The sequence below is a fragment of the Sus scrofa genome, chromosome 1, assembly GCF_054392235.1.
Source record: "Sus scrofa isolate SSC_HxYL_T2T_F1_AM1 chromosome 1, Sscrofa_HxYL_maternal_Yorkshire_Landrace_v2.0, whole genome shotgun sequence".
Lineage (NCBI taxonomy): Eukaryota > Metazoa > Chordata > Mammalia > Artiodactyla > Suidae > Sus > Sus scrofa.
This window is the reverse complement of record NC_139383.1, coordinates 147,655,542-147,943,899: the sequence shown is the minus strand read 5'-3', so window position 1 is coordinate 147,943,899 and position 288,358 is coordinate 147,655,542. Positions and strand designations below refer to the sequence as shown.

The 288,358-nt window shown below is 38.5% G+C and overlaps 3 protein-coding genes, 1 long non-coding RNA gene and 1 other non-coding gene across 18 annotated transcripts in view; 4 read left to right on the top strand and 1 right to left on the bottom strand.

The window, feature by feature from the left end:
• The window catches only part of ADAMTS17 (ADAM metallopeptidase with thrombospondin type 1 motif 17), a 387,154-nt gene extending 377,209 nt beyond the window's left edge, over nt 1-9,945 (top strand). For all 7 annotated transcript variants that reach the window (XM_084975992.1, XM_021098456.2, XM_021098449.2 and 4 more), the window contains 2 exons: nt 5,118-5,295; nt 7,004-9,945. In XM_084975992.1, the coding sequence (XP_084832118.1) occupies nt 5,118-5,295; nt 7,004-7,179 (354 nt within the window). In that variant the 3' untranslated portion in view covers nt 7,180-9,945. The remainder of the gene's footprint in view (nt 1-5,117; nt 5,296-7,003) is intronic.
• Nucleotides 9,946-12,854: 2,909 nt separating this feature from the next.
• LOC146406418 (uncharacterized) lies at nt 12,855-45,866 on the top strand. The gene is made up of 3 exons (XR_014815182.1): nt 12,855-16,543; nt 33,145-33,226; nt 45,637-45,866. It is a non-coding gene; the product is annotated as an uncharacterized LOC146406418 (long non-coding RNA).
• On the top strand, nt 27,498-27,604 carry LOC146406419 (U6 spliceosomal RNA). Its single transcript, XR_014833801.1, has one exon. It is a non-coding gene; the product is annotated as a U6 spliceosomal RNA (small nuclear RNA).
• Nucleotides 45,867-61,875: 16,009 nt separating the features above from the next.
• On the top strand, nt 61,876-68,395 carry LYSMD4 (LysM domain containing 4). 7 transcript variants are annotated; one of them, XM_084975942.1, is made up of 4 exons: nt 61,876-61,915; nt 63,113-63,402; nt 64,236-64,261; nt 65,969-68,395. In XM_084975942.1, the coding sequence occupies exons 2-4, from the start codon at nt 63,121-63,123 to the stop codon at nt 66,024-66,026; spliced, it is 366 nt and encodes a 121-aa protein (XP_084832068.1). In that variant the 5' UTR covers nt 61,876-61,915; nt 63,113-63,120; the 3' UTR covers nt 66,027-68,395. The 7 variants fall into 7 exon arrangements, with proteins under 7 accessions (XP_084832068.1, XP_084832073.1, XP_084832076.1 ...); XM_084975947.1 differs by having other exon boundaries at nt 62,983-63,402; XM_084975950.1 differs by having other exon boundaries at nt 61,876-62,016.
• A 52,420-nt stretch (nt 68,396-120,815) lies between these two features.
• Nucleotides 120,816-231,198, bottom strand: MEF2A (myocyte enhancer factor 2A; the record flags this gene model as incomplete). Of its 2 annotated transcripts, none has more annotated exon segments than NM_001097421.1 (10): nt 120,816-122,228; nt 123,722-123,848; nt 127,398-127,524; nt 131,458-131,481; nt 143,155-143,240; nt 157,045-157,104; nt 158,106-158,325; nt 160,899-161,030; nt 198,553-198,756; nt 231,175-231,198. In NM_001097421.1, coding segments are annotated over 9 exon segments (1,362 nt in total), but the record flags the coding sequence as incomplete, so codon positions are not given.
• Between the last annotated feature and the right edge of the window lie 57,160 nt (nt 231,199-288,358).

Sequence of the window (288,358 nt, the reverse complement as noted above, 5' to 3'; positions counted from 1 at the left end):
TTTTCTGCAGACTTTTCTGTAGGTACACACACACCTGGGTACTAAACACAAACAGGATGGTTTCTGTGTGTAACCCTGGAAGCTGCTCGTCTCCTCCCCTAATGCTTTGAAGCAACCTCTGTGGGGCTCAGAGACCCTTTCCAGGTGGCCAAGCAAACCTTCAACATTCTCATCAGCTCCTCCATATAAGCACAAGCCATTCTCAGCCCAGAGCTGTGCACACCGCAGCCCCCAGGACTCCAGCTACAATTTAGCAAGGCCTAACCCCAGTTGCCAGGAGGGGTAGAATCTCCAGGGTCTCAGAAATCTTCAGGTCAGCCCTGCTTCTTCCCCGGCCCAGCCCTGCCTCACAGAGCTGCTAGAAAGCCATGAAAACAGATGCATGAGTCTCTCTGGAAGAACTCTGGAGACAGCATCTGTGATCTCATGGGACAGATCTTTTTATAGACTGGAAAATTAAAACCCAGTAAGCCAAGCAAGGAAAGATAATGAAGAAATGGTAGAGTGGAGCAATGACTTGGTTTGTTATTCCTGGCCCCCCACAAAAGCTCCATCCAGTGCAACCTCTAATTCATACAGGAAGATGGAATTTGACCACTGGGATGGCACGGCTCCTGTCTCTCCCCTGCCCATCACCAACTCTGGGACCTTGGGCAGAACACTGAGCCCCATCCAGCTCAGTCACCAAGGTCAGCCCCTTAGGATAGTTGTGGAATGTTCCGCACTGTTCTGGAATCCTACTGGTGAACCCACAGACAGCATGAACACACTGCCCACACAGGCTGGAGTGTGTTGTGTATGCTCTCCCCCTGCCCCAACCTGGCCCCAGAGCAAGTTAAACAAGACTAAGAGCCTTCAGAGGTGGGATTCATCCCAGACTCTTGAGTTGTATGATAGTCGTTGATTCTTTCCTGACAGAGACTTTGTCAATTTTGCATTTGGTTTTAGGAGACCCATAGGATTGAACCCTTGCCTGGATGTTCACATAAACGACACCTGCACCAACTGCAGGGTCTGAGTGCTGGGAGGATGGGCAGCTGTGGGAGCAAGATGGGCATAGTCCCAAGTCCTTAGCCTGTGGTCTGTTAGCCTGGGCAGAGTTTCCTGGGGAATCAAAACCCCACAGGTGCCCCACCCCGGATACACCCCTTCTCCAAGGAGGACCAAGAGGACCCCCCACTCTCCCTCCTGGTGTGTCCCCGACAGCAGGTGGTGCCAGTGAGCACAGTCAAGAAGTGAAGATAAGGGCCGGTGGTGTCTGTAGAGCAGCAGATGCAGCCCTTTCTACCCCAAGTGCCCAACAGTCACAGAAAGAAGGCCCCACATGCATGCTTTCCCAGGGAGAAGGGTTTTTAAAAAATTTTTTACAACCAGTTTAGATAGAAAAGTCTTCAATGGAGGTTCCCATCATGATGCAGTGGAAACGAATCCAACCAGTATCCATGAGGATGCAGGTTCGATCCTTGGCCTCACTTAGTGGGTTAAGGATCCAGTGTTGCTGTGAGTTGTGGTGCAGGTCACAGAGGCAGCTTGGATCTCACGTTGCTGTGGCTGTGGTGTAAGCAGTAGCTAAAACTACAATTCGACCCCTAGCCTGGGAACTTCCATATGCTATGGGTGTGGCCCTAAAAAAGCAGAAAAAAAAAAAAGAAGAAGAAGAAGAAAGAAAAGTCTTCAGTGATGTAGGTGGACTAGTCAAATATCTACTTAAATATGTAACTTATTCATGTAGTTCTACATTCATTTTTAAGGTTGTATACTATGTTTTAATTTAGAAACATTGCTGTTTTTGGTCTTTAGCATATTATAAAGTTGAACTTAATGAAATTGCTCTGTATGCAGGGTCAAAAACGGTTGAATATAAGCAGTTTTGAAAGGCGTAACCTAATGTTTGCAGTGTCCGTCTTCGTCATCACTCACTCCACTTTTGGAGCCCCCTGTTCAGTTTGCCACAAAGCGCCAGGGCACTGCCATCCCAGTTCACTGAGATTCGGCCTTTTTTGATCTGTATTGCTTCTTTCATTGGCTATTTCCTCATAAGCTGTGGCATAACTTTGCTCTACATGGGCATGACCTTGGCTCCAAGTTTGTGTGACATTGCTCTGCATTGGCATGACCTTGATCCACACTGGCGTGACCTTACTCTGCCTTTGTATGACTTTGCATTGGCAAGACTTTGCTCTGTGTTCATGGGATTTTGCACTGCATTAGGACTCTTGGGGCCCTTTCTTTCACTCATGCTGTTGGTGTGGATTTCCACCCTTCTGGGTATAACTACTCCCCAGATTCCTTTTTCTTTTTTTCATTTTTTAAACTTTTATTGAAGTATAGTTGATTTACAGTGTTGTCCCCTGATTACTTTTCAAGTGATCTTTAAACAATTCCTACACCATCCTCCCTCATATATGGTTATGAAGCCCTACTTCCAAGAGAAGACAGTTACATTTCTTTGCCTCTTTTTTTTTTTTTTCTACCCCCAGGTGATCTTGCTACAAATAACTTAGGTTATTTGCCCAGAACTGTGAGAGGTTTTGTTGTTACTTAAATACAAGGCAACTTATTCTTTTCCAATAATAATTTTAAGTGAAAGCCTTCACCCCTATATTCAAGCACACCTGTTACCTGTGTATAAGCTCAGCAGTCAGGGTTGTAGGTGGATGTTGTGTAAAGTCTCAGCTGCCTCAGAAAAGAGAGCTCTTCACACCCTGTGCAGGACACTGGGAAGAAGTTCAGCCTAGGTCAGAGGTTCTCAGCTTTGGCTGCCTGTTCAGTCACCTGGAGAGCTTTGAAAAACACCAATGCCCTGTGCCTCCCCAGAGAGACTGATTGATTGGTCTGGAACATCAAAATTTTAAAAGCTTGGTTCCTAGGGGGAGGGGGAGGGAATGGGATGAATGGGCAGTTCAGGGTTTTTGGATGCAAACTCTTATATTTGGAATGGATGGGCAAAAGGGCCCTCCCTACGAACTGTATATGATTGGGTCACTTTGCTGAAAAACAGGAATTGAAGAAACATTGTAAATCAACTATACTTTAATAAAAAAATTATTAAAAAAATTTTAAACCTTGTCAAGTAACCCCATGCTACAGATCCCGGGCTGAGGCCAGCTCCCTCTTGAGACACCCTCCAGGTAGAGGTCACGTTGCCATGGCACCTGTCCCATGTTCCATGTCTCCTGTTGGTGGGAACCTCCTAACATGACCTCCTCTTTCCACCTCAGGACCCCTCAGACTTTCATACAGTCCAGTCCAAACTCGAGGTCTGGGGTAGACCCCAGAAATGTGTGTTATTCCCAAGGCTGTGAGCAGCCCTTGATGGATTTATCCAGAAGATGGGATATGGAGCAAGGTCCACCTCCATGCCTGTCGGGGAGAGCCAGTTCTGGAGTTCTGGTTTGAACACAGCAGGGCCCACAGGTCGGGGAGGTGGGGGGGCGGCTTGCAGATTTCCTACCTTTTTTGTGATTTGAAAAGTCTGGGCCCCATCAGAGCACCATGCCTTCTGAGCTCTTTATCCACTTAAAGTTAAAAAAAAAAAAAAAGTGATCCTGCTTGTCAGACTAGAAAGCCGAGGAATTCACCTGAGGCACAAAAGCCCCTTTGGGAGCACAGATGGTGGCCACTTCTCACAGACAGTCGTGCCACAGACTCCCACCGAGCCTGGGCCAAGTGACCCCTCACAGACTCCCAGGGGAGGCCCTTCTCCAAGCATAGGCCACGGTCAGACCCTGGGGAGGAGATGGGGAGGCACGTGATCCAGACAGCACCAGCGTCCTCACCACATGTGGCATTCAGAGGACAGGCCCTGCTCCCCTCTCTCCACCCCGAGGTGCCAGTGTTAACTCCAGCTGGGCTCCGGCACCTGCAGCCTTTGCTTTATTACACTTTTGCAGAGCGCTCTCAGAACCCCGTAAATCATGGGTTGTGTGCGTGCTGTGGGACTGCAGCTGGAGAGAGCACACGTGTGGACCTGGCTCCCTGCCTGGGAGGAGTCCAACTTCATGGAGGGATGGTTCCAAGGGCCCCCAGGAGACAAGCAAGGGTGGAGGAGCTGGCAAGCAGGATAGGGTCAGGATAGGGCCGGATACCTGGCAGGTTCCCTGACAAACACTTTAAAGGAGGGTAAAGAGGAACAGGAAGGAGAGCAGGAGAGCAGAACATAGTAAAAATCCTGCAGGGCCATTCATTGGGAACGTTGGATGGTCTCCTGAACCCCACTGGCTTGCTTTTTAGCAAACCCAGGTCTGTAGATGCTGAAGATGCCAAGAACTAGGGATTTGGTGTCTAAATTAAAACGGTTAGCCACAGCATTAGTCCATGAGTCCGTTGTGCCGAAAGATTACACTCTTCATTTTCTTTAACTTGACTTAATTCTGAGCCCCAACCCTCCAGGCTTGTGGAAATTCAGCCCCATCATTACTGGGCTCTTCTCTACCCCCAGGAGCCATGCTGCACACTTTCTGAAGAAGTTCAAAGCCCAGATGTTATTTGGAACAGGGGTGAGAGAGTGGAAGATGAAATGCAGCCCACATAAATAAACATTTCAGCAATGGTCCTGTGTCTTTGTCAGCTCACGCTGCCGTAACAAAACCCCACAGTCTGGGTGGCTTAAACAAGATGTTTATCGCTCATAGTTCTGGAGGCTGAGAAGTCCAAGGTCAAGGTGCTGTCAGATTTCGTTCTCGGTGAGAGACCACTTCCTGGCTTGCAGATGGCCACCTTCTCACATGTCCCCTGCATAGTGGAAAAACAGAGCTCTGATTTCTCCTCCTCTTTTTATAAGGAAACTAACCTCTTCATGGGGGCCCCACCCTTGCAACCTCATTTAAACCCAGTTACCTTCCAAAGGACCCACCTCCAAATCCCATCCCACTGGGGGCTAGGGGCTTCAACATAGAAATGTTGGAGGGGATACAGACATGTAGTATCGCCAACATCTTGGAACAGACTTCCATCCGGAACTGGTAGGCAGCCAAGCCCTTTTGTCCTACAGTTATTTCAAGCACTTAGGAATGACATGCAGGGGGCCAGATCCAGGAGTGCTGGGGTGTGGGGTCTTCCTCAAAGCCTCTCGGCCTGGGTTAGGTCCCCAGCTCAGCCATCCCTTTCTCTGGCAGTGCTCGTCAACCTGTGGGAAGGGCCTGCAGTCCCGTGTGGTCCAGTGCATGCACAAGGTCACAGGGCGCCATGGCAATGAGTGCCCCGCCCTCTCTAAGCCGGCAGCCTACAAACAGTGCCACCAAGAAGTCTGCAATGACAAGATCAACGTGAACACGATCACCTCCCCTCGCCTAGGTGAGTGCCTCTGCAGGCCCCCGACCTCTGGCGGGTGCTGGTTCCCACAGGCAGTGGGGGTTCCATAAGCCAGAAAACCCCCTCCTCGGGCCTTATGTGAGTTCTGGAGAGGCCAGCATTTGTCAGTTCTGTAGAAGATCTGAGGATTCAGAGATGGAATTTTATTCCTCGCCATGAAAAAGACATTTGTTAGCTGCAGTCTCAAACACTTGAGCCCCTCTGCCAACAAATGGGGAACACGGGGAAATGTTCCTCATATGTTTTCAGGTTCTGCACATGAAGGAGGCAAAGGAAGTTGTTTGCTTTGGGAAATGAAGGATCTGGGGGTGTCATTCATGAAATTTTTTTTGCTTTTTTGGCCACCCCTGCAGCATATGAAAGTTCCCAGGCCAGGGGTCAAACCGGTGCTGCAGCCGCTAGCCTATGCCACAGCCACATCAATACCAGATTTGAGCCACATCTGTGACCTACACCACAGCTCAGGACAAAAACGGATCCTTAAGCCACTGAGCCAGACCAGGGGTCAAACCTGCATCCTCATGGATACAAGTCGGGTTTGTTTTTTTTTTTTTTTTTTTTTGTCTTTTGTCTTTTTTTGTCTGTTGTTGTTGTTGTTGCTGTTGTTGCTATTTCTTGGGCCGCTCCCGTGGCATATGGAGGTTCCCAGGCTAGGGGTTGAATCGGAGCTGTAGCCACCGGCCTACGCCAGAGCCACAGCAACGCGGGATCCGAGCCGCGTCTGCGACCTACACCACAGCTCACGGCAACGCCGGATCGTTAACCCACTGAGCAAGGGCAGGGACCGAACCCGCGACCTCATGGTTCCTAGTCGGATTCGTTAACCACTGCGCCATGACGGGAACTCCCCAAGTCGGGTTTGTTAATTGCTGAGCCACACGGGAACTCCCTGTTCATGAAATTTTGGTGATGTATGCATAGGGTGCTCCTTAAGCTGATGTTGAGAAGAAAATAGATGTGTTAATAAGTTGGAGTCTCCAATTGGCAGGGACCTTTGGTGTGAGCAGTTTGGCTCTGAGTGCTCCGAGCCGGGCCCTTTCCCAGGCCAAATCCCCAAGAAGAGGGTTTAGCACCAATCTGATAGTTCCATTAAGCAGAGTTTCCACTTTTCCAAATAGAAATCCCCAGGGAACATTTTCCCACGCCAAGCCCCTTTCCCTAAGGCTGGAATGGCATCATCCTGAAGGGGATTTCTAAGCAGCTTCACAGTTGGGGGGTGGTGTCTCTGAGCTTGCAGAGGTGTACCTCAGGCTGTGGCATGCACAAGCCTCCTTGGTACCCTCCAGAGACCTCCCTCAGGCCAGACCATCTCTCTGCATGACCAAGACCCCAAAGGAGATTCAGGCCACTTGCTTGTGGGCCCGTTGGCGTCCACAGCCCTGTGCCATTCTGATTTATAAATGCCAACAGATGATGTCCTCTGCCATAAAATGACTTAGCTCAGAAGCAGGGGGACATGCCCTCGCCCCGAGGAGACAGCCAGATCGGCCAGGATGTGTCTCTTGTAGAAGAAAGCCACACCCATGGTGGCCCTGGCCAGGGCGTGGTTTCCCCACTTTGTGTGAGCTCCAGTGTGCATGTGGGCAAGGGTGGCCCCGACTGTGTCAGACCACAGGCCATCCGTGTGTGCACAGTGACATCCCCATACCACCCATAACCACTGGGCTTCCTCTCTCCACTCTCCCCTTAGCCGCCCTGACCTACAAATGCACACGGGACCAGTGGACAGTGTATTGTAGGGTCATCCGAGAAAAGAACCTCTGCCAGGATATGCGATGGTACCAGCGCTGCTGCCAGACATGCAGGGACTTCTACGCAAACAAGATGCGCCAACAGCCACCACTGCCGCCGCCACCAAGCTCATGACACGCGGCCCAGTGGTCCCGTGACACTTGGACACGAGCTCTGACTCCTGACGACACGGCTCGTTGAAAGCCCACCCTTACCCCGAGAACACACCAGCCCTGCGGCCAGGACCCCCCACCCCGACCCCAAAGCATACCCGCTCACCCAGGAGGCTGTCCCAGGAATCCAGCTGCCTAGAACTTGAGAATGGACTTGACATTTGCTTAGTGCTTTTTATACTTAATATATTGTTAACAGCCACTGGATGGCTTTCTACGGTAAGGAAAAAGTAGGCGTGAGTCACAAAATAGTTGTAGTGTCTAAGGTTCCACGTACCTCAAGGGGGACCCTCCGACAGACGATGGTCAAGAGAGACGTCACTGGGTGCCTCTGTCTTGACTTTCCTCTGACGTTCGAATTCCCAGTGCTTGATGTACTATGGGGGGGAGGAGCCAAAAAAAGGAGACATTTTACTTTAAAACAGGCTTTATTCTGAAAGCCAGTGACAGCCCGGATGGAAGGACAGATGTCAGGGAGCCTCTGCCAAAGGTTTGTGCGGACAGGGCCGGGCTGCCGGGGCCCTGCTGCCTGCGTCAGAGATCGTGGTTCCTAGATCCCTGGCCTTTCCATGGAAGTCTTGTCCCTGAGGGATTGAGTCTGTGAACCAGCAAGGACACCGGGGCCCTGTGGTTCTACACACCACCTGCCTGGGGGAGAATATTCCAGAAGGGCTTGGGTTTGGGAGGCATCTAATCTTCAGCTCTCTGCTGTCCCCCACCACACAGGGAAACAGAAGAGCCTCTCTTCAAGGTGCTGTGAAATGAAGCCCATGCTAATTTTGGCCTTGAGGTTGCTTCCTGGCATAGAGGTGAGCTCAGGGCAGCCTTGACCCCCTCTGCATCTGGGACCCCTACTCTAGCCAGTACTTCATAGAGCTTTGCACCTTACAGATGGCTTCCCATCGGCCACCACTGCTGCCACCACCAAGTGGCCATCTAGTCCATGTTGGTTCTCAGGCTCGGGCCCTGTTGCCTTGCCCTGGCACGGGGTAGGGTTCCTCCAGGGCCACTCAGCCTGGTGTCAGGATGCGGGAAGGAGCCCCCGGCCAGCATCGCCGCACACCCACCGAGTCTTCACATAGCCCAGACGTCACAGTGCTTGTCATTGCCATGCTGTCATTATTGTCCCATCTTAGTAGGGCAAGAATGACACTCAGAAAACTATGAAGGAGGGCCTTGCCTCCTACAGTCCCCTTGCCCCTCCAAACAGAGCTGTGCCCTCTCTGGAACCCAGGGAGATGACAAGAGGCCCCTGTGAAAGCACAGAAGATGGTGGGACCCTTCCCGCCCGGTCGCTAGTGGGGAGGGGACCTGACATGCCCCGGCAGGTTTGCTTTGCTGAGCAGCCGGATGGGTGTTTGATGGGTGCTTGTGTTCAAGGACTTCACCATGAGAAACCCACCCTCTCCTCCCTTATTTCAGAGGAGCTCTCACTTAAGCTAATCTCCACGGGATCATCTCCAAGCGTTTCTTGATTTATTGGTGCTGTGTTTGTGTATCTGTGTGTGTGTTTTTAATGTCACAACTATAGGGTCAGCTTAAATCAGAAAGACAGGAAAACAAACAAACCAAAAAACCTCCCTGCCATCTCAAGTCTGTCTAACGGGCTTTTTAGTTTGTGGTTTAGCTACTACCCCAGAGGCAGAGAAGTGGTCAGGCTGGCAAGGAACCGCTTCCAATCCACTTGAATCCTTGAGAAATGTTGAGAAAGCGTCCCAGGTGCTCTGTGGACCCCAGAGGGTGCCAGGATGGGCAGCCCACCAGGATGCCAGTGACCTCCAGCAGCTACCCAGGGCCTGTGCAAAACGCTGTCCTCCCTGCAGACTCCCCAGAGCCCCTCAAATTCCTGGGGAGCTGGGGAGTCAGTTTCCTCTCAGCCTCAGAGAAGCTGTTCTTTCCCACAAATGGACAGAAAGTTCTCAGCCTCTGGGGCTGAGAAGCAGAACCAGGGTGGCTTCGCTTGCTCGTCTGCCTGGGAACCATGGGGCCCACCCCAGCTGGGCAAGCACTCAGTGCCTCTGAATCTCCCCACTGGCTGGCCACCTCAGCTGTCAGCTGGATGCCCCTGGCAAGAGCCTTGCACCCTCTGAATGCAAATGAATGATTCTGCCATCAGTTAGACATCCCCTTGGTTCCCCAAAGTGCAGGTCTTTCTGAGCGCCTTTAGCTCATGCTGGTACCATTGTTCTGAAATTCACCAGCCCTGCCTTCTCTTCACGGCACAAGCAATGACTGATTTCAGTGAAGCCATCCTAGCATTCTTGTTCCACTTTGTACAGAAGACAGTGAACCCCTGTCATTATAACAGTGACAATTACTTATTGTTAACAATACCCTGGACTGTCACTCAAGTACTGTACCTTTTTGGTTGCACACATGTGTTACTAACTACAGTCTCACGATCTTATGGTGCTATTTTCATTGGTGCAAATGAAACCTTCTCAGTTGACCATGGCTTGATATTATCAGACACAGGGAAAGACCCACAATGGCAATAATATCATTGCTTTGTTCTCTTTACTTCATTTCAGAGTCAAATGTATATATTTTCCACTAGTTAACTTACATTACGTACTGTACCCATGGTATTTTTGTTTTACTTTTTGGTGCTGGTTTGAAAGAAAAAAAAAGAACAGAAGACAAACATTGGACACCACTGTAAATGAGAAATTAATCATTTCATTGGAAGTGAGTTGACTATGTTTAATAAAATGTTTTTCCATAACAATTTTAAGCTGTCTGTGAAATACAAGACAAAAACCAGTCCTCAAGGGCTGAAGGAGGGAGGCTGTGTCCTTTCCTTCTGCAGTGGTCACACTGCTTGCCTGGGACTTGGCTGCAGTGCGCCTCAGCCTGCCGACCACAGCTGTGGATGGGGTCAAAGGTTGCTGGTAAATGCAGTTCTGGCGGGTGGCTGCATCTCCCCAAGCGAGCACTAACAAATCATTCAGTCCTAGGCCTCATCCCTGTGTGGTTGCAAAACCCTGGGTGGGGACACGGAGGTCTGACAGCTGTGCCGTGAGTCTGTGTGTCTGATATAGAGCAGCCACCCTGTTGGCGGAGCCACCTCTGCTCCATGGGGGGAAGAGGGGACAGGGACCCCTCTCATGTCTACGACATTGCTTCTTCAACATTAGCCCCCACCTGACCCTGCTGACAGCATTAGATGTGAGCCAGAATCCTCTTCCATTAGATGTGAGCCAGAATCCTGGCCCTTCTGAACGCCCTGGATGGGGACACGGCCAGGCCACCACACCACCATAATGGGGACCCCACCTGAGCTAGACATGGGCCTGGGATGTCACAGCTCCTGCTCTTTGGGGTCTTGTCTCCTCCTGGCTTCAAGGAGAAAGAGCTCCCCACCCAAGAATTTGGAGCTTCATTGGACAGAGAGCCTCCTTTTAACATTGGAGCAATACCCAGAAATTTTACAAATATAAAGATCATTTGTTTAGTGGACAGCTAACTGCCCCCAGCCCCCCAGTTGCCAGGAAACCTATATTTTGTGTTTATCCCCAGCCATCAGCCACCTGCCTCAGAGACCTGCTAGAACCCTCTCCTTTCTCTGAGTTCTAATCTCTCTGGTGGGCTAACTTCTAAAAGCCCAAATGCTATATGATTTCTTTATAAGCTGCTTGGACTCCTGTTTATTAGATGAAATTGATAATCAATCAGCGAGTGTTGAGCAGGCTTCTCTTAGAAACCAAGCACTTCCTGGAATCACCAAGAACGCAAATGGACAGAAGACCTGCTCTGGAACCCACAGCCATACACACGAGCCTGGAGGCCTGGGCAGCAGAGAAAGAGCGGGAGCTGCAGGAACTCCAAGAAGGGAGAGGTCAGGCCTGTCTTTGTGAGTTTGTTGATTGCCCATCTGGACACAGGCTAGAGGGGCTGGGGTGGAATCCTTTACAGTGGCTCTCTCCCTCCACCAGGGTTTTGGCCAAAACCCTATGTTTCTACTTCTAGACACAAACCTGCCTGCATCTGTGTCCTCCTTCTCCATCTGACAAGTGGCTCAGTCCTCAGGGAAGGCCAGCCTCATACCTTCAGTTAACCCCCACTGGTTCTCTACACTCTGTCTCTACCTCCAAACTTTCATTAACGCTCCACTCCCCTGGCTTTCCCCCTGCAGTGTACTAACACTGCTCTTGGCAGGTCACCAGTGACCTTCAGGTATCAAATTCATACACGTTTCAGGATCCTATTCTCCAGCTCTCAGCAGCCCTCTGCTTTGGAACATCCTCTTCTCCAGCCTAGAGATCACTCTCTCCTGCCTTTTCCTCCTCTTTGTTCACTGGCCTTCCTCTGCCAGCTCTTCTAGGCAGCAGAATGCTCCAGAGCTCAGCCCTGCTTCCCCTCCTCTCTGTATTCTTTCTCCCAAGTCATGTCACCCAGACTCATGGCTTTTAAAAACCATGCACATTCTGGTATCTCCCAAACTAAACTCTTTACTGTTGACCTCTGTACTCATACATGACCTCTCCATATGCACCGTCAATCCTACTTGAAGCTCTGGGGCCAGGATGGCCCTTCAGAGTTGTTCTAGATCTGACATTTAGTGGGGATAGCTCACTTCTGCTCCATGTGGCCTCATCTGGGGAAGCTCCAAGGGCAAGCAGAAGCTGGTGTTGTCAGAAGTCTTACACGCTTGTGTATCTGATGCCAGCCGTAAGGTCCTCAGATAGGACCGTTGACCGGAACACTACAGGTGGCCTCGCCAAGGGGTTGCTTGGCGACCCTCAAGTATAATGGCAGAGTTTCAGTGGCAAACACCCTGAGGGACAGATATGGGAACACTCATGAGAGCTGGAACACTCATACGACCATTCAGCATCACTTCCACCATCCTCACAAGGACAACTCAAGTTCAGTTCAAGGGGAGGGGACAAAGAGTCCACCTCTTACTGGGAGAATGGTAAGATTCGGGGAAAGGGGGTAAGATGGGAAATATTGTTGTGGCCATCTGAGGAAAGAGTCCCCCTTATGAAAAATATACTCACCCCTCCCTCATCCTACCCCCCAAATCTCATCCTATTTCAGCATCATATTCAGGCTCAAAGTCCAGGATTACATCATCTAAAGCAGGTGCAAGTACAGACGGGCTTCCTCTATTGTGGATCTCCAGGTACAGCTGCTTTTTTTTCCCCTCATTTTTAAAAGTTGTATTGAAGTATAGTTGATTTACAATGTTGTGATAATTTCTGCTGTGCAACAAAGTGATTCAGGTGTACATATACACATGTCCATTCTCTTTCAGATTCTTTTCCCACATAGATTATCACAGAATGTGGTGCTATACATCAGATCCCCACTGGCCAATCATTCCATATACCACAGTGTGTATATGCCAGTTCCAAACCTGCAGTTCATCCCTCCCTCCCACCTGTCCCCTTTGGTAAACATAAGTTGGTTTTCCAAATCTGTGAGTTTGTATCTGTTCTTCAAATAAGTTCCTTTGTATCCTTTCTTTAGATTCCACATATAAGTGATACCATACAATGTTTGTATTTCACTTAGTATGATAATCTCTAGGTAAATCCATGTTGCTGCAAATGGCATTATTTCATTCTTTTTATGGCTGAGTAATATTCCATTGTATATATGTACCACATCTTTTTTTTTTTGTCTCTTTTAGGGCCACATCCACAGCATATGGAATTTTCCAGGCTAGGGGTCAAATCGGAGCTGCAGTTGCAAGCCTACACCACAGCCACAGCCATAGCTATGCATATCTGAGCTGTGTCTGCAACCTAGACCATAGCTCATGGCAACCCCGGATCCTTAACCCACTGAGCAGGGCCAGGAATCGAACCTGCACCCTCAAAGATACTAGTAGGATTCATTACCACTGAGCCACAACAGGATCTCCTACCACATCTTTATTCTTTTCTCTATCAATGGACACTTAGTTTGCTTCCATGTCTTGGCTATTGTGAATAGTGCTACAATGAACATTGTAGTGCATGTGTCTTTCCGAATTATGGTTTTCTCTGAAATAGATGCCCAGGAGTGGGATTGCTGGATCATATGGTAGTTCTATTGTTAGTTTTTTGAGGAAACTCCATACTTTTTTCCATAGTGGTTGTACCAATTTACATTCCCACCAACAGTGCAGGTACAGCTTTTTGAACATTTTCTCCCAATTGAAAGACCAGTGAACTCAAAATAGATGTTATTTCCACTCAATTCCAAATACCCAAGAGGAAATGCTGGGAATGTACCACTGTAGACACTCCCTATTTAAAAGAGGGGAAGGGAAGCAGGTTGCAGCCACTGTCCATAGTAGTTCTGAAGTCCAGCCTGTTGTAACATGGCCAGTTCCATTATGCTCAGCCCTGTTGCCTCCAAAACCCAAAGAGGCTTGCTGCTTGCTGTAATTCACTCTTAATGGAAAGGGCAGCAAGATGCAATAAAGTTACCCTTCCTTTGGAGAGGATATCCTGACATGGCCCAGACCATTGGACAACTAAACACTTCACTGATATAAAAATTTTCCTTGAATCTTCCTGGGGCCTATCGCCCACCCTCTAGAGTGCAGATATTTTAATAAGGCCTTTTCTTCCTTGCCTGGCCTTATTAACTTGATGTCTACAGTTGAGGCCCTTTGGAGCTACATTATAACCAAGAACAGGAGAGTTAACACAGCCTTGAGGAAGAATGAACATAAATGGTACTGTGTCTGTCACACATGAATGTGCACCGAAGGAGTGAGAAGCAAATTTGGGTACATGGAAATATGGAACTCTCATGCAATCATAACAGGACTCAGCTTAACCCATAGGGACCTTGGGAGCTGGAATGGCCCATCAAAGTTGCTGAGGCAAGGGGGCATGCTTTTTCTTTTTTTTATTATTATTTTTTTATTGATTTACAATGTTCTGTCAATTTCTGCTGTACAGTAAAGTGACCCGATTATACAGATATACATTCTTTTTCTCACATTATCCTCTATCATGTTCCATCACAAGTGATTAGATATAGTTCTCTGTGCTATACAGCAGGATCTCATTGCTTATCCACTCCAAATGCTATAGTTTGCCTCTATTAACCCCAAACTCCCAGTCCATCCCACTCCTTCCCCCTCCCCCTTGGCAACTACAAGTCTGTTGGCTGTGTCTATGAGTTTGCTTCCTTTCTGCAGATAGGTTCATGTGTGCCATATATTAGATTCCAGGTATAGGTGATATCACATGGTATTTGTCTTTCTCTTGAGAACTAGTGCAAGAATTTCTAGTTCTGTCCATGTTGCTGCAAATGACATTATTTTGTTCTTTTTATGGCTGAGTAGTATTCCATTGTATATATGTACTGCATCTTCTTAATCCACTCATCTGACGATGGACATTTAGGTTGTTCCCATGTCTTGACTATTGTGAATAGTGCTGCATTGAACATAAGGGTGCACGTATCTTTTTGTATGAAAATTTCCTCTGGATATATGCCCAGGAGCGGAATTGCTGGATCAGGTGGTGGTTCTATATTTAGTTTTCTGAGATACCTCCATACTGTTTTCCATAGTGGTTTCACCAATCTACATTCCCACCAACAGTGTAGGAGGGCTCCCATTTCCCCACACCCTCTCCAGAATCTGTTACTTGTGGACTTACTAATGATGGTCATTCTGACCTGTGTGAAGTGGTACCTCATTGTAGTTTTGATTTGCATTTCTATAATAATGGTGATGTTGAGCATTTTTTCATGTGTCTGTTGGCCATCTGTATGTCTTCTTTAGAGAAATGTCCATTCAGGTCTGCTCATTTTCAGTTGGGTTATTTGTTTTTAGCTGTTGAGTTGTATGAGCTATTTGTATATTTTGGAGATTAAGCCCTTATTGGTTGCATCATTTGCAAGTCTTTTCTCCCATTCCATAGGTTGTCTTTTTGTTTTTTTTAAATGGTTTCCATTGCTGTGCAAAAGCTTGTAAGTTTGATTAGGTCCTATTGGTTTATTTTTGTTTTTATTTTTATTGTCTTGGGCAACTAACCTAAGAAAACATTTGAATGATTGATGTCTGAGAATGTTTTGCCTATGTTCTCTTCTAGGAGTTTTATGGTGTCTTGTCTTCTGTTTAGGTTTTTAAGCCATTTTGAGTTTATTTTTGTGTATGATATGAGGGTGTGTTCTAGTTTCATTGATTTACATTCAGTTGTCCAGTTTTCCTAGGATCACTTGCTTAAGAGACTGTTTTTTTTCCCACTTTATATTCTTGCCTCCTTTGTCAAAGATGAATTGACCACAGACCTGTGGGTTTATTTCTGGGCTCTCTATTCCATTGTTCTGTATGTCTGTTTTTGTGCCAATGCTACACTGTTTTGATGACTGTAGCTTTGTAGTAGTGTCTAAAGTCAGGAAGATTATGGGGAGGGGCTGTAACCTTAGGATTCAGTTCCCTTTGCTGAGAGTGAGGCTGAGAAATGGCTCAGCTGTGAGTTTGCCAGCACTGCTAGCAGCTGGGGGCATGAGGGCCATAAGGGGACTGGGCACCACAGCAACCCACTTCTTGCCTCAGACCTAGATTTTCAAAATGATGTTCCCAATCCCCCTCCCCCACTTACACATGCTTCTCCATCTCAGTTAAGGGCACCACTATCCAGTAACATCTGATATCAAAACCTCAAAGGCATCCTTGTTACCTCAGTCTCCCTCTCCATCCCCAGTCCAATGCAGTCGTATATACTGTTCTGCCTCCAAAAAAAAGTCTGTCTGCTTCTTCTGTCTCTCTGTCACTGCTGTGCGCCAAGTCACAGACCTCTCCTGAGGCCCTTGCAAAAGCTTCTCAACTATCTCCCTCCCTCCTCTCTCTTTGTTCTTCACACCTAATCAGAGTAAGGTTTTGAAAACATAAATCATGGCCCTCCTCACTCAGAAACCTTCACTAGCTACTCACTGCTGGAGTTTTCTCATCTCACACCTGTGCAATTTAGCCCCTGCTGTCCCCCTCTCCTGCCCTGCCATCCTCACACACACATACCAGCCATGGTCTGTACCCAGATCCTTCACCTTCATCCCCACCATCAGGCCTTTGCAGGTGACTTTCTCTCTACCTGTGGGTGTCCTGCCTAACCCTAGTCCTCCCCTGTGGCTCATTTTTTGTATCCTTTGTGTTGCAGATGAAATGTTATTCCTCAGATGGCATTCCCTGCCTCTAGGGCACAGCAGCCATCTTTCCTTCTGGGTAATTGTCATAACCTATCACTCTTTTGTCAACTTTCTCACTTGGGTATTGTCTATTTTCCTATCTAGAAAGCAAATTCCTCTGGAGCAGGAAACATGTCCCTCTTGTATATGACTGGATAGCCGGTGCCCAGCACAACCTGTCTCAGGTGAGTATGAGTCTTTCTTTTCAGATAAGTTCAAGAAGGTACCAGAAGATGGTTATACTAGATAAGAAAATTACACTCTAACTTCAACCTTTTTTTTTTTTTTTTTTTTTTTTTTTTTTTGTCTTTTTAGGGCTGCACCCGTGGCATATGGAAATTCCCAGGCTAGGAGTCGAATCAGAGCTGTAGTTGCCGACCTACACCACAGCCATAGCTAAGTGGGATCCAAGCCACATCTGCAACTTACACCACAGCTCACAGCAATGCCAGATCCTTAACCCACTGAGCAAGGCCAGGGATCGAACCCATGTCCTCTTGGATACAAGTCAGTTTTGTTACTGCTGAGCCACAACGGGAACTCTCTCAATTTTTTTTTTTTTTTTTTTTTTTTTTTGCATATGCCTTAAATAGTACAAATATTTGGATAACCAGCTGTAGGTCAGGGAGAACAAGATATTGGCTGTTTTTCAAATTCTCCCCCTTACCAAGTACCCCTTGTCAACAGAGACAGCTGTTTCCAGGTGGTTGCCATGGTGATTTAAAGCTGTTTTCTCTCCTTTCCAAGCTATCTTTCAAAGAGGAGAGTGATAGACTCAGGAGGCAGGGAGTTTCTGGTTTGCTAAGGATTGTCGTTAGTTTGTTGTGGCGCCACCATCTGGTCTTTCTGGAATAAAATTCTAACCTGGGGGTTTAGGGACTTAACAGGACAAACCCTCCTGCCTGGCTGGGTTCCAGGGCAGCTAAATGCTCACAGTGGGATTTCCGTGAGCAGGGACCACTTTTATGACCACCACCATCCATGCACTTGTCATCCCCTTGGCTCTGAAGCCCCTTTCAGAAAAGCATCCCCTTGTAGATTTGGAGTCACTTCAGCATCACAGGGTAGAACATTCAAAAACAACCAAAAAATTAGAAGGTTCTCCTCTTGGAATTTCTTAGAATGCTGGGCTTTCCCTTGAAAAAGACTAGATACTAAGGTCTGGGGAATCCATCCCATTGTAAGAAAAATGTAAATAACCCAGTGAATCAAAGGGCCCCTTGGTAGACAGAGCCCAGTCAAGCCAAAGCTAAACTCCTTCTGCAGAGCGATGAGGAGAAGGTCCAGCACACTACCTGGGCTGCCTAGGGACCTACCCCATTACTAATAATTATTTTCCACCATCCAACACTCACAAGGTATATACACCGACATGGAGTTCGACTTACATGAGGCTCAGGGAAAGCGGAAGTGTCCAACAGTGGTCTCCAACAGGCTGCATCCTACTTCTCTCTCCTTCTTGCTCTCTTTTTCATGCTTTCCACTTGCTATCTCACTTTCTGTCTCCTTCTTGGACCAGTATCTGCTTATTCTCGTTCTCCTTCCCTGTATCATCTCTCCTTTGCTCTTTCCTCCCTTTCTGCTGCCTGCATTTTCATCCCACTCTCTCCAGTTTCAGATAATTTTTCACTCTGACTTTGGATGCCCTGCACATGTAGGAACTTCCACCAAGGCCCCAAGGAGTGGCAGCCTCCTCTAGGGGTTGAATTTCCACTGAGATTTGAGATTGCCAAGTACTCTTTACAACTCACTCTCAAACCACTCACCCAGGATCCTTGCAAACAAACTGCTCTCTAGATGTCTTAGAGGTCCCTGGAGTCTCACTTTGAGTCTAATTCTGTGTGCCAATCACACATTCAACAGTCTTTGGGCTAATGATGGATCTCTAGCCATTGGCTTTCTTGCCGCTGAGGTTTGTTTTAATACGCCAGTTGACAGTTATAAAATGGCAATTCTGGAAGTCCCATCCAAGGATTGCTATGTATTAACACATCATTAAAATGGTACATGGCAAAGTCAACATACAATTATAATTGTTGACCTATCAAATACTGAAAGTTTTGGAAACCTCACTGGAAGCCAAATGCTGTGTTATTACACTGGGATTCCATGAAAGGAAGAGTGTGTTGCAAATGGTTTGATGTGTTAATGGTTTTTATCAATATTGTTTTTTTACAAAATAAGTAGATGGTGTGTCCAAATATATTATAATGTATTCCATTTTTATTCTACATATACCTCATGGACATATGCACACACATATAATGCATACATGTGAAGTGTAACATGTGGTCACACTTGGGCAATCTATTGTGACCTATATAATGGCCCAAGAGCTATTCAGCAGGGTCCCTGAATCCATAACTCTCAATTAGGACAGAGGCTCCCAAGGCAGCTGCAACACCCATCTGAATGTATAAGTTATGCTTTATAAAACTTATATCATGACTCATACATTAAACAATCATTTTATAGCATAAGCCAATAACCTTTTTATTGAGCAGTGTAGCCATTGCAGAGTGGAGGGACAGATGAATGATGCATCCTCAGAGCCTCATAACAATGCATCCTTGTACCTTCTCTTGGCAAATAGTGGCTCTGCCCAAGTGTGGCAAAGTATTTAAGCCAATTCAAAATTAATAGGGCTGTTGGTTCTGAATTCAGGATAAACAAACCTCTGCCCAAGGAGATATTGGATCTACTATCTTTCAGATGGGTTACCCCAGCAAAGCCAAGTTCCCTTGTAAGCACCTCAAGTGCATCCTGTGCCTCTGACACTGCATTGGTCACAAAAGTCACCTCATAATGACATCACCTGAGCTTTCCAAGCATCTGAAGGGGTTGGAGCATATTGAATAGTTCTGAGTGGTTTTCTCTGTCTAGACCAAGCTCCCTGACCATGGTGGTTGGAAATCTGTCTGCACATGGCCAGTGGCAGATATAAGCTAGACTTTTCTGTGGCTATTTTAGGATATTCAGAGAGAGAGATCAAAGAGTATCACATGTTTTAAAGAAACAGGAAGTCATAGAGCAAAATCAAATGGATAAGGGAAAAAAAAAAAAAACAGCAACAAGAAGACTCAAAATTGAGAGGCAAAGTCGAAAAAGAACATGAACAACCCAAAACACTGGATAAACTCTGGAGATAAAGGAACCAAACAGAGGATTCATGAATTGGAAGGTAGCATTGAAGGATTTAAGCCAAAAGGCAGTACAGAGGAACAAAGGAATTTTTCAAAGGAAGTTTTTAAAAGTTAAGAAAGAGTGAAACAGCTTGAAAGTTATCCACGTTTGTCTGATAGGGGCTCCAGAGATAAGAACAGAAGCGGCAGCAGAGCAGCCATATTTGAAGAGCTAGCAGCTGAGGATGTCTAAGAATTGATGAGAGACATGAGTCCTTAGAGTGAAAGGCTTCGCAATAAGCAATGAGATCCTGCTGTATAGCACAGGGAACTATATCTAGTCACTTCTGATGGAACATGATAGAGGGTAATGTGAGAAAAGAATGTACATATATATGTTTGACTGGGTCACTTTGCTGTACAGCAGAAATTGACAGAACATTGTAAATTAACTATAATAGAATAAAAATCTTTTTAAAAAAAGGATAAAAAATAATAGCTTGCTACAAAGAAAGCAATAACTATAATGCTGTTTATGTGAGGTAAACAATCATTGCATTGTGTTTTAAAGAATAGAAAATGTAGCTAGAAGAACTGGTTTCGTTATTCACTTAGCTCATATCTTTAAAACTTCAACACTGAACTGATGCTTAAAAAAAAAAGAAAGACTTCAAAAAGAGTGAACAGAATAAATAGAGGGAAATCCACCCTTCACTCATCATAGTGAAGCTACGGAAATCGAGAATGAAGAAGAAATCTTAAAGCAGCCAAAGAGAAAAAAACAGATGACTGCAAAGGAACAACAGTCACCTGACAGCAGAAGCCTGGAGTCACACCTCTCGAGGGCTGAGAGCAGCCACAGCCCTGCATTGCTGTCCATCTCCCATTAGTGTTCCGTGGCACACTCAGGGGCAAGCTCAGGCTGTCTTTCTCCAGAATCTCCCATAACAGACAGGGATTGAGCTTCATGTTCCTGGCCCTACCATCCATCCTGTCATATAAAAGCCAAAGCCTGAGAATCAACCCATAGCCAGAACATCCCCAAGTCATGTCACTTTCTGTTTCCTAAGTTCAGTCTGTCCCTTGTCCCTGGCATCAGGGAGCACTGTTCTGCTTCAAGCCCATTGCAGCAGCCTCTTGGCTGGCCTTGCCTCCAGCCAGCACACCAATACTAAAGTGACTTTTTGAAGACCATGTCTAAGAGGGGCTCCCTTTACTGCTTCCCGGCTCAAAGCCCATCCCTGGCTCACCTCAAAACAGCCCTGTCCTGTCCCGCTCCCGCACCCTGCCCAGGCCTGCCTGTGGACCCCCAAGTCAGGTGTTTGAAAACCATGGCCCATCAGCCATTCCTTCCCACTGCCTCTTGTTATAAGTAGACTTGTAAGGAGTTTCTGTTGTGGCTCAGTGAGTTAAGAACCCAACTAGTATCTGTGAAGATATGGGTTCGAGCCCTGGCTTGGGGGGTTAAGGCTTTGGCATTGCCATGAGCTGTGGTGTAGGTCATAGACACAGCTCGGATCTGACATTGCTGTGACTGTGGTGTAGGCCAGGAGCTACTGCTCCCGTTGAACCCCTAGCTTAGGAACTTCTATATGCCACGGCCCTTTAAAAAAAAAAAAAAAAAAAAAGAGTGTTATTGGAACGAGCCCCCCCCCCCCATCTGTCTGTGTATCACCCGTAGCTGCTCTGGCACTGCAAAAGGCATAGTATAAGGTCTGCAAAGCCTAAAATATATAATGGGTGACTTTTTATAGAAGACATTTGCCACATCCTGCTCTAAATGCTCTGAAATCCCCGTCCTTTCCTCAGGCTGTTCCTTCAGCCTGAGCTAGCCTTCCTCTCTGTCCCTCTGTGGGGACCCCATCCCCTTGCCCCCGATGTGTGCATCTGCCACTCTGATAAGGCTCACAGCAATTGTTCTCCCATGAGGCCACGAGCAGCTGTGGGGGACCTGGGCCTCCCTGGGCTCAGCTCCCAGCCTGGTGAGACACTGGGTGGTTGAGAACATACCAGCAGAGGGCAGAAGGCAGTCCTTCCAGGGGTATGCTGCTGGCATCTTTCATGGTGGCAACATGAGCTCAATGTTCAGAGTCTCAGTCACAGTCAGGCAGGTCACTGACCCTTTCTCCCAGGGCCAGCCAATTCCAAGCCTGGTCTGACAGTGTGCTCTTCACATGCAAACCAACTGGTCCAGAGCCCACACCCCACCTCCCCTATCAGGCTCCCACTCAGGGCCACCGTCCACCTGCCCTGATCACCCCAGGACCAGGTCTCGGGCAACTAGAAACAGTCCCTATGCCCCAGAGCCCTGAAATTATTCAAACAAGCCAGTCCTAAGCCTGATAACCTTGACTTGCTGGTTCCCTCCTAGAGAAACCACAATAAAGGCTTTTGCCGAAAAGAGGAAAGAAGCTCTTGCCCATATCAGCCCCCACATACCCTCTACCTCCTGAGTGGCCCTGGTGCTACCCAGGTGGCCCCGTATGGCCTGGCCTGCTCCCTCCCCTTGGGAACTGCCAGTCACAAACTGTCTCGTCATTGGCAATCGTTTTCTAGCTGTCAGCCTTGCTGTACCTCATGTAGTCTAGGAACAGACTGTATTTTACAACAGGATGTGAAGAGGGAATGGTCCTGACTCTCAGCAGGATTTAGACAGGACCCACAGGTGGACATTGGGGCCCATTTGCCTGGACAGGTCGTTTCTTGGGAGGAAAGCAGAAAAGTCAGAGGGTTGTGTTTAAGCAGATGGTCACTGGCCCCTCCTGCCCTGCCAGTTCAGCTCACCCACCCTTGGCTGACCTATGACCTGCACTTCCTTCTCAGGGTGAGAAACCAACCTGACTCCTGGTGGCTCTCTTTTGAAAGAGAAAACACTAATAAATCAATCACCCAAGTAGTTATTCTATCTCATTATCATACAAGCTCTCCAGCCTTTTGGACCCTCTGCCTACCCAACTGGGACTCCAGCTCTGGTAAGCTGCAATGCACCTTACCTTGTCAGAATGAAAAGATACCCCCCAACATACACCAAGGCCTGAAGGAATTCTTGCTGTGGGGTCTAAGGTCTGAAGGTTGATTTGGGGGTGAAAGCACCTCAAAGTGAAGTCCCATCAGTTTTGAGTAATGAAGAGACATGCAGAACATCTATCATTGCACAGACAGAGGGGCTGAGACAGGAATGGACCAGCTGTGGAGATGCTCTGGGCTTTACCTCTTACAAAGCAATGATCAGTGACTCGCTCTGCTGAACAGAGTACGTGGAACACCTCAAAGAGAAGATACTGAAGGAGGAGAAAGGATTTGGAAGGCAGAGGAAAGGAACGAGAATCCCGGCCAGAAGGGACAGACCACAAGAATGGAGATGGATGGAAAGTTGCCGGAACATGGGCTGTGGCATTGTGGGTATGATGGGCGTTGAACCTGCAGATGCAAGGACCAGCATGTTTCCAGTTCTGCACCCCCAGGGCCCAGTGCTGGGCCTGGTGCGGATGAATGCCTCCATAAAGACATCTGGATAAACGAACGTGGACATGAGGTGGCTGTGGTCAGATAAACGGGACCTTGAAGGCCCGACAAATAGCATTTTGCCTTCTGCATGGAGCAGACTAGCTGGGCTCCAGGCAGAAAAAGCACACCTCATTAGACATCGTTGCTTCTGAGATTTCATGCAAGGATAGCCAGGGGTGTTTCTGGGCTGAGCTAGGGGAGTTGGTTAGGCCCTCCTCCTAAAATAAATAACTTGCACTGCTTGTCCCTCAAGGACAAAATATGGTTCCCGGAGTCTCATTCCTTGCAATATACATATGCAAAGCATTAGCCAGCAGACACCCACTCCCTGGCTCATTTAGAGAGTAAAGATTTTTGCCAAGGTCACCCAGCACTAAATTAGGGATGAAACTGAGAGCAGCAAAGACCCTCAGCCCTGCCCTAATTACGCTTCTCTGGGGTTTTTCCCCTGCCTCAGCCAAGTACCAAGGCTCATCTTCCAAACCATAGAAGGAGGCCCTAGCTAATGTCTAGGCCCCAGGGCACGGACCCTTTCCTCCAGGCAGCTAGATACTCACAGCTGTGTGGCCCTGTCCTCCGTGATTGTTTCCTTTGGAAGCAGATGGAACCCTTGAGTGGGGAGGAGATGGCTCATGTAAGCCTGATAAAAAACAGGGAGAGGTGTGAGCTGAACTCAGAAGGAAATGGGCCTGGCCCAGCTCCGTGGGAAATGCTCAATTGGTGATATTTCCCTGCTCTGTCCCATGGAGGGTCCCTTCACAAACAGCTCCTTGGCAGTTCCCATTCTGGCTCAGGGGTTACAAACCCAACTAGTATCCATGAGGATGTGCGTTCATTCCCTGGCCTTGCTCAGGGGGTTGAAAATTCGGCATTGCCAGGACCTGTAGTGTAGGTTGCAGACACAGCTCAGATCCTGCATTGCTGTGGCTGTGGCAGACGCCGGCAGCTGCAGCCCTGACTCGACCCCTAGCCTGGGAACTTCCATATGCTGCAAGTGCGGCCCTAAAAAACAAACAAACAAGCAAACAAAAAAACTCCTTGGACCTTCCAGAAGGCCCTGGCATCTTTATATGATTCCCCACCCCTCATTCTGGCACTGGAAAGCTGGCCACCCAGTTCCATTCAGCAATCTGAACAATTATTCATGGAGAACTTGTGTGCCAGGCCCTGTGCTAGGTGATGTCACCTGAACAATAGTGTGGGTTCTGTGGCAAGTGCATGAAGAGGCCATGCATACATGGGAGGTATGATAGGCACAGCCCTGCCCTCATGAGCTTATGGTCCTAAATCCTCCCACTTCACAGAGTCAGTTCAATATCACTGTGCAGAGACCACATCTTAAAAAGACCTGGAATGAAGACACAGGCCTGGCTTCTTATGGCTATTTTTATATCGTGTTAAAGTGGAAGTTTGGGTTGCTATGAAGACAATCCTTGACCAAAATGGTCAAAACCAAGAGGCAAGACCAGTTACACATCTCTTAAAGCCCCTCACCCACTTTATGTATCTGAAAGCATTGATGACTAAAGGATTTCTTGGGATAGATCTGTCGGTGTGCTGAGAGGTGGGAAAAGGGGGTGATAAGTGCTCTGGTGTCTTATAAGGACACTAATCCTATTAGTTCAAGGCCTCACCTTATGTTCTCATTTGACCTTCATTACCTCTCCGTAGGTCCTCCCTCTAAACATAGTCATACTGGGGCTTAGACTTCAACATATGAAGGAGCGGGGGGAACACAGTTCAGTTCTGATGGCAGAGCAGGAGCTGCAGCAGAATCAACCTGCACCCAAGTGTGTCTGAATGTGTGGACTCTGTATGAAAGCCAGCTGGGGAGGGGTGCTGTCCGAGAAGACTGTGTGATCAGGGGACCACACAGCAAGGGTCCCCATGTGGGACCCAGCAACATCCCAGGAGCTAAAGAAGGGATGTCAGCCACAACTGGAGGAAAGCAGGTCTCCCATGTCACGCAACAGGGGAGATCCCCACATATCATGGAGTGATGGGCGTGTATCTTGAACAACACACAGGAGTGCTCTAGGAGAAAGGTCAGCCCTAAGTGCCTCCCAGGCCCAAAGAATGCTTCTGTCCTGATAACCCCATCAGTAGGACCTGTCCTGCTTCCCTTTCCTCTCCATCAACTCTAAGCCCACAGAAGAGGAAGAATGCCCAGATGGGGAAAGCTCAAAGATGCTTATCATGAACCTCTTCTGCAAGGAGGTTTCCAGCCCAAGCCAGAGAAGGAGGAGCCCATTTCAACTTTTAAATAAGTTCAGAGCTTGGATTAGTCAATGGAACTGGATATTTTTATTACTGAATTGAGACCATATTTTGCAACTTAAATTGACTTGAGAAAGGGACTGGAGAGCTGGTTATATTACCTAGGAGAGACCAGAAAATTCATAGGCCAAAATTTTCATCCAGGGCCAGGGGAAGAATCAGCCCCACAGAGTGGATTTATAGGAATAGTGAGGAGGCAGCAGTCAGGTGACTCTCTCAGCCATGGACTTTTTGTGTGCTCAGTGCCACAGGTACCTGAGGGTATGTGGTCTTCTAATCCTAAAATGGGGACAATACAACATACCATGAAAGATTGCTCTGAAAATTCAATTGTATGCATTAATTCTACAAAACACCTAAAACAGAGCTTGGTACACAGTAGATCCAAAGAAATGGTGGCCAGTGTTAGTGTTCATGGTAATAATAGTAGCTGGACCAGTAGCATTAAAAAGTGGCTTTGCCATGTGCAACTCTAAGCTTGCTTTGTGTTTTGTCCCTCTGAAGTTTCTGGTCCAATGGGGCTCTGAGGAATTATGTCCCCAACTGCAAGGAAATCTGGCCCTTCTTTACAGACTAATACAACTTTTGAATTTTATGTGGAAATCTTAAACCTCTCCTTCTCCTATGGTCTCCATTTAGGGCTTTGAAAATACACAATGTGCTGTATATTGTTTCTCCCCAGACACATGCTGAATACTAATCACTGTTTTCCAGAGAGCTCAGCATCTGGGCAGCTCTCTACCCCCTGGGATCACTGATGGAATTGGACTAATACCAGGACTGGTTACCTCAATACGTCACCTACTCCCAAATATCATTAAATAAGCTTTGTGTCAAGAAACCTTAAACCTTCAACTTTTCACTCATTTTAGTCTTTTCTCAGCACTCTTGAACATGATTAGTGGTGATACCAAGCCATGAATAAGTTATACATGGCTCAAGTTCTAATTCACGATTGATTAGTTCTTTAACAATGGCCTGAATAATGTGGTGTTAATGGCCAGCCCTGGTGGTCTGCTCCTACCAGAAACCCATTACTAAGACCTTACTAAGGGATGTGTTTTATAGCATCCCTTCCAAAGTCCAGTATCAACTCAAGGGTTCAACCACATTATTGAATAATTACTATGTGCAACTGGCTGGAGCATTACAGACAATGTAGAGGTCACTGCCCTAGTCTTCTAAAGACAAAGGAAAATACTATAGTGTCTAAAGTCAACTTTCCTTCAAGTGGGTTATGTTCTGACAGGTTTGGAAACAGATGTCCTTGCATGGCATTTAGGATGAGGGTGGGAGAGAAGGCAGCCTTGCAAAGCAGCAGAGGTCATGGTTGCACAGATAGGAAGTACAATTCTTAGAGGCCCAAGGATGAATAAAAGGATGCCTGAAGCTGTGGGGAAAGAAGATAAGTTAGCAAAGAGGAAGAACAGGAAGGCAGAAGAGGCAGATGGCCAAGAAATATGGATCCACATGAAGATGTAAGAGTGGTAAAACTTACTACATAGGTAAATATAAAAGCAGATTCTATGGAATGAAAGATTGTAGGCCTCCAGTATTCATATGTTAAGCCCTAATTCCCCATGGGATCCTCATATTTGGAAATGGACTTTTGGAGGTAATTAGGATTAGTTTGGGTCATGAGGCTGGGGCCCTCATGATGGGATTAGTGCCCTTATACAAAAAAGAAGAGACAGGAGATTTCTTTGCCTTCTGCAGCTAGAAGTTGTCCATCTTCAAGTCAGAAAGAGGGCCCCTATCAAAACTCAACCATCTAGCACCTTGATCTTGAACTTAGCCTCCAGAATTATGAGAAATAACTGTTGTTTAAGCCATTCAGTCTTTGGTATTTGGTTATAGCAGCCTACACTGACTAAGACAACAGTATAATTTAGGGGGTATTGTTTGTTTGTAATACCTTTGTTCTATATAATTTAAAAGGCAACTACATAAAACAATAATTTTAAGTCCGTGTTAACAGGTTCATAATATATAGAGGTGTACTTTTGTGACAATAAGAGCATTAAAAAGGAAGAAGAAACTGAGCCATATAGGAGCAAAGTTTTGTATACCATTAAAATTAGGTTGGTATTATCCCAAACCAGGTTGTTATAAATTATGATGTTAACTTATAATTTATAAATTAACAGGACAACCTGTTAGGACAACCACTAAGGTATATATATATTATACATTATTATATATATTATAATATATATAATAAAAGAAACAAGGAATGCTCATTTCAGCAGCAAATACACTAGCATTGAAATGATACAGAGAAGATTAGCATGGCTCCTGCACAAGGATAACACTCAAATTTGTGAAGCATTCCATATTTTTGACAGCTGTCTATAAATCAATGAAGTTAGAAGATACCCTCACACCAGGCACAAAAATAAACTCAAAATGGCTTAAAGACTTAAATATAAGTCAAGACACCATGGGAGTTCCTCTGTGGCTCAGCAGGTTAAGGACCTGGCGTTGTCACTACTGTGGCACAGGTTTTATTCCTGGCCCAGGAAATTCCACATGACATGGGTGTGACCAAAAAGAAAAAAAGACAAGACACTATAAAACTTCTGGAAGAGATCATAGGCAAAAAATTCTTGACATAAAATCATACCAATTTTTTCTTAGGTCAGTCTCCCAAGGCAATATAAATAAAAACAAAAATAAACCAATGGGATGTAATCAAACCTACAAGCTTTTGCACAGCAAAGGAAACCATAAACAAATGAAAAGACAACTTATGGAATGGGAGAAAATATGTGCAAACGATGCAACCAACAAGGAATTCGTTTCCAAAATATACAAACAGTTTGAACAATTCGACAACAACAAAAACAGCCCAACTGAAAAATGGGCAGAAGAGTAGACATTTCTCCAAAGAATACATACACATGGCCAATAGGCACATGAAAAGTTACTCAAGATTGCTAATTATTAGAGAAATGAAATTCAAAACTACAGTGAGATATTACCTCACACCTGTCAGAATGGCCATCATTAAAAAGACTACAAATAACAAATGCTGGAGAAGGTGTGGAGAAAAGGGAACCTTCCTACACTCTTGGTGGGAATGTCAGTTGGTACAGCCACTATGGAAAACTATAAAGAGGTTCCTCAGAAAACAAAAAATGAAATTACCATATGACCCAGCAAACCTATTCCTGGACATATATACTTGACAAAAATAACTCAAATAATGCATCCCTATGTTCATAGCAGCACTATTCACAATAGCTGAGACATGGAAGCAACCTAAATATCCATTGACAGATGAATGGATAAAGAAGATGTGGTATATATGTACTACGGAATACTATTCAGCCATAAAAAGAACAAAATAATGCCATTTTCATCAACGTGGATGCAATTAGAGATTATCATATTAAGTGAAATATGTCAGAAAAAGACAGATACCATATATCACTTATATTTGGAATCTAAAATATGGCACAAATGAACCCATCTACAAAACAGAGACAGACTCAGAGGCATAGAGAAAAGACTTGTGGTTGCCAAGGGAAAGGGTGGAGGGAATGGGATGGACTGGGAGCTTGGGGTTAGTAGATGCAAACTATTACACATGGAAGAGATAAACAAGTTCCTACTATATAGGATAGGGAACAATATTCATTATCCTAGGATAAACCATAATGGAAAAGAATATATATATGTTTATAACTGAGTCACTTTGCTGTGCAACAGAAATTAACACGACATTGTAAATAAGATATATAGGAAACAAACAGCATTATACTTAAAGGTAAAAGACTGAATGCTTTCTTCCTAAGATCAGAAACAAGACAAGGATGTCTGCTCTCACCATTCTTCTCCTGAAAGATGGCATTTCCTGGATAGATATCCTGTCCCCTCTTTTTCTAGCTCAGGGTCTTCATCAGTAGACAGAATTCCCCCAACCCCCAAACTTTCCCATCCCCTGGCACTGCCTCCCCATTGCACACTTGGCCTCTGAGGGACAGCGGGCAGGCAGGGATGGTGGCTTTGGCACTTTGGGCCAGGAGAGGGGTGAGGTCTAGCCAGAGATGCACCATCAGGAGAAGCCTTCAAGTCATCCACCCTCCCCTGAGTAATCCACCTGATGCTCACAGCAGCCTGCATAACAGAGAGTAGTGTGAAAGATGGAAAACCTCCGTTCTAGGTAAGGAGAGTTGCCTCCAGGGAGTGGCTACCTCCTCTGGCCTCTGACATTCAGGAACCAGTGGTTTAGTGGTAGGGGATGGGCAGCTTCCTCCACCGAAAGTGAGGGGGGCAGGGAGGGGAAGAAGGAGCCAGGCCAGCAATAATGGATAAACAAGGGCATCCCCTAGCTGGCCCCAGGGCACTTAGTTCAGCACCTCGGGCAGAGGAGAGGTTTAGGAGAGAGGTCCTCGGGGCCAGATGTTTGGGGCTGCTGCACTTAAGTCTCTTGGTTCCAGCTTCATCCTGGAATCTTCAAGCACAGGAGCCTCTGACTGGCATGGGCTGTGGGGACACACAAGGAATCGGAGGCCCTGGAGGTCAGGGGCTTGCTCACAATCACACATCTCTTGAAAGTTCTCATTTTAAGCTGAGACCCAGGGGCGTGAGCACAGGTCTGGCAAACCCCATAGAGCCTCTTGTCAGTTTTTCTGCATCTGTCAAAAGAAGTCTTGTGCCAGAACCCAGTGCCTTCTGGGTGCTCTGAGTGACAAGCCCCAGCCTGAGTTAGAGGAAAATGAGCCAAGGACAGTAGGAAAACCATGACCATTGATATCAAATTGATGCGAGTTTAAATCCAAGCTCTGTCACTCACAGACCAAACAGGCAGCAAGGAGCATGCCTCCAGGTTGGAGCCAACGCGACGTCACAGTGCCCCCTGCCGGCCGGGCGCCCTCACTCTGTGCGTCGAGTTGCCGTCCTCCCTCTGCTGCCTCTCATCCATGTGGGCGCACATCTAGGCCCCACCTGAGCCTGAACCAGGACCTGCAACGCAGGCTCAGGGCCCTCAACCTGGACTTAGGGCTTCCCACCTCGCCTAAGAAGTAAGGGAGAACCCGGACAGGAAGGTGTCAGCCCTGTAGACCAGAATGATGCCCCATAAGAAGGGATGCCTCGTACAGAGGGCTCTTCCAGAAGAAGGAAGGGAGTTGGATATCTACCCCAATTTTCATCAGGATAACTTCTGAGCCAAGCACAGCTTTGTGAGCCTCAAAGGACCGCTAAACCTGCCATCAAGTGGGCATAAAGACGGAAATCCAGTAGCAATTATGTCCATTCTACAAAACAAAAGCTACTGTTATTGCCATACACAGGATAGGTGTCTTGCGAGCTGTTAATTCACCTATCAAATATTTATTCAGAGTCGCACCAGGTCATGGTCAGTTGTTTGGGATGCAGAAATAATAGCCATACCTCCATACTCATATTCCTATTCTCTTTACTTTATCTGCAGTACTTTTTTTTTTTTTTTTTTTTTTTTTTGGTCCTTTTGACATTTCTAGGGCCACTCCTGCGGCACATGGAGGTTCCCAGGCTAGGGGCCGAATCGGAGTTGTAGCCCCCCGGCCTAAGCCAGAGGCACAGCAATGCTGAATACGAGCAGCGTCTGTGGCCTACACCACAGCTCATGGCAACGCCAGATCCTTAACCCACTGAGCAAGGCCAAGGATCGAACCTGCAACCTCATGGTTCCCAGTCGGATTCGTTAACTATTGAGCCACGATGGGAACTCCTGCATTACATTTTGATATAGTACTTATTACCATCGAAAATATCACATAATTTGCTTTTCCTCATTTTATTATGTTACCACACATGTGTGCACAAGCACACACACACACATTTCTGTGTGTATCTCTAGCACTTGGAAAAGTGTCTTTAAAATAGTAGATGCTCGGAGTTCCTACTGAGGCACAGAGGGTTAAGGATCTGGTGTGTCTCTGGTAGGGCAGCTTCAGTCCTCAGCCTGGCACAGTGGATTAAGGATCTAGCATTGCCTCAGCTGCAGCTCTAATTTGATCCCTGGCCCAGGAACTTCTTATGCCGGGGGTGTGGCCCAAATAAGTAAATAAATTAGATAAATAAATAGTCAGTGCTCAATGAGTATTTATTGACTCAAGGAGGTCACAATTTAGTAATCTGACATCCCTCAAATTTCTGTAAATATTGAGGGAATATATTCTTTTTTATAGATGCTAAAATTGAAAGTGGCTTGCATGAAGTCATTCCACTGTTTATGGCAGAGTCAGGAGGGAAGCCCAGGTTTGTTGATGCCAGATCTTGTGCTTTGAATGCCTGCTCCTACATATGATAATTACTGGATAAAACAGGGAGAAGTAAGGGAAACTACTATTATATTTGTTCTTAACCTTACTTTATTAATTTTTATTTGTTTGTTTTCTTCTTTTTACAGCATATGCGAGTCCCAAGCTAGGGGCCCAATTGGAATTGCAGCTGGCCCTGTGCCAGAGCCACAGCAACACTGAATCTGAGCTGCATCTGCCACAGTTTACAACAACCTGGGATTCTTAACCCACTGAGCCAGCTCAAGGATTGAACCTGCATCCTCACAGAGAAAACATCAGGTCCTTAACCCATTGAGCCACAATAGGAACTCCTTATTTTATTAATTTTAAGTGATGAGTTAACATTGTGAAATTCATACAGCAAAATGGCAGACTGTATCTGCTCAAAAATTCCTCCCAGACCACTCCATATTAAAATGACAAAATAATTTTAGCTACACATGTTGAAAGATTGGCTGAGCTAGCAATAAAGTAAGGAAAATAATCAGAGGGCAGGAATCACAATGAAATCAAAATTTTGAGTGAAATGACTTTTGTGCTGAAGGCATCTGCTGGTTCCTGGTGGCCTAGAGCCACAGCTGCACTGAGCTATGTTGAGCACAAATTTAGGAGTGGTGAGGGGGAGAATTCTGCTCAGAGGCCCCTGCATAAAGACAGGACTCTTGAGGAGAGTCCACTGTGGCTCAGTGGTTAACGAATCCGACTAGGAACCATGAGATTGTGGGTTCGATCCCTGGCCTCGCTCAGTAGGTTAAGGATCTGGCATTGCTGTGAGCTGTGGCGTAGGTTGCAGAGGCAGCCCGGATCCTGAGTTGCTGTGGCTGTGGTGTAGGCCACTGGCTACAGCTCCGATTTGGCCCCTAGCATGGGAACCTCCATATGCTGTGGGTGCGGCCCTGGAAAAGACAAAGAAAGACCAAAAAAATAATAAATAAATAAATTTTAAAAAGACAGGACTCTTGAAGGTCACTACCATCAATGGGTGAACACAGAAAGAAGGTAACAAGAATTCATACTCCCTGTGAAAACTGAACAACTCCCAAATGGAGAGTGAGCTGAAGTTGATAGTACTCCCTGGCACCTGACAAAAGTAAACATAAATTTTCTGGAGAAAATGTAAGCCCATAATCTTTCATATGAAGAAGCAAACTGCTGTGAGATAGGTTCTGTGTCCAGAAATGGTGGACCAGGTGGACCAGACTAACTCTCCTTCTAGTTAACAGTAGGAGATCTTAACATCACTGGACAGCTAGCAAGACAGTGAGAAATTGTGGGGAAGAGGGAGAATCCCAGAGAAGTTAGCCCAGAATTTGAAGCTACTTGACCATGAGATGCTACAAAGAGACTACTCCTCAAAGGGACTGAAACCCAGCTTCAAAAATTATGCCAATCCTTGATTAAATTAGGATAACCTGGGATCAATCTTGTATTACGCACCCTTACTTAATTTGGTCCTTAGTATTTCAATAGCTTCTTCACGGATGGAGTTGGGGTGGGGTTGTTCCTAGATACAAGATCATGTCATCTGCAAACACAGATTGTTTTACTTCTTTATTTCCAACCTGAATGCATCTTCATTTTCTTACCTAGTTGTTCTGGCCATAACTTTCACTGCACTATTGAATAGAAGTGGCAATAGAAGATATCCTTGGCTTGTTCCTGATCTTAAGCGGTAAAATTCCAGTCTTTCATTATTAAATATGGTGTAAGATATAGGGTTTCCATAGATGCCATTTATTAGATGTAGGAAGTTCCCTTCTATTCCTAGTTTGTTGAAGGTGTTGCTCATGAAATGGTGTTAGATTTTATCAAATGTTTTTTCTGTGTCTATCGAAATAATCATATGGGTTCTCCTCTTTATTAATATGGTATATTATATTGATTGATTTTTGTATGCTGAACCAACTTTTTTTTTCTACTATGGAGAGAAAAGTTTATTAATATTAGAATTGTAGAACTGTATTATTTAATCATACAGTTGCATTATTTAATTATAATTATCATAAATTCTTTGATGGAGAGGAAATCAGAATCAGATGTAAGAAGACTTCAGCATTCCAAGAATGATGTCAAATGACCCCCTTCATGGTGGATTATGCACTTATTTACTATGAGATATATTTCTTCTTCAGAGATTCCTTGTTTGTGTATCAATTGTAGAATTTGGTTTGCAGTTATTCTGAAGTTTTGATATGAGTCTATATGTATATGAGATTATTTTAAGTTGTTGGTCTCTTAATTGCAAGTTCATCTCCAGTGTCCTGTATTTGTACCCACCTCTTCTCATGATTTCTGATTTTGGTGGTATAATTGTGCATGGATGATTTTGTATCTTTACTGTATGTATACCTTTACTGGTGTGCCTTGTCATTTGTGGAATTTTTGTTTCCTATTGCTGTCTTTTCTTTTCTGCTTAGAGAAGTTCCTTTAGTATTTGTTGTAAGGCTGGTTTAGTGTTGCTGAATTCTCTCAGCTTTTGTTTATCTGTGAAGGTTTTGATTTCTCCTTCAAATCTGAATGAGAGCCTTGGGTAGAGTAATCTTGGTTGGAGGTTTTTTCCTTTCATCACGTTGAGTATATCATGCCATTCCCTTCTGGCCTGCAGAGTTTCTGTTGAAAAATCTGCTGGTAGCCTTATCGGGGTTCCCTTGTATGTTATTTGTTTCTTTTCCCTAGCTGCTTTCAAGATTTTATCTTTAATTTTGATCAGTTTGATTCATATGTGTCTTGGGGTATTCCTCCTTGGGTTTATTTTATATGGTACTCATTGTGCTTCCTGAATTTGAGTGAGTGATTCCTTTCCCATGTTAGGGAAGTTTTTGGCTACTATCTCTTGGAATATTTTTTCTGTCCCCTTCGCTCTCTCTTCTCCTTTTGGCACCCGTATAATATGGATGTTGGTGTGTTTAACATTGTCCCAGAGTTCTCCGAGACTCTCTTCATTTGTTTTCAATCTTTCTTATCTTTTCTGTTCTGCATCCATAATTTCTACTAATCTGCCCTCCACCTCACTTATTCGTTCTTCTGCCTCCTGTATTCTGCTGTTAGCTGCTTCTAGTGAATTTTTTATTTCAGTTATTGTATTTTGCATCTCTTCTTGTTTAAGTTTTATATCTTGTATCTCTTTGGTCAGTGTTTCCTGTAAGTTATCCATCTTTGCCTCCAGTTTATTTCCAATGTCTTGCATCATCTTCAGCATCAACAATCTAAAGTCTTTTTTCTGGAGGCTGGGAATCTCCTCATCGCTTAGCTGATTTTCTGGGGTTTTTCCTTTCTCCCTTATCTGAGTTATAGTTCTCTTGTCTTTTCATTTTGATAGGTTTTTGTTGTGGTGACCTTTTTATAGATAATAGAATTGTAGCCTCTCTTACTTCTGGTGTCTGTCCCCCTTGTGGCTGAAGTCAGTATAGGGGCTTGCTGTAGGCTTCCTGATGGGAGGGGCTGATACCTGCCCACTGATAGGTGGAGCTGATTCTAATCCCTCTGGTGGGTGGGGCTTAGTCTCTGGATGGGATTAGAGGCAGCTGTGTGCCTGAGGCTCTTTAGGTTGCCTGTTTACTGAGCGACAGGGCTGTGATCCCACCTGGATTGTTGTTTGCCCTGGGGCTTGTCTTTTCATTTTGATAGGTTTTTGGTGTGGTGACCTTTTTTTACAGATAATAGAGTTGTAGCCTCTCTTACTTCTGGTGTCTGCCCTCCTTGTGATATGGGGGCTTGGTGTAGGCTTCCTGCTGGGAGGGGCTGATGCCTGCCCCCTGGTAGGAGGAGCCAATTCTACTCCCTCTGGTGGGTGGGGCTTAGTCTCTGGATGGGATTAGAGGCAGCTGTGTGCCTGAGGGGTCTTTAGGTAGCCTGTTTACTGAGGGGTGAGGCTGTGATCCCACCTGGGTTGTTGTTTGCCCTGGGGCTTCTCAGCAGCTGGCTGATGGGTGGGGCCAGATTTTCCCAAAATGGCCACCTCCAGAGAAAGGCACTGCTACTGAATATTCCCAAGAACTTTGCTTTCAATGTCCTTCCCTCACAACAAGCCGCATTCCCCCTGTTTTCCCAGGATGTCCTCCAAGAACTGCGGTCATGTTTGCCCCAGATTCCCTTGGAGACTTTGCTTTGCCCTGGGACTCAGTGCACATGAAAGTCTGTGTGTGCCTTTTAAGAATGGGGTCTCCGTTTCCCCCAGTCCTGTGGAGCTCTTGTGCATAAGCCCCACTGGCCTTCAATGCCAGATGCTCCAGGGCTCTTTCTCCCTGTGCCAGAACCCCACACATGAGATTTTGATGTGTGGCTCAGAACTCTCACTCCTGTAGGTGAGTCTCTGTGAACCAGTTAGTTTCCAGTCTGTGGAGCTTCCCACCCAGGAGGTATGGGGTTGTTTATATCGTGAATCGCCCCTCCTACCGCTTGATGTGGCCTCCTCTTTTTCTTCTGGAGTAGGGTATATCTTTTTTAAGGTTTCCAGTCCATTTGGGTGGAGACTGCTCAATCTTTAGTTGTGAATTTTGTTGTTTCTAGGAGAGAAGTTGAGTCCTTCTATTCCGCCATCTTAATCCTCCTGAACCAACTTTTATATGTTGACTCCTAGGACAAATCCCATTGTATCATGGTTTATAATCCTTTTTATGAGCTACTAGATTCAGTTCACTAATGTTTTGTTGAGGGTTTTCACATCAATCACAAGTATCACTGGTTTGTAGTTTTCTTATGAAGTCTCTGGTTTTGGTATCAGGATAATACTGACTTCATAGAATGACTTGAGAAGGCCTCCTTTCTCTCTCTCTCTCTCTTTTTTTTTTTTTTTTTTTTTGGTTAGGATCTATAAAAGGTTTGCTTTTGTGTGTGTGTGTCTTTTTAGGGCTTCAGCTATGGCTTACGGAAATTCCCAGACTAGGGGTCAAATCAAAGCTACAGCTTCCAGCCACAGCCACAGCCACAGCCACAGCCACAGTCACAGCCACTTTGGGTCTGAGCTGCATCAGCAACCTCCACCACAGCTCATGGCAATACTGGATCTTTAACCCACTGAGCAAGGCCAAGGATCAAACCCATGTCCTCATGGGTACTAAGTCAGGTTTGCTACTATTGAGACACAATGGGAACTCCCAAAAGATTTGTATTACTGATTCTTTAAACCTTTGATAAAACTCTCTGGGGAAGCCATCTGGCCTTGGATTTTTGTTTTTGGAAGTTTTTTAACTGGTATTACTGACTCAAACTCTTTACTTGTTATAGATCTTTTCAGTTTTCTATTTCTTCTTCAGTCAGTCTCAGTAGTTCATGTCTTTTTAGAAATTTGTCCATTTTTTCTAGTTATGTAACTTGTTGGCATATAGTTGTTCATGCTCTTCCCTTCTAATTCTTTTTATTTTTGTAAAGCTGGTAGTCAAATCACCTATATTATTCTTGGTTTTAGTAATTTGAATCTTTTTTCACTTGGCCATTCTAGCTTAAGTTTGGTCATTTTTGCTCGTTTTGAAAAACGAACTTTTGATTTCATTGATTTTCTCTATCACTCTTCTATTTTCTGTTTGTTTTTGGGTTTTTTCCCTACTTCAATCTTTATTATTTCCAGGCATTTACATTGAGGTAGAAAAAAGTTAAAAGGGCACTCCAGGATGGGGAGATGGCATGAGCTAAGGATATGTAGATATATGTGAAAGAGCACAACACATTCATAGAATGCTTGGAAATTCTGTGTAATAGTTTCCAGAGTTTAGTAGGAAGAAAGGGGGAAATGGAGATGGAAAAGTGGATCTGGGAGAGCTTTGTAGTCTATGTCAAGGAAAAGTCTGGATTTTGTCCAGTAGACAGTGTAGAACCAATGCTGGGGGAGGGGGTTGTACAAATGAATTACATTTTAGGAAGATTATTTCAGTGGCTGTGTGGAGATATGTGGGAGGCGGGTGAGAAAGGAGACAACAAGTAGCAATAAACAGCTTGCAGTGTTGGTGAGGATGAGGAAGAAGGAATGGTATAATGGGGATTTAAGAGGTCCATTTGCAGGGTTGATACACCATTAACCCTAAGGAGGTGGAGACAAACTGGGTAGGGATGACTGGATTTTCTGAGTGATTGGGCTGGTGGTGGTGACCTTGGTCATGTGAGGGGAGAGGAAAGGGGAAGATGGGTTTGATTTAGGACAGGTAGTGTGTCAAGGTGTCTTAAAGCATCCAGACAGAAATGTTCAATGGGCAGTGGGAGACAGACTAGGAACACAGGAAGAAGTCAAGGATGTTGGGCAGGTTTGAGAGGCTTTTGTGTATAAGCAGAAGAGGTGTAACCCGCTCCAGGGAAAAGGCCAAGAATGAAAGAAAACCTAAAACACCCATGCTAACACCAATGTTGAAACCTTGAACACAAGAAGAGCCAGCAAAGGAGCTGATGGGGACTGCCAGAGAGGAGTAGTCAGCACTATGAGAACACTGGGATTGAGAGTGGTACCTCAGGGGCCAAACAAGGGATCCAAAGCAGGGCATAGTCAATGGGGCCAAGAGCCCCAAAGAGGTCAGTAAGATGAGGCTGCCAATGTCCATTGTATATGGCAATGACCACAAGCCACTTCTTCAAGGACAGTGTGGGAGGCAGAAGCCTGAATGGATTGGGCTGAGGGGCCAGGAGGGTGGGAAGTGGATGAGCAAGGGCAAATAACTTTTCCAGAAGTTCCACTGGGACAAAAAGGAGAGAGGGACAGTGACCAGCAGGAAGCCATGATTAGAGAAAGTTTGTTCTTTCACTTTTGCTCGGTTGTCTTGGGGATGTGGTGATTAATATCATGTGTCAACTTGACTGGGCCACAGGGTACTCAGACATTTGATCAAACATTTTTCTAGATGTGTCTGTTAGGATGTTTGCAGATGAGATTAACATTTAAATCAGTAGACTGAGTAAAGCAGATTTCCCTCCTCAATGTGGGTGTGACTTATCTAATCAGTTTAGGGTCTAAATAAAATAAAAAGGCTGAACCTCCCCCTGAGTAAGATGGAATTCCTCCTGCTACCTTCAAGGTGGGATATTGGTGGGGGGCACTTCCCTACCTTCAGGCTCTAACTGAAATATTGGCTTTTTGTGGGTCCCAGGTCTACTGGCCTTTGGACTGGGGCCACACTATTAGCTCTCTTGGATCTCCTCTTGCCAACTGCAGATTTGGGGATGTCGCCCTACATAATTGTGTAAGCAATGTCCTTATAATGTGTGTGTGTGTGTTGTATGCATGTTCTGTTTCTCTGAAAAATTCTAACAAATGCATTCCCTGGGAATGGTAGGAAGATAAACCTTCAAGCTGAAAGCAAGAGCTGTGTGGACAGGTTGAAGAGTGGAGTAGGGGAACTAGTGGGTGGAAGGGGCCCAGAGGAAGGGACACTGCTCTGAGAGGGTAGAGCTATTTACCCATCCAGTTACAAGGCCTTTAGTCTTCATCCATTATTTCATGCCCAGCACAGGTCAACAAGGCTTTGTTGTTGAGGAGTCCCTTAGACGTGAAATGGTTTAGATGTGAAATGGTTTATTTCCCCAGCATCTGCCACTAACTGCACAACCTTCTTTACCAATGGGTAGCAGCTCCTTAACAAGTTCATGGGGAGCTATAACTGTTACTCACTCCAGGGATTAAGACTCAATACTGCCCATTTGTTGCGTCTTTACTCTGAAACCCATTTAAAACTCCTCTTAACCTCAGTGCCCATGGCTCCTATCCTGTTGCACGAGTTCCCTTCATGAGGGCTTCAGAGTACTGGGCTGGGGTTGGGGCTCTTCCATTTCCTTCCCAGACATTCCATGCCCCCATCCTTAAGCCTTGAGGTCATGGCACGACGCTTTCTAGGAGGCTTACCTCCAAACCCCTCTAGAGCAAGGAGAACCCGAGGCTCCTCGTCCATGTACCCATTCAGAGGACACATCTCCCACTCATTCCCTCAGCACCAGGAGAGGAGGAAATGGCTCTCTTCACACTCACAGTGGTCCTCAGTCAAGGCCCCTCCATCTCTCACTGTCTTCCAACTCCTATTGCTTGGGGAGGGAGGTCTGCAAAGGGTAATGAATTAGAGAATGCAGGAGGCAATGCTAAGTGAAGCATAAAAGCAGAGAAGGAACCAGAGAGGAACTGGTGTTGCTGACTCAGTGGAGGGATGGCACATGGGCCCATCTGGTCAAGGCTGAAGTGCATGGGTAGAAGTCCCAGTAGGAGACCAGTCCTTCTTAGCTGTAATCAAGGCGCACACCAACCCTGGGTATGAATATGCAGATTCTGGCTCAGTGTTCCCAGATGAGGCCTTGAGGTTTTGCATTTCTAACTCCCTGGGGGTTCTGGGGATGCTGGCCCCAGAACTGCCCTTTGAGGGAAATCCCATTTCAGATGCTCAAAAGGGCCAGTTGAAGTCTCTTCTCAAAATCCCACCTATAAAACCTCTCCCATGCCCTCCCCTCACACATGCTCCCTTTCCTGTTTCATTTTATCTTCTATGACAATGACATGAGCAGAGTATATAGCAGCCCCCACATAGACAAGACTGACAGGGACTGTCCTTTCTTTCTCTGAGGCCTCAGTCTGTGAGCCCAAAGGTACATCTGTGGAGGTGCTGGGCTGGAACAAGCCACTGAGCCCCAGTTTGTTCATCTGCAAACTGAGGAGGATAATGCCAGTCTCACACACAAAGTGAAGTAACTCATGTAGTGACACCAGCACCTCCTACACATATAAGGGCTCAGTGACCTGGCCAGAGAGGATAGTGCCCACCTTCTGCTGTCTTTCCACATGCTTCAAGGGTGATTCTTGCCCTGCACTCCCCTTGTAGGCCCTCCTCCACAGGGCCAGGTCCTGTGGAGGAGGGCCTGCTTCCATCATTTACACAGCTGCTAATCAGGGTCTCCCATTCACCACCCCTTCACCTGCTACAGAGTCCCCTGCTGACCCCAGTGTCTGCTCCACACTCCTCACAAAGGACTTGCTAACTACCTCTCTATAAAGTGCCCTCACTCAGCCAGATGCCGTTCCAGCAGAATCACAGATGCTACTAAGTCCACATATAAATGATATCATATGATATTTGTCTTTCTCTTTCTGACTTACTTCACTTAGCATGAGAGTCTCTAGTTCCATCCATGTTGCTGCAAATGGCATTATTTCATTATTTTTATGGCTGGGTAGTATTCCATTGTATATACGTAAAACATCTTCTTAATCCATTCATCTGACGATGGACATTTATGTTGTTTCCATGCCTTAGCTATTGTGTATAGTGCTGCTATGAGCATATGGGTGCATGTATCTTTTTAATGATAGTTTTGTCCAAATATATGCCCAGGAGTAGGATCACGAGACCATATGATAGTTCTATATTTAGTTTTCTGAGGAACCTCCATAATGTTTTCCATAGTGGTTGTACCAATCTACATTCCCACCAACAGTGTAGGAGGGTACCCTTTTCTCTTCACCCTCTCTAGACTTTATTTGTAGACTTATTAATGATGGCCATTTTGACTGGTGTGAGGTGGTACCTCACTGCAGTTTTGATTTGCATTTCTCTAATAATTAGTAATGTTGAACATCTTTTTATGTGCCTACTGGCCATTCCTATGTCTTTAGAGAGATGTCTAGGTCTTCCGTCAGTTTTTCAATTGAGTTGTTTTTTGTTTTGTTTTGTTTTGTTTTTTGCTGTTGTTGAGTTGTATGAGCTGTTTGTATATTTTGGAAATTAAGCCCTTTTTGGTTACTTCATTTGCAACAATTTTCTTCCATTCTGTAGGCTGTCTTTTTATTGTTGTTATTGTTGTTGCTGTTCTTTTTAATGTTTTCCTTTGCTATGCAAAAGCTTTTAAGTTTGATTAGTTCCCATTGGTTTATTTTTGTTTTTATTTCTATTGCCTTGGGAGACTGACCCAAGAAAACATTTGTACTGTTGATGTCAGAGAATGTTCTGCCTATGTTCTCTTCTAGGAGTTTTATGGTGTCTTATGTTTAAATCTTTAAGCCATTTTGAGTTTATTTTTGTACATGGTCTGAGGGTGTGCTCTAGTTTCATTAGTTTACATGCAGCTGTCCAGTCTTCCCAGAACCACTTGCTAAAGAGACTCTTTTTCTCATTTCATATTCTTGCCTCCTTTGTCAGAGAGCCATTGAGCATAGGTGTCTGGGTTTATTTCTGGGCTCTCTATCCTGTTCCATTGATCTGTATGTCTGTTTTTGTACTAGTACTGCACTGTCTTGATTACTATAGCTTTGTAATATTGTCTGAAGTCTGAGAGTTATACCTCCTCCTTGGTTTTTGTTGCTCAGGATTGCTTTGGTAATTCTGGGTCTCTTTTGGTTCCACATAAATTTTTGGATTGTTTTTTCTAATTCTGTGAAAAACGTCAGGAGTAATTTGATAGGGATTGCATTAAATCTGTAGATTGCTTTGGGTAGTATGGTTGTTTTAATAATATTAATTCTTTCATTCCAGGAGCATGGGGTATCGTTCCATTTCTTTGAATCCTCTTTAATTTCCTTGATTAATGTTTTATATTTCTCAGCATATAAGTCTTTCACCTCTTTGTCAGGTTTATTTCCTAGGTATTTAATTTGGGGAGGTGTGCGATTTTTAAAAATTGGTTTTGGTATTGGTTTTTTATATTCTTTTTCTACTATTTCATTATTAGTATACAGAAATGCAATCAATTTCTGAATGTTAATCTTGTATCCTGCTACTTTGTTGAATTCATTGATCAGTTTGAGTAGTTTTCATGTGGAGTCCTTAGGGTTTTCTATATATATAGTACCATTTCATCTGTATAGAGGGACAATTTTACCTTTTCTCTGCAATTTGAATATCTTGTATTTCTTTAGTTTGTCTTATTGCTGTGGATAGGACTTCTAATACTATGCTGAATAAAAGTGGTGAGAGTGGGCATCCTTGTCTTGTTCCAGATTTTAGAGGGAAGGATTTCAGTTTTTCTCCATTGAGTATTATTTTGGCTGTGGGTTTGTCATAAATGACTTTTATTATGTTGAGATATGTTCCCTCTATACCTACTTTGGTAAAATATTTTTATCATGAGTGGATGTTGGGTTTTGTCAAATGCTTTTTCTGCATCTATTGAGATGATCATGTGGTTTCTGACTTTTCTTTTGTTAATGGGGTATATGACATTGATTGATTTGCATGTATTGAACCATCTTTGTGAACTTGGGATGAATCCCACTTGTCATGGTGCATGATCTTTTTAACATGTTGTTGGATTTTGTTGGGTAAAATTTTGTTGAGAATTTTTGCATCTATATTCATCAAAGAAATTGGCCTAAAATTTTCGTTTTTTGTAGTATCTTTGTCTGGTTTTGATATTAGGATGATGGTGGCTTCATAGAATGTCTTTGGGAGTGTTCCTTCTTCTTCAGTCTTTTGGAAATGTTTAAGAAAAATTGGTATAAATTCTTCTTTGTATGTTTGGTAGAATTCACCTGTGAAGCCATCTGGTCCTGGACTTCTGTTTGTAGGGAGTTTTTTTTTTTTTTTAATTACATATTAAATTTCATTTCTAGTGATTGCTTTGTTCAAATTATCTATTTTTTCTTGAATCAGTTTTGGTTGGTTGTATGTTTCTAGAAGGTTGTCCATTTCTTCTAGATTGTCAAATTTGTTGCTATGTAATTTTTCATGGTATCTTCTTATTTTTTTTTGAATTTCTGTAGTATCCCTTGAGATTTCTCCTTTTTCATTTCTTATTTTGTTTGTTTGGGTTCTCTCTCTTCTTCTTGGTGGGTCTGTCCAGAGGTTTGTCAATTTTGTTAATCTTTTTTTTTTCTATCGTTTTTTGACTCTCTATTTTATTGATTTCCTCTCTGATCTTTATTATTTCCTGCCTTCTGCCGACTTTAGTTTTGTTTGCTCTTCTTTTTCTAATTCTTTTAGGTGATAGGTTAGGTTGCTTATTTAATATTTTTCTTCTTTTTTGAGGAAGGCCTGTATCACTGTGAACCCCGCTCTAAGAACTGCTTTTGTGGCAACCCATAGGATTTGAATTGTTGTGTTTTCATTGTCATTTGACTCAAGGTATTTTTTAATTTTCTTTTTGATTTCTTGTTGACCCACTGGTTTTCCAGTAGATGTTGTTTCGTCTCCATGTAGTCCATTTTTTTCTCGTTTCTTTTCTTCTGGTTGATTTCTGGTTTCATGCCATTGTGGTCAGAGAAGATGCTTGAAATAAATTCTATACTCTTAAATTTGTTGAAGTTAGTTTTGTGCCCCAGTATGTGCTCAATAACACTGCTAAGTTCTTATTTCCCTTTACTTAGAAATGAGTTTTAAAGCATTGAGGGAGTTCCCTGGTGGTTCAGCCAGTTTAGGATCCAGAGTTGTCACTGCTGTTTGATCCCTGGCCCAGGAATTCTGCATGCTGTGAGCAAAGCCATAAATACATATGTACATACATACATACTAAGCCACACTGAAAAGATAGCTACCTCTCCAGGTTAATTTGCAGGGTGCTAAGCTGTGCCACAGGCTGGTCACTAGACTCTGACATTTCACCCTTTGGATCATGTACACAACTGTTTCCCATTAAAATACAAGCCAGTGACACTAACCAGCTTCTAAGCTTGAGGGTCTACAAATCTGAGTTAACCTGGGGAAGTGGGTACAGGGAACATCCAGGCAAGGGATGTGGACCAGCCTCAGGGTTCATTGAACAGCTTTGTAAATCAGCTCTGGACTAACCTGGGGCAACTTGGGGGACTATAAGTAGTCAAAGTTACTTGCCTCTGTGCTGGGGAGAAGTTTTCTTGAGTTTTATTATCAAAGCAACAGCCCAGGTTGAAGCTTGGACTTTTGGGGTCAAATTTTACAGAGATCCATCCTGCCTTTTCTAATGTAGATGGCATGAAGGGCCCCAGTTAGGCACCCTCTTTTATGCAGGAGGCTTAGGAATCTGGCCTTTGCCAGACTGAGAAATAGGTCCAAAGAGAAATCTAAGAAAGTGCTTCCAAATTGGCAATGTATCCCCTTGCTTACCGGTATGTTGTGTGTGTTTGTTTATAAATATCTAGTTCTTTCAAAAGAACAAGAGGCGCCTCACAAAACTGACATAAAACAGATTAATAAAATTAAAACCAGAAAACTAGGAGAGTTAAATTACTCTCTGAGTTAACTTTTAGATTTTGCTCTGAACTTTCTGGCAGCTACAGTAACGAGGGACATGTTCCAGGTTTCATAATTCTCCTTACGGTAACACCTCACAGATTCCCTCCCACCCCAAACCCATCTCCTTCCTTGTTCACTGATGTCCTCAAACCTTCACTGAGCATCTACTATGTTGGAGGCCCAGGGCCAGTCACAGAGGGCCCCTTCCTCAGAGAGCTCTTAGCCAAAAGCAGTGTTTTCCAAGCTGTTGAAGGCTCCCCCAGAAGCCAGCCAGCTGAGATGCTCTGCAGCCCAGAGCCAGGCTTGTGCAACAAGGGCAGAGGGCTCCCTCTTAACTGGGAGTGCTCAGGGAACCTCTCCTGGCCAGAGAATGGGCCTGTCAGTGATCATGCCACTGCAACGGCAGCATGTTGCTAAAGAGGATAAATCTGGGACTTGGGCCCAGACTGCCAGCATCTTACAATAAATCCTGACTCAGATCTTGTCTGTGTGACCTTGGGCAGGTTACTTCACCCCTCTGTGTCTCAATTTCTTCATCTCTAAAATGTGAGTGATAATACAGGTCAACAATTTAAAAATCCAAAAATATCTCAAAAATGAAAAAAATTATAATAAATCAGGGCAAGACCTCACTACCTTGATTCAAGGACGTCTAAATTGCTTATTTAATCCCACTTAGTAGGACTATCCATACATTTGCTGCAAAAATATAAATGTGCTTAATAACAAGATGCTATTCCGGATCCTGCCAGGGTTTCTGGAGCTCTAACAGTTCCTGCTGTGGCTCAATGGGTTAAGAACCCATGAGGATGAGGGTTTGATCCCTGGCCTTGCTCAGAGGGTTAAGGATCCAGCTTTGCCACAGGCTGTGGCATAGGTCACAGAGGCAGTTCAGATCTGGTGTTACTATGGCTGTGGCATAGGTCTTAACCTGCAGCTCTGATTCAACCCATAACCTGAGAACTTCCATGTGCCACAGCTGCAGCTGTTGCAAAATAATAATAAAAAGAAGAAGAAGAAGAAGAAGAAGGAGAAGGAGAAGGAGAAGGAGAAGGAGAAGGAGAAGGAGAAGGAGAAGGAGAAGGAGAAGGAGAAGAAGAAGAAGAAGAAGAAGAAGAAGAAGAAGAAGAAGAAGAAGAAGAAGAAGAAGAAGAAGAAGAAGAAGAAGAAGATACAGATTAGAATCAGGAAAAGAAAAACGTGCATAAGGTAGGTCCAGGAAAAACCTCCAGTTGTCCTCACCTGGTATCACGTGGGCAGTGCTTAATTCTCCTAGCAAAGACATGTGAGAACAGGTAACAAGTATTGACAACCAGGGATGGTCACCTGAACTATGGCGTCCAGGGTTTTTATTGGGAGCCAGTTACATAGGCACGGAGTGACCCCGGGCCTGACCCTGTCACTTAGTCTCCAGCCTCCCAGAGGTCAAAGTGATACATGCATGGCTCAAGCCCCCACCAAAATCACGTTGTTATTCCCAGGTTATCAGACACCATTTTCAGGTAAGTTATCCCCCGGGAGCTGGTCAAGGGCCAGTCCTGAAAGGCTTTTGGAATTTGCAGAGTTTGGGCAACCCACGCCTGCCAAGTTAACTCTTGCCTGTCCAGAAGTGCAGTAGCTGGGCCATCATTTGCTGATGACAGTAGACAAAGGTTAAGAGAACATCAAATCATGGTTATAGCTGGCTGGCAGGGGATGGCACCTCCAGCATCAGTTAAACTGAAGAAGCCACTAGGGAGAGCCAGACCAGGACAAGCATTTTCCTCCAAGAGCAAGACTCCAAACCCAATCAGTTGAATATGGGCACCTTCTTCCCCAACAGAATCAAGTATGATGGTGACTTGAGCACCGTTATTCAATAGAGCCAAAAGAGTTCGAATCTCAGAGTTCCTGTTGTGGCTCAGCAGGTTAAGAACCCGACATAATGTCTGTGAGGATGCCAGTTTGATCCCTGGCCTCATTCAGTGGGTTAAGGATATGGCATTGCTGCAATAGGTTGCAGATGTGACTCAGATCTGGTGTTGTGATGTGACCATAGGTTGCAGATGTGACGAAGATCTGGTGTTGCTGTGGCTGTGGTGTAGGCTGGCAGCTACAGCTCTGATTTGACCTCTGGTCTGGGAACTTCCATATGCTGCAACCCTAAAAAGAAAAAAAGGTTTGAGTCCTTTGCCACCCCCAGAATACTCAGCATTTTCCTTAAGGTGGCTGAAGTCAGTAGAAGGGATAGAGGGGGGCAAACTGGGGACAAAGAGGGATAGAGCACTGTGTACAGTTAGCAAGATTTTACCTTTACTTTCAGGTTCAGTGGCCAATAGTGGCCTAGGATCAACTAAGGGAACTTGTTTGGGGTCCACCCGAAACTCTGCACTGAAGAGCAAGGCCCCTCTTGCTGACACCACATGCTTCAGCTCTGGAGACTCTTTCACTCAGCAGCCATAACCACACTGACTGGGGGCAGAACCGAGGGGTCAGCTACCCCAGGGTCCTGGTCACATCCCTTCCTCCTGCCTCCCAGACAGACAACAAGCAGAGCATCATTCAAGCTGCCGCCTCTCAGCTTACCCCTCACCGCTCAGCCTCTAAACGTTCATTATTAGGGAGAGCCTTGGGGGCCTTTACTTCCTTGTCCCTCCTTCATCACTTGGGGGAGAACATGTGCTGGACCCCAGGGTGTCTCATCATATCCCTTCCCCAGTCCTCAGAGGCTATGGTCTTTTCGCTTCAGATGGCCCTGTCTATCATCATCCCATTCTCATGACCGAAGACTGTCTGGATATATAGTGTCTGAGACTTCACCCAACTTGCAAGCAAACAAGTTATGTAGGTGCTGGCAGAGAGCACAGCCTCTTGGGTCAGAGGAAGGGGACTTTATTGCTCACAGCACAGCAGCATCATAAACTTCACACTGCTTCCATTTCCTCTCCCCCTTCTGTATTCAGTTCCCCAGGGCTGCCACAATGAATCACCACAAACTCTGTGGTTTAAAACAACAGAAATTCATTTGCTCACAGTTCTGGAGGCCAGAGGCCTAAAACAAGGTGTCGGCAGGGTTAATCTGTTCCATGCCTCCTTCCCAGCTTCTGGAGGTCTCCAGCTCTTTCTTGGCTTGTACTGGCATCTCTCCAGTTTCTGCCTCTGTCTTCACATGGCCTCTTCGTCTGCAACCCCTCTGTGCCTTTTTCATTGGGATGCCAGTCATTGGCGTAGGGCCCACTCTAATCCAGTAGGACATCATTTTAACTTGACGGCATCTGCAAAGACCCTATTTCCAAATGTTACATTCCCAGGTCCTGGGGTTAGGACTTGAACATGCCTTTGGCAGGGGCATGAATCAACCCACTATACCAACAAATTCCATGGAGTGATGCCAAGGTAGGGACAGGTGACTTCTGTGCATCCGGTGGGTTGCATCATAGCTGAGGAACCCAAAGTATGGGAATTCTCATTCTTTTTTCTTTTTTCTTTTATTTTTTTATGGCCACACCTGTGGTAGATGGACATTCCCTTGGCCAGGGATTGAAGCCGAGCCACAGCTGCAGCAACACTGGATCTTTTAACCCACTGCATGGGCCAGGGATTCAAACTGGCACCTCCACAGGGACCCAAGCTAAGGCAACTAGATTCTTAACCCACTGTGCCAGAGAGGGAACTCCAAGGAATTCTCATTTGTTTGCAATGAGCTGCAAGCAATCTTGCCCCACCTTTGCCCCAGAGGAAGAAATCGTCTGGATAGCACGCATCTGCCCTTGCTGGAGAGAGGGAGACACTGGATCACTGGATCTCTCTTCTAAGATGGTTCATTACACAAACATCCCTGAAAAAATAGTCCAGAATCAAAGACCACAGGTACCCCCTGCTTGCAAGATATTCAATGTCAGCAGAGAATTGTCCTCCAATGAAACACAGGCTCTCTGGGGAGATGAAGACAGAGAAGGTTCTCAGCAGAGGAATGAGAGAGGCTGGTGTAATGCTCCAGAGCCCAGGACATCAGAGCCACTGTCTCCCAGCACACATGACACAAGCCTAAGCCTGAGCCGAGTGCTACCCTCTCCCAACTCTCTTTCACCAGCAGACACAAGAAGCCAGGTCAGTGTCTCCTTTGGGGCCCTGTAACCTTTCTGCCCCCCCTTTTTTTTTTGCTGCACAGCAGCCTGCCCTGAGTTCAGACTAGGGCCTGGGCCCTTGCTGCCTATCTTTATACCATGGTAAACAGAAAGCATGGCATGAAGTTAACTTCCCTGGCTCTGCAGTTAGACATCCAGCTCTGCCCCTAGGTGATCCTGAGCCTCAGTTTTCATCATCTCTAAAATGGATAAGGAGTTCCTGTTGTGGCTCAGTTGGTTAGGAACCTGACTATTATCCATGAGGATGAGGGTTCAATCCCTGGCCTTGCTCAGTGGGTTAAGGATCTAGCACTGCCATGAGCTGTGGTGTAGGTTGCATATATGACTCAGATCCCATGTTGTTATGGCTGTGGTGTAGGCCAGCAGCTGTAGCTTTGATTGAACCCCTGGACCGGGAACTTCCATATGCCATAGGTGTGGCCCTAAAAAGAAAAAATAAAATAAGACAAAATAAATAAAACAGACGACAACAAAAGGGACTGTTATGAGGGTGGAAGAAGACAGTTCTCACTACCATTGCTACAATGTGGACATCCCTCTACACACTGGCAAGCCCCAACATTTAGTCTTTAAGAGTGGAGCCCCAGGTGGCTGTTGGGGTGCACTGCAAGGAAGTTGGAGCATGATTCACTTGAATGTGAATCAATGGGCCATTCATCACCCAAGCTGATGCTGGGCCTCTTGTAAAACTATCTATGACACGGGCCAAGGATTTAAATCAGGTTAGGAAAAAAAGAAAGGCATGGATGACTTCAGAAGCTGGCCACTAGCCTCACATCTGATCTTCTCCAAAGCATCGCCAGTCACACACCAGCCACCCTTTGAAGAGGCAAAAAGGGAGGGCAGGAAGCTCATTCGTTTCAAAGTCATAAAGTTTAAAAGTTCATGTTACTGAAAAAGTCCCCAAATAGATCCCATTGTGCATATGACTTTAAAGTTCACCAATGATGATATTTCAACCCAGCAGGAAAAGGGTGAGCTACTTATTAAATGCTTCTGGCACAGTCGGCTATCCAGCTGAAGACTATCAAATTGGGCCCTATTTTACATCGTACACAAAAAAATTAATTCCAGAACAATGAAAGGTTTAAATATAAAAAAAGAAATGCACTGCAAATCTTAAAAGAAAATACAGGAGATTAAATCTACATGTCAATTTATCTATTCAAACAGGCAACCCAGAAAGCACATCTGACTATATAAACATTTAAAATTTTTAGATGGTAAAATGGACAACAAACAAGTTCGATATACAAAGAGCAATTTTGGAAAAAGAGGTGTGCCACCCGAATAGGCAAAGGGTTTATATCTACTGGGATGAGTCATGTGAACTTGCTGTCTTCATTGGCCAAAACACTAAAATATCAACAATTTCATACAGTTCAACCTAATACAATATTGACAAGAAAAAAGGCAAAAGGACAAATGGAAAAAATTAGCAAAATTAGGAGGCAATTTCAGCAGAGAGTTCTAGTTGCTTACTCCAATTACCATCTCCCTTGACCTCTATTTCTCAGAAATAAAATTCTGATTTTAGTCAGGGTAGTATATCAAAAACTAAATTTCCCAGCCTTCCTTGCAATGAAGTGTAATCACTGGACTAAGTTCTGACTCAATATATGCAAGCTGGAGTATTATGTGTTATGTCCAGGAAATATCCTTAAATGGAGGGAGTATGCCCTCCTTTGTGCTTGCCACTCTCCTGCTGCTTGGAATGAGGATGCAATGTCTGGTGCTCCAGCAGCTATCTTGGTACAGAAGGCTGAAGACCACAGTTATTCTAGACAGAGCAGAATGGAGAACTAGAAGATGGCCAAGTTAATGACAGGTCTGCAAAGCCATGATATGAATCCTGAATTTCCAATCTCCAGAATCCTTTCCCAGGAGACACATAAAATTCTATGTGATTTAAACTTCTTCTACTTTGGGTTTTTCTGCTATATGCAGCTGAACCTAACCCAACTAACACAAGAATTTACAAAGGAGCAAATTTAAATGACTAACATGAAAATGTACTCAAACTTGTTAGTAAATAGAAAAATGTGAATTAAAGAAACAACATATTACTGTGTGCTCATCAGATTGATGAAAAATAAGTGTTAATGTGTATTATGGGCAAAGATGCAGGGAAAAGAGTTCTCTGAAGATTGGCGCTAAAATGTGAATTTGTTGTGGCATTTTTGTAAAGTAACCTGACAGTACCTAATAAAATTCAATCTACCTAAACTCTTAAATCCAGCAACCTTATTCCTAGGAATTGAACTCAGAAAAATAAAGGAAACCATGTGTATATAAGGTTTTATTTTTATGGGTGTTAACTGTAGCAATGTTTTTATTGGAAAAACAGGAAACAAAGTGAATGCCACTGTTAGGGAGATGGTTAGATGAATTATGGTTCATGCACACCTTCAATAACATTGTCTCGGGTTTGATTCCCTGAGAAATAGACTCTCAGGCTGAGATCAGTGAACAGGAATGTTATTGGGAAATGCCCTTGGAAATCACCCTATTAGAGAAGCTTCTGCCAATCCACAAAGGGCTGAGCTGGATAGGTATTTCAGCATTGCCCAGAATTGAGCTTAAGGGACAGGTCTTTGTACCCCCACATGACCAGTCATTGGAACAACCCCAAGATGGGACTTAACCTTCAGCAGACAGCAGTCCCCAGTTGGATCACTATAGCATCACCCATTACTATCTAGTCTTTGTGCCACTTGGGTCTACTGAATTTGTATAATAAGTTCACTTCATCTGGGAATAGCTCCTTCTAGATTTTTGTGAGTCTCTTCTGGAACTTTGGAGCTGGCTCACCCACTGACCAGCAATAGAGACCACCTGACTGGGGGGAGCTGGCACTAGTAGCCTCTGGCATGCTGTTATGGCACAGTGGGCAACTGTTCTGGCTATTTTCTCCGTGTCTCTACACATTGTCTTTTTTCTGTGTGCATCTCCCTTTGTGATCAAAGGGAGGGGAGCACAAGGGTGGCATAATAGCTGAGACTACTATAACAAAAATACCATAGGTCGGGAATACCACAGGTATTTACTCCTTCTTGGGGATTGGGAAGTCCAAGATCAAAGTGCTGGCCAATTCTGCTCCTGGTGAGAGCTCTCTTTCTAGTTTATAGACAGATGTCTTCTTGCTATGTCCTCACATAGAGAGAGATTGTCTTTCTCCTATCTCTTCTTATAAGGGTGCTCATTCTGGTCACCAAAGCTTCATTCTCTTGGCCTAATCACTTTCCAGAGACCCCCATCTCTAAATATCCTAATATTGGGGATTAGGTTTCAACATATGGATTTGTGGATAACACAATCATTCAGGCTACAGCAGCTTCCAAGTTTAGAAGATGAGGTTTATTTTTACTCACATCATGTATGAGTTTCCTAGGGCTGCTGTGACAAAGCACCACAAAGTGGGTGGCTGAAACAACAGAAATTTATTGTCTCATAGTTTTGGAGGCCAGAAGTCCAAGATCAAGGTGTCAGCAGAGCTGGTTCTTTCTGAGGGCCATGGGGGAAGGATCTGCTACAGGCCTCTCTGTGTGATTGTAGATGGCTATTTTCTCCGTGTCTCTACACATTGTCTTTCTTCTGTGTGCATCTCCCTTTGTGATCAAATTTCCCCTTTTTGTAAAGACATCAGTCATATTGGATTAGTGCCAACCCTGATGACCTCATTCTAACTTGGTCACCTCTGTAATGACTCTCTCCAAATAAGGTCACATTCTGAAATTTGGGGAATTAAGACTTCAAAAAACATATACATATTTTTTAATGGGAACACAATTCAGCCCGTAATATACTATGTCTATCTACTGGCTTCCACAAGTGGCAGTTGAGGTTTTGCACTATGGAGGTCCTGCATGCCCCACCATATCATAGAGACCCTCCTTACCCACCCCTCAGGTAGAGTTATGACTGGGTTAGATCAGCACGCTCTCTTCACAACTGAGTTATATAGTGTAACACTTTTAACTTTACATTCTGCACTAGTTTCTGTGGGTTTTGATACAGAATTGCTGGGGTTTTTTAAAACATGTGTTTAGTTCTCTATGTTTTTATCAATAATCTAATCATAAACTCTCTGCCAGTCTCTCTCAATACATTCAGACATATCTGACTTGCTTCAATCTGCACTGGTACCCCTCACCCACCCATGTACACCCTCACCACCACCCTTCCTTCTGTGATGAAGTCTCTGTTTCCTGGGTGCCTTTTTATTGCTCTTGTTTTACTCCTTGGTTTTTAGAGAAATGATCCTGCAGTGGCATCTTAGAAACATTACATGGGAAATAAATTCTTGTGGATGCTACCTATTCAAAAATATTTTTATTTATTTCACCTTCTCACTTCATGGATAGTTTTACTGGATCTAAACATTCTAGATTTAAAACAATTTCTCTTTTGAATTGTGAAGGCATTTATCTACTGCCTTGTTTCCAGTGTGATAATGAGAAGTCTAAAGTCATTGTTATTCCCATTTCTTTGAATGTGACCTGATTTTTTTCATTGCTTTCTTGAGACTTGTTAGATAGTCTTTTTGTCACCAGTATTGAAAATTTCTCTGTGAGGTGCCTGGATGTGGATCTGTTTCATCCTTTAAAACTGAATACAGTTGTGGGGATTTTCTTGAAGTATATTTTTGATTATTTCTTCCCCTCTATTTTCCCTTTTTACCTGTCCTCTTTCCTGACACTCCTATCATTTTGATATTAGACTTCCTAATTTCTTATAATTGTTTCTCCATATTCTATCCCTGATTTTTGCTTACTTTCTGTAAGATTTTCTCAACTTTATGTTCTAAACTATGTAGTATTTATTATTTTTAATCACATTTTTAATTTTCAAGAGGTTTTTTTTTTATTTTTTATTTTTTGGTTTTGGAATATCTCTTTTTAATAGTACCCAGTTCTTGTTTCATGGGTCTGATATCTTCTTTTTTTCTTCCTCTCCCCTCCCCCACTGTCTGCCTTTCTTTCTTTTCCTCCCTCCCTGCCTCGCTTTCTTTCTTTTTTTGTTTAATAGTCTGCTCTTTGTTGAATTTGTTTCACCCAAGTTGCTTTTTCTCTGTATGTTCTTATCACTATTATTCATGTCAGAGACTGTCTTCAAATGTCTGCTAATTGGTGATTGTCTATTCATGTTTAAATGTAAAAGACTAAAAGACTGCTTGGATGCCTCAAGCATGGTGGGTTTATACCTATTGAGCTTTACTGTAGGGCAGGCTTCTCGACCTGGCACTATTGATATTTTGAGCTGGATAATTATCTTTCTTTTCGGAGGTGGCATTCCTGCACAATGTAGGATGTTTAGTAGCATCCATTGATATAGTAGCCCTCACCCAACCACACAACACCAGTCTGTATCTCCAGACATACCCAAATGTTTTTGGGGGTAAAATCACCCTTGGTTGAGAACCACCACCATAGAGTGACCTGCCTGGGCCATTCATTAGAAAAGCCTAGATAGTATCTTTAGGTCTTTCCACCCTCCCCCAACACTTCCTTTCTCCCTTCCTTCCTCCCTTCCTCCTTTCCTCCCTTCCTTTTTCAGTATAAATCCTCTTTCTTTCAAAACCAGGCAAAGCTATTCTCGTAGTTCTCTGCTTTCATAAGAGTTAGCGATTTCAGATATGTAGACCCCACCCCTTCCCCCTAATAGAATATGGATTAGTTCCAGGAAATGGTTAGAGCATAATCTGTTTGGGCTCAGCTTCTGATCCAAGGGCAATGGTAGCAGAAAATGGGAAAGCCAGATAACAACCCTTTATGCATCTTGGCTGAAAGTAACCAAAACATAGTGATAAAAAAGACAGAGCATGGGAATTTCTATCGTGGCTCATTGGAAATAAATCTGACTAGTATCCCTGAGGATGCAGGTTCAATCCCTGGCCTCTTTTGAGGGGTTAAGGATCCTGTGTTGCCATGGGCTGTGGTGTAGGTCACAGACATGGCTCAGATCTGGCATTGTTGTGGCTGTGGCATAGGCCAGAGGCTGCAGCTCCAAATTGACCCCTAGCCTGGGAGCCTCCATGTGCCATGGGTGTGGCCCTAAAAGAAAAAAGACAAAAAACAAAAAGGAGCATGGACTCTTGTTCTTAAGACTGCTCAAGAAATTGAGGTTATATGAGATGATGGATGTTTGCTAAACATATAGCAGTCATCATTCATGTTGTATGTAAGTCAAATCATTACGCTATATACCCTGGACTTATACAGTGCTGTATGTCAATTATATCTCAATAAAACTGGAAGAAATATTTAAAAATAAATAAAAAATAAATTGAGAAGCAATTTTATTATTTACCATTTAAAAAACTTGAATCATCAAATATATTGGAGGTTCCCCCCAGTTTCCTGCATTCACATGGCAACTCTGATGTTCCAACCCCTGTAACTGACTGCAACTCGGGAACCAAGCCTCGTCTGTGGCAGAAAATGGGAAAGTCAGCTCACACCAACACCTGATCCTTAACCCACTGAGTGGGGCCATGGATTGAACCTGCATCCTCATGAATACTAATCAGGTTCATTTCTGCTGAGTGACAGCAAGAACTCCCTACAAGAGTATTTTAAATGACTGTACTTATTTCATTTCATAAATGAGATGAATGAATTGAACCTAATCTCTTTCTACTGGACATTTTTGGTCACATGCCCCCCCCCCCCATTTCTCACTACTAAGAATGGTCTTACAGCAAATCTTTTTACATGTCCTCATTATTTTCTTGGTAATTTCCTACATGTGGGAGGTAGAATCAAGGAATATGCACATTTTAGAAACAATTGCTTCTACAGATTCAATGCAATCCCTATCAGATTACCCATGACATTTTTCACAGAACTAGAACAAACAATACAAAAATTTATATGGAACAACAAAAGACCTAGAATTGCCAAAGCAATCCTGAGGAACAAAAACCAAGCAGGAGGCATAACTCTCCCAGACTTTAGGCAATACTACAAAGCCACAGTCATCAAGACAGTGTGGTACGGGTACCAAAACAGACATACAGACCAATGGAACAGAATAGAGAACCCAGAAATAAACCCAGACACCTTCTGTCAATTAATCTCCGATAAAGGAGGCAAGAATATAAAATGGGAAAAAGAAAGTCTTTTCAGCAGGTGGTGCCGGGAAAACTGGACAGCTGGAACATGCCCTCACACTATGCACAAAAATAAACTCAAAGTGGCTTAAAGACTTAAATGTAAGACAGGACACCATAAAACTCCTAGAAAAAAACATAGGCAAAATATTCTCTGATATCCACCTTACAAATGTTTTCTCAGGTCAGTCTCCCAAAGCAACTGAAATAAAAGCAAAAATAAACTAATGAGACCTAATCTGACACGCTTTTGCACAGCAAAGGAAACCATAAACAAAAACAAAAAGACAATTTACAGAATGGAAGAAAATAGTTTCAAATGATGTGACTGACAAGGGTTTAATCTCTAAAATATACAAACAACTCACACACCTAAACAACAAAAAAGCCAACAACACAATGGAAAAATGGGCAAAAGACGTGAATAGACAATTCTCCAAAGAAGATATGCAGATGGCCAACAAGCACATGAAAAAAATGCTCGACATCACTGATTATTAGAGAAATGCAAATCAAAATTACTATGAGGTACCACCTCCCAACAGTCAGAATGGCCATCATGAATAAGTGCACAAATAACAAATGCTGCACAGGGTGTGGAGAAAAAGGAACCCTCCTGCACTGTTGGTGGGGATGTAAATTGATACAATCACTATGGAAAACAGTATGGAGGTTTTCCACCTTAGAAAACTATACATAGAACTACCATATGACCCAGTAATCCCACTCTTGGGCTTATATCCAAACAAAACTTTCCTTGAAAAAGACACATGCACCCGCATGTTCATTACAGCACTATTCACAATAGCCAAGACATGGAAACAACCCAAATGTCCATTGACAGATGATTGGATTAAGAAGATGTGTTATATATACACAACAGAATACTACTCAGCCATAAAAAAGAACAAAATAATGCCATTTGCAACAACATGGATGAAACTAGAGACTCTCATACTAAGTGAAGTCAGAAAGAGAAAGACAAATACCATATGATATCACTTATATCTGGAATCTGATATACGGCACAAATGAAACTTTCCACAGAAAAGAAAATCATGGAAATGGAGAACAGACTTGTGGTTGCCGAGGGGGTAGGGGAGGGAATGGGATGGACTGAGAATTTGGGGTTAATAGATGCAAACTATTGCATTTGGAATGGATAAGCAATGAGATCCTGCTGTATAGCAATGGGAACTAAATCTAGTCACTTATGATAGAGCATGATAATGTGAGAAAAAAAATGTATACATATATGTGTGACTGGGTCACCTTGCTGTACAGTAGAAAATTGACAGAACACTATAAGCCAGCTACAATGGAAAAAATAAAAATCGTTATAAAAAAATTGCTAACAAGTTCCCTGCTGGCTCAGTGGGTTAAGGATCTGGCATTGTCACTGTTGTGGCTTGGGTTGCTACTGTGGCGCAGGTTCTATCTCTGGCTCAAAAACTTCCCCACCGCTACAAGCAGAGCCAAATAAATACATTTAAATATTGCTACATAATGCTACAAATGCCCCCAATGGACACTCCCACCAAACAGCCTGAGAGTACCCTATCCTCACCTGTGCAACCACACACCATGGAATCCTCTTAGGTTTGAGTTTTTTTAGCTCTTTGCAGCTATATGAGTTTCCATGGATTTGACTCTCTATAAAGTGAACACGCCTTTTCTGTATGTATTTCTTTAGTGAATAATTTGCATCATTTGTTATTCTACAGAGTGTTTGTTTTTTCTTAGTGAGGTCTGAATGCCCTTTATATACTAAAGATATCAACATCAAAGATGGCACATTTTTTTACCCAATTTGTCATATGCCCTTTAACTTTTTTTTTCTTTTTAGGCTGCACTGGTGACATGTAGAAGTTCCTGGGCCAGGAATTGAATCCAAGCCGCAGCAGTGACCTGAGCTGGTGAGGTGAAAACACTAGATCTTTAACCCGTTGAACTATCAGGAAACTCCTGCCCTTTAACTTTTTAATGATTTTTTTTTTTTTTTGGCTGTACCAAATGCAATCTACATCTCAAACCTTTTTTCACTACTACTTTTCCATGAATTCCTAAAGTTGGTGACATCTTTGGAGCTATGAGCTTTAATGCTCATTGCTGCTTTTTTTCCCAAGGGCTTCTTTTATACCAATGACTTGACAATATGTGAAAGAAGTCAGGAGGTTTTGATTTTTCCATTTTGTGGATAGGAGACTGAGCATCAATGACCAATGGATATTCCCTCTGTCACTAGAGAACCCATAACCTGAGAAACCAGATCAAGACTACCAGATTCCTTCGAGTTCCTGTCGTGGTGCAGTGGTTAACGAATCCGATTAGGAACCATGAGGTTGCGGGTTTGATCCCTGCCCTTGCTCAGTGGGTTAAGGATCCGATATTGCCGTGAGCTGTTGTGTAGGTCATAGACATGGCTCGGATCCCGCGTTGCTGTGGCTCTGGCGTAGGCTGGCAGCTACAGCTCTGATTGGACCCCTAGCCTGGGAACCTCCATATGCCGCGGGAGCGGCCCAAGAAATGGCAAAAAAGACAAAAAAAAAAAAAAAGACTACCAGATTCCACAGAGTAGAAGTGGCAAATCAATTTCACCTCCTTTAACAATATTACTTGATTGGCTATGGCTGTCCTGGATATCCCGTGCAGAAGCCTTACAGCTGTCTGGACTTTTGTGATGAACTAGCGATGTCTGCCAGGAGGGTGGGTGGAAGGAGTGCATGGCCAGCCTGGAAGTGCAGAAGAAAAGAGGACCAAGGCCCAGAAAGCTTACAGAAAGATCAAGCTGCACAGCTGATACATGCAGAACTGGCAGAGGACTCCGTTCATTTTCCACAGTGCCTCAAAGCTACCGCTATCCTGCCATGCACACTCGGGCAAGTCCTTTGGGTCTCTAAGTCTTAAATTCGTCTCTAAAAAAATGAGAAGTTGTGGTGTAGGAAATTCTAATGACTTTGTCAATACAGTTCCCTGCTCTCCGTTCTGTGGTCTTTTGAAAACTCTGGCAAAAATAGCAACACATTATCTGCTCCCTGCTATCTCTCTTGCCATAGCTGGGGCTCCAGAGAAGGCCAGTGTCATAGTCAGCTCGGGCTGCCCTAACAGCAAACCACAGGCTGGGTGGCTTACACAACATAAGTTTGTTTCTCACAGTTCTGCAGGCTAAGGCCTACCTCCTGACCTTTTTGCATTCTGAAAAATGGCTTATTGCAAAGAACCACCCCTCCTTTCCCGTACAGCTTAGAGAAGACTCACAGATGCACTGCTGGTTTACCTATGACCTGGTCAGACACAGACTCTCCAAGTGCCTTTTGTTTGCTTCATATATGATGAGCTGAGCCTCTTGTCTCCATTTATCAATTGGAGCAAAATGCTTATTAACAAAGCTTCCATGAAGCTTCTCTCAAGGAGGCCCCCTGAGGCCAGCCATACAGTCCCACTTGAGAATAGGCTGGATTTATTGTGCAATCCTGCCATCCTTTCATTTCACTTCCCCATACCTAGTTCTTTCTAGCCTGGTTTACTCCTCTTTCTGCCTGACTCTTAGGCACTTGCAGACCATATATAGTCAGAGTATTCTCCCCATTGCAACAGGCCTTCTCCTCATGTTATAACACCCTCTTTCTCCACTTGCCATACTCCTTTAGAAGAAAGTCCCTTCTGAGTCTGGATTTATTTTTTACTGGACATGCTGAATGAAAGAAACAACCATAACTGATCAGGGTACAGCTGTATTAACTCAGCTTTGCCGTTCTCTTCCGACTCTTCTCTCATTAGTGACACCTTTATTAAATTCTGACTCCTAGTCTTGCCAAATCCAGTGTTTTGGCCCAGTGTTTTGGGCCAGATGGTTGGGCCTTTGGGGTCTTAGGACTTGGAGTTGGTGCTGCCACTTCCTATAAACTTCAGTTGGTCACTTAATGTCTCTCCTGTTAAACCACAACTTAATGAGCACCTACTAAGTGGGCACTGAGTTGGACACTAGGAATGGTGAGCGAAACAGAGATGATAATTAGGAGCAAAGGCAATAAAACAAGTAATTTAAGTGGGAAGTGCAATGAAGAACCAGAATGATCTGACAGACACAGAGGGAGGACATTTGTATACAGGGGAACAGGGGAGGCCCTGCTGAGAAAGTGACTCATTGATGCCTAAGAGTCAGAAAGTCTAGCCATGCCAGCAGCTGAGAGAAGGAAATTCCTGTGAAGGGCCACAGTTAGGAGAGCTGGGTGTTTAAAGGCCAGAGAAAAGTGGGGTGTGGCTGAAAGAAATAGTTACGGGGGCAGAGAATGCTTCCCAGACCTCACACTATCCTGGACTGTGACTGCCAATATAAAAAATTTGATTTTTAGGTGTCCCTGTGGTGGCTCAGTGGTAACAAACGTGACTAATATACATGAGGACTTGGATTCGGTCCCTGGCATTGCTCAGTGGGTTAAGGATCCACTGTGATCCGAGGTGTAGGTTGCAGGTGGCTTGGATCCTGCATTGCTATGGCTGTGGCATAGGCAGGCAGCTGCAGCTCTGATTCAACTCTTAGCCTCGGAACTTCCCTATGTTGCATGTGTGGTCCTAATAAAACAACAACAATAACAACAACAACAAAAAAAACACTTGACTTTTCTTCTAAGTGGGATGGAAAGTCATAGAAGAGGTTTCTGAGATTTTATTCTTTTAATCCTTTTGCTTTCTTGCTTAATTTGATTGCTAGTGAGGCTTAATTTCTTTTTTTCTTTTTTCTTTTTGGCTGCACCTGGGGAATGTGGAATTTCCTGGGCCAGGGATGCAAGTTCCACCACAGCAGTGACAGGAGCCACTGCAGTGACACCACTGAATTCTTAATTCGATGAGCCACAAGCAAACTTCCAGGTTTAATTTCTCTTCCCTGTTAGCCATTTGTGTTCTGATTGTGCAGAATTGTCTGCTCATGCTCTCCATCCATTTCACAACTTGGATCTTAGCGTGTTTATTATTTAAGATTAATAAAATTCTAATATTTTGCTGCATCCCTCCCCCCACAAGATTACTGGGGTTTTTTTGTTTGTTTGTTTTTCTTTTTTCTTTTTTGTCCGCCTCCGGGCAATATGGAGTTCCTACGGCTAGGGATTAGATCCAAGTGACCTACGCCACAGCTGAGGCAATGCAGGATCCTTAACCCCATGTGCCGGGCTGGGCACCGGACCTGTGTCTCAGCACTCCAGAGATGCCGCTGCTCCCGATGCACCACAGCGGGAACGCCTACCATTTGCTATTTAATTTTGCTTTCCTTTTTTGGGCTCAAGCTTTAAACCTTTGTGTTTTAGTGTGTAAAAGAATTCATCCATCACTTTTAAGCTTAAGGAGTCTCAGCCATCTGACATTTGATAAATTGTGTTTCTTTAGTCCCTGTTGTCACGGTTCAGGGTCTTAACATTCATGGACTTTTTTGTCCTCGTGCGCGGGGGGCGGGACAGAGCAAATTCCTCCTGCGTTCTGGCCCGGGAAGGTTCAGAATGCGAGACCCCTCAGACCAGAGGAGTTCCTTCTCCTCCGGAGGCCTCAGCTGGTGATAGGCACTCCATTGGCAATGCGAGCTTCTCGTTACAGATCAGGAATCCAGGTCTGGGCCAAAGTCCTCTTCTACTACTGAGAAAGCCGAGGCTCAGTGGAAAGCCCGAAGGGAGACTCAAAGGGTTTGATTGTCTAGAGCCGAGGCATAAACTGGAGCCTGGAAGAGCCGATGCAGCAGGGGCAGGCGAGCCTTTGCATCAGGGGTCAGGTCCTGGAGCTGAGGCCCCGCCGCGGCCCCCTATCCCGGCCTATCTCTCTGCAGGTCCTGTGCGGACCATCAGCACAGCTGGGCTCGGCCAAGTCCCCGCCCACCGCTGATTTCATTGGCTGCTTCGGCCGGCCCCACCTCCCAAGGACCAGCTGATTTTCGCAGCCAATGGGCTGCGGCGGCGGCAGCAGCGGCGACGGGTTTCGGCTGATCCCGGACGTGAGGTGCCCGGCTCTGAGGGAGGGAATCCGAGGTCCAGGTGGGGTGCCGCATGGGCTCTTTGGGTAGCCCCGCCTGTCTGTCTGTCGGGTGGCGAGCTATGGCTCCAGGTTCTCAGAGGTTGCCCTGCTGCCGCTGGAGGTGGGGCGTCCCAGGACGTGGAGGGCTGGCCCGAGGTTTCTGGGGTTGGAGGTCGGAGGTCGGAGGTCGGAGGGCGTGCCTTTGTGGAAAGTTGGGGCCTCGGAGGTCTTGGCATAGGGGTGGGCCGCTCTGGGCTTTTTCACTCGGCTCCTGTTTGAGGGCTCCCCCTCCCCGTGTCACGAAAGGAGTTCCGAGGGAAGCAGGCCTGCGAGCCGCCGGGGCGACCCGCGGGCGCGAGGAGAGTGGTCGCTTCCCTGCTCCTCCGAGCTCGAGCTCCAAGTGCGGGGAGGGGAGGGAGTGGGGCAAGGTGGGGGTCGCGCCAGGGCCACTCGTTCCCTAGGGGTCTGCTCCCCTCTGCCTCGGAAGGAACCCGGTGTGAGTTTTCACTTCTGGAAGTTCTTCCATCAACTTGGAGTGGTTAGGGCTGTGTTGTGCCTTCTATGCTGGTTCGGAAGTGATGATAAAAACCAGGTGTGAGGAGGCACTTGAAGGCAAAGGGACCTGTGAGAGACTGGACGAACTTCCTAGTTGGGTGGGGATCCTCCCCCTAACTTGCCTCAAGTGTGATAGAATTCATACAGTTTCAAAAGCGGAGTCTCAGAATTCTAGTCTTGACCTTAGTGAAGATAGTTGGGAATGCTTGAAGTATTGAGTAAGAATTTTTCGAGCAAAAGTTCTGAGTTTTAAGATTCTCAGTGCAAGGAAGGGAGTTGGGAACCGCCCTTACCTCTCCTGGCAGTGATCCCAGCTGTTGCTTTACTTCTCTGGGACTGAAAAGTTGTTTCTCTGCATGTGTGGGATTGAAGGACATGTAGCTGTGGATGAGGAATAAGGGGACAAAAAAAGGGGACTCTTGTTTTCTGTGCAAAAAAAATATGCAGCTGGGGGGGAAAGTGTTTCTATTTGCCTATCTCTCCCTTCATCTCATTGAGCATAAACATGTGTTTTGACATTTGTTTTATACAGACGGTATGTGTTGCCAATTTGTAATACTAGGCAAAGGAGTCATTTCTAACAAGGATACAATTATCATCAGTGTAGCCACGGAAGAATGAATATGCCTTGTGTGGAATTAACCCTGGGGTTTGGTTTTCAGTTAAGAAAATGAGGCAGAAGGGAGTGTTAACCAAGACCTTCCGAGGCCCAGCCATTGTCTGTAGAACTCCGACCAGCCACGTTTACATGTTTGAGAATGGCAGTGGGGACTCGGGGGACTCCTCTGAGGAAGAGTCCCACCGGGTGGCTCTGCGGCCTCGGGGCAAGGAGCGCCAGAAGAAGGGTGCCCACCAGTCTCACCAGCCTGGAGCAGGGGATGTGGTGCTGCTACAGCGGGAGCTGGCCCAGGAGGACAGCCTCAACACGCTGGCTCTTCAGTATGGCTGCAAAGTAAGAAACCCCACAAGTGACAGTGCCACCTGCCCTCTGCCACCTGTGTTTAGAAAAGCAGAGGAGCTCCCTGAAGTTTAGGGAAACTTTCTACCCTTTCCTGACCGCCAGAAGTGGTTGGGAGAAGTCCTGCTGCAAAGGATAGCCCTGTCTAGCTAGAGATGGGAGGCAGGTACCTTCCATTCTAAACCCTGGGGCATAAAGAGAGGGGATTAGTTAGAAAATGTTTTTCTGATTTTACGTTAATTTTATTTTTTAGATTTATTTTTTTATTTTATGATTGTAATTTTTTCCGTTATAGTTAATTTACAGTGTTCTGTCAATTTCTATTGTACAGCAAAGTGACCCAGTCATACATATATATATTCTTTTTCTCACATTATCCTCCATTATGTTCTATCACAAGTGATTGGATATAGTTCCCTGTGCTATATACAGCAGGATCTCATGGTTTATCCACTCCAAATGCAATAGTTTGCATCTATTAACTGCAGACTCCCAGGTTCCCTCTCTGCAGAATACTTCTCTTCTTCCTTGTTTTCCAAACTGAAATTCTGAAACCTTTTTTTTTTCTTTTGAGCACATTTTGTTTAAGACATAAGAGGGCCAGAGAGCTAGGCAGAATTTAACCAAGATTCTTTGGTATGCTTGTTGTTGTGTGTTTTTTTGTTTGTTTGTTTGTTTGTTTTGCTACTTTTCTGTTTTTAAAACTTTCTTGCTGGTTGTTGCTTATTTGGTAAAGTTTTACCATCTCTGTTTTAGAACTGCATGACCTAGCTTTTGTATGCTGTGCATCTATATAACACTGTTTCTCTCTTTAATTATGTTTTTAGCATTCAGAGTGGTTAACAATGGCAAAGTAAGTAGGAAGGTATTTATAGAACTGCTGTGTTTTCTCCTAGGGTGAAACTATTTATTTCATTTTGAAAATACTGTGCTACTGTTTTCTGTAGCTTTCTCTAAGGCTATACAACTACTTATTTTTAAAAAATTTCTTCATTCTTGAAATGTCTCTCATTTATCTGACAGGGACCAAATGGCTTAAGATGTTGTGTGGGGGTGTTGTGTTTCCCAGGGACATAAACCAGCTGCTCTCTAAATTGTACTGAGATTTACATTTGACTCTTATAATCAGCTTCTGTAGGCCAACCGTATAATGCATGGGCTAAAAAATGACTCCTCGCCCACAGAGACCTGAGTAGATGCAGTGGGTTTCTTGGAATAGTAAAATGTAGTTAATCCAAAAAGACTATATAGTATATCTAATAAATGATCAGTTTTCCTTTTTGAAGTAAATAAATTTGATGTTAGCTTACTGGGGTCAAGGACAGAAAGATCTCAAGCACCTTAAGTTTTAGGACATAATAAATTATGAATGTTCCCTATTTCAGTTAAATAATAAAAGCACTTGCTGAATAGTTAAATAACGAACGACGTGTTCATGAATAATTAATAATCATTAATGAATAATAATGACTGATATGAATAAAGTATTGCTTGTATTTATACCCTCATTTAAGTGAACTTAGGAGTTAAAACTTCAGAGTTCATCTCTGATGCTTTTGACAAGTTTTCAAACAGTAACTTGAGGGAGGATTTATCTCATTTCTCCCTACTTTTTATTTATTTTCTCCCCTACTTTTTAAATCTTAAGGTTTGATTATGAGCGGAGTTTGTCATAAGCTTTATGTTACTTTATAAAACTCACAGTCATGTTCCTTTCTCCTTGAGTCTTGATTTTGGAATAGAAAATTTCCATTCATATTTCCCAGCTTGATGCAAATTCTCTGCTTGTTTCTAATTTCTAAGAAGTGTTGTGAAATCCTTAAAGTGAATTGACTGTAGGTCACTTTTATTTTAAAAATATGTTTAGGGAGTTCCTGCTGTGGTGCAGCAGATTAAACTGTGGCATAGGTCAGGGCTGTGGCTTGGATTCAATCCCTGGGCCCGGAAACTTCCATAGGCTGCAGGTGTGGCCAAAAAAGAAAAGTTTATAGGCCATATAGTACTTCTAGGAAAGAAAACATCCTAGAATCATTAAGACACACCTTTAAAAATGTTATCACAGGTGAGCTACCTTCTTGAGTGTAGATCTGTATGAGGCTTTGTGTTTGCTGAATGCTGATGTGTCTACTGCAGCTACTAAATTAAATTCTGATGCAGGATAAAGTCAGCCAGACAGGGGCACTGTTGCCTCAAAAATTAAATGTAGAGATGTGTTCACCATGATGTGTTTCCATGATGCGTTCCACCTAAAAGCTTTTGTTGAAGGCACACTTTAAACAAACAATAAAGTCTTTTCCAAAATAATTTTAAGTTGTTCAAGCTTGTAATCTCTACAAAAATTTGATGATTAAGTTATACATTAAGCCTGAGTTAAAGCCAAAAAACAAAATTATTCAGCCTAAACTAAATTTTGTGTATAGGTACAGTTTTTCAGTTTTCATCAGATTCTTAGGCAGAGTAGGCTTGGATCATCACCTAGAAAGTTTAAGGACCACTTTGGGGATATTAGTTTTAAGGAGCTTTATGTATTTTGTGATGTTTGTCTTCATGGCTTCCTTAGGTCGCAGATATCAAGAAAGTCAACAACTTCATCAGAGAACAAGACTTATATGCTTTGAAATCTATTAAGATTCCAGTAAAAAACCACGGGATCCTAACAGAGACCTGCAAAGAACTCAGACCCCTCCTGAGCTCATCCACAGAGACCAGAGTGACCTTCGAGGAGCAGCCAGACCCTGACAGAGTCGCTGTTGGTGCCAATGCCCCATCTAGCCCACTGACGGAGTTCTTTAAGGGCATCGACCAGAATATTGAGCATGCCGTGCAGTCAGAAATCTTTTTGAGTGAAAGTTACTGCTTAGGGACCTCCAGTCAGCCCCTGCTTCCAGCTCCTCCAAAGACATCGACAAGTGGTGCAGACTGTGGAATTCAGTGGTGGAATGCTGTTTTTATCATGCTTCTAATTGGAATTGTTTTACCAGTGTTTTATTTGGTCTATTTTAAAATACAAGCTACTAGTGAGATCCCTAGTAGCTTGAATACAACTGCTGTCCCCAATGGCTCAATGATAATGAGTGCAGTTCCAGAGCAAGCCCCCAAATTAGTGATTCCAGGACCAACCATCCCCTCTTCAGACAGCCAATTCAGTCAGACCATCCACAGGGGGAACTAGCTATTGTTGCTTCTAAAGAATCAGGCCAGCTTTAGCAATTGGGCTCCCAATGTACATCAGCCAATGCTGGCCATATCTTAGGGTGCTGCATTTCCTTTTCTGTGACAAGGACACACTTCAGAAGCCACCATCATGTCGTCAGTAATTCTCATCGTGGGAAGAGCCTTGCCTGATCCAGGACTCTGGGAGCCAAAACACCAGTGTCCTGAGCCTCCCACTTTCAGAGAGGAGTGGCAAAAGAGATATTTAACATGTCAAATGCTGTTTCATGAAGGCATTTAGCAGGCTGGCCATGAGGGTCTTCACAGTAGCACTGTGTAGGCCCCCAGATTGGACATGCTTGGAGGGAGAGGAATGGCCTTGGCCAACGGACCTGCAGTATGGGAGCCCCTGGGTCCGGCTTTGGGTATCTGCTGTTTGCTGTGTCTCCTGTCTGCTCTGGAGGGTGACTGATAAATGGTGTTCTGTGTCTCCCCTGCAAAGGTGCTATGCAGTAGTGGTGGAATATCACCCTGTTTTAGAGCCTGACACATTGCAGTTGTAATAGGCCCTGCATCATATTTGCCCCCTCAGGTCACCTTTTTGAGGCAGTGTCCTAACTAGTATTAAAAAAGCCCAAAATCCAAATTGCTATAATATGGAGTAAGTAGCAGTTCCATTCCTCAAAGTTTAGAGAGCTACTTAATCTGACACACAGGCACTTTTTAAGCTCTGTGTGGTGCAGTCAGCACTTCCTGGCCAGGACGATTGGAGACCATGGCCCAGTTTCACCTGAGGAGCATTTCCACAGTGATGGCTAACTGGAGTCCTAAAGTCAGCATTCTTGGAAGGAGCTCTAGCTGGTCAGTGTCTGGAGTGGAGCAGGTATAGAGAGAAGGATGAGTGCCAGTCACTGAGGTCCCAAAATATGACACTTCTAAGGCCATGCTGTCTCTGGTCAAGCATCTTGCTAGCTCTTAGAGGCACACGGAAGAGTGGCACAGGGACAATAGGCTGCTTCCTGCTGCTTCCTTGACTCCATTCTTAGCCACAGAACAGGAATGGGCTTGGTCATTTTCCTTTGGGTGAATACAATGTAGCTTACATTGTTAAAGTATCAAAGACAATGGAGGGCCTAGAGGTGGCCTTTGCTGTGAAAGACAATAGGAAGTGGGGCCTGAGGTTTGCTGTTCTCCTCCTATGACAGGTAGCAGCGGTGCTAAGTGCAGAGGCCGGAGGTTGGCATGAGGCCTTGCTGGTGAAGCAAGTATGCATTGGGTAAGGGCAGGAGCCCACTTCATTACCATGGAGGAATGGTGGCAGGCTTAGCCTGGGAGAGGTCTATCTCCAGGGAGGAAAACAGCTTCACAAATGCTGAGCTTTAGGTAGGTTTAAGGTATTTGATACATTAGGCCTAGGTATCCATTTAAAAGATTTCATCAGGTACGAGGAAGGAAATGTGGCAGAAGAGTACTTGAGATGGGCTCCCAGTTTCTCCTCTCAGTTGTGTGAAAAACAGTTTTGCCCTGGGTTCAATTAGCACATTAAAATTATCTTTGAAATTAATCAGTTTCTTCAAAACCAAAATGGTCTTCAGGATTAAGTGAACTTGTGAACCTTTGCTACAGGAAATGTTTTGATCATGTAAATGCTTTTCCAGCCAAATGTTTGTGTGCACTGTGTCCCTGAGGGCCACAGGTTTCTCCAGCATTTGTCACCATTAAATTCACTAGTCTGGGCTTAGACTCCCATGAGAAATGACTTTTGCCAGACAAAGAATGCGTATCTGTATACTTTTTTCAAGTGGAATAAAATAATTTCTTCTGTGAAGGAAAATAGATTCCTTTTTTTTAATTTGGGGGTTGATTTAATTATTAAATATGTGGGATGATTTTGGAGAAAGTGGAGGTGTCTGTGTCCAACGGGTGAAAATCAGAGGGGTAACAAGCACAAACTCGATTGGTCTGCATAACGTGCTTTAAAATACATATACTGCAACTTTAGTTTGTGTTGGGAGATAAAGTTTTAAAGGAATAATTAGATTTGTTAGATGGCCTACAGTCCTTTTGGTTTAACTATGGTGTTAATATGGAATAGAAGCCAAGGGAATCTGTCACCAGCAAATGATGCTCCCCTTTTACTCTGGGGAGAAAAGCCTTCAGGGTCTAAGCAGAAGCCTCAGGGTCAACCATAGCAGGACTGCTCAGCCACGGCCATACATAGCTCCTCCTTAGGAAGTTAATTCTTTAAATCGCCTCTGGGTTCATTGTGAATGTCTGAGGGAGAACAATATGGTCCCTGAGATGATGGCTCATAGAGGGGATTTTTAACTTTTTCCCCCAGTTTTGATATATAACATACAGCACTGTATAAGTTTAAGATGTACAGCATAGTGATTTAACTTAACATGTTGTGAAATGATTACCACATGTTTAGTGAATATCCATCATCTAATACAGATTTTAAAAAGAGAGAAAAAACCTTTTTTCCCTGGTGATAAGAACTCAGGATTTACTCCCTTAACAATGTTGATGTATACCACACAGCAATGTTAGCTATAGTCATGTGCATCACATCCCTAGTACTTATTTATATTTGTAACTGGAAGTTAATACCTTTTTACCCCCTTCTTCTAATCCCTACCACCTCTCTTCCCCCCACCTCACTCCCTGCCTCTGGTAGCTACATCTGATCTCTCTTTCTCTCTTTTTTAATTAAGTTTGTTTTTTTCTTTTTTTAAGTTTCCACATGTAATTGAAATCATAATAGTATTTGTCTTTGACTGCCTTATTTTACTCAGCATCATGCCCTCAAGGTCTGTCTGTGTTGCTCCAAATGGCAGGATTTCCACCTTCTTTATGGCTGAGTAACATTCCAGTATGTCTTTGTGTGTATGTGGGGGAGTGTGTATCACAACTTCATCCATTTGTCCTTCACTGAACACTTAGATTGTTTCTGTGTCTTGACTATTGTAAATGAATAGTGCTGTGAACATGGAGGTACAGATATCTCTTTGAGGTAGTGTTTTCATTTCCTTCAGATATATTCCCAGAAGTACAATTGCTGGATCATGTAATTAGCTCCATTTTTTAATTTTTTGAGGAACCTCCATACTGTTTTCCACAGTGGCCATACCAACTTATTTATTTATTTTTTGTCTTTTTAGGGCCATACCTGCCACATATGTAGGTTCCCAGGCTAGGGATCTAATCAGAGCTGTAGCCACCGGCCTTTGCCACAGCCACAGCAATGCCAGATTCGAGCTGCATCTGCAACCTACACCACAGTTCATGGCAATGCCGGATCCTTAACCCACTGAGCAAGACCTGGGATCGAACCTGCATTCTCATGGATGCTAGTCAGATTTGTTAACCTCTGAGCCATGATGGGAATTCCGAAATACTACTGATTTTTGATGTTACTTTTGTATCCTGGAACTTTACTGAATTTGTTAATTAAATCTATCAGTTTCTTTGTGTGTGTGTGTGTGTGTGTGTGTGTGTGTGTGTGTGTGTGTGTGTGTGGAACTTTTAGAATTTTGAATACATAAATCATGTCAGCTGCAAATACTGACATTTTTGTTTCTTCTTTTGCAATTATTTCTTTTTCTTGACCAATTGCTATGGCTAGGACTTCCAGAACTATAATGAATAGTAGTTTTTAGAGTGGACACACTGGTCTTGTTCTGATCTTAGAGGAAATACTTTCAACCTTTGACCATTGATCATGATATTAGCTGTGGCCTTGTCGTATATGGCCTCTGTTATGTTGAGATATGTTCCTTCTGTACCTAATTTGTTAAGAGTTCTTTATCATGAAGAGATGTTGAATTTTGTTAGATGCTTTTTCAGTGTCTGTTGAGATGATTGCTTGATTTTGTTAATGAGGAGTATTACACTGATTAATTTGCAAATGTTGAAACATCTTTGCATCCCTGGACTAAATCTCACTTGATCATGGTAAATAATCCTTTTAATGTGCTGCTGAGTTTAGTTTGATCATATTTTATTGAGAATTTTTATATCCATATTCATCAGGAATACTGGTCTATAGTTTTGTTTTCTTGTAATGTCCTTTTCAGAATGGCCTCCTGGTAATGTTGGCCATGTAAAACAAGTTTTGGGATTTTCTCTCCTCCTTGATTTTTGAGAATGTTTTGAGAAGGATTGGTGTTAATTCGTCTGTAATTGTTTGGTAAAATTCACCAGTGAAGCCACCTGGACCTAGGCTTTTCTATGTTGGGAGGTTTGTTTTGTTTTGTTTTAATTCAATCTCCTTCCTAGTAGTTGATCTGTTCAGATTTTCTCTTCCTTCCTCATTCAGGCTTGGTAGGTTGTATGTTTTTAAGAATTTTTCCATTTATTCTAGTTTGTCCAGCATATAGTTGTTCACAGTAGCCTCTTATGATCCTTTGTAAATCTATATCAGTTGTAATGTCTCCTTTTACATTTGCAGTTTTTTTTTTTTTTTATTTGGGTACTCTCTTTTTCCCTTGGTTAGTCTAGCTAAAGATTTGTCAGTTTTGGAGTTCCCATCATGGTGCAGTGGAAATGAATCCAACTAGGAACCATGAGGTTGTGGGTTCGATCACTGGCTCACTCAGTGGGTTAAGGATCCAGTCTTGCTGTGAGCTGAAGTGTAGGTTGCAGACGTGGCTTGGATCCCATGTTGCTGTGACTGTAGCATAGGCCAGCAGCTGTAGCTCTAATTAGACCCCTACCTGGGAAACTCCATATGCCAAGGGTGTGGCCCTAAAAAGCCAAAAAAAAAAAAAAATTGTCAGTTTTTTGTTTATCTTTTCAAAGAACCAACCCTTAGTTTCATTGATCTTTTATCTTTTTAGTCTCTATTTCATTTAATTTGTAATCTTTATTTTCCTTCTCCTACCTTTGGGCTTAATTTATTCTTCTTTCTCTACTTCCTTGAGATATAAAGTTAGGTGGTTTATTTGAGATCTTTCTTGTTTCTTAATGTAGGTATCTATTGCTATGAATTTCCCTCTTAGTACTGCTTTTCCTGCATCCCATATATTTTGGTATGTTGTGTTTCCTTTTTGGTTTATCTCAAGAAACTTTTCAATTTCTCTTTTAATTTCTTCTTTGTACCATTGGTTGTTCAGGAGAGTGTTGTCTAATTGCCATGTATTGAAGAATTTTCCAGTGTTCTTCCTGTAATTGATTTCTAGTTTCATACCATTGTGTTAAAGTGAAAATACTTGGTGTGATTTCACTCTCCTTGAATTTGCTGGGACTTTTTTTTTTTTTTTTTTTTTTGGTCTTTTTGCCTTTTCTAGGGCCGCTTCTGCAGCATATGGAGGTTCCCAGGCTAGGGGTCGAATTGAAGCTGTAGCTGCCGGCCTACGCCAGAGCCACAGCAATGTGGGATCTGAGCCATGTCTGTGACCTATGCCACAGCTCATGGCAATGCCGGATCCTTAACCCATTGAGCAAGGCCAGGAATTGAACCTGCAACCTCATGGTTACTAGTCAGATTCGTTAACCACTGCACCATGACGGGAACTCCCTGCTGGGACTTTTTTGTGACCTAACATATTGTCTTCCTAGAAAGTGTCCCACGGGTCCCTTAAGAAGAATGTGTATTCTGATGTCAGATATAATGCTTTGTATGTATGTCTTAGATCTGTCTATAGCATATTCAGTTTGCTTTTTCCTTATTGATTCTTTGGCTGAAAGATCCATCCATTGTTGAGTCAGGTATTAAAGTCTCCAACTATTATTGTATTAATTTTCTTACTCCTTTTAGCTCTATAAATTTTTGCTTCATGCATTTGTGCTTTGATGTTGGTTGCATAAATATTTACAATTTTATATTTTATTGATGGACTGAACCCTTATCATTAGATAATGACTTTTCCTCCTTTAACCATTTTTAAAGTCCGTTTTGTCTGATGTAAGTATAGCTGCCCCTGCCTTTTTTTTTTTTTTTTTTTTTTTGCCATTTACTTGAAATATCTTTTTCCATCCCTTCACTGTCAGTCTATGTGTAGCTTTAAGGCTACAGTGAGTCTCTTGTAGGCAGCATATTATTAGATCATGTTTTTGGTTTTGTTTTTAATCCATTCGTTCTATGCCTTTTGATTAGAGATATTAATCCTTGTATGTTTAAAGTAATTATTGATAGATAAGGACTTACTATTGTCTTGTCATTAATTGTTTTTAAACTGTTTTGTAGATTCAATTTTCCTTGCTTCTTATCCTGCTGCCTTTTTTTGTGTGTTTTGGTGTCTTTTGGTACCATTATGTTTTGACTCCTTTATTGTGTTCTTTTGTGTAATTACTACACATTTGTCCCTGGTGCTTACCATGAGGTTTATATAAAATATCTTAAAATCATAACACTTTTAGACTGATAACAATTTACCTTTTAAAGAATTTTTAAAATTTACACGTTTGTTTCTTCACCTCACATTTGAGGTTACTGATATTAAAGTTTACATATTTTTTTATTTTGTGTAACCAATAACAGATTATTTTAGTTATGGTTATTTTTACTAAATTTGTTTTTTAACTTTTAAACTAGAGTTGTAAGTGAATTAGATACCACTGTCATATTAAAAAATCCAACTTTAACTATATATTTACCATTACCAGTGAGTTTTATGCCACTTTCCTATGTTTTTATGATGTTAATTAGTGTCCTTTTACTTCCACTCAAAGAACTCCCTTTAGCATTTCTTGTAAGGCAGATACGGTGGTGAAGAACTCCCTCAGCTTTTGTTTGGTTTGGAAAAGTCGTTATGTCACCTTTACTTCTGAAGGATAGCTTTGCTATGTATAGAATTCTTGGTTGAAAGGTTTTTTAAAAATATTTTGAATATATCATTTCTGGCCTGAAAATTTTTTATTGAGAAATCTACTGATAGTCTTATAGGGGTTTCCTTGTCTGTAAGTTCTTTTCTCTTGCTGATTTCAAAATTCCTTCTTTGCTTTTTGACTTTTGACAGTTTAATTGTATGTCTTGGTATAACCCTATTTGAGTTCAACATACTGGGGATCCTTAAGCTTCATGGATCTGGGTATCCATTCCTCTCTAGGTTTGGGATATTTTCGGCCATTATTTCTTTAAATATACTTTCTCTTTCATATCTTTCTCTTCTCCTTTTGGAATTCCCGTGTGTGTGTGTGTGTGTGTGTAAAACATATAATGGGGAGGATCGTGTCCCATAGTCCCATAGTCTTTCTTCACTCTTCTCTTTTTGTTTCTTTGACTGGATAATTTTAAATGTCCTGTTTTCTAGACCATTTATTCTTTCTTTTGCAAGGTTTAGCCTGGTTTTAAAGCTCTTTATTGAATTCTTCAGTTCAGTTATTGTATTTTCAGTTCTAGGATTTCTATTAGGTTTGGATTGGCTTTTTTGGTTTTGTTGTGTTTATGCATTGTTTTTCTAATTTTATTTAGTTTTCTATGTGTTCTTGTTTACTAAACTTCCTTGAGAGGATTATTATGAATCCTTTGATAGTTCAGAGATCTCAACTTCTTTAGGGTCAGTTATTGAGCTTTATTCATTTCCTTTGGTTGTGTCACCTTTACCTGAATTTTTTGTAATCCTTGATTCTTTACCTTGGTATCGCCACATTTGAATAAGTGGTCTCTTCTCCTCTTCCAGACTTTATAAGCTCTTTGACAGAGACAGTTCATCTGCTGGCTCAGTTTGGGTTTCTGGATGTGTCTGCTAGTAACATCCTTGGGCAGGTAAGCCTTGCTACCAGGGTCTGTTTGGGGGCAAGGCCGCTGCCTGGTGAGGGCCTGGGGAGCTGCTGGCTGAGAACAATTGAATAGAAATGCTGGCTTGGTTACCTGCCCAAGAAAGGCTGTAGGATGGGCTTCATGGTTGCCTGGGTTCTCTGGTCAGGTTTACTGGACAGTGGGGACTCATTACCATACTTAAGAATAGGGGCTATGAATTAGCTTGCCTGTCCAGGTAGAATAGGAGGAGCAGTGCCAAACAGCCTCTCAGGTGTTCTTGATCAGGCTTTCTTTGGGCAGGGGCCAGGAGTTATACTCAACAGTGGATGGGGCTATGAATTAGCTCCCCTAACTGGGAGGAGCAGGGGAGCCCTCCAAGCCCTAAAAGCCCTCTTTGCTTGAGGTCTTAAGCTAACCAGCTCTATACAAGTTCCCTGGTCCAATGGTACCACCCAGCTTTGCTCTGCAGATGATCATCTTTGCCTGCTGTACTCCCTGCTCAAGTAGCTGTGCTATGCAGCCTCCAGGTTTCCTGCCCTGCATTTCTGGTTACATGGGGCTGGAAGCTACCCTGAGCAGTGGGCCAGGCTGTGATTGACCAGGCTTTAGGGATGACAGGTTCTTTTGAGAACTTGAATCAGGCATACCTGCCACCTGCTGATTTTCCTAGTTAGACTGCACCATCATCTTGGCTCTGCAGACAAGCAGAGGTGCTAGTTGGGACCACTACTTGGGCACTGCAGGTAGCAACTTAGTCTTCCAAGATCTGCATGCAGGTTGTAGCAGGATTTTCCCCACATCTCTCTCTGTCATAGTCAGATTTTCAGAGGTCAAGGCCTCAATCCCAAGGGGTGAGCCACAAGGCTGATGAAGTTAGATGTCTACCCTCGGATCTTCCCATGAGAGGGGGACCCAGTGGCATCATGCTGCAGCAACCTGGTGGCGGGTGAGTGACAGCAGTGTGCAGCTGATCCTTTTAACCTTCTAATGCAGTCTGTTTGGATTCTATGGGATTTAAGCCTCACCTCTATATTCTAGGGTTCTCTCAGGTGTATCTCATCCATGAATAGTTGTTAGTTCTTTTGAGGGGGTGTGAAGTCAGAAATGACTTATGTTGCCATCTTGGTGACGTCATGCCTCCTAACATTTTTCATCAAGTCTAAGTCCTTAGTTTACTGTTGGGCTGCCCAACATAGCTTTTTAAAAAAAGTGTGGTAAAATATAAAATTTACCATTTTAAAGTGTACAATTCCATGCTATGAAGTACATTCACAGTGTTGTATAACCATCACCACTGTCTGTTTCTAGAACTTTTATCTTCCCAAACAAGTACTGTGTTCATTAAAGAATAACTCCTTTTCCCTCCTCTTCCTCCAGCCCCTGGTCAACCTTCTAAATCTATACATTTGACTACTGTAGTACTCAGTTCTGTATAAGTGGAATCATACAATATTTTTTTGTGTGTGTGTGTAAGGATCATTTTACTAGGCATATTATTTGCAAGGTTCATCATGCTGTAGCATGTGTCAGGATTTCATTCCTTCTTGAGGTAGAATAATATTCCATTGTATGTATACAGCCTATTTTATTTATCCATTCATCCACTGATAGGCACTTGGGTTGCTTCCATTAAAATAGATTTAAAGGGATCCATTTAAATAGATTTGCAGTGTTTCTTCGGCCCTTGATCAGAGAGTCAGAAATCCTACATTTGATTATTTTTGATAGAAAAAATTCTGAATTTCAAACAGTTGTCACCTTTTTTTTATTCTCTTTTTACTAAAATAAATTTACTCATTCATTCATAAAGTCTAAGTATATGCCCAGCTCTGTGGGAGATACAGCTGTGGGGAGGGCGGTATCTGTACTCAGGTAGAGTTTACCTTCCCAATAGACAGTAAGTAAACACAGTCATTTCTGATGTGAAAAGTGCTTGTGCAAATGCCCTTAGAACATGTGTAGCCGGTACCTGTATGAGGACAAAAGGGGAGTACACTTTTGATTTGAATTGTATCCATGTGCAGGATCCTGAAAGATCCTACCAGGTAGTCCTTACTCACTTTCACTTGCATTCTGAAGCCTTTGGAAGAAAGAATGAATTTAAATTTCAAAAGGCAAAAGCTTTGTATCCAGGGAATACCTGAAAGAGACACAAGATGAAGGAAAGCCAGTCAGATGTATACTGTCCACAATTACCTCAGGAAAGACAGAAAGGAAGCAAGGTCTCAGTACTATTGTTTAAAACAGTTTGGCCCAGAGGAGGTTTGTCCAGACTTCTAGCGACAGACTTCTGTGCAAGCCTGGTCTGAGGTGGTTTGGCAGCCTGAGAATCATTTGGTCCAGAGAACAAATAATCAGCACCAAAGGCAGTTTTTAAAGAATCTAATAAAGGGGCAGATTTCTGTAAAGGTGATGGTGTTGGAATTTTGGTTTCCCAGTCAGTTGGCTGGTGCTGAAATGCTGTCACAGACTAGGACAGTGTTCGCAGCCCTGTCAACATGAAGCGTCTCTCAGAGGGTTTGCTACTTACTTGTAGCTACCTGTTCGGGAGCAGTCCTGTCCTGTTCCTTGTGGATTTTTCTCCAGATACAACTGTTGCTTTCATGTCAGTTTGTAAATGAAGAGCAAAGAGAAGCTTCTACTTCCTTCCCTAGGCCTTTTCCCCACACTATTCCTTAGAAGCTTACTCCTGACACAAGTCAGGAGCTCTTCGATTGTGAATATATTTGGCTTAAAAAAAAATCATAACTGTGTATAAGATGGAGTTTAAAAATGTTCACTCTCCCTGGCAGGAGCATCAAGGGTGTCTATCCCTGTAGTTTGGCAGGTCCACCCCTTCCCACTCCCCTCCCAGGCCTGGTGCCCTAGAGAGATATCAGAGAAGGCAGTGAAGTGACCTCCCAATGGACTAATATATCTGTTTATTCAAATGACATATACAGAGTATCACCTCTGTGTTGGGTTCTGGCAGGGGTGGCCTACAAATATGAGGAAGGTATGACCTGGAAATTGTCAGCCAGGAAGTAATCAAGGCTCAGGGCAAGGCCTGGGCTTCAGTGGGAGGGAGAGGTGAGAGGAGACTTGGCTAAAGCCATTGAATTAAGGGTATAGCTGCTTGGGTTGATGGGGCAGGAGGCTGAGCCCTACTGTAGGAAGGACCCAAAAAAGATGGATTTCCTTCTGGGAAAAGAATGGGATGCAGCCATAAGAGTGAAGACAGTCATCATCTCATCTGCGGCGCTCATTAGATGCCATCTCTTGCTCTAGGAGCTTTATACATGAACTTGTTTCATCCTCACAATTTCCTTGAGGTTAGTACTTACTATTCCTGTTTTACGGTTGGAAAAACTAAGCTAAGATCTCATAGCTGGTAAATGGGGCAGGGTGTGGTAGTATGGGACTGGAAGTCCAGTCTAGGCTGGCCAGCCTAGGAGCTTGCGCACTTAACCTCTGCTCAGGACCTTGCTGTTTTGTCACACTGCCCACTGTGGGCCCAGGGAAGGGCATTGATGACATGGCTCACAGACAATGATGGCCACTCAGGGCCTTGACTGCCCTGGGCATGTGGCCTCCCAGGACTGGGTTTGGGAAGGGGCAGCAGAGAGAAAAGAATTAAGAGAATTTCTACAGGTCCACATGGGGCACTGGCCATGCAATGACAAGAAAAGTCATGTCTACTGCCTCAACCTAGGGAGAACTGTAGAATCAGCATTTTACCTCCCTGTTTTCTTAGTAACATTTCTGCACAAATAGAGCCAGAGTCCTTGCTTGAGAAATAAACCTTGTTTGTGTCAGTAAAATAGCCTCCCTTAGCTATTTCCCTGCCAGGACCTAATGCAATGGGATTGGGTTCCTCTCTTATTTCTAGAGAGGATAGCTGGCTGGCTTGACCAAGGTGAGCAGAAACAAGGTGTAGGAGACTGGGGACAGTATCCAATTTTGCCTCTTCTCCAAGAGCCAGCTGGGTACAGACTCCTTGCTCTCCTACACAGCCAGTCAGGCCCCATGGCCCTGGGAGGTGGTGGTGGTGATGTGCAGCTCCAACCTGTGACCTGTATCTCTCCCACCCCTACTCAAAACTGCATAGGGACCCTTGAGGAATTACTGCAGTAATGCAATGGGGGTAGTGTGAGTGTTTTTTTGTTGTTGTTGTTGTTGTTGTTATTAATCCTGCTCCAGGGCAAACTCTCAGATCTTCAGAAAACATTGTATTATTTTTAAATCCCATTCACTGCCCTGTGTAAGAAACATGTGCAACCATAGTCACTGGTTCATTCATAAACCTTCCAGAGCACCAGTTATGTACTAAGAGGCTGTGTGATAATAACACATGGTCTCTGCATTCAGGGTACTTGCAATCTAGGGGGAAAGATAAAACCTTCAAGAATGGTGCTATGTTTGAATATGCTGGGTTCCAGGAGAGGAAACAGGATTATATGCCCCATATTTGATAAGAATGGCTTTCTAGAGGAGGTGGCATTCCTTAGTTGACATTGGAAGGGAGGGTGGTATTTTGTAATATGATAATGGATGGCTCTCCAGGGTGCTTGCTCCCCAGTGTAGATATAGGCCTGGAGATTGGAAACCATGGGGACCACGTGAACAGGGAATTGAATGAGTATTCTAGTGGCCTGGAGTGAGGAAAGTGTAAATGGAATTGTGGAAGATGCTTTAGTAGTAGTTTGGGGCCAAGTTATATAGACAATCCTGAATTCTCTACATAAGTGATTAGGAAATTATTTGATGGAGAGTGGGAAAGTACGGAAAGTCTTTGAGCAGTAGAGTGAGTGGGCATTATTTGTAATGATAGTAACACGGTTTTGGAGAGGAGAGAATTTAAAGAGGTGATGCAGGTTAGAATTAGCAATTTGTGGAGGGGGTTTGTTTTTTTGTTTTCACAAGTGGTGACTGAAGATACTTTTTCATTTTTAAAAAATTGAGGAATAGTTGATGTACAATATTATGCTTTTCAAGTACAACATAGTGATTCATGATTTTTAAAAGTTATACTCCATTTATAGTTACTGTAAACTATCGGCTGTAGTCCTTGTATTGTACAATAAATCTGTAGCTTATTTATTTTATACATAATAGTTTGTACCTCTCGATCCCCTGCCCCTATATTGCCCCTCCCCACTTCTTTCCCCATAGGGTAGCCATTTCTTTGTTCTCTGTATCTGTGAATCTGTTTCTATTCATTTTTTTTCTTTTTTAATATTTATATATTTGCTTTATTTGTTAAAATTATATTTGATTTACAATGTTCTGTCAATTTCTGTTATACAGCAAAGTGACCCTGTCATACATATATATACATTCTTTTTCTTATATTATCTTCAATCATGTTCTATCACAAATGATTGGATATAGTTCTCTGTGCTATATAGCAGGACCTCCTTGCTTATCCATTATAAATGTAATAGTTTGCGTCTACTAACTCCCAAATCCCGGTCTATCCCACTCCCTCCCCCTCCCCCATGGCAACAACAAATCTGTTCTCCATGTCTATGAGACTGTTTCTGTTCTGTAGACAGGTTCATCTGTGCCATATTTTAGATTCCACATAGAAGTGATATCATATGATATTTGTCTTTCTCTTTCTGAGTTACTTCGCTTAGTATGAGAATCTCTAGTTGCATCCATATTGCTGCAAATGGCATTGTTTTGTCTTTTTTTGTGGCTGAGTATTATTCCATTGTGTATATGTACCACATGCTCTTAATTCATTCATCTGTAAGTGGACGTTTGGGTTGTTTCCATGTCTTGGCTATTGCGAATTAGTGCTACTAAAAACATAGGGGTGCTCTTTTGGAGTGAAATTTTTGTCTGAATATATGCCCAGGAGTAGGACTGCTAGATCATATGGTAGTTCTATATTTAGTTTTCTGAGAAACCTCCATACTATTTTCCACAGTGGTTGTACCAATTTACATTCCCATTAGCAGTGTAGGAGAGTTCCTTTTTCTCCACACCCTCTTCAGCATTTGTTATTTGTGGACTTATTCTTGATGGCCATTCTGACTGGTGTGAGGTGGTACCTCATTGTAGTTTTGATTTACATTTCTCTAGTAATAGTGATGTTGAGCATTTTTTCATGTGCCTACTGGCCACTCACATGTCACCTTTGAAGAAATGTCTAGTTAGGTCTTCTGCCCATTTTTCAATTGGGTTGTTTGTTTTTTTTCCTGTTGAGTTGCATGAGTTGTTTGTATATCTTAGAAACTAAAGCCCTTGTCGGTTGCATCATTTGCAGCTATCTTCTCTCATTCTGTAGGTTTTCTCTTTTTTTTTATGGTTTCCTTTGCTATGCAAAAACTTGTGAGTTTGATTAGTTCCCATTGGTTTATTTTCGAGTTTATTTCTATTGCCTTGGGAGACTGAACTAAGAAAACATTTGTACAGTTAATGTCAGAGAATGTTTTGCCTATGTTCTTTTCTAGGAGGTTTATGATATCTTGTCTTACACTTAAGTCTTTAAGCCATTTTGATTTTATTTTTGTGCATTGTGTGAGGGTGTGTTCTGGTTTCATTGATTTACATGCAGCTGTCCAAGTTTTCCCAGCACCACGTGCTGAAGAGACTTTTTCCCATTTTATATACTTGCCTCCTTTGTCAAAGATTAACTGACCATAGGTGTCTGGGTTTATTTCTGGGTTCTCTATTCTGTTCCATTTGTCTGTATGTCTGTTTTTGTACCAGTACCACACTGTCTTGATGACTGTAGCTTTGTAATATTGTTTGAGGTCTGAGAGAGTTATGCCTCCTGCTTGGTTTTTTTTTCCCCTCAGGATTGCTTTGGCAATTCTGGGTCTTTTATGGTTCCATATAAATTTTTTTTAATGCTTTTGTTGTTGTTCTTTTTTTTATTATTACTCAATGAATTTATTACATTTATAGTTGTACAATGCTCATCACAATCCAGTTTTGTAGGATTTCCATCCCACAACCCCAGCGCATCCTCCCACCCTCCCAAACTGTCTCCTTTGGAAACCGTAAGTTTTTCAAAGTCTGTGAGTCAGCATCTGTTCTGCAAAGAAGTTCAGTCTGTCCTTTCTTCAGATTCCACATGTCAGTGAAAGCATTTGATGTTGGTGTCTCATTGTCTGACTGACTTCGCTTAGCATGATAATTTCTTGGTCCATCCATGTTGCTAAAAATGCTGGTATTTCATTCCTTTTAATGGCTGAGTAATATTCCATTGTGTATGTGTACCACATCTTCTTGATCCACTCCTCTGTCGATGGACATTGAGGTTGTTTCCATGTCTTGGCTATTGCAAATAGTGCTGCAATGAACATTGGAGTACATGTGTCTTTTCGAGTCATAGTTTTCTCTGGATAGACACCCAGGAGTGGGATTACTAATGCTGTTCTTACCACAAGGGACATTCCTCCCCAGCTCTACTTCTCAAAGCCCCAGCCATAATGGTGACAGAAGTCAAACTAGTGGTTATCCTGAGGGTGGGAAGATGATGGGGAGAGGTTCAGGGGAGGGTTCTAAGGTGCTGATAATACTCTCTTTCTTTTCTTTTCGGCTGCAGTGTGTACCACCTTGATGTGGGATTTCAGTTCCTGGACCATAGACTGAACATGGGCCACAACAGTGCAAGCACCAAATCCTAATCCCTAGACCACCAGGGAACTCCCAACATCCCATTTCTTGCTCTGGAGGGTAGTCCTATGGGTGTGTGCAATGTGTAAAGATTTATTCATCAAATGGCAACTGTTAGATGTTCACCTGCTTTGGAAAACAGTTTAGCAGCTCCTCAAAAATTTGATGTGGAGTTACCGCTATGATCCAGCAATTCCACTCCTAGGTACATATCCCAAAAATTGAGACTATATGCCACACAAAAAAGTGTGCGTGAATATTTATAGCAACTTCTTCATGATAGCTAAAAAGTGGAAATAACCCAAGTGTCCATCAGCCAATGATGAATGATAAACTAAATGAGATCTGTCCATACTATGGAATATTACTCAACCATAAAAAGGAATTACATACTGATACAGGCTACGACATGACTGGACCTGGAAAATACCATGCTCGGTGAAAGAAGCCAGTCACAAAAGACTGCATATAGTATGCTTTTCTTCTTTTTTTTTAATATATATATTTTTTAATTACTCAAATGAATTTATCACATCTGTAGTTGTATAATGATCATAACAATCTGATTTCACAGGATTTCATACATACACACACACACACACACATAAATGGATTCTATGTATACTATGTAGATATATATCCCACATTTTCTTTATCCGCTCATCTGTTGACGGATACTTAGGTTGCTTCCATATCTTAATAATTGGAAATAATACATCTGTGAACATTGGGGTGCATGTATCTTTTCCAATTAATTTTTTTCCCCTAGTAGTGAAAAATAGTAGTTTTATTTTTAGTTTTATAGTAAAACTATATAGTCATATAGTAGTTTTATTTTTAGTCATATAGTAGTTTTATTTTTAGTTTTTTGAGAAACCGCCACTCTGTTTTCTTATAGTAGCTGCACCAATTTACATTCCCACCAACAGTGTGCTATGGTCTTATTTTCTCCATATCCTCACCAACATTTGTTATTTGTGTTCTTTTTGATGATAGCCATTCTAACAGATGTGAGGTGATAACTCATTTTGGTTTATAATTTGAATTTCTCTAATTATTCACAATATTGAGCATATTTTCATATGCCTTTTGTCTTTGTCCTCTTTGGAAAAATGTCTATTCAGGTCTTCTGCTCATTTTTAAAATCAGGATATTGGTTTTCTTGATGTTGATTTATATGAGCTCTTTATATATTTTGCATATTAACTCCTTATTATTCATATCATTTGCAAATGTTTTCTCCTATTCACTAGGAAAATAGGAGAACCATCATTTTGCTGATGGTTTCCTTTGCTATACAAAACTAAGTTTAATTAGGTCCCATTTAATTTAGGTTATTTTTGCCTTTATTTCCTTTGTTATGGGGAGAGATCCGAAAAAAATATTGCTATGATTTCTTGGTCAAAGAGTGCTCTTTCCTGTTTTTTATTATTTTATTTTTTTTTTTTTTTTTGTCTTTTTTAGGGCTGCACTCTTGGCATGTGGAGGTTCCCAGGCTAGGGTTCCAATCGGAGTTGTTGCTGCCGGCCTATGCCAGAGCCACAGTAACACCAGATCAAAGCCGCATCCGTGACCTACACTGCAGCTCATGGCAACGCCGGATTGTTAACCCACTGAGCAAGGCCAGGAATTGAACCTGCATCCTCATGGTTCCTAGTCAGATTCATTTCCACTGCGCCATGACAGGAATTCCCTTTCCTGTTTTTTAATAGGAGTTTTATGATTTCAAGCCTTACATTTAGATCTTTAATCCATTTTGAATTTATTTTTGTATATGGTATTAGAGAATATTATAATTTCATTCTTTTACATGCAGATATCCATTTTTTTCAGCACTACTTATTGAAGGGACTTTCTTTTCTCCATTGTATATTCTTGTATCCTTTGTCATAGAGTAATTGACCATAACTGCATGGGTTTATTTCTGATCCCTCTATTCTGTTCCATTTATCTCCATGTCTGTTTTTGTGCCAGTACCATACTGTTTTGATTACTGTAGTTTTGTAGCATCGTCTGAAGTCAGGGATCCAAGTGATTGTACCAGCTCTTTTCTTTTTTTGCAAAATTGTTTTGGCTATTCAGGGCCTGTTGTATTTCTAGACAAATTTTAAAATTGTTCTAGTTCTGTGAAAAGTGCCCTAAGGATTGTGCTAGGGATTACACTGAATCCATAGTTTTCTTAGGGTAGTATAGTCTTTTCAATGATATTAGTTCTTTCAATCCAAGAACACTATCTTTCCATCTGTTTGTGTCATCTTCAATTTCTTTCATCAGTATCTTAAAGTTTTCTGAGTACAGGTCTTTTATCCCATTAGGTAGTTTTATTCCTAGGTATTTTATTCTTTTTACTGTGATTGTAAGTGGGATTGTTTCCTTTATTTCTCTTTCAGATAGTTTTGTTGTTAGTGTATAGAAATGCAACAGATTTCTCTATGGTAATCTTGTATACTGCAACTTTACCAAATATGCTGCTGAGCACTAAAAGTTTTCTGGTGGTATCTGTAGGATTTACTATGTATAGTATCATGTCATCTGCAAACAGTGACAGCTTTACTTCCTCCTTTTCAATTTGGATTCCTTTTATTTCCTTTCCTTGTCATATTGCTGTGACTAGGACTTCCAATGCCATGTGGAATAAAAGTGGCAAGAGTGGGCATCCTTTTCTTGTCCTGATCTTAGAGGAAATACTTTCAGCTTTTCCCTATATTGAGTATACTAGCTCTGGGCTTGTCATATATGGACTTTATTATGTTCATATATCTTCCCTTTGTGCCCACTTTCTGGAGAATTTTCTTTTTTTAATCATAAATGGATGTTGAATTTTGTCAATTTTTTTTCTGTATCAGTTGAGATGATCATCTGGTTTTGATTCTTCACTTTTTAATATAGTGCATCACATTGATTTATGACTGAAAAATCTTTGCATCTCTGGGATATATCTCACTTCATCATGCTGTATGGTCCTTTTAATCTATTGTTGGATTCAGTTTGCTGATCTTTGGTTGAGGATTTTTGCATCTATATTCACTGTGATTATTTGCCTGTAATTTTCGTGTGTGTGTGTTCGTGTGAGAGAGAGAGATCTTCACCTGGTTTTGGTACCAGAGTGATGCTGGCCTCATAGAATTAGTTTGGAAACATTCCTTCCTCTGTAATTTTTTGGAATAGTTTGGGAAGAAGAGGTGTTAACTCTTGCCTAAATGTTTGTTAGAATTTTCCTGTGAAGCCTCTATCTGGTCTGGACTTTAGCTGTTGGGAGTTTTTAAATTACAGATTCAATTTCATTACTGGTAATTGGTCTGTTCATATTTTCTATTTCTTGCTATATCAGTCTTGGGAGAGTGTACATTTCCAGGAATTTGTCCATTTATTCTAGGCTGTCCACTTTATTGACATATATTTGCCTGTAGTAGTCTCTTATGCTCCTGTGTATTTCTGTGATGTCAGTTGAAACTTCTCCTTTTTTCACTTCCAATTTTATTGATTTGAGTCCTTTCTTTTTTCTTGATGAGTCTGGCTAATGGTTTATTAAGTTTGTTTTATCTTTTCAAAGAGTCAACTCTTAGTTTCATTGATCTTTTCTATTAGTTTTTTTAAAATTTTCTAATTCATTTATTTCTGGTCTGATCTTTATGATTTGTTTCCTTCTACTAACTTTGGTGGGTTTTTTTTTTTTGTCTTTTTGTCTTTTTGCCTTTTTTCTGGGGCCACTCCCATGGCATATGGAGGTTCTCAACCTAGGGATCTAATCAGAGCTGCAGCCGCTGCCTATGCTATGGCCACAGCAATGCAGGATCCAAGCCACGTCTGCGACCTACACCACAGCTCACTGCAAAGCTGGATCCTTAACCCACTGAGTGAGGCCAGGGATCGAACCTGCCACCTTATGGTTCCTAGCTGGATTCATTAACTGCTGAGCCATATATATATATTTAGCCATGCCTGCAGCATGCTTCTGGCCAGGAATTGAACCACACTACACCACAGCAGTGACAATACCAGATCCTCAACCCGCTGCACTACCAGGGAATGTTGTGATGTTCTATATTTATATCTATGAAGTCCATCTGGTCTAATGTGCCTTTTAAGACCATTGTTTTCTTACTGATTTTCTGTCTGGATGATATGTCCATTGATGTAAATGGGGTGTTAACCCCCCTTACTATTATTGTGTTACTGTCAGTTTCTCCCTTTATGTCTATTAATATTCGCTTTATGTATTTAGGTGCTTCTATGTTAGGTGCATGTATATTTACAATTGTTATATCATCTGGATTGATTCCTTGATTATTATGTAATGTCCTTCTTTGTTTCTTGTCACAGTTTTTAGTTTAAAGTCTGCTTTGAATTATGATTATTGCAACCCCAGCTTTCTTTTTATTTACATTTTCATGGAATATTTTTTTCCATTCCCTCATTTCAGTCTGTGTGTGTTTACCTCTGAAGTAAGTCTTTTGTAGGCAGCATATATACAGTTGTTTTTTGTTTTTTGTATCCATCCATCTACTCTGTGTCTTTTGATTATAGCCTTTAATTCATTTTCATTTAAAGTAATTATTGGAGTTCCCACCGTGGTGCAGCAGAAATGAATCTGACTAGGAACCATGAGGTTGCAGGTTCCATCCCTGGCCTTGCTCAGTGGGTCAAGGATCTGGTGTTGTCATGAGCTGTGGTATAGGTTGCAGACGCTATGCTGTGGCTATGGCATAGGCTGGTGGCTACAGCTCCAATTAGACCCCTAGCCTGGGAACCTCCATATGCTGTAAGTGCAGCCCTAAAAAGACAAAAAATAAAGTAATTATTGATATGTATGTTCTTATTGCCTTTTTGTTAATTGCCATGGGGTTGTTTTTGAGGACTTTTTTGTTCATTTCTTCTTTTGTTCCTTTGTGATTCGATGACTATCTTTAGTGTTATATTTGGATTTCTTTTTCTTTTTTATTTATTATTGAGTTTTGGCTTGTGGTTACTATAATCCATATATATAAATACAGACACACATACCTGCTTGTTTTAAGTTGCTGATCTCTTAATTTAAAAAGCATTTAATCTTTAATCTGCATTTTTAATCTTCCCTTAGTTTAGTGTTTTTTATATAATATATAACATAATTGTTTTGTTATGCTCTAACTGCTTATTGTGAGTGTAGGTGATTTTACTACATTTATTTTTCAACTTTCCTACTAGCTTTGTCTGTCAATTATTTCCTTTACTGTATATTTTTGCTTTTGCCAGTGAGCTTTTTTTTACCTTTTGTAATCTTCGTGTTTCTAGTTGTGGCCTTTTCTTTTTTTCTTGGAGAAATTCCTTTAACATTTCTTGTAAGGCTGGTTTGGGGTATTGAACTCACTTAGCTTCTGGTTTTCTGTAAAGCTTTTGATCTCTCCATCAAACCTGAATAAAACCCTTGCCAGGTAGAGTATTTTTTCGTTGTAGTTTTTTTCCCTTTCATCACTTTAAATATATTGTGCTACTCTCAAAATCAGCAATTTGAATACAGTGAGTTTCTAGTGTAGTTTTCCTCATAATTTCTCTTTGGGGTTCAGTAAGCTTCTTGGATCTCTAGGTTTATGTTCTTTCATCTAATTTGTGAAAAAAAAAATGAGCATTATTTCTTCAGATCTTATTTTCTGATTATTCCTGTTCACTTATACATGTTTAGGCCACTTCATATTTTCCCACAGAACTCTAATATTTTATTTGTTTTCATTGTCTTCCTCTTTTTTTCAGTGCTGAATAGTTTCTATTACCATTTCCTGTGCAGTTTTTAACTGGCTATTAACTTAGTGCATCTTTCATTATTTATTTTTCATCTCTGGGTTTTTAAAATATCTTCCATTTCTTTCATCACTGTATATATGTGTGTCTGTATATATATGTGTGTGTGTGTATATATATATATCTGAACATGTTTGTAATATATTTATACCTAACATCCTTATCTCATAATTCTGTCATTGTGGGTCTGATTCTATTTGTAGATTTTTTTTTCTGGTTATGTATTATTTTTCTGCATGCCAGGTAATTTTTGGTTGGGTGCTAGACATGGTGAATTTTATACTGTTGGGTATGAGATTGTCTTCACTTAAATATTTTTTATACTGTATAATTTTATACTGTATACTGTATAATTTTATACTGTTGGGTATGAGATTGTCTTCACTTAAATATTTTTGGGCTTTGTTTAGGACTGAGAATCAGTTTTTTCCTTTTGAGGGTTGCTTTTAAACTCTGTGAGGGCCAGGCCAGAGAATCCTTTAGTCTAGGGATAATTCAGTCCCACTACTATGGTGAAATACTTCTGAAGATTCTGGTTAATGCTGCATATGTTATGAGGTTTCACCACTCTGGCTGGTGGGAGCACAGATTATTCTGGCTCTGGGTGAAATCTGGGAATTGCTGCACCTGTTTTTCTCTACTGTTCTTTTTCTAGCCTTTGTGATTTCCTCACATGCATGAGTGGGTCAGTCCTCAGCCAGAGACTTGGGGGAAATCTCTGTCAAGTTACCCCTCTTTCCCCACAAATTCTAGATGGCTTGGCCTCTTTGAACTTTAAACTGTTTCTACTTAACTCAGCAAGATTGCTGTTGTCATCTGGAAGCTTAGGCAGGCAATGAGCTGTGGCACTCATCACTTTTACCTGGTTTATTTCTCTTTTCTCAGGATCTCTCTCCTGTATTGCCTGTTGTCCAGTGTTTCAAACATTTTGTTCAGTTCTTTAAGGTGAAAGAATATATCTTATCCCTGTTACTTCCCTATGGCCAAAAGCATTATTAGAGGAGGGGCAGCCAGAATGGTGGCACAGGGGGCAAGACTGGATCAGAGGTAGATCCAGTAGAGCAGGTCTGTCATTGGACACTTGATTTGTGGCTCTGGACCAGATCATGTGAAAGTAAGTCGGAAGGGCAGATTTTCTTGAAGGGGCTTCAAAATGAGTCCACTAAATTCCATGCACTGCAAGACGGCTGTACTGGAGGCCTATAGTTAATTTTGTTCAGGAAACATTATTGCATTCCCCTATGTGCCAAGCGCTAGACCCCCTGGGATTGAATCTATTGTCTCAGCTGGGTACTTAGAAAGGAAGGACAGCCCATGTACCAGTAGTCCAGGCTGTGGCACTGTTTTCCTCTTTCTTTACTGCTACCTTGAGATCATTGTTCCACCCTGTTCCCTAAATCTCTTGCTCCTTTGAAGCATGTGTCACCAGAACAAGGTATCTACTACCCTTATGTATTACATCATCTACAGATATTCTGGTCTTTCCCTCTCATCCACTGAAGACTTCAGCCCCTGTTCTTATTCTTGCTGTCCATGTAGATTCTCATCTTTTTCAGGTCACATCACATATAGAAAATAATAAAATGTGTACATCACTTTGAAGGAAACTGGAGGGAATTTGATGATTTTTCTATGAGCTCCCGATAGCCAGAGGGGGTCGTAGTTAGAGAGTTTGTACTTTCTGTGGGTTTTTTAAATGGGTGATCAAAAGGAGTGCTTTTTTGCTGATGGGAGAGATCTTGAAGAGTGGGAGAAATTGATGCTACCAGAGAGAGAGAGGATTGTTGCAGGAGTGAAGACATGGAGAAGGAGAGAGGTGGTGTGGCCCAGTATACAGCATGAAAGATACCTTTGCCTAATATAAGAGCAAAGGCTCCTTGAGGGAAGGTAGAGTTGGTACGTACAGGTACAGGCAGATGCCTGGATTTTATGGTGGGAAGACCAGGTCGGTCTCATTTGATTGTATCTATTTTATCAATGGAAAATTTGAAAGAAGGTGATCAGCTGAGAAGAAGAGGAAGTGGTCTTTGAGGTTGGAATAGAAAGGAGAAATTAGTAAAGAAAGAAAGCAAGGAAGTCAAGATACTAGAAAATTGGAGTTGCATTTCTGGGCAGTGCTGAGAACATTTTAAAATTAGTGATCATAGTGGAAACAAAAATAAAAAATCCAGAATTAGTCTCAAATGCATATAGAAACTTAGTAAATGACAAAAGGCATTTTTTTTTTTTTTGATTTTTAGGGCCATACCCGAGGCACACAGAGGATCCCAGGCTAAGGGTCCAATCAGTCTACACCACAGCCACAGCAATGTGGGATCCAAGCCGCGTCTGTGACCTACACCACAGCTCACAGCAATGCCGGATCCTTAACCCACTGAGTGAGGCCAGGGTTCAAACCCGCAACCTCATGGTTCCTAGTCGGATTTGTTTCTGCTGCACCACGACAGGAACTCTGACAAAAGGCATTTTTAATCCATGGGATAATAAGTGGCTTTGGGACAACTAGCTAGCCATTTTATAAAACTATATCTTTATAAAAATTAAGTACAAATGGGAACTCCTGTTTTGGCTCAGTGGGTTATGAATCTGAATAGTATCCATGAGGATGTGGGTTCCATCCCTGGACTCAGTCAGTGGGTTAAGGATCTGGTGTTGCTGCAAGCTGTGGCATAGGTCACAGATGTGGCTTGGTTCTGCTGTGGTATAGGCTGGCAGGTGCAGCTCTGTTTGGACCCTCAGCCCAGAAACTTCCATATGCTGTGGTATGGCCCTAAAAAGGAAAAGAAAAAATGGATTAGGGATCTAAATATAAAAGATGAAACCATTCTAGCACTAGAAGAAAACATGGGTGAGTTTCTCTCTGACCTGGGTGTATTCTAAATTTATATCAAAATCCATAGTGAATAAAAGAAAAATGCTGATAAATTTGACTACATAATAAAAATTTTGCATAGCAAAATTATCACAAAGTCAAAAAGTCAACTGACAAGCTGAGCAAACATATTCATAGCATATATAACAAAGGGCTCATATGCATAATATAAAAAGAACTTAAAAATTGAAAAATTTTTATCAGACTAGTAAAAAATAAAAAAAAAAATGACAATATTCTGTTGGCAAAGTTGTGGGAAAAACAGGGATTCTTTTTTTTTTTTTTTTTTTTTCTTTTTAGAGCTGCACACGCAGCATTTGGAAGTTCTCAGGCTAGGGGTCCAATCGGAGCTTTAGCTGCCAGCCTACACGACAGCAATGCAGGATCTGAGCCATATCTGCAACCTACACCATGGCTAATGGCAACACCAGTTCCCTGACCCACTGAGCAAGACCAGGGATCAAATCCACATCCTCATGGATACTAGTCAGATTCATTTCCGCTATACCACAACAGGAACTCTGGGAAACAGGCATTCTTAAACATTGCTGGAGGCAATGCAAATTGATATGTGTCCTCTGGAGACAGGTTTGGCAATATTGACAAACTATACGAGAACTTAACGCAGCAGTCCCACTTCTAGGACTCCACCTTAAGGATAAATATCTAACAATATGAAAATACTCGTGAATAAGGTATTTGCTGATGGAAATAAATTAAATGGCTATTCATGATTGTAAACTAAAGGACCTACATGCCATGTGGAGTACTGTGCAGCTGTAAAAACTTAAGATTTCTATGAACTTATCACTTTACGGAGTGATTTCCAATTATGCTGGTTTTTTCCCCCAGATTTTGATGCAATCAAATTCATAAAAAATTTCATTATAGTTTGTACATTGAAAGTTTCTCACTCTACATCAGAAAACTGTTGTACTATGTCTTCTATAATGCCATTGTTGTGTTTTAACCTTTAGTTATTTAATCCATTTGGAGAATATTTTTTGGGTCATGTTAGATAGGAATCCACTTTTATTCTTCTTTGTGAAGTAAACTAATTTTACCAACACTATTTACTAAGCTGTCCTCTCCCTAATTATCTTTGGAATTAACTATGTTGTACATTAAATTTCATATAGGTGTACCTATCAGCTGTCAAATATATTCCATTTGTCTATTAGGCTTTGGGTTTTTTTTTTTGGGGGGGGGAATGTTTCACTTTGTACCAGTACCACCTTCTTTTATATTTGTGGCTTGGTGATGTATCTTAATAGGGTAGGACATTCCTACTTCACCCTTTAAATATTTGTAAGTAATTGTGGATGATTTTTTTTAAAAAATGGAGATATAATTGTCATATATCATTGTGTAAGTTTAAGGTATACAATGTGTTGATTTGCTCCATTTATGTATTGTTGTATGATTATCACTGTAGGACTGGCAAACTCCTCCATCATGTCACATATTCATCATTTCTTCTTTTGCGGTGAGAACATTTAAGATCTAGCCTTTTAGCAACTTTGAGGTATAACACAATATTGTTAATATAATCAAAATGCTGTATATTAGATCTACAGAACTTACTCATCATCTAACTGTAAGTGTATGCTCCTTCACCAATATCTTCCTGTTCACCCACCCCCAGGCCCTGATAACCACCATTCTACTCTGCTTCTGCAAGTTTGGCTTTTTAAGACTCCACATATAATATATCAAGCAGTATTTGTCTTTCTCTGCCTCACTTGTCTAACTTGGCATAATGTGTTCAAGGTCTAACCACATTGTCTGAAATGACAGAATTTCTTTTTTGTCTCACAACTGAATAATATTACACACATATGCACACTCACCCCACATCTTTATCCATTTATCCATTGACAGACACTTAAGTTGTTTCTTTCTCTCTCTCTCTCTTTTTTTTTCTTTTTTGGCCATCCTGCAGCACATGGAGTTCCCTGGCCAGGGATCAGATATGAGCCACAGTTGCTGCTAAGCCCAGCCGGGACAATGCTTAATCTTCAACTCACTGTGCTGGGCCGGGAATCAAACCTGTATCTTAACATTCCCAAGACACTACCTATCCTGTTGTAGCACAGCAGGAACTCCATAGATCCCTTTTTGATACCTTGTTTTCATTTATTTTGTATATGTACCAGAAGTGGACTTACTGAATCATATGGCAGTTTAAAAAAAATTCGGGGGAAACTCCAGTTTTTCAAAGTAACCAAAGCAATTTATATTCTCACCAATTGTGCTTAGGGTTTCCCTTTTCTCCATACCCCTGTTAAACTTGTTACCTCACCTTTTTGATGACCACCATCCTAATAAGTGTGAGGTGATATTTCATTTGCTTTTGGTTTGCGTTTCCCTAATGATTAGTGTAGTGACGTTGAGTATCTTTTTGCGTTACCCGTTGGCTGTCTGTACATTTTCTTTGGAAAAATTGCCTATTCAAATCCACTGCCCATTTTTTAATCGTTTTTTTTTTTTTTTTTTTTTTTTTGCTATTGAGTTATATCAGTTCCTTAATGTATTTTTTTATTAACCCCTTATCAGATATATGGTTTACAAATATTTTCTCCCATTCTCTACTTTGTCTTTTCATTTTGTTGATTGTTTCTTTTGCTGTGCAGAAGCTTTTTAGTTTGATACAGTCCCAAATGTTGATTTTTGTTTTTCCTGCTTGTGCTTTTGGTGTTGTATCCAAAAAATTGTTATCAAGACCAAAGTCAAGGAGATTTTCTGTTGTGTTTTATTCTAGGAGCTTTAAGATTCCAGGTCTTATGTTTAGGTATTTAGTCAATTTTGAGTTAATTTTCGTGAGTGGTGTAAGACAGGGGACTGCTTTCATTCTTTCATATGTCAATATCCAGTTTTTCTCAGCACCATTTATTAGAAACAGACTATTGAGTTTTCTCAATACCATTTAAAGTATTTATTTAAGTACATTTAAAGGAAAGAGACCATCCTTTCCCCCAGAGTGTTCTTAACGCCCTCGTAAATATTTGTTGATCAAATATGCAAGGGTTTATTTATAGGCTCTTGATTCTGTTCCATTGAGTTGTATGTCTATTTTTATGCTAGTACCACACTGTTTTGATTACTATATCTTTGTAGTACAGTTTGAAATCAGGAAATATGATGCCTCTGGCTTTGTTCTTCTTAGGATTGCTTTGGCTATTCAGGATCCTTTGTGGCTCTATACACATTTTGGGATTGTTTTTTTCTATTTCTATGAAAATGCCTTTAGAATTTTGACATGGATTGCACTGAATTCACAGATGGCTTTGGGTAGTATAATCAATTTAACAATATTAATTCTTCCAATTCATGGACACTGATTATCTTTTTGTTTGTGTCATCTTCAGTTTCTTACATTATAGTCTTGTAGTTTTCCGAAATTTTACCTCCTTAGTTAGATTTATTCCTAAGTATTTTATTGTTTTAGATGCTGTTGTGAATGGGATTGTTTTCTTTTTTAGATGTCTTATTGTTAGTGTATAGAAACACAACTGTTTTCTGAATGTTTATTTCATATACCGTAACTCTACCAAATTTGTTGATTAGTTCTCGCAGTTATAGGGTTGTGTCTTTAGGATTGTCTATATATGAGATCATATCAACTGAAACCAAAGATAATTTTACTTCTATCTTTCCTATTTGGATGTATTTTATTTCTTTTTCTTGCCTAATTTCTCTGGCTGAGATTTCCAGTACTATGTTGAATTGGAGTGGTGAGAATGTGCACCTTAGATATTTTCCTGATCTTAAGGAAAAAACTTTCAGCCTTTCATTAGTTAAGCATAATGTTGGTTATGGGGATGTTATTTATGGTCTTTATTGTGTTGAATTATGTTCCTTCTATGCCCATTTTGTTGAGCATTTTTATCATGAAAGGATGTAGTATTTTGTCCAATGCTTTTTCGGCATTTACCTTTTATTCTATTAATGTGGTGTAGCAAATTGATTGATTTGCATATGTTGACCACCTTGTGACCCAGGGATAAATCTCACTTGATCATGGTAGATGATTCTTTTAATGTGTTGTTGATATCAGATTGCAAGTATTTCATTGAAATTTTTTCGTCTATATTCATCAGAGATACTGGCTTGTAGGTTTCTTTTCTTGAATAATCCTTTTTAGATTTGGTATCAGAGTAGTGGTGGCCCTATGGATGAATTTGGGTATGGTCCCTCCTCTTCTTTTTTTGGGGGGGGAGTTTTGATAAGGATTGTCATTATTTTTTAAATGTTAGATTGAATTCACCAGTGAAACCATCTGGTCCTAGGGTTTTCTGTGTTGGAGATTTTTGAGGTATTTAAAAAAATTTTTAATGAAATATGATTGATTTATAGTAGATTTATTCTTTATTTTACATTCTCTTTCATTATAGTTTATTACAAGATAATGAATATAGTTCCTTTTGCTATACAGTAGATCCTCATGGTTTATCTTCTTATATATAGTTGTGTACACATTTTAATCCCAACCTTGTAATTTATCCCTTCCCCATGCCGTTTGGTAAACATAAGTTTGTATTTATGTCTATGAGTCTATTTCTGTTTTGTAAATGAGTTCATTTGTATCCTTTTTTAAAATTCCACATATAAGCAGTTCATATGATATTTGTCTTTTGCTTACTTCACTTTGTATAATAATATCTAGGCCCATCCATGTTGCTGCAAATGCCATTATTTCATTCATTTTTATGGCTGAGTAATATTCCATTGTATATATATACCACATCTTCTTTATCCATTTCTTTTCAATGGATATTTAGATTGCTTCCATGTCTTGGCTGTTGTAAATAGTGCTGCTATGAACTTTGAGGTACATGGATCTTTTTGAATTATGTTTTTCTGCAGATTTATGAACAGGAGTGGGATTACAGGATCATATGATAGTTCTATTTTTGTTTTTTTAAGGAACCTCTATATTGTTCTCCATAGTGGCTATACCAATATGTAGTCCTACCAACAGTGGAGGTTTTCTTTTTTTCCACACCCTCTCCAGCATTTATTATCTATAGACTTTTTAATAGTGGCCATTCTGACTGGTATGAGATGATACTTCACAGCAGCTTTGATTTGCATTTCTCTAATAATTAGAGATGTTGAGCATCTTTTCATGTGCCTTTTGACTATCTATATGTCTTTTTAGATCTCTTCCCATTTTTTAATGGATTGTTTGTCTTTTTGATATTGAGCTGTATAAGCTGTTGTATATTTTGGAATTAATCCCTTGTCAGTCACATCATTTTCAAATATTTTATCCTGTTCTATAGGATGTCTTTTTGTTTTGTTTATGTTTTCCTTTCCTGTGCAAAAGGTCTTAGGTTTAATTAGGTCCTCTTTGGTTAGTTTTGTTTTTATCTCTATTATTCTAAGAGACAGATCCAAAAAGATATTGCTGAGATTTATGTCAAAGGGTGTTCTACCTATGTTTTCTTCTAGGAGTTTTATGGTATCCAGTATTATGTTTAGATCTTTCATCACTTTTAGTTTATTTTTGTGTATGATGATAGAGAATGTTCTAATTTCATTCCTGTACATGTAGTTGTCCAGTTTTCCCAGCACTATTTATTAAAGAGACTGTCTTTTCTCCACTGCATATTCCTGCCTCCTTTGTTGTAGATTAATTGACCATAAGTGTGTGGGTTTATTTCTGAGCTTTCTATCCTGTTCCATTTATCCATATTTCTATTTTGTGCCCGTACCACACTGTTTTGATTACCATAGCTTTGTAGTATAGTCCAAAGACAGGTAGCCTGTTTCCTCCAGCTCTGTTCTTTCTTTCTTTTTTTTTTTTTTTTTGGTCTTTGTGCTATTTCTTGTGTTCTTTCTTGATGATTTGTGTATTTGGGGTATTTTTTATTTCCATACAAGCTTTAAAATTATTTGCTCTATTTCTACGAAAAATGCCATTGGTATTTTTATTGCATTGAATCTATAGATTGCCTTGGGTAGGTAGTATATCATTTTGACAGTATGGATTCTTCCAATTCAAGAACACAGTTTATCTTCCATTTATTTATGTCATTTTCAATATCTTTCTTCAGCATCTTACAGTTTTTGGAGTTCAGATCTTTTGTTTCCTTAGATTTATTCCTAGGTATTTTATTCCTTTTGATGCAATGGTAAACGGTATTGTTGACTTAATTTCTCTGACTTTTCATTGTAAGTGTATATAAATACAAGAGATTTCTGTGTATTAATATTGTATCCTGAAATTTTACTGGATTCATTGATGAGATCTAGTAGTTTTCCAGTAGTGTCTTTAAGATTCTCTATGTATAATATCATGTCATGTGTAAACAGTGACTTTTACTTCTCTTCCAGTTTGGATTCCTTTTATTTTTTTTCCAGTCTGATTGCTGTAGCTAAGACTTCCAATGCTATGTTGAAAGTGACAAGAGTGGACATTTTTGTCTTGTTCCTGATCTTAGAGGGAATTCTTTCAGCTTTTCATCATTGAGTATGATGTTAGCACTTGGTTTGTCATATATGGCCTTTATTATGTTCAGGTATGTTCCTTCTATGCCCACTTTCTGGAGAGTTTTTATCATAAATAAGTGTTGAATTTTGTCATGTTGCTTTTTCTGCATCTATTGAGATGATTTTATGTTTTTCATTTTTCAGTTTGTTGATGTGGTGTATCACACTGATTGATTTGCAGATATTGAAGAATCCTTGCATCCCTGGGATAAGTCCCACTTGATCATGGTGTATGACCCTTCTAATATAGTATTGGATTCATTTTGCTAGTGTTTTTGTTGAGGATTTTTGCATCTACATACATTAGTGATAGTGACCTGTAATTTTCTTCCTTTTTTTTTTGTGCTATCTTTGATTGGTTTTTGTATCAGAGTAATAGTGACCTCATAGAATGAGTTCAGAAGTGTTCCTTTCTCGGCACTTTGTTGGAATAGTTTCAGAAGGATAGATGCTAACTCTTCTGTAAGTTCTTGTTTGAAACCATCTTGTCCTGGGGTTTTGCTCGTTCAGAGTTCTTTAATAACAGATTCAATTTCAGTACTTATAATTTGTCTGTTCATGTATTCTCTTTCTTCCAGGTTCAGTCTTGGGAGAGTGTGCTTTTCTAAGAATGTGTCCATTTCTTTCAGGTTGTCCACTTTTTTGCATATAATTGCTTGCAGTAGTCTCTTATGATCCTTTGTATTTCTATGGTGTGGTTGTAACTTCTCCTTTTTCACTTCTAATTTTATTTATTTATTTATTTTTGCTTTTTAGGACTGCACCTGTGTCATATGTAAGTTCCCAGGATAGGGGTCAAATTGGAGCTGCAGCTGCCAGCCTATGCCACTGCCACAGCAACACTAGATCTGAGCCACATCCATGACCTACACCACAATGCATGGCAATGCCAGATCCTTAACCCTCTGAGTGGGGCCAGGGATCAAACCCACATCCTGTGGATACTAGTCAGATTCGTTACCAATGAGCCACAATGAGAACTCCCATTTCTAATTTTATTGATTTAGACCCTCTCTCTTTTTTCTTGATGAGTACTGCTAATAGTTTATCAATTTTATTTATCTTTTCAAAGAACCAGCTTTTAATTTACTTGATCTTTTCAGTTGTTTCCTTCTTCTCTATTTCATTTATTTCTGGTCTGATCTTTATGCTTTCTTTCCTTCTATCAACTTTGGGTTTTGTTCGTTCTTCTTTCTCTAGTTCCTTCCGCTGTAATATTAGGTTGTTTATTGGGTATTTTTCTGGTTTCCTGGGGTAAGCGTGTATCACTATAAATTAAATGTCCCTCTTAGAACTGCTTTTGTGGAGTTCTTGTTGTGGCTCAAATTCATTCCTGTGTGGTTAACAAATTTGACTAGCATCCATGAGGACTCAGGTTCCATCCCTGGCCTCGCTCAGTGGGTTAAGGATCTGTCATTGCCATGAGCTGTGGTGTAGGTTGCCCATTGCTGTGGCTCTGGCTTAGGCCAGCAGCTATAGCTCTGATTGGACGCCTAGGCTGGGAACCTCCATATGCCTTGGGTGCAGCCCTAAAAAAAAAAAAAAATATTGCTTTTGCTACATCCCATATATTTTGGATCTTGTGTTTCCATTTTCATTTGTCTTCAGATATTTATTCCCTTTGATTTCTTCAGTGATCCATTATTAGTTCAGTAACATATTGTTTAGACTTCATGTGGCTTTTTTTCTGTTTTTTTTTTTTGTCTTGTTTATTGGATTTTATTTTATTTTTAGTTTTTGATTCTTGTCATTGACTTTTAATCTCATAGTGTTATGGTCAGAAAAGATGCTTGATATAATTTCAGTTTTCTTAAATTTATTGAGGCATGCTTTGTGGCCTAGCAAGTGATCTATCCTGGAGAGAATGTTCTGTGTGCACTTGAAAAGAATGTATATTCTGCTGCTTTCAGGAATGTACTATGAACATATCAACTAAGTCCATCTGTTCTAAAGGATCATTTAAGGTCTGTGTTTCCTTGATTTTTTTTTTTGTCTGAATGATTCATGCATTGATAAGAGTGGGGTGTTAAAGCCCCCCAGAATTTCTCCTTTTATGGCTGTTAGCAGTTGCCTTATGTTTTGAGTTGCTCCTATGTTGAGTGCATATATATTTAAAATTGTTATATCTTCTTTTTGGATTGATCCCTTGATCATTATGTAATATCCTTCTTTGTCTCTTGTAACAGTCTTTATTTTAAAGTCTATTTAGTCTTATAAAAGTATTGATGTTCCAGCTTTCTTTTGATTTCCATTTACATGGAAGACTTTTTTCAGTCCCCTTTCAGTTTGTATGTGTCCCTAGAACTGAAGTGGGTCTCTTATAGACAGTATATATACGGACCTATTTTTGTATCCATTCAGCCAGTTTCTGTCTTTTGGTTGGAACATTTAATGTATTTACATTTAAGGTATTTTTTTTTTTATTTTCCCACTGTACAGCAAGGGAGTCAGGTTATCCTTACATGTATACATTGCAATTACAGTTTTCCCCCCACCCTTTCTTCTGTTGCAACATTAGTATCTAGACATAGTTCTCAATGCTATTCAGCAGGATCTCCTTGTAAATCTATTCTAAGTTGTGTCTGATAAGCCCAAGCTCCCGATCCCTCCCACTCCCTCCCCCTCCCATCAGGCAGCCACAAGTCTCTTCTCCAAGTCCATGATTTTCTTTTCTGAGGAGATGTTCATTTGTGCTGGATATTAGATTCCAGTTATAAGTGATATCATATGGTATTTGTCTTTGTCTTTCTGGCTCATTTCACTCAGTATGAGATTCTCTAGTTCCATCCATGTTGCTGCAAATGGCATGATGTCATCCTTTTTTATGGCTGAGTAGTATTCCATTGTGTATATATACCACCTCTTCCGAATCCAATCATCTGTCGATGGACATTTGGATTGTTTCCATGTCCTGGCTATTGTGAATAGTGCTGCAATGAACATGCGGGTGCAAGTGTCTCTTTTAAGTAGAGCTTTGTCCGGATAGATGCCCAAGAGTGGGATTGTGGGGTCATATGGAAGTTCTATGTATAGATTTCTAAGGTATCTCCAAACTGTTCTCCATAGTGGCTGTGCCAGTTTACATTCCCACCAACAGTGCAGGAGGGTTCCCTTTTCTCCACAGCCCCTCCAGCACTTGATATTTGTGGATTTATTAATGATGGCCATTCTGACTGGTGTGAGGTGGTATCTCATGGTAGTTTTGATTTGCATTTCTCTTATACTCAGCGATGTTGAGCATTTTTTCATGTGTTTGTTGGCCATCTGTATATCTTCTTTGGAGAAATGTCTATTCAGGTCTTTTGCCCATTTTTCCATTGATTGATTGGTTTTTTTGCTGTTGAATTGTATAAGTTGCTTATATATTCTAGAGATTAAGCCCTTGTCAGTTGCATCATTTGAAACTATTTTCTCCCATTCTGTAAGTTGTCTTTTTGTTTTCTTTTGGGTTTCCTTTGCTGTGCAAAAGCTTTTCAGTTTGATGAGGTCCCATGGGTTTATTTTTGCTCTAATTTCTATTGCTTTGGGAGACTGACCTGAGAAAATATTCATGATGTTGATGTCAGAGAGTGTTTTGCCTATGTTCTCTTCTAGGAGTTTGATGGTGTCTTGTCTCATATTTGAGTCTTTCAGCCATTTTGAGTTTATTTTTGTGCATGGTGTGAGGGTGTGTTCTAGTTTCATTGCTTTGCATGCAGCTGTCCAGGTTTCCCAGCAATGCTTGCTGAATAGACTTTCCTTTTCCCATTTTATGTTCTTCCCTCCCTTGTCAAAGATTAATTGACCATAGCTGTCAGGGTTTATTTCCGGATTCTCTATTCTGTTCCATTGGTCTGTCTGTCTGTTTTGATACCAGGTTTTTTGTATTTCTGCTGTATCCGTTGTGATTTCTCCTTTTTCATTTATAATTTTGGTTATTTGGGTTCTTTCTCTCCTCTTTTTAGTAAGTCTGGCCAGGGGTTTGTCAATTCTGTTCACCTTTTCAAAGAACCAGCTCTTGGTTTTATTAATTTTCTCTATTGTTTTTTGAGTCTCTATTTTATTGATTTCTTCTTTGATCTTTATAATTTCCTTCCTCTGCTGACTTTAGGACTTTTTTGTTCTTCTTTTTCAAATTCGTTTAGGTGGAGGGTTAAGTTGTCCATTTGGGATCTTTCTTCTTTTTTAAGAAAGGCCTGTATTGCTATAAATTTCCCTCTGAGCACTGCTTTCGCAGCATCCCATAGATTTTGAGAGGTTGTGCCTTCATTATCATTTGTTTCAAGGTAGTTTTTAATTTCCTTCTTGATTTCCTCATTGACCCATTGGTTTTTTAGTAGCATGTTGTTGAGTCTCCATGTAGTAGGTTTTTTCTCTTTCCTTTTCCCATGGTCGGTTTCTAATTTCATGGCATTGTGGTCAGAGAAGATACTTGAGATAATTTCTATGCTCCTAAATTTATTGAGATTCGCTTTGTGTCCCAATATGTGGTCGATTCTTGAGGATGTTCCATGAGCATTTGAGAAGAATGTGTATTCTGCTTTTTTTGGATGTTGTGTCCTGAAGATATCAATTAAGTCTAACTTTTCTATTGTTTCCTTTAGGATCTCTGTTGCTTTATTGGTTTTCTGTCTAGAGGATCTGTCCATTGATGTGAGGGGGGTATTAAGGTCTCCTACTATGATTGTATTCTCATCAATATCTCCCTTTATGTCTGTTAATATTTGTTGTATGTATCTGGGTGCTCCTATATTTGGGGCGTATATGTTGATGATAGTAACATCCTCTCCTTGGATGGATCCCTTAATCATTAAGTAGTGTCCTTCTTTGTCTTTCTTTATGTCTTTTTTTTTTAAAGTCTATTTTGTCTGATATGAGCATTTCGACTCCTGCTTTTCTGTCATGTCTATTGGCATGAAATATTTTTCCCCACCCTTTCACTTTCAATCTATATGTATCTTTTGTCCTAAGGTGAGTTTCTTGTAGGCAGCATATTGAAGGTTTTTGCCTTTTTATCCACTCAGCCACTCTGTGTCTTTTGATTGGGGCATTCAGTCCATTGACATTTAAGGTGATAATTGATAGATGATTATTTATTGCCATTTGAACCTCGTGTTCCAGTTGATTCTATGGTTCTCCATTCTTCCTTTCTTTTTTCTTTTTTCTTTTTTCTTTTTTTTGGTTGGATGGTCTCCTGTTATTATCTGCTTGAGTGTATTTTTTTTTCATTTTTTGCAAATGCAATATTTGGTTTTGGCTTGTGGTTGCCCTGTTTTTTAAGTATGCTAACCCCTTCCCATAATTGTGTGTTTTAGCCTGATGGTCCTGTAAGTTCAAACACTTCATTACTATATTAAAATTAAGAAGAGAGACATACATACAAACAAAAAGGGTTATTTACCTCCTGACATCCCTTGCCCACATTTTATGGTTTTGATGACTCTTTTTTATTTTTTTCTTTTTAATTTTATTTTGTTTGAAGCATGTTCATATCTGTATGCTGGCTTATTTGAGTGACTGCTCTCTGATTGCAGTTTCCTCAGTCCTAGTTCTTCCTCTTCTTCTTCTTCTTTTTTTTTTCTTTTCTTTTTTCTTCCCTTTCCTTCCTTTCTTTTTGGTTTAGAGAAGCCCTTTCAATATTTCCTTTAACCTGGGTTTTGTGTTGCTGTATTCTTTAAGTTTTTGTTTGTTGGGAAAAATTTTTATTTCCCCTTCTATTTTAAATGATATTCTTGCTGGATAGAGTATTCTAGGTTGCATATTTTTTCCTTTGAGCACTTTAAATATCTCTTGCCATTCCCTCCTGGCCTGTAGTGTTTCTGTAGAGAAATCAGCTGATATTCTTATGGGGGTTCCCTTGTAGGTAACATTCTGTTTTTCTCTTGCTGCCTTTAGGATCCTCTCTTTATCACTAACTTTTGCCATTTTTATTATGATGTGTCTTGGTGTGGGTCTGTTTGGGTTCAGTTTGTTTGGGGCCCTCTGTGCTTCTTGTATCTTGAATCCAGTATCCTTTAGATTTGGGAAGTTTCCAGCAATAATTTCTTCAAATATATTTTCCATTCCCTTATCTTTTTCTACTCCTTCTGGAATTCCTATTATGCGTAGATTGGCCCGCTTTATATTATCCCATAGGTCTCTTATATTGCTTTCCAGTTTTTTGATTCGGTTTTCTGTCTGTTGACCGGATTGAGTGATTTCCATTATTCTATCTTCCATATCACTGATTCGTTCTTATGCATTATTCATTCTGGTTTTTACTGCCCCTAGTTCAGTTTGCATCTCTGCAAATGAATGTTCTAGTTTTTCTTGGCTCCTCCTTATCTTTTCTAGTTCCTTTCTGAGGGTATCTGCATTACTGTTCATATCTTCTCTTAATTCCTTCAGTATTTTCACTATTTCTCTTTTGAACTCCAGGTCTGTCAGACTGCAGAGATCTGTTTCATTGTTGACTGTTTTAGGTGAGTTCTCCTGTTGGTTTGACTGGGAGTGGTTTCTCAGCTTCTTCATCTTGCTTGTTGTTTTCTTTCTCCTGAGGGAGTTGTACTCTCCGTTATCGGGCAGTGTTTGCCTTGTCACTGCCGTGGACTATTTCCTGAGGGCTGGCATTGTTGGTCAATCTTTTTTGAGGCAGTGTGGCTTTTCTGGTGTGTTGATGGGGCTAACAGTGTTTCTTTGAAGCAAAGGAGGACTTCCTGAGGGCAGACAGGACTGGGAGGTCCACACCACGATGGTAGCAGATTTCACTTGGTCATGCAGAGCTTGCTCTGGTGTTTTTAGGCTGTGGGGTTCTTGCAGGGGGTTGGCGGTGTTGGGCAGCTGTTCCTCAGGAGTGCAGCACCCCCTGGGGGCTGGAGCAGCTATCTGGGTCACTGAGAACCTAAGAGGCTCTTCCCTAGGGCAGCCCAACTCAGAAGGACGGCCTGAGAATGTAGGCGGATCTTTTCACAGTCTGGCCAAACTTGTTGCAGCTTTTCTGGGCTGCAGGGGCTCCTCCAGGGGGCTAGTGGTGCTGAGCAGCTATTCCGCGGGAGTGGGGCACCCCCTGGGGGCTTGGGCGGGTAGCAGGGCTGTTGGAAACCCAAGAGCCTCCTCCCCATGGCAGCCTGAGTCAGAAAAACCGTCCGAGAATTAGGCAGATCTATTCACGGCCTGGTTAGGCTTGTTCTAGCTTTTCTGGGCTGCAGGCCTTTTCTCGGGGGCTGGTGGTGTTTGGTGCTGCTCTGCGGAAGTGTAGCCCCTCCAAAGGGCAAGCAGGCCTATGTAGGGACAGCCCCTGCAGTGGTAGGCTTCAGGCAATTGTTGAGGCCAGCCCTCCTGGATGGCAGGCAGCTCCAGGGTCAGTGAGAGCGTAGGGGGTGGTGGGGGTGGTGGGGGTGGGGGGAGGGGATGCACTGGGAAGCACAGCTTTCAGCTAGCTAGCGGGCCTGTAAGCTTGCTGTGGTGTGGGGGGTATTCTCTGGGGACCCACCCCTTTTTCTCTCCCCTCCCCAGCACGGGCACAGACCAGGCTCTTCTCCCAGGTTCCCTCTGATGTGGCTTTCCACTTCCCCGCCCCTAGAGTATTGCTCCCTTCCTCTGTGACAGCTTTGTTTTCTAGTCTCCCAGGCAGTCTCTGCCCCGTCAAATGGTTTCTAGACCTCCCAAGCTGTTTCCGCTCTGCCCCGTCCCCCCAGCCCGGGGACTAACCTCTGGAGCTGAGGTCTCAGTGCCCAGCCCCCACCCAGGCGTCCCCTGGCCCCCTCTCGGGGACTAACCTCTGGAGCTGAGGTCTCGGTGCCCAACCCCCACCCAGGCGTCCCCCAGCCCTTTCCCGGGGACTAACCTCTGGAGCCGAGGGTTCGGTGCCCAGCCCCCACCCAGGCGTCTCAGTTTTTGGTGACTGTGCCCGTAGTTCAGATGGTCCATTGGGTTATTGATCGGTTTTTCCATACTCCAACTTACTGCTACACTCTTCTCTGCATCTGGAGATTCCTCCGGTTCATTTGATCTTTCCCCCGGTAGGTGACTTTCCAGGGTGCGGGATCCCTTTCTCCTCTGCAGTTCCCTTTCGGGAGCACCCGGCCCGCTCGGATTCACCTTCTCTCACTCTCCTCTTTTCTCCCGTTCTGCCCAATAATGTCACGAACTTCTTGCCGTTATTGAAGTTTAGGTTCCTCTGCCAGCGAATGGTTGCTGTTCTGTGCGAGTCATTTATTCTGTAGATGTGCTTTTTTTGTTGTGTTTGTGGGAGAGGGCGAGCGTGTCTCCCTACTCCTCCGCCATCTTGTCCTCTCTCTCGGTAATTTTTGATATATATATTCTTGTTGTCATTTTGTTAATTGCTCTGGATTTGTTTTTCTCCTTTCTCTTTTGTTCTCTTATGATTTGATGACTTTCTTTAGTGTTGTGTGTATTCCTTTTCCTTACTTGTGTGTATATCTATTAGAGATTTTTGGTTTGAGGTTTTAATATAGTAATTTATATATGTTCAGGATTGCTTTAAGTTGCTGATCTCTTTATTGCAAATGCATTTCCAATATACTGCATTTGTATTCTCCTCCTTTCATGATTATTAATTTAGGTATCATACTCATATGTGGATGGTTTCCTACCTTTTCTGTATGTCTTCCTTTACCAGTGAGCTTTCCTGTTCATAATTTTGTTCTTTCTGGCTTGCAGAATTTCTTCTGGAAAATCAGCTGATAACGTTATGGGGAATCCCTTCTATGTTATTTGTTGTGTTTCCTCATTGCTTTTAATATTTTCCTTTTAATTTTGTCAATTTGATTACTCTGGTTCTGGATGTGTTCCTCCTTGGGTTGATTCTGTATGGTACACTCTGCTTGTCCTGGACTTGGTTGACTGTTTCCTTTCCCATGTTAGGGAACTTGTCAGTTATAATTTCTTTAAATATCTCCTCAGACATTTTCTTTCTTCTCCTTCCAGGGCTCCTATAATATGAATGTTACTGCATTTGACATTGTCCTCGAGGTTTCTTAAACTGTTTTCATTTATTTTCATTCTTTTTACTTTGTTCTGAGGCAGTGATTTTCACCACTCTGTCTTTCAGCTCACTTGTCAGTTCTTCTGTCCCATTTATTTTACTATTGATTCCTTCTAGTCTACTTTTCACTTTGGTTATTGTATCCTGAAGCTCTGCTTTGTTATTCTTTATTTTTTCTAATTCTTTGCAAAAAAACTTGTAACTTCTTCCTCTGTGCCTCCATTCCTTTCCTGTATTCTTGAATCATCTTTATGGTCATTACTGGGAACTCATATTGCCTATATCCACTTCACTTAGTTGTTCTTCTGGTGTTTTGTCTTGTTCCTTTGTCTGGAACATATTCCTCTGCCATCTCATTTTGTTTATATTTGTATTTTTATGAATGTTAAGTAGCTTAATTACATTTCTTAACTTTGGAGAAGTGGCCTTCTGCAGGGGATGTCCTATGTGTCCCAGCAGTACATTCCCCTTTCATCATCCAAGGTCCAGGAACTAGCTGATCCCAGGGTAGATTCTGACCTGTGTTTGAAGACTCAGTTCTGCAGGCTAAAGTATCATAATTGCCTTTCTTCTGGTGCGTGAGGCTGGTCTAGAGGTTTGTGCAGGCTTCCTGGTGGAGCTATCTTGGCCTTTTGGTGGCAGAGCCATGTCAAGGTGTGTGTTGAGAGGTAGCTGTGGGATCAGAAACTATTAAGGCAGCCTGTCTATTGAATTGGTGGAACTGTGTACCTGCCCTGTTGGTTGTTTGGCCGGAGGCATCCCAGCCCTGGAGCCTACAGGCTGTTGACTGGGGCCAGGTCTTGGTGCTAATGTCTTAAGCAAGACATCAGCCTTCAGATGAGTATTCCTGGATATGTTTACCACCAGCATTTATGTCCCCACAGTGAGCCAGAACTTCCCCCCATTCACCCCAGCTCCCCAAAGATGCTCCAAGACCAGCTCATAGGTCTGGCTCAGGCACCTATAGAATCACTGCTTTTGTGCTGGCACTTTTTATGCACAGGACCTTATGTGACATCTCCAAGAATGGAATCTGTTTTCTGCAGTCGTGTGGAGTTCCTGTGATCAAGCCATGCTGACCCTCAAAGCCAAATGCTCTGGGGGCTCATCCTCATGGTGCCAGACTCCTAGACTGGTGTGTGACCAAGATCTCTCACTCTTATGGGAGAACTTCTGTGATAAAATTATTCTCTAGTTTGTGGGTTGCTTGGCTCAGGGGGTAGGATATTTGATATTATTGCAGGTGTGTCCCTCCTACCATCTTGTGATTTCTTCTTTGTTTTTGGATTTAGATTTTCTATTTTGGTAGGTTCTAGTCTTTTTAAATTGATGGTTGTTCAGCATTTAGTTATGATTTTTTTGCTCTTATGGGAGGAGGTGAGCTCAGCATCTTCTACTCCACCATCTTGTCACTCTCTATATAATATGTGCTGGAGTTTTTTACTAATTCAATCACCTTACTAATATCGGTTTACTAAGATTTTCTATATCTTTATTTTTGGTAGGTTGTATGTTTCTAGGATTTTACTATTTCTTCTAGGTTATCCAGTTTGTTGGCATATACTCATAGTAGTTGCTCATGATCCTTTGTATTTTTGTGCTGTCAGTTATATCTTCTAATTCATTTCTGCTTTTATTTGACTAATTTCTTTTTTTTTCCAATCCAGTGTAGTTAAAGGTTTGTGTAAAAAAATCATATATTGATTACATTGATCTTTTCTCTTATTTTTCTGGTCTCTATTTCTGGTCTTCTGTTTCTGCTCTGAACTTTTTATTTCCTTTTTTTTTTTTTAACTGAATTTAGGCTTTGTTCATTCTTTTTCTAGTCCCTTGAGGTGTAAAGCAAGGCTGTTTACATTAGCTCTTTTTTGTTTCTCAGTGTAGGCAGGCATTTATCACTGTAATCCTCCCTCTTAGAACTGCTTTTACAGCATCCCCTAGAGTTTGTTTGTTTGTTTTAGGGCTGCACCTGTGGCATATGGAAGTTCCCAGGTTAAGGTTCAAATTGGAGCTGCAGTTGCCAGCCTATGTCACAGCTGCAACAATGCCAGATCCAAGCCATGTCTGTGACCTACACTACAGTTCATGGCAATGCTGGATCCTTAACCCACTGAGTGAGCCCAGGGATTGAACCCACATACTCATGGATACTAGTTGGGTTCATAACCCACTGACCCACACCAGGAATTCCCCAGCATGCCATAGATTTTGATATGTTGTGTTTCCATGTTCATTTGTTTCAAGATATTTGTTAATTTCCCTTTCTGTTTCTTCTTTGACCCATTGGTTGTTCAGGAGCATGTTTTTCAATTTCCATGTATTTGGGACTTTTCCAGCTTTCCTCCTGTTATTGATTTCTGGTTTTGCACCATTGTGTTCAGAAAAGATACATGGGGAGTTCCCATCATGGCTCAGTGATTAACGAATCTGACTAGGAACCATGAGGTTGTGGGTTCGATCCCTGGCCTTGCTCAGTGGGTTAAGGATCTCGCGTTGCCATGAGCTGTGGTGTAGGTTGCAGACGCAGCTCAGATCCTGCATTGTGGTGGCTCTGGTGTAGGCCAGTGGCTACAGCTCCAATTCAACCCCTAGCCTGGGAACCTCCATATGCGGGAGAGGCCCAAGAAATTGCAAAAAGACAAAAAGAAAAAAAAAAAGACAAAAAAAAAGATACATGGTATGAATCCATTCTTCTTAAATATGCTAAGACTTTTTGTAACCCATCATGTGATCTATCCTGAATAATGTTGCATATGCACTTGAGAAGAATGTGTATTCTGTAATGTTTGTGTGTATCTGTTAGGTCCATTTGATCTAAGATATAATTCAAGTCCAGTGTTTTCTTTTTGAGTTTCTGTCTGGATGATCTATGTATTGTTAAATATGGACTATTAAAACCTCCTTTTATTGAATTGTTGTCTATTTTTCCTTTCAGTCTATTATTTAATACATTTTGATGCTATATTGGTTGCATACATATTTATGATTGTTATATATTCTTGATTAATTGACCCCTTTATTATTATATAAGGATGATGATTGTTTCTTGTTACCATTTTGGCTTAAGGTCAATTTTATCTGATATAGTATAGCTATCCATGCTCTTTTGACTTGCACTTGCATGAAATATCTTTAGCCATCCCTACACTTTGAACCTATCCATATCCTTAGAACTGAGGTGATTCTCTTCTAGCCTAGAGTTGGGTGTTTTTTTTTTTTTTCTTCAATCCATCCATCCAGTCTGTGCCTTTTGATTGGAGAATTGATTCCATTAAAATTTTGAGAACTTATTGATATGTAAGGTTTTACTAATGGTATTTTACTATTTTTCTGGCTGTTATTATGGTCCTACTTTCTTCCTTTCTTATTGCCTTCCTTTGTAAATTGATGATATTCCATAGTGTTATGTTTTTATTCCCTTAATCTTTTATATATATGTTGTAGAGTTTTGCTTTTGAGTTCCCATAAGGTTTACAATAAAACATCTTATAACTGTATTATCTTATGTTGATTATAATTTAGTTTAATTGCATATAAAAATCCTATCCACTTATACTCCCTCTTTAGGTTTTTGATGGCACTATTTACATTTTTTTGTTGGGTACTCATTAACAAATTGTTGAAGCTAAAGCTGTATTTAATACTTTTGCCTTTGTCTAGAGTTAAGCAGTTAGCACATCAACATATTACAGTATTAAGGTATTCTAAATCTTATTCTGTGCTTAGCAGTGTGTTGTATATTTTCATTTCAAGCTACTAATTAGTGTCATTTTATTTCAGCTTGAAGAACTCCTTTCAGCATTTCTTGTAATGTAAGTTCAGGGGTGTTAAGTCCCTTCCGTTTTTATTAGGGAAAGATTTTGTTTCACCTTTACTTCTGAAGGGCAATTTTGCTGAGTAAAGTATACTTAGTTGGCAGTTTCTTTCTCATGTCACTTGGAATGTATCATCCCATTTTCTCCTTGCCTAGCATCTGGTGAGAAATTTGCTAATAGCCTTAGGGAGGTTCCCTTCTATGATAATTTTTTTTCTCTTGCTGCTTTTAAAATTCTTTCTAAAACTCAATGAATTTTATTATATTTATAGCTGTACAATGATCATTGCAACCCAAATCTATAGCGTTTCCATCCCAAACCCCACGCCCATCCCTTGCCTGCGCCTGTCTCCTTTGGAAACCATAAGTTTTTTCAAAGTCTGTGAGTCATTGTCTGTTCTGCTGAGAAGTTCATTGTATCCTTTTTTTTAGATTCCACATAAAGGGAGAGAATATGATGTTGGTGTCTCACTATCTGACTAACCACTTAGCATGATAATTTCTAGGTCCATCCATGTTGCTGCAAATGCCATTATTTCATTCGTTTTTATGGCTGAGTAGTATTCCATTGTGTATATGTACCACATCTTCTTTATCCACTCCTCTGTTGATGGACATTTAAGTTGCTTCCATGTCTTGGCTGTTTTATACAGTGCTGCAATGAACACTGAAGTATGTGTATCTTTTAACAACTTTTTTTTTTTTTTTGGTCTTTTTAGGGCTGCACCCATGGCATATGGAGGTTCCCAGGCTAGGTGCTGAATTGAAGCTATAGCTGCTGGCCTCTGGCATAGCCACAGCAATGCAGGAGCCAAGCTGCATTTGCAACCTACACCACAGCTCACCATGGCAATGCCAGATCCTTAACCCACTGAGCAAGGCCTGGGATCGAACCTGCATCCTCATGGATGCTAGTCAGATTCATTTCCGTAGAGCCATGGTGGGAACTCCACATGAACCTTTTTGAGGCATGGTTTTTGCTGGATAGATGCCCAGGATTGTGGTTGCTGGATCAAATGGTAATTCTATTTTTACTTTTTTGAGGAATATCTTTACTGTCTTCCATACTGGTTGCACCAATTTACATTCCCACCAACAGTGTTGTTCCCTTTTCTTCACACCCTCTCCAGCATTTATTATTTGTAGATTTTTTGATGATGGCCATTCTGGCTGGTGTAATGTGGTACTCATGGTGGTTTTGATTTGCATTTCTGTAATAATTAGTGAAGTTGAACATGTTTTCATGTGTTTTTTGGCCATCTGTATGTCTTCTTTGGAGCATTGTGTATTAGATCTTCTGCCCATTTTTCGATGGGGTTGGTGGGTTTTTTGTTTGTTTGTTTGTTTGATATTGAGCTACAGGAGGTGTTTATATATTTTGGTGGTTGATCCCTTGTCAGTCACTTCATTTGCAAATAATTTATCCCTATCTGTGGGTTGTCTTTTCTTTTTCTTTAGGGTTTCCTTTGTTTATTTTTGTTTTTATTTTTTTTTTTACTCTAGAAGGTGGCTCTGAGAAGATATTGCTGTGTTGTATGTCAGAGAATGTTCAGCCTATGTTTTGCTCTCAGTTTTATAGTATCTGGTCTCACATTTTGGTCTTTAATCCACTTTGAGTTTATTTTTGTGAATGGTGTTAGGAAGTGTTCTAATTTCATTCTTTTACATGTAGCTGTCCAGTTTTCCCAGCACCACTTATTGAAGGGACTGTCTTTTCTCCATTGTATATCCTTGCCTCTTTTGTCATAGATTAGTTGACTGTATGTGTGTGTGTTTAATTCTGGGCTTTCTATCCTGTTCCACTGATCTATATTTTTGTTTTTGTGTCAATACCATACATGTTTGATGACTATACCTTTGTAGTGTCGTTTGAAGCCAGGGAGCATGATTCCTCTAGATCCATTTTTCTTTCTCAGGATGGCTTTGGCTATCTTGGGTCTTTTGTGCTTCCAGACAAACTAAAATATTCTGTTCTAGTTCTGTGAAAGATGTCCTTGGTAATTTGATAGAGATTACATTGAATCTGTAGATGGCCTTAGGTAGTATATTCATTTTGACTATATTGAATCCTCCAATCCAAGAGCATGTCCATCTTTCCATCTGTTTGTGTCACCTTGATTTCTTTAATCAGTGTCTTATAGTTTTCAGAGTACAGGTCTTTTGTCTCTTTAGGCAGGTTTATTCCTAGCTGTTCTATTCTTTTTGATGTGATGTTAAGTGGGATTGTTTCCCTAATTTCTCTTTCTGATCTTTTGTTTTTAATATAGAAATGCAGTTGATTTCTTTGTATAAATTTTGTATCCTGCAACTTTGAAAATTCATCGATGAGCTTTAACAGTTTTCTGGTAGTGTCTTGAGATTTTCTAGGTATAGTATCATGATCATGTCTTCTGCAAACAGTGATAGTTTTACTTCATCCTTTGCAATTTGGATTCCTTTTCTTTCTTTTTTTGTCTTTTGTCTTTTTAGGGCCACACCCTCAGCATATGGAGGTTTTTATTCTTCATTTTGTTTTATTCAGGTTTTTATTCTTCATTTTGTTAATTTGGTGTATCACTCATTGATTTGCAGATATTGAAGAATCCTTGCATCCCTGGGATAAATCCCACTTGATTGTGGTGCGTAATCATTTTAATGTATTGCTGGATTTGGTTTGCTAGTATTTTGTTGAGGATTTTTACATCTGTGTTCATCAGTGATATTGGCGTGTAATTTTCTTTTTTTGCTTTTTAGGGCCAAATCTGCAGCATATAGAAGTTCCCTGGCTAGGGGTCAAATCAAAGCTGTAGCTGCTGGCCTAGGCCACAGCCACAGAAATGCAGGATCTGAGCTGCATCTGTGACCTACACCACAGCTCATGGCAATACCAGATCCTTAATCCACTGAACGAGGCCAGGGGATCGAACCTGTGTCCTCATGGATGCTAGCTGGATTCATTTCTGCTGTGCCAAGTGGGAACTCTTTGGCCTGTAATTTTCTTTTTTGTGTGTTATCTTTGCCTGGTTTTGGTGTCAGGATGATGGTGGCCTCATAGATAGAATGAGTTTGGAAGTGTTCTTTCTTTCCTCTGCAATTTTTTGGAATAGTTTCAGAAGGATAGGTGTTAGCTCTCCTTCTCTAAATGTTTGATTGAACTTACCTGTGAAGCCATCTAGTACTGGACTTCTGTTTGCTGATAGTTTTTAAATCACAGTTTAAATTTCAGTACTTGATTGATTTGTTCATCTTTTCTATTTCATCTTGGTTTATTCTTGGAAGATTGTACTTTTCTGGGAATTTGTCCATTTCTTCTAGGTTGTCCATTTTATTGGCATATAGTTGCTTGTAGTAGTCTCTTAATGATCCTTTGTATTTCTGTGATGTCTGTTGTAACTTTTTTCATTTCTAATTTTATTGATTTGAGTCCTCTCTTTTTCTTAATGAGTCTGGCTAACGGTTTATTAATTTTGTTGATCTTTTCAAAGAACCAGCTTTTAGTTTCATTGATCTTTTCTATGGTTTTCTTTGTTTCTATTTCATTTTTTTCTGCTCTGATCTTTATGATTTCTTTCCTTCTGCTAACTTCACATCTTGTCTGTTCTTCTCTCTCTAGTTTTTTTAGGTGTAAAGTTAGGTTGTTTATTTGAGGTTTTTCTCGTTTCCTGAGGTGGGCTCGTATTGCTGTAAACTTCCCTCTTAGAACTGCTTTTGATGAATCCCATAGGTTTTGGATTGTTGTGTCTTTGTTGTCATTTGTTTCTAAGTATTTTTTAATTTCCTCTTTGATGTCTTCTGTGATCTATTGGCTGACCCATGGATCTACTTCATGTTTAGTCTCCAAAATTTGTTTGCTTCTTTTTTATGTTTCCTGTCTCTTCATTGAGAAAGAGAAATGAAACGTCATTTTGTTTTTGTATTATTTTCTTCATATTGTCAGATTGTTTAACTGTGTTCTCTTATAGCTGTCTGAACATCTGTAGAGAAATTACTTTGAATTATTTGTCAGGCAATTTCTTGATCTCCATTTCTTTGGGTCTGGTTACTGGAGGTTTACTGTATTCCTTTGGTGGAGACAAGTTTTCCTGATTTTTTGTGATCATTGTAGCCTTGTGGAGGTACCTGAGCATTTGAAGAGGCAGTCACCTCTTGAACCTGCTGGTGCAGGTCTGGGATTTTGTGGGGTGGGGGGGAGTGGGGTGCAAGGTGGGGAGGAAGCAGAGAGGGACTGAAGCTTGGATGGCTGGTATTAGGGACGTAAATTCCTATGGGTTGGTGGCAAATCTGAGTAGATGGCTGGAGACTCCATCAGTGATGGAAGTTGCTGAGCTTCTCTGCAGGGCAGGTCTCCCACTCAGAGGAAGTTCCTTCTTGGCAGTGAATACTGTCTTGGGGGATGAAATGATATAGGCAAAATGAAGTTGTCTCCCTTCTCTTCTTGTGCAGTTAATTATGATTTTGTTGTTGTTGTTCCATAGTGGTGTAAAACTTTGTAAGTGGATTCTACAGATCTCTTTGAGCTGTTTTTGTTTGTGGATAGCAGCCTAATCATTGATTTTTATTTGGGAAATGAGGATCTTCTACATAGCCATTATTTTTCCAGAATTTTTTTTGGGGGGGTGGGGGCATACCCTCAGCACATGGAGGCTCCCAAGCTAGGGGTCTAATTGGAGATATAGCCGCTGGCCTACACCACAGTCACAACAATGCCAGATCCAAGCTGCACCTGCCACCTACACCACAGCTCATGGCAATGCTGGAGCCTTAACCCACTGAGAGAGGCCAGGGATTGAACCCACAACCTCATGGTTCCTAGTTAGATTCATTTCTGTTGCACCACGGTGGGAACTCCTCCAGGATCTTCTTCTATTTTATTATCTTGCCTGATTGCTCTGGCTAGGACATCCAGTAGCATGGTGGCTAAGAATGCTGAGAGTGGGCACCCCTGTCTTGTTTCTGATCTTAGAGGAAAAGCTTTAAACATTTTACTGTGCATGCAATTGTTTGGAAGTTTGAGGATTGTGAGTTGGTTGGTTGTGGGTTTGTCATATAAAGACTTTATTGTGTAGAGGTTTGCTCCTTCTATACCCTTTTATTGAGACTTTTACCATGAAAGGATGTTTTGTAAAATGCTTTTTCTGCATCTATTGAGATGAGCATATCATTTTTACTTTTCACTCCATTAATGTGATGGAGCACATTGATTTGCTTATGTTGAAGCACCCTTGTATCACAGAGATAAATCCCACTTGAGCTTGGTATATTATCTTTTTAATGTGCCATTGAATTTGTTTTGCTAGTATTTTGAGACATTTTTCATCTCTGTTCATTAGGGATATTGGTCTGTAATTTTTCATGTGTTGTCTTTATCTGGCTTTTGTATCAGGGTAACACTGGTCTCATGAGTTTGGGAGTGTTCCTTCCTATTCAGTTTTTTGGAATAGTTTGAGAAAAATTGGCATTAATTTGTCTTTAACTGTTTGGTATGATTCACCAGCAAAACCATTTGGTCTGGGGATTTTCTCTATTGGGATGTTTTTGATTACTGATTTAATCTCCTTATTCATTATTAGTCAAGATAGGTTTTCTATTTCTCCCTGATTCAGTGTTGGTTAAGTTGTATGTTTCTAGGAATTTACACATTTCTTCTAAGTTGTACAATTTGCTGGAATACAGGTGTTCATAGCAACGTCTTTTGATCCTATGTATTTCTGATTATCAGTTATATGACCTCTTTCATTTCTGATTTTCTTTTATTCTTAGTCTAGCTAAATTGATAAACTGAAGATTTGTGATTTTTTTTTTTTTTAGAGCTCTTGGTTTTGAATCTTTTAGGTATCTTCTCTGATCTCTATTTCCATTATTTCCCCTATGATCAGTTATTTCTTTCCTTCTACTAACCTTGGCTTACTTTGTTCTTTTTCTAGTTCCTTGAAGTGTAATGTTAGGTTAATTTGGTATCTTTCTTTTGTTCATATATGCGTTTAACCCTATAAACTTCCCTTTATGAACTGCTTTTGCACGATCCCATTGGTTTTGGTATGTTTTGTTTCTATTTTCATTTGTTCCAAGATATTTTTTGATTTCTTTCTTGATCCATTGGCTATTCAAGAGTGTGCAGTTTATATCTTGTTTATACGAGATGAACCATTAAGTGAAAAAAAGCCAAAAAAAAAAAAGCTGCTAATTTATGCAAAAGAAATACAGGAAGGATTAAAACAGAAGCTAGAGACTGGTTATTGGTAGAGGGGTGGTTTGAAAAGTCAGTGGGAAGAGACTGACATTACTCAGAGCATCTTTTGTATAGCTCTCTTAGAAACATAGTAATATTTCACATACCATTTACTTCCTCCCCCCCAAATAAAACCAACTAGTATGGGGGGGTACCCAAAATGGGACAAAAACACCACCACATGATATAACTATGTTATAATGAGTAACACAACACTGAGGGTGGTTGGGAACTAAAAGTAACTGTGGAAAACACTATTTATTTTCACTGGATAATTTAAGGCCAAAGGAAAAACAAACTAAAAACAAATGCTCTGATCTGGTCAATAAATGTGTTTATCACTCAGTTGTGGAATGGTAGTTCTAAAACTACTTTATGTGATACTAGAACTGAACAAGTAAGGACAAAGATTGCAGATAATGTGAACCAGGTTCTTACCATAGGAGAAGGAATTAAAAATAAGAAAGGGAAAGGCTAAAATAAACCCTGTAATATTGAATTTGAAATAGGAAATATTAATATAAACTCATGTGTTTTTCACATACATATGTTTAGATAACTAGCTGTAGAATATGGATGTGTGACTGTGAGCGAGCATACCTACATTTATTTCCTAGATCTGGTTGCAGAGGGGACCAAAAAGCAGTGACACTTTAGTAGCAATGAGCACACAGACTGCCCAGATCTTGGTCTCTAAATGCCATTCTCCAATGAACAGAACTAGAAATCCTTGGAAAGGTAGTTGTTCCAGGACTGGGACAGGAAATGAATATATGAGTGTTTGACATCCAGAAAGGAAATCTTTAAAAAGTAGGGAGGAGAGTTCCAAATACAGGCGTCCACCTGAAGGAGCTCTTAATGGCCGAAGCTGGAATAATTTAAAGAAAAAAATGATGAAAGTTTACTGTTAATTTAAAAGTTTTAAAAAAGGGGGTGTTTGGGTGTAGAGGGATTATACAGTGAACTAGTCAGTATTACTGCGATCTTTTCCCGCAGGCAGACTGTGTGTAAGACAATGGCTAGAGCCTGAGACGTTCTCTAAGCTGGGTAAGTGGCCTTGTCAGTCTGGCTCCCCTGGGAGCAGACCCTCTGGGAAGAGATGGATCTATGTGCAGTTCTGGGCTAGGGGCTGCCTGGGGCTCAAGGTCCCCTCTTCCATGCCGGGTGAAGCACTCTCAGCTGCAAGGCTGTGCATGTCCACTCCACCCTTAGGAACCCCTTCCCGTGGTATTTAGGTGCCTGTTTGGAAGGTGGGACACCGCTGCTCTCCTCAGTTCTACAACTAAGTAGTTCTTGACTGCTGGTGCCCTGGTGAGATGAAACAGGCAGATGAGAGCAGGTAAGAACCATCCCTCTGGCAATAGACTGTACTGAAAACTCTTCTTGGCTGGTGCCAGTCAGACACAGAATCAACGTAGAAACAAGATAAAGCCTAGAGGAAGGCAGCACCCATGGGAGCTAACAAGGAAGTCTCAGTGAGTGGATTTTAAGCAGCTGCAGCTAAGATGATTTTTAGCCATAGGCCTTGACTTAGCTTTCAAAACCTGCCTCACAGTAGCCAGTGAGTAAAGTGAGCACAAAAATTTAGCTTTTAACCTGAAAGAATATGCTTAATTGGGAGATGGCTTAGAAAGCAAATCAGAGGAAGAAAACTCTCTTCATCCTAAGCTTAAGGTCATTTTTCACATCTCTCACTTTTGAAAATAAAAATTCATTTAGTAAATCTGTCTTCTGCCAACCCAGATCAGATCAGTATTGTGTATGCATTTTGAGTAAAATAAATCATTCCAACACCTAAACTTGAAAGACAAGTACTCTGATGATAGCTCTATGGATGCCCTGGCCCCACCCCCACCCCCTGGTAGCTTGTGTCATGATCAGAGCTTGACAGGGTTTAACAGAACCACACCAAGGCAAACACAACTGCCAGGCTGGCTGAGACTGGGACCTTTAGGCTGGCTGCTTCCTAAAGGGCCCAGAGCTGCCCCAGGATGAGAAGGGGCACTGGTAGGCACTGCAACAGCTGCCTTGACCACATATCAAGGTCAGTAAAAGGGACTTAAAAACAGAAAGGCCTCTGGGAAGGGAAGGGAAAAGAGGACGATGGTGGCAAACACGACAGAGTCTGGAGGACACGGGAAAAGCCAGTCCGTCTTTACTGTAGTGAGTGCAGGATACAAATAGTTTACAACAACCTTAACGTTTTCTTAACCATTTGATAAAAAGTTCACTATAATATTTATTGTATAATGAAGAAAAAAACAACACGTTCAGGGAAAAATTGAGATTAACTTATTTTTCTTAAAAGGTTCATCTCAAGGATGGCAACAAAGTCCAGCTTGTGCCGCCAAACGGTTTTACATGATCAAACCGTGTACAGCTTGTGTGAACTGTTGACTACAAACATTTACCAAATACATAAATCTCTTTTAAAAAAGCCATTTTAAATATAGCAAAGCAGTGTCTTCTTGCACAGCAAAGTGAAGAAAGTTTCTACAGAGAAATAAAAGTTTTACATTTGTAAAATCTTTTTCACATTCTAATCATCTAGCTTCTTATGATCCAATGCCAGGAGTTTTCTGGTTATTTACTATGTATTTCTTGTGCGCATGATGGTTAATACAGAAAATATGTTAATGCTTTATCAGCTGTTTTTACAGTAAAAGGAAATGGTAAAACATATGCTGTTCTTTTAGAACAAACCCCTGATTTAGTCTCTAACACAATGAACATAATTAGGGCTCACAGGATGGAGTTTTGGTTGGGACCATCTGTAGACATATGATGGTTGCTGACTCTCTCAGTGTAATACCAGGCAGAGTGCTGAAGGAAACTGTACTTTAACCAGTGCAATGTACTCTAAGCTTTTTTTGTTTTTGTCTTTTAGTAATAAAATACTGCATCTGCAGGGATGAAATTTTCTTGCAATGGTGTCATACAAAATGCATGAGTCTAAAAGGGTAAGAAAGTAGGCTCTCAAGTACCACGTCAGTGTCTTCCCCACTCAGAGGGGGTTTTCACCAGGTGCGTGTATGTATATGCGTTGGTACACGGGGTCTGGCTGAGGGTGTCTCTGTCAAGTCCACATGCTCTAGGTCACACTGGGTGTGTGGGGAAAAGGGTTAACAGTCAAATACTCAGTTCCTGAAAACGGAATATATTGTTACTTGGTCAGTGTAATTGAAATACAAACTCCGAGCCTTGCGTAATGTTATTTTAGAAAACAGTAGTTGTACTGATTATAAACCTGCATAGAAAGAAAGATTATTGAGATACAGTCAGAAAAGCCATCTCGTAAGGCACACAAGAAAATAGACAGTAAATGTGAATGTGTTAACTCCTATCCCGTGTACAGCAGAAGTTCATGAACATGCATAAATAACAACCAAAGAAGCACTGAACACTCTCAAAGCTATAAATGGTTTACAAAGTGGTAAGGATTATCTTGGAAATTCAGTGTTGGGAGACTGTCTTGTTTCAATTAGGTGTGACCTCATGAAGAAATGTGCCTGTAAGTGGTACAGCAAAATAAATACATTTTAAAGAAAAATAAGTAAGAGCCAAATGTCTAAACTGACGAGAGGAGAGAGAATATCGCCCTCCCTTTTTGGCCTCTATCAAAATTTACTACCCAAACTGTCATTAAAAACAGAATGCTACTTTGCAGCTGTGAATGCTACAAGATTATCCTGTACTTACTACCTATGTGTCAGCCAGGAAATCTGGCTGATGATTTGTCACAAATAGCATATATAAGGAAAATGTCAAAAGGAACACAATTTAGGGGGAAAAATAAAACATAAGTAAAAATTGTAGGTAGCTGCTCAATATTAAGTTTAAAATGTAAAACAGCAGTAATCTAAACCCTTATTTTGAGTTTCTCAAGAAAAGGAGTATTTAAAAATCGATGATGAAAGATATACAGGACTTTGAATTTTGTTCATGGCACAAGCCCAGGAAACTGCCCAACTCGCTGTCTCCACTTAGCTGTCTTCTTGTGAGAGTAAGGCCTTAGCATCTCATTGAGGGCATTTGGGTGGCAAGAGTTGTGCCAAGGATCTGCACCATGAGAGGCTTTCTCCCCACACTGCAGTGTCATTCAACGCACAGAATGTCCAGAATAGCAATATTTTGTAACCGGCTGCATCATTCTCTTTTAGAGGGTCAAGGATGAAAGATCCCTTCCCCCACAAATATTTTTCCCTAATAATTTACCACTTATAAAACCTTTGTGCTCATCTACTATTTTGCCATTTTCTCTAATATTAATTAAATTAGGTCAGCTTTTCTACTATATTCTTTTTCCTCACAAAAGGCAAGTTTTAAATAATGCCTTATAAACTCTGTTAACAACACATTTTACATTTATGCAGGATGAACTTAACACCAATTTTTTTTGCCACTTTGCTATTTATATACACATATAAAATATATAATGATGCTCAACCCATACAGCACAAAGATTACAATGTAACATCACACATTCACCACCAGTGAGGGGAGAAACCCCTTTATACAATCTTCTGAAAAGACTGGGCTAATAATTAAAATCCAAAGTACAGTATATTTAACAAAATAGTAAATATTAAACAGTGAATACTCTACTTAATAAGGATCTCGCCTTTTCCCCCCAAATTGGCGGCAATCCACAAAAATATACTTTTTAATCTGGTGACCATACAATACATAGGTACTTACATCAAAGGTGATAATATATTTAAGATGCTATATACACAAAGAGTTTGGCTCAACTTTTAATTTACATATAGAATAATAAGTATTCATGGCTTTTTTTTTCCAAGGTTCTGCTTGCAAGATATTTTTGTTTGTTTTTTCCCCCTCTTAAAATAAAAGTAAAAAGTTAAAACAAGATAAAGCTATTCTCTAAAAAAAAAAAAAAAAAGTTACAACATACAGCTTTGGCTTATATAAATAATTCATAGCAGAATGTGTTCAAAAGTAGTGAATATAATTTTATATATAGTCATCAATTCATAAGGGTGTTTTCTTTCATATAAAATATACATGAGCTAAAATCAGTTTCTTTCATTTTTATGATATGAATGTAAAAAGAAACTTCTGACATATTCCAATTATAACTTAATATATTAATTTACTGTTAATTCTCTATATTTCTAGGCTAGTATTTTCTGAATATCTCATGCGTGTTTTCTATTCTTTCTTTTTTTATTAGCTAAAGATCACTTCTTTGACCCAATACATTTTTGCACGTGCAAAACAGTTATGTGTGGGGCTTTTTTGTTTTGTTTTTTTGTTTTTTAATATCAACAGCCCTTTCCCATGCACCTCTTTGCAATAGAGACCCATGCCAGGTTGGGTAATTAATATAAACGACATTTTATGTACAGTATTGCTTTCTTGGTTCCTGCTTTTCTACTGCTCTGTTCTACAAAGCATTTTTCTTAAGTAACTACAGTCACCGCACAGTTAAATTAAACAAGTAGGGGCCCTCTAGGTTTCTGCAAGCTAGTGTGGGAGAATTATATATATGGGTACATGTTTCTCTGCAAAAACTGGTTATCTTATGAAACAAGTAGTCCAAGGAAGTGCCAGGCTAGACTCTGCCTACAGGGTGCTCTGTTTGCCATGGGATGCACAACTGCACATCTATGAGAGTTTGCAGGTAAGTGCCTGATTCTGTGTATGCAACACACACCCACACATACACACTCACACCCACATACATATATATGTAAAGGGATATATATGTATGCATGTACATATAAATATATTTAACTCATGTCCTTATTTACCAATTTAGATATGTAGGGCAGTTCACCGCAGTAACACAAAGTACAAACACCAGCCTGGAAGCCTTAGGTCACCCATGCGTCCATCCTCATTCGCTTTACTGAAGGGCTTTCTCTGTCCTCAGTGTTTGGGGGTCGGCCGAGCACAACCGGAGAATGGAAGTCACCCCGTGGATCCTCCCGGTCGCTGCCATCATAGGAGCTGCTGGAGCTGCTCAGACTGTCCACAGGGGAGCGGCCCATTTCCTGCCGGGCCTGGGGCTGAGGCTGAGGCTGGGGCTGAGGGGGCTGTGGCTGGGGGGCCTGTGATGGCGGAGGTGGCTGCTGCTGCTGGAAGCCTGATGGGGTCATTCGATCCCGGGGAGGTGAAATTGGTTCTGACTTAATGTTGATGTTTTGGTTGGTATTAATGGATAAATTCGAACCCTGAGATAGCTGCCCTCCAGCACTGAAGGGAAAAAAAGAGTTGTTAGATGGTTTGTATATGCAGCTGCATACGTGGAGTGTTACAGATAGCTCCTGCCTGACGGGAGCCTAGGGTCTGAAATACTGTCAGAATTCCTTCCCTAGGACCAGATTTGGTGTTTCCTGTAGTGCAAGTACTCAGAAATCACAACTCTCTGCGAGGGAAAAACCAGTTGAGACTTTTAGTGGCTGGTCGTACTGCCCACAGTCTCGGTATTTTTGTAGCTGAGTCAGTGACTAGTGCATGGAAATGGCAGAGGACCAACAGGGCAGCTTGAACTCTGCCTCCTCTTCCTCAGTTTCTCCTCTGCTCTGGCTCTGTGTCAGGCACAGCATCTCGCCTAGTCTCACAGTAGCTCCCAGAAATCAAGGGTGTCATCCTGTTCTCCGATGGGGAAGGAGATTCAGGAAGGCCTAAGGAACTTGTTCAGGGTGGGACATAGTAGGGCTGCACAGGCTCCCCCTACACCACCATCTGAGCACCAAGCCATTTCCACTGGCTTTTGCAGGGCTATTTTGTGCTCATTTAGGATGTTCTGCACAGGTCGTAGGGCCAAACAAACATCCATGCACACAAAGAGATTGCCCTCAGATCCTCCACACCTCTTTCCATGACATAATTCCCAAAAAGACTACTGATAAGATGCAGGGAGGCTCTCTGGGGACTTTCCTGAGCAGGGGTGAGCCCCTCATGGAGGCCCACTGGGCCTGCTATGCTGTCCCCACTTCTGGGATGCTCTCTTCCACCTGCTCCATGGCCTTGCCATTCCTTCTTTCTGCCACTGAGCTCTGGTCTTACCTGGGCAGCACTATAAACCCTTTTCAGTTATATCCCCATACGCTGTCCATAAAGAACACTCTTTTGTGAAACTTTCCTCGTGAGGCAGTATCTGCAGCAGGCTGGGATCAACCACATGAATCCCATACAGCCTGACTCACCCCTAAGATGCCCACCCTACTGCTGCTTTGCTACAATCCAGAGAGAGAGAAAAGGTACAGCTCATCTTCTCACTCCCTTTGTCTGTTGCTATTGAGCAAAGTAACAGAAGAGAAGGGCGGGAGGGAGGTCCGGATACCTTCTGGCTGCCATTCTTCAAACACTGGATGAGACACAGGGTTGGGAAGCAGGGGGAGGGATAGGCAGCCTGAACAGTGGTCAGTGGGCAGAAGGGGTGCCTTTGGGTGACACCTGTGCCTTGGCATCTCCTTAGATATGAACTGAGTCTCTGCCTCAGTGTATCTGTATCAGAGAAGCCTTGCTCCCCGAATCTCTTCAAGGAATGCCTGGTTTGCTCAGTACCCAAGCTATTAACTAGAGCCAGGAAAGAATGTTTTCTCCAAACACTTGCACCACCTAAAAAAGAATCACTGCAGGATATTCATATGAAAGTCAACAGAGCAAAAGATTTTAACTGACAGAAAAAGAGAGAGCGCAGGCTGGGAGTAGAAATTTAGGGAAAATTTCTAGTTACTCACACAAGAGAGCTGAGGGCTGCTTGTCCTAAATGGTGCTGCTGCCAGGCTGACACCTGTCCCAGAGACAGCATTCCTGGGGAGTTGAAGCCCTGCAGGGCTGACAGGTCTGCACTAGTCAGTGAGTAATCTGAAAAAGAAGGGAATGTTGCTCGTGTGTGTAATAAAAGGGCCACACAAAATCTGTTTTTCAAATAGTTACTTCAGAAGTTTTCTTAGGTTGAGAGAAGCCAGGTACTGATTAGCATAAACACCACAGTATGGATCTAAAATCCACAAAGATTTTCTTTTGGGAGGTTTATAGGACCTAGCTATATTCAGTTGTCTGGGATTATTTCAATAAAAAAGGTTTCAATTTTATACTAAATGTTTACAGTTTTGTATTAAATGTTTATAGATTATTATTTCCAAAAAACTGAGATGCTTTTTTCAGACTTGTAAATAGAATAATAAAAATGCCATCAATAAAGGCTGTTCCTATATAATTGTTATTTTAGGCAAGTATGCTCACCACTACCCTCCTGAACAAAGACAAACACTCAGGCTCACCCTGACTATATCTAGATCATCTCGAAGTATAGGGGGAAAAGGACAGACAGTTCCCCTTCTCATGGGGCCAACCTTAGTGACATGGACAGTCTATCCATTATCACATAATTAATTAATTGCATTTGTTCAAAGTTCAAGAACTGTCAAAGATCTCTGACTGCATGCAAAGTAATTTCAAGTTTATGGGAAGATTCTGTGTTACGAGAATATAATACAGCTCATTTCACATACTTCAGTCATAATCACTTCGACTATGACTTAGGATATTAGTTATCATACACTCGTAGTTATTTCAGTTCATCATTCACAGTTGTCTTTTCCACTTAGTTCTAAAGAGAGGTGGTAAAAACCCTTCTACTTTTAACTTCTTTGTCATATCTCAAGAGAGGTGTTTAAAGAAATTGGTCTCCCTTGTGAATTAGCATCTTAAAAAAAGAAACTGAGTTAAAATAGCATAGCTGGTGCTTAGGATTCTGTTCCGACTGTATTTTCCTCATTCAGTGTTCAAATTTGACATGACCCAAACTGGACTCATCATTTCCTCCAAACCTGCTTCTCTTCAGTAATTGGCACCAACTTTCACCTAACTGTTTGTGCCAGAAACCTGTGGGTGTTATTGTTGAACATCCCTCTCACTTCCCCCACCAGCCACCAAGTCTGGTCAATTCTACTACTGTCTCTCAAAGCCTGCCCCAGATTCACCATCTCTACCACTATACCCTAGATCAAGCTATATGCAATATCCATTATGTGGACCATCAATAGTAGCCTCTTGTGTGGTGTCCTTGAATTCAATTTTGCCCCATGCCCCACTGCATACTGTAGCCAAATGATCTTAAAAAACAAATATGGTCATGATACCTCTCTGCTTAAAATCTTTCTATGGCTTCCCAGTGCCCTCAAGATCATGCCCACCATCCTCAACAAGGCCTGTGCAACCCTACTTAGCTCTGCAGATTCAACTCTACCACTGTTCTGTCCCTCCAGCCATGCTCTGCAGCCTCCCAGCCTTTGTGCACAGCACTCCCTCTTCCTGGAACTCTCCCTACCGTGCCTGGCTGAGTCACACACGTGCCTTCAGGTTGAAGCTTCAATGTAGCCCTAACATGACTAATAAATTATTCCTAGAGCTGTCTGTCTTGTGTCCTTCTCCTCTGATAGATCCCACATTCCATGTTAACCATGCACTCTTGTATTTCCAGTGCCTAGCACATCGTAGGTGTTCAATAAACATGCGCTGAATGGATCCAGAGTAAGTCTGAGAAGCTGGCAGTGTTTTTACTGATGGGCATGAGGAAGGATGTGTATGGTTCCTCCACACAGAACTATTGTTCTTTTTGAAGTGTTGCTGCTCACTTATTCATTCCTTTACTCACTGACTGGCATGTGTTTGACTCTTAACAATGTACAGAAAGGCAGCTGATATACTAACAAAAGACACACATGGATGCTTGTTTTAAAAAGATAAATACGATAAAGATAATGTGGTAACATTAAATAGAATAGGTGCTCTGAGAGAGAGAGCAAAGACTCAGTGGTTAAGGAAGGACTGAGACCAATGCTAAGTGACAGACAGTTTTGAGAGAATCTGACTTCTAATTTATGTTTTGGTAATTCCTTCAGGACTTTTAAAAAACAGATTCTTTCCAATCTAATGGCATTTCTAAAAACAAATACAGTGGAGTATCTAAGTTCCATACTGAAGAACCTGTCATGAAACGTTCAGTAAATTGTAATCTAACCTTGACACCCAAGCTCAAGCCCCATCTTCTCAACCAGCACTCCTCTGAATACTCCAGCTCAGAGATTTCTCTCTTTTCTGCCTTCTCGGGATCAGAGTTTGAGCTGGTCACTTCCACTACTCAGGATTTCCCCCCACATTTACCAACTTAGGTGTGTCCTGCCTCCTTTCCTAGAATAAATGTGGGAGAGAAGGTTGTCCCTAGAATAGCATCGCTCATATAGCTGGTGATCAGGATGATTTCTATGAAGGCATAATCCCTGGCTTTACTCTAGATTTAGACTTTTTTTTTTTTTTTTTCAATATTGATTGTTGGTAAAGGTTACGGTAGACATTTCCTAAGAGGCTTTTCTTTTTCAACAAAACCTTTTACACTTGTTTCTGTTTTAAAAGAATGATTTGGGATTAAAGCAGCAATCAAATGGATTGATGGCTCTGTACCCCTCAGGGAGCTCCAGAGAGCAGTGGAAAGCATTTACCCTGGAGTCTAAAATTACATGATCTTTATTAGTCTACTTACTAGAATCACAAAAGAATAAATTCCCTGCACTGTAATCTCTGAAAAACAGGCAAGGTATTTTTAACTATTTCTGTCTTTCCTTCTTTTGAAGCTCAGGTGTTTGGCTCAGCTGGTGAGATAGTGAAACCACACATGTCTCCTGCATGCCCAAGAATGGCAAATCTAAACAAAACCTGCCCACACTGGGTTATCTACACAGCCTGCATGGTTACAAGCACCCCTCCAATCAGTGCAGCACTCTTAAATTTGCCTAATTTACCCTCCAAGTAGTATTTTGGAGAATGAAATCTCTAAATAAACATGAATGAGTAAAAAGCTCCACTTGGAGGTGAGAAGTGACTGACTGAGGAGAAACAAAAAAGCTCCTGGTCTTGCCCCTCAGGCACAAACAACAGAAGCTAAGTGGGTTGTCACATGGAGGAAACCACCACCCGTTAGCCCAGCCACCCAGCTACCACCTCTCAAGTCCTCAGGTCCAAAGGGATTCAGTCTTCCCCAAAGTAGACTGACACAACAATGTATAGAAAACACCTTATTTCACAGGCCTCAGAGAGTGAGATATTGCATAATGAGAACTGCATAGAAAATGTCGAGTGTATTCCTTGGTTTGCTGCTCACCGTAATTTTCATGACAGCTAGTTTTTCTTTGTCAGGTGGTAAGTAAAAGTTCACACTTGGAAATCTTTCTATGGCAAATGTGTACTTTTTTTAAGACTAGCAGGTTTTTTTTTTTTTAAACATATGTAAAATGTGAATCTAAGAAACTGGAAATAATTCATTTCAATAAACATACTTTTAAAAAAATCACAAAAGCATATATGGAGCAAAAACAAAGAAATAAAACCAACAAAAGGTAACAGCAGGCTTACCGGTGTTGTAGGCGGTTGGCATTGCTGAGTACACCAGCCCTTGCTGAGGCAGACTTGGGGTGGTCACAGACACCACTGGGGTAGCTAGGGGCTGGGGGGCTTGAGAACTGCTTATCCTCTGGGTATTCTGTGAGAGAGCAGAAAAAAGTAAAAGTGCTATTCTGTGAGTATTTATATTCAAACTTAATATTTTCAAAATAACATTCAATTTACAAGTGACATTTTTCACAGTTTTATGATGTGAATGTCATTATTTCCTAAAGCAGTGATGATATGAAAGCCCTAAAAATACTAATGGGAATAACTAAATATTTAATTATAAGGAACATATTTTACATTATTGTTCATTTTCCCCTAAAGTACTTTTCATAGAGTTTATTGATGTCCAAGATACATCCTTAAGATAGAAACTTGCATTAGGGGTGGACCTGATGCTGCTATAAAGATGTCAGTGACCTGAAATAAAGCAGATGTGGATTTTAAATACCCAGAGGTAGCAAGCCATTTGTATACATGGAGATGATAAGTTCTTGAGAATATAAGAATCAAAACTACTTTTATCTGCACCATTTATATATTAACATGGTTTTAAGTCATGCTTACTTAAGTGTGGCTTGTATTCCTATTTACTTCCTTGTGATCCTACAGCTGACACACAGATATATATGTATTATATATGTATATGTATGTATGTAGATAGATACTTTTATAAACATTTTTAAAAGTGCAGTTTTATTTTAAGTAGAAGGATATTTTATTTCAGTTTTAGTTCTTAAAATTTTATTGCAGTACAGTTGATTTACAATGTTTAATTTCTGCTGTATAGCAAAGTGATTCGGTTTATACATACACATTCTTTTTCATATTCCTTTCTATTACGGTTTATCACAGGATACTGAATATAGTTCCTTGTGCTACACAGTAGGATCTTGTTGTTTACCCATCCTCTATATAATAGTCTGACTCTGCTAATCCCAAACTCCCAATCCTTTGCTCCTCCCCCTTGGCAACCACAAATCTGTTCTAAAGTGCAGTTTAAGGGTCACAGCAACACTGAGGGGATGGTAAAGAGATTTCCCACTTACTCCCTGACCCCACACAGGCACAGCTTCCCTCATTCTCAACATCATCCACCATGACCTATTTTTTAACAACAGATTCAGATGTGTATCCCTTCCCTTCACAGTCTCCTGTTTTAAGAAAGGAAAAGCTCTGTGGATGAAACAATAGTAAATGCTTGCTGACTGACAGCACCTACACAGTATCCCATCTACAGAAGGAAATAAAAAAAAAATCAAGTATTAAATAATCAAGTCAGCTTAAGGTAGTCATCACTCTCTCTATGTGTAGGGCTATGACAGAGCAGTTTCTTACTGTACTGCCTTAAGTGAACACTTCCTAAAATGAAGGATCAGGAACAGAACTGCCTCTGAGTTCCATGTGATTAGAACACAAGAAGGCCAAAGCCTAACTCCAAGGTCAGTTTTTTCAAAGGAAGAAATTACAGCCAGATAACTGACATTTGAGGGTCTAAACCATATAAGTAAAAGTATAACTTGGAGCCTTAGAAATTATAAAGTCAGAATGTGATTCAATTTTCTCTATTACCATTTCAAAGGGTAATCAAATGAAGGCCTTTGGGTAGATCTAGTTATCTGAACACTGATCATTCGATCAGGATCAGATCTCAGTTTATTTCCTTTCAGTTTGTAACAAGTTTTCCAATCTTGTTAGAGGATGTTGGAAAGACCGACCATTCTGTATATGGTTATGCTGGTTTTTGTCCCATAGTTCCTAAGAACTGGGAAAATCATTCAACCTCTCCAAAACCTCTTTGTTTGCAGGGTAGAGAGGATAGTGATCACTGTGCTGCCTGATTTGTACTACTACTGTTAAGGTAAGGTAACCTAGTAAGGTAATAGTTCGGAAGTGCTTGAACAACAGAAATGTAAGAATGTATCCTTAAATCACTGTTCTAAGAAACCCTATGGCCCCAAATTCTTATGTAACTGTTTTTTTTAAAAAAAGGATAAACTTATTTATTCCTTTTTATCCACAGCTATTCCCCCAGAGCTGTCATGAAGTAAAGTTGTTCCAGAATTGTAAGGCTTCTAGAGGAATCTCTGTGGCCTGGCTCTAAGAGAATCTTCAGTGTAGGCTCCAGGGCATCTGTCCTTACTCATTTTGGGTCAGAGACATCTATGATTACATTTTAGAGCTCTAGCTAATTTGAAAAACTTGCTGAAATCAAACAGATTGTGCTTCTGATTGTATTTTGGTTCTGATACATAAAGCTCTGCATTTTACACTGATTAAGTTTTAGACTCTGAATTAGCTTAAGTTTTAGAACTATGAATAGCTGTTTATAGTTTTTGGTCATATATTTGTTTCTTAATTACAAATGTTTATTTTTATGATTACTAGACTTCATAGTTTTCAAATACTTAAAAACTTATCTTTGAGATTCTGTAATTGAGGGTAAAGTCAACATATGACAACTAGGAATATATTTTAGTCTCAGCATCAAGGTAAAAATTTTAATGACTTTATGAAACAGATACCTAATTTGGACTTAATTTGTTCTCACAGATTTGGTCACTGAAAATTCAAGAGTCAAATACTATGTGAAAAATACAGAATGATATGGTTTGGCCTGGCTCTATCCATGCAGCAGCTTCCATCTCCCCAGAAATTTCCTGGTGTGACCTCAAGATAGGGTGGTGGTGGTGGTGGTGGTGGTGTGTGTGTGTTTAACAGTGAGATTCCAATATGTTGGTTCTACCCATCACAGCTCCCAATCTCAAGGCCATTGATTTCCAGAGCCACTAGAGGGCAACATACTGCTAGATAATTACAAGTTCACAAGGAAGTATTCATGCTAATTTAAGGGTATAAATAGTGAGGTTTAATCTAAGATGAATCATTTTATATTGAACTATAAATTTCTACTTGCTAATCATTGCTGTATCATTATTTACCCCAAAGATATTAAATATCTGAACATGATATATAATCCAATACCACAGTGACAGCTAGCTAGTATATTTTAGTTAACTAATATAAAACCACATCCAAAACTGTGAGAGTGATCACAAAGTTAAAGAACCATCTCTCATTTTAAGGACAGAGCACAGACAACCTTAAATTTGTTGAAAAGAAACAAAATGTGCAAAACACACCAACATGCATAGTATGTAACAATAAAATATAAATAAAACCAACAGATGCCTTTCCCCCATGCTTTCATGCACTCTGAACCCCTGTCCATGCTAAAAACTAAACATTTTCAAGTTTTATTCCCCTTAAAGTCATATATTTAGCAGCTGACTTTGAAATCAGAAGATCAGTTCTGTGAAGTCTGAGTTTTAATTCCCAAAGAAATAGATCAACTGAAAGTTACTTTTAATCAAATTTACTTTCATGAAGAAAAGCCAATAGAAATTGTTTTGGAAAAAAAGGTAGCTGCTACTTTTAAGAACAGAATATCTTCTGATAGAAAAAAAAGTAAGTTTGTGTATGTTCAATTAAAGACATTCGTTTTGGTAAACAGGGAACCCCCTTGTGGTTCAGATCATTTCATGCAGGATGAAATAATTCTAACTCTGTGAAAAAGGTGACCTCACCAAAAATGATGTAATCTTTTTGAAAGAAAGAGAAACAACACAAGACAGTGTGTTACAATCTAAGGAACTGTGAGGGTGAAGTCATTTTCTAAAAATATGTTAATAATTTGGGGAACTATATAAGGTATTTTGTATCTTTCCTTAAAAAAATTCTTTAAGGTGTCTTGTGATCATGGACAGTTATGTTTATAAAGGCTTTATTCCAAAGTTCTCTCCAAGAAATAAAATGGGTCAAGATATATAATTATAAATATAAAAATCAGACTCTGCAGTACCAGCAGGTTGGTTTAGTTATTCAAAATGTTTGGACAGTACTTAATAACAAGAAAAAAAAATTCTGTGTAACAAGGGAACATTAGTTAGAAAAAAGACTGAAAAGAATTAGTACTTTCTACATCTTTTGCAACAACTCCATTTAAGCAGAAACCCACACTCACCAACTCCAATTCCTCTTCCTCCGACTGTACTCAGCACATAAGAAGGATAAGAGAATTAAAACTAAGACTGTTGGTACTCAAAAATAAAATACTGCTTTAGAAAAACACGTTATCTGGACACTAGCAGTTGTTTGGAAGTCTAAAAAAATGATTAAATGCACAATGAGTACAAATATAAATCATTCATTGTCTCTGTACCTGCAGTTGACTTCAAAAGACTGAAAAGATTCTGTTAAGTTTTCTAGAGCCAGGATTTACAGACACTCCTACTTGGTCTGTCCTTATGCTGGCCTCGCCTGCACGGCCCTGCTACTGTGACAATATACAAATGGATTTCCTAATCATGATACTAGTTTCTATCTGGAATCTCAAGAATACTAAGTCTGCATTTACATCTTAATCTTCCCATCCTTACCCTACCTGGTCACACATGTCCATTTATCTTATCCTAGATTCTGTACTCCTTAGTGGGCAGAAATTATTTTGTTTCCTTATTTCCCACAATAGCTAGGATGGTGTTTATGAAACAAGAATTCAAACATTTGTTGATTAATGTAATAGTTTAAAATAATACAAATTTATATGTTTATCATTTGCAAATGTAATTTTCAAATGAATACAATTAATTACAGTGGAGAAAGACCACATATATGAAGAAAATGAGACTGGAGAAGAAATGAACTGATAAATTACATACAGAAAAGGGATGAACGAAACATTTGCTCCTATTTTCATACACATTTAGAAAATATTAACATGCTAGAAATAATTACTAGTTGTTTTCTTATTTCACTTTAATAAGTCAAGCTCCTTTGTCAATCCGTGAATGTTATCTTGATAAGCATCACTAATACATGAAGCCCCAGCCTGAAAGCAGATTTATCTGCAGACAATGTGTAAAATAGGAGGAAGGCTCATTATTTACTCTGAAAAATAAATATCTGGCCTACAACTGCTATTTCAAATATGGGCAAACTGCTCATCTTTTTGTTAGTAGGTATCTTTACCCATCTTCACCTATACAAGAGACATCAAAACACTATGGGGGTCTATACAGTTTTCACTTTAACCTACAGGGATAAGGGTGGAACTAGTTACTGTGGCAAATTTAAAAAATTCCACAAAGATGCTTCATGATATCTTAAAAAAAGATTGAGAAAACTGACAAGTGCTAAATATCAAACTTGTAGTTTGTCTTTGCAGAATATTAGTAATTCTTATCAACATATTTCTGTTCCTTAAATGATAAAGTTCCTGTAGTTTTTATTTCTGAAAGATAGTGGCAGGCATTCCACATCCAGGTCCCGAAAGGAGAACCAAAAGACTATCCTAATTGCCATTTTTTCTCAGCTCCTTTTCTTGGGGTGTATTTGTTATACATATGTGTGTATTTTTAACTCTGTATTCTGAAATAATTTGACTTGGAGAGCACATCATCACAACCTCACCAAGTTTCCCACAGTTTTAACATCTTGAAGAAACGTGACGCAGCTGTCAGGACCAACGAAGCAATGCAGTCGTAACCAAAGCTACCGACTTTCCTTGGATTTCACCAGTCTTTTCATGAATGTCTTTTTTCTGGTCCAGGAGCAGATCCTGCATCTCACATACCTTTTGTCATCAGGTCCCCACAGTTCCTGGTTTTTCATGACCTTGACAACTGTGGAAGACTACTGGTTGGACATCTCATAGATTGTCCTTTGGTTTGGGTCTGTATGATACTTCCTCAGGCAAAGAGCATGGATTTTTAGAAAAAGACCACAGAGGTGACATAATTCTTCTAGCACATCTTATCAGCAGACACATGTAGTTCCCTTGTGGTTCAGTGGGTTGAGGATCTGGCATTGTCACTGCAGGGGCTCTGGTCACTGCTGTGGCACAGGTTCAATCCCTGGCCCAGGAACTTGCATATACCACAGGTGTGGCTAAAAAAAAAAAAAAAAAAAAACCCACAAAAAAACCCCCAACAAAACAGATACATGTCCTTCCATTACCAGTGATGTTAACCCCGCTCTTCTAGTTCAGGCTGTGTCTTCCAGGATTCTCCAGTGTAAAATCACTATTTTCCCTTTTGTAATCAATGATTATTTGAGGAGAGACATTCTGAGATTTACCAAATATCGCATTTCTCCTTAAATTTTTTTATAATAAAAATTTTAACATTCATCCATTAACCCTGCTTACAAGGTCTGCACCATGATGTTGTAATAGTAATTTGCTATTTCTTTCATTTTTCTACACATATATATTTCTTATAATGATTTTTATTTTTTCGCTTATAGTTGGTTTACAGTGTTCTGTCAGTTTTCTATTGTACAGCACCCTTGGTGTATATTAATTAGAAATCTTCCCTAAGCCGCAGTTGTTCCTTCCCCTTTTATTTATTTATTCAAACACTTATTTAGTAATAGTATCAGCATTTTTTTATTCTTTGGGTTAGAATCCAAAAATATTGTTATTCATTTTGTGGCTTAAATTGTTCTAGTTCTGGCCACTGGCAGCTCTTTTGAGAGGTTCGTTCCTATGACTTCTGACATTTACTTTCTTATTCTTGGGCACCTTTGGCTCAAGGTGTATTTATTATTTTAAAAAAATCAGTTCATCCTAAAACCTACAACTACAACCCCAAAAACCTGGGTTAATTCCACCCTTCTCCATCCTACCACCTTGCTTAACTGCGACTTTTTTTTTTTTTTTTTTTTTTTTTTTTTTTGAGAAACCTGGCTTTCTTTACCTACAACTACAATATTTACTTATTTGTTTAAGGGTGTGTATTTAACAAATTTACCAACCTGAGCACCAAGATTTCATATAATTTTTTGTGGTCTCCCTCCTTACAGTATCCAGCCAAAACAGTTTCCAAAGTCATCTAAACTAGTTCCTTTCTTTCTCAGCCCCTTTGATGACATCATGTCACTCATCTGTAATACAGTTATGTTCATGTATTATGGTCTGTATTCCATCTTAGGTTCCCCTGGAATCTGGTTGATTTTTTTTTTACTGCACAGAGTTGCAGTAATGTACAGTTTTGTATTTTGTAATAAAAGCATGGATTTGTGCATCCAATAACACAGTATCTCAGGATGGTTCCATCCTCTCAAAACCTCACTTATACCACCCCTTGGTAGTTAACTCCTCTCCCCACTCCTGCAAACCACTTCTGTTTTGTATTTTCCAGAATGAAATATAAAATGTAGTCATATATTATGCAGTCTTTTGGATCTGGCTTCTTTCAACTAACAAAATTCATTTAAGATTTATCTCTACTGTGGTGAATAAACAGCTCATCCCTTTTTACTGCTGAGCAATATTCCTTTGTATGGATGTCCTAGAGTATGTATACCCATTCATCTGCTAGAAAGACATATATCTGGGTTGTTTTCAGTTTTGGGAGATTATGAAAAATACAGGATTTTGTTTTTGTTTTTTTTATAAGCATGGTTTTCAATTCACGTGAGTAAATACTCTTAAGAGCAGGTCACATGTCTGTATAAGTCTATATTTAACTTTATAAGACACTGCCAAACTGTCTTCCAAATTGGCTGTACTGTTTTGCATTCTAAGCAAGAATATATGAGGATGCTTCTTGCTCTGCATCCTCACCAGGAATGGGCATTTTTAGTTTCTAAAAATTTTAGCCAGTCTAACAAGTGTGTAGTTCTATCAATCTGGATACAAGTGTTTTATTAGATGGGTGATTTGCAAATACTGTCTCCTAATCTATAAATTCTCTTTTTATTCTCTGACCAGGGCTTTTCGCATAGTAAAACTTACATTTTGGTAATAACTATGTATCTTTTTCTTTATAGATTATGATTTTGGTTTTGTAATTCTCCAATGTTTTCTTCTAAAAGTTTCAGAGTTTTATGCTTTATATCTGAATCTCTAATACATTTTCAGTTAATTTTTATATAAGGTATGAATTATACATCAAGGTTCTGTTTTGCATATGGATACTGAATTGCTATAATATCATTAGTTGTATTGACTATCCTTACTCCTCCTCTAAACTGCTTTACCTCCTTTGTAAAAAAAAACAAAACAAAACTGAATATATTTGTATGGGTCTATTTTCTGGGCTCTCTGTTTTGTCCTTAGATCTATGTGCTCATCTTTTTGCCAGTACCAAACATTAGCACAGTTTTATAGTAGGTCTCAACACCAGGTAGTGTCAATCTTCCTATTCTGCTCTTTCAAAATTGTTTTGGCCATTGTAGTTCATAGCTCTTTGCTCTGCCATACATATTTTTTAAAGTAAAAGAAAAAATTTTTTTTTGTCTGTGCTCATAGCAGTGATAATGCTGAGTCCTTATCTCACTGCACCACAGGGAACTCCTCCATATGTATTTTAGAATTGGCTTATTGACAGCTACAAAAAAACAAAAACAAAAACAAACAAACAAAAAAACTTGCTGTGATTTAAACTGGTGCTGTGTTTAATATATCAACCAATTTAGGAAGAAGTGACATCTTGACAATATTAAGTCCTCAGACCTATTAACGTGACATTTCTCTCTGTTCATTTCAGTCTTTGATTTCTTCCAACATTTTATAGTTTTAGCATGAAAACCATGCATATATTTTGTTAGAATTGTAGGTATTTTTCTTACTTTTGAATATTTAAATGGTATTTTAAAATTTCACATTCCAGAGTTCCCGTTGTGGCACAGCGGAAACAAATCTGACTAGGAACCATGAGGTTGCAGGTTTGATCCCTGGCTTTACTCAATGGGTTAAGGATCTGGCGTTACCGGGAGCTGAGTTGTAGGTCGCAGACGTGGCTTGGATCTGATGTTGCGGTGGCTGTAGTGTAGGCCAGCAGCTATAGCTCCGACTAGACCCCTAGCCTGGGAACCTCCATATGCCACGGGTAGCAAAAAAAAAAAAAAAAAAAAAAAAATTCACATTCCAACTGTTCACTGTTGGTACAAGAATATAAATTGACCTTGTACCCTACGACCTTGCTAAACTCACTGAAAGATCCCAGGAGTTGTTTTTCTACATAGATTCTTTATGCTTTTCTACACAGATATTGTATCTTCTGTGAATAGAGGCAATTTAATTTCTTTCTTTCCAACATGTATGCATTTTACTTATTTTTCTTGCCTTGTTCCATCTAGGACATTCAGTACAATGTTGAATATGGGTGGTGAGAATAAACATAATTGCCTAGTTCTTAATATTATTTTATGGAAAAACAATGTTTTCCCCTTATTAAGCATATTAGTTATAGAATTTCTGCAAATACTCTTTATTAGGTTAAAAAAGTTTCTTTGTAATTTGAAGTTATTTTTATTATGAATGAAAGTTGAATTCTGATAACATGGTGAATTACACTGTTGAATTTTCAAATTTGGAATCAGTCTTGTATTCCTGAAATGAAACCCACTTGGTCTTAAATATTATCCTTTTTGATATAATGATGAATTTATTTACTAATAAACTACTATTTCTTGAGCATTTTATGTCTAGAGTCCATGAGGGATATTGGCTTGTAGTTTTCTTTCCTTATAATGGAATATTTTGGTTTGTATTAGGTAATGCCAGTCTGATAAATGAGTTCAGAGGTATTCTCTCCTTGTCTCTTTTTCTGAAAGAAATTATGTAGAATTGATACCGTTTCTTCTTAAATGCTTGCTAGAATTTGCCAGTGAAACTATCTGGGTCTGGTTTTCTTTTTTGGAAGGTTTTAAAATTGGAATTCGATTTCTTTCTTTTTTTGGGCTCCATCCATGCCATGTGGAAGTTCCCAGGCCAGAGATCAAATTTGTGCCACAGCAGTGACACCACCAGATCCTCAGCCAGCTGCATCACAAGGGAAGTTCCTGGAATTCAATTTCTTGAATAGATATTTACTATTCGGCTTAACTATTTCTTCTTCAGTGAGTCTGGCAATTCTTAGGTAATTTGTATCTTTCAGAGAACTTGCTCATATCATCTAAACTCTCAAATGTATTAGAATAGAGTTGTTTGTAGTATTCCCCCCATTGCCCCACTTTTAACTACAGTGTTGTTTTGTTGTTTTTGTACAATAATTGTAGTGTTATCTTTCAGAGTTTTTTGGGTTATGTAATTCCTTCATTCTTGATACTGCTAACTTGTGTTCTCTTTTCCCTTGGTCATCTTGGCTAGAAATTTAGCAATTTTATTGATCTCTTAAAATAAACTAGCCTTTGGTTTGACTGTTTTTCTCTACCGTCTTTCTGCTTTAAATTTCATTAATTTCTACTCATTCTTTCTTTTCTTCTAGCTGCTCTGAGTTAAGTTCTCTTTCTTTAGTTTCTTAAAGTAAAAGCTTACTGACTTGGGATCTTCCTCTTTTCTAATATAAACATTTAAATGCTATGAATTTCCCTTCTCAACACTACTCTCGCTTGTCCCCAAAATTGCAATGTTGTATTTCTCAAAATTTTTAAATTTATTATTATTATTATTTTTTGCTTTTTAGGGCCGTACCCCCTAGTTCCCAGGCTAGGTGTCAAATTGGAGCTGTACCTGCTGGCCTACGCCATAGCCACAGATAGCAGTGTGGGATCCGAGCTGTGTCTGTGACCTACACCACAGTTCACAGTGATGCCTTAACCCACTGAGTGAAGCCACGGACTGAACCCACATCCCCATGGATACTAGTCAGATTCATTTCTGTGGCGCCACAACAGAAACTCCCCAGTGCTTTATATATGTGTGTGTGGTGTGTGTGTGTGTGTGTATACATACACTTTTTTTTTAAGTTTTCCCTTGAGAATTCCTCTTTGACCTATGAGCTATTTTAAAAGTATGTTATTTAATTTCTATATATGGAGATTTTCCTGTTGTCTTTCTGTTACTGATTTTGTTACAGTTAGAGACTAAAATCTGTATGATTTCAATTCTCTGAAATTTGTTGAGGTTTGTTTGATGGCACAGGATCTGGCCTATCTTTATGAATGTTTCAAGTGCCCAAGTGTCTCAGAATGTGTTCTGCTGTTGTGGAGTATTCTATAAACAACTCTTAGGTCAGGTCTGTTGAAGACTGCTCAGGTCACCTAGACTCCTGATTTTCTGCCTACTGTTCTATCAATTACTGAGAGAGGAGTGTTGAAGTTTCCAACTACAACTGTGGATTTTTCTCTTCCACTTTTCAGCTCTCAGTTTTTGCTTTATGTATTTTGAAGGTCTGCTATTAGGTGCATATACATTAAAGATTCTTCTTGGTAGATGAACTATGCAATGTCCTTCTTTACCTCTGATAATATACCTTACTGTGAAGTCTACATTGTCTGAAATTAATATGGCTATACTAACTTTCTTTTTGTTAATGTCTGCATGGTATGTTTCCCTCTATCCTTTTATCTATGACTTTCATATTTAAAGTAGGGTTCTTAGAATGTACAGTATGATCTTCCTTATTCAACCAATCTGATGTTTTGTCTTTTGGCTGATGTCTATGAACACATTTACTTGTAAGGCTGGATTAAAATCTACAATCTTGCTAGCTATATTTCATTTGTTCCAGTTTTTCCCTTTTTCTCCCATTTCTTGGGCTATTGGAGTGTATTTTTATCTTCTTTTTTTTTTTGGCATTTTAGGGCCGCACTCATGGCATATGGAAGTTCTGAGGCTAGGGGCTGAATCGGAGCTGTAGCTGCTGGCCTAGGCCACAACCACAGCAATGTAGGATCTGAGCTGTGTCTGCAACCTACACCACAACTCATGGCAACGCCAGATCCTTAACCCACTGATCAAGGCCAGGGATTAAACCTGCATTCTCATGGATACTAGAGTCAGGTTCATTAACCACTGAGCTATGATGGGAACTCCTGGAGCATACTTTATATTTCCATTTTATCTCCTCTATTGACTTACTATTTATACCTTTTTAAAATTTATTTTCTGTAGTTGTACTAGGGTTTATAATATACATCTTCATTTAATTAGAGTTTACCTTTGAAAATATACCACATCATGTTTAAAGACCTATAAGATCATATTTCCCCTCTCTGTTGTTTGTTATCATATATTTTATTTGTGCATGTACTATAAACACAAAATTCACTGCCACTATTTTTATTTCAGAAAGCCAACTATATTTTGGAACAATTAAAAAGTAGGAAAACACAGATCTTGCTTTCTAATACCATTCTCAAGAAGAGGAACCAAGGTTTCTTAGAGAAATGCCCAAGTCTAGGACTGGGGCAGAAAATAAACAAGATGAGCCTAAAACATTTTGCAGTAACCAGAAAATAAAATAGCAGCCCCCCCCCCTCCCCTCAAAAAACCCCCACAAGGATGAAGTATCTGAAAGGGGCCCAGGAACCAACTAAAATAGTCCTCAGTAGCTAAAGCTGGAACAATCTGAACAACAGAATAAGCTAATATTGGTAGAATCATACATTGACAGGATTTAGTACTACTGACACAAAGTATAAAATAAATGTACATGAGTCCATATTAATTTAAATAAATGATTAAATAAATAAGAGAACAGATAAGTCACCTGTGCAGAAGAATCGCAAATAATTTACGTAGCTACTCTGCCCCCAAGGAGTTAGACCATAACCTCACTCCTTAGGTGTGGGCCTTGCAAAGTGACTTCCTTCCAAAGAGAACAGTATGGAAAGGGGGAAAAGAGTAACCTGTGAAACACTATACCAGCAAGGCGACACTAAGGTGATCAACAGCAGTGAGTCATGTTGATAGTATGTATGTACCCTGGATATGATGTGAAGAAAATGGCACTTTAGTTCCATGCCCTTCCTCCCACATCAATAATGCCAATCTAATCATGAGAGAAGAGAAAAACATCAGAAAAACCTGTTGTAGAGGAACTTTCTACAACATATCTGACCAAAACTCCTCAGAATTGTCAGGATCATTAAAGTAAGGAAAGTCTTACAGAAACTATCACAGCCAAGAGGAGCCTAAACAGACATGATTACAAAAATGCCATGTTGTGTCCTGCATTGGATTCCAGAACAGAAAAAGACGAGGTTAAAATCTAATGGTATCTGAATTAACTACGGACTTTAGTTAATAAGAACGTATCAATACTGATTCATTAGTTGTAACAAATATACCACACTAATGTTACGATGTTAATAACAGGCGAAATTTGGTGTGGAGCATATTGGAACTTTCTGTACTATCTTTGCAACCTTTGTATAAACTTAAAACTTTTCTAAAATAAAAGTTTACCAAATGTAGGGAAAAACGAATTTTATCTTCGTTTATTGCATTTCCATTGTTCTTTATTTCTTTTACTGACTCAAGGGTTTTCTGGTAGCAAATTCCTTCTTCCAAAGGACCTCCTTTAACACTTTTAGAGTATGTGGCAATACATTGCATGATTTTTGTTTGAGAAAGTTTTATTTGTCTTTCACTTTTTGAAAGATATTTTTGCTGGGTAAAGTATTCGAGGTTGATTTCCTGCTTTAAATTTCAGCACTTTATATTATTCCATTGTTTTGCAGCTTGCATAGGTTATGAACAGAAGTACAATATAAATTCTTATCTTCATTCTTCTGTATGTTCATCTGTTCCTTTTTTCTGCCTTTAAGATTTTCTTGTCTTTTGCTTTGAGCAGTGTGTGTGTGTGTGTGTGTGTGTGTGTGTGTGTGTGATGGCTGCAGGATTTACCCTATTTAGTGTTTATTATTTCTTTAAACATTTCTTCTGTTCTGTTCTCTCTCTCTTCTCTTTCAGAATTCCAGTTACAAACATGTTAAGCCATCTGATAAAGCCACACAATTCTTGGAGGCTTTGTTCCATTTTTTGCTTTATTTTGTTTGTTTTCATTCTTCTCTTTAAGTTTCAGCTTGGGTAATTCCTACTGACCTGTAGACCTATAGGCCTTTCCTCCTGATAGGCTTTTAGTGCAGAGTTTGAGTTAATTTAATTAGGAACAGGGCTGGGTCTGAACTTCACTGTTACTATGGTTACCCTCGGTATATCCACCACAGGTCTCAAATCCCTCTGGGAGGAATAAGAGACTGGTTTGCTAGAAGGTTCTGTTCGTCTGTTTTCCCCCAAGGACTGCTCCATTCTCAGTTTTAAGCCTTCCCCTTTAACAGTGCTGTGCCTCAGGCAACAGGCCTCTCAGTCATTCTGCCAGGCTGCTGACATTGTTCCTGCTCCTCCAGCAGGAGTTGAGATAGTTTTCCTTTATCCATTTCCCCAGATACAGTGGGATTTCATCAGTGCCCTAAGGGTGACAGCTTATGTTGTTCAGGTCCTCACAGATTAAGACTCTGATTACATTGGAGTGAAGGGGAGAAGGACCCAGGCAGAATTTTCTGCCCTTACCTCAGTTAACAGTTCTTCCCCATTCCTAGTTATAAACCAAAGAGGAGACTTTTTCAGCACATACCCAACTTTTTTTCTGTGAGCATCTAGTGAGGTTCATGAGGAAAAAGCCTACACGAGAGTTTAAGACTCTCCTTTATTGTCATCCCAGGAGTTTTGCAGTCCAACCACTGAAAGGTAGGCCTTCAGCAATTCACCACCCTCCAGAGCTTCACTCTTCTTATCTGTGCCTTACGCAGGTAAGTCAGTGCTCTAATGTCCTCTGCCTACAGTATTTGTCTCTCCCTAGAGTCTGGGCCAGGTGGTTGCCCTGAAATCTCAGCACTACAGTGTGTTTAAGGAAAACTATGAACTTGTTTGTCCAACATTTTTGAGGCTGGAAACAATAGTTTTCAGTTTTCTGTATCTCCAAATAAAAAAGTACTTCTCCATTTTCTGACTTGAAGGGTTTTGATTCTGGCTTTTGTGTTACTTTGGATAAGTACTAACCTTTACCTTGGTTGCCTCATTTTACCTAGCCAAGATCACAGTTTAAAAATCAAATGATACAGTATATATAAAGTTGTCTGGGAATCTACAAAGCATTAAAGAAACAAAGAATTATAATCTAAAGCTTGAGAGCTTAACTTTCACTTAGCAAAAAAGTCAAACCGTAAGTTCAGCAGCTACAGAGCAGAAAGAGCACCTGGCACATCATGTTGACAGAAAATAGTCAAACAGTTGCTAGAATAAGAATGGTTTTAAAACTTGAACATATATTCTATTTTCTTTTCTATAAAAGGCTGGGGGGGATGTTTATAATCTCCTTCATAAACACAGAATTCAAAAGCAAAGGAAGTTGGAACTATAAAGACATTTGTTAAGGGCAGAGGTGGGGAGACCTGTATTCTTTATAAAGTTAAATGGGAGGTTATTTGAGAAGGAATAAACAAAGAAAAACTATTAAGAGAACAACTCATTCAAGTTTTTACGCATTCTTCCCTATTCCACAATAGTTCTCTTTGGTATGTATAATTTTCTGACCATCTAGTGTTTCTTTCACGGAAAAGTATGCAATAGATTACAGAAAGTATGCAAAGTACAAAGAATAAATACTTAAGTCAGGTTTAATTTACCAAATTGAGGATGAGATCTCTAAGCAAAGATTTCCACCTGGTAAGTGAAAATTAAGAATAACCACTCCACATTTAGATTAAATTTTAAATAGCCATTAAAGCAGATTTAGTTCCTGCTTTTTGATAATTGATTTCTACATATTTACGATGGACTTGTCTCTTCAAATGCTAATTTCAAATAGAAATACTCTTTAGGAAAAGGTCTAGAATCTAGGGAAGTACAGAAAATTCCAAAGGAAAATATACAATATGTGTAAAATACATGTTTTAAAGAATTAAGCTGGAGAAAGGTTTAACGTACCAGTGGAGGCATCATGCCCTTGCTTGAAGGGGGGATGACAACGCGAAGATCTGGTTTCCGACTGTTCATTCCAAGATTGCCACCACCTGGAGGAGGAGGAGACTTTGTAGGCATGACTTTGCCTAAACTATTTGCACCAGTAGTTCCAACCAAATTTGGAGAAGCTCTTGAGTTTACAAATCCATTCCCTGAGAAAAAGAAGTATCATTCATTAACATGAAATAAATCATTAAAATACTTTGGTACAAGTATGATCCAAGTTTTCCCCAGTCCTGGTTTCAAGTGAATTTTAAAATAAAACTCATGAGTACACAACGGTGTATCTTTGAATACTTAAAAAATATGCAAAGAAAGTCAACCAAAGTCTGAAATACATAGACTAATGCCATATGCTTCCAGTCTTACTGTTTAGAACTGCTGAGAGAAATTTAAAATACAAGCTATGTTCCTAATAGGGTATCTCCCACTGTGGACCAAGATAATGGGGATATTTTAAGAAAATACCCAGTCCCTTGGGACAGACCATAACGTAAGATAATATGAGAAAAAGAATGCATATATATATATATGTGTGTGTGTGTGTATATATATATTATGTGAGTGTGAGTATATATATATATATGTGTGTATATTTATGTAGGACTGGGTCACTATGCTGCACAGCAGAAACTGACTCAACACTATAAATCAACTATACCCTAATAAAACATAAACTGAAAGAAAATGACTGAGACCAGCCTATTCATTCATTCTAAGGACAACAGAAGCACTCCTACTAGGTTTTGGATGCAAAACTAGGCATGCAGGCAACCCCTTAACTAAAGCTTATTTAGCACTCAGCTCCTATTTTCACCAAGTATTTCTTCCTTATAATTCTACCCATACTTATTCTGTTTCTTTAGCTGCCATTAAGGTCTTCGTTAAGTATCTGTGACTTATCTGACTTTAATCATCTTGTTCCTACTTTTTAACCTTCCCTAAAAGAACTGTCTATCTCTCTTAGAGGAAATAAGTACATTGTGGTATATGTTCTATATAAATGGTATACAGGAACATAAAATGTTCATTTATAAATAATAGGCTGTATATGCTATTTTAATTTCTAAGTAAATCTTAAAGAAGAATAGAAAACATATATTTTAAAAGTATTTTGTGAAAATTTAAGTACTAAATTTAAGATATAGTGTTAACTGGCCATATAAAATCCAGCACTGGTCACTCTACTAATCATATTTTAAAAAATAATCAACAGATTTATGACCAAAACATAAAAACTAAGTTTACTATGTGTATAGTGTACTTTTAGCAACAGAGACTGAATGCCACCAATGCTTTGCTATTATTAGTCTATTTTGAATAGGCCTTCATATCTAAGTCTACTCTATTACAGTACATAGATGTTAATTTAAGAGTACTGGATAAAACAATAAATTTGTTAGCTAAAGAACTCCATTCCAGAGTTTGCGTCATGGCTCAGTGGAAAATGAATCTGACTAGTAACCATGAGGATGCAGGTTCGATCCCTGGCCTTGTCAGTAGGTTAAGGATCCAGTGTTGCCGTGAGCTGTGGTGTAGGTTGGTCGCAGCTTGGCTCTGGTGTAGCTGTGGCGTAGGCCAGTGGCTGCAGCTCCAATTCGACCTCTAGCCTGGGAACCTCTATGTGCTGTGGGTGTGGCTCAAGGGGAAAAAAATCCATTCCTAATGTTTATTACAAAGCTGACTAAAAACAAAATATTCAGAATAGTGAACTAGAAGTTCCTGGAGGGCTGAATAAAGCTGTTGAATTATCTGAGTGGGACTCAGCATTCACACATTAGTAGCAGCAACCATCTAAAAATCAGACAATACAGAACCACTTTTAGAAATGAACCTTTAAATTTCTATTAGGTGTATAGCACTGTGCAATGAGGTATAGGAAGGGAGGAAAAAAAAAACCCAACATGGTCCTCAGGCAGCTTTTCAGCTAGTCAGCAAGAGCAGGCATACACCATAGAGGCACAAAGGTGTCAACATTTTATTTAAGATACGAGCAATGCAATGAAGTATAACTACACAAACTTTACAAGCAAACAGAAAGCAAAGCACTGATACAAGTATGTAGGCTTTAAATTAAAGGAAGACTTGGTGCGAGTAACTAAGCAGTCTGAAAGGGCAAAGACAACAGAAGGCATGCATTATGAATAAATATGAGAAAATATACTAAAGCATGAATGAACAAGGTCTGAGTAAGGAATGGTGGGGTAGATAAGCAAAGAATCCACAACTTCAGTTCAAAAGGAAAGGGTAGCTATATTTATTTTTTTCCTTTCCTTCCAGTATAAAGCAAAAAAGGCAACTTTAGAATCCACCAAAAATAAACACATATAAGATATTAAAAAAATATATATACATGTCTATGTTAAATATATATGCAAGGACTAAGGCAAAACTGAGTGTCTCCTGTGTGCTTAACACTGGCCTAAAACCTTCATAAAATCTCACCCAGAGAAGACTGTACTCTGAGAAGTGAAATGATGTGCCCCAAAGTACGGCAAAGAGTTAACGACAAAAAACAGAGTTCCCGTCATGGCTCAGTGGCTAACGAATCCGACTAGGAACCATGAGGTTGCAGATTAGATCCCTGGCCTTGTTCAGTGGGTTAAGGATCGGGCGTTGCCATGAGCTGTGGTGTAGGCTGCAGACACCGCTCGGATCCCAAGTTGCTGTGGCTCTGGTGTAGGCTGGCAGCTACAGCTCCGATTCAACCCCCTAGCCTGGGAACCTCCACATACTGTGGAAGTGGCCCAAGAAAATGGCAAAAAGACAAAAAGCAAACAAACAAAAAAACCAATTATGTATTTGTACATATTGTTCACTTTAAGAGCTTTCATATTGGGTTATCAGAAGATTTTACTCCCATAAAATTTGAAATTTTCTTGAATGGAAGAGTGATATTTAAACTCTCTCAAATACATATAGTGTTTGGTAGTTTATAACAACCAAACATTTTCAGGAACTGTATATAATGAATAGGGTTGACTGATGAATAGATATGTTCTAAAGTTCTAAAATTAAGAACATATAACGAGAAAGAGATTAAGTTCTTGAAGATAATCTGCTGAAGGAAATGGATGCTACAGTGTATCTGCTTATTATATATTAGAGTGTGAAAAAAAATTAAGTGAATTATTTATATAAGAAACTAAAAACTAATGTTTTTGGAGTTCCCGTTGTGGCTCAGCAGAAGTGAATCTGACTAGGATCTGCAAGGAGGCAGACTGGATCCCTAGCCTAGCTCAATGGGTTAAGGATCTGGTGTTGCTGTGGCTGTGGTGTAGGCCAGCAGCTGCAGCTCCAATTCAACCACTGGCCTGGGAACTTCTATATGCTGCGGGTGCAACCGAAAAAACAAAAAAACAGAAAGAAATTAATGTTTTGCCAATGTGATATAATCACCTTTGCTGGATCTTAAGCAAAACATTTTCAAGAGACAAAACAGAGAAGAGAGATGTAGCACTTAGGAACTGGCCTGTACCTCTTCGGCAGTTGTCCTTCAAAATACTGGGATTCTGGGTACCTGTGTTCCCTTCTCCACTCAATTCCTCTTACTTTCTCCAAAACTTTCACCAAGTGACCCACCAGTCTTAATTCATTAAGCGGTCTAATTCTGCTGTGAGGACTGGTATTTCAGTTACCCTTTTGAGGCTACTTCCTGCATTCTGCTTCCATTATGTTGAAAGGGTACGTACTCAATCTGGGCTGAATCTCCTTTCCACAACTCAGAAAGCAATTTCCTGCACTCTGTTAAGCTTCAGAAAGCAGTGTTGTTATAAAAACAATCTCTTCACTAGGCCATCCCCTGTGGAGTAGAGCTCATCCATGAATTGGGCAGAAGTAACTGCTAAGCAAGTTATCTGGATATAAAACACTTACAGAAAAACAGGAAGGTTTAATAGAAACCAGTGGAATGTAAGAGTCACATTAATAAGCACATATTAAAAATGTTTCTCTTAAAAAACAGAAGGTGTGTTCTTAATTTCTCCAATAATATTTACAAGATTCTTTCTTATTTACTTAATTTGCACACAAATCTGAAGGATAGTATTTCCTCTCAAATACATTTTAAGATGATACAAAGATATAATTTAGAAAAACCCATTATCAAGAAACACTAATACTCTTTCCCCAAACGGAATCTATGATGCTTTTCAGCTAGCTATGGCGCCACAGTAACCCATGAGAATCAAATTTGAATGAAAGGGGACCTACAGTATGATATTTCTTTAGTGTGAAGTTGGAGTCTGAACAGATGATTACAGGATGATGTAAGCCTTTGGTAACTTGCCAGGCTGAAACAAGGTAATCTTACATGTACCATTTGTTATTTTATAGACTGTAGTGGTATTCTATAATCACTACAGTAGTGAAATGAACTTACCTCCAGTTCATTTTTTATGACAAAAAAGAAGATATTGTTGGGAAAGATTTTTCAGGTATATACTTTAAGTATAACTCATCTTGCTACAGCTTAAAAATTTAAGTATAAAATTCCTACTCTAAATGAATAAACCCAAATTAATGTGACAGTTGTTAAAATGTGTTTTCAGGGAGTTCCCGCGGTGGCGCAGCGTAAACGAATTTGACCAGGAACCATGAGGTTGCAGGTTTGATCCCTGGCCTCACTAAGTGGGTTAAGGATCCGGAGTTGCTGGGAGCTGTGGTGTAGATCGCAGAAGGGGCTCAGATCTGGCGTTGCTGTGGCTGTGGTGTAGGCCGGCAGCAACAGTTTTGATTAGACCCCTAGCCTGGGAGCCTCCATGTGCCACAGGTACGGCCCTAAAAAGACAAAAAGACCAAAAAAAAAAAAAAGGTGTTTTCAGGCTTTATGATAACTTATGCCCTGACACAAATGTGACAAAAAAACACTTTTTGAGCAAACTGCATGCTATGCCTACAGAAACCTGACAAAGCAAACCTTTAATTACAGTCTTATAGCTCTAAAGCAAATCATTCCATTACACCAATTTGGCTCTTATTTCAGAATACTGTATCATCCGAAACACTGCACTGAAGTGGCTGCAAAACACTCCCACATTCTTAATATACTCTTTTAAGGCTATTACTATGAATCTATTTGAGAAGTTAAACTGATACGCAAAGGATTTTGAAAATCTCAAAAGATTCTTAAAAATTCATCCAAAGGAAGGTTCAAGAATTAATTTTATCATATTTGACAAATTTCTCATAAAATCTGACAACTTTCAGCTAACTATTCAATAAGTAGCAAATAAAATGCATTTAAAAGTCTATAAAATTACGTCATTTGTATAAAGAAATCAATGAGGTTTCTAAAATTTAAAAAGACCATGGACTTTAAAATCACTGATGACATTTACTTGACTCAATGGAAATTCCAATATGATGAATAACATGGATTCTGTCAGTTAAAAATTTGTAATCTAAAACAGACAATCATGAGATTCTGGTTCTTCTATATTCCCTCTTAGTCTCTCCTGTGTGCACAGCCCCAAAGAGGCTACATTTCTCCTTCTCTTTTGGACTTCAGGCATGCCCCTGGCTTCAACCATTGCTTCAACATGACTTTTAAATCTGTGTATCTGCTTTGTGCCTCATTTCCAGTCCATATGCAACCATCTGGTAGGCACTGTTCCCCAGATATGCTGCTGTCATTTCAAACTCAATCTATTTTAAACACCTGTGCTACTGTCATCCTCCATCACTCCCATCCCCTCTTTCACAGCACTAGCAAGCCTTGCTATTCCTTCTTTGTCTTTCACCTTATCCACCTCTTCTTTTCAGCTGCCATTGCCTTTGTGTAATGCAAACCCTTATTACCCTCCCTCAACCCCACTTAACTCCAAGAGCTTCCTGAGCTCTTTCCAGTCCAGTATATTTTTTTCTCTTTCTCAACATGTTTTTAAAAAGTCAAATTACTGGATTTTGGTCAAGTTACTTTATGCCTGATCTTTGAACATGGGCTCAAAGTTAAAAAGAGTTCCCAAAGTCCCCTGAACTACAGCATATCTGAGTATTAGATATAAATTCTCAGTAGAGAAATTTACCTCATAAACAATAATCAATAAGCAGAATGCCTCCATGAAAGATGTATACAATTTACAATATACATCAAACTAGCAGGTTTTATTTGGATGATAACATAGATCAAATACAAAAAAATCACTTTACAAGGAAAAAGTGTATGTTCTAATTTACAATAAAAATTTTATGACTATAGAGGTGATATATCAATACAGCATCACAGAAAGTTCAGAAACTAGAAAAAGACAGGGAAAACACATATTATCACTACCCTAATTATTATAATCATTTTTGGTTTCCTCTTCTTTTTATTTTCTCATGTGCATATATTTTGCATAGTTTTAAATCAGAACTAAAAATGAATTCAGTTGAAAATTTCAATTTACTTAATTTTCACACTGTTGGAATATGTTAATTTCCCCCTATTGTTCCCTACTGTAAATAAAATTGCCATGAACCTTTGCATTGTCTGATTTCTTCAGGGTCGCACCTTCCACATACGGAAGTTCCCAGGCTAGGGGTCAAATCAGAGCCACGGCCACAGCAACTGGGGATCCAAGCCACCTCTAAGACCTACACCACACAGCTCATGGCAACACTGGATTCCAGACCCACTGAACAAGGCCAGGGATCAAACCTGCATCCTCATGGATCCTAGTCAGATTTGTTTCTACTGTGCCACAATGGGAACTCCCTGATTTATTTCTTTAGGTGAGATTCCTAGAAATGGGATTACTAGGCTTAGAGGTATGTAGGTTTTTTTTTTTTTTTTTTTTTATTACTAGTGAAACATCTTGTCAAAAATTTTCCAGAAAGATTCTAATTTATAATGCCCCAAGCATTTACCAGTTCATTAGGTTCACCACATCTTCACCAGCTTTCCATGTCACAATAAGAAGTGGTAATAGCTGGCAATTACTGGGTGGGTATGAGGGGAGGGTTTGCATTTTTATATGAATTTCATGCTGATGAGCAATGATGAACATCCTTCTCAATTTTTAAAACATTAGTTGAGTTTTTTGAGTTGTGTATTTAAGCACATTAAATGAGCATTCACTTAACAAATATTCCTCCAGCTGTGGCTTGTATTTTATCTTATTTTCTCTGTTAAGAATGAGAACATAAAATGATTTCACATAAAAGGACTAGGGGAAAGTGGTTGTGGGCTCTGTCCACCTTTCCATTTTGCCATCCTTGGCTTGCTGGCCTGCCCTCTATACAAATTTGCTTCATGATCTCAAGAGAAAGGTACACATCTAGCTGCCACATGCGGACAATAATGTTCAAAGACTCAAAAGGCAGAGACTGTGAATGAGTGTGAGTTTGTGAATTTTTTCATAATTCAGTATAGCTATTATACAATGTACATTACCTTCTCTTATAATTTTATAAGTGCCTCCATGTTTGTGGTTATAATTTCTTTTTTATATCAAAGTATTATGTTTAGTTTTAAAAGTTTTAATGTAATACATTATAGAAAGGTGTACAACACAAAAACTTAAAAGACCAAGGATTTATCATAACTGAATTCCATGTAACCATTAATCAGAACAAGAAAAAGAAAATATTGCTAGTCTCTATAATAGGGGCCCCGACACTCTACTGTTCCACCTACCAAAGTGATATAAACCACAACTTTCACAGTAACTTCCTATTTTCCTTTGTAATTTTACCATCTTCCTTCACAGACATCCTTAACACTATAGTTTTGCTCACCTGCTTTCCAAACTTTATGTAGATAGTATCATTTAGTATTTGTATCTATCTTGTTTCACTTGTATTAGTTTGGTAAAACTCATCCATGTTGTTGATTACTGCTACATTTCCTTCATTTCCACTGCAGTATAGTCTTACTTCACATAAAGGTACTATCACATATTTATCCACTCCTACTGAAAGAAACCTGGATTATTTCTAGATGTTGACTGTAACAAATAATGCCATGCATATTTTTTTACATATCTCTTGGTGCTCTTGGTGCATATATGGATTTCTCTATATAAGGATGAATGCAAGTATTGAGGACGAATGAAAATGCTAGGTGATGGAATATACAATTTGCATCTTTAGTAGATTATGTGAAAATTTGTACTGCCATCATCAGTGTCTGAGAGTTTGGGCTTTTCCATACCCTTGTTAACACTTGCTATTACCTATTTTGCTTTAGCCATTCTGGTAGTTAATACTGTTTGTGGTTTTAATCTTCTATTTCATTCTTTACTGAGATAGAGCATCTTTTCACATTTACTAGACACCTGGATAGCTTCTTTTGTGAAATGTCTATGTTCTCATGCATATTTTATACAACTAGATTTTTTTCCTTTATGATTTATAAATGATTTTTCATAAAATGTTGTGATAAGTATATCACATTTATTCTCTCACTGTCTTGACTTTTCGTTCTCTTTATGGTGTTTTGCTGAACAAAGGTTCCTAATTTAAGTATAGGCAAATTGATTCCTTTATAGTTAAGCTTTCTCTGATTTCCTATGTAGCAAATCTTCCCCTACCCTGAGTTTATTCAATGCTTAAAAAGCTTGAGGATGTTTCTGCTTTCAATACTACATGGGCCTAAAGCTTTCTAGATTTGGGAAGCAGGCAGAAGACTCCAAAACAATTAAAATAGGAATGAAGCAAATGGATGGCTCTTTTGTAAAGGGTTATGCATTTGAAAATGAAAGGATCAGTAAAACAGAAGCAGTTTAAATGTAAAGTGAAACTACCTGGAAATGGCCTATCACAAGTCTCTAAACATGGCTGATACAATAAAAATAAGTTATTGTATATATTATGTATAAAAAAATCTGTTTAAAACAGTATAAATTATAATCTCTGCTTATTGTAGAGAATGAGAATAAACATTTTTTTCAATGTTTACATTCCTTGTGTATAAAACCCCAAAGTTTTCTTTTGTGTATAAAGAACAGACAAAAAGTAAGTATATGCTGAGCCAAAAAAAAAAAAAAAATCAACAAATTTCAGAGAAGTTAACCATATGGAAGTAAGTACTCTGGTAATAGAACAATTCAGCTAGAAAACAATATCCAAGATAACCAGAAAACTCCATTCATTTGGAATTAGGAAATCCACTTCTAAATAATCACAGGTCAAAAAAAGAAGTTATAATGGAAATTAGAAAATAAAATTTAGAAAATATTTTGAATTGAATGTAAATGAAAAAATAACATTCAATTCTATTAGTCTTTTCAAATAATCAATTTTATATAATTCAATTTACATTAAGTTTATTTTTCTATTCCAGTAACTTCTGCTCTTATAACTTACTTCTACTCTCTTTAAACTGTTTTTTCCCTAACTTTCTGAGTTGCATGCTTGGCTCAGGATTTCTTAGCTTTCTGTTCTGAAAGAGTTACTAGCTTTACTAGTATTTCACATGGGTTTTATAGGGCTTCTTGAATTTGTGGCTTGATACGTTTTGTCAGGTTTAGAAAATTCCCAGTGATTATTTCTTCAAATACCACTTCTGGCCAATTTTTTCTCTCTTTGCCTCCTAGGACTCCAGTTTTAACTATCCTCTAGGTCTTATTCTTCTGAATTATCTATCCTTTTATGTCTCAAAAATTCTGAGTATTTTCCCTCTCTTTTAATTCACCATTTCTCCTTTCCATTTGTTATTAAATCCATCCAGTAGGTTCTTAATTGCATTACTTTTTTCAGTTCTAAAATATCCATTTTTAAAGTTTCCAGTTCTCTGCCCAAAATCTTAATCTTTAAAAAAAAAAAAAAAATCTCCTTGACAAGGTAAACATTGTTATGTTAAAAGTCAAGGTCTGTGCTTAATAACTCCAAGTTATGGAGTTCCCAGGAGGCTGATTCTACTGTCCATTTATTCTGCAGGCTTTCATTTATGTTGTGCTGCTCCTGACTATGCCTAGTTAGTAATCTGTTTATATGTCAAGTAGAAATAATAATGCCTGGGTTAATGTTTTATTCTTATACTATTCTTTTCCAGAGTATCTGCCTTCCCAGGCATCTTGAGGCCCCTAACAATGGGTCACCAAAATCTGACTTCAGGAAGTGGGATGATGAAAGTAAGAGATGTAACTACCATGAAGGGATGTTTACTCTGATTCATGCTACTTCCAGGGTCCATCCAGCCTTTTGGGAGTTCAACTCAAAGTAGGAAGAATATACTAGGCCCTCAATTCTCTGTGGACTCTGAACTTTCATCTTTCTGTCCTCTATGTCTCTGAGGCTATCATACTCAAGCTTCTTAGGCACCCCACTGTGGAAGCAGCAACCACCACCTGAGGAAAAACAGCTATAAATGCTGGGCACATCTCTCTGAATCTCTTTGTTCTTCCTTGAATCTTGAGCCAATAATTCTTCATCTTCTCTTTAGCTCTCAAATGCTTTCAAACAGATTTTTAAAATATTCTGCCTAACATTTCTAGTTGTCCTCAGAGAAAGGCTGGTACAAATGACAAAGTATGCCCAAATAACCATCTTTCCCAAAATATGTTTTATATGACACTAATTCTGAAAGATGCTTTTTCATGAGAAAAAAATGAAGCGTTCTACTGTGAAATCACTCTGAGTAACCATATGTTACATACTAAGTTTAAGGATTCACAAAACAGGTTGGCATCTTAAAGGCTCTGTAAGTCCTACAGTAAAGAAACTTGTTTAGTTTTATTTAGTACAAGGTTGCTAAATACAAATACATACGTAAGTCTTCCTTTTCATATAGTTTTAAGAAACATGCTTTGAAAAGGGTACCTGAGAAATCATACACACAATTTCCAATGATATTCCTTTAAAATTCCCTGGGAATTTAAATGCTTAATCTTTTCATTCATAAAGGCATAAAATAAAATTTAAAATATTTTTCCAAACTACTAAACCAAAATGGCACCACTGTTGAAAATGAGCTAAAATATATTACCTAACTCTTCCTCACAAAAAATACTAACATTCCTAAACTATCTATTACAGACCATTTGTTTTTGGAGGCAATTTATGGCAAGAAGTATTTAAACTCATATATGCTATAAGTACTGCACAAAAATAACTACTTCCATTTGGTATCTGAATTAAATGATATCAGATGTCTACTTACTTGAATCTGAATTCTCAGGTGGAGGATGGTAAAAAGCAGTTACAACAAAAATGTCATTTAGGATATAATACAAACAAAGTAGAATTACACCTAGTGCAGGTAAAATAGGTATATAAGAGTATGAGGCACTGAAGAATCAAGATGTCCAATTTTTATATAAGATTGAGGTGTACACTAAGAAACAGATTTCTCTCTATCTATCTATATATAGCGATGGAAACAGACTTTTTTGGCCACACCTGCGGCATGGGGAAGTTCCTTGGTCGGGGTCTGAACTGATGCCACAGCAGTGACCCAAACCACTATAGTTACAACACTGGATCCTCAACCTGCTGTGCCGCAAGAGAACTCTTGTTAATAGACTTTTAAGTAACTCACAAAGCACTTCAAATATTTTAATACTTAATTTTTTAATTTTAATAAAAATTCCTGTTCACTACTAATGGTCATTAACATGATGATTAACACTATTTTTAGCACTAAACATATTAAAATAGTTACCAATGACTGGGGAGTGGGGATAGGAAAGAAAGGGAATGGAAGTGGAACAGAGGTGTAAGAGGGATAAATGAGGAACATGCTTTATACAAACCAATGATGATGTGCCATGATCTTTAGAGTGTGACTAATGTGACTCTCTAAACCTGAAGGTCTACATAGGGTGGAGGAGGCTTACAAAAGAAGAAAGATGAATTTAAAAGGAAATAAAAGAAACAGCATTATATGTAGAAGGTCAGATTAGGATGATGATGCCTGTGTCTGAGTCTGAAGTTACCAAAAGGAACTAAGCAACAACAACAAAAAAGGTCTAGATTTATAGTTGCATGGGAGATAAGAACAAATAGTGGAAAAGCTTTAGGGATGTGTGGAGAGAACAAGCCAGAAGGATGAGGAGAAAAATGAAGGCATCAAACAGTTAAACACCATAAAATAAAAATAGTTTTGGAAATAAAACCAAGAGCTTGTCAAAATTAACATTAAATGAATTAAAGAGCAATTAATAGAGTAGCAGATATAATTAGGCATTTTTTCTTACTTTAGGCCACTATATGTTTTATAACTTTTCTCACTCAACGTCTTTTATTTCTTTCTCATCATTTTCAATTAAACCATTCAATTATCTCCAAAATTTTCTTAAAGCAGAAGCTCCTCACATTTTTGGAATAAATAGGTTGAATACATGTAATTGGGAATTTTTTTCTGTAAGTGATCTGTTTTCAGATGTCTCTGAACACACAGTATAGTATCTAGAAACAGGGAGGGGATTCCTGCCCTTGCTCTCAGGTAACAATAACTATGATTATCACAATGAAGAGACCAAGTGACTAAATGTGATGGCAATCCAAAAGGATATAGTTATTCTTGTCACTATTTGACATACATACTATATTTTTATAACCTTAAGATCGTAATCTAGGAGTTCCCACTGTGGCTCACTGGTAACAAACCTGACTAGTATCCATGAGGATGTGGGTTCCATCCCTGGCCTTGCTTAGTGGGTTAAGGTTCTGGTGTTGCTGTGAGCTGTAGTGTAGGCTGGCAGCTGTAGCTCTGATTAGATTCTTAGCCTGGGAACTTTCATATGCCACAGTGGAAGCCTAAAAAGTAGGGAAAAAAAAATTCATAATCTATCTTTACCAGCAGTTCAGGAGGGCTGGGCAGACACATTTATGACTTTTTTTTTTTTTTTTTTTTGGTCTTTTCTAGGGTCGCTTGTGTGGCGTATGGAGGTTCCCAAGCTAGGGGTCTAATCGGAGCTGTTGCTGCTGGCCTATGCCTGAGCCACAGCAATGCAGGATCCAAGCCTCGTCTGCAACCTACACCACAGCTCAGGGCAACGCCAGATCCTTAACCCACTGAGCAAGGCCAGCGATGGAACCGGCAACCTCATGGTTCCTAGTCAGATTTGTTAACCACTGTGCCACAACGGGAATTCCTATGACATGTTTAAACTGCTAGTCATCTTGAGAAGGATCCCAAAGTAAACAGGACAATTTGGCAACAACCCTGACAAAATGCGAATGTTTTACATGTGACCACCAAAACAGATCCTTCAGAGACAAACTTCTCAATTTTCTCTGTGTCTCTAGAAGTAGGCCCACCAATTCTTCATATTGCAATCTCTCTAAAAACATTTCATGTAACTGTAAGAGATGGCAGTCTGCTAACAGTCTAACTTCAGGAAGGACAGAGGACACAGAAACTGTACTTATAAATGAAGCTATCTATGAAACAGAAACAGATTCACAGATATAGAGAATGGTTGCTACGGGGGAGGGATTTGGGGGAAGGTTGAAGTGGGAGGTTGGGGTCAGAGATGTAAGCTATAATCATGGAGGGGATAATTAACAATGTCCTACTGCATAGCACAAAGAACTATATTGACTGTCCTATGATAAACCAGAATGGAAAAGAATATATAAAAAAAAGAAATTATCTTGATGTAAAAATTGTATTAAAGCAATTTAGTCTTTAGAAAAGGACAATGTCTGTTATGAAGGAGGCACTCATAAACATTTACTGAACGAATGAGTAACTGAACTTAAGGCCAAGGTATGAGGAATACCACAGGGATGAGAAAAAAATGTTAAGTATTAGAGAAATTACCCTCAGAAGGAAATTAAATAAAGCACAAAGGGACATGTTTACTCTAGTCATACATCCCCATATTTTCCTCTTCATTTGGTAGAAGCCCTTGTTTGAGGGACAATATTCTTTTTATTTCAGACAGAATAGATGCCTACAAAGTGAAATGGTAGGAATTCACTCACCCACTGGGCTGCTTCCAGCTCCATTTGGCACCGTGAGGTCTGAAGTGCTCAACATCCCACCTAACAAAATTTTAGAGAAGAAAGGGCAATGAATGAATGCAATCTGGCTCTCCTTACCTCAGTGGCAGTGAACTGAACAGAGGTAACCCTTCACTCCATTCGTAAAAATACAAAAGTTAAAACTAACCCAGTCTAAACCTGGCATTCATGTGTATTATGATGTATATCTATATAGATATAAATTTATATAGAGAGATAGACAGAAGACAGACAGAAGACACTCACCTATCAAGCTTTGGACATATTTCCCTTCTTGTGTATCAACACCAAATAGTACATATTGATGAGGATGGGGGCAGTGTTAATGGAGTGCTATAAAATCTAGGACATATAGGAGAGGAGATACTGTACTACACACGGGAATGCAATGCACTTCAAATTTCCGATGAATTAACAAATCACAAAGGGGGAAGATGCAGAAAACACTGACTCCACTTAGGTCAGTGTATCTTTCCAAATTTTTAACATGAGTGGCCCATACTCGCTTTTAAGTCTTTTTTCATAACATCCTAATTAAATTTCCTTCCTGTCTAGGCATGGCTTTCCCATGATAAGGAAAGTTTATAGATGGCAAGGAAAGCTTATAGAACAAATATAGTCTATTTGTTTCACAATGCTACAGCCACAGACTTTCAAAAGAAAAACACTTTAAAATGGAGGCAATTATTACTCTTGTTCATCAAAATAATAATATTAAGAGTAGCAGAATAGGGAGTTCACATTGTGGCACGATGGATTTGGTGACATCTTTGAAGCCCTGGGATGTAGGTTTGGTCTCTGGTCCGGCTCAGTGGGTTAAGGATCTAGAGTTGCTGCAGCTGTGATGTAGGTCACAAATGTGGTCTGGATCTGATCCCTGACCTGGGAATTCCATATGCCACAGGGTGGCCAAAAAAAACACACACAAAAAAAAGAGTAGCAGAGTAAGAAACTGTTTGTGGTAGCGATAGTTTCTTCATTCTTTAAGTTAAAGAACTGGCAGAATACACATCACTACATACCTGCACTGCCAGTACTTGGTGGTCTCTGAGGGGCTCCAGGGGATACATTTCTATGTAATGTGGCTTGAGGTGGAGAGAGCATGCTTGAATCTGCTAATGTTGAGCTGGCTGCCAAAGACGGGGACACAAGTGAACTCCCTGGGTTAGTGTAGGACAAAGCATTAGGGCTGGTCACAGGGACTGTGACAGACATTGAGAAGTTTTGAGGTGGCAAACCGGGCTGTAAATAAAGAACAAGGAACACTGTTAGTCTGATTTTCACCTACACTAATAACTTATAAACTTTACTTTGATAAGGTAACTCTAGTTACTAAAAGTAGAGGATAGATTCTTACCAAAGCAATTTGCAGGTTTAAGCTATTTTCTTTACAATTATATTTGAACATCAGAATGCTTAACATGAACATTTTCAATTTTTAATACATTAACACACATATACTTGTATAATGTATATATTATATATTTTAAATACTCATAGAGATGAAAATGAGAGGTCAGAACCTGATATTAAAGTTACGTTGTCAAATTTAGACATTATAAAATATATCACTGTTATCAAATAAACATAAATTAGCACTGTAATGCAAACTAGTTTTGTAAGGTTACATTTCTATTGGGAGATTCCAAATATAACAAAAGGGGAAAAATGCGTACACATACTATAAACTTCATACAGCAAATCTGGGACATTATAAATAAGGCCTGGTCTTATTTAATTCATTGACATTTCTAGTGGACAAAAAAAAAATCAAGTTATATATATAACACAACGCAATCTGAGTGTGATAAATATGCAAAAAAATTCTAAACAATTAAATTAACTATTGGGAGTTCCCATTGTGGTGCAGCGGAAACAAACTGGACTAGTATCCATGAGGATGTGGGTTTGATCCCTGGCCCCACTCAATGGGTTAAGGATCCAGTGTTGCCATGAGCTGTATAGTGTAGTGAGCTGTGGTGCAGGTTGCAGACGTGCTTGGATTCCGCATTGCTGTGGCTGTGGCATAGGCTGGCAGCTGGAGCTCCAATTCGACCCCTAGCCTGGGAACTTCCATATGCTGCAGGTGTGACCCTAAAAAGCAAAAATACTGATAAGCTATCTTTTAATTGTTTAAAGATTAAATTACAAATATTTTAAATGCTATCTTTTTCCCTCCAAAATATTCCATAGTTCCTTAAAAATAGTGTTTTCCATTTTCCTCTAGCATTTTCTCCATAGACCCCTTGTAATATAATAGTTAACCTTGATAAATAACAATTCTCTTTATAATTTAAAGTGAGGGAGAAAAAAACTTTCCTCTCCCTACATTCTAAAACCATAATTTGCAAAGTAAGGTAACATTGCTAACTCAAGGTTGGAAGAATATAATTATATACTCTATTGAGTAGTTTATTTCAGATAGAAAACTGTAATTCACTAAAAGATATAAAACAATGGATAAAGTTTTTTCAAATGTAAATTTTATTTACACAACGTTTTTGTAGATTAACATTAATTGCAAGGTCACCAACATCTATGTGAAGTCAAAAGAAATTTTATTTTGTTTTTTAAGAATGGTATTAGCACAAAAACATCTCCTTAAATTTGTTTTTCCTGGGCTTCTTAAAGCATAGGATTACTCTGAAGAAATCATCCATGATGCATACTTTAGGGGATAGTTTCAAGAGAATTAACTCTGACAATGAAATACATATCAGCACTGGAACCAATTTGTTCCACAAAGGCTACAACACATATATAGTGTTAGAAAAATTGGATCCAGAATAATTGTCTTAAGTAGCTCTTGCCAGTGGAGCTTCAGTGAGAACTCTGCAGAACTATCAAAGGGGCATGAACCCAAAGTACTGTTTAACTATGGTTAGATGTGCATGCATGGAAAAATTTTAAACCAACTATTTGTTTTGCAATCAGTTTAAGAACAGTGCTTCCTTAAATTAAAACTGAGCCAAGGCTCTCTTCCTCAATACCTATGGTGTTAGGAAAGAACAGGAATTTGAAGGTTTTATCATCAAGTTGTTTTGGAACATTTCTAAAGAGCCAAATAGTAAGCTATTGTTACAGCACCTATAAAAATAATTTAAAATAATTCTGAAACACCAAATCTCTTTAATAAATCCAGCCATTTTATATGTTATAGTCACAAGATTTTACTTAAGTCCATGTAATATTTTAAGAGTCATAAGAAGGAGAGGGAATGTCTCCTTATGCACCCCATATTTAATATCATGGAAATTTAAAGCTGGAAGGGACCTTACAAATTATGTGAGCCAACTGACTCACTTGAGAGATGAGGAAATTGGAACCTAGGATGCTTAGGTCCCCTATCCAAAGGTATGAGGATAGTAAGTAGCAGAGCCTGAATTAGGATGTTCTTTTCACCTATATGTTTAACACACTGAAGAGTAAAATCTTACTACTGTAACAAGACTTCCTCAGTTTTAAAGTTCCAGAAAATCGAAAGAAATTAATAGAATACTTTTCCCCCCTTCTACTTATGTTGTGATCACCCACTGTGAAGATAAACAACAAGATGTGTGGTCAATCTCTTCATGCACAAGATAAAAGCACAAACCATACTTTAGTACTCACTGCGATTTTATGATTCCGCATCATATTATCAAATTCCTCATTAATTTTTTTATATTTTTCTTCTGTATGTGGAGTTAGCACATAGGAAGTATCAGGGTCTGGGCTGTCGCACCCTCTGTGTTCCTTCTTGTTCAGAGCCTAAATAATGAAGTTAACAAAAAGGATCAACAAATAAAAAGGAGAGGTAAAGTAAAAGTACTTACAGGGCCTCGTTTGAAAATAAAATCACTATCTTCATTTAGTTTGCTGAATCTGTCCTCCGAGAGTGGACTGTGCTCAAAGTAATCGTCAGCATCAGGGCTCTCACAACCATTAAGGCCTTTCTTTCTTAAAGTCTGAAATACAATTGGAAAATTCACACACAAATGATACTAACTTGCCATGAGTTTTTCTGTCAGTTTATTAAGAGAGCACAGACTGAATGAATTGAGTTATACAAGAGCCACTGAGATGGTTTTAAATGATCACAAATGTATTCTAATTCTTCAAGAAAGGTAAACCTCAGACATAAGCAAAATTATTCTCCTGTTACACATTAAGAGAATATTTATGTATATTTGGAGTCTTCCTTTCCAAACTTCCTAGAGAACTAAATTACTCACTGCTCTAACAGTTACGATCCAAATCTGATTACATTCTGATTATCTGATAGATAGGTCAATGAGTATGAGAACTGAAATACAAATGTATCACAATGATGCTTTGAGAAGTTATCCAGTACGCTTTATAAAACATTTTAGCAACTTCATCTACTGACATTCTTTTCTGAGAGTTTATCCTATTTACCAGAAAGGATATGTACAAAATCCCAATAATTTCCTTCCTAATCTGATTTTCCCATGGAACTTTGAAGTATAAAAACTCAAATACTTACTTACAAAGGACAATAACGACTCTTTCCTATGTAGAATGTTCATATTATTAGTGACTTCACATATCTCATATAAAAACTAATTCAGTGTGATCTTTCCCATCCTTTGCTGGTTCTTACTATAGAGTTCATTCTTAGATTGATTTAATGATTTACCCACGGAACTTTCCGGAGAATTTTCTTGAGTGTATCCCTGGACAACACTGACTTTTTTGTTCTTCTTACTTTGGGGTAAAAAATACAATGAACAGTTGGTTTCCCGATTTTTAATTTCCTTAAAATTAAAATCATCACAAAATAACTTGTCCAGTATTTTTAAAAAAACACATTTAAAACTAAAGGCTCAGGAGTTCCCGTCGTGGCTCAGTGGTTAATGAATCCGACTAGGAACCATAAGGTTGCGGGTTTGATCCCTGGCCTTGCTCAGTGGTTTGAGGGTCTGGCATTGCCGTGAGCTATGGTGTAGGTCGCAGATGCAGCTTGGATCCCATATTGCTGTGACTCTGGTGTAGGCCAGTAGCTACAGCTCTGATTAGGCCCCTAGCCTAGGAACTTCCATATGCCATGGGTGCGCCCCTAAAAGGACAAAAGACTAAATAAATAAATTTAAAAAACTAAGGACTTACAATCTATGGAATATTAATTTACTTCCAGAATGTCTAAAATTTTAAAAAATCCTGATGGATTTCTATTTTAAAATAGAATTTCTGGGTTCAAGAACTTAGATATCTTTGAGAAGTTGAAAGTTTTCCAAGTAAGCCCATCTGCTTAGGTTAAGAAACGTTTGAACAATACACAAGGACTAGATGAGTTCATTTATAAATGATTATTTAGGAGTTCCCGTCATGGCACAGTGGACACGAATCTGACTAGGAACCATGAGGTTGTGGGTTCGATCCCTGGCCTCGCTCAGTGGGTTAAGGATCTGGTGTTGCTGTGAGCTGTGGTGTAGTTCACAGACACGGCTCGGATCCCATGTTGTTGTGGCTCAAGGGTAGGCCAGCAGCTATAGCTCAGATCAGACCCCTAGCCTGGGAACCTCCATGTGCCATGGGTACGTACGGCCCTAAAAGGACAAAAGACAAAAAAAAAAAAAAAAGGATTATTTATATTAGATTTAAGGCATGGTCTCTGAAATCTATTTTAAAATTTTCTTTTTTTTGCACGCGTAAAGAAACATGGTATAGATATATTTGTTAGCTTAACTTGCTTGGCATGCACTAGGAATCCCACACACAATGCCTGAAACCCCTACCACAACAATCACTAAACATGAGCATATGGCGAACAATACACCTATTTCACCAACATGGGCCCCATGGCTCTAAGTTCTGTAGATCTAAGTAATCGCATGAACTTTTATGTGTACTTAGCCATAAATGGTCCTGCAGTTCAGCACTAAAGCATGGTAACAGTCCCCCATTCATAGTATCAAGTTGTGCATGCCAAAGCTCTGCAACTTGCTATCAGCAGTGAAGATGTTAACACTAAATACTGGAACACAATGAACCTTTATAACCTACACAGCTCTAGACACAGAACAAACAGATACCCACACACAGATTTTATCATGAAGATGATTTATTCTAGCCTGAAACCTCTAGATATCTTCCCCTCATAGTCATATATCTTAAGACCAGATAATTCATAGTCTTGCTCCTATACTAACAGCAATCACTAAGTATATCTCTTTAAATTGCAGAAGAAAAAGAATATGGCCTTCGTTTAATAATAACACAAACATTTTATTCTACAACAGTAGGGTTAACCCTACTTGTACTCATGAGAAAGAATAGCGCTCTGGTATCTCCAGCTCTGCAAACTTTCACTTGAGATGGGGTTCCTGTCAGTGTGAGAGAATTTAAAAGGCTGTATCAGCTCTGCAGATAAGAAGCTAATGTACTTCTGTTGGCTATCCAACTTGTGTCTTATCACTAGAACATGAAGAGTTGTTTTGAGGACCCAACTACCATAAAAAGACTTTTTCTGTCTTCTTTATCATTACCACATAGCATAATTATAAAAGTTTCTCCTGTGTCACTGGTACTAACAAGTGGAATGCTGTAATCTATTAACAAGGCCAGGCGAGGCATATAAGAAACAGGCTAGCTTCAGTTTTTTCATGTGCTTCAAAGTCAGCCACAATAAAAACACTTGCCCAGTGAAGAAAACAGTCAGTAAGGTCACCATTAATGAGGAATCCATTTCAAGTGGGAAAAAATTCAAAAGTATTAACATTGTACCCTCTCTATTGCTATTACTGATGACTATAATATTCCATTCTAAAGCAAACAGGACTTTATTCTTACACAAGTGATTTGACAGTTTTTCAGTGCTATTATGGCAAACTTAAGGGGTAAACTCAATTCTGCCAAAGTAATTTCACATCAATAGTGAATACCATTTAAGTTGATATACCCCAGTTGTTTTTCTTAAATGGTATTCTGAAACATACATTATAAATTGCTAAAGGGATCAGTTGTGATAAAAAATTAATCAAGTTAAGCTGATTTGTTATAACTTGTTCTACATCCTTTAAATCAGTGTTCCAAACATGTTTAAAGATTCTAACTAGTGAGATTATTTACATTAAGTCATAAAATTGGTGTACCTATAATTTTTTCTTTTTTTCTTTTTCTTTTTGCCATTTCTTGGGCCGCTCCCACGGCATATGGAGGTCCCCAGGCTAGGGGTCAAATCGGAGCTTTAGCCACTGGCCTACGCCAGAGCCACGGCAACGTGAGATCTGAGCCACGTCTGCAACCCACACCACAGCTCATGGCAATGCCAGATCCTTAACCCACTGAGCAAGGCCAGGGATCAAACCCACAACCTCGTGGTTCCTAGTTGGATTTGTTAACCACTGAGTCACGACAGGAACTCACAACCTGTAATTTTCATCAGTCTTTTTCTATAGAAAACAGAAATTGTATTTTTGGAGGTCTGTTAAACACCTTTAACAAATTTTTTCTACTTATCACAATAAAGTTAAATTCTATTATGATTTTAATGGCTTTTCTCTTTGTGATCTTGTGAAATTTTATATAGGCATTAAACAACAAATATCCTTATGTAACATTTACCTTTAACATTTAGTTATGCAAGGACAATTTGTGAAAAATTTTAAGTGGATCAAGAAATAATTGCTAAACGTCTTTAATGGAAAACTATGCACTGGTTAGGACACATTCTCTCAGGTTATCTGATTCTGTGTGGTTTGTTCCTGTCTTCTAGCTATTTCACAACTCTGTTCATTTGCTCTCTCTTGCAATGAGATAGAAGTTCATCAGTAGAAAGCTGATAGTAATGCAAATAATTAGTGTTTATAGACATGTAAATAGATTCTGTCTAGAGGAGGTTTCAACTGACCTCTTTCCTCACTATGGAAGCTATCAATTTTCCATCTATGAAGCAAATGCATTTTGCCTCCTTGATGGGCTTATGCATTTGTCTAATCTTAGGATTTATCTGTAAACCAGCTGTAACATTTTTTTTTTTCTGGTTCCCTCAGTAATTAATGAGTTAAAACTTTTGACTCAGGTTTTATAGTTGTATGCAGGTACTGATTCTACTTTCTTCCAAACTGAATCTGAAACTTTGAAGCCCTACAGTCCCAAGTAACTACTGCACATTTCCATTCGGATATCTGACCAACCTCTCTATTTCAACTTAACCACAATGGAACTCATTATCTTTTAGTAAGTAGATCTCCTCTTTGGACTTACCTATTCTAGTCAACACAGCCAGCATCTTGCTGTTCACTCTTTGTTCTCTCCTTGCATTAACATGGCATTCCAATTTTTTTTTTCTTTTTCTCTTTTTTTTTATGGCCACACATGAAGCACATGGAAGTTTTTGGGCCAGTGGGTGAATCAGAGGTACAGCTGCAGGCCTACACCACAGTCATGACTACACCAGATTTGAGCTACAACTGTGGCCTATGCCACAGCTTGTGGCAAGGCTGGATCCTTAACCCACTGAGGCCAGGGATCAAGCCTGCATCCTCAAAGAGACAGCATCAGGTTCTTAACCTGCTGAGCCACAATGCTAACTCCTGGAATTCCAGATTTTGTAGATCATTATTTCTATCTCCACTGCCACCACACTCATACAGGTCTGCCTGCCTTATGTCTGGACTCTTGTCTTTCACTTTTCTCCTCTCTTCTAATCTGTCCCATAAACTGCCATAGGTTCAGTTCACTTCAACACAGCTTTGCGTTTGTCACCCTTGTTTTAAATCTTTAATGGGGAGTTCCTGTCGTGGCTCAGTGAAAATGAATCTGACTAGTATCCATGAGGATGCGGGTTTGATCCCTGGCCTTGACCAGCGGGCTAAGGATCTGGCGTTGCTATGGGCTGTGGTGTAGGCTACAGATGCAGCTCAGATCTGGCATTGCAGTGGTTGTAGCTCCAATTTGACCCCTGGCCTGGGAACATCCATATGCTGTGGGTGCAGCCCTAAAAAGACCAATAGATAAATAAATAAATAAATCTGTAATGGCTCTCTGTGATCTAAAAGCAACAGTCTCAAAGCTTTTTAGATTATCTACTCCATCTGCAAACATATTTCACAGATTTAAAAAATTATATGCATGAATAATTGTCAATCTTTAAAAATATGAACAGACATATATTAGGATAAAATAGTTTCTATTATTTTCTCCCTGAACCTCAACAGATTTATACATTTTACATCCTTGAAATAACAGATGTAGAGTACAAAATCAAAATTCCTTGGCTTCACTCTAAGTCATCTAACAGCCTAGTGCTTACTTTTTTTTACCCCCCTTCGTTTCTTTGTTTCTTGAAACCTCTGACCCAGCCAGAGTAGTCAAAATTATTATCCTAACAGTCACAAAAATCCCTTCACTGGTATCACCCTACTTGTTTGAAATCCTGTCTTCTCTCTTATGTATATGACTATTTTATAGATCATTATAGCCTAGTTTGAACTCTGTCTTTCCCTGAAACTTTCTTTCCCCACTGCTTCTTATGCTGAAATTTTAAGAGCACTTACTCTATATAACATTAGTTTAATATATGCTACCTTGTATTGACTTATCTTCTATGTATTTCCTATATCCTCAACTAATCTATGAACTTTCAAATCAAAGAATGAAGTCTAAATTGCTTTACATTTTCATAGTCTAGACAAAGTACTACACACACAAAACATGTATTTTATTAATACTTGCACAATAAAAAAAATATAAAGAAGAAACCAGGATGCTATGAGTTACTTCAGACGTCCTTTGTTATGAATTTGCTAAAATATACTTAAGTAATAAGGCAATCCAGAGACATTAGTTTATATTAGGTTAATCTACTCTTGATAGTTAACTGCTTTTGAACTATAAAAAGACAACTTCATACATAAGTTTAACTTACAATAGCCTATATTCTGAATGCTACTGTGATACTTTCCAGTGGGCTTTAGGATAGGAAAGATTAGAATCAGCAGTGCAAGAAGACTTTATATGCTGAATATATAGTTAGCTGGAATCAACTAACAGGTAAAGGTTATGATTCTGGATCTTATTTTGAACCCAGAAGCTAAAGTATAAGCCTGGAAATCTAAAAAAACAAAAGCTACACTTTTCTTAAGTAAGGAAAACTCCATGTCATTTATAGAGAACAACCCAGTTTTTTTTTTTTTTTTTTAATTTATATTAGCACTGAGGTAAGGGTCCATAGCTCACCAAATCTTCTCTACTACTGAGAAAGTATTACATTATCATAATTAAAGTTTTTAAAATTTGAGAATTATGATCTGGTTACAAAAATCATTAATTAGATACAGACCCAGAACATCAATTACTTTTACATGATGACCATCAGTTGTGCCTTCAGGAGAATCATCTTGCAAAGCAGCCTTGGTGGCAGAGATGAGGGACCATGTAGACCTTTGGCTGGAGTTCCTGACTTCAGGCCAAAGAAGCCGGGTATCCCTTCCTGCCTTAGCTGCCATCTGCCTATACTCTTTCAATAAATACCCCCTTGGTTGAGTTACTTTACATGAATTTCTATCTCTTGTAATCAAAGAACCTTGATGGAAAAAACTGTCACAACTCTTTGGGTCATGTGTTAACAGTCTCCTTACCTAAATCATATAAGTCCTAAAACAAGTCTGGCTAGTGTCTCCACAACCTGGAGTCCAGAAAAGGTCACAAACCTGGAGATAACTGACTCAAATAGCAGTATATACACCAACAAAGATATTTAAAGTTATGCGTTCTACTGTTCTACTTACAACCTTATAATTCAAGTTCAAGGAAACACTTTCAGAATTCTAAGTTTATATAAAATACTGCTTCGTGGGCCCTGAACACTTGCCTCTCATTTTCTAGTCTACATTAGCAAATCTGCTGGTGAAACTGGAAACAGAATAAGGGAAGAGTAGGAAGGAGATAGGGAAAAGAAACTAGAGGAGGCAAGAACAATGCTACTTAGACTTTTTTCTAAGTATATCCAGGTTTTCTTTTATACAAATTTAAAAAACAAACATTTCAAAATGGATTATAAATTAGACAGAAACAGCTAATTTAAACTAGATTTCTTTTAGCTTAGAGTCTCTCATCAGCAAAAAAAAAAAATACTTAAAAAAAATTTTTTAGACATTTATTCTTCATGGAAATTACATGTATGTGTATGCACTAAAATATATATACACACTATAATAATTGGTGTTTGTTTACAGAGATAAGTTATCTAGTATTCAGGATATTTTCCATTGTAAGTATGCTTAAATAAATATTTAAACTGTGTGGAATCTGAAATAAGAACTGATAAAAAAAAAAAAAAAAAACCCAGGGGACTGGCACTTTCTGTAACCTTGAGATATGTTACTGAATTTTAGATCTAGAAGTCTATATATGCTGCCTGTGTCAGACAAGATTGCATTTTTAACTACTGCCAACCAAGAAATGAAATATTCTTTAATATATGCTCAACTGTATAACAATAATTGGCAAATCCAATTTCAAACCAGTACAGTCACAGCACTTAGAAGTGAAACTATGGAAATAAAAGTACTCAAAAGGCACATATGCATAGTTTTAAGTGCACAATGAGCTCATCAATTAAAGCAATCCACACTATCACCACCCACCTTAATCTCATTTCTGTGAAGCAGCTGGGCAGCTCCACAAACACGGGCTGAATGGATAATTTGTCAGCTCTAGCAAAAGGTATAAATGAGTGCTTGTAAAATAAGGGAATGATTGTTTTAAGTTCCAAGGAACTTAAATTACACTTTGGAATTTTTTTTATGAGAAAAGTTCTCCTTTTCCCCATTTTTAATAATTGTTTTAGTTTGAAAGATACTTAATATTCTTCCTGGACACGTTGAAAACACATGAAAACATTTAGTTTTTTTAAACTGTGATATATATAAAGACAGGTGCATCAGAATTTATATAAAATTCAAAAATTATAAAATGAACAACAGTATTTTCTAATCAGGTCAAAAAATAGACCAGAACCAGAACCTTCTATGACTCCCTCAATTACAGAATCCTCCCGTCTACCTTCTATAGGTAATACCATTCTGACTCTGTGATGACGACTTTCTGTACTTTCTTTATAGGTTTACCAAATATATATATATTTGGCATTTGGTATTTGTGCCAATGCCACAATATCTTCATTACAATAGCTATAAAATTAGTCTATATATTGCAGTGCAAAGCGTTTCACTTTGTTATATATATCCCTAAGATTTAATTTAGCTTTGCTTATTTTTAAATACTATATGAATATATGCAATATATTGTCTGGCCCCATTAAACCTTATGGTTATAATATTAACCCATAGAGCTGCATATACTAACAGTCTGTTCATTTTCACTGAATATTCTATGATAGTGTATGAGAAAAAAAAACTTTATCCACTGTATTACAGAGAGACATCGGAGCTGCTTCAATCTTTTGGCTATTATGAAAATGGCACTTGCACACTGTTGCAGACATAGTGTACTGCGTATATACACACATTCCTCTACATACATTCTTAGGAGAAGAACTGCTAGTTCACAAAACAATATCGTTATACTATATAATGCAAAACTGATTTTTAAAGTAGTTGTATCAATGTACATTTCTATCTGCAATGCAGATTTAGCTTGCATTCCCTAGATTACCAAGAAAATGCAAATGTAGCACATTCATAACTACTGTCCATTTGGATTCTCTTTCTTATGAAGCCAAGTGTTTTAGTACTTTGCCAATTTTTCTATTGAGTTGTCTTTTCTTATTGCTTTATAGACATTCTTTTATTGTAATCAACATAAGTCCTTTGTTAATTTTATGCATTGTAAATAATTTTTTTCCCATTCTGTGGCATATTTAACACTTGTCTCTGGATGAAAAATAGGTTCTTAATTTTAATAAAGTCAGATTTATCAATTATTTTTCTTTAGTTATCCTTTATGGTGTTAATGTTTATGTCTTATGTAAGAAATCCTTCTCTACCTCAAAGTCAGGAAGATTTTCTCCTACATTATATTCTAAAAGCTTTATAATTTTGTCTTTCATATTTAAGTCTACAAACTTTCTGAAGGTAGATTTTGTGTAGATAAGAGGTATGTTCACTTTCAGTTTTCCCATATATTATATATCCAATTGTCCTAGCATCACTGCTTAAAGTTTGCTCTTTCCATCTCTGATTTGTGATACCACAGCCACCTATGTATGTACAATGTTCTGAGTTATTATTCCATTGATATATTTGGCATTTGGTATTTGTGCCAATGCCACAGTATCTTCATTACTATAGCTATAAAATCTGCCTCTATATATTGCAAAGCTTCTCACCTTGCTGTTCTTCAGAGTGTCTTTTCCCCTTGAATTTCCCTGTGTATTTCAAAATCAGTTGTTGAATTCTTAAAAAAAAATTCTTGGGATTTTGACTGGCATTTCCTTGACTCTATATGGATTATTTATGTAGCACTGAAATATACAAAACTGAGACTTCCAGTCCATGATAGAAGGATACTCTGTTAAGTCAACCCTGCACTCCTGGAATAAATCCAACTTAGTCATAATGTATTATCCCTTTTATATACTGCTGCACTTAATTTCTATATCAGTTTAGCATAAGTGATGTTAGATGCTTTAACAAACACAAAATTTCAGTGGCCTAACACAATCAAAGTTTCTTATTCATACAAACCCTAATGAGGATGTTTCTTATCTCAGCCTTGAGTGAGATTATTCAGAACCCAGTCATTTATGCTGTGGTTCCACATACAAGATCTCGAGAGTTCTCATACAGATTTCTGCACCCAGCTGGCAGGTATTTCAGACGTGAGACTCAGAAGCAGCATCTATCACTTCTATTTGCATTCTTTTGGCCACCTCAGTCACATGGCCCCTCTAGTGCAAGGGAGGCTGACATAGTCTAGACATGTGCCCAAGCAATGGAGAAAAGGATTCATTGTAAAAATTACAATGTCCACGATAAATAATTTAACTAAAAAAGGGAACTAATACCATGTTCAGGAGTTTTGCATTTATGTTCAGTGAGACTGACTTCTGAATCTTCTTTTTAGAACTTTCCTTAATTTGCTATCAAGGTTAGACTAGCCTCATGTAATGAGAGTTCCTTTTTCTATTCTCTGTAAGAGTTTGTGAAATAGTGGCATTATTTCTTCTTTTAAAAATTGGCTAGTACTACTAAAGAACCAAGTGGATTTGGAGTTCCTTTGTAGTAAACTTGACAACAACACCATCCAGATTTTCTCTCTTTCATGATTCCATCTTGTTAAATTATGTTTTCCTTGAAATTTGTCAACTGAGTCAAAATTTTGAGGCAATGGGATCTTGGGATTATATGTGCTCAAAAAAGTATATGAAAAAATAGCTATTGAATAGAAAACTAAGTGCTACCTTTGTGATCATCTAGTTCACCTTCTACCTTTATAGAGGAGAAGATTAAACTCAGGAGAGATCCAATTCCTCACCCCTATTAAGTAACAGAACTGGGACTAGAATCTAAGTCTTCTTATGTTCAGTTTAGGGTTCTTTACACCACACACTGTTAGTTCAGACTGCATCAATCAATCAGCCATCAAACAAAAGAGAGAATGCACAATGTTGTGATCAGGAACCACCTCAACCACTGGAAAGAGAGAACATTTCATATACATGTGGTTGTAAGCACTGCCCTCCTCAGCCTCCTTCTCCAAACGTTCCTTGATCTTACTCTTATCTTCGGTTAGAAGTGTGTGACATTCAGGCCATGATTTCATTGCATTTTGTGGTCTTACACAGTTCTATGATATGCATAGGTTTGAAGGCAAAGATCACAGCAAATGGTAATATTTCTCCCCTCGCCACCTAAAACCAAAACTGTGGGAGCCTCATCTCCCAGAAGCTAGATACGAGGCAGCCCAACAGTATCAATGTACCCATGGGGAAAGGTAACTCTGCTGAAGACCTCCACATATAAATGAGTACTTTGACTGAGTTGGCTCCCGGTGCACTCTGAGGTCAGGAAAGTACATCTTCAAAAGCCCTGGCTCTTGGTTCTTCACTATCCTCTTGTATGTGTGTGTGTTTAAACTGTACAAATGACTTCATTTACTTTATCCTTTTTTTTTCTTTAATCCAAAAAACTTATTGACAGCACCCTAAGTTCTGATATTCTAATAAAAGAGACACAGGCCATGGTCCACACAAAGCTTCTCATATGATCTTCCCTGGAAGACTGCTTTACTACCACAGCAGTCACTTACTTGGTTCAGACCCCTTCTTCAAAAGCCTGAGATGTTTTAATTGCAAAGTTGATACACAGGTGTTCTGCGCTTTTGAAGATACTTTCTCTAGATATACAATTGTAGGTTGGATTTCAACTTTCCTTTCGCTAGTACATTTAGAATAACATTTCACCAACTACAGATTTCATTTGCTATTGTTTAGAACTGGTCAGCACTCCTTTGAAGATAATCTGTTTTTCTCTATGTCTTTTGTTTTCTGCAGTTCCACTATGACATGTCTATATATAGATTTTTTTATTCTGCCTGGGATTTGTTGGGCTTCTTAAATCTGAGGACTGTGGACTCTCACTGATCTTTGAAAATTCTGTCATTATCTCTTCAAATACAGCCTCTGCCCCATTCTCTCTCTTTTCCCTCCTGGAATACCAATTAATATAGGCTAGAATTTCTAACCAGTCCTCCTTTTCTCTCAACTTCTCTGGGTAGGATGGGAATAAGATGGCAGAATAGAAGGACTGGAGCTCAAATTTTCTCCTAAAAACAACAAAATTCACAACTAAATGCTAAGTAATCTTCAACCTAATGGACCAGAAACCTTAAAAAAGATATCCTACTTCAGAAGAAAAAGAGGCGGCCACATCAAGAGGTCCGGAGGGGCGATTTCACAATATGAACAACCCCCATACCTCCTGGGTGGGAAGCTCACAGACTGGAAACTAACTGGTTCACAGAGACTCACCTATAGGAGTGAGAGTTCTGAGACCAATATCAAAATCTCATGTGTGGGGATCTGGCACTGGGGAGAAAGAGCCCTGGAGCATCTGGCATTGAAGGCCAGTGGGACTTGTGCAAGGAGCTCCACAGGACTGGGGGAAACAGACCCCAATCTTAAAAGGTGCATATGGACATTCATGTGCACTGGGTCCCAGGGCAAAGCAAAGTCTCCATAGGAATCTGGGTCAAATCTGACTGCAGTTCTTGGAGGACATCCTGGGAAAACAGAGGTGAATGTGGCTTTTTGTGAGGGAAGGACACTGAAAGCAAAGCTCTCAGGAATATTCAGCAGCATGCCTTTCTCTGGAGGTGGCCATTTTGGGAAAGTCTGGCCCCACCCATCAGTCAGCACTGAGAAGCCCCAGGGCAAACAACAACCCAGGTGGGATCACAGCCCCACCCCTCAGTAAACAGGCTACCTAAAGACCCCTCAGGCACACAGCTGCCTCTAATCCCATCCAGAGACTAAGCCCCACCCACCAGAGGGAGTAGAATTGGCTCCTCCTACCAGGGGGCAGGCATCAGCCCCTCCCAGCAGGAAGCCTACACCAAGCCCCCATATCACAAGGAGGGCAGACACCAGAAGTAAGAGAGGCTACAACTCTATTATCTGTAAAAAAGGTCACCACACCAAAAACCTATCAAAATGAAAAGACAAGAGAACTATAACTCAGATAAGGGAGAAAGGGAAAACCCCAGAAAATCAGCTAAGTGATGAGGAGATTCTCAGCCTCCAGGAAAAAGACTTTAGATTGTTGATGCTGAAGATGATGCAAGACATTGGAAATAAACTGGACACTCCAAAACCTATGGGATGCAGCAAAGCCATTCTAAGAGGAAAGTTTCAGGAATACAAGCCCACCTCAGGAAACAAGAAAAAGATCAAATAAAAAAAAAAAGACAAAAAGCTACCTTTACATTTAAAGCAGCTCGAGAGTGAAGAACAGACAAGACCTAAAGTTAGTAGGAGGAAAGAAATCCTAAAGATCAGAGGAGAAATCAATGAAATATAAATGAAGAAAACCATAGAAAAGATCAATGAAACAAAAAACCGGTTCTTTGAAAAGATGAACAAAATTGATAAACCCTTAGGCAGACTTAGCAAGCAAAAAAGACAGAAGACTCAAATCAATAAAATTAGAAATGAAAAAGGAGAAGCAACAACTAACATCACAGAAATACAAAGGATCGTAAGAGACTACTATACGCAACTATATGCCAATAAAACAGAAAACCTGGAAGAAATGGACAAATTCTTAGAAAAGTACAATCTTCCAAGACTAAACCAAGATGAAATAGAAAAGATGAACAGACCAATCACAAGAACTGAAATTGAAAATGTGATTAAAAAACTTCCAACAAACAAAAGTCCAGGACCAGATGGCTTCACAGGCGAATTCTATCAAACACTTAGAGAAGTGCTAACACCTATCCTTCTGAAACTATTCCAAAAAATTGCAGAGGAAGGGATACTCCCAAACTCATATTATGAAGCTATTATCACCCTCATACCAAAACCAGACAAAGATACCACAAAAAAGAAAACTACAGGCCAATTTCACTGATGAACATCGATGCAAAAATCCTCAACAAAATACTAGCAAACCACATCCAACAATACATTAAAAGGATTGTACATCATGATCAAGTGGGATTTATCCCAGGGATGCAAGGGTTCTTCAATATCCACAAATCTATCAGTGTGAAACACCACATTAACAAACTGAAGAATAAAAACCATATGATCCCCTCAATAGACATGTAAGAAGCCTTTGACAAAATCCAACACCCATTTCCGATAAAAACCCTTCAGAAAGTGGGCATAACGGGAACCTACCTCAACATAATAAAGGCCATATATGACAAACCCACAGTGAACATCATTCTCAATGGTGAAAAGCTGAAAGAATTCCCACTGAGATAAAGAACAAGACAAGGATGTCTGCTCTCGCCACTCCTCTTCAACATAGTTTTGGAAGTCATAGCCACGGCAATCAGAGAAGTAAAAGAAATAAAAGGAATCCAAATTGGAAAGGAAGAAGTAAAACTATCCCTATTTGCAGAGGACATGATACTATACCTAGAGGATCCTAAAGACTCTACCAGAAAACTGTTAGAGCTCATCCATGAATTTGGCAAAGTCGCAGGATACAAAATTAATACACAGAAATCGACAGCATTTCTATACACTAACAATGAAAGAACAGAAAGAGAAATTAGGGAGGTAATCTCATTTACCATCCCATCCAAAAGAATAAAATACCTAGGAATAAACCTACCTAAAGAGACAAAAGACCTGTACTCTGAAAACTATAAGCCACTGACGAAAGAAATTAAAGATGACAAAAATAGATGGAAAGCTATACCATGCTCGTGGATTGGAAGAGTTTTAATATCAAAATGACTATACTACCTAAGGCAATCTACAGATTCAATGCAATCCCTATCAAATTACCAAGGACATTTTTCACAGAACGTGAACAAAATATTTTAAAGTTTGTTTGGAAGTACAAAAGACCCAGAATAGACAAAGACATCCTGAAAAAGAAAAATGGAGCTGGAGGAATCAGGCTCCCGGACTTCAGACTATACTACAAAGCAACAGTCAATGAAACCCGTATGGTACTGGCACAAAGACAGAAATACAGATCAGTGGAACAGGATAGAAAGCCCAGAATTAAACCCATGCACCTAGAGCCAACTCATCTCTGACAAAGAAGGCAAGAATATGCAATGGAGAAAGGACAGCTTGTTCAATAAGCGTTGCTGGGAAAACTGGACAGCCACATGGAGAAGACTGAAATGAGAACACTCCCTAACACCATACACAAAAATAAACTCAAAATGGATTAAAGACATAGATATAAGACCAGACACTACAAAACTCTTAGAGGAGAACATAGGCCAAACCCTCTTTGACATAAACAACAGCAACATCTTCTCAGATCCACCTCTTAAGAGTATTGACAATAAAAACAAAAATAAACAAATGGGGCCTAATCAAACAAAAGTTTCTGCACAGCAAAGGAAACCCTAAACAAAACGAAGACAACCCACAGAATGGGAGAAAATCTTTGCAAGTGAATCAACTGACAAGGGATTCATCTCCAAAATTTATTAACACCTCCTACTGCTCAATTCCAAAAAAAAAAAAAAAAAACAAAAAAACACAACCCCATCCAAAAATGGGCAGAAGATCTAAACAGACAATTCTCCAAAGAAGACATATGGATGGCCAAAAAACACATGAAAAGATGTTCAACATCACTCATTATTAGAGAAATGCAAATCAAAACCACTATGAGGTACCACCTTACACCAGCCAGAATGGCCATCATCAAAAAGTCTACAAACAAGAAGTGCTGGAGAGGGTGTGGAGAAAAAGGAACCCTAGTACACTGTTGGTGGGATTGTAAATTGGTGCAACCACTGTGGAAAGCAGTTGGAGATTCCTCAGAAAACTAAACATAGAACTACCATTTGATCCAGCAATCCCACTCCTGGGCATCTATCCAGAGAAAACCATGACTTGCAAAGACACATGTACTCTGATGTTCATTGCAGCACCCTCTGCAATAGCCAAGACATGGAAACAACCTCAATGTCCATTGACAGAGGAGTGGATCCAGAAGATGTGGTACATATACACAATGGAATATTACTCAAGCCATTGAAAGGAAAGAAATAACAGCATTTTTAGCAACATGGATGGACCTAGAAATTATCATGCTAAGTAAAGTCAGCCATACAATGAGACACCAACATCAAATGCTTTCACTGACATGTGGAATCTGAAAAAAGGACAGACTGAACTTCTTTGCAGAACAGATGCTGACTCACAGACATTGAAAAACTTATGGTCTCTGGAGGAGACAGTTTGGGGGGCGGGGGGATGTGCTTAGGTTATGGGATGGAAATCCTGTGAAACTGGATTGTTATGATCATTATACAACTACAGATGTGATAAATTCATTTGAGTAATAAGATAAAAAGGAAAAAAAACTTATCTGGGTATCTTCCACCTTTTCATCTCTTTGTGCTGAATTCTAGATAATTTCTTCTATCTTTCAGTTCACAAATTCCCTCTTTAGCTGTGTCAAATTTACCTCCAATATGTCTACTGATTTTTTAGTTTTGGCTACTGTGTTTCTTTTTTGTTTCTAGAAGTATTTTATTATTTTCAAGCCTGCTCTATCACTTCTTTTATAATTTCCTAATTCATGCAGATATTTGCATGCTTTTAAGAAATTAAAACACAGAAAGTGAAATTGCTTATAATCTATGCATAATAAAAATAGTATCTGAAATATTTACATGTCACTTTCTGTAATTTCTTGCTGCATTTTGCATACTGGTGCCTTGTTTTCTTTTATGTTTGGTCATCTCTGTATGATGGATGCTCAATGGCTTCGAAACCTTACTTGAAGATTTTTCATGCCTACAATAAGGTGCATTTCTTCAAAAAGGCTGTATCTTTGTTTTATGCAGGTAACTAGGGCACTAATTTTCTTGGACTTCTTGTGTTATACGACTTTGGCCTGCGAATCTGCACAATGCTGGTACTTATTTTACAACCTCTTAGAGATAAGTTTTCTTACTTTTCTTCTTCCCTTTGCCCCATCTGTTCAGTACAAAAGAACTTTCCTTGCAATCCTTTCAAGTAAGGAAAAGGCAGTGGGATTCCCTCTTCCTGACATCCCAGTTTGATGTTGGGAGGCAATCTATTAGACTCAGAAACTGAGAAATAATAACTGTCCCTTTGTCTCTGAATCCACTAAAATCTGACGCTTAGTTTTTCAACTCTTTTATATAGATGGGCAAATGATTCAGGGTAGCCAGAGCTTTAAACATTCTTTATCTTTTAGGTCTAACCTTTTCCTAGATTTTGACCTGGCATATTCCTTAACAATTCTTTGATGCCAGAACACAGTTTTTGTACAATTCATTTAGCATTTTTAGTTGTCCTCAACTGAAGAATTGGTCCAGAGATAACTTGGCCCAATATTACTGAAATTAAAAAACAAACAAAAAATCAACATTTTAAGGAACAAATGAGTCAAGTATTTTTCTTCATTTCCCTTCCTTTCCTTCCTTCTTCTTTATTAAATGGCCACACCCACAGCATATGGACGTTCCTCAGCTAGGGATTGATACTGAGCCACAGTTGTGGCAATGACAGATCTTTTAATCCACTGTGTCAGACTAGGGATCAAACCAGCACCTCTGCAGCACAAGCTTCTACAGTCACATTCTTAGCCCCCTGTGCCACAGTGGGAACCCCCAAATATTTTCTAATGACTTCCTTAAAATTGTTTTTTAATGATTTTTTTTTTGTTTTAAAAGTTAAATGTAGAAGAGAATTCCACATTTCCCACAGAGTACCACCACCAACTTCCCCCAAAAGAAACATAGAGCTACCAGCAAATTTCACTTGTGTTGAGAAACCCAAGAAATTGAAACTACTTCCATACAAAAATGTACACAAGCTCAATTGGTGCATTTTCACAACAGTCAAAAAGTAGAATCCAGGAGTTCCCATCGTGGCGCAGTGGTTAACGAATCCGACTAGGAACCATGAGGATTCGGGTTCGGTCCCTGCCCTTGCTCAGTGGGTTAACGATTGGGCGTTGCCGTGAGCTGTGGTGTAGGTTGCAGACACGGCTCGGATCCCACGTTGCTGTGGCTCTGGCATAGGCCAGTGGCTACAGCTCCAATTCGACCCCTAGCCTGGGAACCTCCATATACCGCGGGAGCGGCCCAAAGAAATCGCAAAAAGACAAAAAAAATAAAAAATAAAAAAATAAAGTGTAGTTCTTGGACTTTAAAAAAAAAAAAAAAAAAGTAGAATCCATCCAATGTTCCTCAACTGATGAATGGATAAGAAAAATGTGGTATATCCATACAAGGAAATATTACTTAGCCATGGAATGAAGTACTAATACATGCTACAATATAAATGAACCTTTAAAACATTCTGTTGAATCAAAGAAACCAGTTACAAAAGAAAACATATTGTATAATTCTGCCAAAACAAATTGTATAATTTTGCCAGAACAGGCAAATCCATAAACACATAATGTATATTAGAGGCTGCCAGGATGTGGCGGGGGTGGTGGTGGGGGAATGATTGTTAGTGGGTACCAAGTTTCTTTTTGGACTGATTAAAATGTTCTGGAATTAGTGTCTGTGGTTACACAAACTTGTGAGATGTTCTTTACCCCAATGAACTGTATAATCTAAAATGGTGAATTTTATGGTCTGTGAATTACATATTAATAAAAGGAAGACAAATTTAATCTCAGATATATCTATAACACTAGTAACACAAAGTTGCCTCACTGAGCATTCAATTTCACATGATAATGAAAGATATCTGGGGCAATGATTTATAAAGATACCTAGCAGTGTGAAAGCATTTATCATTTATACAGGTTACTAAAAACTTCAGAAATGTTTACTACAATAAACAATGTAAATAATCATCACATTGGAATTTATACCTATTGAGTCCCATATCCATATATGTTAAGACTACCAATGAACAGAACTTATGAAACAAAAACCAATAGAATCTAGGAAAGCAACTTTCTTTATACCACAAAAGAAACTAGAAAAAGAATACAACTTCTGTCTGAAAAATTTTATTTTATATAGCAGCCATTTATTCAGATAACATAAGCTGATGAACACGACATTAAGGGAGAAAAAAAAAACCCTTCTATGACTGAACAATAATAGCCTGCTCTACTATAATATATTCTGGAATGCAGATTATTATATGAAACTGACAAATAAAGAATGATGTCAGTATAATAAGTCACTTTGGTTCACTGGTGATTTTTCCTAGGAAATGGGAACCAGGAAAGAGGAAACAGACTTACAAGCTTCAGCAAGAAAGAATAAAGCTCTATATGGAAATTTAAAATGAGGCCTTCAGAGTAGTACACAGCCTTGTTGCTGGTTCTCATGCCACTTTAATGGTAGTCCCTTACCCCCATGGCTCATTGCTACATTGCCATATGTACTGTCCTAAGACCTAGTATCTCCATCCTAATTCAAGTGTTGCCAGCATTTCCATTTATGTAATTATTTTGTAAATTTACTATACCCACAGTGGTAGCCAGTAGCTACACTAAGAGGCCTCACTGAAGAATTGAAACTATGTTTTTGACTATTTTTTAGTTTGTGTTGGTGTTTAAAACACAAAGTTGCAGAGGTTTTGCAGTCTATGACATTTTTTAGGATTCATAAATTGCATTACACCAGAAACATATGTCCTTTTTTCTTTTAAAGTCTGTTTACTTCTGTAAGTTAGAAGTAATATATACTGGGAAAAGATTTGGAAGAAAGTGAGATATGGAAATAAAGGCATCACTTCTGGTGTTACAGAGTGAAGAAAATCATATCCTCTTCCATCTTGAGCTTTATTTCCATTTAAACATAAAGTATGCTTTTGTGCCTACTAGCTTTGGGTAAAATTTAACAGATTTTTAAGGGTATCATAACGAATTAACACTGAGCAACACTGCTTTTAGCTCAATTTTTTAGGTTATTATTAAGCTATGTGATAGACCTGCGAAGAGCCACTGGGAAGAATGCTAACACTCTTTAACAAAGTCTTTGCCTCCAAGGATCCATCCACAGTCTTTCTGAGCAAGACCCAAGATCTTCAAGACAATATTATTTGTCTTGGTTTGTCATTTTGTACTGATATGACCCTGGACAAGTCCTTTACTTTGTCTGGACCCCAGCTTCCTTATCAATTAAATGAAGTAATAAACTAGACAGAGGGTTTTTTGTTTTGGGGTTTTTTTTTTTTTTTTTGGTTTTTGTGTTTTGTTTTGTTTTGTTTTTGTTCTGTTTCTTTAGTCTTTTTAGGGCCGCACCACAGCATATGGAAGTTCCCAAGTTAGGGGTCAAATAGGAGGTGTAGCCACTGGCCACAGCCACAGCCACACCAGATCTAAGCTGCAGCTGTGACCTACACCACAGCTCACAGCAATACTGAGCCTTGACCTACTGAGCGGGGCCAGGGATCAAACCTGCATCTTCATGGATACTAGTCAGATCATTTCCACTGAGCCATGAAGGGAACGCCCTCCAAACCTTTTATTAACACATAAACGCCTTTTCACAATAATTTGGTCATTTAGTCACTTTTGCAAGATAAATGAACTGCTTTTAAGGAAAAATATTTTAATTTAAAATACTGTATTAAAGGAGATAATACTGAACAGATTATTTATAAAATGACTTTTATCATATTCACATTATGGCCAAATTATAAAAATTTCCTTTTCACAAATGATGTACTCTTAAATTTTTTAATACCTCAATTAAGAAAAAGTATGATGTATAAAATACCTAGAAATAAACCTGACCAAGGAGATGAAAGACTTATAACACTGAGAACTATAAAGCATTAATAAAGGAAATTAAAGAGGATCCAAAGAAATGGAGAAATATTCTATGGACTAGAAGAAATAATACCATTAAAATGGTTGTTATACTACACAAAGCAATCTACAGATCTAACGTGATCCCTATCAAATTACCTATGACATACAGACCAATGAAACAGAATAGAGAAACCAGAAATAAACCCAGACACTTATGGTCAAAATTCAGCTTTGACAAAGGAGGCAAGAATATAAAATGGGAAAAATACAGTCTCTTTAGCAAGTGGTGCTGGGAAAACTGGACAGCCACATGCAAATCAATGAAAGTAGAACACACCCTCACACTATGCACAAAAATAAACTCAAAATGGCTTAAAGATGTAAACATAAGACATGATACCATAAATCTCCTAGGAAAAACATTCATAAATCAATCATACAAATGTTTCCTTAAATAAATCTCCCAAGGCAATAGAAATAAAAACAAAAATAAACAAATGATACCTAGACAAACTTAGGAACTTTTACATAGCATAGGAAATCATAAAACGAAAAGACAACCTACAGAATGGGAGAAAATAGTTGCAAATGATGTAACTAACAAGAGCTTAATCTCGAAAATATACCAACAACTGATACGATTCAAAAACAGAAAAACAAACAAAATGGGCAGAAGACATAAATGGACATGTCTCTAAAGAAGAGAAAAATTACTGAGGGCCAGCAGGCACATGAAAAAAATGCTCAACATCACTAATTATCAGAAAAATGCAAATCAAAAAACTACAATGAGGTATCACCTCACAATAGTTAGAATGGCCATTATTAATAAGTCTACAAACAACAAATGTGGGAGAGGGTGTGGAGGAAAGAGAACCCTCCTACACTGTTGATGGGAATGTAAACTGGTACAAACACTATGGAGAACAGTACGGAGGTTCCTCAGAAAACTAAATATAGAACTACCATATGATCCAGCAATCTCACTCCTGGGTATATATCCAGATGAAACTATTAATTTGAAAAGATTCATGCACCCCTATGTTCACTGCAGCATTATCCACAATAGCCAAAATATGGAAACAACCTAAATGCCCAAAAGATGAATGGAATAAGATATGATACATATATATATACAATGGAATACTACTCAGCCACACACAAAAAAATGAAATAATGCCATCTGCAGCAACATGTATGCAACTAGAGGTTATCATACTAAGTTAAATAGGGCAGAAAGTGAAGGACAAATACTATATATGATCACTTATAGGTAGAATCTAAAATATGGCATAAATGAACCTATCTACAAAATAGAAATTGATTCACAGACATAGAGAAACACACTTGTGGTTTCCAAAGGGGAGGGGGGTGAGGGAATAGGATGGACTGGGAGTTTGGGGTTAGTAGATGCAAACTATTACATTTAGAATGGATAAGTGATGAGGTCCTACTGTATAGCACAGGGCACTATATCTAATCTTCTAGGATAAAGCATGATGGAAAACAGTATTTAAAAAAGAATGTATGTACACATATAACTGAGTCACTTTGCTGTAGAGCAGAAATTGGCACAAAACTGTTGATCAACTATACTTTAATAAAAGAGAAAAAATATGTGTCAATATATTAGTCTTGGAACACTAGCTCTACTTTAATCCCTTTTCCTCATTCAAACCAAGTGGAATGGCATTCTTCATCATACACATCTCAACATTACTAAAAACCTATCATAATTAAGAGATGAAGTAAGTCTAGTTTTAAAAACTACAAACTTCTTTTAAGAAGTTAATTATCTGCTGCCAGATTAGTATTCTTACAATTATTTGACTATCTAAACTTTTAAACACCTCTAATGGCTGCCCAATGCCCACAGACAAATGTATAGTATTCAAGGTGTTCCATCAACTATACTTAATGTGTTTCTTCCTTATCTTTATTACTCCACTATACAAACTTTATTCCACAGAAGTTCTACGTATGACGTGAAATAAATATTGAGGTTTATTTTTTTTCTATAACCAGTTTTTCTAGTACCATTTATTGAAAGACCTCTTTTCTCGTTGATGTACCTTGTCACATTTGTCAAAAATCAATTAATCACATGTGTGTATCTCTGAGCTCTCCATTCTGATCCGTTGAATGACATGTCCTTCTCTTTGCAAATACCAAACTTTCAGGACTACTGTGGTGGAATATCTGGCTAGAATAGACCAACCAACACTGTCCATCTTTTGACTTTCCATCCTCTCTCCACTACCATGATTAATGAATTGGGCCTGGGTGGGAGTGAGGATGGCTGTGAAGACGTGATCTAAACCAGTTCAATCAGAATTAATATTAGGGCATTTTCTGGGAATTACGGAACACAACTGACCTCTGATGTTTTATATCAGTGCTTAACAACGTGGTAGCCACCAACCACACGTAGTTCTTTAAGTTAAAATTGAAAATTCAATTCTTATCTGCTTTAGTCATATTTCAAGTGCTCATCAGATACACATGTCTAAGGCTACCATACTGGACGGCACAGACATAGAACATTTCCATCATCACAGAAAGTTCTCCAGTGCTAATTCTGAATGATGCTACATACAGATGAAAGATCTAGAGCAGCCACTGTCAACATGAAGAGCCAGGATCAGGACAAAACTGATCCTATGTGAACACAGAAATCAGGAGCCCACTTCAATAGAAACTAATATCTACCACAGTGCTATAATTTTTTTTTTTTTGGTTTGTAATATAACAAATACCTTTTATTTTAAACATCAGCCACAGTCAGGTCTACTTGTTGCTTGTCACCAGAAACAACTGAATGAATACGGAATAATTTCTAAAATGGTTTCACATATATTATTTTACTTGATCCTCAAAACCCGTGAAGTTTATATCTTTAATAATGTTCCCTCTTTCTATTAAACACTGAGCTTAGTATTGGTACCAGAAGCATTCAGTAAAAACTAATTAATACAGAAAAGAAATGCTAATTGCAATACCAACTATACCTGAATTGTTAATAAGTGAAATATCAAATCACAGAACTTATATTCACCTCTAATGAAAACACCAAAATTACAAATAACTGCTGAACAACCATCAGCAAAATAGACTGGAAGCTACCAAAAAAGATATCCTATATCCAAAGGCAAAGAAGAAGCCACATCAAGATGGTAGGAATGGCACTTCTGCAATATAACCAATCCCATAACAGATGGGTGACCCACAGACTGGAAAATAACTATATCGCAGAGGCTCTCCCACAGGAGTGAGAGTTCCAAACCTCACATCGCTTTTCCCAGCCTGAGGGCCTGGCATTGAGAGGAGGAGCCTCCAGAGCATTCAGCAGGGCTTGAGTAGAGGAGCTCCAAAGGACTGGTAGAAATGGAGACTACACTCATAGAGGGTGCACACAGGATTTAATGTGCACTGGGTCCCTGAGCAAAGGAAAGACTTCATAAGAACCTGGATCAGACCTAAGTGTGGGTCTTGGAGGGTCTCCTGGGAAAGCAGAGGGAAGCTGTGCTTCACTGTGGGGGCAGGACATAGTAGGCAGAGGTCCCAGGAAATATTTATTGGCATAAGCTCCTATGGATACTGCCATTTTGGAAAAATTTGGCCCAACCTATCAGGGCTCAGAGGCCCCATGCCAAACAACAAACAGGGTAGGAACACAGCCCTACCCATCAGCAAACAGGGTACCTAAATCCTCCCAGGCACAGAGCCATCTCTTATGACATCCAGAGACAAAGCACTACCCACCAAAGGGACAAGACTCTCCACCTACCAGTGGGCAGGCACCACTCCTGCCCATCAGCAAGCCTGCCACAAGCCACTGTACCAACTTCACTTACAAAGGCACAAGACACCAGAAGCAAGAGAGGCTACAACCCCATAGCCTGCAGAAAAAGAGACCACACAAAAAGCTATACGAAATGAAAAGGCAAAAAATATGAGCCAGATGAAGTAACAAGACAAAACCGCAAAAGAACAGCTAAGTGAAGTGGAGATAACCAAACTACATGAAAAAGACATCAGAGTAATGATAGTAAAGATAATCGAAGATCTCAGAAAAAACAAGAGGGAAAGATATATAAATTACAAGAAATGTTTAACAAGGAAATAGATCTAAAACTTACACAAGTAGAAATGAAAAAAACAATAACCAAAATAAAAAATTCACTTAAAAAAAGCTAAAAAAACCAAAAACACAAAAGAACAAAAGAAGGGAAGAAAAAAGACCAACAAAAACAAATCCAAAGCAATTAACAAAATGGCAATAAGAACATACACATCAATAACTACCTTAAATGTAAAAGAATAAAAAGCTCCAACCAAAAGACACAGAAGGGCTGAATGGATACAAACACAAGGAACATATACATATGCTCTCTACAAGAGACCCACTTCAGTTCTAGGAACATATACAGTCTGAAAGTAAGAAGATGGAAGAAGATAATCCATGCATACAAAAATCAAAAGGATGCTTGATATGTAACACTCATATCAAGCACAATAGACTTTAAAATAAAGACGTTTACAAGAGACAAAGAACATTACATAATGATCAAAGGTCAATCCAAGAATAATATATAACAATTGTAAATATATATGCACCCAAAATGGGAGCACCTCAATATATAAGGCAACTGCTAAAAGCCATAAAAGGAGAAATTGACAATAACATAATAATAGTGGGGGACTTTAACACCCCACTTACAGCCATGAACAGATCATCCAGACAGAAAATCAACAAGGGAACAAAGGCCCCAAATGCTGCATTAGATCAGATGGACCTAATAGATATTTATAGAACACTGTACACAAAAGCAGCAGAATACACATTCTTTTCAGGAGCATACAGAACATTATATCAGATAGATAACATTCTGGGCCACAAATCAAGCCTTGGTAAATTTAAAACTGAAATCATATCAAGCATCTTTTCCAACCATAACAGGATAAGACTAGAAATCAACGACAAAAAAAAAAACCTGCACAGAAAACACAAACACATGGACATTAAACAATATGCTACTAAACAACCAATGGACCACTAAAGAAATCAGAGAGGAAATAAAAAATACCTAGAGAAAAATGACAACTAAGACACAACAATTCAAAACCCCTGGGATGCAGCAAAAGCAGTTCTAAGAGGGAAGTCTAGAGCAACACAAGCTTACCCAAGGAAATAAGAAAAATCTCAAATAAACAACCTAACATTACACTTAAAGCAACAAAACCCAAAGTTGGTACTAGGAGAGAAATAATAAAGATCAGAACAGAAATCAATGAAATAGAGAAGAAAATAAAAAGTAAACGAAGGAAACTAAAAGCTGGTTCTTTTTGAAAAGATCAACAGTGTTGATAAATCCTTAGCCAGATTCATCACGAAAAAGAGAGAGGATTCAAATCAATAAAATTAGAAATGAAAAAGGAGAAGTTACAATAGACATCACTGAAATACAAAGGATCATAAAAGACTACTACAGCAACTATATGCCAATAAAATGGACAACCTAGAAAAAAATGGACAAATTTTTAGGAAGACTAAATCAGGAAGAAATAGAAAAGATAAACAAACCAGTCACAAGTACTGAAACTGAAACTGTGATTTAAAAACTTCCAACAAACAGAAGTCCAGGATCAGATGGCTTCACAGGCGAATTCTACAAAAAATTTAGAGAATAGTTAACACCCACCCTTCTGAAACTATTCCAAAAAAGTTTCAGATGAAGGAATACTCCCAAACATTCTATGAGATCACATTCTATGGTACCACTACCCTAATACCAAAACTGGACAAAGATAGCACACAAAAAGAAAACTACAAGCTAATATCACTGATGAATACTGATGCAAAAATCCTCAACAAAACACTAGCAAACTGAATCTAACAATATAGTAAAAGGTTCATACACCCTGATCAAGTGTGATTTATCACAGGGATGCAAGGATTTTTCAATATCCACAAATCAATCAGTGTGATACACCACATTAACAAGATGAAGAATAAAAACCATAGGATCTCCCGACAGACAAAGAAAAAGCTTTTGACAGAATTCAACACCTATTTCTGAAATAGTGGGCATAAAGGGAACGTGCCTCAACATAATGAAGGCAATATATGATACACACCCAGCTAATATAATTCTTAAAAGTGAAAAGCTAAAAAACATCCTGCTAAGATCAGGAATGATACAATGTCCACTCTCACTTTTATTCAACATAGTTTTGGAAGTCCTAGCCATGGCAATCAGAATAGAAAAAGAAATAAAAGGAATCCAATAAAGAAAGGAAGAAGTAAAACTATCACTGTTTGCAGATGACATGATATTATACATAGAAAATCCAAAAGACACTACCAGAAAACTGTTACAGCTCATCAATGGATTTGGTAAAGTTGCAAGATAGAAAATTAATAAACAGAAATCTAATGCATTTCTATACACTAACAATGAAAAATCAGAAAGGGTAATTAGGGAAACAATCCCATTTACCATCACATCAAAAAGGAAAAAATACCTAGGAATAAACCTACCTACAGAGACAGAAGACCTGTATTCTGAAAAGTATAAGATGCTAATGAAGGAAATCAAAGACGACACAAACAGATGGAAAGATATACCACGTACTTGGACTGGAAGAATCAACACTGTCAAAATGACTACACTATACCAAGGCAATCTACTGATTCAATGCAATCTCTATCAAATTACCAATGACATTTTTCACAGAACTGGAATAAAAAAACTTTTAGACTTGTAAAAACAAATCTGGTGGAAACACCAAAGACCCCAAACAGCCAAAGCAATCTTAAGAAAAAAAAATGGAGCTGGAGGAATCAGGCTCCCTGGCTTCAGGCTCTACTACAAAGCTACAGTCATCAAAACAGTATGGTTATGTCACAAAAACAGAACAAGAGATTGATGGAACAGGATAGAAAGCACAGAAATAACCCAAGAACCTATGGTCAACTAATCCATGATAAAGGAGACAAGAATATACAGTAGAGAAAAGAAAGCCTCTTCCATAAGTGGTGTGGAAAAACTGGACAGCTACATGTAAAAGAATGAAATTAGAACACTCACTAACACCATTCATAAAAATAAACTCAAAATGGATTAAATGTTTCAGCTGTGATTCAGCAGGTTAAGAACCTGATACAGCAGTGTCTGTGAGAATTGAGGTTTGATCCAAGGCCTCACTCAGTGGGTTAAGGATCCAGTGTTGCTGCAAGCTGTGGCATGGGTCACAGATGCAGCTCAGATCCAGCTGTTGCTGTGGCTACAGTGTAGGCCTGTAGCTGCTGCTTCAATTCGACCCCTGGCCTGGAAACTTCCATTAGCCACAGGTGTGGCCATAAAAAGAAAAAAAATCAATTAGAGACCTAAATATAAGGCTGAATACCATAGAACCCCAAGAGGAAAATAGGCAGAATGCTCTCTGACACAAACAGCAGCAATATCTTTTCTGATCTACTTCCTAGACTAATGAAAATAAAAACAAAAATAAATAAATGGGACCTAATTAAACATAAAACCTTTGCACAGTGAAAGAAACCATAAACAAAACAAAAAGACAATCCCCAAATGAGAGAAAATATTTGCAAATGAAGTGACTGACAAGTGATTAATCTCCAAATTACATAAACATATCCTACAGCTCAATACCAAAAAATCAAACAACCCCATCAAAAAATGGGCAGAAGATCTAAACAGACAGTTCTCCAAAGAAGACATACAGATAGCTAAAACATACATGAAAAGATGCTGAACACCACTAATTACTAGAAAGATGCATATCAAAACTACCATGAGGTACCACCTTACACCAGCCAGAAGGGCCATCATCAGAAAGTCTACAAACTATAAATGCCGGAGAGGGTACAGAGAAAATGGAACTCTCTTACACTGTTTGTGGAAAGGTAAATTGGTACAACCACTATAGAAAACAGTATGGAGTTTCCACAAAAAAACTAAAACTAGAACTACCATATATCCCAGCAATCCCAATCCTGGGCATCTATCCGGGGAAAACCAAAATTCAAAAAGACACATACATGCACCTAATGTTTACTGCAGCAGTATTTACAAAAGCCAGGTCATGCAAGTAACCTACAAGTCCACTGACAGAGGAATGGATAAAGATGTGGTACATACATACAATGGAATATTATTCAGCCATAAGAAAGAATGAAATAACGCCATCTGCAGCAACATGGATGGACCTAGAGATTATCATACTAGGTGAAGTTAATTAGACAGTGAAAGACAAACATCATATATCACTTATATGTGGAAGCTAAAAAAGGATACAAATGAACTCATTTGCATAATAGAAACAGTATCATGCACTTTGAGGACAACCTTATGGTTACCAAATGGGTCACATGGCACAGGGGGTGAGGGTGGACTGGGGTTTGGGATTGGCATATGCACACTGTGGTATATGGAATGACTAGCCAACAAGGACCTGCTGTAAGCACAGGGAGCTCTACCCAATATTCTGTGATAATCTATATGGAAAAAGAAACTAAAAAGAATGGATGTGTGTATAACTGAATCACTTCATTGTACAGCATTACCACAACATTGTACATTAACTATACTTCAATAAAACTTAAAAAAAATTCCTGTACAAATACTAGTTGATATTTCTAAGTTCTTTTTGCAGAACATAAACATTTTTGATGTTTTCAAGACAGATTCTAGAAATAACAATGCAATCCCAGGAATTACCAAAATAACTAACCAGTTATATGAAAAGAAAATTTCTATAGAACCAAGGTATGACAGAAAAATATTCTCCACTGAATTACAAGAGGTAAATTCCAATATGAATAATCAAACTTTCATACCTTTGTAAAGACTCAAGCATCTAGTTTACCAAGTTCTAAAAATCAGTAATATTAAAAAAAAAGTATTAAAAGTTTAACTTCTTCTGTTTTACTGCTAATGAACTAAAATAAAAATTATGAGAAATATTATCTGAATAATGTGCCCTCACATACAGTAACATTCTTTATAGAATAGCCTTAGGATACACAAGGATTAAAGCATATGTTAAAAGTTTTGAATCAACCTATAAAACAAAAACCCTAGATAATTACAATGTATTCAGAATTGTTTACAGGTACAGCACTGACTGCAAATTGTCAACTGAAAAGTACAGTTATGACTATCTAGCCAAGAAGATCTCTCTTTCTTTAGACTTTAGATCCCCAAAATGAATTCCTCTCAGGACCAAGTTGCAAAAATAACTTCAAAAAAATTTTTTAAAACTACGTAGTTATCTCAATTTCAGATTATGTCTTTGAGTAGCCAAATTTAAAAAAAAAAACAACTATATGTCTGTATTAGCAACCTATAGAGCAATCATAATACCACTCAGACTACAGCTATACCTCATTTTCCAGGCATACCCATAACATCATTAAATATGGTAAGTACACTACACCTTTAGCTCTAAATTAGCTTCTATCTCTAGTGATAGTATATTTATAGGCTGAATGGTTAATCTGGTGGTAAACATCAAAATCTTGGGATGCTAAATGACTTAAATCAATACTGAAGTGTATCCAATGAAGGGACTTTTGAGGTAAGATAATAAAATAGCACACATAATCTTGTTAGGAAAACAGAAGGAATATGGGCAGTTACCACCATATTCCCAGTGTGTAGCATAATGTCTCTCACCCAGTATGATAAATATCAGTGCAATTAATTAAACAACAAAGAAATAATGCATTTCCTTCAATACGTTTACCCTTTCCTCCTCACTTCTCTTCAAACTCTTTCCAAAAAAAATTAAAATGTAGTTCTAAGAGAATTTATAGCTTGGGAAGTGCAAGAGAGTCAGTAAAACCCAGGCAGGTATTCTGTTAGGCTCTTTCAGCATGTACCCAAACTTTTAGGAGAATGTCAAGGGCACTGAACATCTCTGGGATCTGGTTTACTTCCTAGGTCTTAGCTATTTCCACTCTTCACACTACACTACAGCTATATTTAGCTGATTTTAATCAGTAAAATAACTATGTTATATCTCATTTCCTACTCTCTACATAAACTGTACTCCCTGACCTACAACATCTTTTTTCTAAGCCCTGTCCTCTCTCCAATACTATCCTTAAAAGGACTCAGGTGATGGGGTCACCTCTAGAGGACATTTTCTCTGACCACCCTCACAATCCTCTGCACCTTCCTTTCCTCACTGGTCAAAAGTTTGTTTATATATCAAAGAACTTCCCAAGAGAAAACAACAATCTACCTGATTGTAAGTACTAAAACACTCAATCCATGACACAGAGGGACACAAAAAGCAAACAAAGGTATTTGTCAATAGTCGCTAGAAGTGCATTACAGAGATGAGATATATACATATACATACATATATACATACACATATATATATATCTCACCCTTTTCACACATGAACCCCTGTTTACATACCAAAAGCATCAATCACTGATGGAGAAAAGCCTGACCTCAAGAAATAAGAATTACACGCAGAAATGCATAGTTCCTTATAAAAAGCACATAAATGAAAATCAGTAAGTGTATGATAAATAATAATATTCAAATACATAGCAAATGAAAATAGTACAACTGAAATTGCAAGAGCTATGGTGATTGCTGTGTGAGGTGATGGTGCAGGACATGTGGGAGGAGGAGGGGGGCCATGAGGATTGCATGCCTCACCCTGTGAATCACCATCCTGCTGCTTCAGGCTCTGTTAGGAATAAAAGAGCAGGGCAGGGGACTGGAGGTGGAGGGAAGCTTTGTCTTGTCTTCAGATGTCTCATTATTTTTTCCCTTCCCTGCCGCTCCACTGTAGCCCTGTAAAACATTAGGCAAGCCTCTTAAACACTCCCTGTCTGTTCCATTCCTCATCTGTAACATGGAGAGAAAAAACTGATTGGCTCAAAAAGGCTCAAAGGACACAGTGATGCTGTCAGAAAACCTAAACATAATCACACCTCCAGTTTTGTAACTAGATGACCTCTGGAGACAAGTCATTTATCTTTCTTTCCTGCTCAACTGAGGAACCAGAGTCCATCTCCCCACACATCCCCCACCTGATCCTATAAATACACACAAAAGAGCACTTATAAACCATATAGAATTGAATCAAAATGGAACCCATTAAAAATGTGTTTCCTACTTTACAGTTCACACCAATATCAGCATAATATTTTGAATTACCTTTTGGAAGGTCTTAAAAGTTACAATTTGTGCTTGCTCACTGTTGAAATTATTTCAAAGGACAGTCTTAGGGATAAAAATATTTTAAAAGCTAGTTAACTACTGACAGGAGACTACATATTAACTTGAAGCTTTTAGTCTCACTACCTTTAGGACAAGTTAATTCAAGTTAGTACAAGATCGTTTAGGCCTCATCTCAAAAGTTTCTGATTCAGTAGATCTGAGGTGAGGCCCAAGAACTTAGATTTCTAACAAGTTCTCTGGTGATACTGATACTGCTGGTGAGGGCAGCACATTTAGAGAACCACTGATTTTAAATAATATACTCCTGGCATGATCACTTGTTACTACAAGTTGTTTTTATTTAATAATTGATAGACGCATCTTCTTTGGTTCCCTATCTCCTTTTTCTTTAAGATATTATTCCAAATCCCTTTGTACTCTGAAAACAGGGAAGAACTATTAAGACTCAAAAAAGCAGGTTTTGGAGTTCCTCTCGTGGCTCAGTGGTTAACGAATCCGACTAGGAACCATGAGGTTGTGGGTTCGATCTCTGGCCTTGCTCAGTGGGTTAAGGATCTGGTGTGCCCTGAGCTGTGGTGTAGGTTGCAGATGCAGCTCGGATTCCGAGTTGTGGCTGTGGCATAGGCCTGCAGCTACAGCTCTGATTCGACCCCTAGCCTGGGAACCTCCATATGCTGTGGGTGTGGCCCTAAAAAGACAAAAAACAAACAAAAAAGCAGGTTTTCTCTTCTTTTAGAATTCAAATTATCTTCGTTTACCACTGTGCCTCAATTTCCTCAAGGGTGAAATGGGACAATTAGAGCTCAATAAGATAGTAAGATAATATAAATAAAAGCCCTTGGAAGAGCCCAGGGTCATATTAAGTACTTGATAAATGCTATATTTTATTCTTACTGCAATTACCTAATTTTCTGTTAACTATTGAGGAAAATTTATTCAAGTCTACTACATACTATACATTACTGATATATGTATAAAATCTTATCTATGTATGGTGAAATGCGCTCCAGGGCTCCAATGGGTTCCATAAATGGAGGAGCAAAGGGAGGCGCTACATCAAAGACCCAGGTTCTAATCCCAGTTCTTCCACTAAATTGCTACACAACTCTGGGCAAGTCATTTAAGCTTAGTCTCAATATCTGCTTCTGAAAAAGCTTACCTTAGATATGAAGATCAAATGACATAGCGCAAGTGAAAAAAAAAAAATTTAAGTACTGTAGCATTCCTGTTGGTGAAGAAAATTCCTCTATTTGGGAACATTTCATAAGATACTAACAAGAGAGAGAAATGGCCATGCCTCTTGTATTTATACCCTTAAATGACAGCACACTGATGTGAATCACCACATAAGCCATTTACTGAATTTTCTCCAATGCTACCAAGTCATAGCTCTTTTAAATGTTATAAGTAGAAATATTTAATGTTTCAAATATTACTGCAAAGTGAAAGAAAAAGAGTGGATACAAAAGTAATTTCAGGTATTTATTGTGTAGCAGCTGCAAACATCCTCACTTCATGCCTTTAGCATAATTTTTATTTTGACGCAAATTTGTACTGGTTCTAGGCTTTTATTTAGCATAAATTCAATTTATACACACACATGAATGAACAATGGCAACTAATCAGATTGGAGATTTTCATTTCTACTTTCTAATACTCTCGGATATATCTAATGTTTATATAAAATCACATAACATGTTTTTAAATCTTAATTTACTAAAAAGAAAGTTTGGGAGCTATAACATTTTATTCGTACATTTCAATTAAATTACTACTTTTTGTAGGATCAAACAAAAATTGGCCGCCTTTCTTTGTGGCAATGCTTACCAACATGAAAAGATACAATATGTTATCTTTCATGTTTCCTATGGAACTATAGGAAATAAAGTAGTCAAATTCATTTTTATAAGGAACATATTCCTGAAAGCAGTACACAAACATTTTCAAATAAAATGTTATATTAACTCAGCAGTGATAATCCCCATTTCAAAGAAATCCAGTTATGAAGTCTCTTACAAAGTTTAGCTCGATGATAATCTCCTAGTCTACCAATGTGTACGGTACCATTCTTATGTATTTACCTTTCTCAGCATAGGAGATATACATACAAGACACTGAAGACCTTAATTTAAAATACCTGAATGCAAAATATATAACTTCCACTGATGAACAAAAAAAAATCTATGATCAAACTGTTAAACTGATTAAAACTATGATTAAAATGTTAAACTGATTAAAATTTTAAGAGACTAGTGTTAAAATATGAATAATATGAAATAATGAAAAGCAAGGACAGAGCACCACTCTGTAGATGTGTTCCTCACATCTGTGGTCAAAACAGAAAGGAAGAGTTCCCATCATGGCTCAGCAGTTAGGGAACCCGACTAACATCCATGAGGATGTAGGTTCGACCCCTGGCTTCGCTCAGGGGGTTAAGGATCCTGCATTGCAGTGAGCTGTGGTGTAGGTCACAGACGTGGCTTGGATCTAGAGTTGCTGTGGTTGTGGCGTAGGCCAGCAGCTATAGCTCCAATTCAACCCCTAGCCTGGGAACCTCCATGTGCCATGGGTGTGGCCCTAAAAAGACTAAAATAAAATAAAATAAAAACAGCCTCAACTTTAAACAAAAAATAGAAAGGAGAGCATCATGTTTTTCTCTGTTTATCATCACAATATTCAAATACAAATGACTTCTACTTTTATTATATTACATTTATTTTACACTGCTCTCAGAAATTACACTAGATCTAATTCCACAGGCATGAAATATATGCAACATTACGCTGTAGAGTACGCAGTTGTGGTTAATAGGTCAGGGCACCCATCTTCCTCCTCATCGTGGTACAACCCAAAGGGCCTGTGTGTAGGATACTATAGAATAAAAATACATCTACAGAAGACTCCATTTTAATATACTCGAGACTCTGTCAAAGGGTATTTTAATAATATGGGGCAAGGTAAAATCCTGCTGATTTTAAAGACTAACATATATGCAAGAGGAAATAGGTGAATTCAGGTTAGAGGCCTTCTGAAAGTTATTAACGAAGTTTTCAGTTAGTTTCACTGTTGATCATACTGCATAAGGAAACACTCTAAAGCAGATCATTTATCGCTGCTCATGCCTCCATTTACTGCTGATCTACTTAGCCTCATGAGACAGTCAAAGAGTCCAGAACCACACATCAACTTGTTGGAAGTTTATAGATAGAAAATCTTCAGTTGGTAAAAGTATATCTCAATGATTTACAAAACTGTAAGTAGACAAAGCAGTCTTGTGGCTTGAATTAGAAATCTGACATCACTTTGCACACAGGAGACCCTCAAATATTTTGTCAAATGAACTAGTGGATGTCAAAGTTTGCTTCCAATTATTACAAGGAAACTCTAATGTAAAAGGAAAAAAATACTTAAAATGGTGTTCTAAAAATATCCTTAAATAAGATATTTGTAAAGCACTTAGGAAGAGGCCTATTGGAAGCTCTATATAAGTATTTGCCATTACTGTTATCCTGTTAACTTAGTTTAATTCACCACAATCTCAGAAGCTGCATTAGTCTAAAGCCATTATCACAACCAATAAAAAGAACACAGGTATGTATGCATTACTAGTGAGGATGTAGTTCCATCACCTTTACATGCGGAGGAAAGAATATCTTACAAGGGTAACCTCTGTCTTGTCATAAAGATTAACTCAGTTAAGACAGTAACAAAAGGTGAATCAAGCCTTACAATTTCATCCTACCACAACAAATTAAATCTCTCATAATCCAACATGTCTTTTGTCCATTGAATTTATATAATTCAGAACTTCATAGAGAGCTATTGGTAAAATTCATGTTCACTTATATCTAAGAAATTCAATTAAAAAATAAAACATCAAGATGCCAATTGATAACTGAACTGCAAAAGTTTTCCTTCATACTGAGGCAAACTATAACATAGGATACTGCTAAAAAATGTTTGGGATTTACTCTCTTACACTTTGACTGCTGACCACAACAGAGATGAAGACTGAGGTAGTTTGAAAATTCTGTGAGGATTAAATCACACTATTATCTTCATATTCTCTAAGGAAGTAAGCTTTAGGCTGTGCGAAGCACCCTCAACTTCCGGGGGCCAAGAACAACAACTGCTGCAATGAAAGAGCAGAGTAGTTAGGGTTAAGGAGGTGGTTGCCTTTTATAATGAAACTAGCTTGAATATCTATTTGTTGACACATTAAAGTCAACTCTATTTCTTTGTTTGACTTAAGACAGTGGAGCTTTTGATAAGACATAGAGGTTTTTAAAATAAGATGTCATTTTAAACTAAACACCAGGGATACTCTCTATTTCAAGGAAATCCAGTAATGAAGTCTCTTATGAAGCTTACCCAAATGAAGATCCCGGAATTTACACAATCATAATTCAAAATGCATTATGATATATAACAGGGAAAGAGTCCACTGAACAGTTGATATTGCACATAAGTGAAAAAAATACCGTAAAATTAAATGATATAAAATAATTTATAGTTGATGAAAACATAACTGCATCAAGGAGGTTGGCGAAAGATGCAACAATGGAGTTTAACTGAAGTGATCAACAAAGGCAAGATCAAAAGCTGCATAAACTCTCCAGGGGAGGTTCGTGGCAGTGGGCCACTTAAATAATACAATGGATAAATCAAGCAACAGAGGAGGTGTAGTTCTAATTATAGTATACTTTTACTTTTCATTTTAAACAACTGATTAATTGCTAAATAAAAAAGGTTTTTTTAAATATAAGTAGTGGAATTTTTTTTTTTCAGTAACAATCTATCACTGTCCAAAAAGCAATGGCTAAGGCAGAAAAACATAAGAAAATTTAAAATGCATTTCCAAAACTATAACATTCCAAAACTAATTTGTAAAGGCAAATAAATTAAGATTCCTGTACAATAAAATATCTTTATCTTATGAAATTACGATACTAATTTTTTTTCAAATAAAATCTAAACTGGGATTTCATTTCTTCTTTTATGGTTAGTTCTGCATCATTTCACATGGTTTCTTTCAGTAATTTATTTAACCAAGGAAATCTCTAATTTACTGAAATAGTTTTCTAATATTACAAAACTAAGTCAAAGTAGGCTTTTTGAAGGAGAAAAAAAATCCACTTCGAATAATAAAACAAAACCTCTATAAATAAGAGCTAAAAGTAAATAAGAAACTAATTTAAAATACTATTAGAAATATACACAGAAAGTTATCTTTCATAAGAAGATTTTTGTAACCAAAAAGAATTAAAGGGGAAAGTATATTGGTTCTCCTTTTTGAAGGTTTTGTTTTAAAACACTTTCTAAATAGACAGAAATCATCCTAAGAAACTCCTTTGCTTTATTTTCACTAATTAGGCTGGTAGAACCATGAGAGATACCAAAAGGCAACAGATTTTAAAAAATGAGACCACCCTACCGCCACAACTAAGCTCTAGTTTAAGATCACTTTCTTCCATTTCATTAGTGTTCAAAGTTGTGGGTAGTCATTGAGATAATGAAATGATTAAGACATTAAAACTCTAACTTCATACTATCCAAAGTGATATAGTCTCTTATAATATTAATTTAAAAACCGATACAAAATAAGTAATCACAGACGAAATGTTAGATAATGCTGAGGTACATAGTACAACAACCTAGTTTATTTTTTTATCCCTAATTAGGATATGTTTAAAACATAAATAAGTCATCCTACAACAATAATTATATCCTTCTAAGAAACAATTCAGAGAAAAGATGTATCTATAACTGATTTCTATTTTGGATATAAAAAGCAATCTAACAGTTAAAGTTAACTAAATGAAGATTTAATTATCATCAGCAATTCAGGCATTACTAGGTATATGTGTTACCTCAACAATATCCGAGTTGGTTCTGCTCTCGTGAGGTTCATTATATTCTGTATACTTGAGAAGAACTTTGTCCATATCAGTGCTGGCATACTGAAACAGTTTGTTAGAGCTGTTGAAAATGATGAGTGCTATTTCACAGTCACAGAGCACACTAAGTTCATAGGCTTTCTTCATTAGTCCAAACTTTCTCTTTGTAAAAGTGACCTAGACAATCCAAAATAAAAAAAAAAAAAAAGTGTATTTTTTATTAAAAGCATTAATAGTACTACTTGAATATAGGTTACCTGAAGAAGAGTCTTCTTTTAATACCAAGACTAATTTCAAAGATGAAAAAAGTTCCTAGCTTCATTCTCCACAAGTCTCTTCCTCTCTGATATGCCAAATGAATCCAGTCCTACAGATATCTTACATCTCCAAGGGCTCTGATAAAGCAACCTCCTGAGGCAGGTTTCTTCATCCTTGGCTGCCACTCCACTTTGGGGGGCAAAGAACCAGAGAAGGAAACAACTGGCCAACGGCCCCATCATCCAGCTTAAAATGGCACCAGAAAACCCAAATCCCACCTCAAATAATCCATCATCATTCAGACTTTACTCCCTGAACAACTAAGTACATCCACTAGTCTAACTTATATTTCTCCTCCTTCCTAAGCCCTTCTATTGCACCCACTGATATTCAGAGTCTAGATCACCAAATACCCCAATGTCCTCAAATTCTTCCTGGAATTTTTTTTTCCCAACTGAAACCTGTCACCTTCTGAAGCCCTCTCATATACAGACTAATTTGTTTTTTACTATTACCTTTCCTATACTCAAGGGCCTGGAAGATAAGTCCTTTTTGCTCCCCATTCTCTCAATTTTCCTTTCTCCTCTAAAAACTCCAGATATTTTGAAGCTCAAGTCATTAAGTTTATACCACCCAATAACGCTCCTTGTAGTGACCCTCTGGTTACTCTTGCTCATGCACCAGTCAGTACCACATAACTGCTTCTCTTGCTTATCTTGCTCTTATCTCTGGTGACTTCAGCATCTGTGTAAAAAACGCAAACACCTTGGTCTCTCAGTTCCTTTGTCTCCCAACCTTCAAATGATAAGCCATCACCCCATGTCAAGCACTACCTATTGTCATATCTTAACTCTGCCATCATCGATTAATCACATTAGCTTCAAAATCTCAATTTCACACATTCCATCCTGACTGCCTCCTACCCAGCTCTCCTATTTTGTATTATCACTCCAGAAAGTCTTTAACCTTCATCAAGTCTTCCAATCGATTTACTTCACCACTGTTACCATCTACATATTCTCATGCCCTTTCTTCTCTTTAGATTCCACAGTCCATCACTATTTTTCACTCCCTCACAAAAACACAACTTTTTTTATCCTTCTCTCACTGACATACTTGCCTAGCACAGCCCCAACCAAGTACTGACACCCACCCCCCATACACACACACACACACACACACACACACACACACCCATTTATCCTTTGATCTTTATGCAAGGAGCTAACAATTACTGAGAACATAAGTGCACACCCACACCCCCTCAGGTGTTTCTAAAAGTGATGACATTAAATCCAAACTAACACTTAACACTGTTTGACAGTATTAACTTGGCTTGTTTGTCTCACTAGCCCATTCTCCAAGTCAGCTACTTCCTACCTCCTCTCTCTCAAATCCTCTCTCCACTGGTAACCTGCCTCAAACTACTGAGAAAATAGAAATAAACAGCATCTATATCACTTCCCATCACTAAATCTATCAGTTCAAAGGCTTAATATGTACTTTTCCACACTCCCCCTTCTCTGCTGTTATTACTGATATCTCTGTTCCTATTCTTTCCACATGCTTCACTTTCTTCCCCCATCATGGTTTCCTTCCTGTCAAATCAAAGATCTTATAAACATACTTTAGGACTTCCTTTGACTCCATGCTGCCCCTCCAATTACCACCTGTCTTGTCACCCTCTTTATGCCATTTCTCACAGCAAAAATGTTTTAAAGAAATGTCTATAGTTATTGTCTCCCAATTCTCACCACTTGTTCTCTTCTCAACCTACTGCAGACTTCTAGTCGCCACAATCCACTAAGACCTGTCAATATCATCATCGGTGACTTTCAATTTATGTGATTAAAGTTAAGGGTCAGTTTTTCTTTCATATCCTACTATATATCTCAGCAGCATTTGACAAAGCTGACCATAGTCTCACTCGTCATTTATTTTCAGTTGTTTATGTAACAACACTGTCCTGGTTTTCCTCCTGCTTCCTGCTGCTTCCTTTCAGCCTTTAGAGTGATACCCTCTTCCTTTGCTCAACCTCCACATACTGAAGTGTCTGTGGGCTTTAGATGTGGGCTCCCTTCTCCATTTCCCTCACAGTCCTTGCCAGGTAACTGTATCCAGCTTCATGATTTTAAAACCAACAAATACACTATCTCCATAGTCTTCTCCATTTCAGGAAAGGGCACCATCACTCATTCAAATAAAACCCAATGATATCTAAGAGTGAGCCTTGATCTTTCTTATCACAATAATCTACCCTACCCAATCCTTCAGCAAACTGAGTTAGTTCCACCTCCAAAACATATCCCAAATCTATTTACTTCTATCTATGCCACTACCATTCTAGGTAAAGATACATAATTTCTCAGGTATATTATTTATATAATCATCTTACTAGATTTCCTGCTTTACTTACTGCACTCTACAGTATACTTATTTGCCACATACCTGCCAGAGTAATTATATCTGAAACATAAATCAAAATGGGTAAGTGGGAATTTAAGAGTTATTCACTGCACTGAAAGTAATAACCAAACTCATTAAGAAAACAAAATAAACGATCTGGCCTCAAACTATCTGTCTGACCTTACTTCTTTTTTTTTTTTCTTTTGTCTTTTTGCCTTTTCTAGGGCCGCTCCCGTGGCATATGGAGGTTCCCAGGCTAGGGGTCTAATCGGAGGTATAGCCACCAGCCTACACCAGAGCCACAGCAACGGGATCTGAGCCGCAACTGCGACCTACACCACAGCTCATGGCAACGCTGGATCCTTAACCCACTGAGCGAGGCCAGAGATCGAACCCACAACCTCATGGATCCTAGTCAGATTTGTTAACCACTGAGCCATGAGGGGAACTCCTGATCTTATTTCTTATCATTCTCTCTTACACCCACTATGCTGCACTGGTGCATGATGGTGCATGAATGAGTGAGAGCATGCATGCACGCATGCATGCATGTGCATGTTTTCCTTAACCACCAGCCACTTTCCACCTTAGGAACTTTGTTATTTTCCTTCTCTGTGGAACACACTTTACAACAAGTTTTTTCCTAATAGTTTTTCCTAATAGTTTTTAAATCTCATCATTATTTAATCTTTTAAAAAAGTCCTTAATGCATATAATGTGTTTTGCCTGCCCCTTTATTTTCCCTTGCACCAACATAAACCCCTTAAGCCTTATTTTCAACTTAGAATCTTTCATTCCACCATATAACCATATGCACATTTACAGGTATACATACGCATGTAAGGGATCTTGTCAGCATTTTACAAAACAGGGCCTCTATCAATACTCTTTATTTTCCTTATTTAACCACACTTTGTAGATATGTCTCTAAGTTCAATAGCACAGTTCTAAGATACTCCCTTAAATAATTTCATAATTTTTCATATAAATGTTACTCTTTTTTTGCTAGTATGAAAAGTGCAAAATAAAAATCTCATTTAATATGCATGTTACTAACTAGTAATGATTATTCCATATAAGGAAACAGCTCACCTCCCTTCTCGGGGAGTGAGCAAGAGAACCACTTGTGTTTTCCCTCTCCACTGCTACAGCAGTGGCCCCAATAAAGTCTTGCCTGAATCTTCCTGCCTGGCCTCTTACCAATTTCTACTGATTAAGGAGGCCAAGGGCCTGGGATGGTAACAATTTCATTGATAACGCTTGGACATTTCATTGTCACTTTAATATTTTAATAAATATTTAAGTTATACATATTATGTGTATTTCCTATTTCTCCTCTCTAAAAATAATGTGTTTTCTTTGCTCCTTTAGAAGAAATTTAAGGAAGATTAGCATTTTTGTTCTAGTGGATACCTTTGTAGTCACTATTTGGTCTGTCAAATCTTAATGACATTCTTTAACTCTCACTTATTGCCTAAACAATAACCAGTGTGCGTGTTCTACTTTCCTCTTTCTCTCTCCTTTCTATCATGTCTCAGTTGCATTATTTCTATTTTGTCAAAATAAAGTCATATATAATAAATATGACATATTATTCATCCACCCTTGCCCCCATGTTGCTTTAGGCTCAAATCTACAATTATGTATATTAAATGTTGGTCATGGACCGTTTGGCCTTAGTTTCCTGAGGCATCTCTCAGTTATATGAAGCTTATCCACCACTATACTATACAATAATAGTTCATAAGCACAAAACTCCCTGAACTCTAGTATGTTTAAAACTTGTTTTTATAACTTTTGTAGTTGAATACAGCTTGACTGCAAATTAAATCCTTGCTTCAGACTTTTCCCTCGCATTTTCAAAAAATGCTGCCCTATTTTATTATCTTCATTTTATATATTCATTTTGCAAAAGTTAGTATCAGTCTAATTCTCTGTACTTATAAATGTGTGGTTGTTTATACCTAGAAGCCCTGAGGATTTTTTCCTTATCTTAAGATCTAATCATTTCAGTAGGATATGTATCAAGGTTCATCTCTGCATTTCCACCTAATCCTTGATGTCTTGTTTTCTCTTCTTTATGAAAACTTTAATTAAAAATATTAGTTCTGGTTCTAAGGTTTTGTTTTACTTCTTTAGGGACTGCAATTACACATAAGTTGGACCTTCTTTATCCATATCCTTTTTCAACCAACTTCTCTCTAACCTTCTGAAATTACTTGTCTCATTTTCATTCATTTAGATTTTTCCCTACCTCCTTTCAACTAATAATAAGATTTCACTTGAATCTATTATTCCCTAATCACTGCGTAATTTAGTCTTTGTTTCAATATGACTTTATCTTTTTTCCTTCTGGAGTTTAATCACTTTGTTTCAGTTATGCTTTTTCTAAAAATCCACTTTCTTTCAGAGTATTTCAAAATTCTTAACCATGATTTTTTTTTGTCTGTAATATTCCTAAATATTTGTTTAAGGAAATTTATTCCAGCTTGGAAAGTCATATAAGCTTTTTCCTACTTTTTCATTGTTTGGGGGGGGAAACAACCTCATCACCTAAATAATTTGAATATCATTTTGTTTTCTTCTTTACAATAGTTTGCACAGGAGAAGAGTATTTATAGCACTGAATTTCTATGGAAAGAAATAACAGTGGAGAGTGGTTTAAAATATTCTTAGTTCAATAGCACCTCTCCTTTTAAAGGAATTAAGAATAGTCTCTTTAATGGAAGATATCGGTAGTGGGGAGAGGAGTGTTGTGTCCTTTGATAAATATATCCTTTGCAGGATTTGAAGGATTTGTATCTATCTCTTCTCTTCATTTCCATTCAACTAGCATTTTCCAAAGAGTACTTCTGCCTTCCTTTTTACCCTCTTTCTCCTCAAACAGTTGCTTTATCAAGACTACATACTTCCTTGAGCCCCATACATTTTAAGTCCTTTCTTTACCTGTGGTCTCTTATGATCTACAAAGAATATTTTTCAAAATTTCTGGACTTAACAGTAGACTTCCTCTTCTTGGTGGTGATCTCAAATCAATCTCAAGATACCTACATGGTCGGTCTCCTGTTCTCATTTCCACATACTTTTTCCTGAAGTACCCTTGCTCACTACAAAGACTTGCAGTATAAGTTCAACAGTATACTGTGACTTGCTAATAATTTTCCACTTGGAGGTAATGTGAATTTGGACATTCTTTTGCCTTCTAGTCGTGCCAAGGTTGTAAGTTTTATGTAATTCTATTTGCTCTTTTTGTTTTTCAGTATTTATTTTTGAAGAAATTATGTTGAGAGTTAGGATTTACAAAGCCACCATTACTTCAATTACTAAGAATTCTTCTATTACTTTGATTACTAAATCGATCTTTGTTTTGCAACAGGCTTTATTTTTTATTTATTTATTTTGCTTTTTAGGGTCGCACCCTTGGCATATGGAAGTTCCCAGGCTAGGGGTTGAATTGGAGCTACGGCTGCCAGCCTACCACACAGCCACAGCAACACAGGATCCAAGCTACGTCTGTGACCTACACCACAGCTTACAGCAATGCTAGATCCTTAACCCCTCGAGCAAGGCCAGGAATCAAACCTGCATCCTCATGGATCCTAGTCAGGTTCGTCAACTGCTGAGCCACAAAGGGAACTCCTGCAACAGGTTTTAAATTTTGATACTTGAAACATATTAAATATTTTATTTCATTTTATTTTAAATATTATAAAATTTAAAACTTAAAATATCAGTATTAATAAACCTATTTCAGTATCAGGCAAAATAAACATAAATTTTATTTTTAAATTGTCATTTTACTCAGTGTTGCAATGACTATAAAGAAAAAGAATAAGACTAAAGGGCTAGCCCACAAAATCCAGTGCCTCTATAAATGGAGATAGCAAATATGTAAGAACTGACATATGTTAGTTCTGGATAACAAATGTAAGTGTTTGAATATTTTTCTCTGTATTTTTTAAAAATTTACTTCTTTTTATTTTTTTTTAAAGTATAAGAGGATGTCCGTCTCTAAATAAGATGAAATAACCGGTAGAAGATCAAAGAACTCACTGAGATAAACTATAAAAACAGACTGGAATACACCAAATACATGAGAAAGCTGCTAAAGTGGGAAGTACTGAAGATGCCAAGACTCTAGAGGAATGAGAGATGGTGCTCTGCAGCTGCCTTTGCCCTGCAGGTATTTACTGATTTTGGGTATAGTATCTAGTCCTTTGGGGCAATGGGTTGCTACTGAGAGACAGAGCTTTTGTCCTGAGGGGTTGAAGACACAAAATGGAAGACTCTAGGGGCTAATATACCAGTGAGAAGGGAAGGACTGAGCTGGTCACTCTGACGCTCTGTGGAAGGGTTGGGGGGAAGAAAGGAAAAGAAGGGAATGAGTGAGGGAGGGAAGGGAGGAAAGGGAGGGAGGGATGGATGGAGGAAGGAACATATTCATAGATTACAAGTTTTCAGTTCTCCCTAAATCAATTCATATATCCAAAGGGGGAAAAAAAATCTAAATTCCAGTAAGTTTTCTTTGTTTGTTTTCTTGGGATGGTTTGTGCAATAATTTGCACTGGGTCAACTGAATATCCATATGAAAAATAAAAAATTTTGATCCCTACACCTCAGGCCACACACAAAAACAAATTCAAAATGAATAGCAGATCTAAAACATGATAGGTGAAATAGAAGAAAGCACAGAAGATGATCTTCATGGCCAGGTGTCAGGTAAAGATTTCTGAAATATAACACAAGGAATACTAGTCATAAATGGAGAAAAAAAGGTAAACTGAACAACATTAATGTTATTCACTTAAAAATAATTAAAGTAAAAAGGTAAGCCACAGTGTGAGAGAAAATATTTATAATGTAGATGATGGATCAAAAACTCAGAATAATTTATGTATATATAGGATATATCCTAATTCATATGAAAAAGGCAGGGAGGCAGCCCATTTGGAAAAAAAAAAAAATAGGAAAGGAAGTAAACAGGTAAGTCACAAAAGTAGATGGCCAATAAAAATATGAAAAGACAGAAACTTCCCCAGACATTAAACAAACTTAAAATGTTACTGTTGCTCACCTACTGAATGTCTAAAATAAAAAGGACAATACCAAGTACTGGTGAAGATTTAGGAGAGCTGGAACTCTTACACACTGTCAGAAGAGTGTAAACTATAAATCAGCACAACCACTTTAGAAAACTCCTTGTCAACTGCTATTAAAGTTCATCACAAATATACTCTGTGATTTAACAACTAAACACCCAGATGTCTGTGGGTACCAAAAGACATAGGTATATACAAGAATAGTCAAAATAAGAGTCATCAAAATAGTTGCAAAGTAAAAAACAACCCAAAAGGCTATTTACAAGAGAAAAAAATATATGCATTGTATTCTATTCACACAATAGAATATTATAAATTACTGAAAATGTACAAAATCTATCTCCATGCGATAGTAACACTGATGAATTTCACAAACATAATGCTGCAGGAAAGAATGTATGCTATTTATAAAAAATTTAACAATGGGCATAAATTAACCTCTGGTGTTAGAAATTAGGTTAATGACTTTCCTTGGGACAGGGTGATAACCACTGGGCAAAAGGTCAAAGGGTGTTTCTGAGGTGGTACAGTGAAGTATGCTGGCTACATGGCCATGTTCTTTTTTGCAAAAATTCACTGAGACACATACTTAGAATTTGTAGACTTTTCTTTTTGTCATACTTTAATATAAAGTTTACTTTTTTAAAAGTAGTGTGTTCACCCAAGGACAAACATACAGTTTTACCAGAAATTTCTAAGTGGAAGTGACGTGAAAAAGCTATTTAAGTGCATAATAGTGTCACCCCCAAGATTTTTCATTCACTGTTCCAATGACTTAAAGTGTGATATTTATCTTACTAGCTCAAAAACTCTAGTAATTCAAAACTCTATTTGTTATTACCTCCTTCAATAAATGCTCCTGAAGTATCCCACCAATGGATATTGGGTGGTTCCTTTCATAAACATTCCCATTACCAAAGATTACTTCTATTTGCAAAATACTTAAATCGTACACGTAGGCTATATATTTTTAATGAGTTTCTGGTGCCCAACAGTCTCTCAAATATAGGAGGTATTCAAATTTGTACGAAATAAATGACGGCTCTTCTGCACAGAAACAATTTTTCCCCTTTTAATTAAAGAATAATGAAACTTTTAACTCAGAATCCACAAATTCCAAAATCAGTAAAACTTTATTTATTTTTTTTTAAATTTACATTTTTAGGACTTCACCTGTGGCACATGGAAGTTCCCAGGCTAGGGGTCCGTCAAATGCGAGCTGCAGCTGCTGGCCTACACCACAGCCACAGCAGCTCAGGATCCAAGCTGTGTCTGTGACCTATGCCACAGTTCATGGCAATGCAGGATCCTTAAACCACTAAGCAAGGCAAAGGATTGAACCAGCATCCTCATTGGTGCTAGTGGGGTTCATACCCACTAAGTCACAATGGCAACTCCCAAAATCAATAAAATTAAGATACTGTTTTAGCTTATGACAAATTGTGTCTGTGACCAATCTAACCTTAGAAATAAACTGCCCAACTACCTTTTTTTATATCTTTCCTGCATTTTTTGCCAAAATCGTCTGAGGAGGAATTCAGAAACTCTTGTCCCATTTGGCTCTTGGCAAAGTGCTGACTTATTAGCAAATAAATTCAACATAGGTACAGGCTAATTCTTGTTACTGAGATAGAGTGGCAGGCTCCATTTTTTCAACCAGGACATTTCCTTAGCTTAAAAGTTCCATTACACAGTCACTTACATATTGCTAGTTCTCCTTTCCTCTAAACATGTGGAGTCCTCTCTACTGGTACTTCTAGTCTATTTATGCTCATTTTAAACATGATTCTCTATGGGATAATGAGAGCTCACAGGATCTTGTGTGCTTTATGTATGCTTGTATGTAGAGGACTCCCTAATAAGCCCTATTTTACATATATACCATACCTGTTCATGAAACAGGTCCCCAGAGCCCTCTACATGTCACCATTCTCAGACTTGTGAAGGGAAATTTACTTGCAATCTTGCTTAGAATCATTCCTTTGGAATCTTGGAATGGTTATTTTTTCTTCTCTATTTATCGGTCCTTATAATGAATCATACTGAGTGAGCCTTACACTTTAACAAATCTTCATGAACTGAAAAAAGGGCTTTCTTCAATTTGGTCTAACCCTAATCACTTCCACTAAAATCTTTACCAGCTGCTCACTTGAATTTCTGTCTTCAATTATAGATGAACTACTGCTTAGGCTTTGCAGAACACATTTTCAGTACTGTTCTGTTCCTGGTAAGATTCCAAAAACCAGCTGTTCTTGAAACTTCTGATATGCAACCTTTTTGGAGACAGCATTCTATGATATTATTTTTCCTTCTTTATTTTTTAAAATAAATTTTACTGGGGTACAGTTGACTTAGGAAGTGATAGTGATAGATACTCAGCTATACAGCAAAGTAAATCAGTTATACATATATGTTTCTTTTCAGATTACCTTCCCATATAGGTTATTACGCAGTATTGAGTAGATTACCTTGTGCTACACAGTAGGGCCTTGTTACCTATTTTATATATAGTAGTGTGTATATGTCAATCCCAACCCACTAATTTTATCGCTCCTACCTCACATTTCCCCTTTGGTAACAATATCTTTGGTTACAAAATCTTCAAGGCTGTTTCATAAGTTCTTTTGTATCACTTTTTGTTAGATTCCACATATTAGTGATCACATATTATATCTTTCTCTAACTTACTTCAATTAGTATGATAATTTCTAGGTCCATCCATGTTGCTGTAAATGGTGTTATTTCATTTTTTATGTCTAATAGTTCATCATAAATATGTACCACATCTTCTTTATCCATTCCTCTGTTGATGAACATTTAGGTTGCTTCCCATGTCTTGGCTATTGTAAATAGTGCTGCAAGGAACACTGAGGTGTGTGTATCTTTTCAAATAATAGTCTTTCTGGATATGCGTCAAGGAGTGGGATTCCTGGATCACATGGTAGTTCTAAATTTAGTTTTTTGTTAGTTTTATGGCCACACCTCTGGCATATGTAAATTCCCGGGCTAGGGATTAAATCCAAGCCTCATCTGTGGCAATGCCATATCCTTTAACCCACTGTGCCAGGCCAGGGATCAAACCCACAACTTGACAGCTACCTGAGCTGCTACAGTTGGATTCTTTTTTTTTTGTCTTTTTGCTATTTCTTGGGCCGCTCCTGCGGCATATGGAGGTTCCCAGGCTAGAGGTCCAATCGGAGCTGTAGCCACCGGCCTACGCCAGAGCCACAGCAACGCAGGATCCGAGCTGTGTCTGCAACCACAGCTCACGGCAACGCCGGATCGTTAACCCACTGAGCAAGGGCAGGGATCGAACCCGCAACCTCATGGTTCCTAGTCGGATTCGTTAACCACTGCGCCACCATGGGAACTCCTACAGTTGGATTCTTAATCCACTGCACCATGGCAGGAACTTTTGTATTCAGTTTAGGTTTTTTTTTTTTTTTTTTTGTCTTTTGTCCTTTTTAGGGCCTCACCTGTAGCATATGGAGATTCCCAGGCTAGGGGTCGGATCGGAGATACAGCTGCCAGCCTACGGCAGATCCAAGCCGCATCTGAGACCTACACCACAGCTCACGGCAACACCAGATCCTTAACCCACTGAGCGAGGCCAGGGATCGAATCCACAACCTCATGGTTCCTAGTTGGATTCGTTTCCACTGCGCCACGACGGGAACTCCTATATTTAGTTTTTTACAGAACCTCCATACTATTCTCTACAGTGGTTGCACCAGCTTACATTCCCACCAACAGTGTAGAAAGGTTCCCTTTTCTCCATACCCTCGCCAACATTTACTATTTGTAGATGTTTTTTTTTTTTTTTGTAGATTTTTTTGATGGCCATTTTGACTGGCACCAGGTGATACCTCACTGTAGTTTTGATTTGCATTTGTCTAATAATTAGCGATGTTCAGCTTCCTTTCATGTGCTTTTGGCCATCTGTATGTCTTCTTTGGAAAATGCCTATTTATATACCTCCTGCTCATTTTTTGATTGGGTTGTTTGCTTTTTTGATATTGAGCTACATGAGTTGTTTCTATATTTTGGAGATTAATCTGTCAGTCACTTCATTTGGAAATATTTTCTCCCATTCTTGTTTTGTTTACAGTTTCCTTTGTTGTGCAAAAGCTTTTAAGTTTCATTATGTCCCATTTGTTTAGTTTTGTTTTTATTTTCATTACTCTAGGAGTGGATTTAGGACCTAAACATAAGACCAGATACTATAAAACTCTTAAAGGAATACATGGGCAGAATACTCTTTCACATAAATCACAGCAGTATCTTCCTTCTTTTCTTTAAAACGAGTGGTTGGCAAACTTTTTCTTAGAAGGCCAGAGTAGATTTTAGGTTGATGGTCCATATAGTCTCTACGGAAACTACTCAACTTTGTTGTTTTAATGTGAAAGCAGTCATGGACAATATGTAAAGAAATTCACATGGCAATGTCCTGATAATGCTTTATTTATAAAAACAGGGAGCCAGCCCACAGAACATAATTTGCTCACACCGGCTTTAAAAACTTACACTTCTCGTGTTCACATACCAGTGTCATCACAATTATCTTGAATTTGTAAGGGTTTACTTACATTGTACTGAAAACTAAGTTTGATATATTTTATCAATTAAAGTTGATATATGTATGTCTGTGTGTGTATATATATATATATACATACATATATATATAACTTAGAAATATTTGATAATAAGAGCTGTAAAAAAAATTCACTATTTGTTGATTAATCAGAAAAATCTAACCAGAACACACTCACTGGTAACCATAGTTAATTTAGGAATTATCAAATCATGAAAATAGAGGTGATAATTTAAAATGATTATCAATGCCTATAAAACTAACAATCAGACAAAATCAAATGTACAGAAGACTAAAGCATATTATGATAAATCTATACAATGGATTTTAGCGGTGAGACTAGTGATTTTTCTTTTCCTATTTTGATCACCTATGTTTTCTATAATTAACAAAAAAAAATTTTATAATTAAAAGTTTCTTTAAGGCACATGATGAAAAGTCAAAAGTTTTTGACTTCTAAAAATTTTAATGTAGTACAGAAATAAAAATATTTTTCTGAAATTAAATTTTTTTAAAAAACCAACCATTCTATCCTGCATCCCTTTTTAAAAAATGTTTTACATCAATTAAATAAATTAAAATTTATATTTACCTGTCGGTTCCTTTCATCCATTATGCGTGTGATTTGTATTTTCTTCCGCCCCATTTTCAGTCACCTTCCCTTCTTTATATTCCAAATATTTAACTCAAAAATTAATTTTCTTCAATACCCTAATGCATTGTAAACAGCTTCTATTATTTCAGCTTCTAGTTCAAGAGCTACAGTTGAAATTTTCTATAAACTCTAAAAGAAAACACAAATAGAAAATTTAAATTTTATAAGTTTGCAAATCATGAAAATGTTACACAAATTTCAAACCTGCCTTTATAGTGCACACAGAAGCATTATTAGTTGAGCTTTTTTATTACATAAAATCAGTAAACAAGTTGAAGACTTGTTAATTTTACCGTTAAAGTATCTCTTGAACCTCTTCATACCTCTAGTTCTGTCTGGCTAAAAGAGTGAAATTATAATCTTTGAGGTTTTTCCTCAATGTATATAAAAATAGCAGCAATAAAAGCCAACACTCAAAGAGATTTTTCTATGTGCTAGGCACTTTTCTAAGGACATAATACATCTTAACTCATTCAATGATAACTTCCATCTTCTGAGTTACAATTATCCTCTCTACTTTATAAACAGGAGTATTAAGGCAGAGAGGTTAAATAATGTGTTCAAGGTCACACAGTGAGTGAGTGGCAGAGCTTGAAATATGAACTCAGGAAGTCTAGTTCTAGATCTTCTAATTTGAAACATTATGGAATATCTTTAAAAGCTTTTTATGGTCAACATGTCCAAGGATGAACTAATAATCTAGGTAGCCCCAATCTGCCTTTATAAATTCTTCTTACAAAATGCCCTAGCTACCAGCAAAATTACTGTTTGTTCATCCACAAAGACAATACATACTTTCATAACATGCACCTAAATGAAATATTATTTCTTTCCTTTTTTTTTTTTTTTTTTTTTTTTTGACTTCTTAGGGCCGCAACTGCGGCTTATGGAAGTTCCCAGGACAGGGGTCTAATCGGAGCTGCAGCTGCTAGCCTATGCCACAGCCATAGCAATGTCAGATCCAAACCATGTCTGTGATTTATACCATAGTTCACAGCAACACCAAATCCTTAACCCACTGAGCAAGGCCAGGGATCAGTAAACCTGCTCCTCATGGATACTAGTTGGATACGTTACCACTAAGCCACACTGGGAACTCTGAAACGCTATTCCTTTAGCCATTTAATTAACTATCCTTATGAGTCAAGATTCAGTTTGAAGGTCTCATCTCCCTGATGCAGCCAAGACCAATTCCCCTTGATAGAATAAACCATAGCACCTTACTTTGTGGGTATGTGTTTATAAATTCCAAGATCAGTTTCCTCTGAGACTGTGAAGCTTTCAAGAACAATGATTTTTTATTCCATTTATCTCAGTAGTAGAATGACCGGCAATGATATAATTTGTTGTCCTCTGAATGATAGCTGTGTCAAAAACCTAGTGCTTTCAAAGTTTATGTAATAAAATATTTGCAGGGGAGGGGGATAAATGTGAAAACATTCATAATAATAAATTCTCAGGAATTTTTTCAAGTATTTTTAATACTGTAAACGTAACGGTATAAAACTTCAGCTGTATTGTGCAAATCCAGTGTTTGACTAAATCTGGCTTTTGCTCAAAAGCAGTGTTTTTCAATTTTTATCACAACCACCATTATTATCAGCACAGCATTTCTTACATATCTTTCCTTACTTTATTCTGTTATTTCTTCATTTTTACAAATATTAATTGATCATCTATTAACAACTGACAACCTATTAACTGATCACCTGTGAAACAGGTACTTCCAAACACTGAACTAGGTATATATGATAAAATGGTCAAAAAAAAAGTCCTAATTTCTGATCTCACCGAGTTCAGAGACTGGTGGGGAAAACAGACATTTTTCAAATCATCATACAAATGAGCTTATACAAAAGTTCACTTATCTGATCTAAATTCATGGTCAGGACAGGCTTCACAGAGAACACATTTCATACTCAAACCTGAGTATGAGGCTGTACCTACTACCCAGAGAGAACAGCATGTGCAAAAGCCTCACAACAGAACAAGCGGGAAACATAAGAGCACTGAAATATGGCTAGTCACTGGGAGTAAACAAGCAGCTGTGCTGTAAAATGCTCCTATTTTCTCAACAGACTACAATATGAACAACAGAAGTTAGCTTACTGCAAATCATGTTACCCAAAAGATCACAGTGCATCCAATTCCCATTATGAAAACTTGCCCTGTAGCAGGCAAGATAATCACACATATCACCACAGACATAATAGGCTAAATCATAAAAGTATATCACTATATTATGTTGTATACCCTGAGAAATTATGAACATATCTGAGCATTTTGCTTTGCAAATGGTGAAGTGGGTTCTTCAAACCCATCTTTCCCTGAGAACCACTAGGAAAGCAAAACAAAAAGTAATCTGTTTAAAACCAATGAGTAACTTTCAAGACAAGAAGGATTTGCAGGGCTGAGATCTAAAAAAATAGGTGAGACCAGACTTTAGACTCATTTTTCCCCAGAGTCATCTGTAGATTGATAAAACACTGGCTGAGAGGTTGTGAAGCTAAGCAGAGCTTTCAACAGTTTTGTGGGTGGGAGCACAAAAATTCAATTCAGGGCCTGACTCAGGGGAACAGCCTCAGTAAACACATTGGGAATCTGGAGGGAATCCAAAGGATTATACCCTAGGTATAAAGATAAACCAGAGAGAGACCAGGTCACACAAAGTAAAGAAATATAGCTTCCAAGCATCTCAATCTCTGATTAGATTAAGGTAATCTGGGCTAGCTAGTGTCATTAGTCTAGGTGCATACCAGTAATTAATAATCCAAATTAGATTTAGAAAAACAAAACCCAATTATAATGTGACTGAAGAGGATACATCTTAAATTTGAAGCTACAGAAAAAATAAGAGTAAAAGCATGGAGAAATATCCTATGTAAAACACAAACCAAAAGAAAACTTGTGTAGCTATACTTTAGCATAGAAAATGTTGATGTATGAGATAAATACACAGAGAAATATGAATAAACATATACTGGGGTATTTTATTTCAATAAAAGTTCAATTCCCCAGGAAGGCACAGCAATTATAACTCTGAATGCACCTAAACACTTAAAGTCAGTTATCGTCTCCTGAAGAGCAGATGTTCTGTGCAAAACCCTAACCAGGAGCTTGTTTTCCATTATTTTATATAGGAAAAATTATGTTACGTATTAACTGATAATCTCCAAGCACTTCTCTTTTAAAATTTAATTAAACACAGAAAATGTCCATTTATAATAGTAAATTATCATGGTTAGATGTAAAATGCACACTATATTACCTCACATGCAGTAACTTTCCCAGTGGCTTTGTTTTCCTTCTCCACAATTAAACATTTTCTCAACATGTTTGGTGTTTTCTACAAATCTAAGCAAAACCAAGAACCAAACATGAAAGGCAATTAGAAACTTATTCAGGACAAACACACATGGCAGCTACTAGCTCAAAGGCTTATAATACTGTAACATCTTTCTTATTGCCAGCAACATTAGATATGCACATTCTCTTTGCTGACAATCAACAAATGCTTCAAATGTCTACATGTGCATCTAATGTTGAATAAATTACATGTGGAGTGTAAACATTTATCATAAGTGATCACATGGCTGGACCCAAACTAAGGGTTAAATTTGAAAGGGCAGACACGTTTCTCTGACCTCGAATTAAGCTATGACTGACTGATTGATTGACAGATTTGCCACACTGGAGCACGTGGAAGTTTCTGGGCCAGGGATGGAATCAAGTTGCGAGCCAAGTTGCTTCAGTGATAATGCTGGACCCTTACCCTACTGTGCATTGAGAGAACTCCTAAGGTATGAATTAATAAAAACAATATATCTAGAAAACATATATGAGAAAATTAAGCAATAAACTTCTACATAACCCATCAATCAAAGAAGAAATCATGGTGAAAATTAGAAAAAAAAATGAGTGAAATGCTATTAAAAGCACTTCATATCAAAATGTATTGGATGCAGCTGAAACTATACTTAAGGGGAAATTTTTAGCTTTATAATATATATGGTAGAAAGGCAAAAACCAATATTCTAAGCAATCACTTGAGTTAAAAGAACCACCAAGTTAAACCCCCAAACAGTACAAATGATGAAATAAAGGTAAGAGCAAAAATTAATGAAATAGAAAACAAACACAGAAACAACAAAGCCAAAATGTTTTCTCTTTTTTTGAAAAAATAGTAATAACTGATAAACTCCTAGAAAGCATAATACAGAAAAGAGAAAACCAGAAAATAATCCAAAACATATCTGTCCCAAAGATCTTGGATAAAGGAATATGGACTGTATCCTATATTTTTCACACGAAGACTAATACAAATAACCAAAAAAATCTGAAAGTATGGTAAATTATTTACTGACATGAAATTAAATTGGCATGTTATAACTTTAACCACTACCTCCTGTATTTCCAGCTCACACACCCTAATAACCTAACTGCAACAATTTTTTCATCCCATTAGGTCCTACAACTTATTTTAAGGCTATTGCCTTCTTTTCACTATCCTTCACCCACTTTGTTTCTTATATCCCTCCTTATCCAGTTTAATTTCCATACATTCTTACTCCTTTGGTCCCCCACATTCCCTCTTCCCCCATCCACTTCCTGGGAAAGAAAACCACCCCAAGAAGGGCCTGCTCCCATGTAGGTGAATATACCTGAAGAATAAACAACCAGGATAACTAGGCTAATTCAAGCTGAATTCATGAAGGTCATGAACATCAAACCTTAAATATTTGCTTCATACTGCCCAGCAATCTTCCAGTTCCCAATTTCCTAGTTGATTATGTAATACCATATCCTATCTTCTCATATCTCCAAGACTCATCCTTAATCCTCACATTCAGCTAATGACTTTGCTACATATTCTACCAATGGGGAGGGGGGGGGAGTGGGGGTAGGCAATCAGAAGAAAAGCCCTCCAAATTCCTGCCATCACAACTATTATCCCATCAGTACCTGTCTCATATATTCAGACTTCTTCCTTTTTAGATCCTGGCTCCCACGATTCTTTTCTACAATGTTAAATTATTCTTCAAGATATACCATACTCTTAGGTTGGAAAAATTGATAATGTCAAAATGACTATACTTCCCAAGGCAATCTACAAATTCAATGCAATCCTTATCAAATTACCAATGGCATTCTTAACAACACTAGAATAAAAAATTTTTAAGTTTGTATGGAATCACAGAAGACCCCAAATAGCCAAAGCAATATTGAGAAAGAAAAATGGAGCTGGAGGCTCCCTGACTTTAGGCTGTACTACAAAGCTAGTCATCAAAACAGGATAGTACTGGCACAAAAACAGAAAGAAAGATCAGTGGAACAGGATAGAAAGCCCAGAGATAAACCCATGTACCTATGGTCAACTAATCTGTGACAAAGGAGGCAAGAATACACAGTGGAGAAAAGACAGTCTCTTCAACAAATGGTGCTGGGAAAACTGGACAGCTATATTTAAAAGAATGAAATTAGAACATTCTATAACACTGTACACAAAAGTAAACTCAAAATGGATTAAAAGACCTAAATGTAAGGCAGGATAGTATAAAACTCCTGGGGGAAAAGCACAGGCAGAACCCTCTCTGACATAAGTCTCATCAATATTATTTTATCTCTTAAGAGTAATGAAAATAAAAACAAAAATAAACAAATGGGACCTAATTAAACTTAAAAGCATTTGTGCAACAAAGGAAACCATAAACAAAATGAAAAGACAACCAACAAAATGGGAGAAAATCTTTGCACACAAAGCAAATTATTCTCCAAAATAGACAAACATCTCATGCACCTCAATACATGCAAAAAAAAAAAAAAATCAAAAAATGTGCAGAAGATCTAAATAGGCATTACTCCAAAGACAGATGGCCAAAAAGCCCATGAAATGTTGCTCAGCATCACTAATTATTAAGAAATGCAAATCGAAACTACAATGAAGTATAACCTCACATCAGACAAAATGACCATTATCAAAAAGCCTACAAACAATAAACACTGGAGAGGGTGTAGAGAAAGGGAACTCTCCAACACTGTTGGTGAGAATGTAAATTGGTGCAACCACTATGGAGAACAGTATGGAAGTTGCTTAAAAAACTAAATATATATTAGAGAAATGCAAATGAAAATTACTATGAGGTAGCACCTCATACCAGTCAGAATGACCATCACAAATAAGTCCACAAATAACAAATGCTAGAGAGGGTGTGGAGAAAGGGAACCCTCCTACACTGTTGGTGGGAATGTAAATTGGTACAACCACTATGGAAAATAGTATGGAGGTACCTTAGAAAACTATATATAGAACTATCATATGACCCAGAAATCCCACCCTTGGGCATATATCCAGACAAAATTTTCCTTAACTTCAGGCTATATTACAAAGAACTTTCCTGTATGTTCATTGCAGTGCTATTCACAAAAGCCAAGACATGGAAAAAACCTAAATGTCCATTGACAGATGATTCGATTAAGATAATGTGGTATAGATACACAATGGAAAATTACTCACCCATAAAAAAGAATGAAATAATGCCATTTGCAGCAACATAGATGGAACCAGAGACTCTCATACTAAGTGAAGTAAGTCAGAAAGAGAAAGACAAATGCCATATAATATCATTTATATGTGGAATCTAATATACGGCACAAATGAACCTTTCCACAGAAAAGAAAATCATGGACTTGGAGAACAGACTTATGGTTGCCAAGGCGGAGGGAGTGGGATGGACTGGGAATTTGGGGGTTAACAGATCCAAACTATTGCCTTTGAATGGATAAGCAATGAGATCCTACCATATAGCACTGGGAATTATATCTGGTCACTTATGATGGAGCAACGATAATGTGAGAAAACAGAATATATATATACATATATATATATATATAATATATAATATATATGTGTGTGTGTGAGAGAGTGTGAGACTGGGTCACCTTGATGTACAGTAGACAACTGACAGAACACTTGTAAACTAGCTATAATGGAAAAAATCATTAAAATAAAAAACAAGCTAAATATAGAACTATCATATGATCTAGCAATCCTACTTCCGGCCATATATCTGGAGAAAACCATAATTCAAAAGGATGCATGCACCACAATTTCACGGCAGCACTACTACAATAGCCAAGACATGGAAGCAAGCAGCGGAGTGGATAAAGAAGATGTGATACATACATACAATGGAGTATTAGCCCTAAAAAAAAGAACTAAATAATGTCACTGGCAGCAATATGGACGGACCTAGAGATGACCATACTAAGTGAAGTTAAGTCAAAGACAAATATCATATATCACTTATATGTAGAATCTAATAAAAAATGATACAAAAGAACTTATTTATAAAACAGAAAAAATTCATAGATTGCAAAATCAAACTTACCATTAATTACCATAGGGGAAAACGTAGGGAGGAGGGATAAATTAGGAGGATGGGAATAACATACACACATTCCTGTATATAAAATAGATAATTAACAAGGACCTATTCTACAGCACAGGGAAATCTACTCAATAGTCTGTAATGGCTTATATGGGGAAAAAAATGGATACATGTATATGTATAATTGATTCACTCTGCCATACACTTGAAACTAATACAACATTGTAAGTCAACTATACCCCAATAAAATTTTTAAAATACATAAACATATTCTTCTTCTACACTGATGGCTTCTAAGTGGAAAAAAAAATGCCATTATTCTGCTCACCTAAAACACAGGAGATATATAATAAATCTCAATTCTGAGAGAAAGTTAAAATATACTACCTAACAAATTCATGTTTGCAGACTCTCAGATGTTTCAATTGTGCAAAGATCAAAGTTCTCCCCAAAGTGATCTAGAGATTCAACACAATCTGAATTAAAACACAAGCAGGTTTTCTTCACTATATACAGTAACTGACACTATTCCTCCAAATTTCATTTGGAAATTCAATAATGCAATGAAAGTTCTGGCCAGAGCAATCAAGCAAGAAAAAGAAATAAAAGGCATACAAATTGAAAAGGAAGAAATACAATCATCTGTTTGAAGATGACATATTCATATATATGAAATCTCTTAAAGATTCCACCAAAAAAAAAAAACTTTTTAATGATTCATTGAAATTTTAATGATTCATTCAAATCAACACACAAAAATCAGCTGCATTTCCATACACCAGCAACGAACAGTCTGAAATTAAAAAATAATTCCACTTGCTCAGTGGGCTGGGGATCCAACATTGCCTTGAACTATGGTATAGGTCACAGATGCAGCTTGGATCACACGTTGCTCTGGCTGTGGTGAAAGCTGGCTGCTATAGCTCTGATTCGACCACTAGCCTGGGAACTTCCATATGCCACAGGTGCAGCCCTAAAAGCCAAAAAAAGGATAAGATAAGATAACATAACATAACATAACATAAAATAAAAATAATTAAAATAATTCCATTCACAATAGCATCAAAAATAGTAAAATATTCAAGAATAAACATTTAGTCAAGAAGGTGAAAGACTTGTACACTGAAAACTAAAAAAGATTTTGATAAAAGAAATTAAAGCAGACACAATAAAAAGAAAGACATCCCATGTTCAAAGGTTGAAAGACTTAATTTTGCTAACATGTCAATATTACCCAAGGCAATCTACAAATTCAATGCAACCCCTACCAAATTTCCAATGACTTTTTTTTTTTTACAGAAACAGGAAAAGCCATTCTAAAATTCATATGTAATATCAAGGAACAATAGCCAAAATGGCCTTGAAAAAGAAGAAACTGAAAGACTCACATCCCCTAACATCAAAATTTTCTACAAAGCTACAGTAAAGCAAAATAACATAGTGCTAGCATACAGAAATACATACCAATGGAACAGAATAGAGCAGCCAGAATAAATCTGTACATACATGGTCAAATATAAAAAAAGTCAATGGACATTACCAACAGAGTAAAAAAAAAATTCACAGAATGGAAGAAAATAATTATAAATTATTGATATGAGATTAATATCCAAAATATATAAAGAACACTTAAAATTCAAAAACAAAAAATAACCCCATTTTAGAAATCAGCAAAGGACTTAAATAGACACTTCTCCAAAGAAGATACCCAAATGGCCAATAACCACATGTAAAGATACTCAACATCACTAAATTACTAGGCAAATGCATATCAAACCCACAAAATACCACTTTACACCCACTGGATAGCCATTTTATCAAACAAGGAAAAAAAAAGATAAAACAAGTATTAAGGATGTGGAAAAACTGAAACCCTTATGCATTATTTGGGGAAATGTAAAATGGTACAGTTGCACAGAAAATAGCATGGCAGTTATTCATAAAACTAAACATAGAATTACCAATTGATCCAGCAATTCTACTTCTAGGTATACACACAAAAGTATTGAAAGGAAGGACTCAAATAACATATTTGTACAGCAATGTTCATAGGAGCATTATTCACCATAGTTAAAAAGTGGAAACAACTCAAATGTTCACTGGCAGATGAACAAAAAAGCAAAAGGCAGCATATACATACAATGGAATATTTTTCAGCCTTAAAAAAGGAAATCCTATCACAAACTACAGCATGGATGAACTGTGAAAATATAATGCCAAGTGAAATAAGCCAGTTACAGAAAGACAAATACTATATAATTCCATTTATATGAGATTCCTAGAATAGTCAAACTCAGAGACCGAAATAAAATAGTAGCTGCCATGGACGGGAAGAGATAGAGCATATAAGGAGGAATGGGGAATTAGTGTTTAATGAGTACAGAGGTTCCATATGGGATGATGAAAAAGTTGCAGAGATGGACTATGGTGATCGTTGCACAGCAATGTGAATTTACCTAACACCACTGGACTGCACATTTTAAAAAGGTTAAAGTAGTAAATACTACATACATTTTACCACAATTTTAAAAAATAAAAATACTCCTTCAAAAAGTACGTACACACCTTTAAAATAACTGCAATATTCAGATTTTATCAAGCTAACCACTACCTCTTTAGGTTAAATATACCTGATTTTTCTATACAACAAAGTTAAAAGAGTTTTACTAGAAATGGCAACATTTAAAACCTGCCTTTAGAACTAAAACCTATCTTTAGCAAACATAGATTTGCATTTTTCCAACAGAGGAAATAATATATATCCTAGAGGGGAAAAAAAGAATCTAATTAAACCCTAAGGCCTAAGCTGTGTTTAGGCAAAAACTTAGTTAAAAGTGAACTGTCAGTTAACTGAAAAAATTTTTTAGTATATTATTTTATTTAAAAAAAAATCAGGAACTAGATTTTTAAAAAAGATTCCCTATAATAACTACAAATAGAGTGTAATATTTAAAAACTGTGAATGTTGTGCACCTGAAAATTATATAATAATGTAAATCAACTGTACAATTAAAAACTTTAAGAAATTAAAAAAAAAATTCCAATAGGGGCTCTGCTGTCCTAATTAAAAGAGATTTCATCAAATCAAGCTCTCACATTCAGGACAATTCTTACTAACACTTATCGCAGACATTCAGTCTTTTAAAATGAATTTTATTTACTGTTTTAAAGAACTTTGCTGCTTAAGTAAATAAATATTTTAAGAAGCATGGACTTTAAACAGAAGGTGAACTTTACCTTTTAAACCTGGCTCTTACTAACAACTATTTTTGAGTTTATTGAAACACCCCCTTTTGCTGATTCGATTATTTTTTAAACTTTTTCAAAAGCTACTAAAATAAAGTTTGTAATAAAATAACTATTTTCCATCAACAACACTACTTTTTCAATAAATAAACAGGTATCTATCAAGATTAGCTCTTTCAATAATTCATTAGTTGTTTTAAAAAGGGGAACTTAAAAATTCCATTTTGGACATAATAAACTTGAGATGGTCATGGATCATACATTAGAAATGTCAAAAAGGAAACCAGAGGGAAAAAATACACTTCGGGAGTCTTGGGCACATAGATAATATTAATGTTATGGGCAACAATGTGCTCATTCAAGGGTAAAAGGTAAAATAAAGAGGAAGAGTGAAAGCTCAAAGTACATGTATTACTGTTGCAAGCCCCAAACTATTCTCAAGACACAGGGACTTTAAATAATTTGGCCAACATTAAAAAAAAATTCAAAAAGAAATCTGTCTCTCAGCTCCCTTGAAAAATTCATTCTAGTTTTAAGAATTTATTCTAAGGAAATAATAATATTGATGATGAAAAAAATATATACGTATATGGATAGTCATCCCAACGTAACCAAAAGAGTAAAAACATGGAGGGAAAATACTCTGCAAGCATATAGGCATGAACTGTCCATATGATAAAACACCAAAAAGTTGTTTACATTTTAAACATTTTACAACAAATGTTCACATTAATGTGGAAAGAAAATATATAATTCTAGTATTTTTAAAAATTCTGCAGATAGTGTGCACAGAAAAAAGAGGCACTGTATATTCACATCACTGAAATTAATAACCTGGAGACAGTTTTTTTAAATTTTCATTTTGTTTTTTATAAAATAAACGTCATTGTTGTCATAAAGAAAAGAGTTATTACAAACATATAATGGTCACTTTTTAAATTAAGAAAATTAAAATCCTGAAAGCTAGAAAACATGAACTGTTTAAATGTTCCTTCTACTGTAGCATTTTGTGCAATTTCCAGTTACTCTTTCTTCATAATTGCTTCAAATTTCAAAGCACTATCTGACTGCAAAGGTCTCTCATAACTGAAGTGAAAAAATGTGGATCCTAGCCCCAAACTATGTCACTAAATTAACTACACAACCCTTGGTACCTGACAATTCTAAGTAACTTTTTATAACAGGAAAATTAAAATTATACACACACACACACACACACATACATATATCACATGAGGCTAGAATAAAATACTATACATTTGCAAATATTTGAGGGAAAGTGATTACTATTACTACTAAGAAATACATTTCTAGGTATGGTATGTTGTATATAATACTTATGATTAAAAAATAAAATGTGTACTTTATATTTACTGTGTGCCTGCTATTTCACATATTTACTTTCCTTGAAACGTATTTATACCTTTTTTGAATATACAATAGAAATCAGGAGAAAAAAATGAAATGGAAAACATTACGTTACAATTAATTTTTAATAATTGAATGTCAAATTGGTATTTAAGGTTATATCTTAAAAAGCAAATTAAACATGAAATATATATTAGTAATATATGATGTATTAATACATGTAGTATTAAAATGTCTATATAGTTTGTGTGTGTGTATACATTTGCGTGTGTATCTGTACAGCTGGCATATTTTTCCTTAGGCGTAGTAGATATTCTGATTTCCTTTTCCTATAAATAATCTATCAATGAAAAGGGGGGAAGAAAGAGTTCTGAGTCAATCTGCTCCAGGACCTGTTTTAATCTATACCTTGTTCTTCACCAGATTTCAATCAAGATGCTTAAAATAGGGTAGAATCCTATAATTTTCAAGTTACCTTAGAAATCATCCTGTATTAACTCCTAATCCTTCGGCAAAGAAGAAACTGATATCTGAGGCAAACAATGATCCCTCCAAAAATCTCAGTTCCAACAGCTATGAACTTTTCTACTATAACATGGAAGTTGTTCCATTAGTCACTCAAATATTATCTTCTCAATCTTTCTCTTAATTATGCACTACTCTGCATATCATTATTTTTCCTCTACATCAATTCTTTTTCACTTTAATAAATGTATGTAAAATAAAACCTTAGTAAAGCTATAATCGAAAAATTAGTATAACTTGCCACAAATGGAAGAGTGCCTTAAAAATAATGAAAACATAACCAAATACTAAATAAAATAAAAGCAATTAAATATATTGTTGGTATGTATATATGTATGTGTATATCATGGTATTATTACCTATAGCTTCAGTGATTATATGGTAAATCTATATAACATATATATATAATATATAAAGTATAGAATATTGCTAACTATAAGTACCATGATTATATAGTAAATCTATATATATAAAGCACATATAATATGCATAAAAGCATATTAACTATAAGCAAAACAAATCAAATTACCTGACTCATAAAAATGCATACCTGAAAATAATTTCTTCAGTAAGAAGAAAAGGATTGTAAAAAATTAGTATTAAAGAGGGATTCTGCTTCTTTTCACTTAGAAAGACAACAGCAATTTTTAGTTTTAAGTAAACCAGATCAAAGAATGCCATCTCACGTGTGTACTTAATCAGAGATGGAAAGGTTTGGGCAACCTTCTTTGATAGGGTTGGAATATTGAAAATTAATTCCTAATCATAAAATTACCTTTTGTTCAATAAGGTTTTGCCTCAAAATAATTTCTGAAGCCTTCTTCCTAAATGCAAAAATGTACTTGGCAATTTTCGAACAGTAATAGGAAATGGGTATTATTTCCATTCATTTCTGCCATCCAAGTTTGAGAAAATACTGAAAACAAAACAAAACAAAACTTTTTCAGGCTTCCCAAGTATCTTTACATAACATTCAAAACATTCAAAATATGTTCAAAGCCAGCTCATCAGCTAAGTACACAGCCACAGGATTCAAGACAACTACATTTTCTATTATGTATTAGATGGTTGAGCAGAGAAATGAAGTTTTTCTTTTTTTTTTGCCTTTTTTTTAGGGCTGCACCTGCAGCATATGGAGGTTCCCAGGCTAGGGGTCGAATAGGAGCTGTAGCTGCTGGCCTATACCACAGCCACAGCAATGCTAGATCCAAGCCATGTCTGCAACCTACACTACAGCTCAGGGGAACAATGGGATCCTTAACCCACTGAGCGAGGCCAGGGATCAAACTCGTAACCTCATGGTTCCTAGTCAGATTTGTTTCCGCTGTGCCATGACAGGAACTCCGAGAAATGAAGTTTTTCAAGAGCCCTGGTACAAAGCATTTTACACACGACGTCGTTATATTGTTCCCACCTCATTATCAGATGGGCGTTACTATTACTCCCATTTTAAATCTGAGAAAAACTGAAACTGACAATAAACAGCACTTCCCCAAGGTCACAGTGAGGCCAAGACTCAACCCCAGAATCTTGTGACTCCAGAACAGTGTTCTAATAGCTGTACTCTGATACCAGAGTAAGACAGGAGTAGAAGCTAAGGCTTTGCATCAGTTTTCCCAGAGCAGTTAGCATCAGGTTCCAAGTATCAGCCTTGACTAGGCATGCTGGGTTCAGGGACCCCAGGTCAACAGTCTGGCCACCACTAGCCTAAACTCTACCACAAAACCTGTTATCTCACTCTTGGCAAGGATTAGGTGGGAGCAAAGACTACCAATACCAGCCAGATAAAGAAATCTTCCACCACTCCCACAGCCTGGTTCCTCCAGACCTCCTTCCTTCTATCCTTAACAGCCATGCCAGGGACATGGCAATCCTTGAAGCTGTAGCTGCTGCCTCCTCCGGCTTGCCCACACTTTGGGATATAGAATTTCCCTGACCTACTATACTACTTTTGAACAATTTAAAATTCACATGTGCCTTAGAAGAAAATATAAAGAATGTCTTCAGCAAGAATACGAATGTCTGCAACCATTGATAACAATACTTTAAAGTACAGGCTATGTTCCATTTTTGTCAATTATCCCAATAATGCTCTTTAAGAGGTTTTTTTTCCCTCTTCAGTACATGATCTGTTCAGGTTCACCTATCACATTTAGCTGTCTTTTTCCCCCCTCTTTTGACTGCTCCATGACATACGGAAAACCCCAGCCAGGGATCAGATCTGAGCTGCAGTTGTAACCTATGCTGGAAACACCAGACCCTCAGTACCTGGGATCAAACCTGCGTCCTGGCACTGCAGAGACACCAGCTGAACCCATTGCACCACAGTGGGAACTCCCAGCTGTCAGTCTTTTTAGTCTCCTTTCATATAGAAGATTCTCGGCCTTCACCTTTCATGATATTGACATTTTGAAGAATATGAGTCAGTTATTCTACAGAATATTCCTCAGTTTAGGTCTGTCTTATTATGTTTCCTCACATTTAAATTCCCAGTCAAAACACTATATAAGAGAACTTGTATCCTTCTGAGGGTATCACATGCAGAGACACATCTCTGCCACTGATGTTTATTTTTGATCACTTGTTCCAAGTGTAATCCAATTTCTTTGCCGTATAAACCTATTCCCCTCTTGCAAATAACAAGCAATCTGTGGAAAGTTAAAACCATATAAATATCCTACTCCTCATGAAACTTTTTGAGAACCTCTGACAATTCTTACTTGAAGCAACTGATAACAACTATAAAATGACAGTCTTCCGATTTCACTACTCCCTCCACATTTATTAACTATAAGGAGGAGCCTTCTCCTTTGCTCTACATTATGTATTTATCTAGTTATTGTCAGTATGGATTTACATAACCCTCTTTTATTCAATGGGTTATAATTCACTACCTTACTAATTCTGATGCTCAAATTATCCTCAACTTGGCCAGTGGGACCCCCCCCACACACACAATTCAAGCTGGCTCCTGTATCTTTTTAACATTCTTAGAGCACTTCCTTACATTTTGGCCCAAAAGAATAGACTAGGCTCATCTGGTACCTTCCTGAGCCATCCCTAGAATAAGTCTTTTATCAAAGTGAACCTAGTTCTGTTTACTGGGGAATGGTAGTGAGAAGTCAAGATCTAGGTGGTGGTAGGTGTGCTCACTACTACTGTGGTGCCAACCTTCTAAGCCACTTTTAGGAAATGTATAAATAAAATGTGAACATACGTTCATCCCACTACCTGCATTCCCACAAGATTCTTCTCTGCCTTCCCTATGCCATGTTTGTACTTGTCTTCTTCCAGAGTAAGAACTGTGGCTTGCAATAACATCAATGCATCTACCCATTTCCCAAATGCAGAGTTTCTCAACTGCTGCACTATCAACATTTAAGACCAGATAATAATTCTTTGTTGTGGAGGAGAGCTGGAAATCCTATGTATTGAAGCAGGTTTAGCAGTACAACTTTCTGACTTCTACCTGTTAGATGCCATTAGATCCTTCCCTCCAGTCATGAAAATTAAAAGTATCTCTATCACCAAATATTCCCTAGTGGTCAAAGCCTCTGGTAGAGAAGCACTGCCTACAATATACATAAATCTCCAAAGGTAAAAAACTTTGCATGTTTTCAGGATAATCAGATTTCCAGACAGTAAGACAGACAAGAACCTAAGGAAAGTAATTCTTTGAACTCAAATTTGCCCTTTTCATTTAATAAGGTGTTTATTGACTATCATTTGAGAGACATGTATCTTCAGAATAGTCAAGAATAGGAATAAAACTTCAAGGGTTTCAATGGTTAGCTATATGTAAAAAATAATATAGTAAAGACATTAAAGCGCAGAAGCACAAAAAAACTCATGTATTCCCGTAAGAATATTCCAGCTCAATACAGCATCCTAGGTTATAATCAAGTTTCTTATAGACACAGAATGTAAAATGAGTACAGAACAAAAATATTTAATCTGCTTCATTTTACTTCATTTTACTGCAGCCATTATAAATGAGTTCAGCCTTTCATTCCTACAGGAAATCAAGATTGTTTATATAGCAGAAAGATTATTTTGTGTAATTAATTAACAATAAACAAACGCATCCTAAAAATTTTGGTACGGTTTCACTATATATCTTTTCTATAACATAAAAGATGTGATTCTTTCAATTTCAACTAATTTGTGTACCTCCAGAGGATTATGATAAAATTTAAATTAAAAACCTTAAAACAGTATTATAAACTTCACAGAATATCCATGAAACATTAATCACCTAATCAATATAACTTTTTTTAACACTCTCAATTCTATACCAGAAAAGATTCTATAGTCCAGCTACTCAAAAAAACAGAAAAAAAATTCACTTTATACAATCCAGCTAAGGATGTTAAAAACTCCTAACAACGAGCGCCAAATGTAATCTACAAAAGCATAAATTTTTGGAGCTCCTGTCGTGGCTCAGCAGAAACGAATCCAACTAGGAACCATGAGGTTGTGGGTTCGATCTCTGGCCTCACTCAGTGGGTTAAGGATCTGGCATTGCAATGAGCTGTGGTGTAGGTCGCAGACGTGGCGTTGCATCTGGTGTTGCAGTGGCTCTGGCACATAGGCCAGAGGCTACAGCTCCTATTCGACTCCTAGCCTGGGAACCTCCATATGCCTCGGGTGCAACCCTAAAAAGCACCCCCCCAAAAAAAGTATAAGTTTTCTTGAGCCCATCAAAAAGTTGAGGTTGTAAGGCAATCAAGTGAATTTGAAAGGCTGACAAGTCTGAGGAGACAGAACCATGAACTGATTTACTTTGGCAGAACATGGGGAAAATAAGCTGCTACTACAAAGGCTGGTAAAAAGAAATCAGCTGACATTTTAATATTTTCTTAAAGGCTGAGTGGGCGAGTATGACAGTTTAGAATCTCTGGAAAGCACAGACAAAGGGCAATGTATTCCTTTCTATATGCTCACAAGAAAGACCAGGGGATGGCAGAAAAGATATAAGAAAGGCCCCCTTGATGACATACAAATTCCTGTCCACTTTCCAGGCATCAGAGTTGTCTAACTAGATACATAACTCTCGGCTACAGTTAAGTAAATTTCTTTTATTCTTGGTTTTAAAATCTGTAAAAAGGGAATAATAAATTTCACAAGAGTTTTGTGGATGATTCATTAGGAGCTTAAAAAATTATATTCATTACTATTATTCAGTATTCCAACTCCAAGTACCCATTTGTTGATCATAAAATTAATGAGGGCAGATAGGCTTGGCTGCCACCTAAAGAACATCTAAAAGGCAAAGTCCCAAAACAGGGGTAAAGAAGCAAACAAAAGATCAATTTTTTTTGGTCTTTTTTTTTTTTTTTTTTTTTAGGGCTGAACCCTCAGCATATGGTGGTTCCCAGGCAAGGGGTCATATTGGAGCTGCAGCTGCTGGCCTATGCCACAGCAACACAGGATCCGAGCCGCATCTTTGACCTACACCATAGCTCACAGCAACATGGGATCCTTAACCCGCTGAGCAAGGCCAGGGATCAAACCTGCGTCCTCATGTATACTAGTCTGGTTTGTTAACTGCTGAGCCACAATGCGAACTCCCAAAAGATCAATTTTAAATTCTGCTAATAAGATATTTAGAGAATTCATCAGATATTGTAAAGCTATAAAATTTATACTTATAATGAGAGGAAAAAGGTAGTTATTTGGAAGAAAACAGTGATTCTCTTTTATGAAAGGAAGAATTATCTTTTAATTTACCTAGATTGAAAGTTCGTGATTTACATACACTGTTTTTCATCAAGAGCATTTACTCTTTTTAATACATTTTAATTTTATACCACAGACATCACAATAAATAAACTAGATTTATTGAAGGGATTCTTTTTTTTTTTTTTTTTTTTTTTTTTTTTTTTAAGTCTTTTTACAGCTGCACCTGCAGCATATGAAAGTTCCCAGGCTAGGGGTCAAATCAGAGCTGCAGCTGCCAGCCTACACCACAGCCACAGCAACAAGTGATTAGAGTAGCATCTGCAACCTGTTCAGCAGCCAGTGGCAACACCGGATCCCTAACCCACTGACTGAGGCCAGGGATCAAACATGCATCCTCATGGAGACATCAGGTCCTTAACCCACTGAGCCACAGTGGGAACTCCTACTGAAAGTATCTGTAATTGTCTGAGGGTTTTCTGACTACAGAGAAACACTACTTATTCTCTACGCCTTTTTTAATGTTCATTTTCCTTAGTGTGTGTGTGTGTATACATAACCTCAAGATAAACATTAGATACTTAGAAGAAAATTCATATTCCTTTAGTTTCAAAGATGAAAATAAAAGTTGAAAGAAAAAATAAACTAGGATTTTAACCATCCAGAGCATTTGTTTCTCCCTATGAGCATAAACAGAGTCTAGGTCAACCACATATTGCCTAGGGACTACACTAGTAGGGAAGGATAACTAAATAAAGACGTTTAGGATAAAACACCAGAAAAAGTAGAACACAAAAATGACAGAGAAAAGACAGAAGAGGGACCCAAGTTAGGCAACTCTGAAACCACCGTAACTCTGAACTTCTTGTGGGATGAGATGATAAAATCCTTACTGTTTTGATTAGCCTCTCCGTTACCTGGAACAGAAAGCATCACATCTGATACATAAACACAGACAGTTTAAAAACTTATTATAATCTGCTCCCAAAAGAATAAGTAAATTACAGATCATTTCAAAATGTTTCAGTCACACCATTTCCACATGAAATCATAATTATTCTTTCCTTGATCTATCACTTCATTTTATAATTTTTATCCTAGCCATAAAAGACATGCAACAGCAGAAACTGTCACAACATTATAAATCAACTATACTTCAATAAAAATTGAATTTTCAAAAAAAGATGTGCAAATGCTCATAAGACCAAAACCTTCTAAGTCAAAATACCAGATGATAAAAAAGGCAGAAATAGAAAACAAAAATGCCTTGTGGGAGTTCCTATCATGGTTCAGTGGTAATGAACCTGCCAAGGATCCATGAGGATGCAGGTTGGATCCCTGGCCACACTCAATGGGTTAAGGGTCTGGCACTGCCGTGAGCTGTAGTATAAGCCACAGATGCCTCAGATCTTGCATTGCTATGGCTGTGGTGTAGGTCAGCAGCTGTAGCTCCAATTCAGCTCCTAACCTGGGAACTCCCATGTGCCGTACCTGTGGCCCTAAAAAGAAAAAAAAAAGAAAAAAAAAAAAAAAACCTTGTAAATATAAACCATACAACCAAATACACATATAGCCTAAAAAATGAGAGCCTCCTATGCAGTTCTTAAAAAGCTGGCTATTTTTTATATCTATAGTCACCCAGAACAGCACAGTCTTTATAAGAAATGACATGTGAACTGAGCACATAATTAAAAACTGCTTAACAGCAATATCGGGTGATAAAAGGCAGCATTCTAAAATGTACAATCAATTCTTGTAATATATATATAGATCATAATCATAGGCAAAATAAAAGGCAATAAGTGACTGTAGTAAAGTAGGAGATAGTGGATCAGTAAGTTTATTGATTTAGCTACTCATTGCTTCTGAAAATTCAAAAGTATCTGACAAGACTGCTTCAAAATTCTCTCACATCCAGCCAACTAATCAAAATTCAGCATCTGTTTCAGAAAGGTTCTGCTTGGCATAATGAGACAAGTTTTTCTTCACTGTAATAAAAAAATCTCATGGCCACAGCTCTCAACAGTTTACCAATCAACAAAAAGAAACCTGAATCTAGTATTATTTTACAGGCATTCAGTACCCAAAAGGCATTCTTTCTAATCATCAACTGACAGTATAAAAGTGAGGCAGCTTAATAGGTGATTTTTTTTTTTAATGTGCTTCAGACCAAGTTTTTCTGCAAAGGGCTTATTAAAAAGGAATTATTTATTCCAAACTCAGACCCTGGAAAAGCAGCAAAATGGTTAATACTAAATTTAACTGCCTTTCACTGATTTGTAGTAGGCATTAACAAGTACTGGTAAAACAAAAGTCTTGAACTCTAGTGTTAAGAGAAGCCAATACTTAAGATACATTTATGCTATATCACCTTAATACCTCAATGTTCATTTGTCCTCTCAAAACTAAGGACAAAACAAAAATAAATTAAAGACTGAATTAAGATCAAGATGTAGTCCTTTACAAATGCTAACAATTATCTATGGACTATGAAAAGCTAGTCAAGATATCAATACTTTAATTTTGTCTGATGTCTTCAGAGATATTATAAAATGGACCTGAATTTGCTAGGTAATATTTTCCCATTATCTCTTTGAAAATAATTTTTAATAATAAAAAAGCTTTATTCTGCATTATTTATTTTTAAGTATTTAAATTTTCTCAGTTGTTTATCCTCTAATTTCAACACATTTTTTTAATGGCCATACCTGCAGCACGAGGAAGTTCCCAGGCCAGGGACTGAATCCAAGCTGTAGCTGAGACCTATACCAAACCAGCAGCAATGCTGGATCCTTTAACCCACTGTGCTGAGCCAGGGATTGAACTTGTACCTCTGCAGTGACCCAAGCCGCTTCAGCCAGATTCTTAACACACTGTGACACAGCAGGAACACCTCAACACATAATTTTAAACACTGAAAATCTATAAATTATTTCTAAGAATAAGACTGAAGTTTGGTATATAACTGTTAAATTCAATTATGCTCCCCAAAGGAAAAGTTCTTACTTTTAAGTCAACATAGTTCTTATTTTTAATAAGTAAAATAGAAAATACACCAGCCTTGGAATCAAAAGAGCCAATTTTAAATCCTAACCCTGCCATTAGCTAGCCATTAACTAATAAAGATCCTGAACAAGTCACTTAATCTCTCTGGGCCATAGATTCTTCATTTTTAAAATGGAGCAGATACCACATACTTCATGGAGCATATGAATGTTAATATAAATGAGAATGTCTATTAAAACATTTATAGGACAATCAATGCACAATATACATGTCACCCCTAAAAGTTCAATACTTTCTCATTCAGTTATTCTTAGTTTTACTTGTTTGGTTCAAAAATCACAGAGCAGGCATATGACACTGGTTAAGAGGACAGGTTCTACAGTAAGCCTGCCTGGACTCAAACCTCAAGTAAGTAAGCTCCACTACTTACTATACGTGTAATATTCAACTTCTCTAAGCTTCAAGTGCCACTTCTTAAAAATACTGAAATAATAATGTTCATAACACGTCTAAAAATTAAGAAATAACATAATAAAAAATTCTTATTCCAGTAAGCAGCAAAAGTAAGTTTACAAATGCTAAGAAAACATAACAAATGCATTCAAATTGTTGTGAAATATGCATTTAAAAAAACAAATACCAAGAACTGAGATTATCAACCTACCACAAAGGATTCAGCCACCACCAGTTTACCAGAGCTACATCATTTGCCTAATGAGCCCCTCTATTCCCAACCATATTCTCAACTAATCAACGTGGGTGTCTGAGAGGTATCTTGAAATCCAACATTTTTTAAAACCAAACACATCAAGTCTATTTCTCTTCTGAATTCACACCTTTTCTGCCACACTCCAATCCAACTGTTACACCACTACCTATAATGTTTCTAAACATCTTACCTAGGCAAATCATTCTTATTTATAAAATCTCCACTGGTTGCACATTGCCTACAAGATCGGGTTCCAACTCACATCTCCAGTCATACCACAGTACTCTTATTTCCAGGGGGGTGGGATCAAGATGGCCAAGAAGTGAGGCATGGTGTTCACCTTCTGTCACTAAAACATCAGAAAAAAAAAACAAAAAAAAACCCACAAAACACCCAAAACCTCTACATGTAGAACAATTCACACAGAACATCTACTAAATGCTGGCAGAAGACTTTAAACCTCCAAAAAAGGCAAGGAATCCTCCACACAACTGGGTAAAACAAAAGAAAAAAAAAGAGAGAGAGAGAAAGGAATAAGGACGGGACTAGCACTCCTGAGAAGAAACTGTGAAAGAGGAAAGGAACCCACACCCTGGAAAGCCACCTAACTGATGAGGAGATCATCCAAGATAGGGGAACCTCAGAGCCTCAGAGGAAAGTACAGCAGCTAAACTGAGGAGGACAAAACAGAGATAGAGGAGTACAGACCATTGGTACCACCTCCCCAGATACAACAGCCTGTGACACTCAGAAGGGGGCTGGGCACTGAGACTCAGGCTCCAGAGGTCAGTTCCAGGGAGAGGACAATGGTTGGCTGTGTGGACACAGCCTGAGGAGCTAAGGATCAGTGCCCCAAGAGCTGGAGAACCCAAGATGAGATCTGTGCCCACAGGAAAGCAAAGTGCCATTGTTGTGGAAGGTAAGAGGAGGAAGGGCAGACAGCCATAGGAATATCTTTCTCTGCATGTGCTCAGACTCTCGGAGGGTGGGGCTATGGGCAGCAACCCACCTCTTGCCTGGGCTACAGGGCAATGGACCCCTCTTGTGCAGGCTACAGGTGGTGGCACCTCCTGTGCTGTGCTAAGCAAGACAGGGCACCGCTTGCATGGTCTACAGGGGCAGGAGCAAACTCAGAGGTGGGTGTGGCCCACCACCACTAGGGGTCCATGAACAGGCACCACCTACAGCCCAACTCACTGTAGAGGACTGCATGGAGTGGGGCACTGCAACTGAGCACCACAGTTGTTTCTCTCACTGCCCTAGAAAAGCACATGCTCTGCCACTGCAATTGCCAAATGCGCCAGGCAACTTCTACACCTGCCTGAGGGTCACTGCTACTTCCCAGGGCCCTGCAACTAGGAGCATCCTGTGCTATCTTCTTGCAGACCCTTGTCACTGTCAAGGGCCCAGCAACCAGGCACTGGTTACTAGCCCTGTCCATTGCCTCCATCTCCCTGGAAGAATGTGCAGCACCCTATCAAGGGGATAACAGCTTGCACACCTGAGGAAAGAGACAGCAAGCATCCAAACCAAAAGCAGCCCTCATACCAAAATAGTAAGCCCTCACAAAATACCCAGAGGCTCTCTCACATACAAACAGCCCTCCAAGACTAGAGTAGTTGTTTTCCCTAAACTCACAGAATAAGAAAAACATAAGCAAATGAAGAAGCTTAGGAACCATTTCCAGTTAAAAGAACAGGAGAACTCCCCTGTAGGAGCAAACAATGAAACCAACATCTGCAGTCTAACAGACACCAAGTTCAAAAAGGAGAGAGTAAAAATACTGAAGCAATTAAGAACAACTATAAAGGAATTAAGAGCAGATATGACCAGTAATGCAGATTACTTTAGAAAGGAACTAGAAAATATAAGGAGCCAAGAGAAATTAGAAAATTCATTTGCAGAGACACAAGCTGAGTTACAGGTACTGAAGAAAAGAATGAATAATGCAGAGGAACTTTAGTGACTTGGAAATAGAATAATGGAAATCATCCAATCAGGACAGCAAACAGAAAAACAAATGAAAAAACAAATGAAAGCAATATAAGAGATCTATGGGATAATATAAAGAATGCCAATTTATGCATAACAGAGATTCCAGAAGGAGAGGAAAAAGAAAAGGAAACCAAAAATATATCTGAAAAATTATGGCCAAAAACATTCCAAATCTAAAGGAAACAGATATTAAGATACAGGAAGCACGGAGAGCCCCCAAAAGTTGAACCCAAACAAGCCCACACCAAGACACAGTATAATAAAAATCACAAAAGTTAACAAAAGGATTCTAAAGGCAGCAAGAGAAAAACAAAGAGTTAATTACAAGGGAATCCCCATAAGGTTATCAGCTGATTTCTCTACAGAAACACTACAGGACAGAAGAGAGTAGCAACTTATATTCAAAGTTCTAAAAGGCAAAAACTGCAACCTAGAATACTCTACCCAGCAAGAATATCATTTAAAATAGAAGCATAAATAAACAATTTCTCTAAAAAAAAAAAAAAAACCTAAAATAATACGCAATACTAAACTCTTCTTCTTTTTTTTTTTTTTTTTTTGCCATTTCTTGGGCCGCTCCCACGGCATATGGAGGTTCCCAGGCTAGGGGTTGAATCGGAGCCATAGCCACCGGCCTACACCAGAGCCACAGCAACATGGGATCTGAGCTGCATCTGCAACCTACACCACAGCTCATGGCAATGCCAGATCCTTAACCCACTGAGCAAGGCCAGGTATCAAATCCACAACTTCATGGTTCCTAGTTGGATTCATTAACCACTGAGCCATGACAGGAACTCCCTAAACCCATTCTAAAAGAAATATCTAAAGGGTTCCTCTAAATAAAAAAAGAAGTAATAAGAAATAGGATGGAGGAAATCACAACTGGAAAGTAATCATTTAAATAAGCCAGTATACAAATCTAAAAGGGAAGAGAAAACCTATTGTAAAAGCAACAATAAACACAAAGAACAAAAGGATAAACATGACGATGTTTAAAAAGGACTTCGAAATCATAAAATGTGTGGGAGGAAAGGAAGAAAACCTAGACTTTTTTTAGAATGTGTTTGAGCTCATATGACTATAAGGCTAAAGCAAGCAGATATAGGAAGGGATTATCATACTGGAAAAACAAGGCAACCACAAATCAAAAACCAATAAATACATTCACAAAAACTAAAAAGAAGAAGACAGAACATAAAAACAAATCATCCAATCAAAAAAAGAAAGGAACAAAGGAGAAACACAAAATCAACTGGAAAACAAGGTTTAAAATGGCAATAAATACATGTTTATCATTTATTGACACTTAAATGTCAATGGACTGAATGTTCCAATCAAAAGATATAGAGTGGCAGATTGGATAAAAAAGCAAGAGCCTACAATACACTGCCCACAAGATTCACCTTAGGGCAAAGGATGCATATAAATTCAAAGTGAAGGGATGGAAAAAGATATTTCATGTGAATGGAAAAGACAGAAAAGCAGGAGTTATAATACTCGTATCAGACAAAACAGAATTTAAAACAAAGGCCGTAAAGAAAGACAACAAAGGACACTGTTTAATGATAAAAGGATCCATGCAAGAAGAGGATATTACAATTGTCAATATATATGCCTCTAATATAGGAGCACCCAAATACATACAACAAATACTAACAGACATAAAAGGAGAAACTGATGGGAATATAATCATAGTAGGAGACCATAACACCCCACTCACATCAATGGACAGATCCTCTACACAGAAAATCAGTAAGGTAACAGAGATCCTAAATGACACAATAGAAAAGTTAGACTTAATTCATGTCTTCAGGACATTACGTCCAAAAAAACAGAACATACCTTCTTTTCAAGTACACCTGGAACATTTTCAAGGATTGACCACATACTGGTGCACAAAACTAACCTCAACAAATTTAAGAGCAAAGAAATTATTTCAAGTATCTTCTCTGACCACAATGGCATGAAGCTAGAAATTAATCACAGGAAAAGATATGAGAAAAAACTGACATGGAGACTACATAACATGCTACTAAAAAACCAGTCAGTCAACAAGGAAATCAAAAGGGAACTTAAAAAAATGATAATGAAAACAAAACCATTCAAAATCTATGGAACACTGCAAAAGCAGTGCTTACAGGAATTTTCATAGCAATATAGGCCTTCCTCGAAAAAGAAGAAAAATCTCAAATGAACAACTTAACCTACCACCTAAAAGAATTAGAAACAGAAGAACAAGCAAATCCTAAAGTCAGCAAAAGGAAAGAAATCATAAACATCAGAGAGGAAATCAGTAAAATAAAGATTCAAAAAACAACAGAAAATCAATAAAACTTTTTTTTGAAACGGTTAACAAACCTTTCAATTGACAAACCTCTGGCAGACTCACCAAGAAGAAAGAAAGAATAAGAAATGAAAAAGGAGAAACCTCAACAGAGACTGCAGAAATACAAAAAGCCATAGGAGAATAATACTATGAACAGTTATATGCCAACAAATTTGACAACCTAGAATGGACAACTTTCTAGAAACATGTAGCCCACCAAAACTGAATCAAGAATAGATCAATTGAACAGACCAATCACTAGAAATGAAACTGAATATGTAATAAAAATACCTACACACAGGTGACAGACACGGCTTGGATCTGGCATGGCTGTGGCTGTGGTGCAGGCTAGCGGCTCCAGCTTCGATTCAACCCCTAGCCTGGGAACCTCCATATGCCGCAGGTGCGGCACCACTCCCCCCGCCCCCAAAAGAAAAAATACCTACACACAAAAGTCTATGACCAGATGGCTTCACAGGGGAATTCTACCAAACACACAAAGAAGAATTTATACTCATCCTTCTTAAACTTTTACAAAAGAATGAAGAAGAAATAATCCCAAAGACATTCTAAGAAGCCACCATTACCCTAATACCAAAGCCAAAGATACTACCAAAAATGAAAATTACAGGCCAATATCTTTGATGAATACAAATGCAAAAATTCTCAACAAAATTTTAGCAAACTGAATCCAACAGCATATAAAAAAAATCATACACTATGACCAAGTGGGATTCATCCCGAGTTCACAAGGATGGTTCAATATATGCAAATCAATCAATGTCATACACCACATTAATAAAAGAGTCAAAAACCATATGATCATCTCAACAGACGCAGAAAAAGTATTTGACAAAATCCAACATCCATTCATGATAAAAAAAAAAAACCTCTTACCAAAGTGGGTATAGAGGGAACATAACATAATCAAAGCCATTTATGACAAACCCACAGCCATACTCACAGAGAAAAGCTGAAAGCCTTTCTGCTAAAATCTGGAACAAGACAACGATGCCCACTCTCACCACTTTTATTCAACATAGTATTGGAAATTCTACCCACATCAATCAGACAAGCAAAAAAAAATAAAAGGCATCCAAATTGTAAGAGAAGAGGTAAAATTGTCACTCTGTGCAGATGACAAGATACTATACATAGAAAAACCCTAAGGACTCTACCCAAAAACTACTTAAACTGGTCAAAGAATTCAGCACCCTTACACCATGCACAAAAATAAACTCAAAATGGCTTAGTCTTAAACATAAGACACCATAAAACTCCTAGAAGAGAACATAGGCAAACATACTCTGACATTAATCTTACAAATATTTTCTTAGGCCAGTCACCCAAAGCAATAGAAATAAAAACAAAAAGAAACCAATGGGACCTAATCAAGCTTAAAAGCTTTTGCACAGCAAAGAAACCATTAAAAAAGAAGAAGAAAAAAAAAAAAAAGGAAAGAAAGAAAAAAAAAACAAAAAAAAAAAAACACAACCTACACAATGGGAGAAAATAGTTTCAAATGACTCACACAAGTCAACAGCAAAAAAACCAAACAACCCAATTGAAAAATGGGCACAAGTTCCCATTGTGGCTCAGCAGTAATGCATTCAACTAGTAACCATGGTGCAGGTTCAACCTCTGGCCCTGCTCAGTGGGTGAAGGATCTGGCATTGCCACAAACTGTGGTGTAGGTTGCAGAGGCAGCTCAGATCTGGTGTTATTGTGGCTGCTGTGTACGCCAGCAGCTGTAGGTCTGAGTCAACCCCTAGTCTGGGAACTTCCATATGCAATGAGTGCGGCCCTAAAAAGCAAAAATAATAACAACAATGGTAAAGACCTGAAGGGACTTTTCTCAAAAGAAGACATACGATGGCCGATGCGGACGTGAAAAAATGCTCAACATCACTCATTATTAGAGAAATGCAAATCAAAACTACTATGAGAAACCACTTCACAACAGTCAAAATGGCCGTCATTAATAAGTCTGTAAATAACAAATGCTGGTGAGGGTGTGGAGAAAAGGGAACCCTCCTACACTGTTGGTGGGAATGCAAATTGGTATACCCACTATGGGAAAAGTATGGAGAAACAAAATATAGAACTACCACATGATTCAGCAATCCCACTCCTGGGTATATGTCCAGACAAAACATTCACTGAAGAAGATACATGCCTCCCCCCCATGTTCACTGCAGCATTATTCACAATAGCCAAGACATGGAAACAACCTAAATGTCCATCAACAGATGAATGGATTAAGAACATGTGGTACATATACACAACAGAATACCACTCAGCCATAAAAAAAGAATAAAATAATTCCATTTGCAGCAACATGGGTGGACTAGAGATTCCCATACTAAGTGAAATAAGTCAGAGAAAGATAAATACCATATGATCACTTATATCTGAAATCTAACATATGGCACAAATGAACCTATCTACAGAAAAGAAACAAACACATGGACATGGAGAATAGACTTGTGGTTGCCCAGGGGAAAGTGGAGGGAGTGGGATGGACTCGGAGTTTGGGGTTAGTAGATGCAAACTCCTGCATATGGAATAGATAAGCAATGAAATCCTGCTGTACAGCAAAGGGAACTATTATCTAGTCACTTGTGATGGAACATGACGGAGGATAATGTGAGAAAAAGAATGTGTGTGTGTGTGTGTATATATACGTGTATATGTATATATACATGTATATGTGTGTGTATATATATGTGTGTGTGTGTGTGTGACTGGGTCACTTTGCTGTACAGCAGAAAGTGACAGAACAGTGTAAATCAACTACAATTAAAAAAAATTGTTTTAAAAGAAAGAAAGCTCCTAATTCCTTTCTGCTGCAGGGCCCTGCATATACTACCAGCCTGCTATCTGTTCCTAGGTATCATCCCAAACACCCCCCTTACTAAGAGTCCTACACATCCTTTATTTCTCAGTACCACCATTATTTCCTCCATGAAATGTTCCCTAACATGTTGGACCTCCTGAGACACTTCAGAGCACACTGTACTTCTCTCTTATGGCAGTTACCGCAAATGTAATTAATTACTTATAATGCTTATTTTTTCCCCTCCCAAACTATAAGCTCAGTGAGGGAGAGGATTAAGTCTATTGCACTTGCTCCTAAAAACTCAGAAGCTACCAAAGCGCCTAGCCCAAAACAGATGTTCAATAAACAACTGCTTTGTTAATAAATGAAAGCCATAAATCAAAGCATAAGAAAGATTTCAGGGGAGCTCCCGTCGTAGCACAGTGGTTAACGAATCCAACTAGGAACCATGAGGTCGCGGGTTCGATCCCTGCCCCTGCTCAGTGGGTTAACGATCTGGTATTGCTATGAGCTGTGGTGTAGGTTGCAGACGCGGCTCGGATCCCGCATTGCTGTGTCTCTAGTGTAGGCTGGTGGCTACAGCTCCAATTAGACCCCTAACCTGGAAGCGGCCCTAGAAAAGGCAAAAAGACAAAACAAAACAAAACAAAAAAAACAAACAAACAAAAAAAAAAAAAAAGAAAGAAAGATTTCAGGCGGCAGGCTATGAAAACTCTTCTAAAAAGCCAGTGAGATGGCTGTCAGTTATTCTTCACTGAACTAGAGGTAACTCACAATAGCTACATTAGAAATTAATTAATTAATGCATGCTATCTTATTTAGCAGTCACAATAACCCTGTGAAGTAGTCAGTCCTTCCTTTGGTGAAGCAACTGAGGCCAAAAGGGCTAGTTCTCACCCAAAGTCATACAAGTAGTCAGAGTTGAAATTTTGGCCCTAATGTCATGTATAGCATAACAGTATAGCATCACCACTAAAACAATTTAGTGACTAAAAAAAGCTATCAATTAAAAATGTTAGGGGGACATTTTTGGATGGGTATGATCCATCACTAAATAAGCTAAACTGCAAAATCTTCAAGGAGCGATGCAACTGCAATATCATGACTCTATGCTACCTTGCAGTAAGAGAGTATTAGGATAATTTCTTCTAAGTTGAGTGTAGTGGTAGAAGAGTATCACCATCACCACACTGCAGTATGTCCTCCCCCATTTCCAACACCAAAAGGCAATTTATCTAGCTCAAGAATGGGCTGTCAAAATACAAAGGCTGTGGGCAGTTATCAGCTAATGGTAGGAGTTCTGACCTCCTAAAAGTCTCCAACACCCAATCCATTCTACTCTGCACAGCAATGACAACATCCTTCTCCCTCTGCCTAGGATACAGTCTCAAATACATGCAAAAGAACCAGAGGACCTACTTAACTTCCCAACACTACTGTTGTTTCAATGTGACTTTAGAAAGTAATAAAGAATAGATTCCTCCCTATGTCTACTCTTGGAGGATCAGTGGAATGACAATTTCTGGATTACCAACAGGGGTGGCCCTGGGAGGAAAAGTAGGTGAGTACAGTTTAGACTAAAGTTCTCTCAGTTTCTATTGCCATTTACTATTTATGCACAAAACAAGAGTAACTACGTATTTCAATAAATGAATCAATGAAACTCACTGACTTAATGCAGCAGCTTTCAAATGTATATTAGATTCAACTAAGGAGCAAAAAACATGTATTATGTAGGAATCAATTTACCCTGGTGCCACAACAAAACTATCAAATCATAATTGAAACTAATGTTCAAGCAAGAGTAATTTTTTAAAGCTCCACATATTACTATGACACACATCCTTAGCTCAGAGCAACTGTTTTATTATGTTATAGCACCAAACTCCTTACTCAAACACTGATTGGCTATGAGTGACAGTGAAGTGACAAAATCACATAAACGAATAAAGAACTAATTGTATTACAGCTACACACTGCACTTCATACACACATTTATACTCATTTACAGAAAGAAATACCTTCTCTCCTATATCCTTGAATTACATGGCTATCTTTTCCTATGTTTAATAAAGAAGGACAAGAAGAATTTCATATCCCTCATACTTCTTCTATGAGGGGAAAGAAAATAGCTTAAACATACCAAGAAGCAAGGAGAACATATAATCTGGTTTACCTGGGACAGCCAACTTAATGTTTACTGTATGGGTATGAGACCCCTCACTCTAAAAAATATCCTGGTTTGATGATAAATTAGATCAGAATTAGTCCATTGTTTTCATTTCTATGTTATTTTTAACTGTTATAATTCAATATGCCATTAAGATCTCCTATTTAAAAGTGTACAATTCAGGAGATTTTTAACTGCATTCAAAGTTGTGAAATCATCCTTACTAATTCCAGAACATTTTCAACAACCTAAAAAGAAGCCCTGTGCCCATTAGCAGTCATTCCCCATTCCTTCTTCTCCCCAACTCTGAAAATTACTTACCTACTTTCTGTCTCTATGGATTTGCCTATTTGAGGTATCTGATAAAATGAAATTACACAATATGCACCTTTTCTGCCTGGCTTCATTCACTTAGCACAATGTTTTCAAGGTCCATCTGTGTTAAATATTATCAGTACCTCATTTCTTTTCTGGCTGAATAATACTGTATTTTATAGATATACCACATTTTATTCATTCATTCAACAGCTGATAGATGTTTGGGTTGTTCTCACTCTTTCAATATTATGAATACCATTATGAACAGTGGTGCACAGATTCTTGTGTGGACATGTTTACAATTCTCTCAGGTGTATGTCTAGGAGAAGAACTGCTGGGTCATATGGTAACTTTATTAATAACTTTTTGAGGAACCACTAGACTGTTCTCCAAGGGGTCTGAATCGTTTTTCCTTTCTATCAGTCAGTAGTATATAAAGGTTCATATTTATACACACCTGCCTCAACACTTGTTATTGTCTTGTCTTTTTTTATTACAACCATCCTAGTGGATGTAAAGTGGAATCTCAATGTGGTTTTGATTTTTATTTCCCTAATGAATAATGATATAAAGCATTTTTCATAAGACTTGGCCATTTATATATCTCCTTTGGAGAAATATATATTTCAAATCCTTTGTAAACTGGGTTATCTGGCTTTTCATTGTTAACCTGTAAGAGTTCTTTATGTTTCTGGATACTAGACCCTTATCAGATATATGATTTGCAAATATACTCTCCCATTCAGCAAGATGTTTTTTCACTAACTTGACAGTGTCCCTGGAAGCATAAAGTTTTTAATTTAGACCAAGCCCACTACGTCTCTTCTTTGGCTGCTTGTGTTTTGGTATCATCTCTAAGAAACCACTGTCTATTCAAGGTCATGAAGACTTAAGTTTATACAGTTTTAGCTCTTACATTTAAATCTTAGATCCATTTTGAGCCCATTTTTGTATGTAATGTAGATCAGAGAACTTTGTTCTTTTAAATGGAGATTTCTAGGTGTCTGAGAACGATCTGTTAGAATGGCTATCTTTTCCTCAGTGAATGGTCTTGACACCCTTGTCAAAAATCAACTGACTATGAATGTACAGGTTTATTTCTCAACTCTCAGTTCTATTCCAATAATCTTTATGTATATCCCTACACTAGTAGCACAAATATCTTATAGCTTTGTAAGACTGTTTTTTTGGCTTTCTGAGGTATCCTGAATTTCCACGAGAATTTTAGGATCAGCTTGTCAATTTCTGCAAAAATAACCAGCTAAGATTTTGATACAGATTGCACTGAATCTGTTTGGTGAGTACTGCAATCTTAATATTAGGCCTTCCAATTCATAAAATGGTATGTCCTTCCATTTACTTAGATCTCCTTTAAATTTTTTCAACAATGTTTTCTAGTTTTCAGTGTATAGGTATTGCACTTCTTTAAATTTATCCCTAAGTATTTTAATTCTTTTGATGCTATTTTAAATAGAACTGTTTTCTTAATTTCATTATGGATTTCACTGCTATCACTATACATGATTCTTGACTCCAAGAATGTAGAATATTTTTAAAAGAGTAATTAGAAGTTATATGCATTTATAAGTTTTTTTATTATAGCTGATTTATAATATTATAAGTTTCAGGTGTTTAGAAAAGTGATCCTGCTATATAATTTTCATATTATTTACTGTTATAGGTTATTACAAGATACTGAATATAATTCCCTATGCTATAAAGTAAATCCTTATCACTTACCTACTTTATATATAGTGGTGTGTATCTGTTAATCCCAGGCTCCTAAATTCTCTCTCTCCCTTCTCCCTTCCCTATTTGGTAACTCTAAGTTTGCATTCTATGTCTACGAGTCTGTTTCTGTTTTATAAATAAATTCATTTGTGTAATTTTTTAAGTTCCATATATGAGTAATATCACACAATATTTGTCTTTCTCTGACTTATGTCACTTAGTATGATCTTCTCTAAGTCCATCCACATTGCTGGAAATGGCAATATTTCAATTTTAATGTCTGAGTAATATTCCATTGTGTGTGGAATACACACACACACACACACCATGTATTTATCCACTGGACACTTAGGATGCTTCCACATCTTGGCTATTGTGAATAGTGCTGCCATGAACACTGGAGTATATGTATCTTTTCTAGTTAAAGTTTTCATCTTTTCCATATATGTGCCCAGGAGTGCGACTGCGCAGTCATATGGTAGCTCTACTTTTACTTTTTTAAGGAACCTCCATACTGTGTTCCATAGTGACTGCACCAATTCGCATTCCCACCAAAAGTGAGAAGGGCTCCCTTTTCTCCACACCCTCTCCAGCATTTGCGGTTTTTTTTGGTGATAGACATTCTGACCAGTATAAGGTGATAACTTACTGTGGTTTGGATTTGCATTTCTCTAACAATTAATGAAGTTGAGCATCTTTCATGTGCTTGCTGACCATCTGTCTATCTCCTTTGGAGAAATGTTTATTTAGGTCTTCCGCCCATTTTGTGATTGGGTTGTTGGGGTTTTTTTGATATTGAATTGTTTGAGATGCTTGTATATTTTGGAAATTAAGCCCTTGTCAGTAGCACTGTTTGCAAATATTTTCTCTCATTCCGTAGGCTGCCTTTTCTCTTTGTTGATGGTTTCCTTTGCTGTGCAAAAGCTTTTATGCTGAATTAGATCCCACTTTTTGTTTTTGCCTAATTTCTTTTGCTTTGGGAAACAGATCTAAGAAAATACTGCTAAGATTTATGTCAGAGGATGTTTTGCCTTTGTTTTCTTCTAGGAGTTTTATGGTGTCATGTCTTTTATTTATTAGCCCTTTAAACTACTCTGAGATTATTTTTGTCTATGGTGTGAGGGAATGCTCTAACTTCACTGACTTACATGCAGCTGTCCAGCTTTTCCCAACACCACCTGCTGAAGAGACTATCTTTTCTCCACTGTATATTCTTGCCTCCTCTGTTAAAGACTGACCGGAGATGTGTGGGTTTATTTTAGGGCTCTCTTTTCTTTCCATTAATCTACATGCCTATTTTTGTGCCAATGCCATGTTATTTTTACTACTGTTATTGTCTGAAGTCTGGAAGAGTTATGCCTCCAGGTTTGTTCTTTTTCCTCAGATTTGCTCTGGCAATTCCAGGTCTTTTACGGTTCCATTTAACTTTTAGGATTATTTGTTCTAGTTCTGGGAAAAAATGTCATGGGTATTTTGATAGGGATTACATTGAATCTGTAGATTGCATTGGGTAGTATGACCATTTTAACAATATAAATTCTTCCAATCCAAGAGTATGTGATGTCTTTATAGAGATGTCCATTTCTTTCAATCATCTTTAGTTTCCTTTATCAATGTTTTACAGTTCTCGGTGTATAGGTCTTTCACCTCCTTGGTTGTATTTATTCCTAGGTATTTTTTAAAGTGATTTTATTTATTTATTTTGGCCATGTCATGGCATGCAGAAGATCCCAGACCAGGGACTGAACCCAAGGCACAGCAGTGACAATACCAAGTCTTTAACCAGTAGGCTACCAAGGAACTCCTGATGTGATTTTAAATTGTTTTTTACTTTCTCTTTTTGATAGTTCATTGTTAGTATAAAGAAATGCATCGGATTTCTATATATTATTCTGGTATCCTAATATCTTGCTGAATTTATTAGTTTTTGCATGGAGTCTTTAGAGTTTTCTATATATAATGACATAAATATTTCTACATATAATGACAATTTCACCTCTTCCCTTCCAATTTGGGTATCTTTTATCTCTTTTTCATGTCTGATTGCTGTAGCTAGGACTTCCAACACTGTGTTAAACAGAAGTGGTGACAGGGGGTATCCTTGTCTTGTTCCAGAACTTAGATGGAAGGCTTGTAGCTTTTCAACATTGAGTATTATGTCAGCTATAGGATTGTTATAAATGTTTTTTAATATGTTGAGATATGGTCTCTCTATACCCACTTTGGTGAGAGTTATCATGAGTGGATACTGAATTTCATCAAATAATTTTTCTGCACCTATTGAGATGATAATGTAGTTTTGTCTTTTCTTTTGTTAATGTGATGTATCACATTACTTGGCTTTACCTATGTTGAACCATGCTTGTAACCCTGGAATGAATCCAACTTGACCATGACGTATATGATCTTTTTATGTGTTCTTAGATTCAGGTTGCCAATATTTCATTGAGAATTTTTGAATCTATATTCATCAAAGTTACTGGCCTGTAATTTTTGTTTGGTAGCATCTTTGTCTGGCTTTGGTGTCAGAGTGATGGAGGCTTCATAGAATGGGAGTGTTCCCTCCTTTTCAATCTTTTGAAGAGTTTGAGAAGGATCAGCGTGAGTTCATCTTTGCATGTTTGGCAGAATTCTCCAGTGAAGTCACCAGTCCTGGACTTGTATTTGCAGAGTTTTTTTTTAATAACTATTTCTATTTCACTTCTAGTGTTCAATCTGTTCAAATTATCTATTTATTCTTGATTCAGTTTTGGTGCGCTGTATGTTTCCAGAAACTTGTTCATTTCTTCTAGAAACAATATGTTGGTCTATAATTGTTCATAGTATTCTCTTGTGGGTTTTTTGTATTTCTGTGGTATCAGCTGTCATTTCTCCTCTTCAATTTCTTATTTTATTTGGGTCCTCTCTTCTTTCTTCTTGGTGAGCCTGGCTAGAGGTCTGTAGATTTTGCTTATCCTTTTGAAAAACCAACTCTTGGTTTTATTAATTTTTATTGCTTTTTATCTCTATTTATTTCCTCTCTGATCTTTATTTCCTTCCTTCTGCTGACTTTGGGTTTTGTTTGTTCTTTTTCTAATTCTTTTAGGTAGTAGGTTAGATTTTTTTTATTTGAGATTTATCTTATTTACTGAGGAAGGTCCATATTGCTATGAACTTCCCTCTCAGAACTGCTTTTGCCACATCTCATGGACTTTCTAAGGTTCTATTTTCATTGTCATTTGTCTCAAGGTATTTGACCTCCTCAGCAACCCACTGGTTTTTTAGTAGTATGCTGTTTATTTTTTAATTGCACTGAAATATGAATTCCTTGGGTCTTCTAATTTTTATCTACTACAACGAGGAAAACTGATCTAAACACACAAGAAACTCTAATAGGTATCCACCTTACTAAGAGATCTTAAAAAATCAGATTAAGCAATGAAAAATAATTTTAATCCCAATTTCAGTACTGGGCAATACAACTATATTACATATATGCATGTGCACACACACACTCAACAAATGATGTCCTGCATAAAATATACAAACAAAAAACCACTCATTCTTTTAGTCACACAAACTTGAGGAAGAATATAATATTGTAATTTTCAATGCAATTAGAGATTCTTTGCTCTTATAGAATTATATTGCTTTTAATATAGGAACATTTTTCTCCCCTATAAAATAGGGTATTTTCATTACATTGTTTACAAACAAATACAGACTAAAATTCAAATTCGAAATTATTTTAAGACTATCATTTAACTATTGTTTCATAGAAAATGACTAAATCATTCCATTTCAGCCAGAATTGCACATGCTATATCTAATTAGACATTTTTAAAATACAATGATACGTTGTATGGACATAATGATACCTACTAGTCAGTATTTAAAAATATGATTCAACAAGGAAGACAAACTTTACTTTGAATATAAAGGTCATACACTTACAGCCATTACTTGAAAAATGCAGTTTTCTTGTATTGCATAACTTCCATAAAGATAATGCTATACACACATCTACACTTCATTTTATAAAACTCTGACTTAAATTAGGTTGTAAGTTCTAGGTAAAACTCAAGAACATTCACATATGATTCAAGAAATAAGAGCAATAAAAGTACAGAATACAGATAGCACTGAAAAGAATAATTCCTTACTGACTAAAAAAAGGGACTGCTTAACAAATTAGTGGGTATTATGATGGATATTCTGTCCTGAAAAACAATTCAAATGCTATAAATCTATCAAAAGAAAGTAAAGAAATCATTGCGACTCAAGGCCACTATGAATAGCACTGAAAGTTGCACCCCGCATGCGGGAATGAGGCCAAGAGAAGGCGAGTAGAGAACAAATGTGGTATATCCATAAAATACACTGTTATTCAGCCAAAAAAGGAATGAGGTACTGGTAATACTTAACACAGATGAACCCTGAAAACATTATGCTAAGTGAATGAAACCAAACAGAAAAGGCTGCATATTGTACAATTCTATTTTATGATGCCTCAAACAGGCAAATCCATAAACACAGAAAGTAGATAAGTAAACTTTTAATCTTATATCACCTGAATGAAACCTGGACAGAAGTACTGCTCTAGGTCTAGTCTTTATAAAGATAAACATGATTTGGGGTATACAATTATATTCAGAATCAGATTTCTAGATGAATATGAAAAGAAATATAGAAATATGGGTAGGCATGCAAGGAATTAGGAATTTGCATATTTGCATATTTGGTGTTAATATATAATGTACACACACATAAAATGTATACATTTTACCTGTTCACTTGTGATTTTATTTTGCATAAATGGAATCACAAATTATGAATTCTTTTGCTGCTGGTTTCTATTGAGAAATATTTGTGATAGTTATCTGTGCAGTTTGTAGCTGTAGTTCATCCATTTTTATTGATATAAAATATTTCCTTATATAAATATACCACAATTTTATTCAGTTAATGAACACTATATTGAGTTTGAAGCTACCAAAATAATGCTGCCACCAATGTTAGCAACATATTTCTTGGTACATATGTTCACTCATTACCCTCATGGGTATAGTTATAGAAAGAAACTACTAGGTCACAAGGTAAGCAAACAATAAACTATTGCCTAAAGTAACTGTAACAACATACGTTCCTACCAGTGGTGTTTACTAAGTTGCCATAACTTAATATTCTCCCCAAAACTTGTATTGTCAATTTTTTAATTGCAGCCGCTCTAGTGGCTTATGATGGAGCCTCTTTGCAGCTTATTTTATATTTCCCAGATTACTAATGAAGTTAAGCACCTTTTTCACATATATTCTTGAATATATGACTTTCTTTTAGAAAATGCCTTTATTTCTCTTACCCATTTTTCTACTGGATTGACTGTCTCTGTCACACTGACTGGTAAAAAGTGCTTTGAATATTCTGATATATACCACTTGTCTGTTGCATGTGTTGCAAATATCTTCTTCCACTCTGGCTTGCCCTTCTATTCTACTCTGAAAGAACAAAATTTCTTAATTTTAAGGTAAACAAATTTATCAATTATTTTATTCATATTAGCATATTTTTATTTCTTTTTAAGAATCTCTGCCTGTCTGGAGATTGTAAACATGTTCTCCTTACATAAACTTCTAAAGTTTTATAGTTTTGCCTTTCATGCTGAGGTGTACAAGCCAATCTTTAATTTATTTTTGCACATGAATTGGAGCATGAGTCATTTTCTCCTTTATCACCAATTGCTCCAGTACTCTACATTGAATAATTCTTTCTCTACTAATCTAAAATATGAGTTTTGTCATAAAGCAAGTGTCCATGTACACAATGACCTTCTTCCAGGCTCTTTATTTCTTTTGTTTATCCTTGCAGCATTATTTTACAGAAGTAATTATTATAGATTTATAAGCTCTGAGTAGAAAAAGCCTACCAAGTTGATCTTCCTTTTCATGACTGCTTAAGATATTCTTGAGCCACAAATTTTCCTTTAAAACATGAAACAGGAGTTCCCATCGTGGTTCAGTAGAAGCAAATCTGACTAGCATCCATGAGAACACAGGTTTGATCTCTGGCCTCACTCAGTGGGTTAAGGATCTGGCATTGCCATGACCTGTGGTGTAGGTTGCAGACATGGCTCAGATCTGGCATTGCTATGGCTGTGGCATAGGCCAACAGCTATAGCTCTGATTAGATCCCTAACCTGAGAACTTCCACATGCTGAAAGTGCTGCCCTAAAAAGAAAAGAAAAAAAAATACAAAACAAAAACAAACTAATAAAAATTTTTATAATTCCACTGAGATCATACTGACTTGAAAATAATGCTCAAGGGAGTTCCCGTCGTGGCGCAGTGGTTAACGAATCCAACTAGGAACCATGAGGTTGCCGGTTCAGTCCCTGTCCTTGCTCAGTGGGTTAACGATCCGGCGTTGCCGTGAGCTGTGGTGTAGGTTGCAGACACGGCTCGGATCCTGCGTTGCTGTGGCTCTGGCTACAGCTCCGATTCAACCCCTAGCCTGGGAACCTCCATATGCCGCAGGAAGCGGCCCTAGAAATAGCAACAACAACAACAACAACAAGACGAAAAAAAAAAAAAAAAAGATCAGCAACAAACTTTGGGAGTTCCCGTCGTGGCGCAGTGGTTAACGAATCCGACTAGGAACCATGAGGTTGCGGGTTCGGTCCCTGCCCTTGCTCAGTGGGTTAATGATCCGGCGTTTGCCGTGAGCTGTGGTGTAGGTTGCAGACGCGGCTTGGATCCCGCGTTGCTGTGGCTCTGGTGTAGGCCGGTGGCTACAGCTCCGATTCGACCCCTAGCCTGGGAACCTCCATATGCCGCGGGAGCGGCCCAAGAAATAGCAACAATAACAACAACAACAACAAAAAGACAAAAGACAAAAAAAAAAAAAAAAAAGAAAATAATGCTCAAAATGGATTATAACCCTCAGAGAAGTATAACCTTAATGGATGCCTAAATTAATCCCACAATAAAGGATGCTCTGGACCAATGTTGACAAAGTTTTTTTTAAAAAGTCTCAAAAGGATTCAGCTGATACCAAGTAATTTATATGTGTACAAAAACAAAATTCAGTACTATATTAAAAAGTACAAAAAAATTTCTTTATCCAACAATGTCCAACACCCAAACAAAAATTACAAGAACTAAAAAGAAACAGGAAACAGAGACCTAGGAATGATAAAGTTAATAGAATTAACGGATGAAGGCATTAAAACAATGATTATAAATAAGCTTTATATATTAGAAAAAGTAAAGGAAAATCAGAACACGATGAAGAGAGAAATGGAAGAAATAAAACTTCCAGAAATGAAAAATAATAAAATACAAACAGCATGGTATTGAGACTATAACACTGTAAGTCACCTATATTTCAATAAAATTAAAAAAAAGACAACCATATTTTTATACAAAATAACCCCAAAAGCCAAAATGCAAAGGTAAATGTGAATCTCTTAGTGTCTTTGAATTTGACATAATGTGGGGAAAAGTAAATGAATAATTAATTTTAAAAAACAGATTATATAGGAGTTCCGGTTGTGGCGCAGTGGTTAACAAATTCGACTAGGAACCATGATGTTGCAGGTTTGATCCCTGGCCTTGCTCAGTGGGTTAAGGATCTGGCGTTGCCGTGAGCTGTGGTGCAGGTTGCAGACGCAGCTCGGATCCTGCGTTGCTGTGGCTCTGGCGTAGGCTGGTGACTACAGCTCTGATTCGACCCCTAGCCTCGGAACCTCCATATGCCACGGGAAGCAGCCCTTGAAAAGGCAAAAAGACAAAAAAAAAAAAAATTATATATTTAAAAAAACTCAGTGAACTTGGTGACATGAAATTAACCATCCAAATAAAACAGAGAAAAAAGAATAAAGCAAATAGAGAAACAAAGGGTTAAGTGCTGAGGGAAGCAAATCAAATGTGTAACTAAAATTCCCTCCCCTCCAAAATATCACCTGGGGTAAATGGGATATTTGAAAAAACACTGCTAATGTTTTTAAGTTTGGTTAAAAAAACCTCAAAAAAAATCTAAACAGTATTTTCTCAAAGAAAACCATATTAAGGCACATCATAATCAACTGACATCACAGTCACTGAAAAAATCTTAAGACTGAAAAAGCAGTCAAAGAAAACAAAAAATTTATATATGAGGTAACAAAGTAAGAATAACAGCAGACTTTCTGTCAGAATCTATACATGTTATTTCAGAAACAACTTCACAAAATATTACCAGAGATAAAGAGGGATACTTCAAGATAGAAGACCCTACTCATTAAGAATACATAAAAAGGAGTTCCCGTCTTGGCACAACAGAAACGAATCCGACTAGGAACCATGAGGTTGCGGGTTCAATCCCTGGCCTTGCTCAGTGGGTTAACGATCCAGCATTGCCATGAGCTGTGGTGTAGGCAACACCAGACCCTGCATCTGTAGGTGGGCAGATGCAGCTCGGATACAGTGTTGCTGTAGCTGTGGCCTAGGCTGGCAGCTGTAGCTCTGATTGGACCCCTAGCCTGGGAACCTCCATATGCTGTGGGGGCAGCCCTAAAAAAAAGACAAAAAGACAAAATAAATAATACATAAAAAGACACAAAATGCATGCACATATTAATAATTTCAAAACATATTAACCAGTAAGTGAAAGGAAAAACAAACAAATCCACAATTCAAGTTTAAGATTTCCAAACTATTCTCTTGGCCATTACAACAAAGCTATTCTATAACAATTCTATAAAAGAAAATAAGGGATAAATCTCAAAAAACTTCATCAAAAAATCTGACCTAATTAGCACTTTTAGAAAGCTCCACTCAACAACAAAGACTATGTAGTCTTCTTGAATGTACACAAAGCACTAACACAGACCTAACATTCTGCACTCTATGATCAACATGCAAAGTATGTTTTTGGATCACAACAGAATTAAATTAAAAATCTATTAGAGAAAAATACCCAGAAAATTAATTGAATATTTGGAAATTATATAGGTCCAAAAAATTTCGCAAAGGAGCTTGAAAATTCTTTGAATTCCATGTAAACAAACATAATATAATGAACTTTGTAGGATGCAGAAAGAGAAAATTTTAAATATTAAGTACTTCTTCAGAAAAAGGGGGGTCTCAAATACTACACTACAGATCTTTCAAACACTGAAAGAATATAATATGCAACTTCACGCCAATAAATTAAACAATTTACTAAAAGTAGACAAATTCCTTAAAAGACACAAACAACTAAAGCTTATTCAAAAGGAATTACTATAGATCTGAGTAACTTGCTATCAATCAAATAAGCTGAATTCATAGTTTAAAACCTTCCCACAAAGAAACTTCAAGCCCAGAGGACTTCATTGGTGAATTCTAAAAAACACTTTTAATAAGAGATAACACCAACTGTATGAAAATTCTTCCAGGAGTTCCTGCTGTGGCTCAACGGGCAGAATCTTGGGAGTGCTGGGTTTGATCCCTGCCCAGCACAGCAGGTTAAGGATCTGGCATTGCCAAAGCTGTGGCTTAGATCACAACTGCAAATCAGCCTGGGAACTCCATATGCCACAAGGCAGCCAGAAAAGAAATGGAAAAAAAAGAAAAAATTTAGAAAAGAAAAGAAAACTCTTCCAGGAGAGGAAATACTTCCAATTCACTCTATTATCCTGCACAAAAACCAAACACATTTAAAAACTACAAACCAATGTCTACTATGAACACAGATGAAAAATCTTTTATTAACACAAATCAACAATTCAAAATGACCTTTATTTCAAGTTACCAGAACACATTTATATATTTACAATTTTCTGCCTATTATCTGTATTAACTTTCTTCAAGGTTTCAACATCTGAATTGTTTTATGCCTTTGCACCACAGGCCAAAAGAGATTTGAAGTGAGATAACTCTTGGGATAGCTCACCAAAATAAACAGCTTTTAATATTTAAAACAAAAAAGGTAGGGATTATCTCAGAAATATGATTTATTTGTTCAGTATTCAAAAATCAATCAACATTATTGACTACATTAACAGACAAAAGGGAAAAAACATGTAATCATCTCAATAGATGCAGAAAAAGCATTTGATTAAAATTTAATACCCATTGATAACAAGGGAAAAAAGAACTCTCAGCAAACTATGAATAGAAGGGAACTTCCTCAATCTGATAAAGTATGTCAGCTAACATCATACTTAATGGTAAAAAGACCAATGTTTTTGACCTACGATCAGGAGTAACACAATGTCAGCTCACTACTTTTATTCAACATTGCACTGAGACAACTAATCAATGCAATAAAGCAAGAAAGAAAAATAAAAACTACAAATATTGAAAAACTAGAAGTAAAAGAGTTTTTATTAAGAGACAAGATGATGGTCTACACAGAACACTTGAAGGAATATACAAAACTGCCAGTAGTTTATTGGAATCATAAATTTAGAATTTAGCACAATCATACATTACAAAATTTTATATAAAAATCTACTATATTTCTATATACTAACAACAAACTATCAGTAACTGATTTTAAATCACCATTTACAATAACACAAAAATATAAGACAGAGATCAATTTAACAATATATGTATGATACCTTTACATACCTTTAAAAAATACCTTTACACTGAAAACTAAAAAATACAGCTGAGAAAAACTAAAGAGAGAGAAAATGGTGAGAAATACCAAGTTCATTCATCAGAAGACTCAACATCCTTAAGAGATTAAATCTCCCTAAATTTGCCTCTATGATAAAAGCATTCATAAACAAAATCCCATTGAGGTTTTTTTGTAGAAAGTAACAAGCTAATTCTAAAACACATAGAAATGGAAAGGACCTAGAATAGAAAAACAACTTTGAAACAGAAAAGTTGGAAGATTAACACTACCCGATTTTAAGACTTAGATAAAGCCATGGTAATCAAGACAGTACAGTACTGTGATTTAAAAAAAGATACAAGAGAGTCCTGAAATAGACCCACATAACTGTCAAGTGATTTCCAACAAAGGTCCCAAGGTAATTCAACAGGGGAAAATGCAATCTTTCAAAAATTCTTTTTGAACAATTTGATTTTCATATACAAAAAAATAAATCTCATACCTTACCTAATACCATATATAAAAATGAACTTAAAGGAGATCACAGACTTAAAATATAAGAGCCCAAAGCAATTTTAAGAAATGAAGGAAAAGAAAGAAGGTAGGAAAAATTTTACCCAATATCTGTTGTCAACTCCTCCAATTTCAACTCCAAATTGGGGCAGAATTTATAGGGGAAAACAAATCTGAGGTTCCTCAGTCAATATTTTATTTTTTTTTTTTTTTTGCTATTTCTTTGGGCCGCTCCCACGGCATATGGAGGTTCCCAGGCTAGGGGTCTAATGGGAGCTGTAGCCATCTGCCTATGCCAGAGCCACAGCAACGAGGGATCCGAGCCGCGTCTGCAACCTACACCACAGCTCACAGCAACGCTGGATCGTTAACCCACTGAGCAAGGGCAGGGATCAAACCCGCAACCTCATGGTTCCTAGTCGGATTCGCTAACCACTGAGCCACGACGGGAACTCCCTCAGTCAATATTTTAATCTACTCAAAAGGAAAAAGCATTTCCTCCTAAGAACTCAAGAGTTAACTCCCAAGTAAGCAGTTCTCAACTCAATGATAAGCCTTGAAACCATACAAAACCCGCGATAATGAATAAGACAGTGTCTATATCCTCAGAGTCCAGTGAAGGAAATGTCACAGAGGATTCCCAAAAGCTTTAACATGACCCAAATACAACAGCTGAAGCTATGCCTACAGTCATCACAGAGGTTCACAGAAGGTACAGTATCTTGAGCTCTGGAATAAGATTGGCTAAATTCCTGTAGCGCTTTAATTCAAATCACTCAGTTTTGAGCAGTTAGGGAACAAAATATATCTATATATGTGAGAAATGTAAAAAGATGAAAAAATAAAAAAATAAACATTAAAAAATTTATAGAAGGCTAACGAGGTTTATATTTGGAAGTGTGAACTAAATTTCATTATGCCCATCCTTCCTGTACACACAAAAGTTTTAGACTAAAGGGTACTTTTCAATAGGCAAAACAATGCCTTTTCCCCCTAACTCTCCAAACTAAAGAATATCATAAAATGAGCTGTTCTTCAAAGTTTAACAAGAAAAATATATGGCCATAAGAAACTGCTATCAGAATCAAGTATTTTAACAAAAAATTCATTTTGTAAGCTAAAGTTCTTCCTAACATTTAATTATTGAAGAAAAAAATTCAGACCTTATATAGCAAAACTATTCTTAAAGTGACAAGAACTATAAACAACAGCAAATATTTTAATTACCTTTACCAAGTTTTTCCTGACATAATCATCAGGCTTGACCAACTGTATTTAATATTTAGAATGTTAATGTTAACTTACTATAACACACCAAAAACTGTCCCTAACATTTTTCAAAATTACATTATTTTAAAATGTTAGTTAATATTAATATTAGTTAATTTACTTTCCCTTTAGAATAGAAGGTAAATCTCAGGTGAAGTTTCACTTACGAAAGTTTTCTGAGGAGGGCTTTACATCTTACTAGCATATTGGACCCATTTAACTAGGCCAGTGTAAGCAGCCTATTCCAGAGCTCTGCAAATACGGGCCTTTAAGACAATAAATTAAAAGTCACCAAAAAAGTCCACCTTTTAAAAGATGTCTTAAATTTGCTTAATTTTTTTTCAGCCCTTAAAGAAATATGGCTAGATTTGTTCATTTTGTCTTTCATTTGACAATCTCTCATCACATATAACTCATGTCCTCAATTCCCCTATTCCTTTAATTTATTGTCACAGTAAATATGGACTCCAGATTTTTTTCTTATTATTTTAAAATATGGAGGATGGAGGTGGAAACAATGTAAAAATTTAGGATTATCTCAGGCAGTATCAGAAAAAAATAGATGAAAAACTCACTATTCAATAATATTATGTATAGTTTATATATGTATAAATACATATTTATATACACATACAGATGTATACTCAACTGGATTTTACAAATTTCCTTAATCTCATTAATCCCCAACATAAACTCCAAAATGACTGTCATTCAAGCTCCCAAAGCAGTCATATATTTTTTTAAAATTTCCAATGTGTTTATTTTCTTCATAACAAAGAAAAAGTGAAAAAGTCTTACTAGAAATTATGCATCAGCAAGAAGTGCACTTCAATGTGATCCTTGAAGAAAACTCTTCTTTGTTCCTTTTCCACAAAATCCAATTCCTTAATAAAAGAAAAAATATTAGATGTGTTAGTAACTGTTCTTAACTCTAAATCAAAATTAAATATAATTTCATTATTACAAATTTCAACACTATTCCTAGCAGATAGTTCCACAAACACTTACTGAATAATAGAAAAACAAAATTTTTACAAATCAGTTGTGGGAGTTCCCCTTGCAGTTCAGTGGTAACGAACATGATTAGTATCCATGAGGACTCAGGTTCAATCCCTGGCCTCACTCAGTGGGTTAAGGATCCAGCACTGCCATGAGCTGCAGTGTAGGCTGCAGACACAGCTCGGATCTGGCGTTGGCTGTGGCTGTGGCATAGGCTGGCGGCTACATCTTCAGTTCAACCCCTAGCCTATGAACTTCCATATACCAAGGGTGCGGCCCTAAAATGAAAAAAATAAATAAAAGTCAGCTGTTTTATTTGGCTAATAAAAATATACTATCAGCCTATTGGGCATTTCTAATACCACTAAATCCATTTTTTTCAGGAAGGATTACTTAAATGTTCACTGATACTCTATCTACTCCAAGATGCACAAATTGGTATCCTAGGTCCCACTTTCCTATCCGCTGTATCACATGATATACCTTATACGTAGCACACAGACTACTGATTTATGTTGTGATAAAATAGTTGAAAATGTTCATTGTATTATGTTCTCACTTAGAAAAAAAAATTGTCAATGGGTCAGTGACCTGTACTGCCATAAAATGTGTAAGTATTAAAATTTATTTATAGCCTTCACTCTTTTAAAGGGAACACTGAAATGAAAATGAACATAAAAATGCCAAAAATGAATATTAACTGATCAATGTCAATAATTCACATTAATAAAAGAACACTAGTGAATGCCAACCAACGGATTAGTGCATAAACACTAATCCAGTCCTGCTACACTTCTGCCTGAAAATAGTAGCATCAGGCAGGTTAATTAATGAATTAAATATTGAAAGCTTGAACTTTAAACACAAACACACAAACAGACCTCTTTTTTTCCCCCCATGATTAAAAGGAACTTGCTTTTAAAAAGCCAATTTCAGCTTTTAATCTAATACTGAAATGCAGAAAAGAATAAAAGCTCCTCAAATACCAATTTCTAAAACTCTAATTGAAAGTTAAACTATTTTTCATGTGTTCTCATTCTAAACAAAACTAATTATTTAAAAATGTATTTTAACACTAGTTTTGTGTCAGTGTCACAGTAGGAATTAAAGTTTAGCGATTTGACCCATGGTAAATACAAACTTGATTAAATTCAAATTTGATAATTACACACGTGGAACATATTCTTATATCAAAATATTCATTTCTCAGTTCTATGAACGAACTGTTATTGACAGCTTGTTTTACAGAGTTCTCAAATAGTTTCTAAAAGGAAATATTCTAAAAGCCAAACTGTATAGTTCATTTATAACAATCTATAATGAAACATACTCTCACCTTCAAAAAATAAAATCAAAAGTAAAATGTTACTGCTGTAGCCAGTTATCATTCAATTTCACATACTGAACCTCCAAAATCCCACTGCTCTCTGTCCAAGCAAGAGCTAGACAACCTGTACATTTAACAGCTATCTTTCTCAAACAACCTCCTAGCTCCCTCCACTTTTTTTTCTTTTTGTCTTTTCCAGGGCCACTTCCCGCCGCATATGGAGGTTCCCCAGGCTAAGGGTCTAATCAGAGCTATAGCCACCTGCCTACACCAGAGCCACAGCAACGTGGATTCCAAGCTGCGTCTGCGACCTACACCACAGCTCACGGCAACTCCGGATCCTTAACCCACTGAGCGAGGCCAGGGATCGAACCCACAACCTCATGGTTCCTAGTCAGATTCGTTAACCACTGCACCACGACGGGAACTCCTCTGTCCACTTTTAATTAACCTACACATTGTTAATACAGACTACAAGCCACTGTCCAAACTGTCAAGCTTTATAACTGTATTCAAGTATTTACCTTTGCCTAGAAACAACCTTTTCCCTTGTCTCTTATCTGGATTTCAGTTCAGTGACAACTTCCGTGAGGGCACCCTCAGAGTACCCTTAGCATTATCATCACTTCCAGGGTGCAAAATGATTATGGTTAGTTTTGTAAATCTGAGTCTCTTCTGTCATACTATGTGCTTTTTAGGAAAAGGAAATTTTCTGTACTTTGTTCATTTTTATATCCCCAATGTCTAGTCATATCTGGCACACAATTCAATATAATCCATTCAGGAAACACTTATGAGCATCCAGTATATTCCGGACACTCTTCTAGGTGCTAGGAATGAATTTCTATATCTATTCCTGACTTTACAGAACTTACATTCTAGTGGAAGAGGTGTACAACACACAGTGAGTAAGGAATACATAATATATTAGGCAAATTAGTGGAAAGTCCTTAATGAGAAAAACATAAAGCAGGGGAGGAAGTGTACTGTCACAGGGAAAGGATTACCATTTGAGAAAAGGTGTCCAGGGAAGGCCTAATGTAATAACAACAATAACTGCACAAGCAGCAAAAACATTTGCATACTTATCATATGCTAATCAGTATCCTTATCACTTTACCCATGTCAACTGATATAAAGCCAACAACCAACTCACTATTATCCTCAAGAGGAAACTGAAACACTATGAAGCAACTAGCCAAGGTCACACACCTAAACCAGTACAGAGGTAAAGCCAGGATTAGAGTCCAGGCATGCTTTAACAGCAATGTATAACCAGTTCAGTTACTGCTTTTGCTGAAAAAAAATAACTGAAATAAATGAATGCATACTATAGCAATAGATTAAAAGGCAGCAAAGGATATCAGTCTCAGAGGACTCATACGTTTGAGCAGCTTCAGATATACAAGGCACATCAATACCTATATATTAAGACATCCTGACAAATAATAGGTGCCTTCTGTGAACAAAATTGATAAACACTGATAATTTCTCTATAGCTTTAAAAATTTATCTTGAGCTTCTTTTTTGACCATTACCAGAACTAAAAATTATACAAACAAAATCACAAAAATTGCATTGAGAGGTCATTAAAAAAAAGGGGGGGGCTTTTAAAGAAGATACTCTGAAACAAATGAGACTTTGAAGGCATTATCATTTTGACTATAATTAAATACCATATTTTATACTGTGGCACACGTTACTGTCATCTTCTAATTTTCTACATTAACGAAAAGGGTTAAATTAAATAACCGAGGTTCAAAACTCCTTTTCTCAAATGCCTCAAAAACATTATCGAACAGACAAAACTTAGTACAACTGTTGATGATGACCGAAAACCTAAATGACCAAAAATAAGTAATTTGTTCCTTCTAACACTTCTCACCATATTAGCTTATTGTTTAAGTGCCTAGTCAATAAAAGCAAAGAGAAACCAAAGTACTGCTAACATAATACTAATATTACTAGTTTCAAATCTTGAGGGCCTAAAAACCTAAGCATCTTCTCAAATCTTGATTTTAGAAAACTCAATACAACTGTGAAGGAAATTACTGCCTAATATTTGGAAACTATCAAAATTTCACTGGCTACCTCTCCCCTGAGCTTAAGACAGTGTCAAAGAAAATAGGTTTCTATGTGAAAACAAACAGCTTTAAAAGTCAATACAGATTAAGATAAAAATGAAACAAAGAAAAAAATGTAAAGGAAAAATCTATAAACATAATACAAGGTATCTTTTCAAATATGAATTTCATTTTGTAATCAAAACTGAGGTTTAAAGATGGTATTTTTAATTCATGTTCTCACATACTGTCATCAAACTACTCCTGCCTTTAAAAGATTTTTGCTACTAGCAGTGATGCAGTAACTAGTTCCAGACATGCTCTCTCACTGAACTCAACTAGAAAACTGATCAGATATAAATAACTATAATTTTAAAACACTAGACAGCAAGGAGCTCAGTACTGCGATATCTGAGGAAAAAAAGAAAGTGTCCCTACAGTGAAGAGTCAGCAGCGCAGTGCAGGAGTGAGAAGCCAAGCAGAATTTGATGGATTCAGTGAGTAAAAGAGACAGAGATTGAAATTTAGGGAGACTAAGGCAGTGGGAAACTGTGGGGGAGAGTAAGAGAGAGATGGAGCTCAAGAAGAGATGTGCTCCTGAAATCTGCAGAGAGGATTCTAGAGCAGCAGACAGCAGTGAGACAGCAGCTCTGTCCAAAAGAAACATACCTAAAATGCAATTTTAAATATTCTAATAACCACATTGTAAAAATAAAATGAAGCACTCGAAACTAATTTTAACATAGTTAATTTAACCCAAAATGCTCAAAACATTATCTTTTCAGAACATAATTGGTATTAAAAAATTGGGTATTTTACATCCTTTTTTCCATAAGTTTCTGAAATTCAATGTGTTTCACAACTCACAAAAGACTTAAATTTGAACTAGCTACAATTCAAGCTCTCAAAAGTCACATGTGGCTAACTGCTTAACACAGTTTCCCGCTGAATATAAAGCTTTGCATGAGTTAAGTGAAACTCAACAAGGCCAGGCAAAGAACAATGATTGACTAGGAAGCAGGAAGTTCAAAGCTACCAGAGGTTACATAAAATTTAGAGATGTTCAAGTTCCAACTAGAGGGGAGAAAGACCTCATTGAAACATGGGGCAATCAGCAGAAACTAAAGCAGAATCACCCCCTTAGTAGCAGTGCTAAACTACTACTACTTCATAAGAAATGGAATTTGCTACAAAAACAAAATTAGCATCTACTGAGAAGAAATCAACAAAATCCAGACAATGGCATGATGAATGTCCAAGAATCAAACAAAATTTACTGAATATAAGAGAAAAAATGTTTAATTCATACCAGGGGGGAAAATCTAACAAAAGAAACACATCAGAAACAAGAAAGATTATGTCTTTAAAGACGTAAACTTTAAAATATTATAAATATATTTAAGGATTTAATGAAAAACAGAAACAAAAAGAAGTACTCTGAAGATAATCAAAAGAGTTTCTAGGAGTTCCCATCATGGCACAGTGGTTAATGAATCCAACTAGGAACCATGAGGTTGCGGGTTCGATCCCTGCCCTTGCTCAGTGGGTTAAGGATACGGAGTTGCCATGAGCTGTGGTGTAGGTCGCAGACGAGGCTCGGATCCCTCGTTGCTGTGGCTCTGGCATAGGCAGATGGCTACAGCTCCCATTAGACCCCTAGCCTGGGAATCTCCATATGCCATGGGAGCAGCCCTAGAAAAGGCAAAAAGAAAGAAAGAAAAAAAAAAAAAAAAGTGTTTCTAAAGATGAAAAGTTCAGTATCTCAAATAAAAAACAACTAAACAGACTAAGCAACAGATTCAAAAGTGCAGGAAAAAAAGGTCCCTATATTTAAGATGTAAAAATAGAAAACAAAAAAAAAGAAAGAACAGAGCATCAAGGAGCTGTGAGAATATTAAGGGCAACCTAAAAATGGGGTGATTGGAGTCCCAGAAGGATATGGAGACAGAAAAAATATGTGAAGAAATAAAGAGCAAAATTTCCATTTGAGGAAAACTGAACCCATATGTTCAAGAAACTCAATGTACAAAAAAATAGGTTAAGTACATAGAAACCATACCCAGGCATATAACTAATAACTAAACTGCTGAAATCCAGTAATAGGAAATCTTAAAAGCACCCAAAGTAGAGGGAAAACACATTATATATAAAAGAACAAAGGTAAGAATTACCACAGACTCCTTGTCAAAAGTAATGCAAACAAGTTTAAAATAAAGGAATAACACGTTTAAAATGCTAGGGGAGAAAAAACTGTAAACTAAAATCTACATAAAGCAATAATATCCTTCACAGATGAAAATAAAGACATTTTCAGACAAGCTGAAAATCTGTCACCAGCAGGCCTGCTCTACAAGGAACACTGAAAAAGTTCTACAAGAAAAAAAGAACAAAACTGTATTAAAACAGTGAACCCTAATTTAACCATGGACTTAGTTAATAATAATGCATCAGTATTTATCAACTGTAACAAATGTTCCACACCAATGCAATATGTTAATAACAGGGAAGGGGAGAGATGAGAGTGAGGGGAAGAAGAGTATATGAAAACTCTGTACTGCCTGTCTAATTTTCTTGTAAACCTGAAACTGCTCCAAGAAACGACAGAAACCTAATTCTACACAAGGGAAGACCAACAGAAATAGTAAGTATGTAAGTTTACCATTTCATTTATTTTCTTACTTCTAATTTTTAAAAAGATACTTGTTTATAAAGCAAAAGTAGCAATAATGTATAACAACAACAACATGTAGCATAAAATTGATGACAAAATAAGACAAAGAATGAGAGGACAAAAACTGGAAGTATGCTATAGTAAGGAACTTGCCTTATTCATACAGAAATGAAAAGACTGTGATAAATTCAAGATGTAGGCTATAAAATTCTAGAGCAATTACTAAAAAAACTAATAAAATAAAACTAATAAGTCAAAAAAGGAGATACAATGGAATGCTAAAAAAATGCATTCTAAAAAAGGCAGGTAAAGAGAAAGAAAGTATAAAACAGGTAGGACTAATTAAAAAACAGCAAAATAGCAGACATAAATATAACTATATGAATATTACATTAAATATATATGGTTTAAATGTTCCAATTAAAGGATACATACTATAAGACTAGATTAAAAGTATAAATTGTCAAATTGGATAGAGATACCTACCTGAAATATAATATAGATGGGTTAAACATAAAATTTAAAAAGATCACCATAAAAATATTAACCTTAAAAAAGTTGGAGTTCCTATGTTAATATCAGACAAAGTAGATTGCAGGAGAAGGAATATAACCATTATGTAAAAAAAAGAAACTACAAACCAATATCACCTGTGAATGTAGATGCAAACAACATTAATAAAATAGTAGCAGGTCAAATCCATCAACATACATAAAAAGGAAAATATCAATACAAGTGAGAGTTTTCTCAGGAATAGAAGGTTAGTTTAGTGTTTAAAAATCAACCAATGTAACTTTTGTAATTAACATACTACAAAAACCCAACATATGAGTAATTTTAATAGATGCAGAGAGAGCATCTATTCATGATAAAATACCCATTCTTGGGGATTAAAAAAAAAAAAACCACCCCACCCAGGAAACTTAATGGTAAAAGAGTGATTTTTCTCTCCTATGACTGGAGACAAGGAAAGGATACCCACTCTCATCATTTCTATTCACAATTTTACTGGATGCAGAGGTCCTAACAAATTCAATAAGTAGAAATAATAATAAATAAATAATGCAAGAAACAGAAAGAAAATTATCCAAATAGGAAAGAAAGAAATAAAATAGCCTCAGAGTTTCCATTGTGGCTCAGCAGAAAGGAACCTAACTAGGATCCATGAGGATGCAGGTTTGATCCCTGGCCCCACTCAAAGGGCTAAGGATCCGGCGTTGCCATGAGCTGTGGTGCAGATCACAGACAAGGCTTGGATCCAGTGTTGCTGTGGCTGTGGTGTAGACCTATAGCTGCAGCACCAATTTGACCACCAGCCTGGGAACTTCCATATGCCATAGGTGTGGCCCTAAAAAGCAAAAAAAAGAAAAGAAAAAAAAAGGAAAACAGCCTCTGAACATAGCATGTTCATATATACAAGAAACCTCCCAAAAAATCTGCAATAAAGTAACTGGAGCTAAAAAATGGGTTTTGCAAGTGTGCAGGAGACAAGATGAATACTATTTATTAAAGTCATATTTCTACATATTAGTAATGATAAATGCAAAATCAAACTTTTAAAATACCACTCACTTTAACATCAGAAGTATCTAATATTTAAAGACAAATTAACAATATATGTGCAAGACTATTATCGTGAATACTAGAAAATACTGCTGTGAGAAAAGAAGGAGATATGTATCATGTTTATGGATCCAAACACTCAACCAATATTATTATGATATTTATTTACCCCAAATTGATCTAGAAACTCAAGAATATTCCAATCAAAATCCCAGCAAGCATTCTTGTAGCTAAAACAATTTTGAAAAGAAACAAATGTTGGCAGACAGAGCATGCTGTTGTTTAAAAATACAGATGTGTGCGAATGTGCATGTGTGTATCAATGGAACAAAAAAGAGAATCCAGAAATAAATCCACATGGAGTCATCTGATATTCAACAAAGATGCCAAGGTAATTCAATGGAAAAGGAAAGCCTTATCAATAAATGGTACTGCAACAAACAGAAGACTCTTTATATTACTTCATACCATTTATAAAAATTATCTCAAAATGGACTATAAATCTATACATAAAAATTAAACTAAAAAACTTCCAAAAGTAAACAGGACAAAACAAAAAATTTCACAAAAAAAGATGTACCATAAATGAAAAACTGACAAACAGCATTCAATCAAAATTAAACCCCTCTCTTTAAAAGACACCATTAATAAGAAAAAATCAAGCCACATACTAGTAGAAAATATTCAAGATACAATAGTGAGAATGAAAAAAAAAAAAAAGACTTCTATCCGAAATATATAAAGATCTCTTTATGAGCCACTAATGAGAAGGTAAAAAAATCAATTTAAAATGGGCAAAAGATCTGAACAGACACTACACCCAATAAGTAATGAAAAATGTTTAATATCACTACTCATCAGGGAAATGCAAATTAATCTATAGTGAGAGTCCAGTATACATCTACTAAAATGTCTACACTTTAGAAGACTGACAACACAAAGCATTGATGAGGATATGGCGAAACTCCAACTTTCATTACTGGTGGGGCAGTAAAATCACACAACTACTTTGGAAATTTCACAGTTTCTCATAGGTAAAACATACGCTCACCATATAATCCAGAAATCCCACTCCTTTGGTATTTACCCAAAAAAATGAAAACATATGTCCATACAAAAGCTTATACTCAAATGTACACAGTGGCTTTATGCATAATAGCTCCAAACTGGAAAACAACCAAAATGTCCATGAAAGGTAAAGAGAGAAATTGTGATATAAACATATAAAAGAACACCAGGCAACAGTAAGACGGAATGAACTACTGATAGATTCAAATATGGATGAATCATAAAAACATTTTGGGACAGGAAAAAAATCTAGACATTGAAGAAGAGCACATACTGAACTCCACGTGGGAATCACTCCTTTACTCCATTTACTCCATTTAGGAATAAATTTGCAGAATTTTAACTGACCACCAAAAAACATACAAAGATCACACAATATGAAAGAACATATTCAAAAACAGTGTCCTCAACAATGGAAAGCCACATATGTGTCATTAGAAGATTTTTCTGACTTTACAAAGACCAAGAACATACAGCATTACCTTTTGAGTCTTAGTTTCTTAATCTATAAAACAGTATAGTAATAGTTTGTATACTTCATAAATTTAGTTATAAGAATTAGATAACCATACAGTGTACTTAGCACAGTACCTGGCATACAGTATGGGTTCAATAAGTGCTAGCTTAGTAAAGAAATAACCCAGAAAAAGGGGCAAATGGAATAAATGGAGAATGACACTGGAAGTCAACTGGTTAACAATACTCCTAACAAAAATCAACTCTTTGTTGAAAAGATCAAAAAGGCAAACACTACAGCAAAAGCCAGATGAGAAGTTTTGGAATATATCTGGAATCATTTAATGTGATACTAGAATTGAAAAAAAATTTACTACAAATATTTTTAAAGGATAGATTTATAAACAAATAAGATACTAAGCCAGAAGAAACAATATATTTAAGTCAACTAATTTCACAGAAGCAAGCATTTAAGGAAGAAAGTGATTTCTTCCTTAATCTAGGAAACCTAGGCCTTTCCAATTACACGAGGTAAGAAAGAAAGATGACACAAATGTGAGTAGGTGTAAAGAAAAAGAGCAAAGCAGGGTGTAGGATGGAGAGATGGGCAGAACATAATTATGCACTACCTTGAAAAGAGAAAGGCATTTAAATTTAATATGTCAAAAATGCAAAAATAAGATAAAGGCAAAACTAATCCTGTCAAGTGGAATAATGCACAATTCCAACCTCAGTGCTAGGTTAAGGTTAAAAAAGCTAGGTTCTTATACAATTGCCCAGTAAAACACAACCTCTTACATTCTTAGCCAGCAGATGGAGAAGGCAGCACGTGTGTTACAATATGATATTACACCGATGCCAAAAAATGCCCATTATTTCCCATGCCCTTCTACCTCCATCTATATCCCCCAAAGGACAATTAGGTCCAATACATCACTTCATACAGCCTCTGTTCTTTCTAAAAATAAAAATAAAAAAGGAAAGCATTTTATTGAGATATATATATAGTTCACATACCATACAATTCACCCACTTAAAGTATACATTCGAATGTTTTTTATATTCACAGGAATGTGCAACCATCACTATTAGTTCCAGAACATTTTCATCACCCTTAAAGAGAAACCTGTACCCATTAGCAGTCATTCCCCAATCCAACCCCATACCTGAGCCCTAAGCAGTGATGCAACTACTTTTATCTTTGTAGATTTGCCTTTTCTGAACATTTCATATAAACTGAACCATACAATAAATGGTCTTTTATGACTAGCTTATTTCACTTTAGCAATGTTTTCAAGATCCATACATGTATCCAAGCAGGTAGCCATAACTTCATCTTTTATTGCCAAATAACATTCTATTGTATGGAAATACATTTTATTTATTCATTCAACAGCTGATGGTTTTGTGCTATTTCTACTTTTTGATTATTATTAATACTGCTGCTATGAGCACTGATACACAAGTTTTTGTGCAGATGTATGTGCTCATTTCTATTTCTTGTAATAAAGTGTCTTCATGTTTTGTTCACTATCATCTCACTTCATTATGGTATCTAACATCTTCCTCATAATGATACACATATCTGTCATTATACCACACATAATTAAGCATTTTAGATAAATTACTAGATCCTATTTTATTCTCCCAATTTATTATCCTCCAATCTATAATCACCATATATTGGCAGCTTCTACATTAATATTTAATATTAATACTTATTACATGTTCTGTTAATGCTATCATTCTTCAATTGGAGGATGTAACTTTCCAAATGCTGAAGTTCCATCTGTTCCATACCTCAACCTGAACTTAGGGCCTAACACTCCTGTATTCCTTATCAAGCACATAATTACTGGAAGCTGACATTTTTACAATCCTAACCACCCAAACCCCAATAACAAAAAGCATATTTTGACCCCCCCCCCAAAAAAAGAGTTCAAGAATTAGCACAGTTTAAAATTTGACACTAGGCACTTAACATCATGAATGGCCAGATATACATCACTTTGGTTAAACAGTCTGGTAAGCAAGCAAAGTGTGTCAAAAAGATGTTCATATTACTAAGGATGTTGATCAGAATCTAGAAAAAGCTTGAACAGTGTATTCATGATATTCTGCAACTTCCTAAAGTTCTAAACTGGAAGAAGCGTCAGAAAGCTTTTTAGGAACCCAAACATAAACTCTAAAATTTAACAGAAGTGAACTGGAATCCAGGAGTAAAATCCAGACTACCAGTCTAAAAACAGGACATCAACCTATTTAAAAGCAGGACTCAACCTATTTAAAAACAAACAACAACAAAAGACATCTGCACTAACAAAAAGCAGAAATCCAAACAATCCTAAAGTTATCCTGAAAGATGGATATCATAACTTGGGATTTCCATGGCAAATAACTTGATACTTCCAAAGTGCTCCTTTGAACCTTAAAATAAAGAAAGAGGGCTTCAGATCATTCTCACAGTATCACCCACGCTTGCATTCTGGTATGCCTTAAGTAGAAGAGAATTGGGAGGAATTAAAACTACTACTCTAAGGGGGTCCCTGTTGTGGCTCAGCAGGTTATAACCCTGACTAGTATCCATAAGGATGCAGGTTTGATCCCTGGCTTCACGCAGTGGGTCAAGGATCCAGCATTGCAGTGAGCTATGGTGTAGGTCACAGACATGGCTCAGATCCAGCCTTGCTGTGGCTGTAGTGTAGACTTGCAGCTGCAGATGACTTGACCCCTAGCCTGGGAACTTGCATTATGCCATACCCGTGACCCTAAAAAGACAAAAAAAAAAAAAAAAAAAAAGGCTACTACTCTAAGAAGCACACATTATCTACTACTTGTTACACTGACAACATACCCTAGGACAGTTGTGGCAACTGGAAATTACTGTAATAGTTTACTTCTCTGCTAAGTAGATCCACAGGAGTGCATGTCTCACAATTTTATCTACTATATCTCATAGCAGAAAAAATATTGAAAACTATTGATCTGGACCAGTAGTGGTAAAGATTTTAAACTCACTCCAAAATATTAGTTCAGTCCAAATCCTAGTGTAAAGTCAAAAGTCATTTAAAAGACAGCAATTTAATACTTTACTATATATTTACTAAGAATTTACATGAAAAGAATCCAAAAATATCTAAGACACAAGCATAAAAACTTTCAATGTAGCAGTATACATCTACTGACTTTATATAAGATCAAACATGATAAGAACAATAAGACAGTTACAAAGTACTACAAGGATTTCAAAGGACAAACCTCCTAACTGAAGGGAATCAGCTCTTTATAGAAACCACAGCATTTGGTCTGACCTGGGAAAGGAAATCAAGGAGGATATAGTGAAGAATAAGAGAAGAATAATCTATTTTTATCCATGTCTTCTACTTGAAAGGCATATATTCCCATCAATTCCTTTCAAACAGTCAAATTAAAGAATGATTAATATCACTTCTTCCATGAAGCATCCCCTAGTCACTTCAACTCTTCCTTCCCTGAACTCCCTTTCATTGATTGTGTCACACATTCACTGTGTCTAAGATTTACACATCACTTGGAAATCAATATAGCACAGTAACCAATGGGGTTTTACCCTCTCTATACCATTACCTACTGAAAGCAAAGAACTATATCTTACAGATGTTTATATTTCTACATCAACGATACAAAAACAATGATTATAATAGTGAGAAGAGAAAAGGAAGAATCCAAAGGATGGAGCAAGGGAGCATTATGGAGTTATGGACACTGCCTTCAGGCTACAATATTTACCAGATGAAAGAAAAAGGGAGAGCAATGAAAACCATATATAAAGAGCCTGTCAAGGCATTATTTAAGACTTGTGGAAGCTATGAAAAAGGAAATGAAAACTCATTCCAAAGACAGGCAGATGGGCAAAGGTACTGACTGCCTTCAAATACTATTAAAGGAGTTCCGGTTGTGGCTCAGTGGTAAGGAACCCAACTAGTATCCATGAGGACTTAGGTTTGATCCCTGGCCCTGCCCAGTGGGTTAAGGATATGACATTACCATGAACTGTGGTGTAGGCCACAGACACGCTCATATGTGGTGTGGCTGTGGCTGTGGCTGGCACCTACAGCTCTGATTTGACCCCTAACCTGGGAACTTCTATTTGCCACGGGTGCGGCCCTAAAAAGCAAAAAATAAAAATAAATCAACAAATAAACAGTATTAAAGAGTCAGGTAGAGAATTCCAAAAACTCACTCCAAAACATTAGTTCAGTCCAAATCCTAGTGTAAAATCAAAAGTCAGTTAAAAGACAGCAATTTAATACATTACTATATACTTACTAAAATAGTTTTAATTTATATTACGAAAGATTTCTAATGTTTAAAGTCAATATCCCTTTTAACTCTGGTTTGTATTTTTAAAAATAAATGTATAGTAACAATAATGTAACCAATCAACTTCTACCCCAACAACATAAACACTGACCAAAAAAAAAAAACCTGTTAATTCTAGGTAAAGAAATGCTTAAAGGTAATAAATATTTTAAACTACTAAATTCTAGAAACCAAGCATAAAGAATTAACACACATAATTCTAACTTTGTTAAATTTCTCATGTTAAAAAGAGACAGATAAGTATATACGACAGAAAACCAAATAACTATTTACAATAAACAGATTTAGTGCCATTTTATTAAAAACAATAACAAGGGTAAGGCCCAGAAATAACACAACACCTACAACTTACTGTAATCATAAGATAATAGTTAAGATCATAAAATAAAACTGAGAAAGGTAAAAGAGTTTTTAAAAAAGAAAAAAGAATAAAAAGAGATACAAATAATTAAACTTTCAAAGAAGAGGACATCTGTCAGATCAACTCCAGGTTCAGAAGTTATCGTTTCCAAAAACTTCACATATTAGATTGTCATTAGAATAAAGAAGTACCAAAGAAGTCCTGAGTTGAATATATGCCTATAATTCATTCATGTTATAATAAAACCAAGGCATTTCCAATAAACATTATAGAAACGAACCTTTGGCTTAATAACCCTACTTTGCAGGAAAAAAGACTTAAGAACCTTGCAATGACCTAGAACCTACATTTGCATGCTAGGAGAATGAAATAAGAGTATTTATAATTAACTTATTACTCTACAAGGTACTTTTTTCCAAAGTCTTTAGCTCACCAGTAGAAGTTGGCTACCTATGTTTTTTCATAACTAAAACCTTTGTAGCACTGACAGCATATGTTGATAGATTCCTGTTCCCCCTCCCCCAAAAGTAGAGACTCTTATTTAGTGAGGGCAATGGGGTATCATTATCTGAATAACTAAAAATATTCCCTCTAAAACATATGAAAAAAAAAAAAAAAGGAAAAGGAAATTCTACACAAAACCAAGCTTTCAGTATAGCCTTAAGACCAAAACAAAAAATCAAAAAAAACAAAAAAACCCCAAAAAACTACAAAATAACTATGAATGGAAACAGAAAAACCACCTAATCCCAGTCCTTGATCTCTCAGGCTGTCACTCCACCCCTACTCAGCTTGGTGCCAGAAAATGGGCCCAAAGGTCATTTGCAAGGACTGTCAAAAATATTAAACCCACTCAAGGTTTGGTGCCAGCAAATGGGCTTAAGGGTCATTTGCAAGGACCACCAGAAATATTAAACCCACCCTAATCTGGGAAAATACTGGGGAAATGGGCGAATCAGAAAACTGAGTACAGGGAAGGAAGTTTAAAGTTCTGGTGATTTAAAGGACAAGGTGCCACTTAAAGAGCAAGCCGCCATGTAAAGGAGTACAACCATGAAACACATGGCTTCTGGGAGCAAACAGGCACAAGAAAGGAAAAAGTATCTTAGGGCAAATGGATGATAACGAGGAAAAGAAAGAGGGGAAAATTTAAGATCTTGAAAGACCAAAAAAAAAAAAATCATAAATTTAGAAGTCTCACAATCCTCTTCTCCAACTTTAAAACAAACAAGTAAAAACCACCGAAGTAACAGGACTCTTCTATACTGACAGAAGAGGGCACTATTAAACTAGGAATATTGTAAAACCCCCCAATATAAAAATCAACAAAAGAAAAGTGAAAACCAGAAAATGAGGAAACAGAATTTGACACATCAAGTAAGGAAAACTCCTTACTAAAAACAACCTCAAGGCAGGAAAAAAAATTGCTAAGTCAGTTTTCCAAATAAATAAAAATATTGTTAATATATTATTAATACATTAATAATTGGATTAAACATTTGCAAGTGAGCATTTGAGATTATGAAACTCTGAATCAAACAGAAACTGAAAAATTAAAAATGAGAAATTTTAAAAGCTGGCTGAATTCAAAAAGGAAATAATTTAAAATTACAAAAATGAAGAATAAATTGCAAGGTAACAAAGGGAGAAATGATTCAAGTGAAAAAGATCTACCACAGTCTATAACATAACAGCACTGTGTTATAAGCTACATCCTTCCACGTCTGGTATTGTTTCATTTGATTTCAGATAACTCCATAATAACTCACATGCCACAACCCTTCCAAAACTCACCTACAAAAACAAACTTCATATATTTTTCACGGCAAAGAGCTATATTTACTCTTTATCACTTAACCAGTTAATATGTTTCAAACTATGGCTGCTGTTTTAAATAAGTCTGTTAGGTTCTTATCCTTTCTCTTTAATGTGTCACTGACAAAGGTTTTGAGTATTGTTCTTGGAGCTTCACCGATGCCACGAACCGCATGGTTTTATTACGACCTTTGCAGAGTAGTGATTTTTAGGAATACACGTTATATTACAGTAGAACTGAGTGTAGATGTGTATATGTGGATTAGTATACTCACATTTATCTCACAGCTCTGCTGAGAAGGCCTAGAAACAATAACACCCAAGAGCAATGAGCACACCTAGCATCCACATCTTGCTTTCTAAATGCCATCATTCAGGAGTTCCCACTGTGGCTCGGTGGTAACAAACCTGACTAGTATCCATGAGGATGCAGGTTTGATCCCTGGCCTTTCTCAGTGGGTTAAGGATCTGGTGTTGCCATGATCTGTGGTATAGTTCGCAGACTCGACTCAGATCCTGCACATTGCTGTGGTGTGGCATGGGTCAGCAGCTTCAGCTCTAATTTGACCCCTAGCGTGGAAACCTCCTTATGCTGTGGGTATAACCCTAAAAAAAAAAAAAAAAAAAAAAAAAGACAAAAGATGAATGCCATCGTTCAAACACTGTTTTGGAAAGGAGGATGATTCCAGGGTTGTAAAAAAGTAAAATACAAGATGAGGCTACAGTAATTAAATAGTCTCCTGCTTTGTTCAGAAAAAAATGTTTTTTGTTGTGAGGGTTTGGCTTTTTTGTTTGCATGTTTAACTTAAGACAATGTTACCGAAAACACACTATTTGAGATTTCTCATTTCTATTTCCTGAGATCAAAATCTTGAAATTATCTAAAACAGGATCCTCTGCCTTAAGGCAGACATGCCCTTAGACTTTTTTTAATAGATAAATCCTTTCAGTTCCCTCACCGCTATATACCTTCACTTCCACTCTTCAAACACCCATTCCACGGTCAAATTCTTAAGCCTTGTCATTAACAAGAACTGTTCTACTTTTGAAAGTAAATTATACATCCCACTCTCTGACTTATATCCTCTTTATCCTTCTAGGCACTCTTCTACAAGTAAATTCATCATCTTCCTCCAAAGCTTGATCATCCACTTGTGCTTCCCATTTCAGTACCCATTCATTCCCTCAATTGCCCAAGCCATAAACCTAACCATCGCCCTTAACTCCTCTTTCTCTTTTACCTTCCACAAGCCCTCCATCACTGAGTCCTTTAATTCTACCTCCTATCTATCTCCTTAAATTTAATTATTTCTTCAATCCTCATCCCACTACCATAGGCCAGGCCACCTTACCTCTTTTAACTAGTTGTAACATCCTCCTAATGATTCTCCCTGCCTACCAGTTTTAATTCTCTCAAAAGAATTCTATATAGTGCAATTAGGATTGCCTTTTTAATTAATTTCCTCCCAGGCTTAAGATGCTTAGATTTTCCCTAAAATAAAGTATAAATTCTTTAACATAGCTAAAGGGCCCTTCATAATCTGGCCCCTATTTATCTCTTCAGCCTCATCTCTCCAGTAATGCCTGATCCATCCACAGTGTACTCTGAGTTTCTCTGAGCAATCCAATCTCCCTAAGTGTATCTCTTGTCCAGTCTGGTAAACTCTACCAACTCTCTTCATGAGGCTAAGTCCTATTCACTCTCCAGACTTCAACCTAAATTGAAGGTGTTACTACTTCCTCTAGAATAAATTTTCCTGCCCTCCCTGAAACTAGGTTAACTGCCCCTTTTGGGCAGTCTTATAGCACTCTGCACTACACACATCAAGCACACAGCAAAGTGGATTATAAACACATATGTGTCCATATTTCCACCTAACTGTGAAAGACATGCCTATTCCCTGGTATTCCTCATCATCTAGCCCTGTGGACTGAATGAATTAGAGAATGAAAACCATGAGTTCCCATTCTGGCTCAGGGGGTTAAGAATCTGACTAGTATCCACAAGGATTCAGGTTCAATCCTTGCCTTCACTCAGTGGATTAAGGATCGAGTGTTGCCACAAGTTGCACTGTAAGTTGCAAATGCAGCTCAGATCTGGTGTTGCTATGGCTATGGTGTAGGCCAGCAGCTACAGCTCTGATTTGACTCCTAGCAGGGAAACTTCTATATGCCTCGGGTACAGCCCTAAAAATAATAATAATAATAATAATAATAATAATAATAATAAAGCCAAACTGAAATAAATTGCCAAAGTAACACAATGCTTACAAAGAATTAGAACCCAGCAACTCCTGGCTCAGGAGCACAATATTCTTTCCACTACACTTTGTGGCACTTAAATTTACTTTCATATTCAGTTCAATGTCAGTTAGGTATAAAGCACGTAACATAAACTTTTAAAGGATCTATATATATATATCTCATCTCATTTTATAGTTAAAGAGATGCCCAGAAAGGGCTAAAGAACAAAACACTATAAAACAGCAATGTCAAGATTAGTCATTTTGATGTTCTTTAACTATATACTATAATCTCAGGAATTAGGTTTTAAAATTTTAAAGATGAAAACTTTTAAGTTTTTCATTTATTCCAGGATAGTAAAGTTATTAAAAAGAGAGCAAATGAATCACCAATTCACTTAAAAGTTTCCCCAAAATTACCTAAAATGTTATAGCAAAACATAAGAATATTTAATTATGGTATAAGCCTAACAAAGATAATATTGAGTCATTATTATAATTATACATTGAAAACAACATATGGGTATCAATCATGCTCAAGGCACTGTGAAACACATCCACTGAACATAAAGAGATATAAAACAGGATTCCTACTCCCAAAAAGCTTAAAATAAGTTTTAAAAAATAAGACCCAACCAATTAAATTTTAAAATTATGTGACAAATTAGTCACTTAAACTGTTAACACTTTCAAAGGAAAAAAAATTGTTTTAAGGATTTTTAGGAATGTAAAGAAAAATGACAGTCTACTGCCTGAGCAATCATCATAAACTCAAAATTTCCTAGCTTGGTCGGCTAAAAGGGATCTAAAACAATGAAATTGCAGTATTAACAAACATACCTACTGCCCAGTTCTTGGTTTCCAAATACTCTTGCCCAATGAAAGAAACCAGGACTCCTGAAAGAAATGGCTGATTCTAGGACAGCATCAAGAAAAGCAAAAGATGAGCCTGGAATATCTTTTGTCCCAAAAGTAAGGAAGTGCCCCCAAAATGATAGGAATATGTCAAAACAATTAATGAGTTAGTTGAAAGAGCTCCCATTGGCCAAATCTAATTTGGAACATCAAAATGAATACCAAAAGATAACAGAGTGTAAAAAAAGAACATACGAATTTATACTGACATTAAATAAGCAAATCAGAAGGAAAAGCTCTTCTTTACAACAGAATGGAATGCCAACTAACAAATGTAGAAGGAATAACAGAAAACCACCACTTTGGAATCACTGTGTAATAATGGGCTCAGGCAAGAATCATCAATGAATGCATTTTAGCATTCATTATTTGAACATTTATTATGTGAACATTTTAGGGAAGACAGAATATTTACATAATCTCAAAGTATTTCCCCAAAGATTATTCAATAATAACAAAGAGGACAACAAAAACTTTTAGATGGAGACAACTGGCTGGCAAACCTTAACTAAGTGATCCAAGTCAGTATCGCCAACAATGGGTCAAATTCAGCTGCATGCAAATCAATGAAACTAGAACACACCCTCACACCATGAACAAAAATAAACTCAAAACGGCTTAAAAACAAGACACCATCAAACTCCTGGAAGAGAACATAGGCGAAACATTCTCTGACATCAACCTTATGAATATTTTCTCAGGTCAGTCTCCCAAGGCAACAGAAAAAGAGCAAAAATAAACGAATGAGACCTAATCAAATTGAAAAGCTTTTGCACAGCAAAGGAAACCAAAAAGAAAACAAAAAGACAACTCACAGAATGGGAGAAAATAGTTTCAAATGATGCAACTGACAAGGGCTTAATCTCTGAATATACAAGCAACTTATACACTCAACAGCAAAAAAGCCAACAACCCAATGGAAAAATGGGCAAAAGACCTGAATAGACATTTCTCTAAAGAAGATGTGCAGATGGCCAACAAGCACGTGAAAATATGCTCAACATCTCTGATTATTAGAGAAGTGCAAATCAAAACTACCACAAGATACCACCTCACACCAGTCAGAGTGGCCATCATTAATAAGTCCACAAATAACAAATGCTGGAGAGGGTGTGGAGAAAAGGGAACCCTCCTGCACTGTTGGTGGGAATGTAAATTGGTATAACCACTACGGAGATCAGTATGGAGATACCTTAGAAATCTATACATAGAACTACCCTATGACCCATCAATCCCACCCTTGGGCATATATCTGGACAAAACTTTCCTTTAAAAAGACAAATGCACCAGCATGTTCATCGCAGCTCTATTCACAATAGCCAAGACATGGAAACAACCCAAATGTCCATCGACAGATGACTGGATTAAGAACAAGTGGTATACATACACAATGGAATACTACTCAGCCATAAAAAAGAACAAAATAATGCCATCTGCAGCAACATGGATGGAACCAGAGACTCTCATACTGAGTGAAGTAAGTCAGAAAAGATAAATACCATATGATATCACCTTTTTTTTGGGGGGGGGTCTTTTTGCCATTTCTTGGGCCGCTCCCATGGCATATGGAGGTTCCCAGGCTAGGGGTCGAATCAGAGCTGTAGATGCCAGCCTACACCAGAGCCACAGCAACGCAGGATCCGAGCCGCATCTGCAACCTACACCACAGCTCACAGCAATGCCAGATCCTTAACCCACTGAGCAAGGCCAGGGATCAAACCTGCAACTTCATGGTTCCTAGTCTGAGTCGTTAACCACTGAGCCACGATGGGAACTCTTATGATATCACTTATATCTGGAATCTAATATAAGGCACAAATGAACCTTTCCACAGAAGAGAAAATCATGGACTTGGAGAATAGACTTGTTGTTACCAAGGGGGAGGGAGAGTGGTGGTTGGGGAGCTTGGGGTTAATAGATGTACACTATTGCCTTTGGAATGGATTAGCAATGAGATCCTGCTGTGTAGCACTGGGAACTACGTCTAGTCACTTATGATGGAGCATGATAATGTGAGAAAATAGAATGGGTGTATGTATGTGCAACTGGGTCACCATGCTGTACAGCAGGAAAAAAAAACTGTACTGGGGAAATAATTATTTTAAAAAATTCATAAAAAAAAATGGGTCAAACTGACTTTATAGTGATGCACTCCTCACTATATAGTATCATCACCTATATAGTATCATCCTGGCAAAAATGCATAACTTGATTCTAACAACAAAGAAACAATACAACAAATGCGAAGTGATGGACCTCCTAAGAAACAAAGGACCTGCACTCTTCAAAACTATTAATGTCAAGGGGAAGAAAAAGGTTGAAGGGCTGTCTCAGATTAAAGACAAGAGATGTGACAACTAAAATGCAATAAATAATACTGGATTAGAACAATGATAGTAAAGCATTTTAAAGGATATTACCAGCACAACATGAACTGCATGTTACTGTATCAATATTAAATTTCTTGAACCTCTCATACTGCAGTTATGCAACAATATCTCTTTGTTCTTTGGAGCTACTGCTGAGGCATCTGAGGATAAAGGATCATGGTATGTGAGACCTACCCTCGATGGTTCTCAAATAGTAAAAATAACTGTAACAGGGAAAGGAAGGAAAAAGGAAAAAAGAAAAAAAAAGAAAAAGGGGAGAAAGAAAAAGAAAGATCTACAGAGTGGATCACAATACATGACATGTTCAATGAGATTATGTACTTATGTTTAATACGTGGTTTCCTTGTTAGCAAAGTACTCAGTACATTAATGCGGCATTTCCCATCTACAGTTAATATGTATCTGTGATTTGCCTCACATGATCTGCCTCTGACTTTAACTGAATAAACTTGCACCTTTGGCATACTCCAGACAATGTAACCAAGGAGCTTCAAATTGTAAATAAAATAAAACAGTAATATCTGTTTCCAGACTTTGGGGCCACTCTGCAAATATAGAGAATCATAAGGCAAATGTGCTAAATGTTAACAACTGGTGGGAGTTCCTGTTGTGGCTCAGCAGGTCCTTACCCAAAGTTGTCTCTGTGAGGATGCTCCATCCCTGGCCTCATTCAGTGGGTTAAGAATCTGGCGTTGCCACAAGCTGTGGCGTAGGCTGCAGATGTGGCTTAGATCTGTATAGCTGTTGTATTGGCCCCAGCTGTAGCTCCAATTCAACCCGTGATCCAGGAACTTCCATATGCCACAGGTGTGGCTGTTAAAAAAAAAAAAATGGTGACAGGAAGATGGAAGTTCATTCTCCTAGTCTTACAACTTTTCTCTAAAGTTTTCCCAAAGCAAAACATTTAAAAAATAACAACAGAAGTTCTCTTCATGGCTCAGTGGTTAAGGAACCCAACTAGGATCCATGAAGATATGGGTTCACTCTCTGGCCTTGCTCAATGGGTTGGGGATCCAGCGTTTCCCTGAGCTGTGGTGTAGGTCACAGACACAGCTCAGATCTGGCATTGCTGTGGCTGTAGTGTAGGCCAGCAGCTCCAGCTCTGATTCAACCCCTAGCCTGGGAACGGCCGTGCCAAGGGTATGGCCCTAAAAAAGACCAAAAAAAAAAACAACCTTCTGACAATACCAAAACTTTATGGAAATTGACCCATTTCTGAAAGACAAAATCTTAACTCCCTTTCTCTTCAAAATCCATTTCAAATTAAGTTTAACATATTAAGAAAAAGGTTTTCAGCATCAAAATAGTTTGCTAAAGTAGTCCCCAACTTGCAAATGGGTTATACTCCAAAAGCTCATTTTTAAGTCAGACATTTAGAATGTGGAATGATCTTCACCATTACAAATTGTGGTTAGGTCCCTAATGTTGGCCACGAAAGTTCTCACAAAATGGAATCTCAGGAAATGCCACTTTTGCTTAAAGATATGAGACTCCTACTGTGACCCAGAATGCTGATGACAATATGTTAATACATATAGAAAATGCACAAAGTAATATTTTATAATCTAAAAGGTACTTTATAATTTTTAAAATCTCATTTGGGAAAACTGGTTTATGTCGGTCATTTTAGTTGATTAGGACAACTTCCACTCAATTCAACATTTACTAAGTAAGCAAGATAGATTGCCAGGTAGTGAACACACACAAAAAAAGCAACTAAGGAGTTGCCGTTGTGGTTAACGAATCCGACTAGGAACCATGAGGTTGTGGGTTCGATCCCTGGCCTTGCTCAGTGGGTCAAGGATCCAGCGCTGCTGTGAGCTGTGGTGTAGGTCACAGACATGGCTCGTATCCTGCACTGCTGTGGCTTTGGCGTAGGCTGGCGGCTACAGTTCTGATTAGAGCCCCAGCCTGGGAACCTCCATATGCCACAGGAGCAGCCCTAGAAAAGGCAAAAAGACAAAAAAAAAAAAAAAAAAGCAGCAACTAAGAATTCAGCCTAGCAGAAGAGAATGACATCAATTATGGAACTTTAAAATAGTCTGAAGTGGAATTTACAGTGTATGCATCAAGAGCAAGGGAGGAAAACTTTGTCTAAAAAGATTAAAATTGGTATCAAGATAACATCTGAGCTGTAACTTAAAGGATAAATAGTTCAATAGCTATATGAGCAAGGGAGCATTACAATCCCTGGCAAAATATGAACAAAGATACAGAAATATTCATTCAAACATTCAGTGTCTTCCAAGTGCAATGCAGTGTGCTAATGCCTGGGGATACCAAAAAGTCAGACAAGGCCTCTGCCTTCATGGAGTCTACACTCAGATAATGGAAAAAGACTAACTAAACAAGATATGTACAAGTTATAATAAGTAACCTGAAAGAAATAAAATGTATGAGAGAGTAACATTGGCCTGCAACATTACACAGGACAGTCTAAGTGAGGAAGTGAGATTCCGGCCAAGTTCCAAAGAGTTTGGCCAGGCCGGCCTAATGAGAAGCATCACAAGCAGGTAGCCCAAAAACTGCAAAAGATCCTAAAAAGGACATAAAGAGTTTAAAGAACATTGAGGGGCTGGCATCCAATGAATAAAGGGAAGAACAATGAGAATTAGAAAGATCATTCAGGGCCATTCAGGACACAGAAAGGAATACAGGCTTTATTTGAGAGGAATGGGAAGTCACCAGAAGACTTTAAGGAAAAGGACATGATTTAAGCTCTTAAAATGGTCCCCAGGGCTGCTGTGTGAATAAAAAAAAACTTGTGAGAAACAGGGAAATAAACAAGCCAGTTAGGAGGCCACTGCAGTAATTCCTGCAAGAGATGATGACTTGAAATAAAGAGTGAAAGCTAAGAACAGTGGATCGCCTCGATAAATCCTGAAGGTACAACAGAACAAGAGGATAGATTGGATTGGAGACAAAAGAAAATAATCCAAGAGACATCTTAAGTTTCTTGCTTGAGTACTGCCATCTACTGAGATGCAGAAGGTCAGTCGAGGAGATACCAGGGTTTGAGGGTAGCAGGGAGGAAGAAGGTTGGGGGAGACAAATAAATTGCTTTATTTTATTCATGTATCTAATGTTATCTTTGAAATCTCAAATAGATTTCTAAGTAGATATCAAGCTCAGGAAAATTCTGGGTTAAAAGAATAAAAATGGGAGACATCAGCATGAAAATAACATCCTTTTCACGGAAGAGCAAACAACTGGCCTTAACTGGGTCATAGAAACTAAAGGGTTATGAGTCTAGAAAGACAGGACAGAATCATATTATCAAGTGAACCACGACTGATAATGACAACAGCAGAAGTGGTAATGATAGAAACAGTAGAAGAAAAAATTACTGCATTTTAGGTACCAAACACTGTGGAAACAGCTTTATAATACACATCTCATTTAATCCTCTCAACAACTTCACAAAGTAGATAATATTATAATCACTATTTTACACATTGAGCCTCAAGAAGATTGAGAACTTGCCAAAGAACAAAAAGTGGGTATTCAAACTTAAGCAGTCAGATTTTAGAGGTCAACCTCTTATCCTTTAAATTACTGCCTCTTTACTGATTTTATATACCTTCTAAGTTTTTCTTAAAAGAAGAATGACATTTAGATTTGAATTTTAGAAATATAACTCCAGTCTCTATGTAAAAGATGGATTGCTGGGGATTAAAAAAGTGAGAACATGTTAGTCAATGCAAGAGCATCTTGTTTCAATAGGCCAACAGTTACAAGTTATCGTACCAGGTGAAATGAAGAGAATCCTTTTGTTCCAAGGAGCAAAAATCAAACCTCAAACTATCCACGTCAACCTCCCAGTGCATGTGGCTGGCAGCAAAAATAACCTGGTTTTAAAAAGGTCCAGCTCATGAAGTATAAATTTACCAGGCACTACCATAATATTTTTCAAAACGTTCAACAATGTGACTTTAATGATGGCTACATTTAAGTTCATAAATTAAAGTTTACTTTTTTATATAAGGAAATAAATTAGTGTTGATTCAAGATAATCATGAAAAGGTATGCCTTCGTTGATAGCTATTAGAAATCTGATCAGCTAGTGTCTGTTTTTCACCTGTTAACAATTCCTCTGGCTTTCAGCACCATCAGTTATTAAACTGACCAAGAAGTAAACTATCTGCTGTCATATGCCAACGTTCAAACACTTGGTATTCCACGTCACAAACCAGCTAATTTTTTAACTCATGTGCTTATGATTTCATCTCAAGTGATCACTAAAATGACTTGATATTAAAAACTAAGTTCAGTAAATATCAATTTAGTAAATATATGTAATAATTATTAAAATCAGTAAATAACATCTATATAAAAATACAGTATTTACAAAATATGTGCCCACACATATCCCATGCCATGCAAGAGGCTTAATTAAATGGGCTTATAATCTTAATTATAATAAAATGGATCCAGAGTTCATTTATGATAGAGTACATAGATAAAGCATACACAAATAAAATCATTTAGTTCCATCAAGCAGGTAAAATGAAGCATAAAAAATTATAATAACTTACTGAAGAAAAATTATTTTTAAGATAACCTATTCCAGGCATGTTATAAAAATATTTTCATAATTTCAAATTTTAAATACCATATCTTAAAGATAACTCCCACAGATCATTCCTAAAAGACATGTTTCACTGAAGAGTAGAAAAAATACTTGTATTTAACTCTAATTTCTTTTTGATATGAGGAGAGACCATGGAAGTTAGACTCTAACATGATTGCAGATCAAAAACTCAAAAAAGAACAGCCAACTAAACATTTCATGTATAATCTGGGAATGAATTTAAGATGATATAATATTGCAACCCAAAGAAATATATGAACAATTTCCTGTATTTATACATTATATAACATCCTTTTGTTAACAAACACTAAAGGCACAAGTACTGGACAGAGTACCTAAACAATCTTCATAGGAAGAAAGGGATGAAGAGAGATGAGGCAATAAACATTTTTTTACATTAAGCCTCAGGCAATGCCTGAGGAACTATCACACCATTATTTAATTCTAACAAGTCTATGGGGTAGGTAGAAGCAATTCCTTCCCATTCAACAGAAGGTGTCTCCTAACTTTGTCAGTAATGGAGCTAGGGATCTGATGATGAAGTGAAGCAGCCTTCCTTTATGAGGACTTGCAAACTGGCAGTGTTAGGGTTCTTTGCAGGAGGTAATCTAACTAGAAGACAAATTTGATTTTCCATATTTACACTTCTCTTATTACTTCAAACGTTGAGTGGGCATTCCTTAATTTACTAAGAATGTTCAGAAATTTTCTTTGTAGTCTAGAAAAAAAGCAATATTGATCATTTTCAATCCACAAGGCAGTAGTTAATGCCCCATCACCGATAAAGGAAAACTTCAGCTAGACAATGTAACATTCATATGTACCATGCGTATTATCTTCCAAAATAAAAAAGAGGCATGGTCTGATTACAGACAGAATATATAAAATTAGAAACGCCCAAAGAAAATCTAGAAATATCATTATACGTTACACTAAATCCCTCTCATCAAACTTTACAAAAGCAGCTAAGGGAGGAGAAAAAAGGTGGCTTTCCAAAACCTGACTGACAAGCATGCTACTTACTAATAACAAATCTACTTATGGCTTCCTCCTAAATCAGAAAAGAAATCTACTAAAAACGTTTATTGAAACATTTCAAACTTCAAAATCATGTTATAATAAACATTTCCATAATTACTTAACCATTCTCAGAATACACTTCAGTATTTCTCTCTTGCTAACCAATTAATGAGTGAGACACTGCTACTGCCTAAATATTAATAAAATTAATAGTAAGCTGCACTGCATTCCAAATGTAAAATACAAAGCAATAATTTACTTGCCTTGAAAAATAAAGCGTCACCACTCAAAACAACATCTTTAAAAGATTATTTCCAGTTGCATTTACCAAAAAAAACAAAAACTTTGTCACACACATCCATTAAGAAAACATAAAAACTCTAAGAATATAGATAATTCTCCAACCATAATTCAACATGGTGACATTACAATTATTATTTTTGAGCCCCAAAGGTTATTTTCCTTCTACTGAATGGTTGCCACCACTCACTCACTCACTGCCCTAAACAATATAACAGGGGGGAGGGAGAAAAAAACTCTTGCTGGGAAGTAATTTAAGGAATTAAACATAATTTTATCACTTTTATCAATATGAATAAAACCACAGTATGTAACAAGAGTGTGAATTAAATGAAATAGGTAAGCAAATTATTTTGTTTAGAGAGGTCACTGATTGCTTTAGTAAATAAGTTTCTACTGGACGTGGGCTTCCAACAGAATTGTTGAAGACTGTCTACAAAGTATTTAAATCACTAGTTCTTCAAAGTATTTTCATTGTAACACCATTATTACAACTTTTTACTACAGTGTTCACTGAGAATTAAAAGTAATTCCAGAATCAGTGCATCATCATACAGAACTAATTAGTTTTACATGACATTTAACATGTGTTCGTTACATTTGATACAAAGAAAAACTAAAATTTACATCCACTTGAGTGAAAACGTGACTTTTTTCATAAAACAAAGCTGCCATTCACAGAAAAAAAAAAAAAGTAAAGACTGAGCCCTCCAAAAATAAACCAAAAAAACAAAACAAAACCATAAAGTGTACATACAAAAGCCATAATAACACAATATGGTTATTTTATCCTCATTTCCTAAATTCATACTACTAAACAAATGCCATTTCTGTGTTTGGGGAAAAAAAATTTTAAGCTATTTTGTTTACCTTTTCCACAGACTGTTCAAGTACTGCCAAGGTAACACAGATTTTAAAACTGACAACTGGAGTACTTGGCAGTTGCCAAAACAACACAGCTGGATTCTTAAAGGGAAAGTGCTCTTGTGTAATGTACACCTAATTACAGCTTTAGAGACCCTTCTCTTCATACAGTAACAGATACAAGACACAAAAAAAAATGCTGTGCTATAACTTAAAAAACTTTAGACAATACGTGTTTAAAAATACACACACTCTTGTTAACACAGCACAGCAGGCCTTTCTAAAAGCACATTTACTGGGATCAAAATCTCACAGTAAACTAAAACTCAGATTAACACTGTGCTGTTCTTCTCCAATACAGTTCCCTCCTGGATCATGACAGGAGGCTCGCTTATCTCAGGAACCATTCAAGTCTGAGGACATTTTTATAGCTACATTTTAAAAGGAAAAAACAAAACAAAACAAACCTTGTTTTTCTAAATCAGAAATATTCATCTTTTCCAAACTTGTCTGCACTATCTCACCTACTAATAAATCCTCACTTATCAAAGACGGGTGGAATCGAACTAAAAGGCGAAGTTTCTATCTCACAAAACCCTCCGTGCGATCCGGGATCTACTTGGGTGGATGTTCAGGGGCAGCGAGCAGCTCCCTCTGCAGCCCCTTGTCCGCGAGACGTCTCGCCGATCGGTGGGGCGTCTGCACGGGCAGGTGCTCCCCCAAGCCGGGGCCACCTCCTGGAACCCTGGGGCGACCTGGCCACCGGTTCGCGCGCGCGCGCACACACACACGCACACACACACACACACACACACGGAGAGCTTGGACCTACATGTTCTGCTCCGTTAGACCAACATTCTCCCAAACCAGAAGTGGGGGAACTTCATATCCAACCAGGGCGCAGAACGCCCCTCCACACCAGGGGTCAGGCCCTTCGGGTGGACCCCGGCCTCGTAAGGCAGGATGAAGAAAAGGGTCCTCGGGCGTCCCCCGCCCTACTCCAGAGTCTCCCAGCCCCAGGGAACTCCTTCAACTTTCAAGAAGGCGACGTCCACCACCGCCCCCAGCCCCACTCGCGCCGCGCACCCAGGGAGGCTCCTCGAGCCGAGCCCGCGCGGCCCAGCCTGCCTCCACCGGCCCGAGACACCCCTCAGACCTCCGGCCCGCCCTCGGGGCACCCCGCCCCCACACCCGCAGGCGCCCCGCCCCGCGGCGCCCACCCGACGCGACCACCCCACCCGCCCCGCCGCGGCGCACCTCGGCTCCGGCCCTGTGCCAGCCCGACGCCACCCCGTCCTGGCGTCCCCAGAGCCCCGCAGGCGCCCCTCCCGGGGCCGCGCCGCCCCTCGCCCCGGCGCCCCCCAGCCCCGACCCGGCTCCCTCGCTGAGACGCCGGCCCCGCAGACCAGACCGTGCCGCCCGCAGTCCTCACCACGTCTTAGGCGCAGCTGCCGGGCACACACACGCCGCAGCCCGGGCCCGCCACCAGCGCTCCGCGCCGCCCGGAGCCGCCTCCTTCAGCCCGGGACTCGCCGGGACGCCCGCGCACGGATCCCCACACCGGGGCTATTTTTAGGAGGCAGGCCCCGGCCGGGCCGGAACTCGTTCCTTCCAGCGCGCGTGCGCACGATGCTGATGGACTCAGTGTCCCTCCGCCGACCTCGCTTTTTCCTCCTTTTCCCTCCTTTCCCCTTGCTCCCTCTTTTGCTTCTCCCTTAAGGTTTCTTCTCCGAGCTGATTTACCCTCTTGGTGGATAGTAGAGCACTTAGAGTAGGGAAGACAAGGGTGCGGGCAAAGAGGGTCACAATGTTTGGAAGCGAACACTACCCCACAAGGACGTGAGGAGCGGACTATGTTTTCTCGGGTGGGTGAGAGACGGCTCACCCGGCACAGGAAGGAGATGACGGCGGTTTGGCGCCGGGGCTACGGGCTGGAGCTTGCTTCCCTCTGAAGGACCGTGTTCTCCTGGAAGGGATACTGGTCACTTGACAAGGGCCTGGGCGCCTCCCAGGGCGGGGCGGCCCGGCGGCGTCGCGCCCTGCAGCCTCCGCCTCCCCCGCCGCTGCCTCCCCAACCGGCCGTGGGGGCCGGGCCGGGAGCGGCTCCAGTGACG

Coding starts and splice junctions, on each gene's coding strand:
- LYSMD4 (XM_001928238.8), top strand. CDS start 63,121: ATGAGGCAGAAGGGAGTGTTAACCAAGACCTTCCGAGGCCCAGCCATT. Junction 63,403..65,968: donor CTCTTCAGTATGGCTGCAAA/GTAAGAAACCCC, acceptor TGGCTTCCTTAG/GTCGCAGATATCAAGAAAGT.